A 280,040-nucleotide genomic window follows, 5' to 3' on the forward strand; every position below is an offset into this window, starting at 1 on the left:
TACATATGGAACCTTTTGAATTTTGAGACATGTTTACATTTCTAAATAATTTTGTTGATGTTCTGATCCTTGGCCATACAGTTTCCAAGTGACATTGTTGGCTTCAAGTTTCCAAACTGTAGACTGCTAGGCAGTAGGGGAACTTGACTGGACCACATTAGGTGATGACAACATGGAGAAAGGAGAGAGTTTAACACGAGGGCCAATAAATATGCCTGTCACTTATACTGTTAACTGATAGTTGTATGATGTGACTTCTAATTGGTAATGACCCCAGCACATGTAGCCCCAATGCAGATGTTCTTAGTCTCTGAATCCCTGGTCTTCCTGGGACTCCTTTTCAGTTAAATCAGTCAGTTATATCAACATTATATATATTCAGAGACTCCGTCTTAATTTAGAGAATTGGCATCTGATGGATGAAAACAGTAACTTATCTATGCTATGTTCTTGTCTCTATTTTGTTACTGAGACACAGATAATATTTTAATGAGTGGTCCTGTTCTCGTTAAAGTACCACCGTCCATACCTTTATTCTTTCTTTGAAGCCCAAGTAAACGCAATACGGGGAACTCTAACGCTTGCCTTACCTTCATGACGAATATAAAACTGCTAGCGTTGGCCCACGCTGAGCTTTGGCCCGAGAAATACAAAACCACCCGACAAGCCGTGACTCGCTTGATTGCAGGTCCACCGGTGTCGTTCATCTGGCTATCCCTTGCTCCGGTTTCTCCGCTTGCCACGCCTGAGAAGTGATGCATTGTGTGGCTGACACTCCACAACCATCATTCGTATAGTATTGCGAATTAACATGTCTCAACAGGACAACCTTCATGTGGACATGCATACGTAACCAAGTCTGATAAGATTAGCATGCACAACTCTTTTATAACGTGACCTGCCTAATTGTATACTGGCGCGCAAAAATACATCCCATTTTAGCAAAACTTCCCCGCATACAGTAGAACTCCACGTAGATTGCAAAACATACTTTTTCACCCTACACACAAAGGAAAGGAAAAGCTTATCTCTGGAAGAGCGAGAGAGAAACATAGGTATGGGGAGACATATAGCTATACTGCAAGTACCTCGGCCTGCGCAAAACACACGGTGTATGCGTTTGGTTGGCGTTGCCGGTTGACAGGCCTTATCCAACCCACACCGACAGGATGCCTACCTGCTGTGTGAATGAGAGAGTAGAGAGTATTGTCCACTGCTTGGAACTGCTTTGACTCTCAGACATGGACAAATCCGGTGGCGCTGAGAAAGGATTGTTCAACTTTGGCAGCGACGTAAACAACTCCTCACGAAGAAATTCTGCACGACTGATGGCCGAGCATGTGATTATCACCGCAGAAATCATGTTTGTGGTGGTTCATTAATGGTGTGGGTATGTTACTAGCGTTATTGCAAACTTGACCTTGGAACGATCACAAGAACATCACTGACATCCTAGACAGGGTTATTGTACATTTCGATGACCATCCTCTCAACACAAAGCCATTCAGCCTTCAAGGACGACAATTCTTGGCCACATCATTGTTGATTTCTTACGTCAAACAGGCGGTAGCAACTTTGGTTTGTGGTAACATATTTAAGTGAATGTAATGAATAAAACTTTAATTATTGACGCGTTATAGCATTAATGAAAATGTTCATATTCTTGACCATATGTAAATGCTATGTGGCGTATTCGGCTCCAACCTTATTAAAGGCCTTGTAAATTTCGAAGTTGGTCAGTAGCACTATAAATAGTACATCACCTACTTTTGTTCTCGTCTTTCGGTTTTAACTTGTAACGTAAATACACTGCATACGTTGCTGAATAGAGCCGCCCTCACAACCAATCCCACCACCCGATCTTCTTGAATTGGTACTTTTTGTCACTATACATATGGGCAGTTCTTGAAAAGATTGCTGGACAATTTTGTAACGTCTAACAGTAATGTTTCTTATCCCGCTGATGACCCAGTCTCAAGTTTCAAGCATTCGCATTCAAATTCGTGACATTCTGTTACAAGCGTCGAGGCTATGGATTGAATGCTATGTACCCAGGATCAAATACATAGATAATGCTGGATCAACCTCGTTAATTGTCATGTCTTTATTGATGGTTCACATGACCCGCCATTAGTCTTCTATTGCTCTTCCACATTGTTGACTTACGCGTAAAAGGTAGTTCGAAGGTCAAATCACAACCCAGTGGATGCGATATGTGTTGCTGACTTCATAGCCAGCGTAAACCTCAATGTTGTTATAGTGATCTGACTGTATAGTGTCTTATCCAAGGATCACTCTGTCTAGGGGCTCAGTTGATCATGAACACCGGTAATAAATAGCGTCAATCTGTCCCACATTGTTCACTTCACCTACTTTGTAACCGCCGTCGAGCCACAGCGTCGGGCTGTATACGCTAGAATCATGGGGACGAGGGAGACCTGCAGGGTTTGCTTTGACAGTCGGACATTGTGGATGTCCTTGTTAGTGCCAGTCGTCTTGCTTCCACTCCCGATACTCAACCCAAGTGAGGTAAGATTTGTAGCTTCCCTTCAGTCACCACATGTCTCTCAAAATGCCGGGTCACAAAGACACCCCTACGACAGAAGAACATGAGATGTGGCTTGTGTGTGGCTGGAGGTGTAGGTGGTTAAAAACAAAACTGTTTATATGGACTGAATAATGTTTTCTCATTAAAATCATGTTAAGGCTATGAAGGTTAAACTTACTGGATACAGAAAACAAAATAGTATGCAATGCAGGATGCATATATTTGCATGTGTCGAAAATGTTTTTTTTTTCAATAATATATGTTGCCGGCCATGAATGTTTGTCTGTATTCCAATAACACTATCACCGATATCCCAAGGGTAAAGTTAGATCTGTTTTATGCTAAAACACCAAAGTATATGGGTTACTGCGTCGACAACAGGACGACTGTCTGTGTACTTCGCGTTTATTAAGTACGAATCGGCACCTGCAGTCCTACATTGTAGACTTTACAGCATTAACAGTTTTCTATAACTATATATGTGAATCTGGTACTGTGATTATGTGAATCATTAACCTTCCTGAGAATTATTATTTGTTTGGACCCCGCCACCTCCACCCCATCCCAAACCCCATTTGGCACACGTGGGAACCTACTTCAGTTTATCAGCGGATGTTAATGGTTAAGGATAATATTTTGTTTTCAACATCTCGGTAATCCCAGCTAGTATACATGCCCCTTTATGCACTCCGGTCCAATACATCAATTCATCAATTCTCTTGCTAATCGACTGTGTCCCTTGGCACCTTGATCCCCCTGAAATGTGAGTCTTTCCCAACATTTTCTGTAAGGCACTTTAAGTACGACGACCTTGTGACCTATGTGTATTCGTCCTTTGTACAGCGACATCTCGCAAACGAAAGTAGTGGTGTCAATCTTTTCAAATTGCATCACGCAGAGAAGCACTGAAGCGAACAGGAGTGACGTCATGTGAAGTGGGCTTTTCAAAGGTTTGCTAAAAGTAATACAAACAAAAAGCCCATAGTTACTAGTTGTAGTAAATGATTGATGACCAAAAGGATTTTTCATGACACAGCTTGTAACATCAGGCCTTCTGTTTTGTTAATTAATGAGTAATTCAAGTCAGTTAAGACAGCCTTTGGAATGAAAACAGTCAAGTCCAAAGTTTATATGCCTCTTTCAGAAGCCCCTGGAAGTAAGTTCAATATTTGATGGGTATTTAGAAGTGGAATGCTTACTAAAAGCAAGAATTATGGAAGTCATCTCCTTTATTGTGAACTAATTTTCACCTGACGAAGGAGCAAGCATATGCTCCGAAACGTCGTGTTATTCACAAACAGAAGTTGGCATCTATAAATCTTGAGTGAGTGAGCTTAGTTTTACGCCGCACTCAGCAATATTACAGCCATATGGCGGCGGTCTGTAAATAATCGAGTTTGAACCAGACAATCCAGTGATCAACAACATGAGCATCGATCTGCGCGATTTGGAACCGATGACATGTGTCAACAAAGTCAGCGAGCCTGACCACCCGATCCCGTTAGTCGCCTCTTACGACAAGCATAATCAGCTTTTATGGCAAGCATGGGTTGCTGAAGGCCTATTCTACCCGGGACCTTCACGGGTCTCCATAAATCTTGCTTTTCTTATTAAAAAAGTAAGTTATCTAGTTATCAGCTGAGCTGCAATTTTTTTCGGAATGTGGCGTTGTGATTATCCCTCTAATACATCTGAGTGTGGCATGTACAGGCGGTGAAAGTTGTATTGTACTGAATTTGGTTGATTGCATATTGTTTTGTGTTAAGCTGTCAGTTTTTATGTATGTGTGAATGAGGATCATTTGACACAAACAACTGTAACTCTATAACCTATGACTACTATGAAAATAATTGTATTTGATGTTATCTGTATATATTTATACCCATTTAAAGTATTATGTTTATGCAATAGTTAATATCCAAGATGTCAAATCCTCCACTTCATGTTGTACATTATGTTGCATGGAGCGGTGTTAACATAAGCAATAATGCTAGTTCGCCACTCCAAATTCACTTTCATAACTAAAAATATGTTTAAACCAATGAGGAACCTCGCATATTATGATATCGAAAACAGACTGAACTTAACAATATACCGTGATCTATATCGCTGATAATCCTTTAATTTGTGCAGATAAAATTATCAAAAATGAACGAATAATGCCATGCCTTTCTCAGAGTGAGGGAAAATGATTTATGTAGTAATTCTTATCAAATTAGATATTAATTTTATTCTTTCTTCGTCCAAACAGAATGCACTAATTACTAAATACGAATATTATTTTATATTATATTTGTGTGTGTGTGCGTGTGCATGCGCAAAATACTCATATATACGTGTAGACACGTAAGGATTTAAACTCACGTTGGTGACATGTATCTAACGTTCCACGTTCCGTGACGTCAGTGGTTTCAGCTCAATCCCTGCCCTTACGATCGTTAAAAAAATAAACGGCTATCGAAACGCACAGCATGCCAAGGCTAACGTCTGCAGAACGTCATGAAGCCATTTGGATGGTCCTTGAGGAATGTCTAAACAACAGGTGACTGCACATTTTCACTGCCACCGGAACACCATTTCTGCACTGGTGAGACGCTACCAGAACACAAATGACGTCATCGATCGGCCGCGTTCTCGGCGTCCTCGTGTAAGAACGCCAAGACAGGACAGATGGATAAGGGTGCCCCATCTTCACCACAGGTTTCAAACTGCAGTGATGACTGTCCAGACCATCCTAGGACTTCGCCGTATTCGCCCCGACACAGTTCGACGTTTACTTTATCACTCTATCAGACCATGACATCTCGCCATACGGCCTATCCTGACACAGCGTCTTCGACAAGCTCGGCGAATGTGGTGCCGAAATCATGTCCGCAGACCCTTGTTTTGGGTAGAGAATTTTTTACAGATGAGTCCAGGTTTATCATTTTCAAAAGTGATGGACGTCAACGTGCCTATAGACGCGGGGATCAACGTTATGCACAGGCCTTTATCTTGGAGATCCTGGGTGGTGGTGGTTCCGTGATGATTTACGGTGGAATAACAGCAAACCAAAAAACTCCTTTGGTGATTGTTCATGGCAACGTAACTGGTGTGGGCTACGGGGATCAGATTCTTCGATCTGTGACAAATCCTTTTCTGAAACGTCACGGCACTTGCTTAACATTCCAACAGGACAATGCTCGCCTGCATACGGCTCGGATTGCTATGGATTTCTTGCAACACCACAACGTTGACTTACTTTCTTTGGCCTGTAAATTTACCGGATCTCTCACTATAGCGCATGTTTGGGACGAGATGGATCGACGTCTATGCCGTCTTCCTCATCCGCCAGATACCGTTCTTGACCATGCCACAGAACTTGAGAGAATCTGGCGTGACATCCCACAAGCCTTCTTTGCACGTCTGATAGGCTATATGCGTCGTTGATGCACTGCTGTTCTCAATGCCGATGGTGGACGTACCCCTTATTGAGTTTGCGACATGGTCGTTTGACCCCTGTCCCGCTTGTGGACTCGTGACGTCATTTTGATTGAAATTCTCCCGACTTGTTATGGTCTCATGATCCCTCCATAAAAGTTTTCACTGGGATAATATTTTGACAAGGCACAGTTTCTTTATGTGGCTAGTATGTATTATCCAACTTGACAGGCATTAAATATCAGACCACTAGAAGACCGAAAATAATTTCTCACTACAAAATAAACAATAACAGTAACATTTTCCATGTTATCATATGAGCTTCCAAACATTGGGTGAGTTCATATTTAACGTCACATCGGCAATATTGCACAGCCAAATGGTGACGAGAACGATTAATTATAAAAATACAAATGAATCCTTAACGCATACATTGTAAAAACCTGTCAGGAAAGTCCAAACATTGCATGAAATAAATGCTGTGTGATGAAATGGATCATAGAACATTATAATGGCATACATTATGCTTTAATGACTCATGTAATAGTAAAAATATGTATACTGGACAAAAATAGATAAGGATATTTGCAAATTTTGAATAATGATCTATTTATGCACTGACACACTGATAAATTATCAATCATAAAAACACCAGTATCCCTAAATTATTTTGTCCAGTATTTAATCACTGTGTTAGTTAACCCATGAAGAAACACGTCAAACTGATGCAGATAGATGCTTATCTAAAACGTAACAGATCATCATTTCTAAGTACCTGAATTAACATTACTCGAGTTTGGAATGGGATGTTTGTTAGGTAGCAGTTTACCAAAAGTAGAACTTGAATCAACTTCATCAGATTGGTTATATGCTGTCAGGTGGCACTTTCCATTAGAAGTGATCCACACCTCTTGCGTTTGATACTTTTAACATCTCCTGCTATACCATACACTCCCTTTGAAATCGCAAATGGATTCAATTTAATAGTTTTCTTGTACGGAGATTCTAGAAACAGAAATCTCGGTCTACCAGCAAGTGCCCCCCTCGTACAAAATAGCGAAAGGGGACAAGAAAATGACGATCGTTTGTTAAACAACTTTTTTATTTTGGTGTCCCAAATTATGAGGCACATCATCAGAGTTGGTCTGTCGATTTCATGTGGCTGTGTAAAATTTGGTTTTGTTGCAATTATTAGATTTTGTGTTAGTGAGCAATTCATCGGTCTCAAATGGAATCAAACGGACTGTAATGCACTTTTGATTCGCGATTGTACTCTTATGATCTCTGACTTCCTCAGATTCCTGGGGTTGGAGAACCCCCCCTTAGCCATCTGGTTTTTGCTTTCAACCAGTGGTGAATCACAGGGGCCATACTCTGGCTCTTCCGAACGATGTTGTCGCTAAAATTAGCAAGTCAGGAATCAGGAAACATGATCAGCTCCTCGATCATCATTAGCCAGACGGGCCAACCCGAGCAAAGGTCCACTAGCAGTTTGCTAGAGGGCAGGCAGTTTTTACGAACACTGTCACTGACCCTTGTGTTGACAAAATACCTGGCTGTATTGTCTTCATTGGTAAGCCCACTGACAAGATTTCCTGATGACTGAAAGTCAATAGATGCATTTAAGCACACACATATTATGCTCAAAATCCACATTACTATTCAATATTTCTTTCTGAAAATCTCCACAAACATTTCAAACCCTCTTAAGTCATTTTGAGCCAGATTTTCTGCGTTCCAGATAGAGAAATACATGACTAAAATCTCAGTATTGGGAGAGTTGTGTTTTCAATCAGCCTGCCAGCGCAACTGCTCCTCATTGTGAGTTATCCCTGCCAAAACAATGACCGAAATCCCCGTCAAACAGGTCATGTCTGGCAACAATTGCACCTGTGATTCGCTGTCCTTTGCGACCTTAAATCTTCTGCTTTCATCTGTGAAGACCATTGACGTTGATTCCAGCGATCCTTGATGTCTGTGCCATCTCAAAGGCGCCTGTTGTGGCACCCATTACCTTGAAATCTCTGCTACAGTCTACCAATAGCACTATGAGTCACAGAACAAGAACAATGTCATTAGAACGGCCTCCTGACGTTGAATATGGGTAAGTGAGTGAGTTAATATTTAACGTCACATCGGCAATATTTCAGCCTTATCGTGACGAGAACATTTAACACTGAAGTGGAATACATGTATATCATAAAAACCTGTCAACGAAGGACAGTAAAACTAACTAGAATAGCACTAGAATAGAGTAGAATGTAAAACTAGTGATTATGCCTAAAACAATGTATCTATAGACGACAGTACAATATAAAACTGAGCTATAGGTCACCATACTACGGACCATGGGGACTTACAGTACATTTGCTTCCTGCATGGACCCTAGCTGGATTTACACCATCCCTTCAGCTGTTAGCAATTTAGACAAATCTAGCCATAACGTACAATAACACTTATTCTACAATTAAAAACCTGGAAAACTTAAATTTACTTCAAATGTTTTGGGACTTAAGTACCCTCTCAGGAGGACAATTATTTTACAGTACAGTACAGTACAACCCCATTTGAGGGTACAGCCACTAACGATTTGAGTTACTAATTTAATCTTCCAATTATGAAATATTTATCTATTTACAATTCATTTAACAAATCTAATTCTTTTAAAAATGAAATAATTAAACGAGGACTAACATTGCTAAAAAGATCCTTCTTAGTTCGTGAATTTAAATACTGATCCCTTGTGATGGAATACTCAACACAGTCAAGCAGGATATGCTTGACTGATTCGTTCATCACAAGGGATACACAACGGAGGATGGTCACCTTTAAGTAAATATTTATGTGTGTATCTTGTGTGGCCAATACGACATCGTCGTAAAATAACCTCTTCAAATCTGGACTGACAACCCAATTAGGTGTAACCAGTATACTGATTTATTTCATGTAATTTATTTATACCTACCTGTGTGTCCCTGCATCAGATCACGGATGTAAGATCTAATGCTAGCTTTGTAATCAGAGTATGGAATAAGAAGTGGTGTCACAGATTTGTTGAGTGCTGCCTTGGCAGCAAAGATCGGCCATCATACCACAAATGCCTACGTGGCTGGGTAACCAACAAAAGACGATGTCGTATTGGCCAGTAGCAAGATCATTATACAGTTCAATAATTTCTATTAAAAGTGGATGTTTACATGATAAAGTTTTAATCGCCTGCAGACAAGAAAGAGAGTCTGAATAGATTATGTATTGTTTATATTTAGGTTGTCTTTGAATATATGTAAGAGCCGTTATTATGGCGTTAGCTTCCGCTGTGAAAATAGAGCTGCTATCCGGTGGTCCAGAAGATATTGTTCTGGATCCAATGACCATGGCACAAGATACTGCGCCACCGTCTTTGGATCCGTCTGTGAATAAGGATTTGTAATTGTTATATATTTTTTTTTTAATTGATGATATTCTTGTTTATATTGTAAGTCATTAGTTTCTGACTTTTTAATGAAGTTAATGTTAGGTGGCCTAACCAATTGCCAAGGAGGAGAAGAAAGAAGACGGGAGGGAGCTATGTTTTCCAGCTCAATGCCGGCCGAAGAAAGAAATGGTTTAATTCTGTGCCCTAGAGGTGGAACAAGAGAAGACGTCTTGTCGTACAAATCCTCATACAGTGGATTGAACACACAGTTATAGGCAGGGTTAGATTCATTAGAGTATAATTTAGTAATGTATTGTAAGGATAATTTTATACAAGGTTGTGTGAGAGATGGTTCATCGGCCTCAACGTAAAGGCTGTCAATAGGTGAAGTTCGGAAAGACCCAAGGCAAAGTCTTAAGCCTTGGTGGTGGACAGAATCAAAATGTTTAAGGTTGCTTTTGCAGTTTCCAGCATATACGATGGAGCTATAATCAAGTTTTGATACATGGTTTGGGTAATTGATTTGAACGGACCAGTGATCGATATAGGTGTAAGAGGGTCGCTTAATCCCCTCCCACTTTGAGTTAGATACAACTTTCAACAAGTCATGAGCCTTCAGGCATTTAGTTTTAAGGGACTTAATATGAGGCAGAAATGTTAAATGGGAGTCAAAGATTAGGCCCAAGAATTTGGCCTCCTTTACAACTTTGATGTGAGTGCCATCTAGGGATAGTTCTGGGTCCTTATGTGGCTTATATTTTCTGCAAAAATGTATACGATTAGTTTTGGATTTAGAAAATCTAAAGCCGTATTCAAGACACCATTTATTTATTTTGTTTAAACACAGCTGCAGCTGCCCTTCAATAGTATGCATAGTTTTACCACCACAAGAAATATTAAAATCATCCACAAACAACGATCCATCAATTGAATCGTTTAAAACTTTTGATAAACTATTTATCTTTATACTGAAAAGGGTGACAGACAAAATACTCCCTTGTAGAACACCCTGATCCTGATTGTAATGATCAGCCAGGGTAGAAACCACTCTGACTTGAAATTGTCTGTTATTTAAAAAGCTGGCTATGAATTCAGGCAAACGACCTCGCAAGCCGAAGTCATGCAAATCTCTTAAAGTGCCATATTTCCAGGTTGTGTCATATGCTTTTTATAAAAGAGATGAAAAGAAGATAGATACAGCGTGTTTTTTTAGTGCGTTTTTAACAAATCATTCCAGGCGCACTAGGTGATCGACAGTACTTCTGTATATCTGTTATGAGGTTTTTAGTTTCCATGTACCAAACAAGCCGATTATTTATCATGCGTTCCATGGTCTTGGAAACACAGCTAGTTAATGAAATCGGAGGATAATTGGATGGATCGGTATGATCACGTCCAGGTTTAGGTATTGGTACTACTATAGCATCTCGCCATGAAGAAGGAAATTTCGAAGGACGTCCAAATATCATCAAAAATATGTAAGAGAGTCTCTAAACAGGATTCTGGTAAGTGCTATCAGCTCCTGTAGCAGTATCGTGAACTTGATCAAGAGCAGTATAGAGCTCATGAATAGGAAATGCTTCATTATGATCTTCTCCATTATTTGAGTTGAAATTAATAGGTTTCCTTTCTTGTTTTTGATATTGCTGGAATTTAGGCACATAATTCGAAGAAGAAGAATGTTTAGCGAGAGGTTCAGCAAGTTTATTAGCAATATCTGATTTATCGGGAAGTAATTGATCTCTATGTTTAAGATGATGGACACTAGATTTAGTACCTTTACCTTTAATTTTCTGGATCATGTTCCAAACCTTGGACATGGGTGTCCGAGAGTTTATTTTGGATACATAAATTTGCCAAGATTGGCGTTTGTTCTGTTTAAAGGTACGCCGTGCTACAGCATCGAAAATTTTAAATGTATTTAAATTATGCACCATGGGATGGTGACAGAAATAGTGTTCTGATTTTTTCCTTGCCTTCCTAGCCTGTTTGCGCTCATTGTTGAACCATGGTTTACGAATATGTGGAACTGCAGAGGACTTTGGTATACATTCACCCGCTATAGATTTCAGTTCCTCCGCAAAACATTTGATAGCGTCAGGAACATCAATAAAATATTCAGGTTGAAGCTTGGCAGCACACAGCGTTTCACACAAAGGCCAGTTAGCCTTTTTGAAATTCCATCTTGATGATTGAGACACATCAGATGGGGTTAGAGATTTTAATATAATAGGAAAATGGTCACTTCCACAGAGGTCATTGTGAACTGACCATTCAAATTCATGTTGTAAGTTGGAGTCAGTTAGTGATAGATCAAGAGCTGTATATGTTCCTGTGCCAGGATGTAAATATGTATTTGTACCATCATTATATATACATAAATTAATATTCGAAATGAAATCCTCCAGAACCTGACATTTTGTGTATGTGGTCACACCACCCCCAAAGTGGGTTGTGCCCATTTAAATCACCCATAAGGATACATGGTTTGGGAAATTGATCATAGAGAGTTTGTAGATCACCCTGCATAAGAGTTGATGAAGGTGGAATGTACAATGAACACAAAGTAAGCGTAACGTTCAAAGTAATTCGCACAGCAACTGCTTGAAGATTACTTTTGAGTGTCACATGGCTATACATAGCATCATGCCTTACAAGGATTGACGACCCTCCTGTGCCTCTATCGCCTGATGGAGAAAAATAATGAGATGCATTATAGTGACGTAGATTCAAAGTATCCATCTGTTTAAAATACGTTTCTTGCAAGCAGAATGCTGCAGTTTTATTGTCTTGGACTAACAGACGTAGTTCATGCAGATGAGGGCGACAAGCTATGTGCCCTAATTTGGATGTTTTCGGACACATCCATGTCCTCTAAAGATCCATTAATTAGAAAAAGCAGAATGTGCCCCAGAGCAGTTGACGCATTTTTAATAGTATTATTGCAGTCCTCGGTAATATGAGTTTTCTCACTACAATGAGTGCATGTTACCGAGTTAGTACAGGTAGTGGACACCGTGCTCGTACCTTTGGCATCGCAGTGGATTGGGAACATAAGTATCAACACTGATATTACAATATCCTGCTCTTACTGATCTGTGAATACTTTTAGAAGAGAAGTGGAAGAGTTATATGTAGGTTTTGTTTCTGAGTTTATCCGAGTTGTAAATTTTTAACGAAAGTCACCCCTTGATCTTTCATTTCTGATACCATGTCAAGTTCAGTCTATCAGCGAACAATTGATCTCGATCTCTAACAATCCATTTGCTCATGGTCAGAGTCCTGTATGGAGTAACTGAATCCTGAACTCCAACAAACAGCTCAGTTGACAACAGGTTGGTTGATTGCTGTTTCCTGCTAAATTCTACAAGTAGGGAACCCGAACGCAGTCGTCTGACATTTCATACCTCACCTGCAGTACCATTTATACCTTTTGATACCGCAAATGGGTTTAATTTGATAGGTGACTTGTCAAGAGTCTCAATCACTAGAAATCGTGGCCAGTATTCAACGGTCGGATTAGACGTATTTCATCATCATGATTGTCAAGCTGACGCTTGTTTCTTTTAATGGGGGTTGTGTAAGCCATATTTAGTTTAATATGATTCATCATCTGAGCTCCCCACCCACCACGGAGTATCACAAGGACAATGCTAAAAACAAGTGGGCCTCTGGCTTGCACAGCACCAAGGATACTCATATGATATACTCCAGCGGAAGAATTATAAATAACTAATCCACCGCCTTCTGGGCATAAGACTCTAGGCAAAGTTCAAGTATACTCGGACCTCGTTGTATCGCGGCATTCATGGTATCGCGGTATTTCCGGTTTTCCGCTCGAGACACGCCTCCTAGCGGTCATTTGCATATGTAAATGGGCAGTCAGACGTCAGTCGCTTGTTTACATTTTGGAAAACAAGCACGATGTATCAAATCTTCGTAAGTATTATTCTGGAGAAATGTTAAGTCTGGAACCTTTTGGAATGTGTTTCAACCCCATCCATGAAATACTTGCAATAATATTTACGTGTCGTTTATTAACCTTCCCACTTGATGCACTCGCCTGCATCTTATTGATGCCATATAAGGTAACGGAAGTGACGTTAGGAGCTATATTAATCTGCCGGTGGATGCCAAAAGTTGTAATATAAATAAGGAAAGAAAATGTAAAATGATTCCTGATCAATGAAAACGAATTTGCACACTCAAACAAAATAGCCATTAAGAAAGAATTATATAGTACTCTTGTACACATAATTATTTATTCATATTCTCTCATTATTTAACATCATATATTGCATTGAAATATAGTTGAAATCATGTATATAATCAAACAATAGATCTATATTAAATATAGAAGAACATTACAATGAAAATTAAATAATTTTAAGATATTACATTTTCTTAAATATTCTTTTCTCTTTTTTATTCAAATATTTTAAAAAAAGAAATCATTTTTGAAATAATTATTTCAATTTAAAAAGTAATACTTTTTCAGGATTTTCGGAAAGCTAAGAGACAACTCAATTTCCTGCTAAGGCAAGACGACAGTATGATCCTGTTAGTTTGCACCAAGCATTTGCTGCCACCCAGACTGGGATGTCAGTTTATCGTGCTGCGCGCCAGTATGGTGTTCCAGAGTTAACTCTCCGGGACAGGACAAGGGGTAATGTTGCAGTTGGTGCACAGCCGGGTGGAGATACCCTTCTCTCCCATGAAGAGGAGAAACAGTAGGTTGAACATGTTAAATACATGTCTTCTATAGGCTATGCGCACACCAAACTTAATGTACAATATCTTGCTGCAGACTTCGCTGCAGACAAACCTTTGAGTGACAGCTGGAGTGACAACGTCACCAAGGTCTTATACAGTAACCATCATTGGAGTAAGTAATGCTGCAGGAAATTACATTCCCCCCTATTATGTATTTCCTGGGAAGAGATGGAATGATGACTTGCTAAAAGGTGCTCCATCAGGTTCCTCTGGTTCCATGTCAGTGAGTGGTTGGTCCAACACAAATGTATTTCAGGACTATCTGACCAAACACTTCATAAAGTATGCTGGTATTTCGACAGATCCGTCAGGACCCAAGACTCTTCTTCTCTTTGACGGCCATAGATCACATGTTTCTTTGACGCTTGTGGAATGGGCGAACATGCACAACATAATTTTATTCGTGCTGCCACCTCACACAAGCCACATCACATAACCACTGGATGTTGCTGTATTTGGACCCTTTAAGTGTATGTATAACAGAGAATGCCAACTCTTTCTTCAACAGAATCCAGGAATGAAGATCACAAAGTATGAAGTTGCCAAGCTCACAGCTAAACCATACTTGAAAGCCCTCTCTCCAGAAAACCTAACTTCAGCATTCAGAAAATCTGGCGTCTTTCCCTCCCTGCAATCATGCATATCCTGAGATGTTGGTCTCACCGGCTAATATCTATACTGCTGTACAAGATCAGAATCAGAATAAGGAAAATGAAGTGCAGGCATCAGCTAGCATTCCACCATCATCTTCACAGGCATCAGCTAGCATTCCACCATCATCTTCACCGCCATCAGCAAGCATTCCACCATCATCTTCACAGGCATCAGCTACTAGTCCATCATCATTTTCACAGAGAGCACACAAGTTCTTTGAGGAGAGGAAAATCACTTCAGTGACCGCCAAACCGAAAAAGAAGAGATTTGTACCACCATATCTTGGAGGAAACCTGCTCAAACAGAAAAATGTAAACATCATGAAATCAACAAAAAAACAACACTCAAAAGAAAGAATTTGTTCCTCCGTTAAAGAAAAACAAACCTTCAATAGCAGTACCAAACACTTCTGCTTCCAGTCCACAGCCTGGTCCATCGGCATACCATGTAGATGATTCGGACAACAGCAATTCTTCCCATGCATCTGATGATGACTATGAAAATTGTTGTGTTTGTGGCAAGAACAGTCCTCCAGCCATGAAGTCCCTCCCCTACCTTGTCATAGTGAAGTGGGCTCAGTGTGACAAGTGTCAGCACTGGACCCATTTGTCATTTTGCACTGACATCACTTGTGTGAGGCGCCACAGTGAATTTCTCTGTCCACATTGTGAATAAATTCTCTGAATGACTGTGAAACTAATTTGATTGAACATTTGTGCATTCTATTTTTGGAAGCGTGATGATTTCCCGGGATAATGTTTCATTATGGACACAGTTTTGTGCAACTTGGATAGCCAAAAAAATCCTCAACCGAAACACTATCAAAGTTAAAATAATATTTTCTTCACATATGTACTGATTAAATGTCATGTTAATCGGATTTCATGATGAAATAGGCCGTATGTGTTCCAAATTCTGTTGACGATTACGGATATGCTAAGTACCGCGATACTACGAGGTCGCAGGCTACATATAATCATATTTCAAAATCCAAATCATTGCACTGTAATAATAAGTCAAAGTCCGAAAATCAAACAATTTCAAATCAGATTTGTGCATTGACATATATACAGCCCATGCACAGGGCTTGGCATGACCACCCGATTGGTTGACCCGGGCCCATTCAACCACCCATCTAGGTGAAGTAAGGGTCGAATGGGTGTGTTGAGCAAGGGGAACGCGGTTACAGGCTCCCAGTGCCATCAACCCCCAGACCGTCCTCCACCGACAGAGGGCCGCAACCCACGGCAAACGGATTGGTGGACCAAATATGCCCCCGGGTCCACAACGGGGTTTTTGGCCATCTCTTGTCGTTAACCAGCAAACACCACGAGGAGGTGGCTCGCCACGGATGCCCGTTGAGTATGGGTTTCAATCATGCACAACTGAAGTGTCAATAGAAACATCACCTTCGATGCCGCGCAGAATCACGACGAATTATTGCACGATTTGAACAAATCGATTAAACTAGTTTGTAAATCTTCGTTACTTCAAAACAATGTCAGTAAGTTTTGTTTCCTGTTTTGCATCTTATCTTAAATACTATATTTTATTTAACTCTGTGCAAAAAATTGAAACTAGAAGAACATTGTCTTCTAAAGTAACTTTCAACTCCTCGCTTATGTGGTTCACTGCCAAATAATTGTCATACATTCTTGGTTTAAATGCAAATATCACCGAATAAATAACAATAGATTGGTCAATTAAAAAACAGGTGGACCAAATATGTTAGCTGTAAACATTGTCTAAAAACGGAACCGATGCATATCATCCACTCAGTTGCTCGTAAGGAGAATACACCCGTTTCTATATTGCGGCAATTGTTCTTTCAACTGTCATGCATTTAATAGTGATGTAAAATTGGAAATGAAAAAGTATTAAAAAGTCGACAATTTAAGAATGTCTGTGTCAGATACGAACATGTTGTCAGCAATTGCTGAAAATCCAAATACACGTACTTTCCATTCTGTTGTCCATAAGACAATTATTTCAATTACCAATCAGCCCCTTATATTAGACTATTTGACCATGTGTGTTGTGCAGAAGAGGTCAAAATTATCCTTCAATCGGATTTGAAACGTTTGTCAACATCATAGTGCAAATGAGGCTGAAATATATTAGTCATACTCACCAAATTTTCTCAGACTAAATATATCACCTCACATTTCTGCTTTGAATTTCCAGGCACCCGTGGCGAGCCACCTCCTCGGGGTGGGTGCTGGGTAACGCCAAGAGCTCGCCAACACCCCCGTTGTGGACCCGGGGGGATATTTGGTCCACCAACCCGTTTGCCGTGGGTTGTGGCCCTGTGACCGCGTTCCCTTTGCTCAACACACCCCTTCGACCCTTACTTCACCTAGACGGATGGTTGAATGGGCCCGGTTCAATCAATCGGCTGGTCACGCCAAGCTCTGAGTGTTACATTTTGTAATGTAAAAATTTGAACATTTTATCCTTGTAAGTCTTGGCAAATTTTTGGACCCTCATAATTTCAAATATACACTTTCATGTTTTTGCCTAGAGTCCTATGCCCAGAAGGCGGTGGCTCATGGGCCAATCTGGTGGAATGATTAAACTTTAATTTTTCTGCTGGAGTATATCATCCGGGTATCCTTGGTGCTGCAAGCTGGAGATCCGTTTGTTTTTTGCATTGTCCTTGTGATACTCCGTGGTGGGTGGGGAGCTCGGATGATGAACCAATCAATACTAACCATGGAATACCAAACCCCTACCAAAAAGACAAAACGTCCACTTGACATTGATCTTGATGATACTGAACACAGATCTACTAAAGCATTTGACTACTGGCCACGCTTTATCGTAATTGAGACGCTGGATAAGACGCCACTGAAATTGAATCCTTTTGCGGTATCCAAGGGAATACAAGGAATTGCGGGTGAAGTCAAAAACATCAGACGCTTGCGTTCAGGTGCTTTACTTGTTGAATGTAGTAAGCGGCAGCAAGCCACGAACCTGATGGCGATTGACTCGTTTGTGAACATTCCTGTGTTGGTCTCAGCACACAGAACTTTGAACACCAGTAAAGGAATAGTGCGAGACCGTGATCACTTGTTTGGTGATATGACAGAATTTGATATCGTGTCAGAGATGAAGGATCAAGGAGTCACTTTTGTTAAGCGATTCAAAACTCGTAGAAAAAATGAAACCCTTGAGACAAACACATACCTGTTTTCCTTTTCGTGTCCAATTGCTCCAAAATCAATAAAGTCTGGCTACTGTAACATCAATGTGGATACTTACATTCCTAATCCTTTAAGATGCTTTAAATGCCAAAGATACGGCCATGGTGTCAATACATGTAAATCATCTGTTACATGTGCTCACTGTAGCGAAAAAACTCACACGACGGAAGACTGCAACAGCACTTTAAAAAAATGTACTAATTCACTCATCCTTCTCAGCAAATGGAAATCAACAAAATAAAATTTACACAAGACATTAGTTTTGCTGAAACCAAAAAACAAGTGCAAAAGTCTGAAACTTATGCTTCCGTATCTCGATCAACGTCTGATACAGCCAAAATAACCAAAATGTCAATGAGCTGTCAAACCAACTGGACATGGATAAATGCTGATTCCCCTCAGATTCTGTCACCTGAAATATCCACTTAGACTGCGGAAGTACTTCCAGACTCATCCCGTATTCAGGATGCATCTATATCTAAGACACCTAAATCCCACTTACAAGCTAAATCTGATTCTCATACAATTGTGAAAGACATTGCAAAACACCCGGTGAAATCAGGAAATGTATCTTCATCACAAACATCTCAAAGTGGCAGAGCCTCGAAAGGTTCAACAAACAAAATCCAGCTGTTTAGCAAATTTGGATCTTTGGAGGACATGGATGTGTCCGAAAATATCCCCCACAGGGCACATACCTTGTCGCCCTCTAGAAAGGCAAGGGGTAGACCCCCAATCAATCCCCCCCAAAAGATAATTTATTCCAATAACATTGTACAGTGGAACTGCAGAGGACTGAGGACTAATTTACATGAATTACAGCTAATAGTCCAAGACTTTACACCTTCAGCGTTATGTCTCCAAGAGACATATTTAAAACGAACAGATACATTTGACCTTCGTCATTTTAATACATATCATTGTTATTCACCTCCGGGTGATACAGCCACTGGTGGATCATCCATTCTAGTCAAACAAAACGTTATTCAAAACCCTGTTCCTCTTATTACTAATATGCAGGCTGTTGCAGTGAGAATTACTTTACATGTAGCGTTTACGCTATGCTCTCTCTATATTTCACCGTATTCAACGTTTTCCAAAACTTATCATCAAGATCTATATGACCAACTCCCGAAGCCCTGTATTATAATGGGAGATTTAAATGGACACAACCCACTCTGGAGTAGTGTAAATACAAACACTAAAGGTAAGTTGTTGGAGGACTTTTGTTCTGACAATGATTTATGTATTTATAATGATGGTTCCAACACATATTTACACCCTGGTACAGGGACCTATTCTGCTCTTGATTTGTCACTTACAAATTCAGAACTACTGAATGAATTCGAATGGTTAGTCCACGATGACCTCTGTGGAAGTGACCATTTTCCTACTATACTAAAATCTGTAACTCCATCTGATGTTCCTCCATCATCAAGGCGGAATTTTAAAAAGGCTAACTGGGCTTTATATGAAACACTGTGAGCTGACAAACTTAAGCCTGAACGTTTTATTGACGTTCCTGATGCTATTAAATGCTTTTCTGATCACCTGAACTCCATAGCTGATGAGTGTATACCAAATTCCTCTGTAGTTCCACACATAAGAAAACCATGGTTCAACGATGACTGCAAACAAGCTAGGAAGGCAAGGAAAAAGGCAGAACATTATTTCCGTCGCCATCCCATGGTGCATAATTTAACTAAATTTAAAATTTAAAATGCTAAAGCGCGGCGTACTTTTAAACAGAACAAACGCCAATCTTGGCAAAATTATGTATCCAAAATAAATTCTCGGACACCCATGTCCAAGGTATGGAACATGGTCCAGAAAATTAAAGGTAAGGGTACTAAATCTACTGTCCATCATCTTAAACATGGAGATCAATTGCTTACTGATAAATCAGATATTGCTAATAAACTGAGTGAAACCCTTGCTAAATACTCTTCTTCTTCTAATTATGTACCTAAATTCCAGCAGTATCAAAAACAACAAGAAAAGAAAATTATTAATTTCAATTCTGATAATAAGGGAGAGTATAATGTAACATTTTCTATTCATGAACTCCATACTGCTCTTGATCAAGCTCATGACACTGCTACAGGAGCTGATAACATACATTATCAACTCCTGAAGCACTTACCAGAATCCTGTTTAGAGAGGCTCTTATATATTTTTGATGATATTTGGACTTCAGGTATATTTCCGTCTTCATGGCATGACGCCATAGTAGTACCAATACCTAAACCTGGACGTGATCATACGAATTCATCCAATTATCGTCCGATTTCGTTAACTAGCTGTGTTTGCAAGACCATAGAACGCATGATAAATAATCGACTTGGAAACAAATAACCTTATAACTGATATACAGTGTGGTTTCCGCAAAAACAGAAGTACTGTCGATCATTTAGTGCGTTTAGAATCATTTGTTAAAAACGCACTAATTAATAAACAACATACTGTGTCTATCTTTTTTATCTAGAAAAAGCATATGACACAGCCTAGAAATATGGTATTTTAAGTGACTTACATGACTTCGGCTTGCGAGGTCGTTTACCTCAATTTATAGCCAACTTTTTAAATGGCAGACAGTTTCAAGTTCGAGTGGGTTCTACCCTGTCTGATCATTACAATCAGGATCAGGGTGTTCCACAAGGCAGTATTCTGTCTGTCACACTTTTTAGCATCAAGATGAATAGCTTATCAAAAGTTTTAAACGATTCAATTGATGGATCGTTATTTGTGGATGATTTTAATATTTCTTGTCGTGGGGAAAATATGCATACTATTGAACGGCAACTGCAGCTTTGTTTAAACAAAATAAATAAATGGTGTCTTGAAAACGGCTTTAAATTTTCTAAATCCAAAACTAATTGTATACATTTTTGCAGAAAATATAAGCCACATAAGGACCCAGAACTATCTTTAGATGGCACTCACATCAAAGTTGTAAAGGAGGCCAAGTTCTTGGGCCTAATCTTTGACTCCCATTTAACATTTCTGCCTCATATTAAGTCCCTTAAAACTAAATGCCTGAAGGCTCATGACTTGTTGAAAGTTGTTTCCAACTCAAAGTGGGGAGGGGATCAAGCAACCCTCTTACACCTATACCGATCACTGGTCCGTTCGAAACTCGATTATGGCTCCATCGTATATGGTGGAGCCTGCAAAAGCAACCTTAAACTTCTTGATTCTGTCCACCATCAAGATCTAAGACTTTGTCTTGGGTCTTTCAGAACTTCAACCTATTGATAGTCTCTACGTTGAGGCCGATGAACCATCTCTTACTCAACGTCGTATAAATTGTCTTTACAATACATTACTAAACTATATTCTAACGAATCTAACCCGGCCTATAACTGTGTGTTCAATCCGCTTTTATGAGGATTTGTATAACAAAAAGTCTTCTCTTGTTCCACCTCATGGGCACAGAATTAAACCATTTATTTCTTCTGCCTTCATTGAGCTGGACAGTATATCGCCTTCCCGTCTTCTTTCACCTCCTCCTTGGCAATTGGTTAGGCCACACATTGACCTAACATTAACTATATTTAAAAAATCAGAAACAAATGACTTACAATATAAACAAGAATATCATGAATTAAAACATCAATATAGCAATTACAAACCCTTATTTACAGATGGATCCAAGGACGGTGGCGCAGTGGCTTGTGCCACTGTCATTGGATCCAGAACAATATCTTCTAGATTACCAGATAATAGTTCTATTTCCACAGCAGAAGCTAACGCCATATTAACAGCTCTTAAATATATCCAAACACACCCGAAATGTAAACATTATATAATCTATTCAGACTCTCTTTCTTGCCTTCAGGCTATTAAAAATATTTCTTGTAAACATCCACTTTTAATTGAAATTATTGAATTGTATAATAATATTGCCACTGGCCAATACGACATCGTCTTTTGTTGGTTACCCAGCCACGTGGGCATTTCTGATAATGCAATGGCCGATCTTGCTGCCAAGGCAGCACTCAACAAATCTGTGACACCACTTCTTATTCCCTACACTGATTATAAAGCTAACATTAGATCTTATATCCGTGATCTGATGCAGAAGAAGTGGGACACCCAAGTGGGTATCAATAAATTACATGAGATAAAACCTTACATTGGTTATACCCACTTGGGTTGTCAGTCCAGATTTGAAGAGGTTATTTTACGACGATGTCGTATTGGACACACTAGATATACTCATTCATACCTGTTAAAAGGTGAGGATCCTCAATTTTGTATCCCTTGTGATCAGAGAGTCACGGTCAAGCATATTCTGCTCGACTGTGTTGAATTCTCCATCACAAGGGATATGTATTTTACAGTTAAAACAATGAAGGATCTTTTTACCAGCGTCAGTTTTCATTTAATTATTGTTTTTTTAAACGAAATTGGTTTTTCGATTGAATTGTGAGCAATATGTTTCTGTAAAAAGACGTAATTTAATAATTGGTAGCTTGGATTCGTAACTAGAATTGTTAGTGGCTGTACCCTCAAAGGGGGTTGAAGTATTGTAAAATTATTGTCCTCCTGAGAGGGTACGTAAGTCCAAAAACATTCATAGTAAATTTAAGTCTACCAGGCTTTTAATCATCGTAGTATTCTTGTTGTTTTAATTTGGGCTAGCATATTGTACACTCGCCAGCACCTGAAGGGATGGTGTAAATCCAACTAGGGTCCATGCAGGAAGCAAAGGTACTGTACGTCCCCATGGTCCCTAGTATGGTGATCTACCTTCTGTTGTTGGCGATCTATAGCCTGTTTTTATATTTTATTGTCTAACAATTGATATTAGTTTTAACTTTCCATGCTAGTTTTAATTCAAATTGTGATACGGTAGTTGTTTTACTGTCCTTTGTCGACAGGTTTTATAACACACACATATTCGTTTTCAGTGTTTTGTTCCCGTCACGATATGGCTTAAACATTGCCGATGTGACGTTAAATATTAACTCACTCACTCACTTTGAATTTCCACACATTCGAGGATTTGTTCTTGTTTTTGTACGCGTGCATTCATACGTTTTGTTGTGTTCTAATCATTTTCACCATTACACTGGATAATAGTAACCCCAGAACCATGCCTTCCTTTACTTAAATCATGCCTCATATATGCCTCAAAGTTGTCTTATAAATCATATACAATTTTATATCATTTTGCCGTTGAACAACATTATCAATCATACATGAGTGCGATAATACAATGCTACTCGTGGCAATAAGCATAATACTGTATGTAGTAGTATGGACACTGCTGTTAATGCAGATATTAATTTCATGTATATACTAGTATTTGTCACGTATTGGCACGGCTCATAAAAATACATGTCTGTCATGGTACTAATGGCGTGCTTATTACTCGTTATACTCCAAGGACAAATGTAGAGAAACCATCAAAATCAGGAAAAACGATACCCCAAGCCTTATTACCTACACTGCATAGCTGGTGTGTGTAGGATACCAGTGCCTGTCACACTCCATTAGACAATGTGGTTTATGTATGTTAAGCAGATGGTCAGTGCACAGGCTGAGCTCTACTGTAAGTTGGGAGGGGAAGAGAGGAGCAGCATGTCTCTCTAGTTATGGGAAATATTCACAAAACTTTAATTACAAACACTGTTTAATAAACGTTTAATCATATCATATACATGTTCTTTCCAAAACATGAATTGTTTTGACGTAAGCGACATGTTTCTTTCATATTTACATACTTAGCTCATACTAAGAACAAACATATTCTCATTCAATGTACAAACAGTAGCAACATATACGCAGTACAAACATACGAAGAACGCAATAAGGCCGGGCGGGACAACGACATCATTTAAAGAAAGTCTATATTAAATTATATAACGATTGTGTTTAATCTTATTCAACTAAGATAATTCTGGTAGCGAAACAAAAATATCAGATCAGTTGATCACGCTAAGTGCTTATTACTTGGAATAAACATGAAACTACCACTCACGCAGCAGCATCATTACTTATACTCTGCCAGAAATTTCTGCAGAAATGCACTTTCAGATCCAATTTGTGAGCTTATTAACACGTGAACACACTGGCAAATGAACATTTCGTGTACATCTCCAGATCTTTCCAATGATATAAAATATGTCTTTGTAGCTTGCTTCCTTCGGTGTGTCAAGTTAGGACTCCCTGGCCATTCCTAAGTTATCCCGCCCGGCCTTCAATAAACAATGCCATTTGGTGTATGAAAGGGTCTGAAAAATTGTTGGGTTATGATAAACGTAATATGTACATGTATATTGTTGGCAACATGCTGAAAAAGCTCAGTCATAAAAGCAAAGATAAGCAGAATATGCAAATAAGAGGAGAACATGAAATATAGGCTTATGAAATCAGTATTTTTCATAGTCCAGATTAACATAAACATGTAATACTTTACCAGCAGGATAACTGATGCCATACTTAAACATATGCATCCTTATCAACTCAAGTTGGTTCATCTCAATACAAGTTGGCAGAAAAGGGAATAGACTGATGGGTTCTTGAAGTGAAAAACGTCACTATTCAGTATCGGCTTTGGATTGTCTTTGATACTGCAAGATGATTTCGTAAATGTTCAAATAATCATGTGTGGGTATTCATAAATTCTAAGTTAACATTTTATACACACACAAAAGAATTTCATATGTATGAAAACTACTTATCTTCGGAAAATGTTTATGCTTGTCACATTGCTCTTTTCAAATTCCATTGGCCAAATCATAATCTAAAGATTAAGTTGGTAGAAAATATAATATAATACCAGAAGATAGAGGATCATGCCCATTCTGTGCAATAGCCATGCAAGAACTGGAGTTTCATTTTTTGACAGAGTCAGTTATACTCAGATCTGAGGAAAGCAATTATGCAATGGTAAAAATCGATTAAGATCTGTAAAAGTGGTCATTCTTATGCTGTAATCTGCCTTGCAAAGTATGTCTTCTTAGGATTTAAAAACAAGCCATGTTTTCTTCATATAATATTAATTTACTATTATAACTCCCGAATAAACCATAAGCACAATCAAGTAACCACGTACACAACTTATGGTCTCATACAAACACATTTAATCAATACACATCACTCATGTATGAAAGCAGATTCAACACATTAAGAGTACTTAAGCACAGCCATTTCACTGGTACAGGGTTTTGGTCTAAAGTGAGTTAGTATGCCTTTTTTGCAATATTCTACCAATATCATGACAAATGGCACACAAAATGGTCTTCACACATTTTTCTCATAGGTTGAATCAAACCCGTGTCTATCTACAAGTGGACACTTTAAACATCAGGCTAGGTCTAAAGTATGTGAGACGTAAATCTAAAGCAACAAATAGGATGTCAAACCACGCTTCACAGAAGTCATCTTTGAGTCCACAAACTGTTTCATACACTGTGAAACGATTCTACAGCACTACATCACTTACTAGCGCTCATACTAGCAACATACTGGGTAGCTTATGTTTGACTTGAAATAATTACTTAACAGCCACATTGGTTTAAATAACTGCTGCGACATTGATGCACCCCAGCTGTTCTGACTAAAAGCTTGTCTCGTGAACGTACCTTTGTCTGTTAGAATTTAGCTTCCAGGCCTAGGTATCAGCTTCAGGAATCAGCTCAATATCAGAAAGGTCTTCACTGATATGCTTCACAGGAATGAATGTTCGTTTTCTTCTGAAAAAGGAAATAAGTATTAGTTTCACATGAATTAATATCAGTAAGCATTAAACAAACAGTGTGGTTTCCGTAAAAACAGAAGTACTATAAATCATTTTATGCATTAGGAGTTAAGAATGCCATAATTAATAAACAACACGCAGTGTCAATCTTTTTTGATTTATAAAGGGCGTATGACACATTGTGTGGCACAATGCCACATGTGACATATATTTACATATACATAGTTGCTTTTCAGTTGTGTTTGTTTTTGTTTCTTTAAATATCCTTTGAAATTACATAACTACGCACATCATTTACTGCAATGACATGCAGTCATTATGGTTAAAGCTAATATGGAATGACATTAAGTATTAAATATTGCAATGAATTTAATGGGTAGTGTAAGTCGAGACTATTCTCACCTTGGAGTAGATACAAGGAGTCTTTTCCTTGCTTGCTTGTCAGGTGTTTCAGAACATGAGCGTTTGTTTCTTTGTTTCCTTGCATCTCTCATCACCCGTTCCATTTCCCGCTCACTCTTCCCAAGTAGCTTTTCTACTTCTTCCAAGTGGACATCGGGACCAAGGTTGTATTCAATAGCCCCCTCTTTGTGCTTTGTAAGGCATCCACTTTCAATGAAGTCAGGAAGATCAGCCTCATGATTCCAAACTGTCATCAGGTACTGGATTTGACAGCTGCACAATTTTCTGTAGTGCTGTTTTGGGTGGCATCCACGGGTTTGGATTTCGGAAATCCTTTCGAGGCATTTTGACTGAAAGCTGTCTGACATCTTCAAAACTGAGCTTGTCTGCATTAAGAGTTGGTGGGCGATATATGTTCTTAATTAGTTGTACATAAAGGCATTCATCAATATGCATCTGTATTCATCCTCATCCTCAGAGCATTCACATCCTTCAAGAAGGCATTCACTGTCAATGTCTGAAGTTAGGTTTGTCAGCTTTAACTGTTTTACATTTCGTGCAAGGAAACTACTCATTAGCCTCTTACCAGTACTTGTCTGCAACACAGCTGGCTTTGACAGTTTGTGTTGACTAATAATGTCATTTTCAAGTTTTAAATGACTAATTCCAGATTTCATCTTCCTCTGTCTATTTGCCCTCGTAGCAGCCTTGAAGTCATCAAGTATAAATCTGTACTTCTCTTCACAAAGTATCAGTCGTTTCAAGTGTGGCAGTTGTTTTTGCAAAGGTTTGATCAGACCATTTTCAATATGCAACAAATACTGATGCCCGGATGTAGCTGTTGTCTTGAACTTGATGCCGGCATATTCCACTGTTGCAACAGAAATAGTTCTTGCTACTTCCATTGGCATTGTTTTGAAGTTTTACCATGTAAGACTTTTTCCTGTCAATATTGCTTAAATGGTATCTTCAGATGATGGCACACATTGTTGAAGTGCTGTTAGAAGGCCCTTGTGTATACCGGATGCCTTCTGAACACAAGCTTTACTGCAGTCAGACTTGACTACAGCTTGACAAGTGTTCATTTCTGAACTCCAATAATCAACAATATTTGAGTGTCTTCTGTCATGCTGCTGTCGTTTCATGTCTCGTTTCTGTTTTTCCGTCATGTGCAGTGAAGCTTTCTTGCAGCTTGTCCTCTTGATTGTTACACATTTTGACTGCTTCACTTTTTGTAGGAGTTCAGAAGGTCCATCCACTTTATGGATGTCTGTTTATGCAAGCAAAAGAGGTTCTGACTGTGACAATATTTCTCAATAAGAAACTTCCCAGTTTCATATGAGTGCCTGTCCAATAGTGCTTCCGGTAATATCGAATTATCTGATTGATACACATTGTATGGAATGTTGTCATCTTCGTTGCTGAGACCATTTCGTCTGAGAATGAGTTCTGCTGTACGGAGAACATGTTTTATATCTGTTGATGTGCATTCCATTTGAAAAACACACTGAGAGTCTTGATTTTGATCCGCATAGCCAAATGAACTCTCTGTACCATCAGCTGACATTGTTTCTTTCAGACTGCTCCTCCTGGCTTCATGTATTTCAGTCATTGTATCAACGACTGCGATTTTTGGTATCACTGATGACGACATTGCTCCTGTTAGGAAAGCCCTCAGAGCATCCCTGTGGTCCATCTCACGTTGAGTGTCAAGTACAATGTTGACGTTGCTTCCATCGTAAGGAGTGCTCAAACGTGTTGTTTTCATATGCTGGTGATAAAACCCTCCTGCATAATGTTCATGCAGAAGTTCAACACTAAATGCTGCATATGAGCTTGTACCATTGAGAAATGAAAAAGGCAGTGATTCTTTCACAGCACTCAACATCAGGTCATAGCCACAAGGTCCACCAAGGCGTTCTGCTAGGCAAATGGCCACAATTTCATCACAGTGGTCCATCATATCATGATGAAGAGCAAATGTAGAATTTCTATTTGAACGACTTGTCAGAAATGACTGATAAAGAAGTCCCCATTTTGACTCAAGAGTGCCCAGTGATTTTCTTTTGATGTCTTGGAGTATTGTATCTTGTTCTCCTCAGTTAGACTCTGGAGAAAAGCCAAATGGAATGCCATGGAAAGACGTTTGATATTCCTTGTCGCTGTTTCAATATCTGACAAAGTTACAAGTTTCTTCCAATCTTTTTCTTGCTCATCATCTTTCATATACTTCAAAAGTTCATGAAGACAAGCATCTTTATATGCACTGAAGATGTTAGCAATCTTTGACTTATTCAAATGTTGGACCAGAAATTCTGGCAGGAACTGTGGGAAGATTTTGTTTTCCTCCATCAGCTGAATCAGATTTTTGGACAGCTTGTGGTCAGGAGCCAGTATAATTCTGTCATACTTTTGAGAATCAGACTGACGATCCAAGCCTTGAAGTATGCCTTGTCATCGTCTGTACCAGCAGCCGGTGTTGGATGTCTGGTTAACAAGGGTGGTACTGTAAAGGTTGGAAACCTGTAATTATTGTTGTCTTCATTATTGAGATCTTTGGTCGTTTCTTGTTTGTACTGCATTTTGTCTTGTGCCGAATCTTCTAAATCCTGGTCAAACGTCATGAAAGATTCCTCGTCTTGGTCAGGTAGAACATTGACTTCATCAATATGTAGTGAATCTAGTGTCTGATTCAGATGTTCAAATTCCTCTGAATTGAAATGATCCAGTTGTTCAGGTCTGATATGACGCTGAATAAAATCGTCAAGTGCATACTCTATAAGACATAATCCCCAAACACTTTGCACATTTGTGTTTCATTTTTTGTTCAGCTGGCAAGAGTACAGAGAGCATATGGTAACTATGTTCACCAAGGTTGGTCTTCATTTTGCATGGGCAATTCTCTTCCTTTGTGGCAGAACATGATGCTAAATGCCAGGAAGTTGTTATCTCATGGTCCCTTGGCAACACTTTAAGTGTCATTGGCAAAGTGCACAACTGGGAGGTCCTATTTCCGCTTCAATCAGGATCCGTGTGAACTGTACGTCTGACCAGTTTATCAAGGCCCAGGATAACATGGCAACCCCTCATACTGACCTTCGACATTGATAGACCTTCTGCAGATGCCTTCGCATAGAACATAAATCAATAGTACTGCTTGATGAAGGTTTGTCGGAAGCATTTGTCTGCATCAGCTGAACGCATGCTCTGTGAAATACCACTGTCGCTGGTTAATGAAATCACTGCAGAAGTGGACTGATGACTGATGATTAGTTCAGCAGTGTTCATTTCTGCTATGATGCCGACATGTTTCTGACTCGAGGTACTTCTTTAGATAGAGCTGGGGCGTATTTTCTGACCGTCCAACACTGCCCTTGTTGATAAACAATTGGCAAAGCAATAACTGAACAGGAAGAGGTACAAAGAGATACCACTGTATGAGGAGACTTTCTATTGCATTGATGTACTTTTGTACATCCTTGATACATTCTTCACAATACCTGTCACCGTTAACCTGAGTTGTTGAGCTCTCATCGACGTCATCTTCAGCATAGTTGATATGTTGAGATAGAGGATCCCAGGTTCCCACCATAGAAATCATATGATAATTTGTACCTGTGGAATCCATTTTCTGAACAGTTTGGGGCATCTATAGTTGTCTTGTGTTTTGGAATGAAGAAAAATAATTATGCTTGACATTTATGTTTCTTTTCTGATAAGGACTTTTCAAAACGCTGAACAAAATGTGTGGTGCCAGATATATCACAACTGATACTGTTTATATATGATGAGGTTATTCTCCGCTGCTCTTGCTTTCAATGGCTTTTTGACAAGAGGCTCGTAATTTTGAACATAATTCTGATGTATGGTTGCACTGGTCATAGAATGTCCATATTGCTTTTACAGCTTCAAAAAGGTCATCAGAGACTTGAGGATGTTGTAGATGAAAGTGCCATTCAAACAGACATATTTTGTGCCAAGAATGTACACTGAAAGGTATCCTTGTAGCAGCTAAACAGAGATGGAATGTCTAACTCAGATACGTTCAACTCCTGAAAGATGTGAGCACTGTAATCGTCACAAAACAGTTTACCATTAGCAATCCTAGTATAGCAGTTCTTTGTTGAATGTCGTGTTTTCATCGGAGTGCAAGGCATCAGTCACGTGTTTACAAAATAGTTACACAAACTTCATTACCAGTAATGTGATTGGATGACAATCTGATGATGGCTTCAAAAGATACATATTTCACTGCATTCTCCACACGAGCACAGGGTAATTGTAGCGTTTTATTTCATTCCATCCGTACCACTTTGTCTTCAGGACTGTTACTTGCTTTAAGTAAGTTTACAAATTCATCAAGGGGTGAAATATAGCGTGTCTGTGTCACTAGCACATCTCAGTGTCTGTAGGGCATGAATTGAAGTAGGTACCCTTATTGTGATATCCTTTATCCATTCTTGAGACCTGCAGTGGCGTAAGAGAAATTTCTTAAAGGTTTTAAAGCAGTCTGTTAACTCATAATAGGCCTTCAGCAACTCATGCATGCCATAAAACGCGACTATGCTTGTCGTAAGAGGCGACTAACGGGATCGGGTGGTCATGCTCGCTGCCTTCTTTGACACATGTCATCGGTTCCCAGATACGAAGATCGATGCTCATGTTGCTGATCACTGGATTGTCTGGTCCAGACTCGATTATTTATATTTACCGCCGCCATATAGCTGGAATATTGCTGAGTGTGGCGTAAAAATTAACTCACTCACTTTCTCATTGTCAACCCTACCCTCATATGGGACATTTAATGAAACTGTCCATCCTCACCTCAAATGTTTCGACATTTCCAGTAGTCAACATTATACTATATCATTAACATCTCGTCTTATACTGTATCATTCTTACCATTCCTGAATTTTATGTCATTACATTATCTAACGTAATGACCATAAGAATAGAAACACGAATTAATGGGTGCCAGAGACTGATGACATGTCCCAAGCTCTATGTTTATGGCAGAATAGAAAATGTTTAGAGTTCATACACAAACAACATGTATTCTTGTCTTTCCAACACATAAACACTACACAGGTTTTGCTCCTAAGTACCCTTATAAAGATATTCCTATGATTTCATACAGAAAATTACAATTTCCTCACATATAACGTATTATCTTATCTGTTTACTTTCCCATACTTTCTTTCACATCACCTTAACATACATATATACAAATATTCTCACAGTTTAATTTCATGAGAAAGTTATATATCAAAATGAACATAATCCATGCCCTGAACTGACATTTTGCGCAGTTGTTTTTAAACAAACTATTATTATACTGTTATCTCTGAACCTTATGAAATAAATTCTATATCAAAGTGTGGCACTTTCTGTCATATTTAAGATCTGGCTACTTTACTACTAACACAAAGCATACGTTAAAGGTCATGTCTGTTACTATCATGGGTAGTAAGTATAAATACAACCCAAGCTAGAATATTACTTCAAATTAACATACCTTCTGATCTTCATCAAGTGACGTCACTTTCCATCTTCTAGGTTTGTTGCCGCCTCCTGTGTGACTGCACTACATACCACAGTATATCACGTATATAAACTGGTGAAATTTACAACTGCGCTGTTTTCATGGCACTAAGATATTTGGTTGAGTCAGGATACCTATAACCCTACACCCAGCATGTGATGCTGTATCTGAGCTAGAGGGGCTGTGCGGGTCAAGCAGTGGGGAACATCTTGTTTGCTTTTAGTAACCTGATACAATCTGTGGCCACTATGAATTCCTGGAGGGTGGCATGTGTCATACCAATTACTGGATGACACTTTTAGAGCTTCTGTGAGATCCTAAAGATAGGCACATTTCTTACATTTGGCCTAGGACTAGTTAGTTGACCCCGGAGAATACTGGATGTCGAGGGAGTTAGCCTTCAAAACGAGAACAGCACATTCAGCCGAAGCAGAGATGGAACTTTATTCATAACAACTCACTATCAATTATAAACATCATAACGCTTGAACTGCATGAGACACATGGTAGCTGTAGATATGCGGTTAATGAAGTTATACTAATACATTCATTATCCACGCGCTCTTACAACCTTCTATATAAACAATACAATAACATACATGGTTGGACACACATATATGACGATTCAAAATAGCTATAGCAGACATAAGCTACAGTTGGTAATTAAACATGACACATATTTCCTAATTCACTTTCCAATCAATGAATAAATATTAGACTTCCACAGCCTATTGTAAAATGTAAGGATAAAGCATTTATAATAGCGGACGTATTTGAGATACTAGTGAACGTTACTTGTATTTGGTTGAATATGGTATGAACTTGACTTCTTCTGTATTTTAAGTGGCGTTACCATTCAGTTCATTTGATTCCTAATTCGATACATAAATTGTATGTGAAAGTTATACATAATACTACATAATGGAATATACTAGAGCACAAGGTTAATCAATAGAAAACAATGCATTCCAAATTAAGTAATTCGGTGACATGGATGATTGATTTTTACGGTTTGAAGAGTCCAGTCACAGCGTTATGTTTCACTTGTTCGGCTGCTAGATTGCTGAGCATTTGCGACATTAGGTTGTTATTGCATAATAGTTAGAATCACAATAAGTGTATATTTCGCAAGAGTACCGAATTACATTTTACTTGGAAACTACTGAATACTGAATGGAAGCACAAGGGTTAACTATGCTACTGACTAGTCTACCTCCTAATCTACTGATTGTAAACGTTTAGTTGGTCGTGCTGATTACTACCCTACAATCTCACTTAAGCTGTAGCTACTGAATTCAAGCGAGTGTGCGGTCACCCCACCCGGTAAACACTATACTAGGTACTTATAATTAGGTAGGAGTGCGTTATATGCTGAATCAGCATCGATAGGCACATGATAACCTAACTAACATCGCACGTAGGGATATTGCACTGGGAGAGATGGTTGCACTTAGGGATGGTGGTGCTGTATCTCTCTAGTGGATGTCCAGTGTATTAACATGGTGGAAATGCACAATATTTTATAAAGATTCTATGACAGAATATTTTATTGAAATATCGAAATGCTACACGTGCCACATCTTCAGTCTGCCAAGGGTCACACTGATAACGAAGGTCCAAGACCAGTATCTTGTAAGTGTCAACAGATAGAGATAGGCTAATCCAATTTATCGTGTACTTCTCTCGTGGTCACACTGATATCGAATGTCCAAGACCAATATCTTGTATGTGTCAGCAGATGCATCATGTCTTTCGCTTGTCAACGCCGTTTTGGTCAAATACGTTATGAAAATCTTTATGTAATTCTGACAGATAGAGTAACTTAACTTCGCAGTAGGTACGTTATCGGTACTCGAATTAGGCAATAGGATTTAGATACAACAACTTATCAGCAATATTATCAGTAAACCCGATTAGCTATGACAACTGGGAAAGGGTATAAAACAGGGACGACCACAGTCACAAATCATCCTGTGACTGTGGCGCAATAAACTCCTTGTTTATTTACTCAGGTAAGACCCTTTACTTTCTTCTACCTTGGCAAATCGTTACCATTACTGTTCAATGTTTTCTGTAAAACATTTTTTGCTATCGTGACCACATGTTAAGATCCTTGGCAAGGTCGTTATATTTAGGTGGAACGTGGTCGTTAATATATTTTAGACTGTTTTACTCTCTATTGCTCTGTTCAGGAGCGGCTAGGTACCCTAGTGGTTAATGCGTTTGTTCGTCAAGCTGAAAGCCCGGGTTCGATTCCCCACGTGGGCACAATGTCTTAAACCATTTCTGGTGTCCTATGCTACTGCTGAAATATTGTTAAAAGCGTTGTAAAACCCAAATCGCTCCCTGTATTGCTGTTCTATGTTTTGTCTGTTTGATAATAGTGGTTTCGTGGCTGTCGTGGAGCGTGTCGTGTATTGTTTCAATTATTGTATTATGAGTAAATACTTTCCAGTGTTGAATGATCCTGGTATCATGTATAGAGTGTGTTCGACACTGTGTATTTCATTATGTACTGCGTAATGTTGTTTTGGATATGCTAGTATTATAAGATGTATGAACGAAATTGTGTTGATGTTAGAAATGTATCTTGATTTATGTAGTATGTGTCGTGTACATCGACGTATGATGATTATGTACTTTGTATATCGGCCTATAATGATAATGTATTTTGATTACCGTGTCAATATGATCCAATAATTATTTGTACCTAATCATATAAAAATGATCCTGTGACTGTGGCGCAATAAACTCCTTGTTTATTTACTCAGGTTCTCGTGTTGTGTGTGGGTTGGTATAGTTACACCTCCTAGCTGCCAAGCGAGCTGATTCCCCAAACTCGCGAGTTAACAAGTGCATGAACAACACAAGTCTGTCTCGGGTCCACAATTGTGTATTCTTACACACAGCGGTAGACTAGCACGTCTCTTACAGCTTCGATCTCGATCTGTCTCTCTCCCGGCCCTATTGTCTGAGCCGCTATATATACCCAGGGTTGGTCAGTCTTGGTCTTTGTTCTAGTTGTTCTCCTTAGCTCCCGGTCAGTGACGGCCTCTAATTATCTTTGTTGGACATGCGAAGCAACTGGCCAGAACGTGTATTGTGTATTGTGCATTGCAGATTTTGTCTTAACTTGATTGCTTTTGTTCATCACCGGGGTAGCTAATGCCTGTAATGATTTGGTCCTTTATTAGTATCATTTTTAGCGGCCAGCATGTGCATGCTCAGATGGGGGGCCGGCTGGTCACATACTAGCCGCCTGCAATTATGACGGGTATTACCCAGGGACAATGGTATGTCACTGACCTGTGTGTGTATTAATGTCCAAACCCGCTTAGTGAGTGTGTGCCCGCTGGGCTCCTTTAATCTGGAGTTTGGCAAGTACATTAACGTAATGAATGGGGGCCAGCTCGGCTCCTAATATTGTGCCGTGGATACTAACTATATTAATGCATTGGCTGCTTGCTAAACGAATACATATCACAAATACAAGAATGGACTATAGGTATTACAACACTAGAATGTAGAAACATGGATACATGATGCTCGTTATACGGTTGCCTTGAGCAGTATTTTATATAAACATATCAAATATTATGCATTTCCTTAACTAGGTATGTTCATGCATAATAAATTCACACGTTACAATACATTGAAATAACAAGAGAGTCCAAGAACTACCACGACGCCGATATTACATTTTGAGATAGCGGTTTAACAACTGTACATGAGCCATATTTCTAACCTTGTTGATGTACTGGAAAAGTGGCAGTCTAAAACGCTTTAACCTAAAGTTACAAAGTTACAGTTAAAACTAAAATATAGAAATGTAAAGTGGGCTTACCTCAAAACGAGAACAGCACATTCAGTTGAAGCAGAGGTGGAACTGCCTTGTACCTGAACGTGCCTCGTTTTAAAGGAGCCTGACTTTTGCCGACAAAGGAGTCTAACAAGAAAGGGAAACTATTGCTTTCTTTAGAAGATAACTACGTGTTTACAATTTGGAGAGACTAATCAATGTTGCAAACTACTTTGGGCACTCGTATTCCGGCCCTTACCTAACATTGCGTTTTAGCCATCGCGATTCTCACCACACTTCGTTCGGGACGATAGTTCTAAGTTATTGTGGTCTGTCGCAAAGTGTTTGAGGTTACATAATGTCATGGTTGACTTAGCTTCTCGACAAGAGCCGTTGTGAGACAGGTTTCGAAAATAGCGTCACTGGCCAATGAAGTAAATTATTACGTAAGCTTCCCGGCTTCGGCTCATGTTGAGTGTATTTGCTGTTACAAGCCTGTGATTTTCTAGTTGTACGTACAAAAGGTTTACTCCCATAACGTAGAACCCCCAAACAGCAATCAAGATAAGCCAACTAACTAATTAGGTCATGCTGACCACCCCCAATTAATCTGTGGACTGCTCCATTCTCTCACTGAATGGGATTACTCTTGGTATTGAATACAGTTTAACTTCATTCACAACTAAATCTTCTCAAAATGTAAACAGTAAACACAGTAAAGGACTGATTTAATGTTGATACATTCTCAAACACTAATACTTCCTTCTCGTGTGCTTGATACAGCCAATATATGTATCACTAAAAATATGTTGACCATAGTTCTCTTACACTATGGCTGGACTGAGAGAAGTGGAATATGTCTTATCCCAGAAAGGTGCACAACAAGTTCTCTTGGATGGCTATCTGTATGCTAAGAACAAGAAGAAGAATGACCACGTTTACTGGAGGCGTGCCGACCGTTCCTGCAGCGGCAAGTATACAACAGTCAGAGACCAGGTCCGTAACACAACAGACCACAACCACCCACCTACTGATGATCGAGCAGTGAGGTTCACTAATTCCATCAGGAAGCGAGCACGAGAGGAGACGACCCCGATGCATCAGATTTACAACGACCTCATCCACCAACAGGACGACTTGGTGCCGCAGCTGCCGTCCTCCCGAGCGTCAGCAGTACCATGTAGCGTCATCGACGACAGAACATCCCACCATTGCCCAGGTCAAGAGCTGATGTGGACCTCTCAGATCAATGGACGACGACCCAAGATGGGAGACGATTCCTGATTTTGTCGACGGGGAGAAAGACAAGACCCTAGCTTTCTGCTCCGACGAGGCTCTTGAGGCTCTGCAGTCTGAGCCAAGATTTATATGGATGGAACCTTCCCCCCTGCCCTCCACTGTGGAATCAGGTATACATCATTCATGCTATGAATGGTTCCATCATGTTTCCACTGGTGTACGCACTGCTACCTGATCGCCAGAGAGTAACCTACACCAGACTGTTCGACCTCCTCAAAACCTAGGTTCAAGAGACACTAAACCGACCCTTAGCTCAATCAGTGATCCAAACAGACTTAGAACTCGCTGCCATCCAAGCTGCTGAGAATGTGTTCCCACAAGCTGACGTTAAGGGGTGTCTCTTTCATTTCTGTCAAGCGATATGGCGGAAAACTCAAGAACTAGGACTTGCTGTTACATACAAAGAGGATGGAGAGGTTCGCAGCTGCTGGTCTGCCGTTGCTTCCCCTCCGTGAAGTCCAAGATGCCTGGCTTGATGCCATGAACCGGTGCCCTGATGTGCGACAATCTGATGCCATGAACCACTGCATCGTTGCGACGTGGGTGGACGACGATGCCAGGTTCCCACCCCGACTGTGGAATCACCATGCTACACAGGGGCCGCGTACCAACAACAACCTCGAGGGATTCCACTCAAGAATTGGCAAGTCGCTACAGTACGTCCACCCAGACATCTTTCGATTCATTGAACTCATTCAGAAGGTTGAACTGTCAGAGAGAGAGAGAGAGCAAAACTTACCCAGATTAAAGTTTGAGCAGCACCACCAAGCAGAAAAGCTGTGTACCGAGAAAAAGAACAACGTCTTGCACGACTGAAGGAGCAATTTCGACGTCAGGAAAAAACACCATCAGTACGTGGACGTAGCTGGCCCACTGATGATGAGTAAGTGATTACAAGTGATGACCTGAACTCTAACCCGCTGATGATCAAGTGATTACTCAACTCTGAACTCTGATATTTATATACATTAAATACGTTTTAACTCATTTTTTTTGTTTTTGTTTGTATGATAGCACTCATGACGTGGGTGATCTCATTCTTGTTGGAGGGGACAGCCTATTAATCAGTGGTGCAACCAACCATAACGAGTGTTGTTATAAGGGTTTCTGCGTTTTAGAGTTCTACCTTTTGGGATGATACCGTACAAAAGCGGCATTTTATAGTCAAAAATTGACGATTGAAATAATGTGAATTTTTTAAAACTATTTAACCAAAATGAAGGAATTTAAAAACGTTGACAGTACTATGTGCCATATCAAACATAGTTTGTACACATGGGCTGGCATTAATACAGAAGTGAGGCATCCGTGACAGAGTGGTAAAACTGAGGTTCCAGTTTGTATTGTGACTCTGGATACGGTTACACCGAACCGCGACCCCGCTTCGATTATGTTATGACCATCGCGATCGTGAACTCGCAGAGAATCGCAGTGAATCTTCCCTTTGATCACCGTTTGCGGTTACACCAAACGCAGCTATACCCCAGTCTTATTGCGACCTGATTACGAGACGGCTCTCGTAGATCTCAATCGGGCGTCAGTACAGTCCATGCACGTCCGGTGAAGAATAGGCTTTCAGCAACCCATGCTTGTCACAAAAGGCGACTACGCTTGTCGTAAGAGGCGACTAATGGGATAGGGTGGTTATTGTCGCTGACTTGGTTGACACATGTTATCGGTTCCCAATTGAGCAGATCGATGCTCATGCTGTTGAGTCCAGGATCGATTATTTACAGACCGCCGCCATATAGCTAGAATATTGCTGAGTGCGGCGTAAAGATAAACTCACTCACTCAGTACAGTCGCGTGTAGTTTACAAGGCTATATGCGAGTGTGCTACGACCCAGTTGCGACCCCCTACAACAAACAGAGATCGACTTGCTATCCCATTAAGAGTGCTGTACGAGCCATGTGGGGATTCGCTGCGGGCGTATGTGATCGAGTTGCATCTCAATCAGGGTTAGTAGGAGCAATACTTAGAGAAAAGCTCCTAAAACTTTGAGATCATTGATGCAACCGATTGAGAATTCTCTGTCAATGAGAACTGAGAGTTCATTGAGACATGTGCGATCTCATTGCGGCCATATTTTAAACCTCTCGCGACTGCCATAGCCGCACAACGTTTGCCAGTGTTTTTGACAGTGGAGACCTCGTTGAGACATATTTGAGGCCGTATTGCGAGCAGAGGCCATTATTTGTCGTAAGCCTGGTGTAACCTGAGTGTAGGGATGAGGATAAAGTTTATCCCACATGTATTAAAGACCAGAAGGCATGGGAAGGAAGAGTCCAACGGGTGTGAAAAGGTTGTAATAAGTAACACGACAGATTAGCTGAACATGAGAACATTCGACGACCAGTACGCTCAGACAGGGATAACAGGACGGCTGTACATTATTATATACACAGACTGTTGATTTCTATGATAACATCACCCGAACTCAACCACCCTCAGAAACAAAATGTAAAATGTGTGGCATGAATGTACTCCACATTTCACACATGCTGTCTCATCGGTTAAACCTACCTGAAATCTTTCCTCTGGTATAACAAGCGGGTCCTAACTTCATTTTCACCCCCCGGATCTTATATAGAAACAAGTTCGTCCGCATACTTTGTCCGAAGCATATCTCCTAACGTATTTGTAATAACTTAGCCAAACTATTACATATGTAAAGATGGTCCCTAGATGTGCCTTTAGGAGATTAGACCCAGATATGGATTTTATTTTTATCGGCTGTGGCTTTGGGGATGTTGTCTTGTCCGGAGCAGATCTCCCAAAGTTCAGCTTTCTCAAACTTGGTACACATGTTCGCCGTGTTCACCACGATCTCTATATGTGCCTTTTCGGGGGTTACCCCAGTGTGGGAATGACAATACTATTCTTCCATTCTGCCATATGCACACCAGAAGATTGACATACGGTAATTATATTTAGTAGACATATTCACGAAGAGCAGTTTGTCGTTGCGGGGGATATTGATGACTTTGTCTTCTTGTTATGGATGATAACGCCAGTCAATTGATGACGATGTCCGAGAAAGAGTTGTTAATAATGTTGTTTTGATCAATAATATCTGATCTTAATCCCATTGACCATGCTTAGGGCATTTTTGGAAGTCGTGTTTACGGTCTCTCTGTTCACCCCCAGACTCTGCATGACGTTATAGAAAGTATGCTAGAAAACTCCACGATAGCAACTTTAACAGCACATTTGGTCAATGCAAAGACGTATAGGAGTTTGCATTCGTGCTCTTGATGGTCATACGCGTCACTAAAAACTGCTTCACAGTGCAAAATTGACTTGAACTTTTTTGTTAACATTTTGGTCCATCAACGCACCACATTTAGCACTACTGTTTCACGGGTACATGCTTTAGGTGATTTGTAAGTCTATCATTGCTCAATACCGTTTCATTTCATTTTGCTAATTGTGTGTACATATGTTTCACTTTCCTATTGCATCATGCCATGATTTCCAGTTTCAATAAATGAACATGTAAAGAGACTTAACATTTGTATTGCTTAATTTTTTGTGAGGAGTATATTAAAACATTGTACATATGCGGTTTATCGAATGCTTGGTAAAGCCATATTTACTTCTAGAGCACACACGATTCTTGGATTTATGTAGATTTCACAAGAGAAGCCAACGTACCTGCTCGGCCTGACGATGTCTTTGAGATCAGCTTCATATGAAGCTCAGTTGGATAACACTTTTGGATATCAACAGTAGAGCTGGACAGTAAAACGGTGCTGTAACTGATCGTGATGATGATGCAAATTATCATGCAGCTGAATAGACTTAATGAAAACAATCTAGGTCGGAGCTTGCCCTTCATCTGAAAAAACCCAACTCAATAAACAACTTAAAGATCCTATAACGATGGTGAGAATACATGAGGAGGGTATATTGGCCTCAGTGTTTTGTTGTAAACATGATTCAAGTGTTCATGAATTTGAGTAATGTAAGTATGTTCGGTATAAAATGGAGGAATTCATATCCATATCCATTGTAAGACAGTTGTATTCAAGGCCAGCATTCAAAATGAGCAGACGACATGCAATACGTGACACCGCCGGCCTTGTGCGACACGAAGTGTGAGATCGCAAGTGGTAGACATATTCGGCATTCAAACTCGTTTCTGTCAACCTCTTATATGGTCGAGCGTGACACTGACCTGTTGGAATTATGATGTTCAACAACCACCTCTAGAAAAGTCACGATCAATGAGGATTTCTGTTCAAAATAAAGATCCTACATGTGATGATTTTCCATTTTGAAAACAACATTGATATCATTGTTCCAATACGTGTAAAACTGTTTAAGGAAGGTATGTGTGTATCCTCAGCATGAGTTAGTATATCCATTGATGTTATTTGTTATATATATGATGAGGGACAGCTACTTTGGAGCGGATAAACATGAGTTATATTAATTGTATAAAACTTGAAACGAAGAAAAGACAAAAAGACTTTGTGTACCTATCGGCCAGGTGGAAAGATCCTGCCATGGTCGAAATTATGACTACGCGGGGCTTTTAGAAAGTGGTCCAAGCAGCCTTTGGTACAAGTGAGATTACACTAATTTAGGTCATAGAGTGTTGGACGAAATCAATGAGACTTTTAATACTCACTAGACTTCCCGTTATCTTTACGTTACTACTGCCTTTACAGAACGTCCAAACACTGACCCTCTCCGGCTATGTGTATAATTGTAATTAATAAATACAAATAGTTTCATCGTCATTGGAGGAACACCGCTGTCTGAGATGTTTGCAAGTGACTATTCAGAGGTTTAACTATATGATGGTTTGTTTTATCTTACTTCTCTTTGTCATACGTTGTTGAAATAGAACGGTGAAGACATAGATAATACGAAAACACACTACACATTAGGTTGTATTTGGAAAATTTACAACGTTTGCTTTTATTTCAGGTATCCCGATGTGGTTACTGTCTGTTAGTGATAGCCTTCTTTTGGGTCACAGAGATAATCCCTCTTGCTGTCACTTCCCTTCTTCCAATTGTTCTCTTTCCTGTGTTTGGCATCATGTCTGCAAAAGATACTTGCATGAGCTATGCCAAGGTGAGTCACACTATCCGTATGGAGAGTCAATTTTCAACGCCAAATTTATGACACCATCATTCTGTGAATTAAGAAATCAGATCTGAATGATTTCGTAACATTTTGCATCTCCAAGTATGGCATGATTTTTGTGGAGATCTTCAACGCATGTGCAATGTCATACACCAAAGTTGCTGAAATCAAGTACTATATGTCACACTCTCTCCTTTCAACTGGGACCCGTGAGGGTGCCGGGTTATGATAGGCCTTCAGCAACCCATGTTTGCCATGAAAGGCGACCATGTTTGTCGTAAGAGGCGACTAATGGGATCGGGTGGTAAGGCTTGCTGACACATGTCATCGGTTCCCAATTGAGCAGATCGATGATCATGTTGTTGGTCACCGGATTGTCAGGTCCACACTCGATTATTTACAGACCGCCACCATATAGCTGGAATATTGCTGAGTGCGGCGTAAGGCTAAACTCACTCACTCACCCTTTCAACTGGGATTAGAGTTCGGTAACACAATTGTCAGTGGCTACACGGAAGCAAAATGTTTGCATGAGAAATAATTATTCGACAACGTTTATTCTTATGCCTTTTAAGCCAAAATATTCTAAGGCCATCTAGAATTATTCTTGGCTCGGAAATCTCTGCGAGATATATGTCTATAATTAGTGTTGTGTGTGGTTATCGTATGTACTGTGAATGACTAAACTGGCATTCAAGTTGACTGGAGCTAGCATGTTGCCAGTGTGACCTGGTATTCGGAACACTTGTATAGAATTATCTTAGAAGTGACTAAATGACGTGAGAAAGATACCGTTGTTGGTAAATATGGAAACGAAATCATTTTGGTTAAAAAAGATGTAAGGGTTGGTTACTGTTATTTTAATTAATCATTCAAGCTCTGTAAAATCTGTTGGTAGCATTCGTTTGTATATGTTATCTTTAAAGTATAAGAGGGTTCCTTCCTCACCAGGTAAATGGAATCTCTTTGTGTCTCCTAGATATAGTGTCTTCCATTATCACTGTGACACCTTGCAGACTGGTGTGTGCATCACCCCACACCCGCACGTAAATTGAGCAAATGCGATCCTGGTGGTTTTTAACCCACCGGAGTTTGATTCCTTTCACGATCTCAATATCGCTCTGCGGTGGTTCACCGAGGTAAACTTGGATGACCAGCGTGGAATTCTCCGGTAGCCCCTCCAGGGTGGCGGCCACACGTTGAATTCAGTAACCAGCTGCAATACCGCGTTGAATTCAGTAACCAGCTGCAATACCGCGTTGAATTCAGTAACCAGCTGCAATACCGCGTTCTCCCCGGGTTTACACGACAGCAAGTGGGCTGCTATACTCGAGACTGGTGTGATGATTACACTGCGTCTGTGTGATGGGACGTAAGCCACGAGCAGGATTCCGTTGTTTACGACTTTGTTTAGGTAGTGGTCTTTGGTTTCCGTGAAAACGTATGGGGAGATTAGAGTTATGTTGAGAAGCCAGTTGATTTGAGATGGTAACATCATCCACCTACTGTCGTCAGTGAGTATTAGATAGTATGGTTTGCTTTGTTCAAAGTTTGTTATCCTGTCAAAGTCTTTTAAATCAAACAAGTTACCACCGAACAATGGGTATATTCTCCATTCATCCGGGTCATTGCAAACTATATTGTATCGTGTGTTGCTGGCAGATCCTGATGTATCTTAAAAGTATTACCAGATCCACTGATGACGGGAACTTCAACGCGTGTGTAAATGTTGTTTATAAGCTTAAAAGCGTACATTTACCATCTATTCCTGTGTCATCGAACCCTCTAGTATCACCTAGATCTGATAAACTTGTATTAATGCATCTTTTAATTCGCATTCCTGGTCCTCGATTACTAGCCATTATTGTATATGTAGTGTTACACTTAGGTATCCTATATTTATGGTATTATTTTTAGTATCTGAAACTGATATTTTTAATTCAGAAATATTTTGAAAACTTCGTTTTTGAGAGAACACACGCTGTAGTAACCATCGGTTATTACTGCTAGACACATATTAGATGATCCTGCGCACTAAACGCATTTGTGACAAGAGAGGCGGTACAACGAATTGGGCGAGTACACGTGGCTGCTACAGGTAGCTTGACGATTATGCACGTGCAATAAATGCTAACCGTGACATGAAATCAACACCGCTACTGATTAACACCTGTGTCGCTACTGTGTAATACCAGTCTCGCTACTGTTTTACACCTGTCTCAAGACCCGTGAAGGTCCCGGGGTAGAATAGGCCTTCAGCAACCCATGCTTGCCATAAAAGGCGACTCAACTTGTCGTAAGAGGCGACTAACGGGATCGGGTGGTCAGGCTTACTGACTTGGTTGACACATGTCATCGGTTCCCAATTGCGCAGATCGATGCTCATGTTGTTGACCACTGGATTGTCTGGTCCAGACTCGATTATTTACAGACCGCCGCCATATGGCTGTAATATTGCTGAGTGCGGCGTAAAACTAAACTCACTCACTCACTCACACCTGTCTCAATACTGTTAAACAGATTTCAGTTGTAGTAAAAAATGTCCAAGTTAGGAAAACATGGGCAAATAGTTCATTCTCTGGCAAGGGAGATAGCATACAATGTTATCATGTATATGGACAAAAATTGTGCAACCAAAGCTGATTCTCTTTTACAAAGTAGCCTTGCTACTGGACTCTCAACGGACGGCAACTTTAAAGCGCATTAAGGCAGAAGGTGGTAGGAGTGCGAGTGGACCTACATTTATCAGTCCCACCAAGTTGCGCAAACACAAAAACTGGAAGTTACAAACTTGATGATTTCGACCGGTGTGCAGTCCGTCAATTTATACAAAGTTTATATGGCGTAAAAAAACAACTACCCACTCTGGATACGATGTATGATATGGCAAAGTGCCAGTTGAACTACAAGGGTTCTAAGGAAAGTTTTCGAAAAAGTCTCAAAGACATGGGGGTTTAGGTGGCGAAAAACGCAGTCAAACCGTAAACTTTTAATGGAACGTAAAGACATTGTTTCCAAGCGTTTGCAATACTTGCGTGCAATAAAGAAACACAGAGAAGAAAATCGGACACTCATCTTTATCGATGAAACATGGTTGCATGTACACCACATTGTCCCAAAGTGTTGGCAACTTGAGGGTGAAGTCGTAATAAATGGGGTTCAACCTCTGTCTGGCACCGGACCTCGGCTTATTGTGGTTCATGCAGGGGGTGAAAACGGTTTTGTTCCAAATGCTTTGCTTGTTCTTGATTCCAAACTCAAATCAGCAGACTATCATGACGAGATGAACTTTGATAATTTTTCCAAATGGCTCCAGGAAAAGTTGATCCCAAAGCTTCCACTGTACTCTGTCATCCTTATGGATAAGGCAGCATATCATATCATCCATTTTAATCTTATTGATCCTACTATATTGCCATTTGCGATGTGTTTCCAATTCGTTTGTTATCATTGAGCAACTGCCAAGAGAATCTAATATCTCTTACAATTTTGGTCATTACAATATTATTCTGAGTGTCCCCTAATTTGCCGAAGAGTATATTTCATTCTTCATTTTTGCATTTTGTGCTGCTTAGGATACGCTCATGTTGTTCATGGGAAGTCTCATGGTAGCAGTGGCCGTAGAGCGGTGGAATCTGCATAGACGTATAGCACTGAGAACGTTATCGCTCGTCGGACCTCAGCCTAAATGGTGAGTCCTGACAATGTACCTAAACTAACACGATTTTTTATGTATAATTAATCATATGAAATCAAAACGTTTGCACACAAGCACGAAATATAAAAATGCATATGACTTCACGACATTTCCGACATCTGAGACATCAACAAATATCCATCCTTGATTATAGAACAAACAACACTAGCATTCTTATTATAAAGAATTTTTCGAAAATATTATTCCGATTTGCCAACTTTTGTTTTGTATGCTTTATATAAAAGGTTGCTGTTTGGGATCATGTTGCCATGCTGGTTTCTGTCAATGTGGATGAGCAACACCGCCACGGCCGCCATGATGATGCCAATAGTTAATGCTATTCTGGACCAAATCAAACTCACCCGACATCAACGTGAGTCCATCCCTTATTACGTCTCTCATTTTTTGTCTTGCTGTTTTATTTTTTCCAACGGTCTGGAAACTGAAAACAAAGTATAACAAAATTTATCTAAACATGTTGCTCCCTTACGACTGGAGATATATTGTTTTAATTCCACATGTAGTTGACACGTTTATTAGGATGTGATGTTCAGGCGCGATGGCAATAGATCTGTATAGCGTGAGGCATCACTAGGGACAAGCCTCAGCACTAGAGAAACATGAAGGTCGTAGTAGATTCATAAGTAGCCATTACTTTTGTCAATGCCATCATAATCGTAGTTCCCCGCACCTAAACAATAACCACAATCATTGTTTTTCTCACTAGAGCCACGTATTATTATCCAGTAATAACCGGCATCCCTGTTTTATGTTTAAAAAGAAATAGATTACTATCATAAGTTTGGATTGCTATGTTCTGTCACATTTGAATTTAATTTAATACATTGGGCAATTGAGATGGCTGGTGACTGTAGCCCATATGAGGGTTGAAGCTGCGGCAAGACTTTCCATCCCAGAAGGCATGTAACACCTTGCTACTAAAATTATCATGATCACTGATAGTCCTTGCATAGTCCTTGGTATGGTGATTTACATTTAAATATACGCCCATTTCACTCACTCGAAGGATTTTACACCCGCTCACAGGTGGGCTCGATCCCGGCACCTCCAAGCTCGCAGGATTACTAGCCATGGATCTTTAAACAGCTCGCCCAGCTCCCCCAATTGTTCCACACTTCATCATTGTTGAACTTCACTTTTCACTATTTCATGGCTTCAAGACGGTGGCATGTACATATTTGTTCCTGGAGTGAGTGAGTGAGTTTAGTTTTACGCCACACTCAGCAATATTCCAGCTATATGGCGGCGGTCTGTAAATAAACGAGTCTGGACCAGACAATCCAGTGATCAACAACATGAGCATCGATCTGCGCAATTGGGAACCGATGACATGTGTCAACCAAGTCAGTAAGCCTGACCACCCGATACCGTTAGTCGCCCCTTACGACAAGCATAGTCGCCTTTTATGGCAAGCATGGGTTGCTGAAGGCCTATTCAACCCCGGGACCTTCACGGGTCATTTGTTCCTGGACAAGACTAACTTGTGATTGACACTATCAGCAGCATCGCAAGTTGTTGTCTGTCTCTCGCCCGGAAATCAACAATAAAGTGTTTTCTTGAACTTCCTGTAACATTTTATCCATAGGAGTATGAATGAAGAATGTTTGTTTACACGTACTTGCTTATTCTGTCATATTTGCCTTTAATATACCTGATATTTTCACTCAGTAGTGTCACAAAGGTACTGTGTATGGAATGATGCATTAACATTCTCCACAGATGACACAGACGAGACGTCCATTGCCATGGAAAACCGAGATTCTGCACACGAAAAGGTGGAGCTGGATTCCAGCTTAAAGTCCTCAACTGTGGCCATTGATGGAGGAAACAAGCTGACAGTGTAAGGCTCGCTTTGATCATACCGCGCGAACTACATTTAGGTTTCCACACGTAAGTTCTTCTCCCTATCAAGTTTACGCACAATTACAGAAGGCATAACTGTCAACATAAGTATATTTCTGATATAGGCTGTCAGAAATATATTAATATCCCGTACCCCTGGTTTTCCTTATCCATCTATTAGGCAGATATCATGTAGTTTGAGTACTGGTCATTGTGACAAGATTCTTTACTCACTCTTTCACTTGCCTTGGTGAAATTAATAATGCCATTCCATATTGTTTTAATGACATCAGTATTATTTCATAATAAGCCCTGTTGAATCGTTTAAAATTCAAAACTTATGTCATTGATCAAGACTGATAGGTAGTGGTGACATTTGGTTTTATCACATTGCACATATATAGGGGAATTAATCTAGCACCATCAAAATACGAAAAGACTTCATAATGTGGTATATACCGTGAAACCCAACTTTCAGTTTATTCAAATTCTAAGATATTTTACTCCGATTAACACACAATAAAACTAAACAAAAGGAGCAACTGAAATTGAAATATATTATATCGTGACAACCGTGTTGCCTAGGCAGCTGGGTACAAGCAGTTCTTCCTATTTGTCGATCGAGTTATTCGGACACACGAGCCTGCATTTTTGCTAGATTGAGACCTATCAAAATAATGTTTAAGATGAACATCGTGTATATCAAACAAGTCATATCGCTGATGGTTTGTTTGTTGATATCTATACCTTGGACAGGATAGCTAATCCCCCGCCTCAGTTTTATATTACTCACCCTAATCGAAGACTTTGCAATTGTTAAATTAAACGCCACAGTAGAAGTAGTGGGTACGTAATAATGAAAACATATGTCTATCATACTGTGTGCACCCAAGAAACAGTGCGGATAAGTGAAGTCAACGATTATGACCTCCTAGGGTGTACGTGGCGTATCCTCGTGGACAGGAGACCCTGTAGGAACACTCTATTGCTAAGTAGCCTTCGTCGCCATTGGCCGTGACCCTGCATGAATGAAAGATAGACGCGTCAAAACATTGTCCCTCCAAATCGATCAACTTCACTAATGTTACACTGTGCGTGACGTTCCCCATCATGCACCACGCCCGTACCCTTCGATCGACAAAATGAAATACGATGCGTGACTTGTCAGTGAAAACACACCTGTTTCACTGTCTCTGGTTGCATCAGACACGTGTAGCAGAAAGCTCCTCTGTATGGTGATCTAACTCAGGTTATCAGGGTGCGCGATCCTGGTGATCTGTGCTAACATTACCTAACACAACCTCTGAATAACTGTCTACTAGTAAAAGAGGTTGTAACCTGTTGCAGGAAATGACGTAACCTGATTTTGGACCACCCGCAACGGTGTCCGATTGTTGCACTATTGTCTGATGACGGCAGCCATTGCTAATTCAGCTGCAACAATGGATTGTTCGGCATTTAGCCCGCCAAAAGACGCGCTCATATTACTGATTGGTCGGTTAACACCCTTATGACAGACCTATCATAAGGGCACCCACGAAGAGCCACCTCCTCGTGGTGGGTGCTGGGTAACGCTAAGTGCTCTTCTCCCGTGTGGACCCGGGACAGAATGTGTCCACAGCACCCCATTGCTTGTCGTAAGAGGCGACTAAATTGGGCAACCTGTTTGCCGTGGGTTGCGTCCCGTGTCGGTGGAGGACGGGATCCTGGTGGTTGAGGGCAGTTGGGCTTTTAACTGCGATCCATTTGCCCAACACACCACTTTGGCCCTTACTTCACCTAGACGGGTGGTTGAATTGGCCCGATTCAACCAATCGGCTGGTCATGCCAAGCCCTGTGCATGGACTATGTATGTGTCATTGCACAAATTTGATTTTGAATTGTTGTGAATTTTAGTCTTGGCACTACTTGTGATCTGTAACTTTTTCGATTGTGAATTATCCAAATTATGATTATATGAACTTTGCCTAGAGTCTTGTGCCAGAAGGCGATGGCTCATGGGCCAATCTGGTAGACTAATTATTTATAATTCTTCTACTGGAGTATATCATCCGGATATCCTTGGTGCTGCAAGCTGGAGGCCCGCTTGCTTTAGCATTGTCCTTGTGATACTCCGTGGTGGGTGGGGAGCTCGGATGATGAACCATATGACACCAACCATGGCTTATGACGTACCCCCCAAAAAAAACAAAACGTCCACTTGAAATTGATCCTGTTGATACCGACCACAGACCGTCTCTATCGATTGAGTATTGGCCACGTTTTCTTGTTATTGAGACTCCCGACAAGACACCATTAAAGCTGAACCCTTTCGCAGTATCGAAGGGTATTCAAGGTATTGCTGGGGACGTTAAGAACATTAGACGCTTACGTTCGGGTGCGCTGTTAATTGAATGCGGAAAAAGGCAGCAATCAACCAACTTGATGAATATTAAATCTTTTGTGGGCATTCCGGTCACGGTCTCTCCGCATAAAACCTTGAACACAAGTAAAGGTATCGTGAGAGATTGGGATCGATTGTTTGATGATATGTCGGACCTTGATATAGGATCTGAAATGAAGGATCAAGGTGTACTCTACGTCAAGCGCTTTTCAACCCGGAGAAACAACGAAACCATCAAAACCAATACATATCTGTTTACTTTTTCCTCTCCAAATGCACCCAGATCAGTGAAGGCAGGCTACTGTAATATTCAGGTTGATACGTACATCCCCAACCCGCTCAGGTGTTTTAAATGCCAGAAATATGGACATGGTGTATCTACCTGCACATTGTCTGTTGTGTGTGCTCACTGTGGTGAGAAGACACACACAACAGAAGATTGTGACAGTGACTTTAAAAAATGCACCAACTGCTCAGGCGACCATTCTTCTTCTTCGAAACAGTGTCCAATCTGGAGAGAGCAAATGGAAATAAACAGAATAAAGTATACCCAAAACATCTCTTTTTCAGAAGCAAAAAAACTGGTGAAGGGATCTGACCTTACAGAAAGCTATGCTACAGTCGCAAAACCACCATCTGAGTCCAGATCTATAATAACAAAATCATCTACAGGCTGCCAAACTACCTTGACTTGGGTCAATTGCGATTCTCCACAGCTTTTATCCCCTACTATGTCATCACAGACTGAGGAATCACTTCCCAGTACTTTAAAGTCTTCTTCTCATAACAGATCATCATCTCAGTCAAACTCAAAGTCTCAGTCGACAGCTGATAGTCAGCAAACGGTAAAATGTAAACCGAAGCCAAAGGCTGATGCTTCAAAACAACAAAGTGGCAGAGCTCCCAAAGGGTCACAGAACAAAATTCAGTTGTTCAATAAATATGGGTCTTTTGAAGACATGGACGTTTCTGAAAACGTCCATTCTAGGGCACATAGCTTGTCGCCCTCCAAAAGAGTGCGGGGTAGATCCCCAATAAATCCCCCCCACAAGATAGTTTTTTCCAATAATATTGTACAGTGGAACTGCAGAGGACTGAGGATTGAATAACAAAACGTTATTCAAAGCCCTGTTTCACTTAATACTAATATGCATGCTGTTGCTGTGAGAATTACTTTACATGTAGCGTTTACGCTATGCTCTCTTTATATTTCACCGTCTTTGACGTTTGCTAAAGCTGATCTTCAGGCTCTATATGACCAACTCCCGAAGCCCTGTATTATAATGGGAGATTTAAATGGGCACAACCCACTCTGGGGTAGTGTAAATACAAACACTAAAGGTAAACTGTTGGAGGACTTTTGTTCTGACAATGATTTATGTATTTATAATGATGGCTCAAGCACATATTTACACCCTGGTACAGGGACCTATTCTGCTCTTGACTTGTCATTGACAAATTCAGAACTACTAAATGAATTCGGATGGTCGGTCCACGATGACCTCTGTGGAAGTGACCATTTTCCTACTGTATTAAAAGCTGTAACTCCATCTGATGTTCCTCCATCATCAAGACGAAATTTTAAAAAGGCTAACTGGGCTTTATATGAAACACTGTGTGCTGAAAAACTTAAACCTGAACGTTTTATTGACGTTCCCGATGCTATTAAATGTTTTTCTAATGAACTGAATTCCATAGCTGATGAGTGTATACCAAATTCCTCTGTAGTTCCACACATAAGAAAACCATGGTTCAACGATGAGTGCAAACAAGCTAGGAAGGCAAGGAATAAGGCAGAACATTATTTCCGTCGCAATTTTAAATGCTAAAGCACGGCGTACTTTTGAACAGAACAAACACCAATCTTGGCAAAATTATGTATCCAAAATAAATTCTCGGACACCCATGTCCAAGGTATGGAACATGGTCCAGAAAATTAAAGGTAAAGGTACTAAATCTACTGTCCATCATCTTAAACATGGAGATCAGTTACTTACTGAGAAATCTGATATCGCAAATAAACTGGGTGAAACCCTTGCTAAACACTCTTCCTCTTCTAACTATTTACCTAAATTCCAGCAGTATCAAAAACAACAAGAAAAGAAAACTATTCATTTCAACTCAGATAATGGGGAAGATTATAATGAAACTTTTTCTATTCATGAACTCCATACTGCTCTTGATCAAGCTCATGACACTGCTACGGGAGCTGATAACATACATTATCAACTCCTGAAGCATTTACCAGAATCCTGCCTAGAAACTGATATTTGGACATCGGGTAACTTTCCTCCTTCATGGCGTGACGCCATAGTAGTACCAATACCTAAACCGGGACGTGATCATACGGATCCATCCAATTATCGTCCGATTTCATTAACTAGCTGTGTTTGCAAGACCATGGAACGCATGATAAATAATCGACTTGTTTGGTACTTGGAAACAAATAACCTTATCACAGATATACAATGTGGTTTCCGTAAAAACAGAAGTACTGTCGATCATTTAGTGCGTTTAGAATCATTTGTGAAAAACGCGCTGATTAATAAACAACATGCTGTGTCTATCTGTTTTGATCTGGAGAAGGCATATGACACAACCTGGAAATACGGCATTCTGAGAGACTTACATGATTTCGGTTTGCGAGGTCGTTTGCCTGAATTCATAGGCAAATTTTTAAATAACAGACAATTTCAAGTCGCGTGGGTTCTACCCTGTCTGATCATTACAATCAGGATCAGGGTGTTCCACAAGGCAGTATTTTGTCTTTCACTCTTTTTAGCATCAAGATCAACAGTATATCTAAAGTTTTAAACGATTCAATTGATGGATCGTTATTTGTGGATGATTTTAATATTTCTTGTCGTGGTAAAAATATGCATACCGTTGAACGGCAATTGCAGTTGTGTTTAAACAAGATTAATAAATGGTGTCTTGAAAACGGCTTTAAATTTTCTTAATCGAAAACTAACTGCATACATTTTTGTCGAAAATACAAACCACATAAAGACCCTGAACTATCTCTAGATGGGACGGCCATTAAAGTTGTGAAGGAAGCCAAGTTCTTGGGTCTTATCTTTGATTCACATTTAACGTTTTTACCACATATTAAGTCACTTAAAACTAAATGCCTGAAAGCACTTGACTTGTTGAAAGTGGTTTCAAATTCTAAATGGGGAGGGGATCAAGCTACCCTTCTCCATCTACATCGATCTCTCGTGCGTTCAAAACTTGACTATGGCTCCATTGTCTATGGTGGAGCCTGCAAAAGCAACTTAAAACTATTAGATTCAGTCCATCATCAAGGTCTAAGACTTTGTCTTGGCTCCTTTAGAACTTCACCTGTTGACAGCCTGTATGTCGAGGCCGATGAACCATCTCTTGAGCAGCGACGTATAAAATTAGCTTTACAGTATGTAACAAAACTATATTCAAATGAGTCAAACCCGGCATATAACTGTGTTTTCAATCCTCTGTATGAGGATTTATACAATAAAAAATCTTCTCTTGTTCCGCCTCTTGGATTAAGAATAAAAACACTTATTTCTGCTGTCAGCATTGAGCTGGAAAAAATAGCTCCTTCCCGTCTTCTTTCTTCTCCTCCTTGGCAGTTGGTTAGGCCACAAGTTGACCTAACATTAACGACTTTTAAAAAATCAGAAACGAATGACTTACAGTATAAACAAGAATATAATCAACTGAAACATAAATATAGCAATTATAAATCCTTATTTACAGATGGGTTCAAGGACGGTGGCGCTGTGGCTTGTGCCACTGTCATTGGATCCAGAACAATATCTTCTCGATTACCAGATAACAGTTCTATTTTTACAGCTGAAGCTAACGCCATACTAACAGCTCTTAAATATATTCAAAGACATCCTAAACGTAAACAATATATAATCTATTCAGACTCTCTTTCTTGCCTTCAGGCTATTAAAAATATATGTTGTAAACATCCACTTTTACTTGACATTATTGAATTGTATAATAATCTTGCCACTGGCCAATACAACATCGTCTTTTGTTGGTTACCCAGCCACGTAGGTATTTCCGGTAACGCAATGGCCGATCTTGCTGCCAAGGCAGCACTCAACAAATCTGTGACACCACTTCTTATTCCATACTCCGATTATAAAGCTAGCATTAGAACTTACATCCGTGATCTGATGCAGAAGAAGTGGGACACCCAAGTAGGTATAAATAAATTACATGAAATAAAACCGTATATTGGTTACACTTACTTGGGTTGTCAGTCCAGATTTGAAGAAGTTATTTTAAGACGATGTCGTATTGGCCATACTAGATATACTCATGTGCACCTTTTGAAAGGTGAGGATCCTCCGTTTTGTATCCCTTGTGATGAGAGAACCACGGTCAAGCATATCCTGCTTGACTGTGTTGAATTCTCCATCACAAGGGATAAGTATTTTACAGTTAAAACAATGAAGGATCTTTTTACTAGCGTTAATTAATATTTAATTATTGGTTTTTTAAAAGAGATTGATTTTTTGGTGGAATTTTGAATGTTATGTTGTGTAAATAGATGTATTTTAATTATTGGAAGTTTGGATTAGTTACTTGAATTGTTGGTGGCTGTACCCTCGAAGGGGGTTGAAGTATTGTAAAATTATTGTCCTCCTGAGAGGGTACGTAAGTCCAAAAGCATTCACAGTAAATTTAAACTTTCCACTGTTCTTAATCGTAGTGTATGTGTATTTTTAATTTTTGGCTAGATGTGACTAAATTGCTGACAGCTGAGGGGATGTTGTAAATCCAACTAGGGTCCATGCAGGCAGCAAAGGTACTGTAAGTCCCCATGGCCCCTAGTATGGTGATCTACCTTCAGTTGTTGGCAATCTGTAGCCTGATTTTATGTTGTATTGTCCGAATAGTGATATTAGTTTTAACATTCCACACTAGTTTTAATCCCAAATGTGATATTCTAGTTGTTTTACTGTCCGTCGATGACAGGTTTTTATAGTATCCATATATTTCATTTCAGTATTTAACGTTCTCGTCACGATATGGCTGAGATATTGCCGATGTGACGTTAAATATTAACTCACTCACTCACCTATCATAAGACTCAATGCTGTCCACCCCTACTGAGCTAATGAGCTGACCCAGAGTCACTACAGACTGTAGTAACACACACTTATATCTCCGTGTCCCTTCTCCTTTTTCTGACCCATCACTACCAGAATCAATTCAGTTTTGATTACCTGGTGATGAACATGAAAACATAAATTACACTCTTAGTACAGATAGGGTAGTTGACTTGGTACATAGATAAGCACCAGGAGAACATGCAAACGCATTTTACAATACGTTTGGAAGCCTTGAATTGAAATTTATCCGGATTACACAGCTGCTTTACATTTTGGGTACTCATGAGCTGGACTAGTTTCAAAACTGATGACTTTTTTCCAATAATAAAGCTTAGGGTACAATTTCAATAAATCTTAATAAACAGGGCATATAAAAAAATGGAATCCATCCTCTGTGTAACTGGAGCAGGAGAGACATGTTCAATTAATTTTGTCTGTCTTAGATAACGATTTGTCAGTCGCGATATGATTAAACTTGCAATTTTGGTGCAATTTCCTGTGTAGATCTGAACTCAGCACATACATGGGTTGTCTTTCAAAGCTTCCAAAGGCGTTGATATCGTATTGGCAGTTAAGAAATGATGATGTTCTTCACGAGATCACAAGTGAATACTCTGGTTTACAAGAGATTGTGAACCCCGTGAGTCGGGAGATCCTTCCTCAAAGGGTTCACACCCTCATGTAAACCCACGTACTCGTGGTTTCTCCTACACATATTCCACGGACCCATTGCCTTTATATCTCTACCACAGTCGACCAATACTGTTGTGACTCACAGTGGAAAGGACAGCAACCAACCACAGAGTTTGACCAGATACTGAAAAGGCCTACAGCCTCACTCCTTTCACCAAATGTCAATAGACGTCTCAATTACACCTGCGATTTCACACAGGTACCTGTACAGTGAACGGCAGTGAAAAAGCATCAGTGCATGAATATTATAATCCGATAGAACGACTAGAACATACAAATCATTGCCATTAAGTGGCAGATGTATTTCCATACCGACACTTTTTAAAAAAAATGTGTTATTTGTAAACAGAATTATCGGTCGATGAAGAAGGTAGTCATAACATTTCAACGACCTGATGTGTTTCCGTACTGTTAAGAATGTTGATTAAACATTCAGTTGTATATATTTCACCCAAGAACGAAGATTTTGCAACTTTTAACGAAAAGTGTTATCAACAGTTTGTCCCTTCATTAATGACGCCGATTATACATGTTCTCCTTTGATGTAGCATTGCATGTGGCTGTGACGGGTACAACTGGTACCATGGCCAAGAGCTGATACAGTTTCTTGGCGTTGCAAACACACGTGTTTATGATCTAGCTGAAATCATACATCTGACTCAGCTTCATGTATACATTTGATTTGCCCTGACGGTGGACTAGGCAACTCTGACACTGCTTATTAGTCAGAGACGTTCTTGTACTATTCCAGAAAATTTCATGTGTATTTACACTTCAGATGAGACCTTCATTTTGTACATGTCCAAAAAACCTTTCTTTACTTCTTAACGGAATTTTGAAATCACACATACATGTAGTCATACATCAAAGAAACGTCGTTTCATGCCACGTTATATAGGTCTCCAGACGTCTAACACGCTGAATTGATCGAATCGTATAGCCACTTCACAGGGTTAATTTAATTGTTTTGGTGCATGACAGAGTTCCTGTGAAAGCAGCTTTCCTTTTTATCCCCCCGGCATGTATTGTAAAGTCGACGCCCCGTCTGACCGTCCGTCCGTCCGTAATAATTTTGTTTCCGGAGCATAACACAGAAACCGTTCAATATTTTTAGACCAAACTTGATATATATAATAATCTCAACCTATAGCTGTGTCTTTTGCTGTTGACAGACTTTTGGCATTTTTTTTTGTTTGTTTTTTTCCATGGAACATTTTGGTGTTAGTCTAATGGTGGGGCGGGCTTCATTTCCGGAGCAGAACCCCAAACAGTTCAATGTTTATCTTCAAAACGTGGTAGATATGTGTGGCAGTCCCAAAAGTGGTGCCTTTTGGAACTTACAGGTTTTTGTGATTTATTTTTTTCTCGGTTTCCCTGGAAAGGTTTCGGACTTCGTCTCAAAATGGAGGGATGGACTTCGTCTCCGCAGCACAACTCAAAAACTTCTAAATGTCTTTAGGCAAAATTTGGCAGATATGTAGGGGAGACCCTAAAGTTGTGTCTTTTGCTGTCTAAAAATGGAGGGATGGACTTAGTCTCCGCAGCACAACTCAAAAACTTATAAATATCTTTAGGCAAAATTTGGCAGATACGTAGGGGAGACCCTAAAGTGGTGTCTTTTGCTATTTACAGACTTTGTGATTTATGATTTTCTTTGTTTCCATGGAAACGTTTTTGACTTCGTCTCAAAATGGAGGGATGGGCTTCGTTTCCTGAGCAGAACTCAAAATCCGTTCCTTTTTTTTGCTGCAAAACTTGGCCAATATATCAGTCAGAACCTGAGGTGGTGCCTTTTGCGATTTAACATTTTTTGGTTTCCATGGAAACGATTCAGACTTTGTCTCAAAAGTGAGAGGTGTGTTTCGTTTCCGCAGCACATCTGAAAAGTTCCTAATATCTGTCAACAAAACTTGGTAGATATATGTGGCCGACCCCAAAGTGGTGCCCTTTGCTATTTACAGGTTTTTGTGATTTATAATTTTCTGGGTTTCCATGGAAATGTTTCGGACTTAGTCTCAAAATGGAGAGATGGGTTCCTTTTTCGAAGCACAACTCAAAAACTTCTAAATATCTTTATGCAAAACTTGATAGATATGTAGGGGAGACCCTAAAGTGGTGCCTTATGCTATTTACAGACTTTTGTCATTTATCATTTTCCCAGTTTCCATGGAAACGATTCTGACTTTGTCGCAAAATGGAGAGATTGGTTTCGTTTCCGGATCATAACAATTCAAGATCTTACAGGCAGATATTTGAGGCAGACAACAGAGCGGTGCCTTTTGCTATTTACAGTGTTTTGGGATTTTTAGTTTTCCTGGTTTCTGACTTAGTCTCAAAATGGAGGGATACGCTTCGTTTCCAGAGGACAACTCGAAATCCTGTTGATATCTTTCAACAGATCTTGGCAGATATATGAGACAGGTGTTCAAATGGTGTCTTTTGATGTTTACAGATACATGGCATTTATATTTTTCATGACTTCCATGGAAACGATTCAAACTTAATCTAAGAAAACATCAAGTAACGCTCAGATGATTTGTCCTTTCAAATATGTGGGGGCCAGGGGGATCTTCTGATGACTCTTGTTAATAAAAATAAACATTTTTTTTCCACTATTTTGATATTATACTGTAATTATGATATCATTATATGCTATTATTTGTTGAAATGGCACCATTTCGCCTTTATGTCATTTAAAATTCGTGGACCATTTAGTATATTCTTCAGCCATAATGCCAGTTTTACATAGCTTTCCACACAATCAAGCACATACAGTTTCACCTAACTGTTTCAGGAATGGGAAGAGACAAACCGTTGACAAAGAATTCATCTGTCTCGCAAAGTCATTCAGTCTTTGCGTTGCTTTTGCGGCAAACGTGGGAGGAATGGCGACACTGACCGGCACACCACCTAATATCATCTTCAAAGGGCAGGCCGATTTGTAAGTGAACCTTTTCCCTCACCATCTTCCACTTTTCAGGCAAGTAAACGTCATTTGAGGAGACAGCAGGGTTGTTCTTCACCTCAATACACTGCACGGCACTTTACATGATTGTGCTATGTTGTCTCACGTGATTCTTCTTGTGAGTGTGTCATTTACCTCAAAGTCCCTTTTCATCCAGACAACAAGACTAAATGAACATGAGACGACTGCCACAGCGGAAATATTTCTAACCCAGGTTTTCGACTCCAGACTTTCTTAAGTCTACCTTCGTTTATTGCCTGTAGTGTGTCTTTCATATGGGCATTCTGGAGTTGATGTCCAATGTGCATCCTTATGCGTGTAAGGTCTGACCTTCCATGAGGTGGTCAACAACTGACTCACGATGTCAGTACGATCCTCCTTCCTCTGCCTTGCCATGTTTCAGAATAATGTTGTATTATTTGGGACGGTGCAACATGCTGATGCCATTGGACCGAGTGAGTGAGTTATGATTTATAGCAACATCCCAATCAAACATACACTGATAGTGGAAAAACGTTTCTTTGTAAAATCTGATAAAATCAAGTATAATTCGAATTTATATGTACATAGTAATAATATTCAACATTCTTGATCATTCTTGATTTCAAACTGGATATTCATATGAATATCAAAACTAGTTCATACAGGAACGATAACTCACTTTACTTCCAACATGAGAAGAGCATGACATCGCCGATGACATTGGTCTATTTGATAGCACAGTTCCTGGGCTGCAGAGGAGAACTGATAAGTTAAAATACTTATTGTAACAAATGGAAACTTAAGATAAACATTGGCAAGACTAAAATTGTTGTTTTTTTAAAAGCAGGTAGACTTAGGAAATCTTAAAAAATCATTTTAAATGGAACGCCTTTGGAGATAGTATCATCATGTATATATCTCGGCGTTCATTTCTTTTGCTCTGGAAATTGGCATCAAACTCAAAACACCTTCGCAGAACAAGCTTGGAAAGTACTGTCGTTGTTACATCGCCTATGAAAAATTTCACAAATTTACCATTGAAAATCTTATCATATTGGAGTCTTGATGTATGGTTCTGAAATTTGGGGTTTTCATCCCTCACCAAACATGCAAAATGTTCATGACAAGTTATGTAAGTAAATTCTTCACCTACCTATCACCTACTCCGCACATCACTGCATGTGGTGAAATATTTCGTTGTTCTATGAAGGTTAATGCTTGCTATAAAATTTTGAAATACTGGACCAGTCTAATACATTAAGATAAAATGAATATTATTTTGTATAAAGTACATGAATATCAATATCGCGTTGCTGAAAAGAATCAGCTATGGTTATGGAAATGTTTGAGTTGATCAACAAATTCTAAAAGTTAACAATTTCCCCATACAATTTAAGCAAAGGTGTATTGATTTTGATCTTCAAACGTGGGTTTGATAATTATACCACATACTGATTTTCTCAGACACATGAAAATGCCTGAGTCAGAAGAATATTACATTAGTACTGTAGATATGAAGGTATATTGTATTGCCCTTTGTAGATTTCGCTGTTCAAATCATATGTTAATGATTGAACATGGAAGACGTTTAAATCTTGCACGTAACAAATATTTGTGTCCCTTGTGTGTTATTCCCACGATCAAATCTGGATACCATTTTTGCCTTGAATGTCCATTGTATGACGACCTGAGAGCGTCTCTCATACCACGTTTTTATCATGCATATCCTTCTGAAAACAAACTAGCTCTACTTTTCATTTTACTGCAAGACTTCGGTGTACATTCGTCAGCTATATCAGTTAGTTCATCAGAAACGTCCATCATATATTCAGGTTAAATTTTATTAAAACACAACGTCTGCTTTATCAAAATTCCATCTTCATGATGGGTAACATCAGATTGTTTTGTAGGGAAAATGGTCACTCTTTCAGAACTTGATACGGATTGACCATTCGAATTCAGTAGGTTTTAGTCTAATTGCAAAATCAAGTTGAAAATACCTTCCTGTGACGGGATACAACTATGCGTTTATTTTTATTTCCCTTTTGAGTTCGCACGTGTACGAACGATTAAAAGAGGAATGTAGATGTCGGGCTCTGTTTTCAGATGCGACCCTTTTAGTGAGTAAAATCTCGAAAAGTGACACAGCAAAGGCATTTGTGGCTTTGATCTTGAATAAGCGTCAAGCTTGAGCTTCTTCAAGCCCGAACTGTGTCTGGGGCTTGTCACGAGCTTGTAGGTGTAGGCATAATCGTCCAAACGTTTATACAATATACAAGTTCAAATATAGCGTATTCCATTTGAATACAGTGGAAGCTGTCTAAACCGGCACTCATCGGGACTGAAGAAATAATCCGGTTTAGACAACATACCGTATTATAGAGCTGATGGTAAATTTGCATGCCACGGACGGGAATGAGATATGCTGGTGTTGACAACTTGCCGGATTGGTCAGATGCCGGTTTTGACACCTTCCATTGTATATTGGTCAAAAAAGAAACGCATAGCCGAAAATTGTTATCAGTTCATACACTTAAGGTTCAGTAATACAGGGCAGTCATGAAGAAAACCTGAATGAACATTAACGGTCCAATGCTTGAAGAAACTGTACGTCACAAATGATAAGTGTTCCAATGTCAAGGTCGCAGAGTAGTCAGTATCTTGTGTGGTCACCATTAGCATCAATGGTTGCTTGGCGTCGGTGTCCCATAGACTGGGCCAGATTCCGGATGAAGCGTCTGGGAATGAGTTGGTACTCTTCCCTCAAGGTCACAAACAGAGCAGGTAACGTCTGTGGCTGAGGATCACACTGTCGCACACGACGATCCAATTCGTCCCACAAATGTTCAATAGGGTTAAGATCCGATGATCGTGAGGGCCAACCGAGAACCTGAACGTTGTTCTGTGCAAGGAAATCCCTGGTTATTCTTGCTGTACGAACGTTATCATGCTGAATAAATGACGTTCTGGTGGTTCATTAAACGAAGGACACGAGGCCTGGTGATTTCATCACAGTAGCGTCGCTGTCAAATTGCCCTGGACCTGAATGAGATCTGTCCTGCCACTGTATGAGATGCTGGGCCAAACCATGACACTTCCACCACCAAATCTGTCCACTTGCTGTACACAGTTTGGGACGTCGCAGCATGTAATGTGACTCACTGAAGATAACAGTTCCCCACCTTTGCAATGACCATGGGAGATGTTGCCGACACCACTGTCTGCGTTGTTACCAATGTTGACGTGTAAAGGACAGGTCCTCGCAAAGCTCTTCTGGAACCAAAAAGAGCCTCATGTAAGCGGTTCCTCACTGTCTGATCAGAAAGTGTTCTGAGTCCTGATTTTGTGGAGGATGTTCCGCAAATGTCGAAGCCAAATAAACCTGTCTTGAGCGGGCGATGGGGCGATCACGTGTTGACCCTTGCTCCTGGTAGCGATACCAAAGTCTTGCTATGGTACTCTGTGACACATTCAGGTGCCTTGCAATCGCAGACTGAGACTCCCCAGCATCCAAATGACCAATCGCATTGTTGCATTGAGCCTCAGTAAGTCTAGGCATGACAACACCAAATTTAAGGTTGTCAACTGTCGCAAGTGCATTGAAACCCACGACCTTTACTGGAAATGATGAGTGAGTGAGTTAATATTTAACGTCACATCGGCAATATTTCAGCCATATCGTGACGGAAACATTCTTGGAAAATAGAAATTTATGCATATGATAAAAACCTGTCAACGAAGGACAGTAAAACAGTTAGAGTACCACAATAAGAATTAAAACTAGCGTGAAAAGTTAAAACCAATATCACTATTCGGACAGTACAATGTAAAAACAGGCTATAGATCATCAACAACTGAAGTTTGGTCACCATACTAGAGGCCATGGGGACTTACAGTGCCTCTGCTACCTGCATGGTCCCTAGCTGGATTTACACCATCCCCTCAGCCGCCGGTGATTGTTTGCAAGATTAGCCACAAATTAAAATGACAGAAATACTACGGCTAAAAAGATGGAAGACTAAATTTGACTTCAAATGTTTTGGGACTTACGTAACTTCTCAGGAGGACAATAATTTTACGGTACTTCAACCCCCTTCGAGGATACAGCCACTAACAATCTTAGCTGCTAATTCAACTTCCAATCATAAAATACTTATTTATTTACATGTCAGTCAATAAATTCAATTCTTTTAAAAATGCAATAATTAAATGAGAACGTACGTTACTAAAAAGGTCCTTCATAGTTCTTGATTTAAAATAATTGTCCCTTGTGATGGAATATTCAACACAGTCAAGCTAGACATGCTTGAGCGTGATGATTTCATCACATGGGATGCAGAACGGAGGATCCTCACCTTTCAAAAGATATTCATGCGTATACCTAGTGTGGCCAACACGACATCGTCGTATAATGACCTCTTCAAATCTGGACCGACAACCCAAGTAGGTGTAACCAACAGATGGTTTTATTGCATGTAATTCATTGATACCTACTTGGGTGTCCCACTTCTTCTGCATCAGATCACGGATGTAAGATCTAATGGTAGCTTTATAATCAGTATAGGGATTATGAAGTGGTGTCACAGATTTGTTGAGTGCTGCCTTGGCAGCAAGGTCAGCCAATGTATTACCGGAGATTCCAACATGGCTGGGTAACCAACAGAAGACGATGTCGTATTGGCCAGTCGCAAGATAGTTGTAAAGTTCAATAATTTCTATTAAAAGTGGATGTTTACATGCTAGGTTTTTAATAGCCTGAAGGAAAGAAAGAGAGTCTGAATAGATTATGTACTGTTTATCTTTAGGATGTCTTTGAATATATTTAAGAGCAGTTAATATGGCGTTTGCTTCTGCAGTAAAATAGAGCTGTTATCTGGAATTCTAGAAGATATTGTTCTCGATCCAGTGACAGTGGCACAAGTTATTGCACCACCGTCCTTGGAACCATCTGTAAATAAGGATTTATAATTGCTATATATAGTTTTTAATTGATTATATTCTTGTTTATATTGTAATTCATTAGTTTCTGATTTTTTAAATGAAGTTAATGTTAGGTCAACTTGTGGCCTAACCAACTGCCAAGGAGGAGAAGAAAGAAGACGGGAGGGAGCTATGTTTTCCAGCTCAATGCCGGCCGAAGAAAGAAAGGGTTTAATTCGGTGTCCTAAAGGTGGAACAAGAGAAGACCTCTTGTCGTATAAATTTTCATAAAGCGGATTGAACACACAGTTATAGGCAGGGTTCGATTTATTAGAATATAATTTAGTAATGTATTGTAAAGACAATTTTATACGGCGCTCTGTAAGAGATGGTTCATCAGTCTCAACATAGAGACTGGCAACAGGTGAGGTTCTAAAAGATCCACCTTGGTGATGGACAGAATCTAATAGTTTAAGGTTGCTTTTACAGGCTCCACCATATACAATGGAGCCATAATCAAGTTTAGATCGCACCAATGATCTGTATTAATGAAGGAGGGTAACGTGATCCCCTCCCCACTTTGAATTTTAAACAACCTTTAACAAATCTAGTGCCTTCAGACATTTAGCTTTAAGGGATTTAATGTGTGGCAAGAAGGTTAAATGAGAATCGAACATTAAACCCAAGAACTTGGCCTCCTTCACAACTTTAATTGGAGTGCCATTTAAAGATAGTTCCGGATCCTTATGTGGCTTATATTTTCAACAAAAATGTGTACAATTAGTTTTGGATTTAGAAAATTTAAAGCCGTTTATTTACTATAGCATTTTTAACGAAGGATTCTAAACGTACCAAATGATCAATGGTACTACGATTTTTCCTGAAAGCACACTGAATATTTGTGATCAGGTTATTGGTTTCAAGATACCAAATTAATCTATTATTTACCATACGTTCCATGGTTTTACAGACACAGCTGGTTAGAGATATCGGTCTGTAATTCGACGGATCTGTATGATCCCTGCCAGGTTTTGGTATTGGGACTACAATGGCATTACGCCATGAAGGGGGAAATTTCCCCGACGTCCATATTTGATCAAATATATCTAAAAGTGCCATTAGACATGGTTCAGGTAAGTGTTTCAGTAGCTGATAATGTATATTATCATCACCAGTTGCAGTGTCAGGAGCTTGCTCAAGTGCAATATGTAGCTCATGTAATGAAAACACTTCATTGTAGTCTTCACCATTATTTGAAGCGAAATTAAGTTTTGTCTTTTCCTGTTGTTTCTGGTATCTCTGAAACTCAGGAACATAATTTGTCGATGATGAATTTTTGGCAAGTGTTTCTCCAAGTTTATTTGCGATTTTAGGTGTGTCAGTAATTAAATTGTCACCATCTTTAAGATGGTGAACAGCAACTTTTGAACCTTTGCCTTTAATTCTTTGAACCATGTTCCATACCTTAGACATTGGCGTACGTGAGTTAATTTTCAAGACATAGTTCCTCCAAGATTGCCGTTTATTTTGTTTGAAAGTACGACGCACCTTCGCATTGAGTATCTTAAATTTGTTTAAATTATGGACAGTTGGGTGACGACGGAAATAATTTTCTGCCTTTTTCCTCGCTTTCCTGGCTTGTCTACAATCTGTATTAAACCATGGTTTCCGTACATGTGGAGTTGTAGAGGACTTTGGTATACATTCATCAGCAATTTTATTTAAAACATCAGAAAATAATTGAATAGGATCGGTTATATGACTGAAACATTCGGGTCTTAATTTAGATGCACATAAAGTTTGAAATAACGACCAGTCTGCCTTGGCAAAATTCCATCTGGTATATGATGGAGAGTCAGATGGAGTATTTTCTGATAATATAGTTGGAAAGTGGTCACTTCCACAGAGGCCATTGTGGACTGACCAATCAAATTCATTAAGTAGAGTAGAGTCTGCGAGAGACAAATCTAGACAAGAGTAGGTACCAGTTGCAGGATGCAGATAAGTGCTTGAATCATCATTGTATATACACAAGTCATTATTGGCTATAAAATCTTCCAGTAGTTTACCTTTAGTGTTAGTGTTTGTACCACCCCAAATTGGGTTATGGCCATTGAGATCACCCATTATGATGCAAGGTTTAGGAAGTTGGTCATAGAGACCTTGTAGATCAGACTGCTGGAGTGCTGAAGAAGGCGGAATATAGAGAGAGCATAGTGTAAAGGTAACATGAAGAGTTAGTCTCACTGCAACAGCTTGAAGATTTGTTGTGAGTGCTGCAGGACTATGGATAACATCCTGCTTTACAAGGACTGAAGACCCTCCAGTGGCCCTTTCACCGGAGGTGACAAATAATTATATGAAACGAACTGACGTAAATCAAAAGTATCTGTCTGCTTCAAATAGGTTTCCTGTCCTCAAGCGAACCATATTTATTATAAAGTTGAACACGACTTTCTGATCCTTTGGAGACTCTGCCTCTCTGAAGTTTTTTAGAAAGATCTGGCCTTGGTTTGGATTTACTTTTAACAACCTGTTTGACATTTGCAGTTGACTGAGATGGTGTTATCTCCTGTGGTGTAGATGTGTCATGATTACTCAAAGACTCAGATTGGATTTGGGCTGAAACTGATGTTTGGGTGGATTGTTCCGGTGAAAACCTCTCGGGAGTATTAGTTTTCACCCATGTCAAGTCTGTTTGACTTTGGATTATTTTAGTTTTAGGGTTGAATCTGATAGTGGTCTAGTTACTGATGCATACGTTTCAGTTAGTTCTGGAGATTGTACAAGTTTTTTAACTTCTGCAAAACTGATGTTTCTAGTAAATTTAATTTTGTTAATCTCCATCTGCTTTTTCCACATCGGGCAGTCCTTGGAGGATGACGAGTGTGCTCCAAAGCAGTTGGCACACTTTCTAAAACTGCTCTCACAATCTTACGTCACATGCGTCTTCTCACTGCAGTGAGCGCACGTGACAGACAACGTACAGGTGTTCACACCGTGGCCAAACTTCTGACATTTGAAACACCTGAGTGGGTTGGGAATGTATGTTTCAACCCTGATATTGCAGTAGCCAGCCTTTATGGATTGAGGAGCAGTTGGAGAAGAAATAGAGATACGTATTTGTTTGATGGATTTCTGAGTTTTTACGGGTGGTAAATCGTTTGACAACCGTGACGCCTTGGTCTTTCATTTCGGTGGCTATATCCAGTTCAGTCATGTCAGAGAACAATCGACCCCGATCTCTTACAGTACCTTTACTTGTGTTAAGAGTTCGGTGTGCAGAAACGGGCACAGGTATACCAACAAATGATTCAATGGAGAGGAGGTTGGATGCTTGCTGTCGTTTGCTACATTCAATTAACAAAGCACCCGAACGCAAGCGTCTAATGTTTTTCACGTCTCCTGCAATGCCTTGCATGCCTTTAGAAACCGCAAAAGGATTTAATTTCAACGGTGTTTTATCAATAGTTTCAATCACTAGAAACCGTGGTCAGTAATCAATAGATTGTGAAGGTCGCTGTTCATCATCGTTGTCAAGTGGACGTTTAGTTTTTTTAGGGAGTTTCGTAAGCCATGGTGAATAAGTCATTTTTCATCATCCGAGCTCCCCACCCACCACGGAGTATCACCAGGACAATGCTAAAAACAAGCGGATCTCCAGCTTGCAGCACCAAGGATACCCGGATGATATACTCCAGCAGAAAAATTAAAGAATTATTCCACCAGATTGGCCCATGCGCCACCGCCTTCTGGGTATGAGCATAAGACTCTAGGCAAAGTTCATAACATCAGTTTTCAAATTGTTAGTGAAAAGCCAAGACGAAAATTGAAACAAACACAAAATCAGATTTGTGCAATTACGTGAATAATCCCCGCACAGGGCTTGGCATCACCAGCCGATTGGTCGAACCGGGCCCATTCGACCACCCGTCTAGGCGAAGTCAGGGCCAAAGTGGTGTATTGAGCAACAGGAACACGATTGCAGGTCCCTATTGCCCTCAACCACCAGGATCCCCACCTCCACCGCCGATACAGGGCCGCAACCCACGGCAAACGGGTTGGTGGACCAAATATCCCCGCGGGTTCACTACGGGGGTGTCGGCGAGCTCTTGGCATGACCCAGCACCCACCACGAGGAGGTGGCTCGCCACGGGTGCCACTGGAAATGATGCATGGAATGTGCGTGCAAAAGGAAACGCATGAATTTCTTCCCGTTCACAATTGCATTTACTGTGGAAAACAGATTTTGGTGCGTTTTGGCGAGTTGTCCTCAATGACAATGGATTCAAATTCGGAAATGTTTGCAGACAGCGTTCACCATAGATATGCTGATTACCTAGACACCAATGGTTCATATTCGAAACGTTACATGGAAAAAATATTACATCTGCGTTCCTTTTGTGAGTAGTTTATCATGCCTGTTTCATTTAAGGAATAAAGATCCCTGTCCTTTTGAAATTGGCATCACCTTTGGTAAGGAGCTTTGAAGTCACATACAACCAAGCAAGCAAAGATACTTGAGATACAATGATCACTTTCATTCATGACTGCCGATGTTATACGCTGAGTTTGAATTGTGAATATAGAAAAAATATAAACAGATAATCTGTTTGTTTGGCATTTTAGAAGTATGGTGAGTAGTAAGAAAGTAAGATTTTGTATGGATAACAACTTTTTATTGTATATGATGCGACGTTTCGGTATGGATTTATATACCGTTGTCAAGCAAAAGTGACAACGATACAACAACCCATACCGAAACGTAAAAAAATGTATACAGAAATACTGGATTTGTAAATACAAGCTCTCTGTATTTGCGTTCGACACACTCAACAAATACTGAGCTGGGGAACTACTGCCAGACTGGAAACAGTCATTCGTAAAAGTACGTAGCAGAACTTGAAACTGACAACGTGATTTTGTACCGGTTTCCGTCCGATCCAGAAAAAAGGAAGCAGTTTGTTTGCGACCTACATATATAACATCATCCCATGTGTACAAGAATCACGCCTGTCTGTCTGTGCAATTACATAATGTGACAGAGACAGAACTCGCGTGCGCGAGCCATAAATCAATACATTTGGTTTATGATGTGTAGTCTGATAGGTGTTAAGTTCAAATTGCATTTGGTCAGTGACTAAAGTTGTGTGTTGCATATTGTCATTGGCAGACAGGCAGGCAGACACATGCGTTTTGACTGTGGCAGAGACTGCTTGTCAACAACTGGCATATGTTTCTGTGTTTCCGAACATATGCATTAACACAGTTCAGTTTTCAAGCTGAACAATTTTCAGCAATGAAATTAGTATTTCTAGTGCTAAACTTTCTAGGAAATCTGTAAGCATGGAACCATTGTATTGTTATTACTGATTACTGCTGCGTTTTCACCACTCGCCTTCCCGATTCAAGCCGCGCGAACATTTTCTCTGCGCGTGCACTTTGGGCGCAGCACAGCTGTTGGAACCACTCTCCCCCCACCCCCAGCACTGGGAGAAATTTAGTGAATTGTTTGGACTCCGATTTCGCGTGCCTTTTTTCATCGGGATATTTTTCAACATTATAAGTTGACTTTGTATTTTTGATAATTTGTTCCTATAAAATTAATGTCATCCATGTAAAAGAGATGCGAAGGCGATCATGAAGACCTGGTAGATGCAGGTTTCTTCTATATTAAACAGAAAGCTTAAAGATTATAAGCTTTAAAAAGGTAGGGGAAGTCAGTTAGAAAGAAAACCCATTGAGGAGCGTTGGAGTGACATTCATCATTGTGTATGCAGCATCATTTCACGTTATCACCACACGCAAACACAATGTATGGGAAGCACGTGAACAACGTGGGAGCCTCCTACACGTGTATGTGGCGTCATTATGAATCTTGACGATTTTCAGGCAGTTCAATAAATTTACAGTTAAGATAAACTTACCTGCAACGTGATGGTTGACTATAATTCCACCAACCTAAGCAGAACTGAGAGATTACGTGAAATGTGCGCTTGCGTAAAATAATCAGGCTTCAGTAATAGATGTATACCTTAAGATATCCATGGGTGGGAGAGAGGATGGGCACGTGATCCCTCAGTTCTGCTTAGGTTGGTGGAATTATAGTCAACCATCAAATTACAGGTAAGTCTCGCTTAACTGTAAATTCCACTAACCCCCAACAAAACCTTACAATTCCGTGAGATGTTTAAAGTAAGGTATGCATTTATAACTCTTCATCACATTTGTGAAATGAAATAGAAAAACTAATTATTGTTGCTCGCAGGTTTACTAGCAATCTATCAACATATTACACATCTTATCACATTGATTAAGAGTTTTTACTAGATGTCATTTAACATTAAGTGATAGCTTGCAATATAGCTTCCCCAAATTCACATCCAGTTACTGTTACGGGTTTGTCATAGTACTTCGTAAAAGTACATTCAATACTCCACCCTGCAATGTTAAGTATTGTCTGCAGGGGAATCTTGACAGCAGCAACACTAGTCGAGGCTGCTCTGATGCCGTGTGGCTTAAACACAGATGTGTCCACTCCAGAGAAAGTCAAGATAACCTTCACCCAACGTGAAATAGTGTCTTTTGTCACTCTCTTGTGGATTTTTTTGCATGGAGATGAACAGTGCTGATTCTTCACCCCTCAAGCTTGCAGTTTTTTGAAGGCAAAGAACGACTTTAAAACTAATTCCCTTTGGTGAAAACTAAGCCAGGTTTGTTTTAAAAGATCACCAAATCTGATAACAAGTTCACTGTACTTGATCTCTACATTTTTACAGTCTATTAGATGTAGAGACTGCAGTATTTGTCCAGACAATAACAATATCAGTGTAGCTAGTGTTCTACTTAACCACAGTAGACTCTCTAGACTAGGGCTACCCAATGTTTTAATGTAATCTAGAACTAAGGACACATCTCATGTTGTCGTATATCTGGGTAAAGCAGGGCGAATATTAAAACCCCTTTCATAAAGCGTTCCACCATAGCATGTGGTCCTATGGGAGTACCTCCAACATTCACAAAGCTACAGGAGACACAGCTGATCTGGCACTGTTCATAGCAAAATAACTGATGCCAGCCTTGAACAGTGTAGTGAAAAATTCCAAGCTGTCTCTCAGAGTTGGCGCAATGGGATTGATGTCTTTCCCACAGCAAAACTGCATCACTTCCTGAAATATGTCCCGTATTGTTTTTGTGTACTGTGACGCCATGACTGCAGGATGATGTTTGTGTTTTCTGGCGATAGTCCTTCATCTTCAAGGGATTCCCTGACAATCTGTAGGCTGTGAGTCTAAGTTTCTGCCACAGAGGATGGGTTTTGTCTCGCAGGTGTCTGAGTCGTAGCAGGTTTCATGATTTGTTTAACAGTTTGGGGCAGTGTACTGACAGCTCTAACAGCCTGTTGAACCAAGGCTTAGTTGTCCACAGTGGAGCGATCGCAATCGCTTCGGCTTTGTCGTGGCTGAGTTTTTGCAAGGTCCTTCCAAGGAGACTGAAAGGGCAGAAATATCATTGAGTTTACTCTGCCATGACAAAGACAATGCATCTACTGCCACTGCCTCTGAATCACGGTGCCACGATACAAACTTGTCTACTTTTTTGTTTATACGGTCTGTTGTTGGCACCGAGTCAAAAACACTACACACATGGGAGAACACCTCTGTATTTAATTCCCATTCTGCATCCTTAGAGAAATCGCGTGATTCCCAATCTGCTTCAATGTTAAGTATGTCTGGAATATGAGCAGTTGAAATCCAGATTTTTCGCTGTATATGCACCAAAGCCAAAATTGTCTTGTTACACTATTGCATAGATACTTATTACCATCCATATGATTGATATCATTACATCTGTAGCATTGTCACGCAGAAGTCGGACATGCACACTAAGTTTATCTCTACAAAGGGCACTACAATATCTGGCTGTTTCCTGTTGAGCACATTGTAAAATTCACACTTATTCAGGGTCAACCACAAAATGTGTTCTCTGCATTCTGCATTCTCCGAATTCTATGCGAGCTCCCCTAATTGGGGATATAATCTATCTGTCAGAAAGTTATCCTTTTCCACGCACGTGGATACTCACTGATTTTACTCGCCACAAAATTACTGAGAGTATTCACGAGATTGAATTTGCTCACCTGTGATGCCACATTGTCCATGACTGGTTGACAGTCTACTGATTTCTTTCCTTTGCCGTGTTGGTACGGTCTGAATTTCTCTCCGTGGTACTTCTTCTTGGTAAATTTCACAGTCATTTTTAGACCAAGCTGTTTACTGTCCGAGATGTCCTTGACTTTCCTTGCCAGATCATCCCCGAAGAGGTACTTGGTGGTCGTCACTTTTTCTGTGCAAAGCCTTTTGTATGGTACCTCAACCTCGGGTGTAAACCCCTCTCTCCTTCCCCTATTTACTTCGCTTATAGCGCCTGACAGGAGTCTAATGGCATCCATCGATTTCACCAATCGAATATAGTCGACGCCTCGTCTGTCTGTCCGTGATCATTTTGTTTCCTGAGCATAACTCAGAAACCGTTTAATATTTTTAGACCAAACTTGAAAGATATAATAATCTCAACCTATGGTTGTGCCTTTTGCTAGTTACAGATTTTTTTCATTTTTATTTTTATATTTTCTTTCCCCATGGAACAATTTGGTGTTGGTCTAATGGTAGCATGGGCTTTGTTTCCGGAGCAGAACTCAAAAACCGTTCAGTATGTTTCTGCAAAACTTGGTAGATATATCAATCAGAACCTAAAGTGGTGCCTTTTGGAACGTACATGTTTTTGTGATTTATTATTTTCTCACTTTCCATGGAAACGTTTCCGGAACAGAACTCAAAAACTTCTTTAAAATCTGTGAGTAAAACTTGGTAGATATGTGTGGCAGACCCCAAAGAGGTACATTTTGGTATTTACAGCTTTTTGTTTATTATTAATTTTTCGGGTTCCATGGACACGTTTCGGACTTAAAATGGAGGGACGGGTTTCGTTTCCGGAGCAGAACTCAACAACGTTCAATATTATTCTGCAAAACTTGGTAGATATATCAATCAGAACCTAAAGTCGTGCCTTTTGCTATGTACAGGTTTTTGTGGTTTCTTATATTCTCGGTTTTCATGGAAACGTATCGGTCTCAACATGGAGGGATAGGCTTCGTTTCCAGAGGACAACTCGAAAACCATTTGATATCTTTCAACAGATCTTGGCAGATATATGAGGCAGATCTTCAAGTGGTGCCTTTTGCTGTTTACAGATATATAGCATTTATATTTTTCATGATTTCCATGGAAACGATTCAAACTTAGTCTAAAAAAACATCAAGTAACCTTCAGATGATTTGTCCTTTCAAATATGTGGGGGCTTGGGGGGATATGTTATCTTCTGATGACTCTTGTTTTATATTGGCCACGTTCCATACCCCATCACTCACAGTTGAGGCAAGCTCGGTTCTCACATTTGGCGAGGCATCATCTGTGTCATTGAAGAAACTCTTCAACTCGGCCAAAAGGCCTGTCACATCACTTTCACTGTCGTACTCTTTATCTGGTTTTGATTGTTCAAGCTGGGACAGAAATCATAATCATCATGTGAGTCAGTGATTTCACCCTCATTCTTGCTGTCATGGCCGAGAGGCACTTCCGTCACACTCAGGTAATCTCGGCTAACTCCGGACGTACTCGGGCAAGGTTGTGAGTCCGAGTTATCACTACCGAAACGGGGCCCCAACTTGGCCATCAGCCTGTCGGTCTGCTGCTGCTGGGCGTCTATAGCCCACATCATGGCCTGGAGCGTGGCTGCTGGCACTGACCTGTGACCCTCGCTCTCACTTTCAAGGCGTTCACCACCCTCTGATGATCCCTCCATCGTTTTTGAGTCCATTCGGGTTTTTGACTTGGGTCTCGGTTGTTCCAGCTGTTCCGACAGATTTTCATCACCCCATTATCTTTGGCTTGAGTCGCCATTTTGTGTCCACTCTTTGACCATGGACTGTGCCCGTCAACGGTTCAAAGAAAAGGTCTATGAAGGCTGTGCAGATTTTGCACTGGTACCACAAGATGCTTCCGTTGCAGTGGAACTCATGAGAGTTCTGAGTGTACGAATGAGATTCAGTATGCCAACTGTGATGGTCAGCACTTGTCCTCGTCCAAGACCTGTCCAGGTTTGAGCGCAAAACAAAAATATTAAAACTTAATTGTATCAACAACATTTCTTATACTGAAGCAAAAAGGTTACTCTCAGCTTAGTCTCCTCCTTACACTAAAACCTTTTCAGCTGTTGTGTCTTCCACATGTCGAACTCCACCAATGTCAACGACATCAACTCAAACTGACATCTCTTGGGTAAGTGATGACCAGACCAACTATGGCAATACATCAGTATTAACATCTGCCACACAAACAGACATTCCATCCATAACTCAGCCTAAACCATCAGATAGAGAGACTGCAAATGCAAATACCAATCAGGGTGACGCTAATTTATCTAAAATAACCAAAAAAGCAAATGAGGAGAAATGCCAGGGCTCTCCAGCACAGTCCTCGTAGAGGCTCAAAATATGTTTGATCCTCTTGAGATGGAGGTGAATCCCTCACTACAAGGCACTGGGAATAGGACTTCCTCCCGTTCTCGATCTCCAGTTGAACCACCTTAAACGGTTTCATGACAGGCTACAACATGCTTCAGTGGAATTGCGGAGGACTGAAGAATAACTTCAGCAAAATACAATTACTAATACAAGATTATCAGCCGTCAGCATTATGTCTCCAGGAGACATATCTCAAACATTCCCATACCTTTAACTTAAGACAGTACAGCGATTACCATTCCTTTTCCCCTCCAGGGGATAAAGCTACTGGAGGCAATTCTACTTTAGTGCGGCAGGGCATTATTCATAGCCGTGTCCAACTTAATACAAATCTTCACACTTTTGACGTTCGTTTAACTTTCTACATTGCATTGACTCCGTGCAGCTTATATATCCCTACTTCGTCTTCTATTCGACTATTGGACCTTCAGAATCACTATGATCAGCTTCCAAAGCCATGTGTTATTATGGGGAACATCTATTTACAGAATCACAGTGCTCAAAATTCTGCCATGAAATCGATTTCCTTGAAAAAAACAATGATTAAATGAGAACTTACAGTTGTAAAAAGATCCTTGATAGTAATGACATTGAAATACTTATGATGAAGAATTCAACACAGTCAAGCAGAATATGCTTGACCTTAACTCTCTCATCACAAGGGATACAAAACGGAGGATCCTCACCTTTAACAGGTACTTATGGGTATACCTTGTATGGCCATGATTACCTCTTCAAATCTGGACTGACAACCCAAGTAGGTATAACCAATGTAGGGTTTTATTTCATGTAGTTTATTGATACCTACTTGGGTGTCCCACTTCTTCTGCATCAGATCACGGATGTTCTAATGCTCGCTTTGTAATCAGAGTATGGAATAAGAAGTTGTGTCACAGATTTGTTGAGTGCTGCCTACGCAGCAAGATCGGCCATCATTTTACCAGAAATGCCTACGTGGCTTGGTAACCAACAAAAGACGATGTCGTACTGGCCAGTAGCAAGATCATGATCAGTTCAATAATTTCTGTTAAAAGTGGATGTTTACATGATAAATATTTAATAGCCTGAAGACTAGAAAGAGCCATTGAAGATATTTCAGGGTCCTTATGCGGCTTATATTTTCTACAAAAGTGTATACAATTTGTTTTGGACTTAGAAAATTTAAAGCCGTTTTCAAGACACCATTTGTTTATTTTATTCAAACACAACTGTAGTTGCCGTTCAATAGTGTGCATATTTTTACCACGACAAGAAATATTAAAATCATCCACAAAAAGTGATCCATCAATGGAATCGTTTAAAACTTTGGATAAACTGTTGATCTTAATACTAAACAGTGTGACAGACAAAATACTTCCTTGTGGAACACCCTGATCCTGATTATAATCATCAGACAGGGTTGAACCTACTCGTACTTGAAATTGCCTCTCTTTTAAAAACTCTGATATAAAAAGAGGCAAAGAGCCTCTCAATCCAAAGTCATGCAAATCATCGTGTCATAAGCTTTCTCGAGATCAAAGAAAAACGTTACCGCATGTTGTTTCTAAACGCATGAAGGATTCTAAACGTACCAAATGATCAATGGTATTTCGATTCTTCCTGAAACCACATTGAATATTTGTGACCAGGTTATTGGCTTCAAGGTACCAAGTTAGTCTATTATTCACCATACGTTCCATGGTTTTACAGACACAGCTAGCTAGAGATATCGGTCTATAATTCGATGGATCTGTATGATCCCTGCCAGGTTTTGGGATTGGGACTACAATGGCATTACGCCATGAAAGAGGAAATTTCCCCGACGTCCATATTTTATCAAATATGTCTAAAAGTGTGACCAGGCATGGCTCAGGTAAGTCTTTCAGTAACTGGTAATGTATATTATCATCACTCGTTGCAGTGTCATGATCTTGCTCAAGAGCAGTATGTAGCTCATGTAATGAAAACACTTCAGATTATACTTCGCCGTTATCTGATTGAAAATTAAGTTTTGTCTTTTCCTGTTGTTTCTGAAACCCCTGAAACTCAGGGACATAATTTGCTGATGAAGAAGTTTTGGCAGGGTCTTAGTCTAGAAGTGCATAAGGTTTGAAATAAGGACCAATCTGCCTTGGAAAAATTCCAGCGTGTGTGAGATAGAGAATCAGTAGGAGACGTTTCTGATAGTATCGTTGGAAAGTGATCACTTCCACAAAGGTCATTGTGGACTGACCATTCAAATTCATTAAGCACAGTAGAGTCTGCAAGAGACATCTAGAGAAGAGTATGTGCCGGTTGCAGGATGCAGGATGCAGGATGCAGGTAAGTATTGGATCCATCATTGTATATACACAAATCATTATTGGAAATAAAATCTTCTAGTGTTTTACTTTTAGTGCTATTATTTGTACCACCCCAGAGTGGATTATGGCCTTTAAGATCACCCATTATAATGAAGGGTTTCGGAAGTTGATCATAGAGAGCTTGAAGATCAGACAAATGGAGTTTGAAAGAAGGTGGAATATACAGCGAGCATATTGTAAAGGCGATATGAAGAGTGAGTCTCACTGCAACGGCTTGAAGATTAGTTTTAAGTGAAAGTGGGCTATGAATAACATTCTGCTTCACAAGGATGGAAGATATGCATCGAAATGACGTAGATTAAAATTATCTGTCTGTTTCAAATACGTTTCTTGCAGACAGAATACTGATGGTGCCAGGTCTTGAACTAAAAGATGTAATTCATTACAATTTGTCCTTAATCCTCTACAGTTCCACTGTACTATGTTTCTGCAGAACATTACCTTTTGGGTGGGTTGATTGGGGATCTACCCCGTACTTTCTTTGAGGGCGACAAGCTGTGTGCCCTGGGATGGGTGTTATCACACACTTCCATTTCTTCCATTGAACCATATCTATTATATAATTTTATCTATTTTCTGACCCCTTTGGAGCTCGATTTGGTTTAGTAGCCTCTGTTTTTGCTTTGGATTTGGTTTTGACATTTTGTTTTTCACTTCCTTCCGACTGAGCTCGAGACTGACGAGAAGTAGTCGACTCGATCTGCTGGATAGTACGTGGTGCTATCTGAGTAGAGAGAGGTTGTGGATGCTCCGTATTCACCCATGTCAATTCTGTCTGACAGGAGTGTGATGAAGTGATTACGGGTGTAGTAGTGCCATTTGAAGCCGTTTCGGGTGTTTTGGTGATTCTGGCATATGTTTCCGTCTGTTCGGAGGACTGAACAATCTTTTCTGCCTCAGCAAAACTGATGTTTTGAGAAAATTTGATTCTGTTTATTTCCATATGCTTTTTCCAAACTGGACATCCTTTCGAAAAAGCCGAATGACTTCCTTGACAGTTGGCACATTTTTTATAGTTACTATCACAATCTTCTGTTACATGTGTATTCTCAGCACAGTGAGCACATGTAACAGACAATGTGCAGTTAGAAACGCCATGTCCGTATTTCTGGCACTTAAAGCAGCGCAGAGGATTTGGAATGTATATATCAACATTCAGATTGCAGTAACCTGCCTTTATTGACTTAGGAGGATTTGGAGCCGAAAATGAAAAGAGGTAAGTGCTTGTTTAAACAGTTTCATTATTTCTTCTGGTTGTAAACCTTTTGACACATGTTACTCCTTGGTCCTTCAACTCAGAAACTATATCAAGCTCAGTCATATCTGAAAGGAGGTGGTCACGGTCTCCGGACAATGCCCTTGCTAGTGTTCAATGTTCTGTGAGCTGAAACCAGAACAGGTACTCCAATGAACACATCAATTGATACCAAGTTTGTCGCTTGTTGTTTCCTGTTACATTCAATCAACAGAGTACCATTTCTCAAGCGCCTGATGTTTTTGACTTCTCCTGCTATCCCAGAGATACCTTTAGAAACGGCAAAGGGATTGAGTTTGATAGGAGTCTTATCAAGAGTCTCAATAACTATAAACCGTGGCCAATAATCAGCAGATACAGAGGGTCGTTCCTGATCATTATTTTCAAGTGGATGTTTTGTATTTTTTGGTAGGGGTTTGGTATTCCATGGTTGAGACTGAATGGTTCACCACCCGAGCTCACCACCCGAGCTCACCACCCACCACGGAGTGTCATAAAGACAGTGCTCATCACAAGTGGGTCTCCGACTTGTAGCACCAGGGATACCCAGATGGTATACTCCAGTAGAAAAAATAAATAATTCTACCAGATTGGCCCATGAGCCACCGCCTTCTGGGCATAGGACTCTAGGCAAAATACAAAAGCGAAATAATGTCAAATTCAAATACATATTTGTAAGCCAAGTCATCTCACAAAACATGTTCTGAAGTGTCCGAAATTGTGTATCAAAATATGTATACACAGGGCTTGGCATGACCAGCCGATTGGTTGAACCGGGCCCATTCAACCACCCGTCTAGGTGAAGTTAGGGCCGAAGTGGTGTGTTGAGCATAAGGAACACTGGTCCTGTTCCCACGCCCTCAACCACCAGGATCCCCTCCTCCACCGACACAGGACCGCAACCCACGGCAAACGGGTTGGTGGACCAAATATGACCCCGTGTCCACAACTGGGGTGGCGAGCTCTTGGCGTTACCCAGCACCCAGCACGAGGAGGTGAGTCCCCACGGGTGCCCTTTGGGGAAGTGCCCATGCTAATAACAAAGGTAAAATCGTCGAGGAATTTATTTCTAATAATGATTTATGTATTTCAAACGACGACTCAGCCTCCTATTTACATCCAGCTACGGGAACATATTCTTCCCTGGATCTGGCAATCACCGATTCTGCCTTATATAATGAATTTGAATGGGTGGTCCATGATGACCTATGTGGGAGTGATCACTTCCCCACCATTCTCAAAAAACATTAACCCTGGTGATGATCCGCCTGTATCAAGAAGGAACCTTGCCAGGGCTGATTGGTCATCATATCAGATTCTGTGTGTTGAACACTCGAAGCACGATCTTTTTAGGAACAGTAAAGATCCTATACAGTTGTTTTCGGATACACTAAATGACATTGCTGATAAAACAATTCCTAAGTCCTCAGCAATTCCACATATTCGTAAACCAAGGTTAACTAATGAATGTAAACAGGCCAGAAAATATAGGAAGAAGGCTGAAAAATATTTTCGTAAACATTCTACTGTTCATAATCTACACAACGTCAAAATTACTAATGTCAACGCTAGACATGCTTTGAAGCAAAATAAACTTCAGTCTTGGCGAAATTATGTTTCCAAAATAAATTCACGTACACCTAGCTCAAAGGTGTGGAATATGATCCAAAGAATAAAGGGCAAAGGTTCTAAATCTACTGTTCATCATCTGAAGAACGGTGATACCATATTAACTAATAAAACTAACATTGCAAATAAAGATGGTGTAACGTTAGCCTAGCATTCATCTTTATCAAATTATGTCCCTGAGTTTCAAAAGTACCAGGAACAACAGGAGAAGAAAAACATCAATTTCAGCTCGGACAATGGTGAAGACTATAAAGAATTATTTTCATTACATGAGCTCCATACCGCCCTTGAGCAAGCAATTGCTAGAATCATGTTTAGAAATCCTTTTAGAAATTTTTTATCAAATATGGACTTCAGGGATTTTACCGATTTCGTGGCGTAATGCCATTGTTGTATCTATTCCACAGCCTGACGGGGATCATACTGATCCTTCTAATTACAGACCAATCTCTCTAACGAGTTGTGTCTGTAAAACCATGGAACGAGTGAGTGAGTGAGTTAATATTCAGTGGCACAATGGCAACATCTCGGTCATATCGTGATGAGAACAATTAATAACAACGTTGGCAAATTGTCTGCATTAATCACAGAGGAATGCAGAGCTTTTATACGCCATCTTGGTTATGACCACGCGATTATCAACACGCAGAAACTACATATACTGAACAGCAAAAGAAACGCAACTGTTTTGTCAAGATCTTAAATAGAAGACGTAAACATGAACGCTTTCTTTTAGGAGATTTAATTTGTTTTTCGAAATTTGCGTTTCTTTTGCTGTTAAGTATACAAATATATGAGGTAGAAAATCTTATATCACCGCGTACTCCTTGATAGACATCTGTACGGTACGACAGGGTCCAGGAACATATTGACAATCATGCATGTGCATGAGGCAGATGTCGGGGTGTTTACAATCACTATATGACAACGTAAAGTTGTTTGTTGAGTAAATTAATTTGGAACAAATCCTATTTCTGTTCGTGTAGTTATCTCACACCCAGACACGCACTGTCAGTTTGTTAAGGTGATCCGTGTTGCAATAACCAGTCTCTGAAATAGCAATACAGATCTGTTTAACAAACTTTGTTGAATCTCGACACTGTGAAATTTAGACGTTAATACAACAGTAATTTGGCATCAGGAAATGTTTGAAAAAGAACTGTATTAGCTGCAGATGTAATGTTGTCGTAACATTTTGCGCCTTAATAATGTACATATCACATGTAAGAAATTAAGAACCGAAGCAGGTTCCTGATCTCGCGTGCCTAACTTACTGGACGGAGCACTGGTATGATGTGTTCACGGCAAATCATTTGTAGTTATTGTCATTATTAAAGCTTCAGCCATCTCGAAATATGGCAAGCAAATATTTTGATATTATGTAAAGGTAAAGTATAAATATAAAAAATGGGTATACATGTAAACTTTAATAGTAATGCATTGATAATTCATAGCAATTCAGTCTCATAGACTGTTTAGCGTCAATATCGTGTAGTCTAAATGCAGATGTGTGGACACACAGATGATGATAATAAGCATGAAAATGTTCAGTTTCTTAAATGCGTGACACTTTCAAAAGTAATCGATATGCACATTCTGACTGAAACCATATAACATGCAGACATCACATGCTTTGTGATTGGGCGGTGGTAATTTGCTTTTCATAATAACGCAAATGGACGTTATTTCCTTGAAAATACACATTGAAAATAGACATTTCATGTTACATACCTATTCATAAATGTATGTGATAAGTTACATAGTTTTGTTACCACGTTACGTAAATGTATACATTTCAGATATAATCATCTTAAACCAAGGGTCTTTAATACACACCTCTGCTTGTTTCTTTTAAAGCTTACTTTTAAAGACTTCTTTAACCATTGTATTTCAGGACGTTCTCAAAAGTTGGCGGATCGGAAGTGAACTTTGCCAACTGGCTGGCCATAGGACTGCCAATATCTGCCATCCTGTTTGTATTTGTTTGGGGCTGGCTTTATATGTACACTGTGAGAACAAAGTAAGTAAAGCAAATTAATTTGTTCCACGTGTCAATCACCTACAGTCAACCAAGACTGGACGATAATGAAATATACACGATTTTTGTAAACAGGATTCTCAAATGCTGCCAGAAAGACCAAGATTCGTACCTCGCAGTGAGAAACGTTATCAGGAGAGAAGCCAATAAACTTGGTACAATGAAGTAAGTTCAACATTGATCCATAGACGGCCTCTCACACAGCAAACTACTAGTGCACAATATGAAGTATATACTGACCATAATGTATTGATGCCTCCATGGGTAATGGATAGCATGTCAGACTTCACTGTATTGTTTTTATCCGTCTCACGGGATACGTATTTCAAACATCTTTGAAGGATCTTTTCATAGAATTAGTTTTCATTCTGCCATTTGTTTTTTTTTAAATGACATTTAGCTAACGGAAAAAATTGGATGTAGAAAGCATGTTAATCTCTATGGAAAATATATAATTTTTATAGAAATTATTTGTTGCTGTAGTTAACGTGTCTTAAGGCTTTTGTCCCACTGAGAGGGTACATAAAGTAATTTCATATACACCAACAATGCATTGGTGTATACATACCAACAACATAACACCTACAATGCATTGGTGTATGCGTGCCAACAACAGACACCTACAGTGCACTGGTGTACACGTGCCAACAAGTTAGAGACATACACACTGAACCGCAAAGAAACCACGCCACTTCCTTTTTGGAGTTGGTAGTCAGTTTAATTCAAACACATGTAAATACCATAATAATTGTTGAAAAGATTTCAAAATTGACATATTTGATCATCAATACTTAAAGACGAATTTTCAGACAACTGCAAGTCAAAATGACAGGTGGCGCGACAGTCCGATCTGAAAGTCAATAACCTGCGTGGCCTCCTTAAGCGTTGACAACAGCGTTGCATCGTCTGCACATTGTCATTTTCATGAAGTACGTACAATAACCCCGTCCCATCATTACTTTTGTAACTCCATTTTGACCAAATGTTCTTGAACATTAGCTAACATATAAAAAGTGAAATATAATTAAAATTAAGATGAAACATATCTGGCAAAAATTTTGGTAGGGTGACGTTTCTTTTGTGAGTCAGTATACAATGTACTGGTGTATACATGTAAGGGTGATAACAATGATGGCGGTGTAAAAACGTTTCCTACAATACAAGACCTGGTATTTTACTGCCGCACCAGGACACACAATGGTGGCGAACCGAAAACAAACACATGGATTGTGGAGTGCTCATAACCCCTACTTTCGTATTCATGTATGCACACAAAAATAACAAATGTGTACAAAACATTATTGTATAAATACAAACTACAGGCATCTTAAATGTATTAAGACACATACAATGTATCATTGGAGCTTTAGTAAAATGTATTCATCCACCCCAGTAGTGCAAGAGATGATACGTCATGGCATGAAATGCATCGGATAAACTGATTTGATTTCAAAGTTCCAGTCTATGAGCAATGAAATAGCCACGTAATTGAAATGATAAATGGTTATCCACACGCACGCACGCCTACCTGCATTTGTCATTCACGTGTTTAAATTGTTTTCGAGTTCAGGTTTCCAGAAGTGATTGTGTTGGTGAACTTTATCATTCTGGCGTTGCTGTGGGTTACCCGGAAACCTGGTTTTATCCCTGGCTGGGGAGACTTGCTACAGAACGGGTGAGGTATTTCTTGTACATTGCGTGTGTGTGTTTATGATGCTTTTTGAAAACATGGAAACACATGTACCAACAATAAACAATAATCTCTACCTCAAACTGTAAAACAATATTTTATGCAATTATTTTATACAAAATTAGTTGATGTTACATGAAGAGTTTGTTCAGAAATAGTTAAAAAAGAACTGTTTCTTTGACTTTTCAAACACTGTTCCTGTTAATCATATGTTTTCAAATCAAATTACTGTAAACAATATTTAGAATGGAAAAGGCTTTTTGTTGATGCATGCTTATGCTGTACCAAGGCTACTCTGTCAGTGAGAAATATGAATGAGAGATATGATGTTTCACTCTGAAACAAAATTCTTAGTCAGTTACTACGAGAAACAGCACTTCCATATATTGACTCACATGGTATACAGCTCTGGGTACAGGGTATTTAGAAATGATAAAATTGTCATGGTGTAAGAAAGAGTTTAGGCTCAGCTATTAAATCTCCTTGCTTTACGACAGATGACTGATAAAACTCTTATTATTACTATCATTGTTATTATCACTGACCTCGCGCAAGGAATGATTTGCACATTCCAGTAAAAAATGAGAGGACGAATCAGGTCGATTGCAAGTCATTCTGACAAAAGTGCCACCTCTCCCTTGAGAAGTCCTTTTTCCCATTCCATCATCGTGTATACTACTTACTGAGGTGCATTAAACATTTTAGTAAATTCGATGGAATAGTTTTCGAGATATGAGCTTCGAAGTGAGCATGGGGTTGGTCAGGGAAAAAATGGCTTGGGTCGCCTCTGAGGTGTATGTCTCTTGTCTTGGTGAATGGGTAGCTGGTTGCCTACAGACAAAAATCATGACGAGAAACTATCATCACTCGATGGGTGATATGCAAGGAACGTGATCTGAGGTACGATCATCAACTCCTCCATGATGAAAGGTCTCGGCGTCCGTTTTTCAAGTAGTACAAGTTGGTTTCACTGTCTTTGTTGTTGATGATGGGGATGTTGTACGTATTCATGGACCATATCAGATTGGTGTCATGTTTTTTGCTGTCTGTTATATATTGTATTCGCACGGCTGGTATAAGCACCTCCTGCTTTAATGCGACCTTCCACCGGTGACGATTTGACGGATTTCAGTTTCATGGCTTTGTTGGGTCTCTTGCCTAGGAGTCCGGTGACTCAGTTTGCAATACAGCGGGCCACGTCAAGCAACTGTGTTTGTAGATGCATTCCAAGGCTTTGGTGACTTCATTAGAATCTTCATCGTCAGCGGTTCAGTTTCTTTGAAGCGACTGGTGATGTTGATGACGGTCAGGGCGTACTTGTGCTTCCTTGAATTTGATATGATTGAGATGCTTTTTCACCACGTGTATTTTCACGCCTTTCGTCTTCCTGATTTCATCATCATCATCTTTCTTGATGGAATACATCTTGGCTCTCAACGTACTTGGCGATTGGCGTGCCCACGCATGTGTCCATCATCTTGCCGAACACATTTTTGTTGGTGGTGTCATCAAATATCTTGCTCCGGTTGAATGCTATGAGTTTTTCTTCCGTGGTAGATATGACGAGCTTGACGTTGACATGTTTTCTCAAATTCTCCATGGTCTTCCCGAACACCGAGTTGCTCGTGAGATCGGTAGATTTTTGTGAGTTTCATGCCCAGCGGCAGGTCCAGCTGTGGTTTGTGATAGTGAATGATGTAGTAGTATATACAACGGGGGCTTTGAACTGCTATCTGTCCAATGAAGCCTTTGTAGCCCCGTTACCCTGCTATCCCTTTCACCGACCACTTTTCGTTTGCACCCCAGACAGATAGAAAGTTTAAAAAATTCTTAACAGGGTCCGTTTGTAGCCACAGTCCCCCAAGTAAGAATCCAAGAAAGATGGTTGTTACGCATCTCCCAAAGGGGGAACTGTGTCGGTGCCTTCTCTCACCATGAGATTTAATTTAATGTGAATCTCCTATAATTTCTTTAATTTCTTTAATTATCTTTTCGTAAAGAAGGCTTGTTGGCAGTGCTTTTATGAAACTTGGTTCGAATCTCTGTTTCATTCTGTGATACTTTGCTAGTTCAGAGAGTATCAAACAAACCTCCTCCTCCGAGATTTTGTTATTGGTAAGTGTGATGGACATATTGTCTATTGTGTATGACATTGCTTCAGCTGGAATACTAATTTGATTTTGTTTCAATGCTTCGCAATTTAATTTGTAAGATACAAACTTAAACACCAGCCCCACCAACCCTGACACCTCAGCCATTATTTCAATGCCCAGCATTATAGGTGCAGCTATGATGGTTGTCAACAACGCGACACCTACTTCTCCTAATCCCATACTGGTTGCCATAAGGTTGGTGTCAACCCCCTCCATGAAACTGAAAACTCTATGGTATTTCTTACATAATGTTGCCCGTGATCTTGTTCTAGTTTTATGTCACATAACTGCTTCAAATGAAACCCATCTACGGTTTCCATTGTTTTTGCTACTTCTTCTACAACTGTATACGACCCCTGAAGGTCCCGGGGTAGAATAGGCCTTCAGCAACCCATGCTTGCATAAAAGGCGACTATGCTTGTTGTAAGAGGTGATTAGCAGGATCGGGTGGTCAGGCTCGTGTCTTGGTTGACACATGTCATCGGTTCCCCATTGCGCAGATTGATGCTCATGTTGTTGATCACTGGATTGTCTGGTCCAGACTTGATTATTTACAGACCACCGCCATATAGCTGGAATATTGCTGAGTGTGGTGTAAAACTAAACTCACTCACTACAACTGGGTACAGTCCCATTCTGTGTTTGCACAACAAATATTTTTATAAAAAAATCATGTTGTGTTTTCATTAATTTCAAGTATGTGTACTTCAACCCCATGAATATTTTGTCTGGTAAGAAAATTTTAACGATCGATATGGTGTCTCCCACAGTACCGTTACTCCCTGCATTCTAGTATTGGCATTGTATAGGTATAGAATGGGGACTAAATCATTGAATTCCGAGACCACCTGCAAACTCACGTTTTGCATCCCAGGTTTTCTCAAGAGTGTGTGTAATTTGTCGTCAGTGAAGACAAGAGTGTTCTGCTGGTTTTTCGAGATGACTGTGCACTCAAAATCGTCTAAGCGAAACAGGTTGCTACTGAAGGCTGGGGATATGATCCATTTGTCCTCACCACTGCAATCGCACCAAGTGTTGTTGACCACTCCTGTGGTATCGACGATGTCATACAAATTATTACTACCTCCAACACTGGAAACTTCAACGTGTTTGCAAATGTTGTTTTTCAGTTGCAAGGCATACAGTTTACTTCTACTCCTGGTTCGTCAAAGCCATGAGTGTCACTGAGGTCGGATATTGCAACGTTGGCACATTTTTTCAAATGAGTTCCTGGTTCTTGAGCACTTGTCATTATCGTATGTGCACTGAGCACTCGACCACAAAAATCATCCATCGTAACATCATCCATTTTTAATTATCATATATTTTTATGTATATAATGTCACATCCTTTCCGAAGGTTAAGAGAAGCTAGGTGTCAAAGCTGTGCATCAGTCAGTGACCATCACCAATAATCCGAGCAATATAGACCAAAACCAAATGCTGTTGGTGAGATTCCCCAGCCTGGATGAGAATGACCTCATTGTCCTGGGACGGTTTGACTTTTGTTTACCATTACTTTGACTTCCAACAATGACAAATGCGAACTCACAACATCAGTTGTGCCATCATTAGGATAACCACCATCAAAATCAGTGGGACTGAGGTGTTGAGTATCGACGACAGCTATGTGTTTCATTGTTACATGCAGCTCTGGAGAAGTGTGGGTAATGCGAGAACGACTCGTACCAGGGCATCAATAGTTCTTAATCGGCTCGATTAAGCATCGGGTACGCCTTCACACAAGAACAGCTTGACAAGATCTCAGAGTCTGAAAAAGCCATCGCTGAAGCATATGGGAAATGGTTTTGCATACCGCTCAACTTCAAGTTGCTCACGGGACATGCACAGTTTTACCAGGCCACGCTGGTTTATAGACTGGAATACGAACTCACGTTTAAGGACTACAGCAAAGTTGTGCATAAGATGAACAGCGATGCAGCCAGTTACACCACTGACAACATTTCGTTAGAGCTGGCCTAGCCGATTCGCAACCAATAATCATCCTGTACAAACGGGTCTTGTGCCACCGGACAGTCATACAGGACAAGAGCAACATGCTGTGGAACATCAACTTGATCGATGTGTTATAGTGTCTACTTCAGGACAGCCATGTCCAAATATTTCTACAGACCAAAAACTATGTAGCCAGGCCATATGGTGTTTAGTTATTATTATTCAATCTGCAATCTTGATCTTGATCACTACCGCAGAGTACATTGTTTTGTCAGCTACCTTGTTCCTAATGTCACTTCCATTACTCTATATGACATTTATGGCCTTTATTGGTCATCCCCCTTGGCTTTGTCTGTCATCACATTAGCTGTAGAAGGAAGTGCTATTAGTTTTTCTATCTGTCCATTGTTTAATCTTTGCCTGTCTATTGTTGTTACAAACTATATATATGTATGCTCACATCTATACTGCAGGTGAGATATGAGTGTGGAGTCCGGCATTCCAATTGTCTTTGTAGGGACGACCGCGAGCAGGATTATGGCGCTCGCAGGAAAGGCCCTTGGGTCTGAGCTGGAAGTCCGCTCACCTCATTCATGTATACTTGTTTGTCATGTCTTGTGAAACCAGCTAAAGACGTTTGAACAACTAAACTGTGACTTCGTCTTCATCAACGTATTCATTCATCATTTCGTCAAAGTATTGCGTGTATGTAGTCATGACTACAGGCCCCAGTTGACAGATGAAAGGAATCTTGATCATCCCTATGGAGGAATACAATACATAATCTATGTGATTTTGGAAGCACAACTTAACATAGACAGATGCTGGAACTATCAGGAGTGAGTGAGTGAGTTAATATTTTACGTCACATCGGCAATATCTCAGCCATATCGTGACGAGAACATTTACATGAAATATATGCATGTGGTAAAATCTGTCAACGAAGGACAGTAAAACAACTAGAATATCACAATTTCAATTAAAACTAGCATGGAAAGTTAAAACTAATAGCACTATTTAGACAATACAATATAAAAAACAGACTAAGATCGCCAACAACAGAAGGTAGATCACCACACAAGGGACCATGGGGACTTACAGTACGTTTGCTTCCTACATGGACCCTAGTTGGATTTACACCATCCCTTCAGCTGCTGTCGATTGTACGAAAATTTAGCCAAAATTAAAAGAACATGAATACTACGATTAAAAACCTGGTAGACTTAAATTTACTGTGAATGTTTGTGGACTTACGTACCCTCTCAGGAGGACAATCATTTTACAATACTTCAACCCCCTTTGAGGGTACAGCCATCAACAATTCAAGTCACTAATCTAAACTACCAATAATTAAAATGCAACTATCTACAGAATATAAAAATCAGAATTCATTCATGAAATCAATTTCTTTTAAAAATCCAATAATTGAGCACTAACTGTGTTAAAAAGATCTGACATTGTTTTAACATTAAAATATTTATCCCTTGTGAACCGTTGATTGAATCTGTTAACACTTTTGAAAGACTATTTATTTTAATACTAAACAAAGTGACAGACAAAATGCTGCCTTGTGGAACACCCTGATCCTGACTGTAATGATCAGACAGGGTAGAAACCACGCGGACTTGAAATTGCCTGTCATTTAGAAAGTTGGATATAAATTGGGGCAAGCGGCCTCGCAATCCAAAGTCATGTAAGTCTCTTAAAATCTCATGTTTCCAGGTTGTGTCGTATGCTTTTTCTAAATCGAAAAATATTGACACTGCATGTTGCTTATTAATGATGGCATTCTTCACAAACGATTCTAAACGCACTAAATGATCAACAGTACTTCTGTTTTTACGGAAACCGCATTGAATATCTGTTATTAAGTTATTTGTTTCCAAGTACCAAACAAGTCGATTATTTATCATGCGTTCCATGGTCTTGCAAACGCAGCTAGTTAATGAAATCGGCCTATAATTGGAAGGATCAGTGTGATCACGTCCAGGTTTAGGAATGGGCACAATTATAGCATCACGCCATGAAGAAGGAAAATTTCCAGACGTCCAAATACCATCGAAAATATGAAGAAGCGTCTCTAAAGATGATTCTGGTAAATGCTTCAGGAGTTGATAATGTATGTTATCAGCTCCTGAAGCAGTATCGTGAGCCTGGTCAAGAGCAGTATGGAGTTCATTAATCGAAAATACTTCATTATAATCTTCACCATTATCGGAAGTAAAATTAATAGTTTTTTTTCCTTCTGATTTTGATACTTTTGAAATTGAGGTACATAGTTTGATGAAGAAGAATGTTTCGCCAGTGTTTCACCAAGTTTATTAGCAATATCGGATTTATTTGTCAGCAACTGGTTTCCGTCTTTAAGATGGTGAATGCTAGATCTAGAACCCTTACCCTTGATCTTCTGGATCATGTTCCATACTTTAGAAATTGGTGTACGTGCATTGATTTTAGAGACATAGGTTCGCCAAGATTGGCGTTTATTTTGCCTAAAGGTACGCCGTGCTTTTGCATTTAAAATTTTCAATTTGTTCAAGTTATGGACCATTGGATGGCGACGGAAATAATGCTCAGCTTTTCTCCGTGCCTTTCTGGCTTGTTTGCAGGTATCATTAAACCATGGTTTTCGAATGTGTTGATTTGTGGAGGACTTAGGAATACATTCATCGGCTATCTTCTTCAGTTCATCTGAAAATAGTTGTACAGGGTCGGCGATGTCAAGAAATAGATCAGGTTTAAATGTACTAGAAGCAAGCAGTTGAAATAAAGACCAGTTGGCCTTGGAAAAGTTCCATCTTGTATTAGGAGGAACATCTGAAGGAGTCACAGTTTTCACAATAGTAGGGAAGTGGTCACTTCCACAGAGATCCTCGTGGACAGACCATTCAAATTCGTTTAATAATGCTGAATCTGTAATTGCTAAATCAATAGCAGAGTAAGTTCCTGTGCCGGGATGTAAATAGGTGTTTGAGCCATCATTAAGTATGCATAAGCTATTGTTAGAAATGAAATCTTCTAAGAGCTTCCCCTTAGTATTCGTCTGAGCACCACCCCAAAGGGGGTTGTGTCCGTTTAAGTCACCCGTAATAATGCAGGGCTTGGGGAGTTGGTTATAGAGATCTTGAAGTTCAGACTGTTGTATACAAGCAGATGGTGGAAGGTACAGTGAACACAATGTAAACGCAATGTGCAAAGTTATACGGAGTGCTACAGCTTGAAGCGGAGTATTTAGATGGACAGGACTATGGATGATGCCATTTTTTAATAAGATGGTTGAACCTCCAGTCGCTTTAGGCCCAGGAGGGGAAAAGACATTATAGGAAGTATAGCCTCTTACGTCAAATTTATCAGTGTTTTTGTAGTATGTCTCTTGTAAACAGATGGCCGATGGTTGAAAATCTTGAATTAAGAGTTGTAAATCATTTAAATTATTCCTAAGACCTCTACAATTCCACTGGATTACTGGATTGGTGGTCATTTAAGGGGGAGTTATGGGAGACCGCTCACGATCTTTTTTCTTTGGAGAATGACTCCGGGAGCGGGTGTTTTTTTGAACAGAGGACACGTCCATGTCCTCTAGCACCCCAAACTTGTTACACAGAAAAGTGGTGTTTTTCTGTGCTTTAGGAACACGATCAGATTGCGGTTTTTTCTTCGAATAATTAACATTGGCGTTAGTGTTCTTATCTCTGGAAACAGGACTTGTCTGTGAAGCAGATGTCCTCTGACCGGGTTGAATCTGGATAGGTGGAGGCAGTAAAGTAGGAGCCGAAGAGTCAGTCCATTGCACGAAATGGCTCTAGAATCTGTGCTAGAAGTTCGAGTGGACGTGGAAACAGCAGCAGTACATGATGGCCCTGGTGATTCTTGGGCAAGAACAAGTTTCTTTGCATCAAGGAAAGATATGTTACGTTCATGCTTGATGCGTAAAATTTTAGATTGTACCTTCCAAGTTGGACAGTCTTTGGATGAAGAAGGGTGATTGCCAGAACAGTTTACACAAGAAGGAGATTTGTCACATATTGTGCTATTGTCACATTTCCCTCCACATGTATGACAGGCAGCTGGGTTTCGGCAAGATTTTGAGCCATGTCAATATTTTTGACAATAGTAGCATCTAAGGGGATTTGGTATAAAAGCATCTACCCTTAAATTGCAATAGCCTGCTTTGAGTGAATCCGGGCGTGTTGGGACACCAAAGGTAAACAAATACGTATTGGTGTTCGTGACTTCATTGTCTTTTCTGGATGTGAATCGCTTTACATCAGTTACTCCTTGTGAGTGAAGTTCTGAAACAATGTCATACACATTCATGTCTGATAGGCATCGCCCAACATCGCGTACAATGCCTTTACTGTTGTTTAAGGTTCTATGAGGTGAAATCTCAACAGGAACATTTGCCAGTGATTTGGTAGAGAGTAAAATTTGAGACTGGATCTGTTTCTTACATTCTATCAGTAGAAGTCCAGATCGAAGCTTTTTGACCTTCTCTACGTCTCCAGCTATGCCTTCATTGCCCTTAGCAATAGCAAAGGGATTTAACTTTAGAGGACTACCATCGGGAGAAGACATAACGAGAAACCGTGCCCAATGATCAAGATTTTTTGGAAGTGTTATAACATCATCATCTGAAGAGCACGAATCATCCGATTCGTGTGAACGTTTTTTTTGTGGGGGTGCCATGGTTATATTGGATAGAATTCATCCTCCTAGCTCCTCACCCACCACGGAGTGTCTACATGGACGATGTCTTATGTCTGTGGACCTCCAACAGACGCCCATACTTTTGGCACTTGAAGCATCTCAATGGATTTGGAATGTACGTTTCCACTTTGAGTTGACAGTAACCAGCCTTTATTGATGTACGAGCAGTCGGAGTAGAAAAAGAGAACAAATAGGTGTTTGTTTGTTGGATCTCATTGTTTTTCCGGGTAGTGAAACGTTTTACATATAGCACACCGTGTTCCTTCATTTCTGAGGCAATATCAATCTCCAGCATATCAGCAAAAAGGCAGTCTCGGTCTCTCACTATGCCTTTGCTGGTGTTAAGTGTTCGGTGGGGAGAGACTGATACGGGAATGCCGACAAAAGATTTAGTTGACAGGAGATTAATTGCTTGTTGTCTCTTACTGCATTCAATAAGAAGAGACCCTGAACGCAAACGTCTAACGTTTTTAACATCTCCTGCTATGCCTTGTATGCCTTTTGAAATGGCAAAAGGGTTCAGCTTCAAGGGTGTCTTGTCAACGGTCTCAAGTACTATGAAACGTGGCCAATGGTCAATAGATGTGGAGGGTCTTAGTTCATTAATATCAGGTTCTGTGTCAAGAGGACGTTTTTTCTTGGTGACAGGGGTTTCGTAAGCCATGGCTAGTGCTTTAAGGTTCATCATCCGAGCTCTCCATCCACCACGGAGTATCACAAGGACAATGCTAATAACAAGTGGGTCTCCAACTTGCAGCACCAATGATACTCGGATGATATACTCCAGCAGAAGAGCTATAAAAAACAAATCTACCAGATTGGCCCATGAGCCACCGCCTTCTGGGCATAAGACTCTAGGCAAAGTTCAAAACATCAGTTTGAAAAATCGTGAACATTTGATATAAACAAATGTACCAAGTCCAAAAGTAAAACATTTGCAAATTAAATTTGTGTAATGACATACAAGTCCATACACAGGGCTTGGCGTGACCAGCCGATTGATAGAATCGGGCCGATTCTAGCACCCGTCTAGGTGAAGTAAGGGCCAAAGTGGTGTGTTGAAAAGCAGGAACACGGTTCAGGTTCCTACTGCCCTCAACCACCAGACTACCGTCCTCCACCGACACGGGACGCAACCCACGGCAAACAGGTTGCCCAATTCGGTTGCTCCTTGCGACCAGCAATGGGGTGCTATGGACCTAGTTGACCCGGGTCCACACGGGGGTTTGAACGGCTCTTGGCGTGACCCAGCACCCACCACGAGGAGGTGGCCGTTCACGGGTGCCAAAGAATCTTGATATACCCTTCCCCTTGTGTATACGGGTTAATGTATTCCACATATATTTTGTCTTTCTTGTATAAGTTTGTTTGTCGCATGGCAGGCTTGATTATACCGACAGTTTAACTTCTAAATGCCTACACCTGTTGATCAGACATTGCATGATACAAACAGAGTTACACTGGAAGAAACCTTGTTGTCCCAATTAGATTCAAACTGTGAACCTTGGATGATTGTAATGGCCTTTATCAATAAAGACTTCTTTAGTTGATAAACAAATTCTTTTCTCTATCCTGCTGCATCTGCACAGGGTTGGTTGGTTCCCGCATACTGGTTCAGTATGATGGCTTCATGGTGTGATAAAATCAGGGCGTGAAGACTATTGACCAATTCCTCTGTATCAGTTGATGTCAGCTCTGCTGGAGATGAGCCACATTGCTGGTCTAATGTTTTTATCAGTTCTGGAGATCATTGCATGGTTCGGTGGTTTGACTCTTCAGTGGACGGTGTCAAACTAACATTTCCATCGGCTCGTAAATGAGAAGCAGTCTTTAGAGAACCGAACAAATTACACTGCTGTTGTTATTCCCACCATAAAATTAACGCATCCTTGATGTCAAATGTCTTTTCGAAGTGACATAACTTAATAGAGATTTCTGCTCTTGTTCGGCGTAGATAATCATGTTCTGTACGTCACCACACCGAACGATATCTTATTCTTCCAAGGCGATAGCGATAATAAGAGTGTGTGAGTGAGTTTATTTTTACGCCGCACTCAGCAGTATTCCTGCTATATGGCGGCGGTCTGTAAATAATCGAGTCTGGACCAGACAACAGTGATAATTAGAGGTCTTCTAGGGAGTGGCTATGGCTTCTAATATCTCACCAATGATTAGATGTACTCGTTTGATGTCATCATAACGGTTGAAGAGATTCTTTCGGAAATCCTTCTGAAATATCATGCGAGGTAAAACAAACTGTCAGCAACGTTTCACATTGAATATAGAAGTTGACAAACAAGTCGATTCTCATAAATCACATGTAATGATGTACCATAGAACACATATAGACAGTCTACAGTATGAACCATATGTTATTGTACAGAGGAGCAGTAAACTAAGATACCTAACAAATTTCTTTTGTACAATCATTCTTTGATATATCTGCATAATTTCAAAGTAAGTTGTTTAGAACTTGATTTCGAAATTGAGATGAATTTACCTACTGAGGGATTATTACAAAACACTTATGTAGGTATTTTTTCTGAGGGTTCCTAGACCTTTTAAAGGAAGTGGTGTTTGTAGCATTGTTTCATTACACAATGTACATTTTCTGTCAGATCTAACAATGCCCGTCAATCTTCCAGTTTCAACGGGTAATTCATAATTCAACGTATATCCGAGTTTAATGTGCGAAAATAATACAAGACATAGGATGAAATCAATTGTTATTATTCATGAAAAGTTCATGGAATAAGCATTCAGTCTGTTGAAGAAAAATGGAATGCTGGCGACTGGGTAGCATATTCCTTAGTGAAGCACCCTCGTTATAACAGTAAATACCTCGTGTGGCCTCCGTCAGCCCTAGTACAGGCATGGATACGCTGAGGCATAGAGTCACAGAAACGAGGCTATAAGATTGGTCCAATGTCGAAAGAAAGGCCAATGTCAAATCTGCAATGTTGAGGTTGCAGTGGTTGAGGTCTATAAAATCGACTCCCATGTTCATCCCACTAGTGTTCAGTGGGGTTGGAATTCTGTTATTCTGTTGAATAAGCGGGCCAGTCCATCTCACTGATTTCAATTTGCTGGAGTAAGGCATGTGGTAATTGCGTCAGAAACGCAGAAAACGCTAGAAACCTGGCTACTCGATTCTTGGTTCCTCCGGACTACAACATTCCTATGCAATGCCATTCTTGAACTAGTGTTAAATTAATATGTTTATATTCAAATCTTTTCCTTTTTATAAAATCATTAACATTGGAATAGTGAGACGTGGAGATATCCAGAAATCATGAATTAAAATGTTTCTGGGCATATATCCAAAACATAAAACGTAAAAAACTGACATGTACACATTACATTTAATCATTTGCACGAAAGTGTCATTGATTATATGTATTCCTAGATTTGACTTAATTTCTGTTACATAATCACTTATTTCTGTGATGCGTGTGCTATACCCTTGGACTCTCCATACTATGAATGAGTAGATCCAGGTTAGAATGTGACCCGAGAATAGACGGCGGTGAAAATGACGGACAGACGGAAGGTCTGGATCGTCATGTTTTTCCCCGTTTCAAAACCGGGATAATAACAGTTTTTCGGATTTAGGTTTCAATGAGTGATTGACAAGCTGAAGTGTGTCACACGGCCGTGTGTTCAGATAAGATGAAGCTGTGTCACTTACATCCGATATAGTGTATATGTTTGTGAGCACCACCCCCTTGCCTCCTGTTTTCACCTGCAACACTCTCTGCTTTCCTTTCAAAATAAGCTGTCAAACCAAGATACAACTGGGCACCGTTCAAAACGGCGTACACGCCCTCCCAACTAATGGCAACATGACAAGTATATTTGTCGGAATACGTAATCTGATTTTAAAAAACAGCAACAACATACGACCAACGCATATATCAATTGGTAAAATGTAAAACAGATAAAAGTGTAAATTACATAACATTATCATACATTACATATCTGGTACCTTTGTTGCAGGTATGCAGGTGATTCTGTTCCCGCAGTTTTGATAGCTATCATTCTATTCATACTGCCGGCAAAGGTCCCAAGTTTTCGGCGTAATGGGGGCGATGTACCAGTTCAAGGTATGGTCCGAATACATATATTTGTGTAGGCTTTTGTAGTATGCAGTTCTGTGTACGAACTACAACGTAAGCATAAAAAAGTACAGACGATTACCGGATAATCAAAAAAGATATCCACATTCATGAACAAGAATGTAGAAAATCCAAAATGCAGACTTGCATATGCAAACCAAGGCCTCTTTGGGTGACATGAGTATGCGCTGTATTCATTCAGGGCAAGGCTATCAACCTGTTCTTTCATGGAAAGCTGTCAATGAAAGGATGGCTTGGGGTGTGATACTGTTGATGGGAGGAGGCTTTGCTCTAGCGGATGCATGTCAGGTAAATTACCTTCATTGCTGTCAGGACTTTGTGACATATCTTGTTTCTCAAAACAATAAAACTGGTGGATTCCGGTTCAAATGAATTTCGCTAAATTATTATTGCAAAGTCGAGCATGTTTATCAGTGAAAGTGTCTAATTCCCTACCTGGGCAAACGTACAGTTTAGCTGGCCGGTGGCGATAGGTTTAATCTGGATGATAGTTTAGCGTCATAAGCTAAGCATTCAGCAGAGAGCTAATTTTAAAAAATGTCAAATGAATTCTTCTCACTGGATAGGTTTTAGTCCTTATTTATTAATTCGCATTATTATGTAAGACTATTGGAAAGAAAAATAACATCTGAGTTGTTACTGTTTTGTGAGTTTAGAGAACAAAGCTGAGAGCTACAAGGGAATATTGATCAAAGTTCTAACACACCTCCAAGTCAGTGATTACAAGGAATTGTCACATCATAACAATGGTAGTTTAGCAACAGTTATTGGGTGAGGTGAGATGAAGTCATAGAACCATGGCTCACATTATGTTCAGCATTGACATTATATGTGAACTCGTCCATCATCAGAACTTTGCATAGGTACAGAAAGAAAAAAACGTTGTTATTGTACATACGTCCTGAACAAACAGACTGAACACTGTTTAACGTGGCACATCATGCTATCACAGACAAGGTATTCAGGGATGATAACTAAATGCCCCGAATTCGAATAGGGTCATTTCGTTCCAATTTGTTTTGGCACATATTTTTGGCACATATTTGGTGTTGGTTCAAACTATATTTATGTACAACTGTCCTCAATAATTTTAAGCGATCAGGACTCTCAAGGTGGGTTAGTGGCCATCTTTTAGAGATGTCTTCACTCGAACCATGGATCATCGCAATGGTCCTTTCCATCATCATATCACTGGCAACACAGGTGACCAGCAACGCAGCTACAGCCACACTCTTCCTACCAATAGTTGGGGAAATGGTAAGTAGACGTTGTGTTGCTTGTTTGTATATATGAATACTTCCATTATTCATTAAAAGGACTAAAAGGCAGGATATTAACTAATCTCTCTCTCTCTCTCTCTCACCACACACACAGACACACACAGACACACACACACACACACACACACACATATATATATATATATATACAGTATGGTTCAAAATTATTGAGAATAGCTAAAGCATTTCATATTATTAAACGAGAACAAATCAGATAAAATTGAATGTATTGTGAAAGTGAACTGACCTTTTCATGTTGTGTAGGTAACAATTTAATATTTTATCAAGTCTCCTTGAGCTTCCCGGCACAGTCTAAGACGGGTAGGCATACTTCCTATCAGAGAGGTTAGTGTCTCGTGAGTTATGCTGTCCTAGTATCGGACCACTTCTCTCTTCATGTCTTCAATTTTTGTCAACCCCTTTTGATTCACACATTCCTTCATCATCCCCCAAATGTTCTCAATGGGATTTAAGTCAGGACTATATGCAGGAAATGGTAATGCAGTCACATTTTTCTCCTGAAACCACTGCTTGGCATGTTTTGCGGTGTGTTTAGGATCATTATCTTGCTGCAAAATCCAGTCATTTCCATAAAACACATGTGCACTTGGAAGGGGAAAATTATCTAATATGTTAGTGTAGCGTTGACTTGTCAGATTTCCCTCAAACACACACAGCGGGGTCGTTCCTAATAAGGATATCCCTTCCCATACATGAAACTTTGGGCTGTATTTAGGTCGTCGATACAACGGTGCTGACGCAGACTTTGTCCATATTTTCACATTATTGGGATATACCCATATTGAGCTTTCATCAGTAAAAATCACATTTTCCCAGTCAAAGTTTTCATGTGCCAAACACCACTCAACACGCCTGTCTGTATGTTCTTGTTTCATGAGAGGAGAAAGAATTCCAGTCTTTTTCTCCCATCCAAGATCAATCAAATGTCTTCTAACTGTAGATTTTGATACAACTGTTGATCCCCTTTCTATCATTTCATACCTGATGTTGGAGATGCTTGCCCTTTGCTTTTTAGACGCTAAAATTCCCAGCCGGACGCGATCTGAGAAGTCCAATTTTCTGGGTCTCCCTGCTCCTTTCTGGTGCCCCAAATCCTTTCCCTCTTTAAAATTCTTCCTAATCCTATACACAGCAGAAAGAGGAGTTCCTGTTCTCTCTGCCAATGTATTTACATCATCAATTCCTTGATTACACAACTCAAAAATCAACCTTCTTTTACCTTCAGCAGACATTGTTGACAGTGCTGAGGAAAATGACGTCTGCTACAAATTCAGGGGAGGTAACTCTAATTGTACTATACTCAGTAGGCCAAGATGAGTTACCTCCCTTATACCATTACTTAGTTTTAAGTATCAGTGAATCAGTTGAGGTGTTAGGATAGCTCAAAGTAAGAAGAAAAATTCTCAATAATTATGAACCAGACTATATATATATATATATATATATATATATATATATATATATATATATATATATATATATATATATATATATATATATAGGGGACGCAAAGTGTTGTTTGTGGTTACTGAGAGAGAGATACAAAATTCAGGATGAGAAGTTAACTGTTACTTGCTAATACACTAATATAAGTATCACAGTTTAGCTAAAGAGAAATCAATCAACATATAATTTCTGTTCATAATTTAGCGTAAATGTAATCCAGGCTATGTTGACTTGCAAGATTGCATCATATATCTGCCTATTATGAAATTGCATGTTGTATGCTCTATTTTTGATCTGCTGGGACTCGTGTATTACAGTTTCACTGGACTTGTTTATCGGTTATTGGAGTTCGGCTTTCAACCACTCATAACAGAACATCTATATTACAAAATGGGCGCATACTCGACTTAATGATCGGATGTTTCTCATTTGTCAATTGGGATTACTTCAAACAATCCCGCATCAGACCTGACCCAGTAAAAGCACTAGAATCTGTATAAAGAGTGTGTAATCCCAAAATCACGTGTTGCATATGCCACTTTCTAAACAACATTGTGTGCTCATACATTTTCCTCATGAGATTGAGTAACTGTTCGTAAAACACTTACGTACATTAGATAAGAAATAACAATACTGCAGCAGGTTTTATATAATGAACGTGTTCTAAGTAGCACTTTATGGAACTGAGTGGAATGCAAAGCGTTCTTCAGCCAGATACCACGGGGTCTCCTCGTTTTGCCACCGCCATATTGTTAGCTGTACATACCTCAGTATGTCAATACCTGGCCCAACCTTTACACACTTGAAAGATTATTTTGTTCAAAGAGAGCTAAAAATGTTAAAAAATTGTCAAAATTTATCAAATGCATCAATAGTAGATTAGATATTAACTCACGAAGCTAAATTTTTGTATCCCTCTCCCTTGGCATCTTTGCGTGTATGTATGAATGTGTGTGTGTTCGTACGTATGTATACGTGCATGTGTATGTATACGTGTGAACATGCATATTGTATTTTACATCATCCTGTCCCATGACTCTATTATATAAATAAATAAATATATTACACAGGTTCACCCGAGTTTCAATGGTCATATGACACAATTTCAGGACAAAAGTGGGGTGCGTACCCTTGTACCCCTCGTCTGGATTCGCCTTTGGGTCGGCCTGGTTTGGTGGATGTTGTATGCATGGTTCTGGGTTGTGATGAGGTCTCCTGGGCATGTCTGAACTGAGTGCTGGCATCTTGAGTTCTCTTATCTCTATACCTATTAAATAACCTTGAAATATTGGACTACGGTCACTTCGACCGGTAGAAACTCGACATTCACAAACGAACACCGTAACATCATCATGGATGCTGCTGTGAGTAAGTTTTGACATGACCCCTGTGCTTGTATAAATCATTATCAGGGTGGTGTCATCATGAGGAGAAACTGATACCACGAGGATTAACCCACCCCCTCATGAATGATTGTCACTCGACCATCCACATCGTAATGATTTTTAGAAAGCCTACGTCTATATGATTTTAAAAGTTGGAAACGAAATTTGTTACGACTTACTGGTTTTGTGTGTTTCAATGTACTGAAACCAGGCATTCTCTGTGGGTTTTTTTATATTGGAAGGAACAATATGCTACAGCGTGATAACATATTTAGTCACTTAACTTCTATCCACGCACATTCCTTTGCGAGTATCCAGCCATTACTATACACTTTTAAAACTGACAGTTATTTCAAATGGTTCATTTTATTACATTCTCTGTGTTTTTTATAGTTTGGAAGGAACAATTTGCTACAGCGTGATAATATATCACAGACAAATCTTTAAAACTAGTAATTAAATCTAAAACAATTTAACTATAGAAGACGATACAATATAAAAACAGGCTTTAGAACAACTGAAGGTAGATCACCATCACCAGGGTCCATGGGGAGCAAGGATTATTACAATCTTCGAGCACAGTTCAGAAAGAATGGGGGGTAGGGGGGATCTCCACGGGGAATTGTTGTGTCTAGCTCCTTCGTTGGGCTATAGCGGTTACCCACATGTGCACATATAGCGCTCTCCTTCCAAACACCTGACAAAGCAGTAAGAATAGACTCCTCATTCCTCATATTACAGAGGATCCATCATTCCCCCAACCTATTTAGAGGCCATCATTATTACTTATTACGCAGTCATACAAACGTTGCGCAGATGTAGTACATGTATACAGACTATACATGTTATGTGTAGTATTCGGATTGTATTGTACGGGTATCATATGAGTTACAGGGTGTTTTGAAATGATCTTACAGTCCCGTACACCCTTTCAAAAAACCGTGTGACGAATTTATTACCCATAAGGTATTTTATTTTAGCTTATCTTCAGACAACAATATTCAACATTGGGCAGAATGAGACGCAAAACGTTTCGCCATTATATTTCCTGAACGGTCATAAAGGGAGATACCTCGGGAAAGCTTAGTTTATGGTAAAAAATATCAAATGTGAGGTTTTGTTAAACTACAGGTGAAATACAGAAACATTGTATTTTTAGGATACATTTATTAACACAAACAAATAAGAAATTATGGCAACAATTTGATTGCTCTGTTCATGTTCATTATTATATATTTCAACTCTGTAATTTGGAGGCGATCAGCCGTTTGACAGCCACATTCCATCTAAGGACAAGGTCATTCGTACAACGAGTGTAGTGTGTCAAGTGACATATTTGACAGGGTCTACGGTTGTTGTCCCTGGCAAATCGGCCTACTTGGTTTCGTATGCTTTGGCTATTAACCAATCAGAATTCGACAGTTGTATAATATGGGTAATGGTATGTAGTATACCGACTGTACATGTAGTAAAGTGTCAGTGTACTTTGAATGTGTTTGGACTTACATATTCCCTCAGGAGGACTATGAATTTGATCACATGAGATGTGCGCATGCGCATGGTATCAGTATTTAACTTGAAAACATGATTTTGGGTTCCACGGGAGGGCTACAATGGGTGGCCATGTGATCCCTCTGTACTTCATAGACCCGTGAAGGTCCAGGGTAGAATACGCCTTCAGCAACTCATCTTTGCCATAAAAGGCCACTATGCTTGTCGTATGAAGCAACTAACGGGATTATCTTTTCCCAATTGCATAGATCGATGCTCATGCTGGTGATCACTGGATTGTCAGGTCCAAATTCGATTATTTACAGACCGCCACCATATAGCTGGAATATTGCTGAGTGTTGCTTAAAAATAAACTGATTCACTGTGCTTCATAGGTCAGTGGAATTTATATCAAGGAAGGATGACAATATAGGGATGAATAACTTCTTTACAGCTGTGAGAGCGACGTTTCAGTGTAGGTTCTAACGCCGTTATCAAGCACGTGATGAACAGCATGAGGAAGGGGAGGATACAGGTAGTGGATATGTTTGTACAACTTGATTGGGATCGGAAGCCAGACACAATAAGAACACATGGGCTTTGATAGGGTGGTGACAAACGAAGCCAGCAAATACGTGTACGTGAAGCTGTTAGCTTCAGCTTCCGTTGCAACTGGAGTACTGCTTCGGCATTGTTGGTTAATGTCAGAAAGGACCTTGACTTTGGTAGCAACCTGGGATAGTCTGTTGACAATTCCAGTAGCTTGCTGAACTACAGTGGTGCTATCGGGATATCGGTTTTCTCCAGCTTGATTTTCTGCAGCACTTCCCAATGACCATGAATGGGCAGAAAATATCATCATTACTAATTTTCCAGGACAACGTAAAAGCATCCGCAGCTTGTGCACCAGGGTGAGGGAATCATGCCACATATATGGGTAATTGGTTATTCAATCTTGATCAAATAAATCTCTACATCGAAGGCCAAACATCGTAGTGAGTTTATAGAACACATTGTATACTCTTTGTCATCAGTGACATTTCTCGAGTACCAGTCAGCTCATGGCATGTCATAAAAGCTGGGCTTGGTACCTCCCATATTAATCACATAAGCCACAGCAGTGGTATTGTCCAATTCAGTTCAGCATATATTTACAGGAAGATAATGTGTTTTCCACTTTCCACGTCAGACCAGAGTCCGCTTGTCTTGTCTGGGCCACCCATCCCCCACCCATCCCGGCTTTTTCCGTGACTGGTCGTGAACTCCGAGTGATGTCGAAGACGAGTTGCTAAAATTAGCAAATACTGAGCCGATCTGCCTCATCGTATCGGTCTGAATCTTAATGAGGTCACGCAACATTGTTTCTAGCTGATCTTTGGCTATCCCGCTCGACTCGCATCCCGCCATTGACACGACACTGCTTGACAGTTTTTCACAATTTCAAATTGACACTTTAGAAAGGTCCGAAACAGTTTCGGGATGCCGACAATTCCCATTTGGATATGCGTCATGTGCAATGTCTCTTTGTACGAGGTTGTCCAGTGGTTTAAAAATGCTTTGCTGGTACTGGCACTGTCAAATTCATGCAATATGGTGATGATCATTATGTAATGTCACAATTTTTTGTGAATTATAATAGGGAAATGTAGTGGAATGGATAAATAGACAAACCATATGTGTTTTGTTTAAGGTTTAAGGTGCATTCAAATCCTATTCAGAAAAAGAAAATATTACTCTCAAAATTGCACAGTATGAAAACATCAAAAACAAGTATGTGGAACGTTTCAACAGAACACTAAAAATATTTGATCACTCATTATATGACTTACAACTACCCCAAACATTACCTTGATGGTCTACCGGAACTAGTACACAACTACGATCATACCTTGCATTCCTCCTTTCCAAATTTGTCACCAGTTCAAGTGAATAAAGGTAATGAATTGACAGTATGGCAACATTTGTATGTCTATGTCAAACCATTGATGAAAACTGTGTTGATATCAGAAAATGCTAAACACAACCCTGTGAAGAAAGCCAGATAAAAAAATAGGTGACATTGTTCGCATTCCATACCTGAGGAAACGCTTTAGCAAAGAACTTCATCTCATGTGAACATAAGAATTGTTTAAAGTATCCCTCCGTTATAAAAGTCAGGAAGTCCACTGTACAAAATCAAAGATTTCCATGATGATATGATCAAAGGTACTTTTTACACCAGCGAATTGCAGAAGGTGAATACAGGAGAGAACACTCGGTTTCAAGTGGAAAAGATTTTCAGACGAAAACGTATGAACGGAAAGCATTATGGTTTGGTACATTCGTTAGGTTAGTATAGTCCCTTTGATTCCTATGAGGAAGAAAGAAACATATGTTCCTCAAGTGTTCAGACTCAAAATGTTATTATTTTAAAGATAACACTCTCTGTCACTTCCGTGTAAAACTCAATTAAGGACTTGTGTTTGGTGGTTTCTTTGACTGAACTAAACTTTGAAAAGATAGATCTCACTCCTATCCACGATCCTTATGTAGACGTACTGTGTAACCTGTGTGACTGTTCATTAGTAGGTGACGCACAAACACCTTTGCTGAGACATGCTGACTTAAGAGAGGTGCCCAGCTTTAAGTTTGACACCAACATTTGTATAAAAGCAAGTAATGGAACTGTACCAACATTCTTGAAAGAGGAAACACACTTAACACTTCACTTCCTTACCATTGTGTGCGCCAGACTATATCAAATGACAGAATAACTTTTAAGAAAAAAGCACATGACAGGTAGTTCCTACATTGTAAATGGAAGAACACAACCTAAGGTCATACTAACTCATCACCCTGATGGGCAATCAAAAGAACCTCAAGTCAAAGTGCTGTAGAGAGAGCAGATGCCTAACAGAAGCGACAGAAATCATTAAAAAGAGCCGCTGGTGAACAGGTGACTAAAACCAAGAAGATACGTCAGACGAGCAACCTCTCCTCTAAAACTGCTCGTGTTCTCAAGTGCACCCCTGTCAAAGAAAACGATATCCTTCGTTAACATCATGTCACTACTGACAAGTGAAGATTTTGAAGAGTTAGTGCCTGTGAATCTTTGAACATTTTTACTCTGCCACCGTATCAGACCAGCATCCAACAACATTATTTCGAAGATGTACGTCCATTGAGTCAAATTAACAATTCGTCTCCTTGGGAATTTCATGAATCCAATTCAAGACTGCATGTTAGCTCAAAGTTACCCATTCCAATGGAACGTCATTGAATGAAAACGAACACGTGGTTCATGTTTCTACTGTCTCTGTTTTCACAAGTCTCTGTGTATCTGCATGATTAATTAGTCACTACCACCAGCAATCATTATGCTCACAAGATCATGATTGTGTGAACAATAGCGAAGATGCATAGAGGACTCAATTGTCGTCTTATTTGTTCTACAAAGACATTGGTGATGACAACAGTGATGTGGAATCAACTGATCCTGATACAGGCGCCAACCTTGGATTCATGGTTCATTCACTGCACTGAGTGAGGAAATGACAATGTCTGGACATTTATTTGAAGATGTGTTTAATATGAACAGACACATGATTAATGGAGTAGATCTGACTTTGAAATAGACCATACCCTACTTTCACTCTGATGAGTGGCGTTTCTAAACAAGAGTATACCATTAAATTGTTAGGTGCTTACCTCAAAGTCTGTAAACTCAAAGTCAACACAGCTCTAATCCTGGCTCACAACACTTTGTTTGAGAACAACTCCAACGTACTCCACCCTTTCATCAAGTCTGAGGTGAAGGTCAACCGCATTCCAGTATCTCATTTAATACATACCATCGACATGTCACAAATACTATAGCTATATCGACATGTTGTAGGATTTGTAGATAGTAACAGTTTGAATGGGAAGTATGTTGGAAACCCTTTTAATTTTCAATCTAGCATGAGTTAAAGTGTTAATCTTCATGTAAATGGAGTCAGTGTGCCCGACAGACCTAAGCGTGCAAGACATCTATCTGAACATGTTTGACAGTAAGAAACTTTGGAGATAAAACAAGGGACACTATATTTCCAAGAAAGACTTCATGCTTAGCCGTGCTCTGTTTGTTTTCGAGCTTGATGAAGTGGGAACTGAATATCTCAATCTGGTGGAATCGGGAAATGTGACACTAGAAGTTGAATTCAAATCTGCCCTTACTCAAACTTTGAGTTGTGTCACCATGAGTGAAAGAAACCCCATCATAGAAATTGATAAGGTAAGGAACATGTATAGTAAGTACACAACATGAAAGAAGCAGAACTCTGTCTTACAGAGTCATGTCTAGGGAGTGTATGCTAAAGACATTTTACCTGTGCTCACACCTTTTCTCTTGAAGAAAGGAATGAGTTTCATTGTGAATACGGACAGCAGACAACAGAGTGGTCACCACTGGGTTGCAATGTATTTCAAAGGAAACAGCACGATTGTTCGGCAGTTTATCTGAACCAAATGATGCTGTATTTTATACTTATCTTAAGTCATATGTCGGATCGTACTTACACAACCTTGATCGCTTACAATCTGTAGATTCAAATGTATGCGTGTGCTATGGTTTGTATTATCTGTTATGTAAATTGTTATTTTAAAGTAATCAGTTTTGTACTGAGCAGGAGACATCATGGAAGAAAGTACTTGTCCGTTGCCTTTCAAAACGCCTACGACCATATGGGTGGTAGGTGGATCCTCAAGTGGTAAAATCTTATGGGTTGTACAAGCCAATACCATGTTTGGTCCTGCACCCAATTTCATTATTTACTGGTATGCAATGTGGCAGGGTATCTATAGCAAACTCGAGAGGATGATCCCTGCAAAATATTTGTCACTACTTAAAATAGTGTACCCCTTCCTGTTTCAGTTGTACATAGCACCATTGATGTATGATTTTCCATTGTGAAAAAAATTAATAAACATTAGTTTAGATCAAATGATGTTTTGTTGTGTACAGGAACAACTGACAAAAGCAAATACCATTTGCAAACATTGCCCGCATAGTAAGAAAGTAGAATAATGCTAAACTGAAGTATCAACTGAATGGCAACTACATCCTTGTCTACTGGAAGAGGCATAAAGGAATGCTTCAGACCCTCTAATCACACAGTTGTGTTTCATCACCATGGAGCTTACTACTGCCAGTCCAGACTGTGACAAGATGTTCTTATGCAAAAAGGCAATCTACAGAGACATTAGAAACTTATCTCCGCCTCCTGCGGATAAGCAGCTTCCCCTTCTTCCGGATAAATGGTCTGGTCCTCCTAGGAAGGACAACTTCTGATTCCTTCCACTAGTTGGCATCATTGTCGGACCCAGTGGATGCGGAAAGTCGGTGTTTGCCTTCAACCTGTTACAACATGGATTCAGCCTCTGCCCTAATGAATTGTGTGCCATGACACCGTGTGGCAATCCCCTTATGATAACATTCTTCAAACTTTACCCCAAGTATGGTTTGTCCAAGGAAAACCTTACAATCTCACGGATGTAAAATAATTCGATGTCCACCTTCAGAACATTATGGTGTTGATGATGTTTTGTCAATGACAAGCAAATTTCTTGTCTGTTTACCCAAACCTCCCACCATAGAAATGTCATTATCTTTTTGCTGTTGCAAAACTTCTTCCTGAGAGGTAGGGAATTTCGTGACATTGCTCTAAATTCTCATTTTGTAACGGTTTTTAATTCAACTGTGGACAGACAGCAGGTGAAAGTATTTGCCAGAGGAATATTTCCTGACGAAATAAGTAGATTCATGACTCTTTATGAAAACCTTATGGACACCTCACGACCTGGCACAAGTGAGAAGAATTGATTGCATGTAAATCTCTTGACAACCAGCTACAATAAATCTGGTCAGAGTGGCTTACGAAAACAACAAGAACAGATAAAAGAGGACCGCCAGCACAGACAGCATTCTATATTATTGCTGATCACACTGCCAAAGAAAAATTTCTTAGCTTTTATAACGACATCGATGCAGCATCCATCCTGAATGACGACACAGGACCTTACACCATGGCCACTGCATGTACTGACTGCGGCGTATTTGATAGACAATATGCATGATCTAGGACGACATATCAAAACATGGTGTCCAGCAAACATTATTTTGAAACAATGCCGTGGGAAAACATCAAGTGCTGACATTGAGGAGTGGCAAAATATGGGTTTACAACGCACCTGGTATCGTCTGTACAATATCCCCCATGACGTGATGAAACTCAAGAGGAAAAGCGCAGAAAACAATTGAATTGACAGAAAAATAAAACAGATGTGACAAGAATTGGCCAATAGTCTTAACAGTGTGATCGTGTTCAGACAGTACTTTAAACAGGCGCTTCTACTGAAATCCATTCGAGGCAGATTGGATGATATGGATCCTGGCACTGATCCATCTATCATCAAAAACAAGATAACTCGTTTGATGAAAGCTATCTTGGAAGACATAATAATAATAATAATAATATATATATGCCAATCAATTCTGGAGGTCGGGGTTTGATTAATGTGGAAGCTCTTCATGACAGAATGTTATTGTGTACTTTTGCACATATTTATTTGTCAGATGATCCTCTGGTGATGCACGTCAAGATTCATGATGAAAGCAAGGAATTCCACAGCTACTTTAAGCGTGCCAAGGTTGTTGGACACAATTTGAAATTTGAAGTTGATTTTGTTGATGGCGATTTACTGCTGGACGGTATAGTGATGGGAGTAAACCAGCTGAAGTCTTTCACCAAGTCTGCCCAGAGTCGGTCCTTTGTGGAGAAGCTGTCTGAGAAGCCATTGCATCGTGTGTATATGCAGTGTGTGGAACAGAACAGCAATCCAACCGACTCCTTCGCCTGGATGAAGTCGGCTGGTCTCAAATGTGAAACTGAGGGCTTCCTTTTTGCTGCTCAGGACCAGTCACTTCCCACTCGCAATCGCCAGAATGTGATTCTTAAAGAAAACATCAATATGAAATGTCGTCTTTGCAATCAATTTACAGAGACAGTCCAACACCTTGTCAGTGGATGCCCTTCCTTGGCACAAACAGCATATCTTAAAAGACATGATGGCATGGCTCGCTGCTTATATTATCGTCTCCGCCATGCCTGTGGCTTTGACTCCGAGGTCCATCCATGGTATGACCCTGAACATGTCCAGGGCGTCCTGGAAAATGATGCTTTTAAACTTCTCTGGAATAGGCCAATATACAGCCTGAGACGAATTCCAGCCAACAAACCTGATCTTGTCCTTTTTGATAAAACCAATGAAATTATTTATATCATTGAATTTTCTGTCCCTTTTGACAGCAATGTGATTGGCAAGATTCAGGAAAAGCATGATAAATATGCGGACCTCGCCTTTGAAATGTCTCGCTTGCATCCCAAGTACACTGTCGTCAGGCTCCCCATTGTTCTCGGTGCCCTTGGTTTGGTACCTCCTGATCTCTTGGCGCAGATCAGGAGAGTGCCCGGGTTCTCCACCGGGAGCACAGCCCTTCTGACAATCTGGGTAATGCAGAAGGCTGCAGTGTTGGGGAGCCTCCATATTCTCCGGAAAGTTCTTGGTGGGTTCGACTAGGCAGTGTTTCCTGGGAGAAGTCCCATTCGCTGTCTGGGCTGCGTGTAGAGGGGGCGAGGGCCCTGAGCTGATGATGAGCTTGACCAGCCTGACTGTGCCAGGATCACCCGAACCCTCTCTGCTGCATTTTCATTCTAATCTGTAAAAAAAAAAAATAATAATAATATTATTATTATTAAAAAAATGCCCGAAGTAGAAAGCGACAGTGAATCTGCCATGAATGATGACGATGACGATGATGTAAAGGAAGGAGGAGATGAGGACTTATTCATATTAATAAAACAACAACAAAACACGACCTATCATGAAGTCAAAGCAGATTCCTCTAAATGACTCAAACGGTTCCTTATCAAAGAAACAGATGGGCTTATAAATCAGGAGACCTTCCAAACTGGGACCTCCAGATCTCTTTCTGTACCATAAATGTCAAAAAAAGATGGCCTTCTCCATCCTATACGCTTCATGTCAAGATGAAAGACATTAAACTTTTAACATCATTCAACCGTGAAGATTCCTATTTTTGTTCGTCAATAACTAATATTATCCGAGCGTTACACTTGTAAAGACTCTGACTTTATAGTGCTAATAAAAAGAATTGGATGGGAATTACATGTAGTATAGAGATTGTACGTATTATATGTAGTATACAGACAGTACACATCATATGTAGTATACAGATTGTACGTATTGTATGTAGTATACAGACTGTACATATCATATGTAGTATACAGTTTCGGTAACGTTTTGTCTTATGTTTCAGGCAACTGCCCTGGGTCTTAATCCTCTGTATTTCATGATTCCCTGCACACTGTCCACATCCCTCGCTTTCCTCCTGCCAGTGGCAACGCCACCAAACGCTATTGTGTTTGCATCAGGATACTTACAAGTAAAAGATATGGTAAGATAAAAAGACCTTAAAAGGTATTTCTGAACTATTGTATAAAATTGGGTTTCTTGTCCTTTGAAAGAATGAGATGTGAATGAAACAGGTAAACTACAGTTCTTGTCAGCGTAGATAAGCTGTTAAATTGTTCTTGTCACTATCCAATCAGGCAAATCTGACGTCCCAAACGGACAATAATTAAGGCGTTCTTTCTGCGAGACCTGAGAATCTGATAGATGTTGTGATGATCAGGCGTTCTCATAGACTGAAAACCAATGAATAACGTAAGAATGAAACAACGTGCATATCCCAACCTTGACAAACAGTTTTGTCATCTAAGAGTCAGTATCCAAACTTACGACCTATCCAAACGATATTTGTGTTTCATCAAAACCCAGTCGTCTGAGAACCCATGTTGCATAACAGAAGTGAAACGACCTTTTGTCAGCTGACATCTAAATGTAGCAACCCACCTGGGAAACTTGCCCAAAGTGTAAATTCCAGAAATGTTCACTTGCAACTTCAAACTACCAAATATCCATGATATTATAGACACGTCGCGACTCCATACTGCAATAAACACATTCCTGTATATGCATTATTGCTTTATTCAGATGTATTAAGCGCGTTAAGACCACATAATGTTTGGTGAAAATGTCAGAATGAAAAGTTTTCTGATGGGTATACACGTAGTGGAACAATCTTCAAACTACACAAAGTATAGCGAAAATATATGTGCGAGTCATTAAAAGCTGACCAGAAATAAAAGTCCGTTTTACATTTACATATCGTATTAACTCCTCCCAGCATGTGTCTGTCCAACATGGATCAGTGTAAGAACTAAGGTATTTCCGTGGTCAGCGGTGAAGCCCCGACAAAGCCAACTCGGAGGAAATGCTGTTACAAGCAGGCAGGAAAAACAACGCTCACATTTCTGAACGTCCAGGAAACGATCATCGAACATTCCAAACCAGTTGGGACAGGCGGAATAGCGACTCGTGCCCCTCTAGAATGATTTCGTGTTGACCAATGGACATTTTCAAACGAATACCGTTAGCTCTATTTCTGCATAGTTCAAATAGCAATCAACAGCACAGCACTCGGCTGTTGCTGTTTATTAAGGAATCCCTTTGATCCAGTAAGACGAAGACGTTTGATAAATTGTTTATTCAAAACCCATAAAAAAACAAAATTTTGTCAGCTCTTCATCTTTTAATTTTCAAATGTAATCATTTCTATATACGAGTTCAAATTTGATGAATCATAGAAATAACATGTCATTTTAGAGTTATTTATTTAATTTCTTCAAATTAAAGTTCATGAAAGCTAAAAATAGCCAGTCATATACCTTCTCAGTTTGCTGCTGTTTTATGCGAGAGACTGTTAAAGTTAAAATGTAATGTTCTGTTTATGGGATGAAACCTTCTAAAAACTGTTTTTGAAAACGTTTTGACACGGGATTACCTTCTTGCAAAGATATTGTAGAGATATTAGAAACGATACTATCTTCTGATATCGAGGCAAGGCTAATTTACCTTACCAACAGCAGGTCTTTTGAATTCCGTACAATAAATACACACACGCAAGTAAATTTGTTAATCATGTTATCAGTTATTTTTAGTGAAAATGAAAACAAAATAACTGATTTAAAGAATCCTTCATTTCATCAATACATTATGGAAAATAATCCGTCGTCTTTGTCGTCGGACTCTTCTTGCGTCTGTGTGGGCTTCTAAAATAAACAAAGAAAATCTGTACTTATGTATTTACTATCACTCCACTCTTGATAATGCTAAATTAACGCTACATCATGTTTCTGTTTCACGGTTGAAAGGTTCACATTTCCGCCAGTATTTATCGAAAACTTACAGATCAATAAACCTCAGTATACCATTAATCATATACAAAGAGAAATTAATCTATTACTAACAAAAACAAATAAACACAGTATGTCAAACTGTGTAAGTGATTTCATCTTATCATATTGTATGATACTTTCCCAAATTATGGGCATGATTTACATAAGGTAGTTGTACTCTGACTAGTTTTATGAAAGTGAATATTTTGTATTTCTCACATCTGGCTCAAGTTAAGAATGATAAGTGGCTTTTAAATGGCAGGGTGAACGTTTATTTCAAGTATTTCTTCATGACACATCTTCATCTCTTGTTTAAGGGTCGCATTGTATGTTTACTTATGAGGGAATGACATTTGTTGTGAGGAATCATTATCTAGTTGTTAGGGAAGTGAGGTATTGCTTATGCTATAATGAAACACATAGCATACTGTTCCACTTGACAAATGTTCACAACAGTTTCAAGTTTTCTCACAAATGTTTTGTACAGGTCTGATTTCATAACAAATATTGTCAAGTTATTGTACACTCCTGCAGGGAACGGAGAATTCTTATTAGGAATATTTCACCTCAAAATGTTTCACTAACGATTTTGTAGCGTTGTGATTTGGTTTAAATAAAACTTTAGAAAACAGTTTAATAACGTTTCTAAAACGTTGGCGTGTAGAAGTTTGGATTCTGATATTCGATAACGTTTTAATGACGCTACGTTTTGATATTGTCTCAAAATAACGTTTAAAAACGTTTTAAAAATATTATCAAAACGTTTTATGCAACATTTCTTTAAGAAATCACTAAAAAGGTTTTGGAAATGTTTTGTGTTAGCTGGACTGAAATGTTGAGAATTTTAAATAGATAAACCGAGCTAGACTGTAATTTCTTCAGTTTCAAACAACAAAGATGTGCAAGTTATTCGTGATTTAAGTCTTAACTCATGCAAAGAGGCACTTTTCGAAGACAATATGTGACCTACCCAAATATGACGCTCGCCATCGCCATCAGAGAAGAACACTCGTTTTACTGATGTTGTTTTCATAGGAACTAACACACACAAAGTTACTAGTTCCAAATAAATAAAGTTTCATGCATACAGAACACAAACATATAGGAACTTGACCTGTTCATGAGTATTTGAATGGTGTTCGTAATGGTGCTGGAGTACTTGTGAAGTTGTTATGACAAGAATATCGATGTATTTGCTGAGCAGAAGCGTTCGTTGATAATGTCACCCATGAATCAGTGATGATATTCTTTTACAGGTTGTCGTTGGTTTTGGCATCAATGTATTTGCCTTGATTGTCGTCAACTGCGTCCTCAACGCATGGACCGTTCCCTACTATAAGCTGGATGTGATGCCGGATTTTCTGACTGTTAACAGAACAGTTGTTCCAAATATCACGCCAAGGATGCTACTCAATCTCACCCTGACTCCCTGAAATATTCGGCTATGTTTTGACCACAGTTAGCCAATAAACTCTCATTCGTGTTTAAGTGGATCAAAGACTGTACTCACATAGCATCTATTCAGAAGTCGTATATCAGAAACTAATAAGAAACATGTCGCTTAACAGTGTAAATGTGAGTTGTCGTAATCTTCTCGACCCACTATAAGTATCGACCGCTCGTAAAAAAACCCCAAAACAACAACAATAAACAGATAAAACAATGTTATGCGAAACACAATGCTCTCACAACTTGACAGGGCAAATACATGAATTGAAGTTAAACATGCATACAAAATATGTCAGCCCCGACAACGAGGACACAGCCAAGAGGTTGTCGGGTTGTTCTCTTTTTGTCTGTACGAATTGTTTGGTAATTGAAACTACTGGACCGTACTAATCCTTACAACAATGGGAATTAAAGTTGTAGTCTGTAGTAGAAATGCAAGTATGCCGGCACTTGCATATAGCACCCGCAAATATACGAACATGAGCCATTTGTAAATAGGGTTACACTTATTGATTTACTATGTAACATCATATGCATTACATATATACAAATACACGAAAGTGAATTATCTGACAAATATGATGAATATATATATATATATATATATATATATATATATATATATATATATATATATATATATATATATAAAACGTTAAATATCACACCAGAAATAAATATTTAATGTGTACAGTGGATTGTACATAAGTGCAACTGTATGATTTTTTTTCATATATATATATATATATATATATATATATATATATATATATATATAGCGTTAAATATCACACCAGAAATAAATATTTAATGTGTACAGTGGATTGTACATAAGTGCAACTGTATGATTTATTTTCACATGACACAACCAATAACATTCACAGCCCCTTCAGATTGGAGACAACATCAGTATAAACAAGTACAGTAGTGAAATGATACCAGTTAAGACTCTAAGGTTGTAACCATTGCATACTAAACTCTGGCCGCCCTGAGCATTGGGAACAAAGTGAACCTGTTGCAACTGAGGGATGACTTGTAAATAAATTTCCTGTTTTATACACCTCACACTGCACACCAGTAGCACTCAACAAATACTCAGATTGAAGAGGCCTTCTGCACAGACCGTCAGCAACACACTGAGAGAGGCTGGTTTACGTGCCAGAATACCTTATTTTGGCCCTGTGTGTGTGAGTTAATATTTAACGTCACATCGGCAGTATTGCAGCCATATCGTGACGAGAGCATTCTTATGAAAGGAATCTATGTATATGAGAAAGATCTGTCAACGAAGGACAGTAAAACAACTGGAATATCACAATAAGAAATAAAACTAGCGTGAAAAGTTAAAACTAATATCGCTATTCAGACAATACAAGATAAAAACAGGCTATATGGATCACCAACAACTGAAGGTAGATCACCATACTAGGGGCCATGGGTGCTTACAGTACTTCTGCTACCTGCATGGTCCCTAGCTGGATTTATATCATCCTCTCAGCTGCTGGTGATTGTTTGCAAGATTAGCCACAAATTAAAATGACAGAAATACTACGGCTAAGAAAAAATGGATGATCAAATTTGACTTCAAATGTTTTGGGACTTACACACCCTCTCAGGAGGACAATAATTTTACAGTGCTTTAACTCCCCTCGAGGATTCAGCCACTAACACTCTAAGTTACGAATTCAAACTTCCAAGCATAAAATATTTATCTATTTACAATTCATTCAGCAAATCTAATTCTTTTAAAAATGGAATAATTAAATGAGAGCTAACCTAATTAAAAAGATCCTTCAAAGTTTGTGAATCAAAATATTTATCCCTTGTGATGGAATATTCAACACAGTCAAGCAGGACATGCTTGACTGTGATTCTTTCATCACAAGGGATACAAAACGGAGGATCTTCACCTTTTAATAGATAACCGTGAGTATACCTCGTATGGCCAATGCGACATCGTCGCATAATGACCTCCTCAAATCTGGACTGACAACCCAAGTAAGTATAACCGATATAAGGTTTTATTTCAGGTAATTTATTTATACTTGAGTGTCCCACTTCTTCTGCATCAGATCACGGACATAAGATCTTATTGTAGCTTTATAACCTGAGTATGGAATAAGAAGTGGTGTCACAGATTTGTTGAGTGCTGCCTTGGCAGCAAGATCGGCCATTGTGTTACCAGAAATGCCAACGTGACTAGGTAACCAACAAAGGACGATGTCGTATTGGCCAGTAGCAAGATTATTGTACAGTTCAATAATTTCTATGAAAAGTGGATGTTTACAAGAAATATTTTCAATAGCCTGAAGGCAAGAAAGAGAGTCGGAATATATTCTATACTGTTTATGTTTAGGGTGTCTTTGTATGTATTTGAGAGCCGTTCGTATGGCGTTAGCTTCTGCTGTAAAAATAGAGCTATTATTTGGTAATCTAAAAGATACTGTTCTGGATCCAATGACAGTGGCACAAGCCACTGCTCCACCGTTCTTGGACCCATCTGTAAATAAGAGTTTATAATTGCTATATTTATGTTTCAATTGATTATATTCTTGTTTATACTGTAATTCATTCGTTTCTGATTTTTTAAATGTATACATATGGAAATTAATTAAGCAACACCAAATTCAAAGACACATAAAAACTTAACAAAGTTTAACGAAGTAATTTTGATGATTGATTATTCAATTTTGATGTATTGACATACAGCATGAGCTTTTCATGGGTTGATATGACGCGCGTGAAGCTTGCACAGCGCACGTGCATTGCTTTAACCTCAACTTTCGAAAAATGCACTTTTTCCCTGGGGTGTTTACAAGCGCAGGTTGTCGATTGCATTCGGTTTTTCATTCATTTCAATGTCATGGCACGTAGGAAATTATCAGAGGCCACTCGTTGGCAAATAATCGGCATGAGGAATGCTGGTATGTCTCTAAGACAAATCGGGACTCAAATCGGACGACATCATTCCATAATTTCAAAACTTTTGAAAAAATACCGGGCCACTAATGAAGTTAAAGACCTGCCTAGACCAGGAAGACCCAGGAAGACCACAGTCCGGGAGGACAGAGCTTTACTGAGACTTGTACGGCGCAGGTCCTTCGACTCGAGCTCTCGGTTGAGACAGGAGTGGCTTCCAGGGAGACCCATCTCGAACAGGACTGTTCGGAATCGTCTGAAAGCTGCAGGATACCGGGCAAGGAGGCCAATCAAGCGACCCAGACTGTCTCCAGCCCATAAGGCAGCCCGACTGGCCTGGTGTAATGACCGTTTGCACTGGAACATTGCCTCTTGGAGGAAGGTCCATTTCTCAGATGAGAGCCGGTTCTTGCTGCACATGGTGGACGGTCGTACTCGGGTCTGGAGGCAGAGGAACACAGCAATGGCTCCACGGAACATCCAGGAGACTGTGGCCTTTGGGGGAGGTTCCGTTATGGTATGGGGGTGCATTTCCATGAACTGCAAGTTGGATATCATTACCATCCGTGGCAACCTTAACGGTGTTCGTTACCAACAGGAGGTTCTTGACAGGGCTGTGGTACCTCATTTTGAGAACCATCCTCTGGCAACGAGACCCATATTTATGGACGACAATGCTAGACCTCACAGGGCGCATGCTGTAAATGATTTTTTGCGGCAAAATGCAATTGACAGAATTCCATGGCCTGCCATGAGCCCTGACCTCAACCCCATTGAACATTTGTGGGACTTTATTGGCCGTCGTGTGAGGCAGAGAGACCCACCAGTCCATAATCTCAACGAATTGACGGCTGCCCTGCATGAGGAGTGGAACAGGATCCCCCAGAATCAGATCCGGAGACTCATCCAAGGAATGAGGAGGCGTCTGGAATCGGTGGTGCGTGCGCAGGGAGGACACACTAGATATTGATGAAAGTCGGTGTGCAGACTCTCAGATGACTGTTCTTTCTTTCCATGTGACATTTGTGTTAATACACCTGACAACAACGTCTGTGGATGAATAGTAAATTGTGTCCATTTTTTCATGAATTTAAGACAGTTTTAAGAATTTGGATTTCGTTGCAATAAAGCAAAGTCTTGATACTTTTTCCCTTTAAGTTGTTTGTCAGAGATCGTCTGTTGAATAAAAAAGTGTCAAACTATATCAACCCGGCATATTTTGATTGTCAGAACACTTCAAAGTTGCTCCAATAGAAAAAATTGGGGTGTTGCTTGATTAATTTCCAGGTGTATAGTTAATGTTAGGTCAACTTGTGGCCTAACCATCTGCCAAGGAGGAGAAGAAAGAAGACGGGAGGGAGCTATATTTTCCAGCTCAATGCCGGCTGAAGAAAGAAAGGGTTTAATTCTGTGCCCAAGAGGTGGAGCAAGAGAAGACTTCTTGTCGTACAAATCCTCATACAGTGGATTGAACACACAGTTATATGCAGGGTTAGATTCATTAGAGTGTAATTTAGTAATGTATTGTAAGGATAATTTAATACGGCGTTGTGTAAGAGAAGGTTCATCAGCCTCAACGTAGAGAATGTCAACAGGTGAGGTTCTGAAAGACCCAAGACAAAGTCTTAGACCTTGGTAGTGGATAGAAGTTTCAGGTTGCTTTTACAGGCTCCACCATATACGATGGAGCCATAATCAAGTTTAGACCGTACTAATGATTTGTATTAGTGAAGGAGGGTAGTTTGATCCCCTCCCCACTTTGAATTTGAAACAACTTTTAACAAATCTAGTACCTTCAGGCATTTAGCTTTAAGGGATTTAATATGCGGTAAGAATGTTGAATGAGAGTCGAAAATTAAACCCAGGAACTTGGCCTCCTTTACATCTTTGATAGGGGTGCCATTTAAAGATAATTATGGGTCCTTGTGCGGCTTATATTTTCTACAAAAATGTATACAATTAGTTTTTGATTTAGAAAATTTAAAGCCGTTTTCAAGACACCATTTATTTATTTTATTTAAACACAACTGCGTTCAATAGTATGCATATTTTTACCACGACAAGAAATATTAAAATCATCCACAAAAAGTGATCCGTCAATCGAATCGTTTAAAACCTTGGATAAACTGTTGATCTTAATACTAAATAAAGTGACAGACAAAATACTGCCTTGTGGAACACCCTGATCCTGATTATAATGGTCAGACAGGGTAGAACCCACTCGGACTTGAAATTGTCTGTCTTTTAAAAACTGTGATATAAAAAGAGGCAAACGGCCTCTCAACCCAAAGTCATGTAAATCCTTCAAAATACCATGCTTCCATGTCGTGTCATAAGCTTTCTCGAGATCAAAGAAAATCGACACAGCATGTTGTTTATTGACTATAGCATTTTTAACGAAGGATTCTAAACGTACCAGATGATCAATAGTACTTCTATACTTCCGAAAACCACATTGAATAATTGTAATGAGGTTATTGGTTTCCAGATACCAAAATTAATCTTTTATTTACCATTCGCTCCATGGTTTTACAGACACAGCTGGTTAAAGATATCGGTCTGTAATTGGAAGGATCAGTAGGATCCTTACCAGGTTTGGGTATTGGGACCACAATGGCATTACGCCATGAGAAAGGAAAGTTTCCAGATGTCCATATTTTGTCAAATATATCCAAAAGTGTAACCAGACATGGTTCAGGCAAGTGTTTCAGCAGCTGATAATGAATATTGTCATCACCCGCTGCTGTGTCATGAGCTTGCTCAAGAGCAGTATATAGCTCATGTAATGAAAACACTTCATTATAGTCTTCACCGTTGTCTGATTCAAATTTAAGTTTTATCTTCTCCTGTTGTTTCTGGTATCTCTGAAACTCAGGGACGTAATTTGCTGATGAAGAATTTTTGGCAAGAGTTTCGCCAATTTTATTTGCAATTTGACATTTGTCAGTAATTAGATTATCACCATCTTTGAGATGGTGAACGGCAGATTTTGAACCTTTGCCTTTAATTCTTTGAACCATGTTCCATACTTTGGATATTGGCGTGCGTGAATTAATTTTGGAGATATAGTTCCTCCAAGATTGTCGCTTACTTTGTTTAAAGGTACGACGCGCCTTTGCTTTCAGTATTTTAAATCTGTTTAAATTATGGACAGTTGGGTGATGGCAGAAATATTTCTCTGCCTTTTTCCTTGCTTTTCTAGCATTTTCACAGTCTGTCGTAAACCATGGCTTTCGTACATATGGAGTTGTAGCGGATCTTGGTATGCACTCATCAGCAATTACATTTAAAACGTCAGAAAATACCAGAATAGGATCAGCAATATCACTGAAACATTCGGGTCTTAGTTGAGATGTGCATTGAGTTTGAAATAAGGACCAATTCACCTTGGAAAAATTCCATCTTGTATAAGATGGAGAATCAGTCGGAGAAGATGCAGATAATATCGTTGTAAAATGATCACTTCCACAGAGATCGTTGTGAACGGACCAATCAAATTAATTAAGTAGATTAGAGTCTGCTAGAGACAAATCTAGGGAAGAGTAGGTGCTTGTTGCAGGATGTAGATAAGTGCTTGAATCATCATTAAAAATGCACAGGTCATTATTTGAGATGAAATCTTCCAGTATTTTACCTTTAGTGTTAGTATTTGTACCACCCCAGAGTGGATTCTGACCATTAAGATCACCCATTATAATGCAAGGTTTCGGAAGTTGATCATAGAGAGCTTGCAGATCAGTCAGGTGAAGTGTTGAAGAAGGCGGAATATAGAGAGAGCATAATGTAAGGACAACATGAAGTGTGAGTCTCACTGCAACTGCTTGGAGATTAGTTGTAAGTGGTATATGGCTGTGGATAACATTCTGCTTAACAAGGATTGAGGACCCACCAGTGGCCCTTTCACCCGAAGGTGAGAAATAATGATAGGCATCGTACTGACGTAAATGGAAAGTATCTGTCTGTTTCAGATGAGTTTCCTGCAGACAGAACGATGATGGTGCCAGATCTTGGACTAACAGAAGTAACTCATTATAATTACTCTTCAGTCCTCTACAGTTCCATTGTACTATATGTTTGGAAGAAATTTTCTTTTTGGTGGATTGATTGGGGATCTACCCCTCGCTTTCTTGGAGGGCGACAAGCTCTGTGCCCTGTGGTGGATGTTTTCTGACACATCCATGTCCTCGAGTGAACCATATTTATTGAATACTTTTATGCGATTATCTGAACCCTTGGGTAGTCTACCAGTCTTTTTCCCATTATCTGTTCTCGGTTTGACAGTACTTTTAGACTTTGAATTTGTTTCAGAAGGAGTCTGTTCTGTAGATTGTGACAATCGTTGTTCTTCAGACTGAACTGTAGAAAGCACACGGGCGTTCACATTTGTTTCTGAAGTCTGAGTAGATTGTTCAGGCGTGGTTTAACCCAAGTCAGGTCTGTTTGACACACAATCGATGAAGTTGAAACCTTAGGCATGGTTTCAGAAGGTACTCTGACCACTGATGCATAGGTTGCATTAGGTATTGTTGATTCCACAATCTTTTTAGCATCAGCATAGCTAACGTTTTGAGTGAATTTTACTTTGTTTATTTCCATTTGCTTTTGCCATATTTTACATTCTTTGGAAAATGATGAATGATTGCCTGAACAATTCTTGCATTTTTTGAAAGTGCTACTGCAGTCTTCCGTTACATGAGATGTCTCGCTACAATGAGCGCATGTCACTGGCTGTGTCCAGGTGTTAACTCCATGACCATATTTTTGGCATCGAAAACACCTCAACGGATTTGGGATATAGACTGCAACTGCGATATTACAGTATCCCACTTTAACAGACTTGGGGAGAGTTGGAGATGAGAATGAGAAGAGGTATGTGTTTGTGTACATCAATTCGTTGTTTTTCCGGGTAGTAAATCGTCGGACATATGTCACACCTTGATCTTTCATTTCAGACGCAATGTCCAGCTCCGACATGTCAGCTAACAAATGGTCTCTGTCTCTTATGATGCCTTTAGAAGTGTTCAAGGTTCTATGGATTCAACTTGAGCGGAGTCTTGTCAACAGTGTCAAGAATAAGGAAACGTGGCCAATTTTCTGTTATAGTGGATTCATTCTCTTCATTGTCGTTGTCAAGTTGCCGCTTGGTCTTTTTGGAGGGAGTTTTGGTAAGCCACAGTGAGCTTATAATTGTTTCATCATCCGAGCTCCCCACCCACCACGGAGTATCACAAGGACAATGCTAAAAACAAACGGATCTCCAGTTTGCAGCACCAAGGATACCCGGATGATATACTCAAGCAGAAAAATTAAAAGTGCAATCATTCCACCAGACTGGCCCATGAGCCACCGCCTTCTGGGCATACGACGCTAGGCAAAAACACGAAAGTGTATAGTTCAAATGAAGAAGGTCAAAAAATTCGCCAAGACTTAAAAAGATACAATTTCCAAATGTTTAACGTTACATAATGTAAAGCTCAGGGCTTGGCGTGACCAGCCGATTGGTTGAACCGGGCCCATTCAACCACCCGTCTAGGTGAAGTCAGGGCCAAAGTGGTGTATTAGGCAATAGGAACATGGTTGCAGGCCCCTATTGCCCTCAACCACCAGGAACCCCTCCTTCACCGACACAGGGCCGCAACCCACGGCAAACGGGTTGGTGGACCGAATATCCCCCCGGGTCCACAACGGGGGTGTCGGCGAGCTCTTAGCGTTACCCAGCACCCACCACGAGGAGGTGGCTCGCCACAGGTGCCATTCTGGCCCTGCGCTTCGACATCAACTTCAATGGTACACCAACGTTCGGGCCTGGAACCTGCCGAATTGGCGTAGAATCTGGTTCAGTGATGAATCACGATTTCTACTGAAACGACGTGATGGATGAATGCGGGTGTAAAGACATCGACGTGAACGTTTCGCTGACGCTTCCATTCCCCAGATGGATACATTCGGCAGTAACAGGAGAAGTGATCTGGAGTGAGTGAGTGAGTTCAAATGTAAAGTAACTGTGGCAATATTTCAGCCACATCGTGACTAAAACAATATATAGAGTAACAATAATGAAAGATTGATTATATAATCCTGTCAACAAAGGACAGTAAAATGACTAGAATATCACAGTTATACAAGTAAAACTAGAAATGAATTCTAAAATATTTAGCAACAAAATATAAAAATAGGCTATAGATCGCCAACAACGGAAGGTAGATCACCACACTAGGGACCAAGGGGACTTACAGTACCTTTGCTACCCGCATGGACCCTAGTTGGATTTACATCATCCCTTCAGCTGATGGCGACTGTAGGAAATTTTAATCAAAATTAGAAGAACAAGAATATTACATCTAAAAATCCTGGTATGTTTACACTGACTTTGAACAATGTGGGACTTACGCACCCTCTCAGGAGGACAATAATTTTACAATACTTCAACCCCCTTCGAGGGTACCACTAACAGCTCAACTTCCTAGTCTAACTACCAAACATTAAAATACATCTATCTACAGAACATATTCTTCAGAATTCAACTAAGAAATCAATTTCCTTTAAAAATCCAATAATTAAATGAGAACTAACTGTGTTAGAAAGATCTTTAACTGTTTTAACAGTAAAATATTTCTCCCATGTGATGGAGAATTCAACACAGTCAAGCAGTATATGCTTGACCGTGACTCTCTCATCACAAGGGATACAGAACGGAGGATCTTCACCTTTTAATAAGTATTTGTGAGTATATCTAGTATGGCCAATACGACATCGTCGCATGATGACCTCTTCAGATCTGGACTGACAACCCAAGTAGGTGTAACCAATGTAGGGTTTTATTTCATGTAATTTATTGATACCTACTTGAGTGTCCCACCTCTTCTGCATCAGATCACGGATGTAAGTTCCAATACTAGCTTTGTAATCCGAGTAAGGAACAAGAAGTGGTGTCACAGATTTGTTGAGTGCTGCCTTGGCAGCAAAATCGGCCATTGTGTTACCAGAAATGCCTACGTGACTGGGTAACCAGCAGAGGACGATGTCGCACTGGCCAGTAGCAAGACCATTATATAGTCCAATAATTTCTATTAAAAGTGGATGTTTACACGATAAGTTTTTATTAGCCTGAGGGCAAGAAAGAGAGTCTGAATAAATTATATACTGTTTATGTTTAGGGTGTCTTTCAATATGTTTAAGAGCCGTTAATGTGGCATTTGCTTCAGCTATGAAAATAGAGGCATTGACCGGTATTCTAGGCGATATTGTTGTAGAACCAAATGACAGTGACACAGGCCACAGCGCCACCGTCCTTGGACCCGTCTGTGAACATGGATTTGTAATTAACTGATTATATCCTTGTTTGTATTGTAATTCATTTGTTTCGGATTTCTTAAACATTGTCAGGGTGAGGTCAACCTCTGGCCTAACCAATTGCCAAGGAGGAGACGAAAGAAGGGAAGGAGCTATATTTTGTAGCTTAATGCCAGCAGCAGAAAGGAAAGGTTTAATTCGTCTTCCAAGAGGCGGAATGAGAGAAGTTTTTTTCCCATACAAATCCTCGTACAGAGGATTAAAAACGCAGTTGTATGCAGGGTTGGATTCATTAGAAAACAGTTTTGTAACATACTGCAAAGAGAACTTAATACGCCGATGGTTCAAAGAAGGCTCATCGGCTTCAACATAAAGAGTGTCAACGGGAGAAGTTCGAAAAGATCCAAGACAAAGTCTTAGACCGTGGTGATTAATAGAATCTAAAAGTTTCAGGTTGCTTTTGCAGGCTCCGCCATATACAACGGAGTCGTAATAAAGTTTGGATCGCATAAGAGCTCGGTATAGTTGGAGGAGGGTTTTCTGGTCTGCACCCCACTTTGTATTAGATACAACCTTCAGCAAATCGAGGGCCTTCAGGCATTTATTTTTTAAACATTTAATGTGTGGTCGAAATGTTAAACGTTCATCAAAATTATGCCCAAGAATTTTGCTTCTTTAACAACTGTAATAGGTGTGTTATCTAGATATAGTTCGGGGTCTTTATGAGGTTTATACTTTCGGCAAAAGTGGATGCAATTAGTTTTGGATTTTGAAAATTTAAATCCATTTCTATACACCATGTATCAATCTTATTTAAGCAAAGCTGGAGTTGTCTTTCAAATGTGTGCATGTTTTTCCCACGACAAGAAATATTAAAATCATCCACGAAAAGTGATCCATCTATTGAATCATTTAAAACCTTGGGTGCACCCGTGGCGAGCCACCTCCTCGTGGTGGGTGCAGGGTAACGCAAGAGCTCGCCGACACCCCCGTAGTGGACCCGGGGGAATATTTGGTCCACCAACCGTTTGCCGTGGGTTGCGGCCCTGTGTCGGTGGAGGAAGGGATCCTGGTGGTTGAGGGCAATGGGAGCAGGATCAGTGTTCCTATTGCTCAACACACCACTTTGGCCCTTACTTCACCTAGACGGGTGGTAGAACTGGCCCAGTTCTATCAATCGGCTGGTCACGCCAAGCCCTGAGCTACAACTATTTCATGCTCAAAATTTATGAAACTGGTAATTTGTTTTTTCATGCTTGGCTCTTTGGAGATTGTAATTTGAAATTCATCATTTTATATATGTTTTTGCCTAGAGTCGTATGCCCAGAAGGCGGTGGCTCATGGGCCAATCTGGTGGAAATATTAATCCTTTGATTTTTCTACTGGAGTATATCATCCGGGTATCCTTGGTGCTGCAAGCTGGAGGCCCGCTTGTTTTTAGCATTGTCCTTGTGATACTCCGTGGTGGGTGGGGAGCTCGGATGATGAACCGTTTAAAACCAACTATGGCTTACGAAACCCCCATTAAAAAAGCAAAACGTCCACTAGACCCTGATGACGATGATAATGAACACAGACCGACCCAATCAATTGACTACTGGCCACGCTTTATAGTGATCGAGACTCATGATAAGACACCACTAAAGTTGAACCCGTTTGCAGTATCGAAGGCTATTGAAGGCATTGCGGGTGATGTAAAAAATGTTAGACGCTTGCGTTCAGGAGCTCTTCTCATTGAATGTAGTAAACGACAGCAAGCTACAAACCTGATGACAACTGAAATGTTGGTAGGAATTCCCGTATCAGTCTCAGCTCACGGGACGCTCAACACTAGCAAAGGCAAAGATCAAGGTCTCATGCATGTCAAAAGGTTTACAACCCGGAAAAATAAAGAAACTGTTCCAACAAACACATATTTGTTTTCTTTTTCCTCGCCAACTGCTCCAAACTCTGTGAAAGCTGGATACTGTAACATCGCTGTTGATACCTATGTTCCTAACCCATTAAGGTGTTTTAAGTGCCAAAAATTTGGACATGGAGTGAATAGTTGTACATTGTCTGTCACGTGTGCTCACTGTGGTGAGCAGACACATACAACAGAAGATTGTACCAACAACTTTAAGAAATGCGTTAACTGCGCCGGAAGTCACTCGTCTTTCTCAAAAGACTGTCCAGTTTGGAAGCGGAACATGGAAATCAACAAAATCAAATATACTCAAAACATTAGCTTTGCAGATGCAAAGAAACTTGTCCAAAGATCAGACTTATCAGAAACTTATGCTTCTGTTACCAGAACATCGCCTTCGCCAACCGTGAATGTAATCAAGTCTTCTGTTTGCTGTCAAACCAACTTAACATGGATTAATACTGACACTCCTCAGACTCTGCTACCTGAATCATCCACTCAAACGGCAGACGTACTTCCTGAGCCCATGGGTGTTCAGGATGTACCTTGTACACAGGAGAAATTATCTCAGACAAATGCAAAACGGACGTCTCAATCCAATGTGAATGAAACTGAAAAAAAACAAGCTTAAATCCATATGTGAATCTTCACAAAAGGGTAAAAGTGGAAGAGCCTCAAAAGGGTCTAGTAACAAAATCCAACTTTTTAATAAGTTCGGATCCTTAGAAGATATGGATGTTTCCGAAAACGTCCATTCTAGGGCACATAGCTTGTCGCCCTCCAAAAGAGTGCGGGGTAGATCCCCAATAAATCCCACCAAAAGATAGTTTATTCCAATAATGTTGTACAGTGGAACTGCAGAGGAGTGAGGACTAACTTACATGAATTACAGCTATTAGTCCAAGATGTTACACCTTCAGCGATATGTCTCCAGGAGACATATTTAAAACAAACAGATACATTTGACCTTCGTCATTATAATGCATATCATTGTTTTTCACCTCCGGGTGATAGGGCCACTGGCGGATCATCCATTGTAGTCAGACAAAACGTTATTCAAAGCCCTGTTTCACTTAATACTAATATGCAGGCTGTTGCTGTGAGAATTACTTTACATGTAGCGTTTACGCTATGCTCTCTTTACATTTCACCGTCTTCGACGTTTGCCAAAACTGATCTTCAAGCTCTATATGATCAGCTCCCGAAGCCCTGTATTATAATGGGAGACTTAAATGGGCACAACCCACTCTGGGGTAGTGTAACTACAAACACTAAAGGTAAATTGTTGGAGGACTTTTGTTCTGACAATGATTTATGTATTTATAATGATGGTTCCAAAACATATTTACACCCCGGTACAGGGACTTATTCTGCTCTTGACTTGTCACTCACAAATTCAGAACTACTAAATGAATTTGAATGGTCAGTCCACGATGATCTCTGTGGAAGTGACCATTTTCCTACTGTACTAAAATCTGTAACTCCATCTGATGTTCCTCCATCATCAAGGCGGAATTTTAAAAAATGCTAACTGGGCTTTATATGAAACACTGTGTGCTGAAAAACTTAAACCGGAACGTTTTATTGACGTTCCTGATGCTATTAAATGCTTTTCTGATGAATTGAACTCTATAGCTGATGAGTGTATACCAAATTCCTCTGCAGTTCCCCATATTCGAAAACCATGGTTCAACGATGAGTGGAAACAAGCTAGGAAGGCAAGGAAAAAAGCAGAACATTATTTCCGTCGCCATCCTATGGTGCATAATTTAAATAAATTTAAAATTCTAAATGCTAAAGCACGGCATACTTTTAAACAGAACAAACGCCAATCTTGGCAAAATTATGTATCTAAAATAAATTCTCGGACACCCATGTCAAAGGTGTGGAACATGGTCCAGAAAATCAAAGGTAAAGGTACTAAATCTACCGTCCATCATCTTAAACATGGAGATCAATTGCTTACTGATAAATCAGATATTGCTAATAAACTAGGTGAAACCCTTGCTAAACATTCTTCCTCTTCAAATTATGTACCAAAATTCCAGCAATATCAAAAACAACAAGAAAAGAAAACTATTAATTTCAATTCCGATAATGGGAAAGATTATAATGAAACGTTTTCTATTCATGAACTCCATACTGCACTTGATCAAGCTCATGATACTGCTACAGGAGCTGATAACATACATTATCAACTCCTGAAACATTTACCAGAATCCTGTCAGGAAACTCTCCTAAATATTTTTGATAATATTTGGACATCGGGTAACTTTCCTCCTTCATGGCGTGATGCCATAGTAGTACCAATACCTAAACCTAGACGTGATCATACGGATCCATCTAATTATCGTCCGATTTCATTAACTAGCTGTGTTTGTAAGACCATGGAACGCATGATAAATAATCGACTTGTTTGGTACTTGGAAACAAATAATCTCATAACAGATATAGAGTGTGGTTTCCGCAAAAACAGAAGTACTGTTGATCACTTAGTGCGTTTTGAATCATTTGTTAAAAATGCACTAATTAATAAACAACATGCTGTGTCTGTCTCTTTTGATCTCGAAAAAGCATATGATACTACGTGGAAATTTGGCATCTTAAAAGATTAACATGACTTTGGCTTGCGAGGTCGTTTGCCTCAATTTATAGCCAACTTTTTAAGTGATAGACAATTCCAGGTCCGCGTGGGTTCTACCCTGTCTGTGTCACACTAGTTTTAATTCTTATTGTGATACTCTAGTTGTTTTACTGTCCTTCGTTGACAGTTTTTTACCATATGCATAAATTCCTTTTTCCAAGAATGTTCTCGTGACGATATATCGCCGATGTGACGCTAAATATTAACTCACTCCCTCTACCCTGTCTGATCATTACAATCAGGATCAGGGTGTTCCTCAAGGCAGTATTATGTCTGTCACTCTTTTTAGCATCAAGATAAACAGTTGATCTAAAGTTTTAAACGATTTAATAGATGGATCGTTATTTGTGGATGATTTTAATATTTCTTGTCGTGGGGGCACCCGTGAACGGCCACCTCCTCGTGGTGGGTGGGTCATGCCAAGAGCCGTTCAAAGCCCCGTGTGGACCCGGGTCAACTAGGTCCATAGCACCCCATTGCTGGTTGCAAGGAGCAACCGAATTGGGCAACCTGTTGGCCGTGGGTTGCGTCCCGTGTCGGTGGAGGACGGTAGTCTGGTGGTTGAGGGTAGCAGGAGCCTGAACCGTGTTCCTGTTGCTCAGCACACCACTTCGGCCCTTACTTCACCTAGACGGGTGGTAGAATCGGCCCGATTCTATCAATCGGCTGGTCACGCCAAGTCCTGTGTGTATGGACTATACTTATTTGTCATCACACAAATGGGATTTGTTAATGTTAACCATTGGGTCTTGGTGAAATTGTTCATAAAAGATGTTTAAACTTTTGAACAATGATGTTTTGCACTTTGCCTAGAGTCCTATGCCAGAAGGCGGTGGCTCATGGGCCAATCTTGTGGATTTGTTATTTGTAACTCTTCTGCTGGAGTATATCATCCGAGTATCCTTGGTGCTGCAAGGTGGAGACCCGCTTGCTCTAGCATTGTCCCTGTGATACTCCATGGTGGGTGGGGAGCTCGGATGATGAAATGAAAAAACAATAACCATGGCTTATGAAACCCCCTACAAAAAAACAAAACGTCTTGAAGAAGATCATACTGATACTGACCTTAGACTGTCCAATCCTACTGAATACTGGCCACGTTTTCTAGTTGTTGAGACTGAAGATAGAACACCCTTGAAATTAAACCCTTTTGCTGTGTCGAAGGGTATCCAAGGCATTGCTGGGGACGTGAAAAATATCAGAAGATTACGTTCTGGTGCACTCTTGATTGAGTGTACCAAAAAGCAACAGTCAACAAACCTGTTGAACACTAAGCCATTTGTCGGCATTCCCGTCACCATCACGGGACACAAAACGCTCAACACGAGTAAGGGTATTGTACGGGACCGCGATAGATTACTCGCTGACATGTCAGAATTAGATATTGCCTCTGAAATATCAGGGTGTTCTTTATGTGAAACGATTCTCAACTCGTAAAAATAATGAAACTGTCACAACCAACACTTATCTGTTTTCCTTTTCCCTACCTTCTGCTCCAAGATCACTCAAGGCCGGCTGTTGCAATCTAAATGTTGACACGTACATTCCGAATCCTCTCAGATGCTTCAAATGCCAAAAATTCGGACATGGTGTAAATTCTTGTACATTATCCGTTGTGTGTGCTCGCTGTCGTGAAAAGACACACACAACAGAGGATTGTGACAGTTCTGTTACAAAATGCACCAACTGTTCAGGGAATCATCCGTCTTATTCTAAAGAGTGTACTGTTTGGAAACAGCAAATGGCAATAAATAAGTTTACACAAAACATCAGCTTTGCTGATGCAAAGAGACAAGTATTAAGCTTAGAACAAACAGAAAGTTATGCTTCCATTGCCAGAAGAGCGCCAGAAACAGCATCTATAGTACCTACAGTATCCACTAGCTGTCAGACAAACTTGACTTGGGTCAAAACGGATTCCCCAAACCTTTTCTCACCCGCTACATCTACTCAAACACGAGAATCACTTACTGGTACGTCCCAAATACAATTAGAAACATCCCCTGATCTAGAACCATCATCTCTGTCATCGACAAAGTCTCAGCAAAGTGTCACTAAAAAAAAAATTGAAGGTAGACAGCAAGGTTCTTCAAAGAAACTGAGTGGGAGAGCCCCGAAAGGGTCACAAAATAAAATTCAGTTATTCAATAAATACGGATCGCTTGAGGATATGGACGTGTGTGAAAACGTCCATTCTAGGGCTCACAGCTTGTCGACACCAAAAAAGTGCGGGGTAGATCCCCAATAAACCCCCCAAAAAGATAGGTTATCAGAATAATCTTTTACAGTGGAATTGTAGAGGTCTAAGGACTAATTTTAATGAGTTGCAGCTCTTAGTCCAGGATTTAACACCATCAGCTTTCTGTCTGCAGGAGACCTATTTAAAACAGACAGATACTTTTAACCTGCGTCATTACAAGGCATATCATTGATTTTCACCTCCGGGTGACAGGGCCACGGGAGGGTCTTCCATCCTAGTCAAACAGAATATTATCCATAGCCCTGTTTCACTTACTACTGATCTTCAGGCCGTTGCAGTGCGACTAACTTTGCATGCTGCGTTTACATTATGCTCTTTCTATATTTCTCCGTCATCAACGTTTCACAAAACCGATCTTCAAGTGCTGTATGATCAACTCCCGAAGCCCTGTATTATAATGGGAGATCTGAATGGACACAACCCACTCTGGGGTAGTGTAACTACAAACACTAAAGGTAAATTACTAGAAGAGTTTTGTTCTGATAATGATTTATGTATTTATAATGATGGTTCCAACACATATTTACACCCTGCTACAGGGACTTATTCTTCTCTCGACCTGTCAATCACAAATTCAGAATTACTAAATGAATTTGAATGGTCAGTGCCCGATGACCTCTGTGGAAGTGACCATTTTCCTACTATTCTAAAGCCTGTAACGCCATCTGATGTACCTCCATCATCAAGGCGGAATTTTCAAAAGGCTAACTGGGCTTTGTTTGAAACACTGTGTGCTGAAAAACTGCTATTAAATGTTTTTCGGATGAACTAAATTCCATAGCTGATGAGTGTATACCAAATTCCTCTGCGGTTCCACACATTCGAAAACCATGGTTCAACGATGAATGCAAACAAGCTAGGAAGGCAAGGAAAAAAGCAGAACATTATTTCCGTCGCCATCCTATGGTGCATAATTTAAATAAATTTAAAATTCTAAATGCTAAAGCGCGGCGTATTTTTAAACAGAACAAACGCCAATCTTGGCAAAATTATGTATCCAAAATAAATTCTCGGACACCCATGTCCAAGATATGGAACATGTTCCAGAAAATCAAAGGTAAAGGTACTAAATCTGCTGTCCATCATCTTAAACATGGAGATCAATTACTTACTGATAAATCAGATATTGCAAATAAACTGGGTGAAACCCTTGCTTAACACTCCTCCTCTTCTAATTATGTACCTAAATTCCAGCAGTATCAAAAACAACAAGAAAAGAAAATTATTAATTTCAATTCTGATAATGGGGAAGATTATAATGAACCTTTTTCTATTCATGAACTCCATACTGCTCTTGATCAAGCTCATGACGCTGCTACAGGAGCTGATAACATCCATTATCAACTCCTGAAGCACCTACCAGAATCCTGTTTAGAGACGCTCTTATATATTTTTGATGATATTTCCTTCTTCATGGCGTGATGCTATATTTGTACCCATACCTAATCCTGGACGTGATCATACTGATCCATCCAATTATCGTCCGATTTCATTAACTAGCTGTGTTTGCAAGACCATGGAACGAATGATAAATAATCGACTTGTTTGGTACTTGGAAACAAATAATCTCATAACAGATATACAATGTGGTTTCCGTAAAAACAGAAGTACAGTCGATCACCTAGTGCGTTTAGAATCATTTGTGAAAAACGCGCTGATTAATAAACAACATGCTGTGTCTATCTTTTTTGATCTTGAGAAGGCATATGACACAACCTGGAAATATGGGATTTTGAGAGATTTACATGATTTCGGTTTCCGAGGTCGTTTGCCTGAATTCATAGCCAAATTTTTAAACAACAGACAATTTCAAGTCCGAGTGGGTTCTACCCGTCTGATCATTACAGTCAGGATCAGGGTGTTCCACAAGGCAGTATTTTGTCAGTCACGCTTTTTAGTATAAAGATAAATAGTTTATCAAAAGTTTTAAAGGATTCAATTGATGGATCGTTATTTGTGGATGATTTTAATATTTCTTGTCGTGGGAAAAATATGCATACTATTGAACGGCAACTGCAGCTGTGTTTGAACAAAATAGATAAATGGTGTCTTGAAAACGGCTTTAAATTTTCTAAATCCAAAACTAATTGTATACATTTTTGCAGAAAATATAAGCCACATAAAGACCCTGAACTATCTCTAGATGCCACTCCCATTAAAGTTGTCAAGGAGGCCAAATTCTTGGGCCTAATATTTGACTCACACCTAACGTTTCTGCCCCATATTTAATCTCTGAAAACTAAGTGCCTGAAAGCACTTGATTTGTTGAAAGTGGTGTCAAATTCTAAATGGGGAGGTGATCAAGCTACCCTCCTCCACCTATATCGATCGCTTGTCCGTTCTAAACTTGATTATGGCTCCATCGTATATGGTGGAGCCTGTAACAGCAACTTAAAATTATTAGATTCTGTTCACCATCAGGGTCTGAGACTTTGTCTTGGGTCCTTTAGAACTTCTCCTATCGACAGTCTATATGTTGAAGCCGATGAACCATCCCTTACACAACGCCGTATAAAATTATCTTTACAATATATAACAAAGCTATACTCTAACGAATCTAACCCTGCATATAACTGTGTCTTCAATCCTCTTTATAAGGATTTGTATAGCTAAAAATCTTCTCTTGGTCCACCTCTTGGGCTCAGAATAAAGCCGTTTATTGCTGCTGCTGGTATAAAGCTGGACAATATAGCTCCTTTCCGTCTTCTTTCCTCTCCCCCTTGGCAGTTGGTTAGGCCACAGGTTGACCTAACTTTAACATCATTTTAAAAAAAAAATCAGAAACGAATGAATTACAGTATAAACAAGAATATAATCAATTGAAACATACATATAACAATTACAAATCGTTATTTACAGATGGGTCCAAGGACGGTGGCGCAGTGGCTTGTGCCACTGTCATTGGATCCAGAACAATATCTTCTAGATTACCAGCAAAAGCTAACGCCATATTAACAGCTCTTGAATATATTCAAAGACACCCTAAACGTAAACTGTATATAATATATTCCGACTCTCTTTCTTGCCTTCAGGCTATTAAAAATATTTCTTGTAAACATCCACTTTTAATTGAAATTATTGAACTGTATAATACTCTTGCTACTGGTCAATACGACATCGTCTTTTGTTGGTTACCCAGTCACGTAGGTATTTCTGGGAATGTGATGGCCGATCTTGCTGCCAAGGCAGCACTGAAGAAATCTGTGACGCCACTTCTTCCATATTCAGATTACAAAGTTAGCATTAGAACGTATATCCGTGATGTGATGCAGATGAAGTGGGACACTCAAGTAGGTATCAATACATTACATGAAATAAAACCGTATATTGGCTACACCTACTTGGGTTGTCAGTCCAGATTTGAGGAGGTCATCATGCGACGATGTCGTATTGGCCACACAAGATATACACATAAATATTTGCTTAAAGGTGAGGATCCTCCGTTTTGTATCCCTTGTGATGGACGAATCATAGTCAAGCATCTCCTGCTTGACTATGTTGAGTATTCTATTAGAAGGGATCAGTATTTTAATTCACGAACTCTGAAGGATCTTTTTAATAACACAAGCTCTCATTTAATCATTGCATTTTTAAAAGAATTAGATTTATTGACCGAATTGTAAATAGATAAATATTATATTATTGGAAGTTTAAATTCATAACTATTGTGCTCCTGAGAGGGTACGTAAGTCCACAAACATTCAAAGTAAATTCTAAATTTCCACCTTTTTAATCGTAGTATAAGTGTTTTTTATTGTATGGCTAGATTTCCCAAATTGCTGACGGCTGAGGGGATGATGTAAATCCAGCTAGGGTCCATGCAGGTAGCAAAGGTACTGTATGTCCCCATGGTCCCTAGTATGGTGATCTATCTTCAGCTGTTAGCAATCTATAGCCCATTTTTATCTTGTATTGTCCTCTGTAGATAAATTGTTTTAGGTATAGTTACTAGTTGTATATTATATCATCTGTGATATTCTAGTTGTTTTACTGTCCTTTGTTGACAGGTTTTATAATAGACATATATTTCATTTCAGTATTAAATGTTCTCGTCACGATATGGCTGAGATATTGCCGATGTGACGTAAAATATTAACTAACTCACTCACTCACTCTTGTCGTGGGAAAAATATGCATACTACTAAAAGGCAACTACAGTTGTGTCTAGATAAATGGTGTCTTGAAAATGGCTTCAAATTTTCTAAATCAAAAACCAATTGTATACACTTCTGTCGTAAATACAAACCTCATAAAGACCCAGAACTATTTCTAAGTGGTGCCCCAATCAAAGTGGTCAAGGAGGCCAAGTTCTTGGGCCTTATTTTCGATTCACATTTGACCTTTTTGCCCCATATTAAATCCCTTAAAGCCAAATCCCTGATGGCACTCGATTCATTAAAAGTTCTTTCTAATTCAAAATGGGGAGGGGCTCAAAATACCTTTCTTCACATATACAAATCACTGGTGCGATCTAAACTTGATTACGGCTAAATCGTATATGGTGGAGCTTGTCAAAGGAACCTAAAACTACTTGATCCTGTGCATCACCAAGGCCTAAGACTTTGTCATGGTTCTTTTAGAACTTCTCCTATCGACAGTCTATATGTCGAAGTTCATGAGCCTTCTCTCAACCAACGCCGTATAAAACTATCTTTACAATACATTACAAAATTAGCTTCTAATGAGTCTAATCCTGCATTTAATTGTGTCTTTAATCCTCTTTATGACGAGTTGTATAACAAAAAGTCTTCCCTTGTTCCGCCTCTTGATCTCAGAATTAAGCTATTTCTTGCTGCTGCCAGCATTGAGCTGGATAATATAGTCCCTTCCCGTCTTCTTTCTTCTCCTTGGCAATTGGTTAGGCCCCAGGTGGACCTATCATTGACCACATTTAAAAAATCAGAAGCGAATGAAGTACAATATGAACAAGTGAGTGAGTGAGTTAATATTTAACGTTACATCGGCAATATTTCAGCCTATCGTGACGAGAACTCTCAGGAGGACAATAATTTTATGGTACTTCAACCCCTTTCGACGAGGATACAGCCACTAACAAGCACAGTTACGAATTTAAACTTTCAATAAGAAAATATTTATCTATTTACAATTCAGTTGATAAATCTAATTCTTTTAAAATACAATGATTAAATGATAACTTGTGTTATTAAAAAGAACCTTCATAGTTTGGGAATTATAATACTGATCCCTTGCGATGGAATACTCAGCACAGTCAAGCAGGATATGTTTGACTGTGATTGTTTCCAGTATAAACAAGAATATAATCAATTAAAACATAAATATGGGAGTTATAAATCCTTATTTACAGATGGGTCCAAGGACGGTGGCGCTGTGGCTTGTGCCACTGTCAATGGATCCAAAACAATATCTTCTAGATTACAAGACAACAGTTTTATTTTTACAGCTGCAGCTGACGCCATATTAACGGCTCTTAAATATGTTCAAAGATACCCTAAGCATAAACAGTATATAATCTATTCCGACTCTGTTTCATGCCTTCAGGCTATTAAAAATACTAGTATTTCTTGTAAACGTCTACTTTTAACTGAAATTATTGAATTGCATAATACTCTTGCTACTGGCCAATGCGACATCGTCTTCTGTTGGTTACCCAGCCGCGTAGTTCTTTCTGGTAACACAATGGGAGATCTTGCTGCTAAGGCAGCAATCAACTCATCTGTGACACCACTTCGTATCCCATACACTGATTACAAACCTAGCGTTAGAAATTACAGCCGTGATCTGATGCAAAAAAAAGAGGTGGGACACCCAAGTAGGTATAAATAAATTACATCCAATAAAACCGTATATTGGTTTCCCCTACTTGGGCTGTCAGTCCAGATTTGAAGAGGTCTTCATGCGGCAATGTCGTATTGGCCATACAAGATATACTCATGAATCCTCCGTTCTGCATCCCTTATGATGAAATAATCACGGTCAAGCATGTCATGCTTGACTGTATCGAATATTCCATCACAAGGGATAACTATTTCAAATCAAGAACTATGAAGGACCTTTTTAGTATAGTAAGTTCTGATTTAATTATTACTTTTTTAAAAGAATTAAATTTGTTGAATGACTTGTAAATAAATAAGTATTTTATGACTGGAAGGTAAATTAGTAACTGAGATTGTTAGTGGCTGTATCCTCGAGGGGGGTTGAAGTACCGTAAAATTATTGCCCTCCTGAGAGGGTACGTAAGTCCCAAAACATTTTTAGCCGTAGTATTTCTGTCATTTTAATTTTTGGCTAATCTTGCATACAGTCGCCAGCAGCTGACGGAATGGTGTAAATCCCGCTAGGGAGCATGCAGGTACTGTAAGTCCCCATGGCCTCTAGTATGGTGATCTACCTTCCGTTGTTGGTGACCTATGGCCTGTTTTTATATTGTATTGTCCGAATAGTGATATTAGTTTTAACTTTCCACGCTAGATTTAATTCAGATTTTGATATTCTAATTGTTTTACTGTCCTTTGTTGACAGGTTTTACAACATACATATATTCCTTTTCATTGTTAAATGTTCTCGTCACGACATGGCTGAAATATTGTCGATGTGACGTTAAATATCAACTCACTCGCTCGCATGATAAAATGGGAAATGTTACTATTCACCCACATGTTATCTCCACTTGTGGACATTTCAAAAATTGTATTAAAAAATCCATAAAAGTCGAACGTCCTGTAACGCACGATGATTCATCATTATACGAAATCGTCAATGTTGAAAATCGCCTGCGGGCAACTTTCCGTTATCTATCTGGAAGACGCTGAAGCGGATAATCAGTGTTAACAAGAGATGGGATTCAAAAGATTGTCAGTGATATGTCAAAGGTTTTGCCGACATTGATGCAATGAGTGTTCAGGGTGTGTCCCTGTATGTAGTGTGTTTGATCTTGTCCAGTTTCAATTGCTTGTAACTATACATGATGGTAAGTAATAGTTTACACTTTATTCCGCCCTAGATTCAGAAAATTTCCTATCCAGTTCATTATCCTGTCTTGATGTTCTTCTACAAGTGTGAAAATGCGCTTCGGGAACGTATGTTTGATAAACGTATGTTTTATGATATGTGTTGGTGGAGATTAATCTTCGTTTTCTATGCAAACGTTACAGTTTTAGCCTCTCGGTCTAAAAAGTCATTTTTTATCTGTCGCGAAATCTGAGATTCACGCAATATTTCGCATAATATATGACTCCTATGTCACCTGAACATACAATATTCGTAATTAGTGGTTGACTGCAATATGATGTTTTTCATACGATAGTTATGTCAGTTTTTCCATACATGAGTATAACTGGTCAAGCCTAATCTAACCAAATCACAGAACAATTACCCTGCCAGTGACAGTCTGCATTGAAAGTCGTACTCCTTGAAGCATATGATGACTACAATACTCTGTGTTCACAGAGTAGGAATCATACTTTGAGACTGACCTCGCTATGTTTCTCCATCCTACTTATTTTCTCTGGCCCAGATTTGTCATTCTAAGGCAATTAAAACTTGATAAATATTCTAAATCAACAAGTTGATGACAACTCATAGTTTTGATTCACGTGCTCAGTGATGCACTTTTCTCAAGCTGACTAGTCCTTAAGGACGAAGTAGCAATAATGTAGGTAGAGATGAAGTAGAGCAATCGTGAATGTTTCAAAATCGTGTATGTTTATAGCGGAAACAGAGTGGTTTATACACAAATAGTTCGGCTTGATTTGTTAACTGTGATATCAATATATAAGTAATGCATAAAACAGGTGAGTGAAATACAAATATAATGCATGCATTATTACAGATATTGAAATAAGTACATCTTTGTAAGCAATTAAACTGGAACATGTCTATACGATAAACGACAATAATCGTGAACGTACATAGATAACACATATCAGCGAAATATAAGCCTTAAGTCACGTGAAAAAAAGTTACATTAATGTTAACATATATTAGAAGGAATATACGGTATTCGCACTGCTGAATACAGTGCTTCCCTATCGATAGCTTTCTTACCACTTGCGATAGGTGTGCTGACAGAAATATATATATATACCTCTCAGCTATATAATCAGCGACTATATATATATATATATATATATATATATATATATATATATATATATATATATATAAAATATACCTCTCAGCTATATAATCAGCGACTATATGTATATAGAGAGGTATATATATATTTCTGTGATGCACTTTTCTCAAGCTGTGGATATATATATATTGTCGCTGATTATTTACAAGACTGATTATTTACTGCTGACTGGGGAAAAACAAAACACTCAATAAACATAAAAAAAGTACATATAACAGAACGAATGTTAACAACACGGTTTTGAATTACCCAAAATGTTGAACTGTAATGCGCACTTCGCTCAGATTTGTCACAGTGACGGTTTAGCCTTTGTATCGATTTGTCCTGAAGTGTTTTTACTTCAACCGTGACGCAGGCAGAGTTTAATAGTATGATATAGTAACACTTTTTATGGATAGATAACTGCGACCTTTCGGTCTAGATCCTAATACCGTTGGCAAGCTAATGCAAGTGTATGTGTATGTGTGTGTGTGTTTGAGCGCGCGCGCGTGCACGAATCTATGAAGTGAGCGATGTGTGTCTAGCGGATGGACGGGTGCGTGTAGTCGGTACTGTATGAGGTGAGAGGGATGGGTGTGAGGTTGATGAATAATTGAGTAATCGCTTTGAAGTATGCATTTGTGTGGATGTTGGATGCAAGAGTAAATATGTAAGTGTTTGTTGTTTGTGAGCTTTACGTGTGATTATGGCACTTGTTCTGGTGTGAAAGCATAAGGTTTCCCCATCATGCTCAATTTTAATGTATATTTATATATTTCATATTTATATGGTTTTGCGATATCATTCAACATCTCCCATAAGCACTATGCTGAATTATACATTTTTAACTAGTGCTACATTGTATTTTAACCTTTGTAAATGTGTTTGGTGAGACAAAATAAACACCTCCTTCTCACTCAGTAACAGTTTGGATGAAAACATTTCGTCTGAGAAAGTGGAGCGACTGTCCATGAGAACATTGCAGCGGTGTAGATGATGTGGTGTGTCTGAAACTTCTTGAGCTATGATGGTGATGTTGCTCACTTGTCCACAAATGGGGATAAGTTCTCCGACATATTTTAATGCCTAACTGGTTATAATCCTTTCCGGTTGAGTGAACAAAGTGCCTGACATCTAAAGTCACACATATGCCATGGGCTGTGATAAGCCACTAGGATGGGCACAAAATAATGACACGAAGGGGACCATTTTTCTCTAGAATTTCTCTAGGATTTCTATAGAATCTAGTTCCGGCATTATGTAGGTGTGAGAAGACTCCCTTACATTTTGTACAATGTAAGAGACCGACATTATACACTATTAGGATAAGGCACCCGTGGCAAGCCACCTCCTTGTGGTGGGTGCTGGATAACGCTAAGAGCTTGCCACCCGTGTGGACCCGGGTCAATTAGGTCCATAGCACCCCATTGCTGGTTGCAAGGAGCAACCGAATTGGGCAACCTGTTGGCCGTGGGTTGCGTCCCGTGTCGGTGGAGGACGGTAGGCTGGTGGTTGAAGACACTGGTTCCAGGAATAGCGTTCCTTTGTCCAACACACCACTTTACCCCTTACTTCACCTAGACGGGTGGTAGAATGGGCCCGATTCTACCAATCGGCTGGTCATGCCAAGCCCTGTGCATGGACAAATATGTTGCACACAATATGATTTATTCCACTATGTATTGTATTGTTTTGGCGATAAAGATCGGTTGAAAAACGTAATTTCTGACTCATTCTTTTGCCTAGAGTCCTATGCCAGAAGGCGATGGCTCATGGGCCAATCTGGTAGGATTTATCTTTTCAAGATTTTTCCTGCTTGATTATACCCTCCTAGTATCCTTGGTGCCGTCTGCTGGAGACCCACTGACATAAGGCATCGTCCATGTAGACACTCCATGGTGGGTGGGGAGCTAGGAGGGTGAATCATATTTGCTATAACCATGGCACCCCCACAAAAAAAACAAAACGTTCACACGAATCGGATGATTCTTGTTCTTCGGATGATGATATTTTACTATCTCAAAACAAACTTGATCATTGGGCACGATATCTTGTTATGTGTTCTCCTGATGGCAGTCCTCTCAAGTTAAATCCCTTTGCCATTGCAAAGGGCATTGAAGGAGTAGCAGGTGACGTCAAAGAGATAAAAAAGCTTCGATCGGGACATTTACTTATCGAATGCAAAAAACAATCCAATCACAGATTCTCCTTTCTGCACTAGCTAACGTTCCTGTTGAGGTTTCACCTCATAGAACTTTAAACACCTGTAAAGGCATTGTCCGCGATGTTGGTCAATGCCTCTCAGATATGAATGTGTGTGACATTATTTCAGAGCTACATTCGCAAGGTGTTATTGATGTGAAACGTTTTAATTTCAAGAAAAACAATGAAATTAAAAATACTAACACTTATTTATTCACTTTCGGTGTTCCAACGCGTCCGGACTCGCTAAAAGCAGGTTATTGTCATCTAAGGGTCGATGCATTTATTACAAATCCACTGAGATGTTACTGTTGTCAAAAGTATGGACACGGCTCTAAATCATGCCGAAACCCAGCTGCTTGTCATCAATGTGGCGGAACATGTGAAAACAGTGGATTGTGTGACAAATCCCCGTCTTGTGTCAATTGTTCAGGCAATCATCCTTCTTCATCTAAAGACTGCCCAGTGTGGAAACAGCAATCCAAAATTTCACGCGTCAAATATGAACGCAATATCTCTTTCCAGGATGCAAAAAAGATTGTTCTTGCCCAAGAAACTCCAGGGCCATCCTATGCTGCTACTGTCTCCGTTTCTACTCCAGCTTCTAACACAGCCCCACGAACCATTTCAGTTAATACAATGGGTTGCCAGACAGAATACACTGAGTCCTCTGCTCCGTTATTACTGTCTACTAATGCTCATGTCACATCATCTCAACGGACATCTGCGTCACAAACTGATCATCATTCAAATGAAAAGAAAACAAATCCAAATGTAAACTATTCCAAGCAAAAGCAACGTTCAGATCGTGTGCCCAAAGCACAGAAAAATACTGCTTTTCTCTTCAATAAATTTGGCGTGCTAGAGGACATGGATGTTTCCTCTCCTCAGAGCACCCGTTCCCGGAGTCATTCTCCGAAGAAGAAAGACCGTGAACGATCTCCTATAACTCCACCATAATGTCTAAAAGTACATTAGTTCAGTGGAATTGTAGAGGTCTTAGGAATAATTTCACTGATTTACAGCTCTTAATTCAAGATTTTTATCCATCGGCTATATGCTTACAAGAAACGTACTTCAAAGACACTGACAAGTTTGATGTCAGAGGCTTTACTTCTTATAATGTCTTTTCACCTCATGGAGCTAAAGCCACTGGTGGTACATCAATCCTAATGAAACGTGGTGTCATCCATAGCCCTATCAACCTTACTACTCCTCTTCAATCTGTTGCCGTTAGAGTAACTTTACATATTGTTTTTACATTGTGCTCTCTGTATCTTCCACCGTCTTCATCTCTCCAACAATCTGAAATTCAAGCTCTCTATGACCAGCTCCCAAAGCCCTGCGTTATCATGGGGGATTTAAATGGACATAATCCACTTTGGGGTAGTTCTCAGACCAATACTAAGGGGAAGATCCTAGAAGATTTCCTTTCTAATAATAGCTTATGTGTATTTAATGATGGCTCCCAAACATATTTACATCCCGGTACTGGTACTTACTCTGCTCTTGATTTATCGATTACAGACGCACAACTGCTAAACGAATTTGACTGGTCCGTTCACGAGGACCTCTGTGGAAGCGATCACTTCCCTACCATTCTAAACCCTGTAACTCCTTCAGATGTCCCTCCCTCCACAAAATTGAATTTTAATAAGGCCAACTGGTCTTTATTTGAAATGCTTGCCATTAATAATTTAAAATCAGATGTGTTTATTGATGTCTCTGACCCTATACAATTATTTTCTGATGAGCTGAAAAAGATAGCCGATGAATGTATTCCTAAGTCCTCTATGAACCCACACATTCGAAAACTATGGTTTAATGATACCTGCAAACAGGCCAGAAAGGCACGGAAGAAGGCCGAACATTATTTCCGTAGGCATCCCACAGTCCATAACTTGAACAAATTTAAACTTTTAAACGCAAAAGCATGGCGGACTTTTAAGCAAAATAAACGCCAATCTCGGCGAACATATGTCTCTAAAATCAATGCACGTACCCCATTTTCGAAAGTGTGGAATATGATCCAGAAGATCAAGGGTAAGGGTTCTCGAGCTAGCATTCACCACCTAAAAGACGGAAACCAGCTACTAACAAATAAATCCGATATTGCTAATAAACTTGGTGAAACATTGGCCAAACATTCTTCTTCAACGAATTATGAACCTCAATTCCAAAAGTATCAAAAACAGCAAGAAAAGAAATCTATCAATTTCACTTCCGATAATGGTGAAGATTATAATGAGGTATTTTCAATTAACGAACTCCACACTGCTCTTCACCAAGCTCATGATACTGCCACAGGAGCTGATAACATACATTTTCAACTCCTGAAGCACTTACCTGAATCATGTTTAGAGATGCTCTTACATATTTTTGATGACATTTGGACATCTGGATCATTTCCTTCATCATGGCGTGATGCTATTGTTGTTCCCATACCGCAGCCTGGACGTGATCATACCGATCCATCGAATTATCGGCCAATTTCGCTAACAAGCTGCGTTTGTAAGACCATGGAACGCATGATAAATAATCGACTTGTTTGGTACTTGGAAACCAATAACCTAATTACAGATATACAATGTGGTTTTCGTAAAAATAGAAGTACTGTCGATCATTTAGTGCGCTTGGAATCTTTTGTCAAAAATGCCCTTATTAATAAACAACATACAGTGTCGATCTTTTTCGATTTAGAAAAAGCTTACGACACATGGAAACATGGAATTTTAAAAGATTTACATGACTTTGGCTTACGAGGCCGTTTGCCTCAATTTATCTCCAACTTTTTAAATGACAGGCAATTTCAAGTCCGCGTGGGTTCTACCCTGTCTGATTATTACAGTCAGGATCAGGGTGTCCCGCAAGGTAGTATTTTGCCTGTCACATTGTTTAGTATAAAGATCAATAGTTTATCCAAGGTTTTAAATGATTCAATAGATGGATCACTCTTTGTGGATGATTTTAATATTTCTTGTCGCGGAAAAAATATGCATACTATTGAGCGGCAACTGCGGATGTGTCTAAATAAAATAGATCAGTGGTGTCTTAAACACGGCTTTAAATTTTCTAAATCAAAAACCAATTGTATACACTTTTGCCGTCAATACAAACCCCATAAAGATCCAGAACTGTTTTTAAGTGGCACCCCCATCAAAGTTGTCAAGGAAGCTAAATTCTTAGGTCTCATTTTCGATTCACATTTGACGTTTTTGCCTCATATTAAAAACCTAAAAGCAAAATGCCTGAAGGCACTTGATTTATTAAAGGTTGTTTCTAATTCAAAATGGGGAGGGGATCAAACTACCCTCCTTCACTTATATAGATCGTTGGTACGATCGAAACTTGATTATGGCTCCATCGTGTATAGTGGAGCCTGTCAGAGCAACCTAAAATTACTTGATTCCGTCCACCACCAGGGCCTAAGACTTTGTCCTGGGTCTTTTCGAACTTCTCCTGTTGACAGTCTGTACGTTGAGGCCGATGAACCTTCTCTTAACCACCGCCGTATAAAGCTCTCTTTACAATACATTACCAAATTATTTTCTAATGAGTCAAATCCTGCATTTAACTGTGTTTTTAACCCTCTTTATGAGGATTTGTATGACAAAAAATCTTCTCTTGTCCCGCCTCTTGGGCTCAGAATTAAGCCATTTATTGCTGCTGCTGGTATTGAGTTGGACAATATAGCTCCTTCCCGTCTTCTTTCTTCTCCTCCATGGCAGTTGGTGAGACCACAAGTCGACCTAACATTGACCTCATTTAAAATATCAGAAACCAATTACTTACAATATAAACAAGAATATTATCAACTTAAAAACAAATATACCAATTACAAATTCATCTTTACAGATGGATCCAAGGACGGTGGCACAGTGGCTTGTGCCACTGTCATTGGATCCAGGACAATATCTTCTAGAATACCAGATAAAAGCTCTATTTTTACTGCAGAAGCAAACGCGATATTAACGGCTCTTAAGTATATTCAACGACATCCAGTAACATAAACAGTATATAATCTATTCTGATTCTCTTTCTTGCCTTCAGGCTATAAAAATGTGTCTTGTAAACATCAACTTTTAATTGAGATTATTGAATTGTATAATGATCTTGCTACTGGCCAATGCGACATCGTCTTTTGTTGGTTGCCTAGCCACGTGGGCATTTCTGGAAATACACTGGCCGATCTTGCTCATAAGGCAGCACTCAACAAATCTATGACACCACTTCTTATCCCTTACTCTGATTTCAAAGCTTGCATTAGAACTTACATCCGTGATCTGATGCAGAAGAAGTGGGACACCCAAGTGGGAAGAAATAAATTACACGCCATAAAACCGTATATTGGATATACCCACTTGGGTTGTCAGTCGAGATTTGAAGAGGTCATCATGCGACGATGTCGTATTGGCCACACAAGGTATACTCATGTGTACCTGTTGAAAGGTGAAGATCCTCCGCTTTGTATCCCTTGTGATGAGAGAGTTACAGTCAAGCATATCCTGCTTGACTGTGTTGAATTCTCCACCACAAGGGATAAATATTTCAATGTGAAAACACTTCATGATCTTTTTAGCACAGTTAATTATCCTTTAATCATTGTTTTTTTTAAAAGAAATAGATTTTCTTGTTGAATTTTGATTAATATGTTCTGTATATAGTTGTATTTTAATGCTTGGTAGTTTATGTTAGTAACTTTGATTGTTTGTGGCTGTACCCTCAAAGGGGGTTGAAGTAGTGTAAAATTATTGTCCCCCGTAGAAGGTACGTAAGTCCCAATACTGTCATTGTCAATTTAAATTTACCAATAGTTTTTAATCGTAGTATCTTTGTTATTTTAATGTATGGCTAGCTTGTCCAAATTGCTAATGGCTGAAGGGATGGTGTAAATCCAGCTAGGGTCCATGCAGGAAGCTGAGGTACTGTAAGTCCCCATGGTCCCTAGTGTGGTGATCTACCTTCAGTTGTTGGCAAGCTATAGCCCAATTTTACATTGTGATGTCCAAATTGTTTTGTAGTGTTCTATTATGTTTTTAGATTTCGACGCTAGTTTTATCTTCTCAATGTGATAATCTAGTCATTTTACTGTCCTTTGTTGACAGGTTTTTACTATATGCACGTCTTCATTTCAATATGTAACATGTTCACTTCACAATATGATTGCAATATTGCCGATGTGACGTTAAATATTAACTCACTCACTATTAGGATATAAAGTAGGAGACATTAAATAGATAGGTGTAACAAATATTCATATTGTATATTTATTATGGGATAAACAGTTTTAGAATGTAGCATTACTGAGAATTATCATAGTGATTGGAAAAAGCACCTGTGTACCCGTTTATTCATCGTAATATCTCGCGAGTCTTCGTGTTTTCTCAAGACAGTTACCATTTGACGAGATATATTCTTGAGCAAACATTCAATGTTGACGAGATGACGAGATGAGCTTTGATAATTTTTCCAAATGGCTCCAGGAAAATTTGATCCCAAACCTTTCTCTGCACTCTGTCATACTTATGGATAATGCACCATATCATAGCAAGCAAGAAGACAAATGTCCGCCAACCGCCAACAGAAAAGATGACATAAAAGCGTGGTTACAAAGGCACAATATCTCATTTGATGAGAAAATGCTTAAAGCCGAACTATTGTTTCTTGCAAAATCCAACAAATCGGGCCCTGTCTACAGGGTAGACACGATGTTGGAGCAGCATGGTCATGATGTACTACGTCTCCCTCCATACCACGCAGAACTAAACCCGATTGAGTTAATTTGGGCAAATGTGAAAAATTATGTCGCTTCACAAAACTTGCAGTTCACAAAAGTTCCTTAAGAGTTGTCATAAATGAAAGGATGTCTGCAATCGGTGCAAAAGATTGGTCGGAATGTTGTAAACATGTTAAAACAATTGAAGATGGTTACTGGCAACGCGAAATCGCAGTAGAAAGGGAAATTGACAGACTAGTGATTGACTTAGGACTTGCAAGTGATTCAGACACCAAAACTGATTCAGAGAGTGATAATTAAAGCATAAATCAGTAAGTCCGCCTAATTTTCCAGCATTGTTTTGTCTTGTATAATAATTGACACATACTATATCAGGTTTTTACTGTTCCCATACTTTGTCGTAAAAAAGAGTAATCTTTGGTGAGTTGTCTGTATTTTATATTTGTTTAGTCACTGATAAATCTACTGAGTCTGGTACTGAGTAATCCCCAAACCGACAAATTTGTGTACAAAGATATTTCTCACTGACTTATCAATGTCAAAAGGTATTTTCAGTTTTCTGTACACAATTTTGGTGACCATGATAAAAATATGACAGAAATTTGGAAATATTGTTGTAATACTAACCATTTCTCTGGAACCGGTTATATAAATGTCCAAGACATGTATTCCCGGTCGATCACCAGCGGAATTATGGACGAAAATCAGCCCGTACAGAGAAATAAGAACAAAATTATGGGATAAAAATATTTCCCCCTTGGAACTCTGATTTAGCCACCACCATTCAGTAACAGATAACTTTTAACATATTAAAAGGTTAAATGAAACACAATTAACTATATGTAGTTATTATCTATTTAATATTTAGAAGACAAAAAGTCAACTTTACCCATTAAAACAACACCGCATATTCCTTTGAATGATAAGACTGCAATTTCAGGCATAAGATACTGATATTCCACGCTAACCTTTAGTTAAGACGAAGACAAATAGATGATTGGGGCATTGACAAGCATTTTAGATATTGAACGGGAAAATGTCATTTGCTTCGTGAAATGGATCGGTGGTCCTAAACATATTTGCTCAGTATATTGTGTTGATTCAATTCGTTGGGATTGTATATGTTTCCAAATCGAGTGTGCTATAACAATTCATGCGTGCAACGCACGGGGAACATGAACTTCTCGATATTTATCAGACAACCTGTCTCCCTCTTGTTTCAAGTGGATCGTTCTGTGGGGCGTTCACAATATGCAAATTGGGGTCATTTGTCAGGTCGTGGATCATCTTATATGTGTTTACCAGTAGAAAGAGGTCAGCTCGAATCCTGTGTGTTCTGTCCTTGTCACCCTGAAACACAAAACGACATCTATGTCACTTTAACACATATAGCTCCGTCAGTCTCATCTCCTGTTGAGGAGCATTATCAGGAAACGTATTTGTGTGCCAGCTGTCGCTCTTGGTCGACAGTCCGTTGTTCCAGCTTCCAACATGTCAGCCGTTCTTGAGTTGCCGCCCTTTGTCCACTAGATGTACGCTTATTGCCGGGGTCTGTCATTGTTCTGATTGTAATAAGCTCAACAATAAGTGAGAAAAGATAAGAGCCCGTACCAAGAATGTTGTATCTTGTGACAACCTACATTATGCAAAGGCACGTAGCCGTTCTTGACGTGACACACGCTGCATGGCAAAACTGTTCAAATGCGGTGAACACAATATCAGGCCACTTTAAGCCTGAAGCATTCAGCAACACACTGACACGTTTCACTGTACATTTCACTGTAAACATAACAAAAAACGTTTGTAAGAAACTGACATGTTTGCACGAAAATAACATGCCATGACACAATGAGACTAGGATAATCATAAAAAAGAATCTATATTCGATTCTACTAATGGAATGTTGTATCCTTTTAGTTAATTGTATATTAGCTGGGGTACATATTCCTATTTGGCAATATGGGCAAGTTATAGAACTTGCGTGTTGACGTAACATAACAAAATTAACTAACCTACCTTGGTGTCAGGTTCGGCGTCACTGGACGTCACATGTGACCACCGATCGGAGGAGAGTCGATTTCTTGTCCTGTGGCTAATATCAGAGCTCGTGTTTGGCGCCGCTTATGCGTATGTGCAGCGCATATCTAGAAGCAAACGCCGTTTTGTGGGAGTTAATTGGCGTGGGGATGACACTTACGTCTTACATGATTTGACTGTGACGACCAGGCAATATTCTAGTAGGCAAAGATGCATCACTGATATACCAGACATGATTGTGACATCACATTTCGGATTAAATAACGTAAACGTTATCACTTCCGGTGGACATTATATCTCTACAGAACGTTATAGCTCTGCAGAAAAAATGGACATCTTTACAACATTTCACAACGCTGAAACATACAAACCCGTTTTTGTAATCTCTCATGTTCAGGTGGGTTGGCCATTTTAACTAATAAGCAGTGTACATGGATGTCTGAAGCTGCCTCAACTCTCACAAGTCATGCAATAGCACTATCCGGATATTTCCTTGTTTCTATGTCCCTTCCAGAACACGTCCTACGCTGTGAAAAAAGCTCACAGTCCCAAAATGGAACAAAGCTACTGGTAAACACATATAAGATGATCCACGATCTGACAAATAACCCCAATTTTCATACTTGGGAACGCCCCACAGAACGATCCACTTGAAACAAGAGGGAGACAGGTTGTCTGATAAATATCGAGAAGTTCATGTTCCCCGTGCGTTGCACGCATGAATTGTTATAGCACACTCGATTTGAGAACATGTACAATCCCAACGAATTGAATCAACACAATATACTGAGCAAATATGTTTAGGACCACCGATCCATTTCACGAAGGAAATGACACTTTCCTGTTTCTTTTTAACAAAATTGTTGAATATCTAAAATGCTTGTCAATGTCCTAATCATATATTTGTCTTCATCTTAACTAAAGGTTAGCGTGGAATATCAGTATCTTATGCCTGAAATTGCAGTCTTATCAATCGAAGGAATATGCGGTGTTGTTTTAATGGGTAAAGTTGACTTTTTGTCTTCTAAATATTAAATAGATAATAACTACATATAGTTAATTGTGTTTCATTTAACCTTTTAATATGTTAAAAGTTATCTGTTACTGAATGGTGGTGGCTAAATCAGAGTTCCAAGGGGGAAATATTTTTATCCCATAATTTTGTTCTTATTTCTCTGTACGGGCTGATTTTCGTCCATAATTCCGCTGGTGATCGACCGGGAATACATGTCTTGGACATTTATATAACCGGTTCCAGAGAAATGGTTAGTATTACAACAATATTTCCAAATTTCTGTCATATTTTTATCATGGTCACCAAAATTGTGTACAGAAAACTGAAAATACCTTTTGACATTGATAAGTCAGTGAGAAATATCTTTGTACACAAATTTGTCGGTTTGGGGATTACTCAGTACCAGACTCAGTAGATTTATCAGTGACTAAACAAATATAAAATACAGACAACTCACCAAAGATTACTCTTTTTTACGACAAAGTATGGGAACAGTAAAAACCTGATATAGTATGTGTCAATTATTATACAAGACAAAACAATGCTGGAAAATTAGGCGGACTTACTGATTTATGCTTTAATTATCACTCTCTGAATCAGTTTTGGTGTCTGAATCACTTGCAAGTCCTAAGTCAATCACTAGTCTGTCAATTTCCCTTTCTACTGCGATTTCGCGTTGCCAGTAACCATCTTCAATTGTTTTAACATGTTTACAACATTCCGACCATTCTTTTGCACCGATTGCAGACATCCTTTCATTTATGACAACTCTTAAGGAACTTTTTGTGAACTGCAAGTTTTGTGAAGCGACATAATTTTTCACATTTGCCCAAATTAACTCAATCGGGTTTAGTTCTGCGTGGTATGGAGGGAGACGTAGTACATCATGACCATGCTGCTCCAACATCGTGTCTACCCTGTAGACAGGGCCCGATTTGTTGGATTTTGCAAGAAACAATAGTTCGGCTTTAAGCATTTTCTCATCAAATGAGATATTGTGCCTTTGTAACCACGCTTTTATGTCATCTTTTCTGTTGGCGGTTGGCGGACATTTGTCCAGTTGCTTGCAGGCCCATGGGTTTAATTTCGTCCAGAATAAATGTTTTGGAGGTTGTAAATGAATGAAAAAATGTTAATACGTATCATGACACAAATTTCAGCTCGGTGTGACTTGATTCCGCAAACTGACAGCGATTTTAAAAAATCTCGCCCACGAGTGAAAAACATATTGGCCCATGGACGAGAATATTCACTTTCACTGTAAATACATGTTTTTACCATGTTTTGCAGTTTTTAAATAAATGAAAGTATATTTATTAGTGCCGTGACACGAAAATCAGCTTATTTTGACTTAACTCTGCTAATTTAGAGCGATTTAAAATATCATTTGGCCCATAGGTGAGAATATTCACTTTTACTCAAATTACATCTTTATGTATGTTTTGGAGGTTGTAAATGGGTGACAGTATGTTCATAAGTATCATAATACAAATTTCAACTTATTTTGACTTAATTCCGTTAATTTGGAGCGATTTTTAAAGATCTCGCCCATGGGTGAAAAACATTTTGGCCCATGGGTGAGAATATTTATTTTTACTCCAAATATATCTTTTCACATGTTTTGGAGGATGTAAATGAATGAAAGTACATTTATGAGCATCATGACAGAAATTTCACATCATTTGACCTAATTCCGCTGATTGAGAGCGATTTTTAAAACAAGCTCGTCCTCTCGCCCATGGGCGAAAAACATTTTGGCAGTTTGTAAATGAATGCAAGCATATTTATGAGTGTCATGACACGACATCCAACTCATTTTGACTTAATTCTGCTAATTTAGAGCGATTTAAAAACAATCTCGCCCATGGGCGAAAAATATTTGGCCCATGGGCGAGAATATTTCCTTTTACTCTAAATACATCTTTTCCAATGTTTTGAATTATGTGAATGAATGAAAGTGGCTTTATGAGTATCAGGACACAAAATTCACTGATTTTTAAAAAATATGTGAGAATAATTACTTTCACTCAAAATACATCTTTTCCTGTGGTTTGGAGGTTGTAAATAAATGAGGATATATTTATAAGTATCATGGCACAAAATTCAACTCATTTGGGCTTAATTCCGCGAACTACAAGAATCTGCACTTCCACTCCAAATACATAGCTTTTTTGTATTGTTTTGGAGGTTGTAAATGAAAGAAAGTGTGTTTATAAGTATCACTCCGGTCTTAATTCGACTAACCTCGCTGGTGGACGAAAATATTTTCATTTGCTTGTTTTCTTTATTTTGCAAGCATATGGTTAAAATTTAGATGAAATTATAATGACAAATAATTTCAGTTTAATTTAGTGAGTTTAGTTCTATGTCGCACTCAGCAATATTCCAGCAATATGGCGGCGGTTTGTAGATAATTATGTTTGGACCAGACAATCCAGTGATCAACAGCATGACCACCGACCTGCACAATCGGGAACCGATGACATGTGTCAATCAAGTCAGCGAGCCTGACCGCCCAATCCCGTTAGTCGCCTCCTACGACAAGCATAGACGCCTTTTATGGCAAGCATTGGTTGTTGGAGCCCTGTTCTAGTCCAGATCTTCATAGTGAGTGAGTGAGAGAGTGAGTTAAAATTTAACGTCACATCGGCAATATTTCAGCCATATCGTGACGGGAAAGTAACATTAAAATGGAAGATATGAGTATTATAAAAATCTGTCGACAAAGGACAGTACAACAACTAGAACATCACAGAAAAGAATGTAAAACTAGTAGCTATGCCTAAAACAATTTATCTATAGAGGACAATACAATGTAAAAATGGGCTATAGATTGCCAACAGCTGAAGGTAGATCACCATACTAGGGACCATGGAGACATACAGTACCTTTGCTACCTGCATGGACCCTAGCTGGATTTACACCATCCCTTCAGCCATTAGCAATTTGGACAAGCTAGCCATACATTAAAATAACAAAGATACTACGATTAAAAACTATTGGTAAATTTAAATTGACAATGACAGTATTGGGACTTACGTACCTTCTACGGGGGACAATAATTTTACACTACTTCAACCCCCTTTGATTAAACAATGATTAAAGGATAATTAACTGTGCTAAAAAGATCATGAAGTGTTTTCACATTGAAATATTTATCCCTTGTGATGGAGAATTCAACACAGTCAAGCAGGATATGCTTGACTGTAACTCTCTCATCACAAGGGATACAAAGCGGAGGATCTTCACCTTTCAACAGGTACACATGAGTATACCTTGTGTGGCCAATACGACATCGTCGCATGATGACCTCTTCAAATCTCGACTGACAACCCAAGTGGGTATATCCAATATACGGTTTTATGGCGTGTAATTTATTTCTTCCCACTTGGGTGTCCCACTTCTTCTGCATCAGATCACGGATGTAAGTTCTAATGCAAGCTTTGAAATCAGAGTAAGGGATAAGAAGTGGTGTCATAGATTTGTTGAGTGCTGCCTTATGAGCAAGATCGGCCAGTGTATTTCCAGAAATGCCCACGTGGCTAGGCAACCAACAAAAGACGATGTCGCATTGGCCAACCTCGACTAATTCGACTAACCTCGCTGGTGGACGAAAATATTTTCATTTGCTTGTTTTCTTTATTTTGCAAGCATATGGTTAAAATTTAGATGAAATTATAATGACAAATAATTTCAGTTTAATTTAGTGAGTTTAGTTCTATGTCGCACTCAGCAATATTCCAGCAATATGGCGGCGGTTTGTAGATAATTATGTTTGGACCAGACAATCCAGTGATCAACAGCATGACCACCGACCTGCACAATCGGGAACCGATGACATGTGTCAATCAAGTCAGCGAGCCTGACCGCCCAATCCCGTTAGTCGCCTCCTACGACAAGCATAGACGCCTTTTATGGCAAGCATTGGTTGTTGGAGCCCTGTTCTAGTCCAGATCTTCATAGTGAGTGAGTGAGAGAGTGAGTTAAAATTTAACGTCACATCGGCAATATTTCAGCCATATCGTGACGGGAAAGTAACATTAAAATGGAAGATATGAGTATTATAAAAATCTGTCGACAAAGGACAGTACAACAACTAGAACATCACAGAAAAGAATGTAAAACTAGTAGCTATGCCTAAAACAATTTATCTATAGAGGACAATACAATGTAAAAATGGGCTATAGATTGCCAACAGCTGAAGATAGATCACCATACTAGGGACCATGGGGACATACAGTACCTTTGCTACCTGCATGGACCCTAGCTGGATTTACATCATCCCCTCAACCGTCAGCAATTTCGAAAATCTAGCCATACAATAAAAAATACTTACACTACGATTAAAAACCTGGAAATTTAGAATTTACTTTGAATGTTTGTGGACTTACGTACCCTCTCCGGGGGACAATAATTTTACAATACTTCAACCCCCTTTGAGGGTACAGCCACCAACAATTCAAGTTACTAATTCAAACTACCAGTAATTAAAATACATCTATTTACAGAAACATATTATTCAAAATTCAACAAAAAAAATCAATTTCTTTTACAAAAACTATAATTAAATGAGAATTAACGCTGGTAAAAAGATCCTTAATCGTTTTAACTGTAAAATACTTATGCTTGATCGTGACTCTCTCATCACAAGGGATACAAAACGGAGGATCCTCACCTTTTAACAGGTACGAATGAGTATATCTAGTGTGGCCAATACGACATTGTCTTAAAATAACATCTTCAAATCTGGACTGACAACCCAAGTGGGTATAACCAATATAAGGTTTTGTCTCATGTAATTTATTGATACCCACTTGGGTGTCCCACTTCTTTTGCATCAGATCACGAATATAAGATCTAATGGTGGCTTTGTAATCACTATAAGGAATAAGAAGTGGTGTCACAGATTTGTTGAGTGCTGCTTTAGCAGCAAGATCAGCCAATGTGTTACCAGAAATGCCTACATGGCTGGGTAACCAACAAAAGACGATGTCGTATTGGCCAGTAGCAAGATCATTATACAATTCAATAATTTCTATTAAAAGTGGATGTTTGCAAGAAATATTTTCAATAGCCTGAGGCAAGAAAGAGAATCGGAATAGATTATATATTGTTTACGTTTAGGGTGTCTTTGAATATATTTGAGAGCTGTTAATATGGCGTTAGCTTCTGCTGTAAAAATAGAACTATTATCTGGTAATCTAGAAAATATTGTTCTGGATCCAATGACAGTGGCACAAGCCACTGCGCCACCGTTCTTGGACCCATCTGTAAATAAGGGTTTGTAATTGTTATATTTATGTTTTAATTGATAATATTCTTGTTTATATTGTAAGTCATTTGTTTCTGATTTTTTAAATGATGTTAATGTTAGGTCAACTTGTGGCCTAACCAACTGCCAAGGAGAAGAAGAAAGATACTTTCCAGCTCAATGCCGGCAGAAGAAATAAATGGTTTAATTCTGTGCCCAAGAGGTGGAACAAGAGAAGACTTTTTGTTATACAAATCCTCATAAAGGGGATTGAACACACAGTTATAGGTAGGGTTAGATTCATTAGAATATAATTTAGTAACGTATTGTGAAGACAATTTTATACGACGTTGAGTAAGAGATGGTTCATCGGCCTCAACGTAGAGACTATCAATACGTGAAGTTCTGAAAGACCCAAGACAAAGTCTTAAGCCCTGATGGTGGACAGAATCAAGAAGTTTAAGATTGCTTTTGCAGGCTCCACCATATACGATGGAGCCATTATCGAGTTTCGAACGTACGAGTGATCGATATAGGTGTAAGAGGGTTGCTTGATCGCCTCCCCACTTTGAGTTGGAAACATCTTTCAACAAGTCAAGAGCCTTCAGGCATTTAGTTTTAAGGGACTTAATATGAGGCAGAAATGTTAAATGGGAGTCAAAGATTAGGCCCAAGAACTTGGCCTCCTTTACAACTTTGATGGGAGTGCCATCTAGAGATAGTTCAGGGTCCTTATGTGGTTTATATTTTCTGCAGAAATGTATACAATTAGTTTTGGATTTAGAAAATGTAAAGCCGTTTTCAAGACACCATTTATTTATTTTGTTTAAACAAAGCTGCAGTTGCTGTTCAATAGTATGCATATTTTTCCCACGACAAGAAATATTAAAATCATCCACAAACTATTTATCTTGATGCTAAAAAGTGTGACAGACAGAATACTGCCCTGTGGAAGACCCTGATCCTGATTGTAATGATCAGACAGGGTAGAACCCACTCGAACTTGAAACTGTCTGTTATTTAAAAAGTTGGCAATAAATTGAGGCAAACGACCTCGGAAGCCGAAGTAATGTAAGTCTTTTAAAATACCATATTTCCCGGTTGTGTCATATGCTTTTTCGAGATCAAAAAAGATAAGACACAGCATGTTGTTTATTAATTAGTGCATCAGCTACAAGGCCATCTGTCTCCAAGCACCAAACAAGTCGATCATTTATCGTGCGTTCCATGGTCTTGCAAACACAGCTAGTTAACGAAATCGGCCGATAATTTGATGGATCCGTATGGTCACGTCTAGGTTTAGATATGGGTACTACTATGGCGTCACGCCATGATGAAGGAAAGTTAACCGATGTCCAAACATCATCAAAAATATTTAGGAGAGTTTCTAGGCAGGACCCCGGCAAGCGCCCCAGGAGCTGATAATGGATGTTATCAGCTCCTGTAGCAGTATCATGAGCCTGATCAAGAGCAGTATGGAGCTCATGAATAGAAAAAGGTTCATTATAATCTTCCCCATTATCTGAGTTGAAATTAATAGTTTTCTTTTCTTGTTGGTTTTGATACTGCTGGAATTTAGGTAAATAATTAGAAGAGGAAGAGTGTTTAGCAAGGGTTTCACCCAGTTTATTTGCGATATCTGATTTATCGATAAGTACTTGATCTCCATGTTTAAGATGATTGACACTAAATTTAGTACCCTTACCTTTAATTTTCTGGACCATATTCCATACCTTGGACATAGGTGTCCGAGAATTTATTTTAGATACATAATTTTGCCAAGATTGGCGTTTGTTCTGTTTAAAAGTACGCCGTGCTTTAGCATTTAAAATTTTGAATTTATTTAAATTATGCACCATGGGATGGCGACGGAAATAATGTTCTGCTTTTTTCCTTGCCTCCCTAGCTTGTTTGCACTCATCGTTGAACCATGGTTTTCTTATGTGTGGAACTGCAGAGGTCTTTGGTATACACTCATCAGCTATGGAATTCGGTTCATCAGAAAAGCATTTAATAGCATCTGGAACGTCAATAAAACGTTCCGGTTTAAGTTTTTCAGCACACAGTGTTTCATATAAAGCCCAGTTAGCATTTTTTAAAATTCCGCCTTGATGATGGAGGAACATCGGATGGAGTTACAGCTTTTAATACAGTAGGAAAATGGTCACTTCCACACAGAGGCCATCGTGGACTGACCATTCAAATTCATTTAGTAGTTCTGAATTTGCCAATGACAAGTCAACAGCAGAATAGGTCCCCGTACCAGGGTGTAAATACGTGTTGGAACCATCATTATAAATACGTAAATCATTATCAGAACAAAAGTCCTCCAACAATTTACCTTTAGTGTTTGTAGTTACACTACCCCAGAGTGGGTTGTGGCCATTTAAATCTCCCATTTTAATACAGGGCTTCGGGAGCTGATCATATAGAGCTTGAAGATCGGTTTTGGCAAACGCCAAAGACGGTGAAATGTAAAGAGAACACAATGTAAACGCTACATGTAAAGTAATTCTCACTGCAACAGCTTGCAAATTAGTAATAAGTGAAACAGGGCTTTGAATAACGTTTTGTCTGACTAGCATGGATGATCCGCCAGTGGCCCTATCACCCGGAGGTGAAAAACAATGATATGCATTAAATTGACGAAGGTCAAATGTATCTGTTTGTTTTAAATATGTCTCTTGGAGACATATCGCTGAAGGTGTAAAATCTTGGACTAATAGTTGTAATTCATGTAAATTAGTCCTCAGTCCTCTGCAGTTCCACTGTAGAATATTATTGGAATAAACTATCTTTTGGGGGGATTTATTGGGGATCTACCCCGCACTCTTTTGGAGGGCGACAAGCTATGTGCCCTAGAATGGACGTTTTCAGAAACGTCCATATAATCAAGAGACCCATATTTATTGAACAACTGAATTTTGTTCTGTGACCCTTTAGGAGCTCTGCCACTTTGTTGTTTCGAAGTATCAGGCTTAGGCTTCGGTTTACTTTTAACAGGTGGCTGACTATCAGCTGTCGATTGAGACCTTGAGTGTGACTGAGATGGTGATGATGATGATTTGTGATCGGAAGAAGACTTTGATGAAGGAGATACGGTCTTTTGTGTATTCTGAGCTGTGTCTGTCTGAGTAGACTGTTCTGAGATAGACTGTGGAAGGTCAGGAGAGATAGACTGAGGAATATCTGAATTTACCCATGTCAGGTCAGTCTGACATGAGCTTGACGAATTTAGTACTGGCGTAGTTATTCCTTTTGATAAGGTTTCAGATGTTTTTGTGACAGAGGCGTACGTTTCAGTGTGCTCAGTAGATTGTACAATCTTTCTTGCTTCAGCAAAACTGACGTTCCTGGAAAATTTGACTTTGTTAATTTCCATTTGCCTTTTCCAAATGGGACATTCTTTCGAAAAGGATGAATGGTTTCCTTAACAGTTTGCACATTTTTTGTGAATACTGTCACAATCTTCGGTTACATGTGTATTCTCAGCACAGTGAGCACATGTAACAGACAATGTGCAAGTATTAACACCATGTCCGTACTTTTGACACTTAAAGCAGCGCATAGGATTTGGAATATATACTGAACATCACTGAAAACGCACCACCCCTAAAATTATGGATTTCTAAGAGCAGAAGTGAGCAATTTATGTAAATTTTACATATTTGTGTAGACCAATGTTTGATAAAGAAAAGAAGCAAAAAACAATCAAGCAAAACAGTGAAGATTTAATGCAGCTGACAATGAAATAAAGATGGGGTCAAAATGGAAAGTCAGTAACGTGTATGACCCCCGTTAGCAGCAACACAAGCTGTGCAACGTCTCCTCATTGAACGGATAAGTCTCTGAATAAAGTCCTGAGGCACTGCATTCCACTCTTACTGCAAGGCATTGTCGAGTTCCCCAAGGTTGTTGATCTGCGGACGACGTGCGAGGCGTTGGCCGATGTAATCCCACAAGTGTTCGATGGGTGACAAATCTGGTGACAATGCAGGCCAATGAAGTAGAGGAATGTTGTTGTTAGCCAGATACTGTATCGAAACACGTACAGTGTGGGCTCGTGCATTGTCATGTTGAAATGTGTGCAGATCTTGATGCTGGTGAAAGAAGGGAACGACGTTGTTCTGAAGAATGTTGTCACGGTAGTAAACGGCATTCACTCTGCCACGACAAACCATCAGAGCGGTTCTGTGGTGATAACTTATCCCTCCCCACACCATAATGCTGTCCCCACCCCACCGATCGGTTTGCACAACACAATCCTGATGATAACGTTCACCCCGTCGACGCCATACCCGTAGACGCCCGTCAGCATTTCGCAAGTGAAAACGCGACTCGTCGGAGAACACCACACCATGCCAACGTCGTAACAACCACACACGATGCTGTTCAGCCCATTGTCGGCGTTCACGGCGATGCCTGTCAGTCAGGATGGGTCCAACGTAAGGGCGTCGACAACGTAACCCTGCCGCACGGAGACGGCGTCGGACGGTGGAAGCGCTGATCAAACCACGTCGACCCTGGACAGCGTTGGCGGTTCTGGCAGCGGGCAAGGTTCGATCCCGAATATGGCACCGTACAATGTCTCGATCTTGACGAAGGGTGGTAACACGTGCCTGACCTGGGCGTTGCCGGTCCCTGCTGGTTCCTGTTTGTTGGTATCTGTTAGCAAGCCTCAGAATGGTCGAATGATGACACCCAAATCGTCGTGCAATGTTTCTGCTTGAAGCGCCGTCCTGCAACATACCCAAGGCCTGTTCTCGTTCCTCTGGTGACATTCTTGGCATGGCGAAAAAACTTTACTTACGAAAGTACTGCGAAAATGAGAACGGTTTTGTGCCGAAGGTCATTTATACCCCTGAACAGCATGCTTTCTGCATGCAATTTGTGCCCTTCGTGTGTGATGTGCATGAATTTTGTTGTTTTCATGTGATGTGTTCGATGATGTGTTCGAACGATCCGTTTTTTACTGTAGAGCGTTATTTACGATCTAGTGTGTTATTATCAAAATTCCCACCATTAATTTTCCATTTCCAAAAGATTCTATTGCCTTATTTCAAAATTTACAGGTGGTGCGTTTTCAATGATGTTCAGTATATAAGTGAACATTGAGATTGCAGTTACCTGCTTTGATTGACTTTGGAGGTGTTGGAGCTGCAAATGAAAACAGATATGTGTTGGTTTGGACAGTCACATTATTTTTCCGTGTTGTGAAACGTTTGACGAAAGATACTCCTTGATCTTTCATCTCGGACATTATATCGAGCTCAGTCATGCCTGCTAGAAGACGCTCACGGTCTCGAACTATGCCTTTGCTTGTATTCAGTGTTCTGTGGGCAGAAACTAATACCGGGACTCCGACAAACATATCAGTTGATAATAGGTTGGTAGCTTGTTGTTTTCTGCTACATTCAATCAGCAGTGAACCTGATCGCAAGAGTTTGATATCTTTTACCTCACCTGCGATGCCAGAGATACCTTTTGAGTCTTGTCAAGGGTCTCAATAATAAAAAAACGTGGCCAGTGATCAATTTGTATAGAGGGTCGATGTTGATCATCATTTTCCAGTTGACGTTTTGTTTTTTTGTTAGGGGTTTGGTAATCCATGATTATTGGTATATTGGTTCGTCATCCGAGCTCCCCACCCACCATGGATATCACAAGGACAATGCTAAAGCAAGCGGGCCTCCAGCTTACAGCACCAAGGATACTCGGATGATATACCCCAGCAGAAACATTAAAAATATTAACAGTTCCACCAGATTGGCCCATGAGCCACCGCCTTCTGGGCATAGGACTCTAGGCAAAGTTCATGTAATCAAAAATCAAGTCAAATAATATTCTATGAACAAAGGGAGCCAAGACTAAAATGTAAACAATTCCAAATCAAATTCTGTGCAATGACATAAAATCCATGTACAGGGCTTGGCATAACCAGCCGATTGGTTGAACCGGGCCCATCCAACCACCCGTCTAGGTGAAATCAGGGCCGAAGTGGTGTGTTGAGCAATAGGAACACTGGTCCTGCTTCCATTGCCCTCAACCACCAGGATCCCCTCCTCCACCGACACAGGGCCGCAACCCACGGCAAACGGGTTGGTGGACCAGATATCCCCCCGGGTCCACTACGGGGGTGTCGGCGAGCTCTTAGCATTACCCAGCACCCACCACGAGGAGGTGGCTCGCCACGGGTGCCCCAGATCTTCTAGGTCCTGAACGCAGAGCTATGAAGTTGAAGTTATGTGTGAAAGTCCTTACTCCAGTGACACAAAGACTATGCTGGGACACATTAATAAACAGCGTTATGAGATCTTTAAACTGTATTGAAATATGTCTTGTCAGTCCTACTGACATTCGCCAATAACCACTTAAATATAAAATACATGGTCTGTGGTCCTTGAGAACAAATGAGTAATTAAGGATCCCCAACTGGGTAATTAAGTAAAGAACTCAAAATACTGTCACGTCCTGTCCAGGACATCACTCATCGCCAGTCGTGAGCTAATGACCATGTAAAACCCCTCACAAAGGAAACACAAAGCACCAAAACTGTATTTCTTTCTAGGTGACACGCGGTATGTTGTCAAAATTTCCGTCGTTTAATACATTCTATCGTGAGCAGAACTGTACGCTTGGAAAGTGTGCCTACCCAGTAGTTTTAAGTGTACGTACCCAGTTTAGCATGTTTCGTTTTAATATTGTGGGATCCACTTTTAGTAATTCTCGTTTGCCCGTCCCAGGTTTTCTTCAACCGAGGTTGCACGGGGTATTCTCCTATTTGTCAGACCAGGAATAGTCTGCAATAGGGATAGGTCACTGACTTGCTTTCTTTACCCTCTGTACTAATTAACGTGTGCCTGGTCATGCTCCAACGCACACAGTGACTTGGTTCGTTTCCACCGCAACTTCGGCTGCGTTTAACAGTACTTCATCCAGTTTACTGTATCAGTCGAAATCTTACAATGAATGAATGAATGAATGAATTAATTAATTATAATAAGAATTAGAGCAAGATGTATATGTGAATGAATGAAAGAACTAATAAAAGAAAGAAGTACATATGTGAATAAATGAAAGAATGAAAGATACACCACGGCTATCCCTTCCTAAACATGCTAAATAATGCAAAACTATCGTTAGATCACACGGATTAATATCAGCTGATTACAGTATCCCTTGTCAGACATAACAATTTTCAGACAGGTTTAAACAACAAACTATCTGATTGACTGCACAGCTGCCTGTTGACGTAGTATACCCACCTCACCTAAATTTCCTGCGTAATCTTCATCTGTATCACCATCCTTAATAACCGTAGCGTCTCACTGGAGCAGGCTAAGTTCCCAAGTGTAGATGTCCTCCTCTACCTTTTCCATTAATCTTTAAAACATCTAACAAACTCAACGCATGCAACTTTTAACTAAAATGTGGTGTTATACATATCATAAAAGTAATTTTTAGGTATTATTCAGTTGATAAATTATCATTTTATGATGCATATATGTATGACATGCTGGACGGGTATTGGGCATTTTGTGATAATTTACCATTACCATTTTCATAATGCATAAAAAAGACACTCATTAATCTATCACTGAGTTTTGTCATTCTTTCACTCCAGTGCGGTCGCTAAATCCCCTCTGATCATAGTATATGGACTCTCCTATACCCAGTTCACCTAATAATCCAATTTGTTTAGATTTATTGATTTATTTGATTTGTTTTTTACGGCTAGGGGCCCAGCGAGTGAGTCTGCTTTGATAATTGTAAATATATTCTGACGTTTGACGAGAGGGACGTTAAGTGTTGTTATCATGTATGTTATGTAATTATATTATTGGTATGGAATGGCATTGATATGGATGATTATGCTTGCCAATCCAGTCACGATTACGTGAAGAGATAAGTTTAAACTATAGATTAAAGTATCCATACTTTGTGTGTAATCTTTTTATTGGGCTATGAGGAATATGTAAAATATTCAAGATTGATTGTGCGTTTACTTTTCTATCTTTTTATGAATTTTCGCTATTTTTGCTACAGTCGAAAAGATTTACCGTGGTTTCTTTGTGTACAGATCCATGGTTGTGGTCTCTACTTATGTTGTTGAGACAGTTGGAACTGTTGGTCTGCAGTCTTTCAAAATTCATTTTCACGAGATACATTCTCCCTTTTTACCACAAAAATATTTTCACAATGAACATATAACCATGTACAAAAAAGTGTCTCCCCGTAAAATACATAGGAGGAAACGCAAAGTATAGCAGCGCATTTGCCATAACTGACGTTGTTAAAATGATAAAGAAAACTGTCATTTCCAACATTCACATTGCCAGCAATTTTATAAACAAGCTGAATAACTCATTACTAACGGAAGGAGTGAACTGAAAGTTCATTTTATTAATTAAAGTCACTGAGTGAACTCATTAACATCGGTTCACTTACATTGCTACACGTGTCTTATTTCGTTTCCTAAAGAAACACATTTTACTCTTTTTTAGAAAACCTGTGTCTAATATCTTAAAACAGCACCGTTGACTTGCTTGAAAACGAGTTTAACATTAGAAGAACTTCTATATCCATATAACTTTCTCTGTTTTTCAAATTATCATAACCTGAACAGATATTACTTTGTCAACGACTTCAGACAGAGTTTTTCAAGTTTTAATCCACACACTGATTTCCACTTTTTCATCATTCTGACTTTTATCTTAATTTGTTCAGTATTTCAGCATAACTCGCAAAGACAAGACCACTGAGCGGAACGATGACGTTTTCTGTTTCCGCGTTCAGTTACGTAATTTCCGCAAAGCGCCTGCTACAATTTGAGCGTCGTGTCTCGTCCGCTGGTCTTGTGTATTGGAATAAAACAGCTGCCGCTTTCAAGTGTGTTTTACTTGTCATATAGACATCTCATCCATGGATCACTCTAGGTCATTAGATGACACCAGCTTTGAAATGAACAGGTGTTCGTGAGCGTATATGGATGAAAAAGACTGACTGCGCATGACGCGCAGCCAAATATCTCACATTCAAAGGAAATCTCGAATTGACTGTTTTATAAGGCGTCGAGCTGACCTGCTGGTCTCAGTTTTGTGTATAAACCTCCTTTGCCATGTGAACTTAGAGTCTAAACACATTGTCTTTTTATATTGGGGATGCATGCAGACCTTATATACAAACATATTCACATGAATAATCTCGAATTTCGTCCTTTTGTTAAATTCTATGTGCATTAAATTTTACTGTAAATATATATTGAAATCAATATATATACATGCATGTGTATATTGAACAATCCCAAAGAATCTGGTTCGCTTAGGAAGAAAAATATTGCTTTGATTAATACTTCACCAGTTCTATACAATATTACAGAATGCACAAAACCGGATACGCAAAGCCGACAAATTATGGCATTGTGATGAAGGGTATACGGGATCATAGGAATCCCTTTTTTTCGAGCCAAATTGTCGCTGACACGGTCCCACAATGCTATACGCCCTTGTGTGGTGTGGATTCGGGGGAGGGGGTAACGGTGGAGATGACCAAGCCAAGGAAGACACAAGTACTCCATACTCTATCATGGTCTTCCTTACTGCTTGAAGATGGACCTTTTCTCACTGTGGTCAATGATGACTTCGGTGAACGGAAACAAAGAACTTATACACTGTGAAGACCAGAAAATAGTTGAATCCGTCAATGATTTTATCATGAAAACACAAAGCTTTTTTTTCAACAGAAAACTAATTAACTTATCAATAACCTTCTCACAACTGTTTAGCACAACAAACCGTAACTCTCTTTTTTATGTTTACTTATATGATAGTTGTGTATTTGATGTAATGATATGTATGCATATGTTATTATGTGATAGTTCATATGGATGACGACACATGCTGCACTTATATTTTGTATCATACGTTGTATGGCTGAAGTACTGATATAAACTGTAAAGCTTGTTCACCATTCCCAATCAGTGTTTACGAAACACACAAAAACACAACATTTTGGAGATGTGTGGAGAAAATGGAGACATGGAGAACAGCAATGTTATAACTGAACAGAAATCATTCCCTCTATTTGTGAAGGCCGTGTGGGATTAGTTAAACAAAGAAACCTAGTCGACCATGCCTCATAATCCTCTTACTCCGTAAATAAACAACGCACCTGGGCTGTCTAAAATTGAAATTTTGTAAATTCGATGTTTCGGACAATACGTAAGGAGGTAGCCCAGCATTAAAGGTCACATATACTCTAATAGGGTACAAACGCAAAATCACTTGCTGACATCGTTATAAATGAAACCCCGTCATTAAAAATGCTCATTTCGATCTTTAATTACCTTAAATCGACCTTTTTGTCAACAGTGCAAAATTCTCAGTCGCAAACGAAATTTCAACCAATCAGAGCGGTACGTCTCCGTGACGTAATAGTGGGTATAGAAATGAGGGTCTGTGCAGTATTCATCTACATTTCAGGGGTTAAACTATTTCGTTTACACGTTGGTACAAACCTGAAATCGCGAAAGCTGTTGAGAAAAATGAAAGCTACATGTTCTCACAATCTACTATCATTTAGTTTTGTCTCATGCTTTGCCTAGTTTTAGAGTTACAACCCTTGTTTTCATAGACGATTCTGTCAAAATCACTTGGTGTCTCTAGGTTGTAATCCGTGTTAGGTGGTATAAACCTACACGTTATTTGTCACCATTCACTTGATGCTCAGTTAATTAATTTATAACAGGTATAATTAGTGGTAACGCCACTCAGATTACCCGACAAAGGCCCCCATTTGGCATTTCTTTTGTCTGGATAGATCAAAGGATTAACCGATAACACGCTAATTGATTAATTAGTTTTATGGGGATTTAAATGGGGGATTTGTCAAAAGGTAGTGTTTTTGTATGTACATTTACTAATCTATACTGAATACACTCTGTCGCCCTTCTTTCAAAGGATTAACCGCCAATACATTGATTGATTGCTCATTATTGGCTAACTAAATAACTTTTTTAAAAAGAATGACGCACATTATGCAATTAGTTGCCAGGTGTGATATCTTGGGTAACCAGTGAAACTATACAGCAATGTGAAAAACCCGAAACAATACAACACGTTTTCGTATATTAGACTGATAAAAGACACATCACTTGGGAAATCTGCAGATGAATTATATATCACTTGTTTTTGTGGATATTGATGGATACATTCCTCGAAGAAAGTAATAGCCTGACATTGCTCCTATAACTTTAATGTTAATATTTGCATTTTTGTTTCTAATACGTTGTCGTAGCTTTCGACAGAATCATTGTTTTCGTCGTTAAGTGTAATGATGCAATACTTATTTATATAGTTTTGATTTTCTTGATGAGAATAAACCATACATAATCTCATTAATTCAAATGGATTTGACGTAACGATTTTCAAAAATGGCGGCACCCGGTCTTGGGATGAATGCTATTTAAGTTTGTTTTCACCGACTTACAAAAGGTTCTACTGGTAGTAAAATATGTATTTTTTATGGACATTAGGATTTTACATGACATTGCTTATAACATAATAATTTCACTCTTGGAATCGTTCAATATAAGGGGTCAATATAATATTACTTACGATAATATTGTCACTTCGACCAAAACCTCGCTTCCGAGGAAGAAAGCGTTATATTCCTGCAAAATCCTTTTCGCCAGCAGCCTTGATTTTATAAACTCGATGAAACGTGAACTCCATTTTCTATCCTGGAAGCGTGGTAGGGGGCGAAATATCCGATTTAGTACATACCACAGGCTTCCACGACGCTCACTTCGCACACACGAACAACCAATTTAAGCACTAACTACGGGGTCCGGTGGAAATCTGTGCAGAGATAATGTCCACTTCCGTATGAGAGTTGCTCGTAGAGCATGGGTCAACAGTGGTATTTGCCCTCACTGTGCAGGGTCTAGATAAGAGATATCCGTCTGAATCCGTTATTGCAAACATAGGATTGTGGACCATGACTGGCTACACTGAAAAAAGCAAACTCCAGTTCTTTGGCTCTACATGCAACACTAGTTTTGACAGTCTCACGAAAGACATAGTCTGTGTGCTCCTATGGCTAACACTCCCTGAAAATCAACTGTTTGTGGAGATTTTCAGTCTCTTTTGTGCAACTACTGACTAGCTGACTTTATTTTCCAACGCCGCAACACGGAACCGGTACTATGTTCAGCGGCGTCTGTACGTGCATCCGTCCGTCCCGATTCTTGTTAACGTGGTATATCATGAACTATTGTACCCAATATCTTCAAATTTGGTGACAGCCTTCATTGGGGGATTACGTAGACAACAGTCAGTTTTGGTGACCTTGTCCTTATTTTCAAAGTCACCACGACACTGAAAACTTTTCACACTCTTTAAGATATCTCATGCACTATTGTATTTAATGTCTTCAAATTTGGTGACAGCCTACATTTCGTGATCCTACATTAGGGGATTGTGCAAACACCAGCCAGTTTGGGTGACCTTGATCTTATTTTCAATATGACCACAACACTTTGACCACTTTTCGAACTTTCGTTAACGCAATATTCTATAAAACATTGCAACCAGTGTCTTCAGTTTTGTTGACGGCCTACATTAAGTGATTATCCAGCTGGGTGACACCAGTTGTTTCACGCATCTTGTGTGTGAGCAAAAAGTAAAGAGTAATGAATATGTAATATTTCATTCTTCTTTAGCAGCAAGGGACATTGCCATGTTAATGTTCGTCACGAAATAAAATCTCAAAAGCATGTCTGCTTTGTAACAAGCACGTTTAAGATGATCGCAACCATGTGATACTACATTGTGAAAAATGATTACCTCTCCGAAATAACTTCTCATCACTGATTGATCTACTTGATGTTGAAACCTATGTAAATTTGAAATGTTGGAAAACGACGAAATGTTGTCAACACTCCAAGGTGCATATACACAGTTCTCATCCTCCCTCGTCCGGCACTCATATCATATTGTAATTATGAACTTTGCAACATATGTTTATATTTTGAAACCCTATCTTGAGTATGTGTTTTAATGGAGACAATCTGTGTGCAAGTGACGCCATCCCTGTGTGAATGTTTGATAATATTATAATGTTTGGTGTCTGATTTCTGTACACATCAAGTATCAGCTATGAAGTACGTTGCCATGTATACAAACACTAGTCATGTATACAAACACTATGTGTTTCACGTATCAATAATCTTCGGATTGATTTCTGGAGGAAATAAAGACTCAAGTCAAAGTCAAAGATGTTTATTGAACAAAAGGCCTCCGGCCCACGTTATACATGTACATTATATGTAGTGCAATAAGTAGTAGTTAGTGATCCAGACAGCAAGTCATGTTAACAGGCAATAATTACGTACATGTAGTGAAATACGATCTTTAGTCAGTGTACAATATCGGCGGTTAAGTTGACCCAAATTTAAACATGGAGCACAAAAGAGTACTACCCTCAAAACGTGAATGACAAAAAGACAATATCGGTTGTGACCACCCCTGGCTGCAACACAGGCATTGCATCGACGTGGCATACCACGCACCAACAGTCCAATCTGTCTCTGGGGAATGTTTCTCCACTCTTGCAACAACGCATTTCGAAGATGGTCAAGGTTGGCAGGGGGAGGAACTCTGGTGTACACGCGACGTCCCAAAATGCCCCATACATGCTCAATCGGGCTCATATCGGGGGAATAGTGCCGGTCATTCCATGTGATTGACACCATTTTGCTGCAAACAGGCTGTCACGATGCGAGCTCTGTGTGGTCTGGCATTGTCGTCTTGGAAAACAACACGTCCTGGCATGGCTCTCTGGAATGGAATGACAGCTGGAATGAAAATTTCATCTCGGTACCTCTGGCCGGTCAGATTACCATCCACCATCCCTACATCAGTTCTGCCATTCATTGTGATCCCGCCCCACACCATGACCCTCCTCCAAAGCGATCATGCTCAACGACGTTAGCGTCAGCGAAACGTTCACCTTGACGTCTGTAAACGAGGATTCGACCATCATTGAAGTGCAGGTTAAATATTGAGTGAGTGAGTGAGTTAACATTTAACGTCACATCGGCAATCGTGACGAGAACATACGTGAAAAAAAATATATATGCATATTATGAAACCCTGTCGACGAAGGACAGTAAAACCACTAGACTATCACAGCTATTATTAAAACTAGCGTGGAAACTTTAAAAAATGATAGTATGACTATTTGGACAGTACAATATAAAACCAGGCAATAGATCGCCAACAACAGAGGGTAGATCATACCAGGGACCATGGGGACATACAGTGCCTCTGCTACCTGCATGTTCCCTGACTGGATTTACACCATCCCCTCAGCTGTATGCAAGATTAGCCACAAATTAAAATGACACATATTCTACGATTAGTGAGTGAGTGAGTTAATATTTAACGTCACATCGGCAATATTTCAGCCATATCGTGACGAGAACATTTCTATATTGAAATGAAATATGTATACAGTAAACACCTGTCGTCAAAGGACAGTAAAACAACTAGAATATCACAGTTACATTTAAAACTAGTGTGGAGAGATACCACAAATACCACTGTTTGGACAATACAATATAAAATACGGGCTGTAGATCGCTAACAACTGAAGGTAGATCACCATACTAGGGACCATTGCTACCTGCATGGACCCTAGCTGGATTTGTACCATCCCCTCAGCCGTTGGTGATTGTAGGAAAATGTAGCCGAAATTTAAAATGACAAAAATACTACGATTAAAATATTGGTGAGTTTAGATTTCACTTGGAAAGTTTTGGGACTTACGTATCCTCTCAGGGGGACAATAATTTTACGCTACTTTAACCCCTTTGAGGGTACAGCCACTAATAATCGCAGTTGACAATTCTTACCACCATGGTTAAAATATCAGCTTTCTATTTACAAAACATATTATTCAAAATTTATGTAATAATTCTATTTCCTTTAAAAATTCAATGACTAAATGATAATTAACATTAAAAAGATCCTTCATTGTTTTGACATGAAAATATTTCTCCCTTGTGATGGCAAAATCAATACAGTCAAGCAAGATATGCTTGACCGTGATTCCTTCATCACAAGGGATACAAAACGGAGGATCCTCACCTTTAAGTAAATATTCGTGAGTGTATCTAGTGTGGCCAATGCGACATCGTCGCATAACAACCTCCTCAAATCTGGACTGACAACCCAAGTAGGTGTAACCAATATACGGTTTTATTTCATGTAATTTATTAACACCCATTTGGGTGTCCCACTTCTTCTGCATTAGATCACGGATATAAGATCTAATTGTCGCTTTATAGTCTGAGTATGGTATCAGAAGTGGTGTCACAGATTTGTTGAGTGCTGCCTTAGCAGCAAGATCGGCCATTGTGTTACCAGAAATGCCTACGTGACTGGGTAACCAACAAAGGACGATGTCGCACTGACCAGCAGCGAGATCGTTATACAATTCAATAATTTCAAGTAAAAGTGGATGTTTACAAGACACATTTTCAATCGCTTGAAGGCAAGAAAGAGAGTCAGAAAAGATTATATATTGGTGGTATTTAGGGCGTTTTTTAATATATTTGAGGGCTGTTAATATGGCGTTTGCTTCTGCTGTGAAAATAGAACTGTTTTCTGGTAGTCTATAAGATATTGTTCTGGATCCAATGACAGTGGCACAAGCTACTGCGCCACCGGTCTTGGATCCGTCTGTAAATAAGGATTTGTAATTGCCATATTTGTTTTTTAATTGATTGTATTCTAGTTTGTATTGTAATTCGTTAGTTTCTGATTTCTTGAATGAAGTTAATGTTAGGTCGACTTGTGGCCTAACCAACTGCCAAGGAGGAGAAGAAAGAAGACGGGAAGGAGCTATGTTTTCCAGTTCAATGCCGGCCGAAGAAAGAAATGGTTTAATTTTATGCCCTAGAGGTGGAACCAGAGAAGATTTCTTGTTGTATAAATCTTCATAAAGGGGATTGAAGACACAATTAAACGCAGGGTTAGATTCATTGGAGTATAATTTAGTAATATACTGTAAAGCTAATTTTATACGGCGCTGCTCAAGAGATGGTTCATCAGCCTCAACATAGAGACTGTCGATAGGTGATGTTCTAAAAGACCCAAGACAAAGTCTTAAACCTTGGTGATGGACAGAATCAAGAAGTTTAAGGTTGCTTTTGCAAGCTCCACTATATACGATGGAGTCATAATCGAGTTTTGAACTGACAAGTGATCTGTATAGATGTAGGAGAGTTGCTTGATCGCCTCCCCACTTTGAGTTGGATACCACTTTCAGTAAATCGAGGGCCTTCAGGCATTTTGTTCTTAGTGATTTGATATGCGGCAAAAAGGTTAAGTGGGAATCGAAAATTAGACCCAAGAACTTGGCCTCCTTAACAGCTTTGATGGGAGAGCCATTTAAAAACAGTTCTGGGTCATTATGTGGCTTATATTTTCTACAAAAGAGTATACAATTAGTTTTTGACATAGAAAATTTAAAGCCGTTTTCTAGACACCATTTATTTATTTTGTTTAAACACAATTGCAATTGCCGTTCGATAGTATGCATATTTTTACCTCGACAAGAAATATTAAAATCATCCACAAATAGTGATCCATCGATTGAATCATTTAAAACCTTGGATAAACTATTTATCTTGATACTAAAAAGTGTTACAGACAAAATACTGCCCTGTGGAACACCCTGATCCTGATGATAATGGTCAGACAGGGTTGAACCCATTCTGACTTGAAATTGCCTGTCACTTAAAAATTGTAATATAAAAAGAGGTAAACGACCCCTCAAACCAAAATCATGTAAATCTTTTAAAATACCATGTTTCCAGGGGGTATCGTACGCTTTCTCAAGATCAAAGAATATCGACACTGCATGTTGCTTATTTACTAGAGCATTTTTAACAAATGATTCTAGTCGTACCAAATGATCAATTGTACTCCGGTTTTTCCTGAAACCACACTGGATATTTGTTATAAGATTATTGGTTTCAAGAAACCATGTTAATCTATTGTTTACCATTCGTTCCATGGTTTTACAGACACAACTCGATAAAGAGATTGGTCTGTAATTAGATGGATCAGTGTGATCCCGGCCAGGCTTTGGTATAGGGACAACAATGGCATTACGCCACGAAGTTGGGAAATTCCCAGAAGTCCATATTTGATAAAAAATGTCTAAAAGAATTTCAAAACATGATTCGGGCAAATGCTTTAGGAGCTGATAGTGAATATTATCACCTCCTGTTGCTGTATCACGAGCTTGCTCAAGGGCGGTATGGAGCTCATGTAATGAAAACAATTCATTATAGTCTTCACCATTGTCCGAGTTGAAATTGATGTTTTCCTTCTCCTGTTGTTTCTGGTACTTTTGAAACTCAGGGATATAATTTAATGAAGATGAATGCTTGGCTAAAGTTACACCAAGTTTATTGGCAAAATCAGTTGTATTAGTTAATATATTATCACCGTCCTTCAGATGGTGGACAGTAGATTTGGAACCTTTGCCCTTTATTCTTTGCATCATATTCCACACCTTTGAGATGGGTGTACGTGAATTTATTTTGGAAACATAATTTCGCCAAGACTCACGCTTATTTTGCTTAAAGGTACGTCTTGCCTTGGCATTAGTAATTTACTTTGTCTAGGTTATGGACAGTAGGATGTTTTCGAAAATATTTTTCAGCCTTCTTCCTACATTTTCTGGCCTGTTTACATTCATTAGTAAACCATGGTTTACGAATATGGGGAATTGCAGAGGACTTAGGAATTGCTTTATCAGCAATGTCATTTAGTGTATCCGAAAACAACTGTATAGGATCTTCACTGTTCCTAAAAAGATCGTGCTTCAAGTGTTCAACACATAGAGTCTGATATAAGGACCAATCAGCCCTGGCAAAGTTCCTTCTTGATACAGGTGGATCATCACCAGGACTGATGTTTTTGAAAATGGTGGGGAAGTGATCACTCCCACATAGGTCATCATGGACCACCCATTCAAATTCATTATATAAGGTAGAATCAGTGAGTGTCAGATCCAGGGAAGAATATGTTCCCGTAGCTGGATGTAAATAGGTGGCTGAGTCGTCGTTTGAAATACATAAATCATTATTGGAAATAAATTCCTCGATTATTTTACCTTTATCATTAGTATGGGCACTTCCCCAAAGCGGATTATGCCCGTTGAGGTCCCCCATAATAACACATGGCTTTGGAAGCTGATCATAGAGATTCTGAAGATCCGATAGTCGAATAGAAGACGAGGGAGGGATATATAAGCTGCACAGAGTTAATGCAATGTGGAGAGTTAAACGAACGGCAACAGTCTGAAGATTTGTATGAAGTGATACACGGCTGTGAATAATACCCTGCCGCACTAAAATAGAAGTGCCTCCAGTAGCTTTATCCCCAGGAGGGGAAAAGGAATGGTAATCGCTGTACCGACGTAAGTTAAAGGTATCGGAATGTTTGAGGTATGTCTCCTGGAGACATAATGCTGACGGTTGATGATCTTGTATTAGTAATTGTATTTCATTGAAGTTATTCTTCAGTCCTCTGCAATTCCATTGAAGCAAAGTGTAGTCTGTCATGAAACAGGTTACGGAGGTTCAACTGGAGATCGAGAACGGGAGGACGTCCTATTCCCACTGCCTGGGAGTGAGGGATTCACCTCCATCTCCAGAGGATCAAACATATTTTGAACCTCTACAGGGGATTGTGTTGGAGAAAGTTCCTCCAAGTGCTGGAGTGCCCTGGCCTTTCTCCTCATTTGCTTTTTTGATTTTCTAGATACATGAGCGTCATCCTGATTGATATTTACATTTGTAGCCTCTCTATCTAATGGTTTAGGATGAGTTGTGGATGGAATGTCTGTTTGTGTGGCAGATGTTAATACTGATGTATTGCCATAGTTGCTCTGGTCATCACGTACCCAAGAGATGTCAGTTTGAGTTGATGTCGTTGACATTGGTGGAGTTCGACGCGTGGAAGACACAGCAGCTGAGAATGTTTTAGTGTAAGGAGAAGACGCTGAGAGTAACCTTTTTGCTTCACTATAAGAGAATATATATGTTGTTGGTACATTTAAGTTGTAATATTTTTGTTTCGCGCTCAAAAGCTGGACAGGTCTTGGACGAGGACAAGTGCGGACCATCACAGTTGGCACACTGAATCTCATTCGTACACTCGGAACTCTCATGAGTTCCACTGCAGCGGAAGCATCTTGTCGGTCCAGTGCAAAATCTGGTTCCATGGCCAAACCGTTGACACTTATAACAACGGAGTGGATTCGGGATGTAGGTCTTCACTCCAATGCTAAAGTAACCAGCTTTTATTGATGTGGGAAGTTTTGATAATGAAAAGGTGAAAAGATATGTGTGAGTGTTCACAACATTTCCAGCTTCTGTTTTTCTAGTAAAGCGCTTTACGGCAGTTACACCTTGAGATGTCACTTCATTTGCTATGTCCTCCTCTGTCATGTCCGACAGACAGCGAGCACGATCTCTCGCTATGCCTTTGCAAGAATTGAGTGACTTATGCGCAGAAACAACAACTTTTAAGTTAACAAAATGCTCAATACTCAACAGATTAACAGACTGCTGTCGCCGATCACATTCCACGAGGATTGAGCCAGAACGAAGACGGGTGACGTTTTTCACTTCCCCACAGATACTTTGGATTCCCTTAGAAATTGCAAAGGGATTTAGTTTTAGGGGATTTCCATCAGCAGATGTAATAACTATGAACCTTGGCCAAGACTTTGGAACTTGTGAACAGGCATCTTCATCAGATGACAGAGAATCTAAATGCTTACGTTTGTTAGTTTTCAACGAACCAGAGTGTGTAGGTAAAGCCATGTTGTAAGAATAAGGTTCAGCATCCCTGCTCTCCACCCGCCATCGAGTGTCAACTAGGAAGGTGCTGTAGTGGAAGCCAGCCTACGGCACCAGGGTTACAGGAATACCATACTCCAGAAATACGGACATGAAAAGCTGTTGTAAATAACAGGAGCAATGTCAGGCTGGTCCGGCCCGTGGCATTTTCCCGTAGAAACTCAGTAATCAGCGGTCCATATCACCAGATTGGCCCATGAGCCACCGCCTTCTGGCATAGGACTCTAGGCAAACGTATATTATAGTATATAATTTGAAACACGAAAATCCAATATCAAAACGTGTATACAATACAATAAGTGTATACGAATGTTGTCCATGCACAGGGCATGGCGTGACCAGCCGATTGATAGAATCGGGCCGATTCTACCACCCGTCTAGGTGAAGTAAGGGTCGAAGTGGTGTGTTGAGCAACGGAAACACGGTTGCAGGCTCCCATTGCCCTCAACCACCAGACTACCGTCCTCCACCGACACGGGACGCAACCCACGGCAAACAGATTGCCCAATTCGGCCGCTCCTTGCGACCAGCAATGGAGTGCTATGGACCATGCTGACCCGGGTCCACACGGGGTTGGCGAGCTCTTAGCGTTACCCAGCACCCACCACGAGGAGGTGGCTCGCCACGGGTGCCTATAAGTGGAAGATTAAATCTGACTTAAACCGTTTTGGGACTTACGTACCCTCTCAGGAGGACAATAATTTTACGATACTTCAACCCCCTTCGAGGATACAGCCACTAACAATCTTAGTTGCTAATTCAACTTTCAATCATAAAATATTGATCTATTTACAAGTCATGTAATAGGTCTAATTCTTTTAAAAACGCAATGATTAAACGAGCACTAACATTACTAAAAACATCCTTTATAGTTCTTGATTTAAAATAGCTATCCCTTTTGATGGAATATTCCACACAGTCAAGCAGGACATGCTTGACTGTGATTCTTTCATCACAAGGGATACAAAACGGAGGATCTTCACCTTTAAACAAACATTCATGTGTATATCGTGTGTGGCCAATACGACATCGTCGCATGATGACCTCTTCAAATCTGGACTGACAACCCAAGTAAGTGTAACCAATGTAGGGTTTTATTTCATGTAATTTGTTGATACCTACTTGAGTGTCCCACCTCTTCTGCATCAGATCACGGATGTAAGACCTAATGGTAGCTTTATAATCAATGTAGGGAATAAGAAGTGGTGTCACAGATTGTTTGAGTGCTGTCTTAGCAGCAAGATCAGCCAGTGTATTCCCATGAATGCCAACGTGGCTGGGTAACCAACAAAAAACGATGTCGCATTGGCCAGTAGCAAGATCATTATACAATTCAATAATTTCTATTAAAAGCGGATGTTTGCAAGAAATCTTTTTAATAGCCTGAGGCAAGAAAGAGAGCCTGAATCGATTATATATTGTTTACGTTTAGGGTGTCTTTGAATATATTTAAGAGCCGTTAGTATGGCGTTTGCTTCAGCTGTGAAAATAGAGCTGTTATCTGGCAATCTAGAAGATATTGTTTTGGATCCAATGACAGTGGCACAAGCCACTGAGCCACCGTCTTTGGAACCATCTGTAAATAAGGGTTTGTAATTGCTATATTTAGTTTTTAACTGATTATATTCTTGTTTATACAGTAATTCATTAGTTTCTGATTTTTTAAATGATGTTAATGTTAGGTGAACTTGTGGCCTAACCAATTACCAAGGAGGAGAAGAAAGAAGACGGGAAGGCGATATACTTTCCAGCTCAATGTTCAGGGTCTTTATGTGGTTTATATTTCCTACAAAAGTGTAGACAGTTAGTTTTCGACTTTGAGAACTTAAAACCATTTTCAAGACACCATTTGTTTATTTTATTTAAACATAACTGCAGTTGCTGTTCGATGGTATGCATATTTTTACCACGAAAGGAAATATTAAAATCATCCACAAAAAGTGATCCATCAATTGAATCGTTTAAAAACTTGGATAAAGTATTGATCGTAATGCTAAATAAGGTCACGGACAAAATACTGCCCTGGGGAACACCCTGATCCTGTTTAAAATGATCAGACAGGGTTGAACCCACCCGGACTTGAAATTGCCTGTCTTTTAAAAATTGTTATATAAAAAGAGGCAAACGGCCTCTCAAACCAAAACCATGTAGATCCTTCAAAATGCCATGCTTCCAGGTGGTATCGTAAGCCTTCAAAGAAAATTTATACATGTTGTTTATTGACTATAGCATTTTTAACAAAGGATTCTAAACGTACCAAATGATGAATGGTACTATGATTTTTCCTGAAATCACATTGAATATTTGTGATAAGGTTATTGGTTTCAAGATACGAAACTAATCTATTATTCCCCACACGCTCCATGGTTTTGCAGACACAGCTAGTTAACGATATTGGTCTATAATTCGACGGATCTGTATGATCCTTACCAGGTTTTGGTATTGGAACTACAATGGCATTTCGCCATGAAGAATGAAATTTGCCAGACGTCCATATTTGGTCAAATATATCCAAAAGTGTCATCAAACATGATTCAGGTAAGTGTTTCAGTAGCTGGTAATGTATATTATCATCACCTGTTGCAGTGTCATGAGCTTGCTCAAGAGCCGTATGGAGCTCATGTAAAGAAAATACTTCATTGTAATCTTCCCCGTTATTTCACTCGAAATTAAGTTTTGTCTTTTCCTGTTGTTTCTGATATCTCTGAAACTCAGGGACATAATTCGCCGATGATGAATTTTTGGCAAGACTTTCGCCAATTTTATTTGCAAATTCAGATGTGTCAGTAATTAAATTATCCCCATCTTTAAGATGGTGAACAGCAGATTTTGAACCTTTACCTTTAATTCTTTGAACCATGTTCCATACTTTGGACACTGGCGTACGTGAATTAATTTTGGAGACATAGTTCCTCCAGGATTTCCGTTTGTTTCGTTTGAAGGTACGACGTGCTTTCGCGTTGAGTATTTTAAATTTATTTAAGTTGTGGACAGTTGGGTGATGGCGGAAATATTTTTCTGCTTTTTTCCTCGCTTTCCTGGCTTGTCTACAATCTGTATTAAACCATGCTTTCCGTACATGTGGATTTGTAGAGGACTTGGGTATACACTCATCAGCAATTTCATTTAAAACGTCAGAAAAACACTGAATGGGATCAGCTATATCACTTAAAACTTCGGGTCGTATTTTAGATGTGCATAAAGCAAGAAATAAAGAAAAATTCCATCTCGAATATGATGGAGAATCAGACGGATTAATTTCTGATAAGATAGTTGGAAAATGGTCACTTCCACAGAGGTCACTGTGGACCGACCATTCAAATTCATTAAGTAGCCTAGAATCCTAAAGAGACAAATCTAGAGAAGAGTAGGTGCCAGTTGCATGGTGCAGGTAAGTGCTGGAATCATCATTGTAAATACACAAATCATTTTTGGAGATAAAATCTTCCAGTATTTGACCTTTTGAGTTAGTGTTTGAACCACCCCATATCGGGTTATGGCCATTGAGATCACCCATTATAATACAAGGTTTAGGAAGTTGGTCATAGAGAGCTTGCAGATCTGACAGCTGGAGTGTTGAAGAAGGCGGAATATAGGAAGAGCATAGTGTAAAGGTAACATGAAGAGTAAGTCGAACTGTAACGGTATGGAGGTTAGTTGCGAGTGGTACAGGACTATGTATAACATCCTGTTTAACAAGGATTGAAGATCCCCCAGTGGCTCTGTCAGGTGAAAAATAAAGATATGCATCAAAATGCCGTAAATCAAAAGTATCTGCTTCAAATAGGTTTCCTGCAGACAGAATCTTGGACTAAAAGGTGTAACTCAATAAAAATGGACCGTAAGCTTCTACAATTCCACTGTACTAGTTTTTTAGAATGAACTATCTTTTAGGAGGGTTGATTGGGGATCTGGCCCGCACTTTCTTTGAGGGTGATGAACTATGTGCCCTTTGATGGATGCTATCAGAAACATCCATATCCTCTAGTGATCCAAATTTTTATCTTATCTGACCCTTTAGATGCTCGATTTGTTTTTTAAGTGTCTATCCGTGATTTGATTTTGGACTTTCCAGGTTGGTTCTCAATTCTGTCAGGTTGAGAACACGTTTGTGGGAGAGAAGATTGTTCCTGCAAGAGGTTCTGCTGTGAAAGTGATTTTGCTGTCTGAGTGAACTGATGAGGAGAAAATCGTGCAGGAGTATCAGAGTTTAACCATGTCAAGTCTGTTTGGCATGAGTGCGAGGAGGTAGTTTTAATTGTGGCTGAAGGACATTCCTTATGGGTTGTTTCGGTTGATGTGCTGGCGATAGAGGCATAGGTTTCACTGTGTTCTCTAGACTGAACAAGCTTTTTTGCTTCCTCAAAGCTGACATTCCTGGTATATTTAACCCATCTGTTTTTTCCAAACAGGACAGTCTTTAGAAAAGGATGAGTGACTTCCGTGGCAGTTGGTGCATTTTTTATAACTATTGCCACAATCTTCTGTTACATGTGTATTCTCAGCACAGTGAGCACAAGTAACAGACAATTATTCACTCCATGTCCGTACTTTTGACATTTAAAGCACCGCAGAGGACTAGGGATGTACACATCAACGTTCACATTACAGTAACCCGCCTTGATTGATTTAGGAGGGTTTGGCGCTGAAAACGAGAAGAGAAAAGTGTTTGTTGGAACTGTTTCATTATTTTTGCGGGTTGTAAATCTACTGACAAATAACACTCCTTGGTCTTTCATCTCAGAAGCGATATCAATCTCAGTCATATCAGCAAAGAGGCGATGTCTGTCTCTTACAATCCCTTTGCTAGTATTCAAAGTTCTATGAGCAGAGATAATAACGGGAACACCAACAAACATATCTATTGATAGCAGGTTCATTGCTTGCTGTTTCCTGTTGCATTCGATTAACAGGGATCCTGAACGCAACTTCTGAACATTCTTGACTTCTCCTGCCATGCCATAAACCCCTTTTGAAATCTCGAAAGGATTTAGTTTCAAGGGAGTCTTATCCAAAGTCTCAATAATCAGGAAACGTGGCCAGTAATCAACTTATGTGGAGGATCGTTGTTCGTCATCAGTGTCACGGGGACGTTTTGTTTTCTTAGAGGGTGTTTCGTAGTCCATGGTAAGTGTATAGTCGTTCATCATCCGAGCTCCCCACCCACCACGGAGTATCACAAGGACAATGCTAAACACAAGCGGATCCCCGACTTGCAGCACCAAGGATACCAGGATGATATACTCCAGCAGAAAAATTAAAAAAGATCAATAATTCCACCAGATTGGTCCACTGCCTTCTGGACATAGGACTCTAGGCAAGTTACAAAATTGGATATTCACAATCGAAATAAAACTATATCATCATGAAGCCAGAACAAAATTTATAAATAATGTCACAAATTTGTGAAGCCAAATTTACACGTACAGGGCTTAGCATGACCAGCCGATTGGTTGAACCGGGCCCATTCAACCACCCGTCTAGGTGAAGTAAGGATCGAAGGGGTGTGTTGAGCAAAGGAAACACGGTTACTGGCTCCCAGTGCTCTCAACCCCCAGACTCCCGTCCTCCACCGACACAGGGCCGCAACTCACGGCAAACAGATTGGTGGACCAAATATCCCCCCCACCCTCGGGTCCACAACGGGGCTGTCAGTGAGCTCTTCGAATTAACCAGCACCCACCACGAGGAGGTGGCTCGCCACGGGTGCCGGTTACATCTTGATTCATCCATGAACAGAACACGTGACCATCTGCGTGCATCCCATGGCAAATGCCCATTTGCCCAATTCAATCGAGCCTGACGGTGGCGTGGTGTAAGAGGGGGTCTAATGGGTCCATAGTGACGTAATCGGCGCCGTATTGTTGATACAGATATGCGATGTCCAGAAGCCTGTCTAAACGGATTATTGACTGCTGTGGCGGTGACTAGTCTGCTTCTGAGAGCAATCAAACGAATGTACCTGTCATCCTGTTGTGACGTCACTTTTGACCTACCGGATCTTGGTCGATCCTGGACAGAGGTTGTCTGCTGGAACCGTATCCATAGGTTGGAAATTGCATTTTGGGATACACAAAGACGTCCAGCAACATATCGTTGTGATCTCCCATCTTGCATGAGTGCTAAGGTTTGATGTCGTTGATCAATGATTAAACTTCTTCCACGACCCATGGTCACTTCAAGGATAAATTTTGCCACTAACTCAAAGGAACAAACTGCAAACCTTATAAAGGTGAACTGCACGAGGATCATGCTGCAAATTGCTGAAGTGCACATGAAAATTGCATGCATGTCAGCAGCTGCGTTTCGATGTGATGCTTTGTGAAAATTGTACCATTTTTCAAAAACTTTCATTCTGTATTGAACTCAAGATAGTGAGGGAACCGGTGTTACGAATTTGCTTTACGTTACGTCAAGACCTGTGTAAACGATACATCTAAACAGTTCAGTATAATTTGACAATTTCAGTAGTGAAAAGTTGGTCGAAGAAATCTACTACAAATACACTAGTGAGTCTAAACTTTTGATGGGTAGTATATTTATGGAGTGTCTTGCATAGCTATATGTTTCGTACGCAAATCTTTATAAAAAGGACATACAAGTAAATGAACGGATTTAATTTTCCACGTCTAAATTACACAGAGGGCACATTCTCTTGCATCGTTCATTATAAAACGTCTTTCCTCGTTTACCATTCCACTGACCAAACCTAACCTAAACGTATAAATGGATATTAATTTCTTTGATGTTAAAAAGGACAGATATTTCTCCGGGTGGAGTAGTGGTTTGTATATTCTATTAGAGTCATACCGCGCACTATTCTCTATTACTGAATGCCATTCTTGCTTAAACACATTAAAACTTCTTTATCGAAATAGAGTTAGAAACAAACTTGCAACACCAACTGACTGACGTAACCATACAAAACCATATCCATGTGCAAACATATGATTTTTGCCATAAGATGTCCGCGTCACTTTACCATTGTTATCAAAATCAGCAAGCATGTCATAAGCCTCTTGGGATTCTTGCATACACAATATCTTACACCAAAATTTTATACTTCGAATATGAACATCTGTATGCAGGGCATACCCCACATGCACCATACACCATAGAAAAACTTCTTGCAGGCCATCAAATGTATTTTTTTCTGTGCATTCATATTACTGGAATCCCCATATCTCGGACCCATACGAAAGAATACTTTGATTTTGACAATCAAATAGTTTAAAGTAAGTTCTTGGCGTCAACACTCCAATTCTATACAAGGCAGATAAAAGACCTATCAATGCTTTCTTAGCTTTCAATGATAATTCAGTAACAGATGTTTTACAAGTCATAGTGGATGTAAACTTAATATCAAGATAGGTGTAATAATCAGTGACAATTATAGGTTAGTTATTAAATGACACAGCTTCTTTAGAAGATATCTGACCACAATTTCTAAATATAACAATAGTAGTTTAATCTAGATTAACAGATAAATATGTTTTAGTATACCTTTTCAACATATTCAACTGGGTTTGTAGACCAAAAACAGATTCTGATTAAAGAATTAGGTCGTCATCAAATGAAAGAATAAAATGTTCTAAGAGTTCTGGAAACATTTCGATGCCATGGTTACCATTTGCAATAATATCGCAGTACAGTTCTTTGATAAACAGGAAAAGTAGAATTGGACTCACAACACATCCTTGTCTTAAGTCAGCGGGGCAGTCTTATCATCACCACAACGTACACAACCTTTGACATTAATATATATTGCTTCTAAAATAATTCTACCTTTCAGGCTAGCAATTTAAACGATTGACAGAATGAAATGTTTTACGAAAATCAACTAATGCTATATGTATAATTTACGCTAACGACGGGACAGACATTTCTGGTCATTTCTTTCTAAAACCTGCTAGTGCTTCCGGACGTTTATCTGTCATACTTGACCATTTAGTGAGTCTGTTATTTAGAACGAGACTTTACCTAAAATACTAATAAGGGGATTCCTCTATAATTATCTGGATTGGGGACATCGCCGTTCTTATGTAAGGGAACAATAATCGATCGCGCCAAACAACGGGGGAAAATGCCATTTTCAAACAATTTATTAAAACACTTTTTCAACAACAAACTGTGAACATTTACAACGGGTTCAGGGCCAGTAAATGCAATAACGCTTCTGATTGTTCATTCTCTGTTATGGGCGGGTCTAATACAAGTAATTCGACGTCTGATGTTATCTGCAGATAAAATATCTGCGGCTGCATCATCCTGCAAAGGAAAATAACCAAAAGAATCACTAAAAACAGGATCATTATGAAATACACATTTAAAATGATTTGACCATATCATCATTTCGTTTACTCAGGTTTGATTTAAACCTACAAGTTTGTTATTGACATCGTTACGTTTACGTCTGAATGTCTCTAAAGATTGTGCAGCCCGTTGTGCAGCCTTTCACTCAGCATTATAGCTTGCAGAACCTAAAATCATACTTAAAAACGATTTGTCAGGTTGTATAGATTTCTTTGTTGTTGTTAGTACAATATCAAAAAATAAATTCGCATTTTGATATGGTATTTTCCAAGTGCCAAGTGCTGACATGGAGGTTAAAACATATTTTTATTTGCCTCCACAGTGGGTAAGTTTCGAAATTTCCTAAACGATTCATGGATTGAACCGTAAACGAAGCAACCTTAATCAAGTTTTGATTAGATCGAACTTCTGTAGATGCGTAGATATGTTTGTCCATATCCACAATATTTAGCACTTGATATCATTTGAAACATATCCCGCGCTTTCAAATATCTAGCTTAAAGATTCTTAATATGATACAGGACATATTTAGATCACAATGCAACAAACCCGACCTCAAAACGGGAATTGTAATTGTTAATGGTAATCTGAATGCTCGAAGATACGGGGACGAAGATTTGCGACAAGTTGTGTCACTAGCAGCAACCGCGTGGTATTATCTACCAACACGACAACAGCAAGATTGGTAAAGATTTTCTGAAAAGCGCTAACATTGTATCTAGCATGTTTTCCCGACACGAATCCGATAGAACACTTGTGGGAGTACCTTGATCGAAATGTCAGAAGACTACCAGTGCCACCTATCACTACTCAACAACCGGAATAATTTATCTCACAGATCTCCTACAACGGATTACGCATTCACCACTTTGGCCCTGACTTCGCCTAGACGGGTGGTTGAATGGGCCCGGTTCAACCAATCGGCTGGTCATGCCAAGCCCTGTGCATGGAGTATAATTATATTCATCACTGCACACATATCATTTGGAATTGGTGTAACTTTGGTCTTGGCTTTATTGTCTAAACATTTTTTAGTGTGATATATGTTGTTCTGAACTTTGCCTAGAGTCTTAAGCCAGGAGGCGGTGGCTCATGGGCCAATCTGGTGGAATTATTAATCTTTTAATTCTTCTGCTGGAGTATATCATCCGGTTATCCTTGGTGCTGCAAGCTGTAGGCCCGCTTGCTTTAGCATTGTCCATGTGATACTCCGTGGTGGGTGGGGAGCTTGGATGATGAACCATGTTACACTAACAATGGCTTACGAAATACCCCTAAAAAACCAAAACGTCCATTTGAAAATGACCCGGTTGATACAGACCACAGACCGTCCGCATCGATTGAGTATTGGCCGCGTTTCATTGTGATTGAGACTCCTGATACGACGCCGTTAAAGCTTAACCCCTTTGCTGTATCCAAGGGTATTCAAGGTATTGAAGGGGATGTTAATTGAATGCGGGGAAAAAACAACAATCAACCAACTTGATGAACATGAAATCTTTTGTGGGCATTCCGGTCACGGTCTCTGCACACAAAACCTTGAACACAAGTAAAGGCATGGAGAGAGATCGTGATCGATTGTTTGATGGTATGTCGGACCTTTATATCGTGTCAGAAATGAAGTATCAAGGTGTCATTTATGTCAAGCGCTTTTCCAAACGGAAAAACAATGAAACCATCAAAACGAACATGTCTCTGTTTACTTTTTCCTGTCCAAATGCTCCAAAATGAGTGAAGGCAGGCTACTGTAACATTCAAGTTGATAACCCGCTCAGGTGTTTTAAATGCCAGAAATATGGGCACGGTGTAAATACTTGCACATTGTCTGTTGTGTGTGCTCACTGTGGTGAGAAAACACACAGAGCAGACGACTGTGACAGTGATTTAAAACTGCAGCAACTGCTCAAGCGACCATTCCTCATTTTCTAAACAGTATTTGGAATGAGCAAATGGAGACAAACAAAATCAAATTTACTCAAAATATCTCTTTTTCTGAGGCCAAAAAACTGGTAAAGAAATCTGATCTTCCAGAAAGTTATGCTACAGTAGCAAAAACATCATCTGAGTCTACCTGTAAAAGAACAAAATCATCCACAGGCTGCCAAACTACCTTGACTTGGGTAAATTGCGACTCTCCACAGCTTTTATACCCTGCTATATCATCCCAGACTGAGGAATCACTTCCAGTACATCAATGTCATTTTCTGATTACAAATCATCATCATCTCAGTCACACTCAAAGTTTCAATCGACATCTGATAGTCAACAAACGGTGAAACGTAAACCGAAGCCAAAGCCTGATGCTTCAAAACAACAAAGTGGCAGAGCTCCTAAAGGGTCACAAAATATAATTCAGTTGTTCAACAAATATGGGTCTCGTTTCTGAAAACGACCATTCTAGGGCACATAGCTTGTCGCCCTCCAAAAGAGTGCGGGGTAGATCCCCAATAAATCCCCCCAAAATATAGTTTATATCAACAATATGATACAGTGGAACTGCAGAGAATTGAGGACTAATTTACATGAATTACAGTTATTAGTCCAAGTATTTACACCTTCGGCGTTATGTCTCCAAGAGACATATTTAAAACAAACAGATACATTTGACCTTCGTCATTTTAATCCATATCATTGTTTTTCACCTCCGGGTGATAGGGCCACTGGCGGATCATCCATTCTAGTCAGACAAAACGTTATTCAAAGCCCTGTTTCACTTAGTACTAGTATGCAGGCTGTTGCAGTGAGAATTACTTTACACGTACCATTTACCCTATGCTCTCTCTATATTTCGCCGTCTTCGACGTTTCCCAAAACTGATCTTCACGCTCTATGTGACCAACTCCCGAAGCCCTGTATTATAATGGGAAATTTATATGGGCACAACCCACTCTGAGGTAGTGTAAATACAAACACTAAAGATAAATTCTTCGATGACTTTTGTTCTGACAATGATTTATGTATTCATAATGATGTCTCCAGCACATACTTAAACCCTAGTACAGGGACCTATTCTTCTCTCGACCTGTCAATCACAAATTCACAACTATTAAATGAATTCGAATGGTCAGTCCACGATGACCTCTGTGGAAGTGACCACTATATTAAAAACTGTGACTCCATCTGATGTTCCTCCATCATCAAGGCGGAATTTTAAAAGGCTAAGTGGACTTTATATGAAACACTGTGCTGCAAAACTTAAATCTGAACGTTTTATTGACGTTCCTGATGCTATTAAATGTTTTTCTGATGAACTGAATTCCATAGCTGATGAGTGTATACCAAAGTCCTCTGCAGTTCCACATATTCGAAAACCATGGTTCAGCGATGAATGCAAACAAGCTAGGAAGGCAAGGAAAAAAGCAGAACATTATTTCCGTCGCATCCTATGGTGTAAATAATTTTAAAATTTTAAATGCTAAAGCGCGGCGTACGTTCAAACAGAATAAACGCCAATCTCTTGGAAAAATTATGTATCCAAAATAAATTGTCGGACACCCATGTCCAAGGTATGGAACATGGTCCAGAAAATTAAAGGTAAAGGTACTAAATCTACTGTCCATCATCTTAAATATGGAGATCAATTACTTACTGATAAAATCAGATATTGTGAATAAACTGGGCGAGACCCTCGCTAAACACTCTTCCTCTTCTAATTATATACCCAAATTTCAACAATATCAAAAACAAGAAAAGAAAACTATTAATTTCGATTCTGATAATGGGAAAGATTATAATGAAACGTTTTGTATTCATGAACGCCATAGTGCTCTTGATCAAGCTCATGATACTGCTACAGGAGCTGATAACATTATCAACTCCTGGAGCACTTACCAGAATCCTGTTTAGAGACGCTCTTATCAAGTTTTGATGATATTTGGACTTCTGGGAAATTTCCTTTTTCATAGCGTACCAATACCTAAACCTGGACGTGACCATACGGATCCATCAAATTATCGTCCGATTTCATTAACTAGCTGTGTTTGCAAGACCATGGAACGCATGATAAATAATCAACTTGTTTGGTACTTTGAAACAAATAACCTTATAACAGATATACAATGTGGTTTCCGTAAAAACAGAAGTACTGTCGATCACTTAGAATCATTTGTGAAAAACGCGCTGATTAAAAAACAACACAACAACACGCTGTGGCTATCTTGTTTGACCTTGAGAAGGCATATGACACAACCTGTGGAAATATGGCATTTTGAGAGATTTACATGATTTCGGTTTGCGAGGTCGTTTGCCTGAATTCATAGCCAAATTGTTAAATAACAGACAATTTAAAGTCCGCGTGGGTACTACCCTGTCTGATCATTATAATTAGGATCAGGGTGTTCCACAAGGCAGTGTTTTGTCAGTCACACTTTTTAGTGTAAAGATAAATAGTTTATCAAAAGTTTTAAATGATTCAGTCGATGGATCACTATTTGTGGATGATTTTAATATTTCTTGTCGTGGGAAAAATATGCATACTATTGAACGGCAACTGCAGCTTTGTTTAAACAAAATAGATAAATGGTGTCTTGAAAATGGCTTCAAATTTTCTAAATCTAAACCCGATTGTATACACTTCTGTCGTAAATACAAACCTAATAAAGACCCAGAACTATTTCTAAGTGGTACCCCAATCAAAGTGGTCAAAGAGGCCACGTTCTTGGGCCTTATTTTCGATGCACATTTGACCTTTTTGCCCCATATTAAATCCCTTAAAGCCAAATGCCTGAGGGCACTCGATTTATTAAAGGTTGTTTCTAATTCAGAGTGGGGAGGGGATCAGACTACCCTCCTTCACTTATTTAGATCACTCGTCCGCTCAAATCTTGATCATGCAAAAGCAATCTGAAACTATTAGATTCTGTCCATCACCAAGGTCTAAGACTTTGTCTTGGGGCCTTCAGAACTTCACCTATTGACAGTCTCTACGTTGAGGCTGATGAACCATCTCCTACACAACGTCATATTAACATATCCTTACAATACATTACTAAATTAAACTCTGATGAATCTAACCCTGCATATAACTGTGTGTTCAATCGCTTTATGAGGATTTGTACGACAAGGAGTCTTCGCTTGTTGCACCTCTAGGGCACAGAATTAAACCCTTTCTTTCTTCAACCGGCATTGAGCTGGAAAACATAGCTCCCTTCTGCCTTCTTTCTTCTCCTCCTTGGCGATTGGTTAGGCCACAAGTTGGCCTAACATTAACTACATTTAAAAAATCAGAAGCGAATGAATTACAGTATAAACAAGAATATAATCAATTGAAACATAAACATAGCAATTATAAATCCTTATTTACAGATGGGTCCAAGGACGGTGGCGCAGTGGCTTGTTCCGCTGTCACTGGATCCAGAACAATATCTTCTAGATTACCAGATAATAGTTCTATTTTTACAGCAGAAGCTAACGCCATATTAACAGCTCTTAAATATATTCAAAGACACCCGAAACGTAAACAATATATAATCTATTGAGACTCTCTTTCTTGTCTCCAGGCTATGGAAAATGTATCATGTAAACATCCACTCTTAATTGACATTATTTAATTGTATAATAATCTTGCTACTGGTCAGTACGACATCATCTGCTGTTGGTTACCCAGCCATGTAGGCATTTCAGGTAACACAATGGCCGATCTTGCTGCCAAGGTAGCACTAAAAAAATCTGTGACACCACTTCTTATTCCATATTCTGATTACAAAGCGAGTATTAGAACTTATACACGTGATCTGATACAAAAGAGGTGGGACACTCAAGTAGGTATAAATATATAATGTGAAATAAATCCTATACTGGTTACACCTACTTGGGCTGTCAGTCCAGATTTGAAGAGGTTATTTTACGACGATGTCGTATTGGCCATACAAGATATACTCATGTATACCTGTTAACAGGTGAGGATCCTCCGTATTATATCCCTTGTGATGAGAGAGTCACGGTCAAGCATATTCTGCTTGACTGTGTTGAATTCTCCATCACAAGGGATAAGTATTTTATATTTACAACAATGAAGGACCTTTTTACCAGTTCTCATTTAGTTATTGGTTTTTAGAAGAAATTGATGTTTTGGTTGAATTTTCACAATATTATGTTGTGTAAATAGATGAATTTTATTGATTGGTAGTTTGGATTAGTAACTTGAATTGTGGTTAACTGTACCCTCAAAGGGGGTTGAAGTATTGTAAAATTATTGTCCTCTTAAGAGGGTACGTAAGTCCAAAAACATTCACAGTAAATTTAAGTCTACCAGATTTTTAATCGTGGTATTCATGTTATTTTAATTTTAACTTTTCGTACAATCGCCAGCAGCTGAAGGGATGGCTATTTGATTCCAGATACAAGACAAGAGGCCCTGTGATCAGTCGTTTCATGGTTTCACTGTACTGATGCAACGTGTTAAAGCAAGTGGACGATAATAGAACGATTCAGGTAATCCTTAATCGTTTCTTTCCGAAAAAAAAAATATGCTCGGGATGAGAGCAGTTTCTTTTCCCAAATATTATCAATGAAGAAGACGGCTAAAACAGGATCCTCTTATGTGCATGTGTCAACAGTATGAAAGGTGGAACCAGAGCTATATGAATTATCCATACTATATCCATAAGTCAATGGGTAGTGCGATATGGCTGCGAAACGTTCTCTATTTTATTAGTACGAGGGTTGGCTGAAAAGTTCTCAGCCTGAGTGGTTTTTCCCCACCAGGTAGAGACAGGTGTTTGCCACCAATGAGGACAATCATTTAGTGAATCATAGACACAAGAACTACAAACGTACTAATAGTTTTATCTCAACTACAGCTCTTTTGGTAAACCTACCCTCTGAAATCATCAGAAATGGACAAAACTGAATATAGGGCAGTCATCAAGTACTTGCAAAAGAAAGGGATGTCCCCAACACAGATACATGCTGACATGGTCTCCACTCTAGGGGATGATGCTCCTTCATTTTCCACAGTAAAGAAGTGGGCTGCAGAATTTAAGCGTGGCAGACAAAGTCTTGATGATGACCCACGCTCAGGAAGGCCTGCAACAGCAACCACTCCAGAAAACATCACGCGAGTGCTCGATATGTTGATGAATGATCGACGATTGACTACTTGACATATTGCTAGTGTAGTGGGCATCTCTCATGAGAGGGTTGAGCATATTATCACCAACGAATTAGGAATGACTAAAGTTTCTGCAAGATGGGTGCCAAAGCTCTTGACAGCAGAACAGAAACGTGTCAGGTTCCAGACGTCCCTTGACAATTTGCGTCGTTTTGAAGCAGATCCCGATGATTTTGTGGCACGATTTGTAACCATGGATGAGACCTGGATACATCACTTTCAACCAGAAACAAAACTACAGTCAAAACAGTGGAAGCATCCTGATTCACCAGGCCCAGGTCAAACTATCAACGGCAGATACTATGCTGATCTACTGAACCAGTTGCGAGAAGCAATCAAAGCCAAACGACGAGGGATGATCGCTTAAGGTGTCCTCTTCCTCCAAGACAATGCGCCTGTTCACAAATCGATGCTGGCCATGTCAACAATCCGCGATTGTGGCTTTGAACTCATTGACCATCCTCCTTATTCACCTGATTTGGCTCCTTCTGACTTCCACCTGTTCCCCAAAATGAAAAATGAACTCACCGGTCGCCATTTTGCAAGTAATGATGACGTCATTTCCGCTGTGACTGATTTTTTAGGGTAGCTGAAGAAGATTTCTTCCTGACCGGGATTCGGGCCTTGCAGCATCGCTGGCAAAAGTGTGTGAACTTGGAAGGGGACTATGTAGAAAAATAAATTACAAACGTGGACTTTGTAACTTTTTTTCACAGTGAGGCTTAGAACCCTCGTATAAGTGTGTTCGCATATTGGTGATCCGCCCCTCCAGGATACGATCACACACCCCTACAGAGTGAGCCACTTAATCGCCAGCAACCAGTGTCAGTGACCTAACGAGTTAATCGGTTCGGTTGAGTAACACTGAAGACATTTAAAAGAAGTGCAGATTCTAGTACGTTTTTCACTTTAGAAGACGTGGCGGCAGAGTTGGTGAAATGGTTGACTTGGTCCTTGTCTTTCCGATCCCCAGTCACCTTCTTAGCAATAATACCCTAGCTATGGAAGCTGACTTTGCATAACCCGTGTGTAATATAATATCATATGAACTTTACTGTCAAATTACAGCAGATCAAATGACTTGAACTCTCGTCTCATCAGAGCCGAGACTAGTAAAAACCTTATTCGCGAGAAACAAAGTAGTACAGACTTAAAAGAGAAAGAAAGTCACTGTGTACGTCTCATTTCCTTAACATCCTTAGTGGATCTGATTATGCTTTTTCACTGTATTACAGGCCATGTGATTTAGGGTTTGGTTCTTGTGAGAATGCGTCTATGGTCTACTTTAAGTGAAATCTGTATACTTACGTTTATGTGTACTATCTACTTACTATCTTTCTTACCTTTACCAACCAGGTCTTGCTGTAACGACGCTGACGTCACATGGAGACTCTTGCCATCAGTGTGTTCATGGCGATTTTCGCCTCAACTGTTGCTCCCATTCCGTGGTTGTACCGCCTCAAGTACAAACACAACCCGTACCCTCTCTATGATTACAAGACGTTTCTCGCACCAAGTGGAAATCAGCCTTCGTATGGGCCGCAACAACAAGCCATTGCATCTGCATACCTAAGTCAGTCAATTTTGTAAATCAGGTTGGTCGAACCCCAGTGTGGGTATATATTGATAAATGAGAATTTAGGGCAATGCAGTCACATATTGTTTCCATCTGTGTTGTGCTTTTCGAGTCAATGATGAAACAAGCACGAGCAAAAGGTTACGCAGTCAACATACAGTTGTCCTCAAAGCCAGTAACTTAGAGAAGTAGAGCCAGCCATTGCTTTATTAGGTCTCTTTTGCAATACAGAAAAGAAGCAATTGTTTGTACATCAATAGCACACCCACCAAACCGTTCGTCCTTGATTCAGTGGACATAATGATGACATATCTTGGACCTTGTTGAACATGCTTAACTTTTAGTAGACCTACGTCCATAATACCTTTGACCTTGTTGTATATATACTGAACATCATTGAAAACGCACCACCCCTAAAATTGTGGATTTCTAAGAGCAGAAGTGAGCAATCTATGTATATTTTACATATTTGTGTAGACCAATGTTTGATAAAGAAAAGAAGCAAAAAACAATCGAGCAAAACAGTGAAGATTTAATGCAGCTGACAATGAAATAAAGATGGGGTCAAAATGGAAAGTCAGTAGCGTGTATGACCCCCGTTAGCAGCAACACAAGCTGTGCAACGTCTCCTCATTGAACGGATAAGTCTCTGAATAAAGTCCTGAGGCACTGCATTCCACTCTTGCTTCAAGGCATTGTCGAGTTCCCCAAGGTTGTTGATCTGCGGACGACGTGCGAGGCGTTGGCCGATGTAATCCCACAAGTGTTCGATGGGTGACAAATCTGGTGACAATGCAGGCCAATGAAGTAGAGGAATGTTGTTGTTAGCCAGATACTGTATCGAAACACGTGCAGTGTGGGCTCGTGCATTGTCATGTTGAAATGTGTGCAGATCTTGATGCTGGTGAAAGAAGGGAACGACGTTGTTCTGAAGAATGTTGTCACGGTAGTAAACGGCATTCACTCTGCCACGACAAACAATCAGAGCGGTTCTGTGGTGATAACTTATCCCTCCCCACACCATAATGCTGTCCCCACCCCACCGATCGGTTTGCACAACACAATCCTGATGATAACGTTCACCCCGTCGACGCCATACCCGTAGACGCTCGTCAGCATTTCGCAAGTGAAAACGCGACTCGTCGGAGAACACCACACCATGCCAACGTCGTAACAACCACACACGATGCTGTTCAGCCCATTGTCGGCGTTCACGGCGATGCCTGTCAGTCAGGATGGGTCCAACGTAAGGGCGTCGACAACGTAACCCTGCCGCACGGAGACGGCGTCGGACGGTGGAAGCGCTGATCAAACCACGTCGACCCTGGACAGTGTTGGCGGTTCTGGCAGCGGGCAAGGTTCGATCCCGAATATGGCGCCGTACAATGTCTCGATCTTGACGAGGGGTGGTAACACGTGCCTGACCTGGGCGTTGCCGGTCCCTGCTGGTTCCTGTTTGTTGGTATCTGTTAGCAAGCCTCAGAATGGTCGAATGATGACACCCAAATCGTCGTGCAATGTTTCTGCTTGAAGCGCCGACCTGCAACATACCCAAGGCCTGTTCTCGTTCCTCTGGTGACAATCTTGGCATGGCGAAAAAACTTTACTTACGAAAGTACTGCGAAAATGAGAACGGTTTTGTGCCGAAGGTCATTTATACCCCTGAACAGCATGCTTTCTGCATGCAATTTGTGCCCTTCGTGTGTGATGTGCATGAATTTTGTTGTTTTCATGTGATGTGTTCGATGATGTGTTCGAACGATCCGTTTTTTACTGTAGAGCGTTATTTACGATCTAGTGTGTTATTATCAAAATTCCCACCATTAATTTTCCATTTCCAAAAGATTCTATTGCCTTATTTCAAAATTTACAGGTGGTGCGTTTTCAATGATGTTCAGTATATTTAACCTCCAGTCAACCTGTCGCCATCATATTTTGACCTTGTATATATTTAACTTCAAATAGACTTGTCTCCATTATGTCTTTAACTATGTTCATGCTTCACCTCCAGTAGACCTATCTCCATCACATGTTTGACCTTGTACATGCTAAACCTACAGTAGACTTGTCTCCATTAAATCTGTGACCTTGCTGTACATGCTTAACCTCCAGTAGACCTATCTCCAGCTTGTTGGGATGTTTACCCTCAAACAGACCTGTCTCCATCATGTCTTTGACCTTGTTGAACATGCCTAACCTCCAGTACACCTGTCTCCATCATAACTTTGACCTCGCTGTGCAAATATAGCCTCAGGTCAGTAGACCTGACTCCATTTCATCTTTGACCTTGTTGTACATGTGTAAAATCAAGTAGACCTGTCTCCTTTATGTCTTTGGCCTAGTTGTGCAAATTTAACCTCCAATAGGCCTGTCTTCATTAAATCTTTGACCTTGTTGTACATGGTCAACCTCCAGTAGACCTGTGTCCATCAAAACTTTGACCTTGTTCAAAGTGCTTAACCTTCAATAGACCTGTCTCCATTATATCTTTGACTTCGTTGTACAAATTTAAACCCCAGTACATCTGTCGCAATCATAACTTTGACCTTGTTGTGCATGCTTAACCTCCAGTAGACCTGTCTCCGTTATGTCCTTGAGATTGTTGTACGTATTTGATCTCCAGTAAACTTGTCTAGATTATTTATTTGACCTTGTTGAACGTCCTAAACCTCCAGTAGACCTGTCTCCGTTAAGTCTCTGATATGGCTGAACATGCTTAACCTTCAGTAGACCTGTCTCCGTTATGTCTTTGACCTTGTTGTACATGCTTGAAATCCAGAAGACATGTCTTCATTAAATCTGTGAGCTTGCTGTACCTATATAACCTCCAGTACACCTGTCTACTGTGACAGTGATGTACATGCTAAACTTCCAGTACACCTGTCTCCATAAGAACTTTGATCTTGTTGAACATGCTTAACCTCCAGTAGACCTGTCTTCATTGTCTTTGATCTTGTTGTACATATTTAACCTCAAGTAGATCTGTCACGATTATATATTTGACCTTGCTGTACATGCTTAACCTCCAGTACACCTGTCTCCATCATAACATTAACCTTGTTGAACATGCTTAACCTCCAGTAGAACTCATACATTTGACCTTCTTGAACGTGCTTCAACTCCAGTAGATCTGTTTAGATTATGTTTTTTACCTTGTTGAACGTCCTTAACCTCCAGGACACCTGTTCCGTTAAGCCCCTGACCTGGCTGAACATGCTTAACCTTCAGTAGATCTGTCTCCGTTATGTCTTTGACCTTGTTGTACATGCTTGAAATCCAGAAGACTTGTCTTCATTAAATCTGTGAGCTTGCTGTACATGCTCAATCTCCAGCAGACCAGTCTCCAATACGTTTTTGATCTTGTTGAAAGTCCTTAACATCCATTAGATCTGTGTCCATTATGTCTTTGACCTTGCTGAACATGCTTAACCTCCATTACACTTGCCTCATAACTTTAACCTTGTACATATTTATCCTCCAGTAGACCTGTCTCCATCATAACTTTGAACTTGTTTTACATGCTTCACTTTTAGCGGATCTGTCTCCGTTATATCTTTTTGACCTTGTTGTGCAAATGTAACCTCCAGTAGACCTGTGCCCATCATAACTTTGACCTTGCTGTACATGCTTAACCTCCAGAAGAAATGTCCCCATTATGTCTTTGACCCTTTCGAACGTATTTAACCTCCTGTAGACAAGTCTGCGTTAAGCCTTTGACCTGGCTGAACAAGCTGAACCTCCAGTAGACCTGTCTCCTTTATGTTTTTGACCTTGTTGTACATGCTTAACCTCCAATACACCTGCCTCCATCATGTCTTTGACCTTGTTGTCCATGCTTAACCTCCAGTAGATCGGTCTCCATCATAACGTTAACCTTGTTGAACATATTTAGCCTCAACTAGACCTGTGTCTCTAATATGTCTTTGACCTTGTACATGCTTACCCTCCAGTAGACCTGTCTCCATTATGTCTTGTTGTTGATATTTAACCTCCAGTAGACGTGTCTCTATTCTGTACAGGTCGCTAGTTATGTACAGATTAGAACATTCTTATTTAGAATAGCAACAAAGTGGACTTCGAACTTGTTCTGTTTTGGAACAATTGGTTTTGTCGGCAAGATGTATTAAGTCTAGTCACCGAAAAAAACATACGTAAAAGTGCCTAACTACAGATAACCATTTGATAATTTTCTGTTAGATATATTCATGAGAAGATGTTATTCAAAACATATACGCCATTGCTGGTTGGTATATATTCTTGTGATGCTACTTAGTCAGTTTCATGAGAATCCGTGAAGGTCCAGTGTAGAATACGCCTTCAGCAACCCATACTTGCATGAAAATTCGGCTATGCTTGTCGTAAGGGGCGACTAACGGGATCGGGTGGTCAGACTCGCTGACTTAGCTGACACATGTCATCGGTTCCCAGATCGATGCTAATGCTGTTGATCACTGGACTGTATGGTCCACACTTGATTATTTACAGACCGCCGCCATAGAGCTGGATTATTGCTGAGTGCGGAGTAAAACTGCACTCACTCACTCACTCAGTTTTATGAGCTATATGGTAATACGACAAATGCATATCGTTAAATGGCACACAACGTGCGTTTTCTTTGTTCACAGATTGTAATAGACCTGTCGCTATCAGTTTTTGCATGGATGGACAAATATCAAGGACAACCAACGAATGGTCACACATGATAAACCTAGTGTCCAGCCTTGTTGACAGATTGAGTCTTTTCCAAAGAGGTCTGCTGGTTTCTGCATTCTCATACGGGTATACAATTACGCACCAGATAAAGCCTACATCTCAGTTATTCCTTTTCAAACTCCTCGTATCCGGTATTCCTAGGCCAAGTTATGGTGGAAATACGGCATTGTGTTTGAAGACATCCAGGTACTACATGTCCAAAATAACCACTTCTGTCTACAGAATCATTGTTGTACTAACGGGCGCCAGCACCTTAAACACGCTGCATGACATGACTGAAGGATTATATGCCCGTCAGTCTGGAATATTGGTGTTTGGCGTGGGAATAGGAGGTGCAAGTCCATCACTTCCTCACGTGGTAACAAGTCAACGATATATGTACAGGGTACCAAGTGGCGCTGCAGGTCTGATAAGCCCTCAGCTAGCTAATAACATAATACGTGGAATATGCGGAGGTAAGTACGCGAGTTCATGCATTCACTCTTGTCCGTGTAGATAATATGGAACTAAGTATTAAACAACTCGCAACTCGGAAAAGACCATGTCGTATACGCATCTGAGAATTTAATCCACCACATAATTATGTTTAATAGTCAGGAAATTCCTCGACTAACTCGATTTACATTTCCCCATGTATCATGTCGAATACAGGGTATAACAACACGAACCCATGCTCTTGCGTTGTACTCCTGAAACACAAAATGATGTCCAGAAATGCTGCTGCCCAGCGACATACATGAATCATATGAAAGCGTGTTCTGACAGTTACAGTGATACTGTGATCTCACTCCGCCCCATCACTGAGTCGCCACACCCCACCCCCACCAGCCTCTCGCCTCCATACACCTATATAGTGTACTTTCTAAAGTTAACACCATCCAGACGCTCATTCAGTCTACGCTACACACTGGTTGCACCAAATGCCCTGCCTTGTCCCCGCACCCAACGCGACAATTGCTAGTAGTTGTTCGCAGCGAGACAAACACCGTCCAGTTGAGTAGCAAACAACGTTAGAACTATTCTGAATTACATGGCGAACCGCTGAAAGGCTTCACTGCTATTTTCGAAATTTACCGTGTCCATATTCACATGTTCCAGATTAGAATGCGCTTTCACGATATTGACGCGTTTGCACGAAATTCCAAAATAAACTAATGACACGAACATTTATTTTCCTCAATATATGTGCAACCATACAACCTGGTTCCAAAAGAAGATCATACCAAAATGGTGCCTGCCACTATTGTAATATATTTTAGTATACATATTAGCAATACATAACATGGATTATGCATTATTTGCTTGATTTGTTAAGTAGTAGTCATCTTTTGTTTATTTGCACGTAGATAGGCATGATAGTATTGTATCAAATTACAATCCCCATGAAGGTGAAAAGCATTATAAGCATTAGCATAGCTGCACAGTGAATGAGTCACTGGCTTTTATTTTCTGTAAGTAATAATTTGTGCCTTAAACATTGGTAATAATTTTCATTTGAAACCATCTTAACTCCGTACTCCGTGTACATCTAAATAGTGTAATGTTGTAAGTTCTGCAATCTAATTCGTCAATGTAAGATTCAAGTATGGTTTCCTATTTTAAATTTGAGGCTCATAAATCCTTGCTACCCATATCAGAACCTAACGGGTGCATTAATTCAATAAGGCACAATGGGCAATTCTAATGAGAAGTGAGCTCAAATTATGGTTGCAAAACGAGCTGCTTCACACGGGTAATCGGCCTTTGAGTGAGTGAGTGAGTGAGTGAGTGAGTGAGATAATATTTATCGTCGCATCGGCAATATTGCAGCCACATCGTGACGAGAACTATTAATAATTATATTGCATATCAAGAAAATTCGAGACTAAAACCTTGTTAAAGTGTAAAACCACTAGTATATCACAGATATAAGTTTAATACTAGTACATCAGAATGGGTGATTGACACTGATTGAGTTTGCTCAGTTGGTTATTCAAACCGTTAATTACCGGTACATGGGACTCCCGGGTTCGCCATACACTGATTTCAAAGTGAGCACCGCTAATAAGCAGTCACACTGACTGAGTTCGCTCAGTTCGTTATTCACACCGTTAATTAGTGTTTCCTGGGACTCACGGGGATGGCAAATCAGTTTTATATAGCCGGTAAGCTCGTTATAGAGAATTCGTTATTGACGACTTTTTTTATATGATAACATATAGTGGTTTATTCGGGACTTTTAAAACAGTTCGCTATAACCGTCAGTTCGTTACATCCGTGTTCGTTCCAAACGTATTCTACTGTAATTAAATCTAAAACAGTTTAAGTATAAAGGACAATACAATACAAAAATGGGCTATAAATTGCTAACAACTGAAGGCATGGAGACCTACAGTGCATTTGCTTGGACCCTAGATGGACGATCGGACTTTCATAAGAAGTTTTCAATGCACTGAAATTTAGCTACACGTTTATTAAAATCCACATATTTTCATCGTTATCCGGTATCTTTAACCGACCTTATTCCTAGTACAATCTTAGTAGAAAGGTGTTTCATTACTAATAATTAGTTTGCTGTTGGTCCACAAAGGAAACATCAGAAATTCCTCTACACATGATGATAGTTCCAATTTTGGAGTTTTGAGTCTTTTGACAATATACTTTTCACCATGACAGTTTATTTTATGACTGAATTGTTTTAAAAACGTGGTGCTTTAATTCCACCATCTTTTATGTGTACAGTAATGTTCTCTCTCTTTAATTTGTCAGTTTTCCACCCCAAGTAACCAGATACTGACATGAAAAATAACAAAATTCGGTGTTAGTACCAGTCAGCTGATATCAAAACAATTTCACAACAATGTTTCCTTTAACAGCATTGAATAGAAACGTTACATCAAAATATTACTTTCATAGATGATGAAGGAAGACATTACAGCTCCTTTCAAGACAGTTAGGCGGACGGGTCTTCAAACAAAACTTTTGGAGTCCCGATTCGGAAAATGTCAAAACTACCGGTAAAATCACGGAAATCTACAATGCAACTGATAGGAGGCACAGAAACTGCATCACTTCCATACCCAAGAACGTCAAAGAAAATTCCATCCTGTTGCTGATGGTCCTCGCCACAGACTCATTAATGAACCTCTCCATATCTAGAAGCTAGCAACATTATTTCCATTTATTGGGAAAGGTGTTTCAGTGTGAAAATATAGATGTTGTAAAGGCCCTATTATGATCACGCACCTGAGCTTTTGCGCTAGTGTCCCAATTTCAGACTTTAAATTACTTTTGCCCGTCCTAGATCACAAGTCGAGGGACAACAAAATAGAAAACAGAATAGGTATGTCTCTTAAAGGCCTTTTTGAAAGAAAATCCGGTTGATATGTTTTAAAACATTACTTTCCAAAACTGGTATAATACGTTAGCAAATCAAATTCTAATATGTATATCCCCAGGAGGTGTTTGAAACAGATTGTCTTCACGAAAACATACGTAATGATAAATTCAACATCATTTAAAATAAGTTGAGACATACCACATGTTCAACCGAAGCGTTGTGTTGCTAACTGCTATAGTTTGTAACTATGGAATTGTAAATCCCCACGGTCACCTATTGTCTTTCTTGGATTGTTTAATAGGTAATCTTTTCATATCGTGCTGAGCAACGTAACAAGCTGCTCTTCCAAATGTTCTTCTCAGGAATGTTGTCCATCTTGTATAGATATTAATATACTAAATTTAACGTAATTTCTCGTCGTGACATGGATGTTGGAAACCCAATGTGCCAGAATCATGGCGGGGCATATATTTGGAAGAACACTGGTCAGCTGTGAAGCAAGAGCAACACTATTGTCTTAGGTTTATTTCAAAGGATAGGGCATGTTTAGAATAACTGTCTCTCAGTACTTGCCCTTTCCGACAGGAAATATATTGTGTCCTCATTTGTTGGGCAGGACACGATCTTAAAGATATTTTCCATACGTAATTTTCATTTGAGTGAAAATAATATTTTCTGTTTAGGTATACCACTTGGGCAAGCAGCCAGAAGCACTCCAGTACCTATACCCATACCTGCAGCTGGAAGCACTCGAGTTATTGTACCCGCAGCCGGAACCACCCCAGTTCCTATTTCTGCAGGAGGAAGCACTCCAGCTCCTGTTCCATCAGCAGTAAGCACTTCAGTTCCTGTATCTGCAGCTGGAAGCACTCCTGCAGGAGGAAGCCCTCAAGCTCCTGTTCCTGCAGCAGGAAGCACTCCAGTTCCTGTATCAGTTGGTGGAAGCACTCCAGTTCTTGTACATACAGCCGGAAGCACGAAAGATTCTGTACCAGCAGCAGAAAGCACCCCGGTTTCTGTATCTGCAGCAGAAATCACTCCATTTTCTGTATCTGCAGCTGGAAGTACTCCAGTTCCTGTACCTGAAGGAGCAAGCTCTCCAGCTTTTGTATCTGCAGCCGAAAGCACTTCAGTCCCTCTTCCTGCTGGAGGAAGCACTCTAGTTCCTGTTCCTGCAGCAGGAAGCACTCGAGTTCTTGTACCTGCAGCCGGAACTACCCCAGCCCCTGTTTCTGCAGGAAGAAGCGCTCCAGCGCCTGTTCCTGCAGTAGGAAGCACTCCAGTTTCTACATCTGTAGCCGGAAGCACGCCAGTCCCTGTTCCTGCAGGAGGAAGTACTCCAGCTCCTGTTCCATCAGCAGTAAGCACTCCAGTTCCTGTATCTGCAGCTGGAGGCACTCCCGCAGGAGGAAACCTTCAAGCTCCTGTTCCTGCAGCAGGAAGCACTCCAGTTCCTGTATCAGTTGGTGGAAGCACTCCAGTTCTTGTACATACAGCCGGAAGCACGAAAGATTCTGTACCAGCAGCAGGAAGCACGTCAGTTTCTGCACCTGCAGCAGGAAGCACCCAAATATCTGTACCTGCAACACAAAGCACTCCGGTTTCTGTATCTGCAGCAGAAGGCACTCCATTTTCTTTATCTGCAGCTGGAGGTACTCCAGTTCCTGTACCTGAAGGAGGAAGCTCTCCAGCTTTTGTATCTGCAGCCGAAAGCACTTCAGTCCCTCTTCCTGCTGGAGGAAGCACTCCAGTTTCTGTATCTGCAGTTGGAAGCACTCCAATTCCTGTATCTGCAACTAGAAGCACTCCAGTCATTGTACTTCCAGACGGAAGCACTCCAGTCCCTCTTCCTGCAGGAGGAAGCACCCCAGATCCCGTGCCTGCAGCAGGAAGCACCCCAGTGTCTGCACCTGCAGCAGAAATCACCCCAGTTTTTGTCCCTGTGACTACACCAGGAAGCACTCCAATTCCTGTTCCTGCGGGAAGCACCCCATTTTCTGTACATGTAACAGGAAGTACTTCAAGTACTTTGTCAAGACATTCTTCAGTTACTGCAAATGGAAGGACTCCAGTTCTCGTACTGGCAGCAGGTAGCTCTACCGTTCTTGTACCTGCAGCAGTAAGCACTCCAAAGTCTGTAACTGCGACAGGAAGGTCCCCAGTTTCTGTACCTGCAGCCCGAAGCACTTCAGTTCCTGCATCTACAGCAGGAAACACTTCAGTTCCTGCACCTGCAGCCGGAAGCACTCCACTTTCTGCACCCGCTGAAGGAGGCACCCCGCTCTCTGTATCTACAGCCAGAAGCACTCCTGTTCCATCGCCTGCAATAGGAACCACCCCAGTTTCTGTGCCTGCAACAGGAAGTACTACAGATCATATATCAAGACATATTTCAGTTACTGCAACTGGAAGCACGGAAGTTCCTGTTAGCGCACGTGTTCATGTCACATCAAAAAACACAACTGTTCCTGAAACAGCAAGTACTCCACTTTCTGTGATTAAATCAAAACATACTTCAGTCTATGTTCCAACGTCACAACGTACAACAGTTCCTTCAACAGGTTCAGGATTAACATATACTTCTGGACCTCAGTCACTTATTGGAGTTACTCGTTCATCCCCAAGCACTACAGCATGGACCTATGATGGCACTACAAAAGTTACATCGCCAGATCTTACCGATATTGTCGACTCCTTGAGACGTGTTTCATCGTTACCTGCCACACTTTCTGGTGAGTACAGCACTTTAACTCACCTTTACCCAAATTCAAGTGACTTCATGCTATGACCTGGCTGTATGGATACGCTACTCCTCAGTACTTGATATATGATGGAGAAACGTTGTGCGTGGTTCTCCACAAGACAATGAAAACTGTTTTTCAATATGGTCCCTATTAAAACATGCATGTCTCTCTTCCGATGGCATGATCTATTTAGAGTGAGTTTTGAGAAACAGTTTGAAATAATGTTGAGGATATAATACTCTGTGACATAATTTTGTGCTACCACAAATAAGCTAACCTGGCGTATAATCCAAGTAACATTAGATTTAGTAGGTAATTAAGTACTATCTAATTCTATTTGAGAGACACTTATACATGTTGCCCCCTAAATGTGACTGACGGGGTTGTGCTAGATATACTTTGGGAAAACGTATGCTTTTGCTACATAGATTAGCCAGCCGGGATGAAACCGCTAACATATTACACAACCATTAATTTCTTAACAAATCCTGGTCCAATAACTGAGTTAGACGACGTGGCAAATATATCTTATTCTGAAAATCTTACTCTGTTACACCAATTCTTCACTGCATTGAGTTACTGTTGCTCCAATACATAGGATATTTTACAGACTCAATCTCCTCCACCAGCCTGACAAGAAATAGTTTTAAAAACAATTACTGCTCAAGAGCAGACTCAGAAAACTACTTTGAATCGTGAATGATTATTGAAATTGTCGTCGAAGTCCTACTATACGTCAAACTCCAGTATAGATTTTATGTGTTTTCCTCACATTTAAAACTAGTGACGGCATTGTTTCAGATTTGTGCCTTGGGTGTATTGTAATAGCCGGATTTGGTTTCAATCCATATCCCGGTGACTGCTCTAAGTATGTGCAATGTGCGCCAAAAGCATCTGGTTGGACGGCTTTTCTGCGTGAATGTTCTCTGGGGCAGTTTTGGAGCCAAGATGCCCTGACTTGTGCTCCTGCAGAAACTGTAACGTGCAGTTCAGGTTTGTATGGCATATTTCCTTTTTATGCAAACAGTTAGAAATTCTCTGTTGAACCCAAGTTAATTGTGCTTACATTGTGATAACGCTATTTTATGTTGTCTCGGTGTTACATTACATCCAGTGGTATAGACAATAGTGGTTTTGGATCACGTCTTTCTCAAGGCCCCAATTTTTTAAATTGGACCCTTTAGAAGGACCTTCTCCAAAACCGCTATTGTCTGTACACTACTACAGATGTGCATGCAAAATTTGGTTAAAACCCACAGAGCAGTTTTCGAGGTTAAGACTTTGAAGTCAGCATAAGGTTGGTGGTGGAAAGGGCTTTTCAACTGAAGACAATGTTTATTATATGGACTTTGAAAAAAGAGCAACAATCAGTGCCAGACTCGAGACACATACTTTGATATATTGAGACAGTGTCAGCTTGAACAGTCAAGAGATTTATTTTCACCCGGTGGGCGATGGGACTGTGCCGCGAGTAGTACAAGTTCGCCATCTTTGATGTCAACCAGGTCAACGTTGCACGTTTTCATGTACGATATCGGATCGGTGGCGCGTTTTCTGCTGTCTGCCCTCATATTCGTCTGGCTGGTACAATTACGGTTTCTCGTCTGGTTTTGCGACTGGTGACGTCAATGACGGTCGGGGCATACTTGTAGAATTTGCACCTCATCCTGTCACGCAGGAGAAACAGGAGGTCAGCTTGGTGAACGCGATTCATCGTCAAAATGTTGAATTTTCTTCTTGGGATGTACCAAGGCACCGGTAGGTAGACATGCCAGATAGCTTGCTTTTGGAGCCATGGTTTGGCTTTCTCTTCCAAGACTCGAGCTCCTTTGGCAATCTTTGGGACAGCATCTGTGCCTTTCCAGTACCCTTGTGGGCTGTAATAAATTTCCTCCACTGATGTAAGTATGCATGTGTGTTCAATTAATTTGTTGATACGAGCTTGTGTCTGTTTATCGAGACAGCGAGGTCTTGTTGATCATCAGTCTGTGTATCCTGTGTCCTGCTTCTTAGCATGTTCATTCGGTGTTTGAGAGTTTTTTTTCTTGAACAAGGCTTCCTTGAATCTGGCGTGTTTGATGTGCGTTTAATCACATGTCTTTTCAAGCCTTTTGCCTTCCTGATATCCTTGTTGCTGGGTTTCTTGATGGAATACATCCAAGGTCTCAAGCCAACGTACTCGGCAATCGGAGTGCCGGCACACTCGTCCTTCATCTTGCTGAGCACATTTTTGTTGACTTGGCTGTGCATAGGGTGGTCCTTGGGGTAGTCACTGGTGTCGTACAGTTGCATGTGGTTATTCATGTCCTTGGTGCGAATTTCCATCAGCAGGAAATCCGTGTCCATGTACAGAACCTCGCATCCATTGCCATAGTGCTTTTTCATCACGTCATAGTAGAAATCGTTGCTCCGGTTGAATGCACGGCTGGCGATGACTTTTTCTTCCTCGCTCGATCTCGAGCTTCACGTTGATACGTTTTCTCAAATTCTCCTTGGTCTTCCTGAACATCGAGTTGTTCATGAGTTTCTACATTTTTTTTTCTCGAAAGTGCAATGTTCATCTGTATGTATGGCTCTATCCAATGACTTTGGTCAAATGTGAACACTCGGTGGATTTTTATTAGTGAATGATGTACTTCGATTTGTTCCTAAAATTCGGCAAGAGGTTTTCGATGTTGGTCGGCTTATTGATTCCCACCAAATTTAAATAAGTAGCCTTTCTTGGAATCTCACCGTTGTCGATGCAACATCTGCTGTCGTGTAGCCCATTGTCGTCCGTGGATCACATGTCCAACCACAGCGTGTACTTGGTGTTCAGGTACTCCCCGAGCGACAGGGTGATGAGATCGAGATCCTTGGCCACTCCGTTAGTTTCCAGTGGGCGTTTGAATGCCGACAGTGTTTTTATCTCGTCCCACTGCTGGTGAGCCTTCATGCCTCAGCTGAACAGTCTTCGACGGTCACTTCCACTTTCGTTGAAAAGGTTTTCGCTGTCTCTTTTGAATATGACAGGCCAGCTCTGAACTCGTGACCATGTCGAACTCCAGTGAGATGTTGTAGATGGCCTAGCTGCCAGCATTCCGTTCGGGGTGCAAATGACTTTGCGTAATCATTTAATGTGAGTTCATATTCCAGCTTGTCACCCAACGCAGCCATGCAAAACGGCGTGTGTCCTTCGAGTCAGTGAGTGAGTTAACATTTAAAGTCACTTTGACAATAGTCCAACCATATCGTGACTAAAACAATGTATAGATTAACAATAATGAAAGATAGATTATACAATCCTGCCAACAAAGGACAGTAAAATGACAAGAATATCTTAGACATACATGTAAAACTAGTAATTAAATCTATAATATTTAGCTATAGGGTACAACACGCTATAAAAATAGGCTATAGATTGCCAACAACTGAAGGTAGATCACCAATCTACAGACCATGGGGACTTACAGTGCCTTTGTTACCTGCACTATCCCTTCAGCTCCTGACAATTGTCGGAAGTTTAAGCCAAAATTAAAATAACAAGAATACTACGTTTAAAAATCCTGATATGTTTACATTGACTTGGAACGTTTTGGGACTTACGTACCCTCTCAGGAAGACAATAATTTTACAATACTTCAACCCCCTTTGAGGGTACAGCCACTAACAGCTCAGGTTCCTAATCTAAACTACCAATCATTAAAATACATCTAGCTACAGAACACATTATTCAGAATTCAACTATTTCATCCATTTCCCATAAAGATCACTTATACTCTAATAGGGTACAAACGCAAAATCACTTCCTGACATCGTTATAAATGAAACCCCGTCATTAAAACTGCTCATTTCAATCTTTAATTGCCTTAAATTGACCTTTTTGTCAACAGTGCAAAATTCTCAGTCGCAAACGAAATTTCAACCAATCAGAGCGGTACGTCTCCGTGACGTAATAGTGGGTATAGAAATGAGGGTCTGTGCAGTATTCATCTACATTTCAGGGGTTAAACTATTTCGTTTACACGTTGGTACAAACCTGAAATCGCGAAAGCTGTTGAGAAAAATGAAAGCTATATGTTCTCACAATCTACCATCATTTAGTTTTGTCTCCTGCTTTGCCTAGTTTTCGAGTTACTACCCTTGTTTTCATGGACGTTTCTGTCAAAATCACTTGTCGCTAGGTTGTAATTCCCTGTTAGGTGGTATAAACCTACACGTTTTTTGTCATCATTCACTTGATGCTCAGATAATGAATTTATAACAGGTATAATTATTGATAACGCCACTCAGATTACCCGACAAAGGTCCCCATTTGGCATATCTTTGGTCTGGATCGATCAAAGGATTAACCGATAACACGCTGATTGATTAATTAGTTTTATGGGGATTTAAATGGGGGATTTGTCAAAAGGTAGTGTGTATGCATATACATTTACTAATCTATACTGAATACACTCTGTCGTGTCTGTCTCTATGTAAAACAATGCCCTTCTTTCAAAGGATTAACCGCCAATACATTGATTGCTCATTTATTGGCTAACTAAATAACTTTTTAAAAGGAATGACGCACATTATGCAATTAGTTGCCAGGTGTGATATCTTGGGTAGCCAATTAAACTATACAGCAATGTGAAAAACCTGAAACGATACATCACGTTTACGTATATTAGACTGTTAAAATACACATCACTTGGGAAATCTGCAGATGAATTATATATCACTTGTTTTTGTGGATATTGATGGATACATTCCTCGAAGAAGGTAATAGCCTGACATTGCTCCTATAACTTTAATGTTAATATTTGCATTTTTGTTTTTAATACGTTGTCGTAGCTTTCAACAGAATCATTGTTTTCGTCGTTAAGTGTAATTAGGGCGTGGGTGCGAAGTATGATTCATATAGGAAAACTATGAAATGTCTACATATTACATTCCTCTCATACATTCGCTGATCACTTCTTTTTATTAAGTTTCAAAATGCATACAAGTATGATTATAAAGTAATTAGGATTATGAGACCAAGTATAAAGACGTATATTGACAAGCGTCTACATACTGGTGAGTGAACGTTACAAACCAAGTAAATTTAGCAAGTGAAGAAATTTATCGCGCAGTACCCCGACCTCGCGTAGGTAATGTTACAGGTTGTGTCATGCAAAATACTGTTGGTAATGATTCAAATACATATTTGTGTAGTTTTGATTTTCTAACGTGATGAGAACAAACCATACATAATCTCATTAATTCAAATGGATTTGATTTCGATTTTCAAAAATGGCGGCGCCCGGTCTTGGGATGAATGCTACTTAAGTTTGTTTTCACCGACTTACAAAAGGACAATTACTTTCTACTGGTAGTAAAATATGTATTTTATTGATGGACATTAGGAGTTTACATGACATTGCTTATGACATAACAATTTCACTTTTGGAAGTGAGGTGGAGGTCAATATAACATTGCTTGCAATATAGATGTCACTTCGACCCCCACCTTGCTTCCTTGGAAGAAGTCCTTATGTTAAAAGTTGTGTCATGCAAAATCCTTTTTGTCATGATCCAAATGCATATTTAACTACTAGTAAAAAGTAGTTTTGATTTTCTAACTTAATGAGAACAAATCATAATCTCAATAATTCTAATGGACTTTAGAACGTCACTTCACGATTTTCAAAAGTGGCGGCGCCTTGTCTGAGGATGAATGCTATTTAAGTTTGTTTTCACCGACTTACAAAATCAAAATTACTTTCTACTGGTAGTAAAATATGTATTTTCTTATTGGACATTAGGATTTTACATGACATTGCTTATAACATAATAATTTCACTCTTGGAATCAGTCAATATAAGGGGTCAATATCATATTACTTAACGATAATATTGTCACTTCGACCACAACCTCGTTTCCGAGGAAGAAAGCGTTATATCCATGCAAAATCCTTTTGGTCAGCAATGTGTAGTAAGCAGTCTTGATTTTATAAACTCGATGAAACTTGAACTCCATTTTCTATCCTGGAAGCGTGGTACGGGGCGAACCATCCGACTTAGTTATACCGCAGGCTTCTACAAAGCTCACTTCGCACACACTAACAACCAATTTAAGCACAAGCTACGAAGTCTGGTGGAAATCTGTGCATAGTGACACCATCACCCTACCCCAAGGAACAATTGACGGCAACACAACAATTCTGCATGTCTTTGGTGACGTCGAGAAATCAGCAAAATGAAGAGCTTTCTACACATTTTCTGTATATTTAACTTGAAACCGTTCCTTCTATGACGTCACTGTAGGGCTCTGGCGACAGAGTTAAGTAACCTGTCTGCGGTTCCGTTTGCGAGCGATAGAGAAGCAGACGGCTTTTTAGCAACTTTTAAGCGCTTGGTATTAATTAACCACAAGTTTTTTTAAAAAAGAAAATGGTGTTTCGTTTATGACTAACCAAAAGTCTTTCATATGCAGTGATAAAAAGCGTACCAAAAAATTGAGTTTAGTGGTCCTTTAAAAAAATATAATTAAATGAGAAGTAACTGTGTTAAAAAGATCCTTAACTGTTTTAACAGTAAAATATTTATCCGTTGTGATGGAGATTTCAACACTGTCAAGGTGTCCTTCGAGCAGTTCGGAGTCAAGCACTTTAAAAATCGGTTCCTGTACGTCTCCATGACAGCGCATTCGGCCACCATGATCTTTCCAAGTTGAAGCGGTGAAAAACTGTACCCCACGTGCAGCCAAGTCGCTTTATTCCTGCCGATGCCCTGGTACGCTTAGTCCAAGCGTTCTTTCTCTGTTCTTCAGAGATCTGCATAGCGGGAAATCGCGTACCTCATTCCCGCTGATTTTGATGGTGGTTATCTTGACAATGGCATGACCAAGGTTCTGCATGTCGTTGTCAGAAGTCAATTACATCAAACCCACGTATCGTGAATACTCCAAGTTCACGATCGCCAATGAAGGGAAATTGCAGCTGAAATCCACTCCTCACATCACTGAACATCCAATCAGGAAAACCCCTTACTTTGTCGTCGCTGGTCAGACTTCCTGGCGTCGTCTTCATCCGAAACGAATTGAATTTGTAAAATTACAAACGACGAGGTCTCTCTACCAAGACCACCAACATCCTGCAAACCATGTGAACCAAACTCGGCGCTGCGTTGGATCGAGACGATTTTGAGGGACGTGAAACAATGCGTCGAGGATGGACTGAAAGACAAATTGTCCACGATGAACGATAATACCCCTTACGTCCCCATGCTCACTTCAAAGTCCACATCTCGAAAACTATTCAGCCGATTTTAACCAGATTGTGCATGCACATCTGAAGTAGTTTTGGAGAATGATGGAATCCAAAACCGCTATTGTCCATACTACTCATCCAATTACTCCTTTAGACTTCACGCCATTTTTTGTGATCTCGCTGAAAGGGAGGCAGCTAATATAATTGTCGAGATATTCTGGTAATACAGCGCGTATCATAACCAAAGGGTCGAGACGGCAAGTGGAGTACTTGACAAACAGGGTATTATGGGGTCTGAAAGGAAACCGTAACAGCAATCATACAAGATAAAGTTATAGGTAATAGCACGTTTGTAATAAAGTGTGAGCTAATAATTGTATTTATTATGTTCAGATCCCTGTATAGCCACAGGAAGGGATGCCCGTGTATCAGTTGGTGGAAACTGTCGCACATACTATGAGTGCGTGGATGGAAGAGTCAGAAGTGCCAGCTGTTGTCAAGAGTCACAGATACTTGTTAATGGTCGTTGTGTAGCCAGTTCATCCCATCAATGTAATGACGTGTGCTTGTACAATAGAACCCAAAGCATATCTGCAGCCCTTACGAACGCAAACGGTTAGTCGGTTAGTAGTTATACAAATGCATTGCCTGAAGTGTCACAACTGATCGGGTCTATTATTGTGCACCTTTGTCTGTTGATCGTCAACATGTCCGAACATCCCGAGAAAAGGTTGCCGTTTGACATCTCAGTGCCGAGAAATGTCCCAACATTCTTCAAAAAAGAAGATACAGATGGTTTTATGTCCCTGATGTATGCAAGTTTCGCACGAACGCAACATTAATAACATTCTCTGCTATCGTATTTAATGAAGTTAACCTGCCGAATGTGACATTTGACCTCCCAAGTCATGCACATGTAGAGTAGTTCAGATCAAACCGAACAAGTTATAACAATCACGCAGCTGATGTTGTCATCAAGTGTCAGGTTATCTCATGCACGTGTCTGATCAACGTATATGAATGTATGTTTAAAGTTACTGGTTGATTTCAAAGTTAAAACAAACGTTAACATGAAATCAGTGCGTAAGACAACTCGATGAGAAAAGAACAAAGCAATTTGGTGTAATTAACAACTGTATTGTAAAATGAACTCGTACTAGAAAAGGGGAAAAACAGCGCGTTTTTCGCATTGTTATTTACAATTTACGTAGTTAGTATGTGAAAGTGTGAAATATTTGTTAAACTAAGTTTGGCCTAACTACAGTTTCAGGGATAGGGAGATAGGAAACGCGGAGAAAGTTATATTAGTGTTCTTGCATAGCGCACAAATCAAACTGCAAGGCAATTTCTCTAGGCGCTAGGTATTTTTCCCTCGATCACCGGATGTCAATCTCAACAGCACATCGTATTTCAATCTCAACTCCCAAGGGAGTATACAACTTTTGCTGCCACTAGGCGCACCGAGTTCATTGTGGCTCTCTCAAGGACTTCACTAAGTAGAGAATAGTGCAGAAATGAACAATGCGACTTATTTGGAATAGACCATGGCTTTGCGCAAATTAGTGTGTGCTGATATCGCATTACAAAGGACGTTTTTTAAATGCTCATTTTCAAATTAGACTTCGTTTCTTTATAAACGATACCTGACGTATCACTCATGGTTAGCAAAATAGAAACTTAAAATGATATTAAAGGTAAAAATTACGTTTTTGTCTTATACCGTCGAAAACCCCTAACACTGGGATATCCAGTCGTGGCGATCGTTGGGTGGTGAAGCCATATATATATTTGAGACATTTAATACGATGGCTGATATAATCTTTTCTATGGGTATAATATCTCACTATAAACGTCTGGCTGAGCGACCTAATTGCCATTTACAGTCCGATCTATTTTTTTCAGCAGTTATTCGTATGTTTTATTTTCTAAGTTCTGCTCGATTTTACGAGTAAACATGCTTTTCACGATATCCTGTTACACATCCCACTAAACGCTCAGGCCGACATGGGTGACTTGTAAAATTAATGCATGGTGCGCACGGAGGATTGCTATGTGGGGTATAAAAGTCATATGTGTTGCGATACTGGTATGTATACTGGTTCTCAATATTGCCTCTTCCCTACCCACCCCAAAACAACAGTCCCCCAAAACACGCAGCCCAAACTAAATCCCCTTACCCAATCAAGTCTTAAGTGACTTGTACTACGCGATAGCTAAGTATATAAAGTCACACCTAGCCAGTAACATCGCTGGTAATGTGGTCTTTCAGCTCAATGTTCATCAAAAGGAAAAAGTCAACCATAGTTTAAGCAGTGCATAGAGAACAATCTAATCAAGGGAGCTTGTGACCTGCTTCTAACGCGTACTGTTCCGACACATGTTCCTTTTGCACTTGCTATTACATTCTTCCTGAAAGTGTGTAATTGTTTGTCAATTTCAAGCATTGCCCTTAAAACTTATTAAATGTATTTACTGTTTGAATAAGGTACCTGCCAGGAGTCAGGATACCGAGGTCTCCCCAACAACAAGACGATGTACGAACAGCGAGTGACAAATGATTGGATACCGAGGCCCTGTCCACCAAACACTGTTTTCTCAGAAGCTGAATGTACCTGTGTCAGAAACAATCACATCTTTCTAGATTCAGGTATGAACTGGCAGATGTAGATGTGGTGCATTTCGAGATTTGCCACGTGAAGTACTAGCAACCTGCTATGTAAAAGGTTTATTATATCCGAGCACGTAGACAATCTGCTGAATAGAGGAATATTTTGACATGACAGACACATTTACGTTGCAGCTGGATCGCCCTGTTCGACTTTTGCATATATTCCATTCAGAACTGACACTCTGGACAAGTCTGGTAATGAACGGAATACGATGGCAGTTGGCGTTGATATCATGTTTCCCGGTTCGAAAGGATACGCTTATTTTTCCCCTCCTTCACACATGGTCATCTGGTCAACCTCGAATATGGAATTTGGTCATTTCATGAAAATCACCTTCCTTTTTCGGCATGATTCCTCCAACGGGTCTGCAGGACAATACACAATAATGGGAAACTGTTTCCCTGGAGACAGAAGAGGACCAAGCATATACATCGGCACTCTGATCGGGTATAACCAATCCATTGTTGCCAGTTTGGACACCAGTGTTGACGTGAACGTAACAGACCTATCGGTTAAGTATGATGTAAGTAAATATTTGCTTTGACAAGTTCAATTTTTTTTGCATTTGAGGCCTCATGGCCCAAAATCATCACACAATGCACAGGATGGGAGACTACTAAATGTGAAGCGTTACGTTTGAGAAACAATGATATCTTCTTCATACGAACAGAATATGTTGCTGACATTAATGAGACAAATTTATCATGGGATGGATTTTCATAATATTGTTGTACGGAACGTACTCTACGTGTCTTATAACAGAAGGAAACAACAGATGCTGCACCACACTTCGAACATAACAGCTAGTTATGATCTTCGGAACAACGTAGTAACTGAACACTCAGTTTATGCAATGCCCAACAAATTATCTAATACACTCTTAAGAGACCCTGTGACTGGATCATCTCTAATGAATACTTCTCATGAGTAATACAGTGCGCCAGGTATTTTGATATACAAAGCAAACCCAATTAACATGATACGTTTCTTTTGAGGAACAGTGATATCCTCTGTAATAGAACAGAATTTGTTGTTGACGTTGATGCGACAAATTTATCGTGGGATAGATTGTTATAATAATATGGTGGTATAAACAGTTCTGTTCATGTCCACAAAAGGCGACTCAGCTTGTCGTAAGAGGCGACTAACGGGATCGGGTGGTCAGGCTCGCTGACTTGGTTGACACATGTCATCGGTTCCCAGTTACGCAGATCGATGCTCATGTTGTTGATCACTGGATTGTCTTTACAGACCGCCGACATATAGCTGAAATATCGCTGAGTGCGGCGTAAAACTAAACTCACTAGTCGATCATTGGTGAAATGAATGTGCATTGTCTACGGCGTTTTCCTGTTGAAGTGACATATAAAACGTCTCGGGCAATTGCCAGTTTTGATGACATTTCCGAGTTGACTATGACACATACAATTTTGTTGAAGAACTATTCCCAAATATTTGGGACGTCGTTTATGTTTATTCATCGATATTTCGATCACCCTAGCTGAGGGTGCTGATCTCGTCGACTCAGTGATGATGGTGTTATTTTAACAATGGAATGAAGTTTGCTAAATGTTCTTCAGTAGGTCGGCATGTCAGTGAGCATGGTGTTTATCAAGACTGTCTTTTAAATGTTGTTACGGAGACACGTTCTAATAATGTTGACTACAGCATCAATTAATGATAAATTATCAGATCACCCTTCCCACATATATATATATACATATCATAATGTTGTTATTGTTAAATATTGTATTATATTATATTTGAAATAATATATTCATGTTCTGCACAAAGACTTGTTGGTATTATGTTACATCTTTTTATAGAGGACCTTTTTAAGTATGTTTAGCCTGAAGGTATCTGGGGGCTCTATGTCCTTGTGGGCCTTATTGTCCTACCACCACATCTTCATACATAATCCGTACAAATGTAACGTTTTACAGGGAGGATGGCAAGACGTGACTGTCATATATGATGGCAATACGTTCAGTCTCGCTGTTGGCAAGAGGACAGAGAGGATTTCAAGGCATGGTTAGTTCTTTAGAGAGCACTTCCGTGGTAACCATATGCGATTCGAATTAGCAGCTCGTAGTATATCCTATTAAAATGAAACCTGACTCCAAGCCTTTTAAAGTTTGATAAAAAAAGGGTAGAAAAAAAGATCATGACACGAGATTTGTAGCTCGGTACAACTACTAAATGAAAGCAAGCCAACGTTTTCAAAAGTACAGTTGTGCAAGACGTTGTTGTAGACTTCATGCAAATAGACACATGCATTACAATTTATAATATTATTGTTGGAGCAGCATTCCCTTTAATAACTCTATTCCAAATAACTCACACAGACGGAAGTAGGTTGTAGAGACCTAATTTATGTGATATTTCGGTGCTTCCATAAGCTTTGGGACAGGACATAGAAGCCTGTGTTGAGTCTTTTTTGTGACGATAGATAGCTGATGTTTGATGTTCAATGTTTCTTTGTGTAGCCAAATAAGTGTACAATATACACCTTCATAATGAATACATAGACACCACAGTATTCGTTGATATTAACGAGGAAAGAGAATGATGATTTCTCATTTTAGGCTATATTACTAGGCGGCAGACTGCACTCACTATCGCTCGACCTTCTCGACCACAGGATCGGTACCTAAAAGGATGTCTGAAAGAGGTAACATAATCACTGTTATTCTATTAAACTCAATTCCTGTGCATATTCTTCAATCCATTTACTATTGAATCTTTATTCTTTGTCTTAAACACTATATAACGTAACATAAGTGTTATGTGTTGAATGCTGCTGGATTAGTCATAGTCCATGGGTTTCATGAAAGGTACTGGTCTTATTCTAAATGCAAATCTCAGGTTGGCTTTAACATGTAAGTTTGCATGCATGAAAAGAAAGAACGTCTTTGCAGTCACTTTCACACAAGTCACATATAAATGGTCATTCGAGGTCTGATCTTTCACTCATTCAACAATACTACATTGTATTACGACACAACTTTTCAGTCCCAACATATGATCAGTTGCTGATTTTTGAGAAAATATTGTGTACGTTTTGTTTTATTCTGTTTATAATGAAATATCTGACATGCCTTTAGAAAAACGAAGGCCAATCAAAGAAACAAGCCAAGGATGAAATAAATTTATCAAGAGATATTATTTCTGTGAAACATTCTTCGGACTGTTCATTACATGAAGTTAATTGTTGTCTCTGTGCTGCCGCTCGGACTCTGGAGGAACTTCACACGGTTTCCAAAGAAAAATCATCTAAAACTAAGAACAACACACTAAGTTTCAAGTAAAACTTGAACACATTTCCTGGATAGAGCTGTGACTGAAGTTAAGATGATCAGGGAATCCCATGTCTAAGCGACAAAAGTTAATATGGAGAAAATCAAAATTACAGTGTAAAATAACCAAAGAAAAACATATTCCTCCAAACTGTCGATTCCCTCAAGGCGAAATTTATGGTTTGGACTGATCGAAAGAAAAAATGGAAAAAACGAATTCATCACACAAAATAAAATGTTTAGAAATAATGAAAAAGTTTCACAGGCAAGTGGTGATGGAGACCATGGTAAACAGCCAATGAAAGGTTCTGGAAACATTTGTGGTCTGTATCCAACGGTTGTATCCTTCAGGCACAATGGGTCCTTGATCATTACCATGCAGAGCATGACAAAGTAACTAGGTCGTTTGTCAGTTACATTTCTCCAGAAACATGTTATGAAAAATCTCCAAAGGGTGTTTGACAAACCTCGTGTCATCTTAACGGATCTATATAGAGCAAAAGATCGCGAGAAAAGAATGTGAGATGTGCACGGATCAACTTCTTGTACAGAAAATGATTCTGAGGCTAAACACATCACAGAAACCTCTCCGTGTGCAGGATTGACTACATAGGCATATGACTCTGTCTCTCTCGAATGGAGTCTGAAGTTTCTTCATTGTAGTGACCTCCCCGTGCAACTACTTGATGAGTCTTCAATGATTTGCTGGTCGACTCAGCTTGAGATGTGCTTACAACGACATGTGCAGACTTCAGAATCTATTCTAGTCAGAAGGGGAATATTTCAGCGGGATTCTTTTAGTCCGTTGCTTTTTGTCTGTCATTAAATCCTTCTGGTTTAAGGAAGGAGGATTACCATCCAGGACCTCTTCAGGCACAGATCCTTATCACCACTAACCCATCTCCTCCTCATAAAAGATATCAAGCACCTTGCCGTGAGAGATACTAATCTGAAAGAACAGTGTGAAATTCGGGAGAAGCCCCAGAATGCCCAGATTCAAGATAAACTTCGGACCATGTATAAATCTCGCTTAAAGAAAATCTGGAGCACAAAGCTAAATACGCGAAACAAAGTAAAAATCACCAATACTGTCCTTTCCTATTCCCTTGGAGTAGTTGATTAGACAAAACTGAATATCCAGAGTCTTGACCATCTGACCAGAAAGATCATGTCTGATAACACAGCACACCACCCTCTTTCCTCTCATGACCGGTTATAGATACTAGCTAATTCCGGAGGCCGGGGTTTGATATATGTGGATAGAATTTCATTGTGTACTTTTGCACATATTTATTTGTCGGATAATCCTCTGGTGACGCATGTCAAGACTCATGATGAAAGCAAAGAATTCCACAACTATTTTAAGCGTGCCAGGATTGTTGGACAGCGCCTGAAATATGCAATTGATTTTTTATGTCTGATTTACTGCTGGACGGTACAGCGATGGGAGTAAACCAGGTGAAGTCTTTCACCAAGTTTGCTCTGTCTTTTCTTGAGAAGCTTTCTGAGAAGCCATTGCATCGTGTTCACATGCAGTGTGTGTGGAATAGAACAGCAATCCTAACGATTCCTTTGCTTGGATGAAGTCGGCTGGTCTCAAATGTGAAACTGAGGGCTTTATTGTTGCTGTTCAGGACCAGTCACAATCGCCTAAATGTGATTCTAAAGGAAAATCGTTCCTTTAAATTATCCATTTCTTTATGCCATAAGTTTACAGAGATTTCCAATGCCTTGTCAGTGGATACCCTTCCTTGGCACAAACAGCATACCTAAAAGACATGATGACATGCCTCGCTCCTTTTGATATCTTCTCTGCCATGCTTGTCATGGAAAATGATGCTTTAAAAATTCTGTGGAAAAGGTCCATATACACCCGTAGAAGAATTCCGGCCAACAAACCTGATCTTGTCCATTTTGATAAATACAATGAATTTATCCCTTTTGACAGCAATGTGATGGGCAATATTCAGGAAAAGCATGATAAATATGCAGACCTCGCCTTTGAAATGCCTCTTTTGCATCCCAAGCATGCTGTCGTCGGCGCAGATCAGGAGAATGCCCAGGTTCTCCACAGGGAATACAGCCCTTCTGACAATCTGGGTAATGCAGAATGCTGCAGTGGTGGGGTGCCTCCATATTCTCCGGAAAGTTGGGAAAACCAGAAGTGCACCACTTCTAAGATTAATTATTCGACTACAATTTTTTTTAATTATTATTCATTCAACTCAGTAGACAGTTACACAAATAAATGATGCAACAGCATAAGTACACAATAAGACAAAAGTTCATATGGATAAAAGTTATACATACTGGATATATGGCAGCAGTGGTGACCATTTTCTGTCAAATGGTAACATTTTATTATCCTTAGTAGCAATAAACTTTTCAGTTTTGAAAATATCACCCAGTATTTTTAGAAATGCGTCCGGTGATAACTTGGTGTTTTTAATACTTGATACATGAATGTATTTTTTACCAGCAAGAAGTATATGGTTCATTAAGTCAGTATTATTTCCACCAATTAAGACTGTATATTTTGTCAGGGTAAATTTTTCTGTTGTTTTATTGTCAATATATTCTTTCAGTTTCAACCAGAATGTTTTCACACATTCACATTCCCAATAAATATGTATCAAATTTTCAGACACTAAGTTACAAAAAGAGCAAAGTTCATCATCAACTAATTTCATTTTCAGTAATTCTTTTTATGTGTATATAATATTATGTATAAATTTAAATTGAAAGTCAATCAATTTAGTATCTTTTGTGCATCTTCTATAATCTTTAAAAATATGTTCCCATGGGATTACAGTGTCAAAGAGTTGTTGCCATTTTTCACATGTAGAAGGGAAATTTTCAGTACTTATAAGCTTATCATAGAAACATCTTGACCTCTTTGGTGCTGAAAGTAAACATATCAGTGATGTGCTGAGGTAGTGATTATGAACAATGAATAGATAATTTCTAATAGTATTTTTCCATTTTCTTGGTATATTTGAAAGAACCTGTTAGTAATCAAGAACTGCCTTTGATTTTGTAAGTTTTCTTAAGTTCATTAAATCATGAAATACCTTGATCATTACACAAGTCTCTTATAGAGTGAATACCCTTAAAATACCAATGTCTTATAATAAAATTACTATTTTGGAATTGATGGTTGAACCAAAGGGGTTCAGATAAGATTTGATTAATATCTGTAAAATCAGTTTTATGTGTTCTATAAAATATTCCCCATGCTGCCAACACATCTTTCCAATAGGGATTAATTATTTTTACATAATTTTCAATGTTGGCTCCAAGCAGAAATATATCCTTGAATGGAAAGGTACTAGGGCTAGAGTTTTTATTTTGGAGATATTTATTTAATTCTGACAGTTTTAATGAGTTTATGAATACTTCTACGTTAACAATATCTGCATATTGTCCAATTTTATGTTCAGTATTATTTAACGTCATTCCTTTTATTGCACTGTTGTTACGGATCATTATTCCTAAAATTTCTGCCACTAAAATGAATAGGTAGGGAGGGACCGGGTCGCCTTGTCTACAGCCCATTTTGTATAACACAAGATGTAGGATTATTGATTAATATTTTGATCCATTTTTCCATATTGGGTCCAAAGCCAAATTTTCCTATTGTTAGAATTATAAATTCTTTAGAGACAGTGTCAAATGCTTTTTCAAAGTCAATAAGTAACAACAGTCCCTTTTTACCCTGTAATTTTGCTTCAAACATAATATCATATCACAGTCTAATGTTCTCACTAATGCATCTTCCAGGGATAAACCCTGTCTGAGTTTCATGAATTAGTGTATTCAAAGTTTTTTAAAAATTCTATTGGCTATACATGTACTGAGTATTTTATACACAGAATTTAGTAGGGAAATTGGGCGCCAGTTTTCTAACAACTGTCTATTTTTGTTAGCTTTTGGAATGCACGTGATGACGCCTCTTTTGATTGTTGGACTTAACATATTTAGCCTGACTAAATACTACATTTCATCTGCAAAAACTACCCACATATAAATTTACATAACTCTGAGACATATTTTATCACCTAGCAAAGTGCACCTCAAGTAGAGATATTGTAGGTATATAACATAACCAAATTATCACGTGAAGCCTATGCCGATATCCCATCAGGCCATTTATCCCTTCAAGAAGCAAAAAGGAAATATCACTTATCGCAAGCTAGATATATGAGAATGCGGTTCACAAGGACACAACTTCTGACTTTGAAAACCTACTGAACAATTCATATCTTTTCCTTTCCGAGCAAGAGAAACAAATCCTGGAGCGATCGGGCTACACCTTCTACGGGCGATACCAGATTCCTCGACAATTTCTCGAACTCTATTCACTGCTCTTCCGCGAGTTCGAAGGTTCTACATCTGCGCTAGTCGGATTTGGAGGTGTCTCAATAGCCGGTAAAAGGGAATCCCAATACTATACCAGGAATCCCTAGGTACCTGTACCAGCTAGTCGAACATGAGGGAGAAACGAGCCACTAATCAGACATGGTTCATCAAATCTTACAACATAGATAAAGCTATCATCAAGGACGAGGACCTGAACTTGTACTACTTAAAAGACGGATTGTCGAGAGGGTTTTATCATGACATATTATCCCCATTAAAGATTGGAATGCTATTTAATCACCATCAAGTGGGGATTGACCAAGAAACGGCTGTTCAGTCACATTGGGGTAAACGTTCATGGACATTATATATACACTCAACCCTTCATCGATTGATTCATCAAAAGCAATTCACGACCCTGTATGAAAGTTTAGGCCTGTGTGGCACCGTCGCATGGGTAGTTTAGTCGAATATAGCCTTAAGATCAGAGAATGCAACCCTCCATGCTCAACCTACTCCTTAGCTGACTTTGATAAGTGAGTGACAGATGCATTTCCATAAAGTCATTGCTATCCATAACGACTATTGACAAAAAATAAAAATTAAGCCTGGGAGGGAATGGAATTAAGCCATTAGGGTACTCAGGATTCATATCCCAAATACCTCTTTATTCATACCCTGTACGTGAACATAGAACTAGGTTTCATACTCGGCGATTCTCATTTTTATTGAGTGCTTCGAGCAAAACTAAACAGAAAAACCTCTAGGAGGAAATGATCCAGAACTCACTCTATATAACATCTTGCTCCTGTCCTGAAAGTGCGTTAAATTCTCCACAGATCAAAATCCATTATACCATGTTTGATTTAGGAGATAAACATCATGTGTTGGCCAATTTCCGGGTGTTATTGAGTATTTGAAGCACGGGAATATTTCATTTGAAACCTCCGGCTGACGCCGGAAATATGAAAAATGAAATATTCCCGTGCTTCAAATACTCAATAACACCCGGAAATTGGCCAACACATGATGTTTATCGACATTGTAAACACAAAAGTAAACCAATGGGGTTTTAGTGTCTGCACTCGTTTACATCGAATACGGACACAGCAGTGAAGTGTCATCAGATGGCCGTTTCAGCTGGTTCCCATGGTAGCATCTGGAGTTGCTCATTTGTGACGTCATTCTAACTTTACGTCACAACATGATTTGAATGACGTCACCACTGTTGATGACACATCAAAACAATTGTTTGCGTGTCAATACGCGGTGAATAGTCTTTCAGTTTCCGGGAATCTAATACCATTTAATCATGTTTTTCAAGCAATCAGATTACACAACACAGTAACTTTTGGTTTACAATGATGTTTGGTATTTCACTGATCCTCAAACTCGTACGCTTTGGAATGAGGAATGTAGGCACCACCTAATATTGTTTTACACAAGAAACCAAACAAACTACCATGCATAATAAAAAAAGTAAAATTTGAATACCCAGTATCTAGTTTCTCAGTCTATGGCGCTAGGCTTTAAAGAAGAATAACATAAATTCCTCCCATATAATCTACCATCAGTACCCATCCAGTTCATGCCAGTGGTAACAAATACTTTTGTCCATGTCAATATCAAAGTTCTCATTTGCAATCCATATTTCAAAACAAAACATCACATCATAACTCTCGAGGTAACAAGTACAGGGTAGTTCGGACGAAAGACTGGCAATATTTGAAGTCCCACACTTAAATGTTGAATGTGTATTCCACGGTTGTCTCCAGCCTCAGTCCCCTTCTATCTTGTAGTATCTTGTGGTGCAAATTGTCTCCCCTTCCCCACTGCGCTTGGATTCAGTGAACTGACTATACGCTGTTTGCTCGATCTTGATCTTGATATCATGCCTCTAATGTTGCCCCAGTTGCAGCAACATATTTCTTTTTGGAAAACCCATCTATCTGGGTGTTGCGCTGACAGCTCATACCCCCGACCCGCCAAATAGAATGTGCAAAAACATTTAAGTGAAGCATCGAAACTGGTATCCACTACAGACCAGACTGAAACACATGCTTCTGTTATCAAACTCCAAGTATCCTCAGCAACAGTTCAGTTATAAACAGATTAAATCTGAACTCCACAGTCCATTTGAGTGTTTTATCCAGACGGCAGATCCCTTTCCAGCTGAACAGATTTCTGATTCTTCACATGTTACGTCTTTGACACCGCCTCAGAGATCTGGATCACATAATGACTCATCAACAAATGATTTAGCAAGGCATCAAGGCATAAAACTGACTCATCGTCTCGCAACAGACAGACTCGGAGGACATCAAAAGGATCAAATGATTCTATTAAACTTCACAAGACGTTTGGATGAATGGAATCCAAGACAACAAGTTTATCTCCTAAAAGAAATGGGCATGTCAAATCTCCATTCAATAGTGATCCATAGCTCTGTCATACTGAACATTAATCTTTGGGCCTTTGCCGCACGAATTGCATTAAATGTGGTGTTTACATTGAGTTGGTTGTATGTTCTGCCTTCTTTTCTTCTTCATCAGTCCGATCTTCAGTCATTATACGATCAATTACCTAAAGCATGTGTCATCACGGATGATCTGGATGTCCACAATCCACTCTAGGGTGGTCTACACACAAACTCTAAGGGAAAGGTCCTAAAAGATTTTATTACCAATAATGACATGTATTTCTAATGATGATTCACATATACATTTACACCCTGCTGCAGACACATACTCCTCACTTGATCTGACGCTGACAGATTCAAGACTGCTCAACGAATTTGAGTGGTTAGTTCATCATGACCTTTGTGGAAGTGACCACTTTCCAACTTCACTCTCATTCATTCATACCGCTGATATTCCACCTTTGTTAAATTATAATTTTACAAAGACAAGTTGGTCTTTATTTGTGACATTTTGTCACCCTAGAATTAAACCAAAATTAAATTTGGATACTTTTGATCCGATTCAGATCCTTTGAGAGTCAGTACTTACATTTGGAAATGAAACTGTTCCCAAATCCTCTACAAATCCACATATACGAAAACCATGCTACACTGACGACTGTAAACAAGCTAGAAAAGCTAGCAGGAGGACAGAAACATTTTCCCGTTATCACCCGACAGTCCACAGCTTTAACAAATTTCAGATATCAAATGCTAAAAGCCCGACGCGCCTACAAGCAATCTAAATTCCAATCATGGCAGACGTCTGCATCTAAACTCAGTTCCAATAAGTTTGGAATACGATAGAAAGAATTAAAAGAAAAACTTCTGGGTCCCATCTTCACCATCTGACGGAGAGTAACACATAACTAACAGGTGCAGGACTTTAGGAATCAAACAAACTTGAGGAATCGTTAGCCAAACATCCCTCCTCATCAAATTACAGATAAAAATCTCAGAAATTTAAAGATTAGGATGAAAGCAAAACGTTTTGATAATGTAGAGGACTACAATGAACTTGTCCCTTACATGAATTGCACACTGTTTTAGGGCAAGCGCACGGCGCAGCAACAGTGGGTGATCATTTTCATTATCAACTATTAAACATTAACCTAACATTTGTCTTGGAGTACTATCATGTATCTTTGACCATATGTGGACTAGCGGGACGTTCCCTTCTTCATGGCGGAATGCTGTCGTCATTCCTAGATCAAAAACCTGGTCAGGATCATACCGACCCTTCTACTTTTAGGCCATTACCTCATACCAGCTGTGTCTGTAAGACTATGGGGAGAATGGTCAATGACTGACCGATATGGTACCTGGAAATTAATATTCAGTGTGGTGTCAGAAAAATGTACCATAGAGAATTTAGTTAGATTGGAAACGTTTGTAAAGGATGCTAAACATAAGAAAACAATATTCTGTATCTATATGTTTTGATTTACAAAAAAACCCCAAAAGCTTACGATACAATTTGAAAGATGGAATTTTAAAAGATGTTCAGGAGATGTGTTTGAGAGGCCGTTTGCCTTAATTTATATCTGTTCTAGCAGATCGGTAGTTACAGTTACATGTAGGTTCCGGCATGTCTGATAGGTATGATCAAAACCAGGGTGTACAACAAGGTAGCATATTATCTGTAACGTTATTCAGAATTTATTCAGTTATTCATTATTTAATATCAAACAGCTTATCTAAAGTTTTAAATGTATTCATTGACGGGTATAATAATGTAGATAAATGTAATGTGTTCAGGTAAAAATATGCACACGATTGAGAGACAATTACAGATGTGTGTCAATAAAATTAATGATTGGTCAGAATCACGGCAAAAAAGTCTACATTTACAAACTTGAAAAGATGATGTTTCCAAGACATTTACAATTTTGGAAAAAAAACGGTGTTTCCAAGACAGTTACAATTTTGGAAATACGAGATTTCCCCCCAAAAAATCCAAATTTGAAAATATGAGATTTCCAAAGATTTTTCAATTTTGGAAAAATGAGATTTAAAAAAAAAAACAATTCCAGATTTGGAAATGTCCTCAAGGGCAGAAGATACCTGCTGTGAAATGGTAAATGATTGTTATACGCAACAGGACCTAATCCCTTGTTAATTGAGTAAGTTATCTAGTTATCGGCTGAGCTGCAGGTTTGTTCGACAGGTGGTGACACAACTGTCACTCTCTAACCTATTACTACTTACAGAATAACTGAATTTGATGTTATCAGTATATATTTATACGTATTAAAGTACTGTATGTATGCAGTAGTTAATATCTATGACGTCGAATCCTCCACTTCTTGTTGTACATTTTGTTGCATGGAGCGGTGTTAACATATGCAGTAATGCTTGTTCCCCAATCAAAATTCACTTTCATAAATAAATGTTTGTTTGAACCAATGAGGAACCTCACATAGTACGACACGAAGACAGACTGAAATTAACATTATTCCATGGTCAATATTGTAATGTTGGTGCAATGGTGGTACTTGGAAGTTTGTTCCATATTTTTACAATCCTTTCTTTTGTTCAGATACATACAATTATTAAAAAATGATCGGATAATTCTATGCTTCTCTAAGGGTGAGGAAAGATGATGTATATAGTGATTCTCACCAAATCAGATACACTGCTCAAAATTAGAAAAAAAATCATACAATTTTGTAGGCATATGTACACTCTAACATTTGTTTCGGGTTGCACTTTGTTTCTAGAACGTTTTAAAAGATCATGCTTGACCAAACGCAGCCAAACCTGATTTTGAACGATTTTATCAATCGGGATTGTCATGATCTGCGTGGATGTCATGCTGCACAATAATTGTTTCTCACGTGCAAAGCATGAGTATAGCATGCCACTATTTATAAAAGACCCAAATGAATATCTCAATTTTATCCACGATCTCTGGAAGTATTGTACACGAAAATGGGACATCTAAACGCTGCCGATCGAAACGGTCAATTGGACGATTGCAAGCTGGCGAAACAGAGAGTGAGGTGGCAAGGATCTTCAACGTTCATCCCAGTACAATAATCCGATTGTGGGATCGATTTCGTCAAACAAATTCGACGAATGACCGTCCAAGATCAGGAAGACCTAGAGTCACCACACCTGCCCAAGATCGGTACATCCGGCTAACCCACCTACGTGAACCTTGGAGAAGGATTCCACAACAAAACATCAAACAACTGATTCGATCTGTACCCAGGAATTGTCGGGCAGTGATAGCAGCTGCAGGTGGCCATACGAGGTACTGACATCAGCATGTTTACAATTTGTTGATCTTACTCTTTTGTTGACTCCATCCGACTTGTTGACTCCATCCGACGATGTGCTGCTTGCTAAATTACCTGTTGTTAACAGTGTATGAAATAGTGTCTGCCCGGAGGCCCGCTGCTTGCTATTTACATGGCGGGCTTACAACTTTATTTTATAGCCAGCCCTGTGGGCGAATCCATTTTCCACGAGTATATATTTTTTACCACGATTACGGGTGATATTTTGGAAATTGTTTACAATTGTGGTGGCTAGACGACGTCTGCGTGTATAGTTCATGATCAATCAAACCATAACTTCCACAGACCAGTCTACCCTTTTATTTAACACTAAACGTGATTGGTCGAAAGAGCGCTTTCAGTGACCGATTTGTTTTTGTTAAATTAAGGAGAGTTACAAATCCCCTACGCTAAATGCACGATGAATATGTAGAGACCATTCTTGCCAAAGATACTGACCGTTCTGACTTTACCTGTTTGTCTCATTCAGATGGCAGTGACACTAACTGAATCAACAGGTACCAATAAGTTATGATTTATAAAATTTGTTTTCGCATATCTTGAAGTTTACTGACCTATAAGTAATTCTTTGATAACACCTTAGCACAGTTTCCTGTTTTTAATACAGGGCTGATTACGTGTTCACAGGGCCAGAAACATTTTAGTTGTCAGCCCAGTGGCTTCCTGGTTTTTAGGAGTTTCATACACTGTTGTTAATTTGTTGCTTGATACTATGCATATATTCGTCCTTTCATCTGGTTGTAGTTACTATTATCTTGATAGCGGCACTGGAATAAACATGGAAAGTCCCCTCTATGCATCAACAACAAATCGGTACCTCTAAAGTTGTATTGTAAGAATGCCCATCAAACAAGCACTGGATTACGATTGCCGTTGCATTCACAATGAAGGTTTTAATATTTTGTAATATTTTGCGGATGTCAAGACAGAGATATATTTTATACCGATACATCAAAAGATGAACATGCAGATGTTGCTTCAAGTCTTTTAAGAATACCATTAAAGAGCAGGCGACTGCAGATTTAAAATGTCTAGATATTAGTCATGTTATAAATGCAATACAAGTATAAACAGATCGTATACTTTTTATAAAGTTTCAAAATGCATGCAAAAAAGGTAATAAGCAAATTAGGATGATAAGACAAAATATATTATTTTTCATTCCTAATGTTTTCTACCACTGGCAGAAAAAAAATCATTTTTGTTGATCAGTCTATACGTATACTATCAATTGTGCATGTGGAGTCGCAGCTGAGGAAAGGAACCAGTCGAAAATATCATGTCTGAGAAAAACAATGGCAAAAGCAACAACCAGTCAACAGACATTGCTCTAGATCAGTGCCCCTTTCGGTACTTCCTTCACATGATTATTTTGTTTATGTTTTGACACGGTCGGCTTCCGTGTGAGATATGCTCACTTCCATCAACGACAAGTCTTGTAGAAACGTCGTAGGAGATGAGTTATGTGCTAAAGCAGCACCCTAACTTCAAAGTCAGCTGCTTGTCGACGTCCTGGGCCTGAAAATATTGGAAAGGTTGGCTTTCTGAGCTGACATCTTCTCAAACTATTGTCATATAGGTGGTAGTTATTCCTGGGCATTAGGGGTCATACTGGCTTGCTTATTTTGGAATGTTTTTCATAAACTACAGTCTCATAATCTATTTGTCTCTGGAATCATCTGTGAAATGAACTTGTTGCAGGTACTCCAATTAAAATTGTAAAGGGAGCTAAATTGCTGGGACTGATATTTAATCAACATCTTACCTTTTTACCTCATGTTAAATCTCTGAGGGCTAAATGTCTGAAGGCACATGATTTATTAATGGTTGTTTCAAGTTGCACGTGGGGAGGAGACCAAAAGACCCTTCCCAACTTATACAGATCACTCAGCCGTTGTAAACTCGATTATGGTTCCATCCTGTATGGTGAACCCTGCAAAAACAATCTTACACTATTAGATTCTGTTCATCACCAAGGTCTCAGACCTTGCGTTGGATCTTTCAGAATTTATATTGAAAGTCTTTGTGTACAGGTCGATAAGCCACCTCTAAAACAATGTCCTAGTAAGTCTAACCCTGCATATATATGTTTTCAGTGCTCTTTTAGAGGATCTGTACAACACAAAGTCTTCTCTTGTTCCACCTCTTGGGATACGAAATTAAACCATTGATTTCTGCTGCTGGCATTGAGCTGGAACGTATATTTTCCGTCTTCTTTCTACTCCTTCTTGGCAGTTGGTGAGGCCACAAGTTGACCTGACACTGTCAACATTTAAAAAAATCAGAAACTAATGGCTTAGAATATAAGCTGATGCCATACTCAGAGCTCTTAGATATATTCATAAGCATCCTAAATATAAACAATGCATAATATTTTCAGATTATCGTTCGTCTCTTTTTCTATACAAAATGATCTTCTCAAAATACACTTTTAATTGAAATCGTTCAATTAAAATAATGATCTTGCTACTGGCCAATGCGACGTCTTTTGATGGTCACCCGGCAATGTGGGAATCCCTGGTAACACAGTGGCCAGTTTTGCTGCAAAAGCACCTCTCAACAAATCTGTACGCCACTTCGTATCCCATACTCTGATTACAAAGGTAGGATTAGAACATACATCTGTGTATGGTTTCACTTACTTGGGTTGTCATTCTAGATTTGAGGAGACCATTATGCGAGGATGTCGCATTGGCCACACAAGATCTACGAATATATGCTGAATGGTGAGAATCCTCCGTTTTGTATCCCTTGTGTTGAAAGAATCAAGGTCAAACATATCTATTGCATTTTAAAAGGGATTAGATTTTCTTAACTGTTTTGTAAATAGATAAATATTTTATGGCTGAAAGTTTAAAATTATTAACCCAAATTGTTAGTGCATGTACCCACAAAGGGGGTTTAAGTGCTGTATAATTATTGGCCTCCCAGGAGGTAACGTAGGTTCTAAAACATTAGCTTGAAAGTTAAATCTACCAGGATTTTATTCGTAGTATTTTTGTCATATTAATGTACGGCTAACTCTCCTCACTAACGACAATGGCTGAACGAATGGTGTAAATTCAGCTTGGGTCCGTGCCAGTTGCAAAGGTAATGTAAGCCCGCATGGACTCTAGTATGGTGGCCTACCTTCGGTTGTTGGCGATAAGTAGTCCATGTTTACTTTGTATTGTCCAACCATGTTTTTCTACTTTCAAAAAATATATGCTGGCATGTTTTATATCAATATACTCTAGTAGGCGTACCGTCCTACGTTGACAGGATTTTATATAAGATATATGTCTATTCATATTTTAGAACTAGTTTTAGTCACGATATTTTACTTACATATTGCTGATGTGACTTTAAATCTAAACTCACTCAAGTCGAATCTACCTCTTCGAACTGCGTTAGAGCGCGATCTTATTATCCCGCCGGGGTTCGCCCTACTCGAACTGAGTTCACGCTTCAGCAAGATAATACCCCAACAAAGCCGACCGTGTTGTGATAGATTCGGACTATTCCAGTACATCCCTGGTCAGCTGTTTAGACGGACATGTCCCCTATCAAGCACACGTGGGGAGAAATGGAGAGGTTTTTGTCGAGCCCAGAAGCTAAATTGGCACACGCATCAACATTTCCCAAAGTTTCGTCAATTGCTTAGTGCTGTCTCTTCGTCGTCGTTATCAAGCCTACATGATCGTCACACACTATACTGAAATTGTGAACTGACGTGTGACACATCTCTTCAAAGGCGTGACACAATCCCTTGTTTCATACCATACAGATTTTGATGTTATCACGTCGACAGTGATTACAATTAGTCTCATCACCAAACTGATTTAATCTGTTCTATTCAGGTTTCCAAGGCCATGGATTGTGAAAGATTTTATCGTGATATGAAGGAGAAAATATTCTTAGGTGCGCAGGAAAGTTAGACCTTGTAGGTGTCTCGTGTTCTAATATAATTGTATAATTGTATAACTTTAGTATTCTTGAATGATTTGGAGACGCACATGTTGACCGGCAATGATCTATTTTCAGTTGAGAATATCAACCTGCTGACCTGACTCAAAACAGAGATGAGTTTTCCTGACAAGGTCAACCTCGAGTACTCTAGCAGGGATATACGATTTAGATCAGGGTAATATTATAGTCTATAAAATATGTTTTGCAAACATGAGACTGTTGATTATGACCCTGGGTACTTGTACCATAACTTTGTATTCCAAATAAAGCTCATCTGAAGTGATAACGTACTTTGTTATCGTAGAGGTAGTGACATGATTACTATTTTGTTGATAAAGACCATCTAATAAATCCAGTTATTGATCTTGTGATCCACGCTCGTGGGTGCACATATTTCAGGTGATGCGCAAGTGTGTGCAGGGTCTCTGCGAAGTGAATGTTGCTGAAATGGCCTAGTTGATGTCAAGTGACTTGTTTGGGTTCTGTTCTTTTTCTAAGCTCTAAATTCAAATACCATAATTGTGAGAGTCCAAGACAGACTGTTACTTGAGAAAGCCTCAGAAGTGATCGGATGAAAAGTTCAATTTACAAAAGGATTCCCAATGCGATTAAACCCATGAAACCCAACCAACGACACTCACCTCTTGCATATTGTCTTTTCAGTATACTCGTCAATGTAGCACAATGCACAAACGACAAACACACGCTACGGGTGTGAGCTATTGCCCGAGGAATCTTTATTTTCGTGGTCGATAAGTCACCCTGAAATATTTAGAGAAATAGTGATACAATGAATAGTACATAAAATCATCAATGTGCAATACATATAACATCAATGTGCAATACTTATTACTAGTGGCTATAAACAGACTAGCTAACATGAAATACACGATAAAGTTACGACTTATCGAGTGCATAACAAGACGTATATGAATAAACATTCAAAGTTAAACAAGGTCATGGACTTGTTTACAAATTGTTTACAAAATACATGGGTTGGATGGTAACTGATCTATATTACTGTTGTTAATGTAATGGATTTAGTTAATGGAATACATGGATAATAATGCAAATCTGAAATGAATGATTCAAACAATGAGCCTTCCCTGTGGTGAGTACAGCAACAGTCTGTATCCCGAATATATCTGAATAAAATGTAATTACTATCGTAACTAAGAGTAAGACGCTTAAAACTTATGTGTGCTGTGTGTGAAATGCTACATGCGCATATTGTATACACACACCTAAACGACAGAATTAAAATAGGACTTTTCTACAACACATTCGGACTTAAATTTCTCATGCACGCAAGAGCCAAGATATAGAAAAGATGTTAGTAATTACAAAAGAAACCTTACAACTGCTGAGATTGGTTTAGCAAATGTTTATAGATAATGGATGACATTTAGGCAATATCAGACGCCTAGTTTACGCTAATAGAACATATTTAACGTATCACAACATATAAGTGCAGTGATGTAAATATACGGAGATATATTAAACTAACCTGATTTGTCAAGTGTCTGTCAACTTGTCTGTGTGGCGACTTTGTGCAGAGTGCAGGCTATTAGACAAAAGATTTAACTTGGAAGTTTAGCTTGGCCAATCAGTTGATCACGTCATGGCTTGGGTCTGTTACGGGCTTGAGGGACACATGACCTATTAAGTAGCCTACAGATATACATATACAGAAAACAGAACGGAAAACATTAAAATAATAAAATCCCTATGTACATAGTTGTGTCTGCCACATCAATATCAAATTTGACATTTTAAGTCCATAGTCATCAATCATGGCCATAGTCATCAATCTTGAAACAACAAATGGAGAGGAATAAGGAATCACCTAAAATGTTTCACCTACCCCCAACCTTTTCCATGAAGCTCAACTAAACAAGTCTTATGCTTCAATTACATACACTGCCTAACACACTGGTACTTTCTCACATTCTATCATAGCCACCTACTTTTTATCAGGATCAATCATCATCAGGACAGTCCTCCCTAATCTCAACCTCAGACAAATTGTGAAGGTTTTACCACTTGTAAAACCCTGAATCAAATAGAAACTCAAGTAACATTCATGAGCACGTGAAACATGTATGATAACATGTGTTAGTGCAGTAAATACAGTTTTGTGGAATCTGCACAATATTTCAAGTAATAAATAGGGACTAAATTGGGCATTCTGAGTAAACGTAGTCTCAGGACGTTTCCTTACACTCTACTACTGAGTCCAACAAAACCTCATGGGAGGTCGCGTCAAGTAACCTTTGAGATTGACCAATCAGAACACAGCTTGCCAAATCGTGGAAGTGCACATTCGCACGTACCTTTTGAACTTTTAATCTCGAAAAGGTTCGTACCCGAACGATTCCGAATGCTATTTAGGGTATGATCGCTTCCAGGTGATGCACACGGCGTAACGTACAGCCATGACAACGGTGAGTAAACAGTCGCTGAAAATAGTGTTTTTGACAATATTCAAGGATGTTATCTTGCAGAAATATTAGCTAATGGTAACCATGTCAACAGAAACCCCAAACCCTATATACTGATGGTCAAATAATTGTGTTGGATGTGGATTTTTGTTTGTGGCGAGATCAGTGACCTGAATATTTTGAAAGTCCCTGCGATCCCTAAATAGGGTTAAATCTATTTAACCGTCTCGTGTTTGATTCGACAGTCATTGGTTGCGCCCAGGTTACCTGACGCGAACTTCTACTAGGTTTTGTTAGACTCAGTGGTGGAGTGTAACGAAATACACTGAGACTAAGTTTACTTAGACTCACTCCAATACTGAATCTAAGAGAACCAAGTAGGAGGTCGCGTCAGGTAACCTTTGAGATTGACCAATCAGAACACTCCTTAACAAATCGCGAAAGTGTACATCCGCACATACCTTTTGAACTTTACCTCGGAAAGGTTTGTAAGCGGACGAATCTGAATGCTATTTGCCATACGATCGCTACCGGCTAATGAAGCACGCTACAATATTATGAACAATGCTTAGCATGAAGTAGCGTTTTTGTCGGAAATATTAGCTAACGGTAACCACCAGGAAGCCCTAAGCATACATACTGTAGGTCAAATACCAGTGTTTAATTCGGATTTTCGTTTATTGAGGAATCAGTGTCAGTGACTAGCGAAAAAGCCCAAACAGTAGCCGTTGTCTGACTGGTTAAATCCGTTCGGCCTTCTCGCGTTTAATTGGACGGTCATATGTCGCTGAAAGGTTACCTGACGTGACCTCCTATTGCTGAATTGGGCAACTTTCTTGTTATGGGTTGCTTGTCCGTGTTAATGGCAGAGGGGAGACTGAAGGTTTAAGTCAGTCGATGCAGGTATAACATTTCCTTGTTCAATACACTTCTTCGACCCTAACTTCAACTGGACAGGTGATAGAATGGGTCGATCACATGTTTTCAGTCTCGGTCAAATGATTTGTAGTTCGGAATTAATGCTCCGGTAGATATGGAGATCGGATGATAAAACATATTAAAACATATGAGAGCGAGTGAGTATGGTTTTAAACCGCTTTTAGCGATTTTTCAGCAATGTCAAGGCGGGGGACACCAGGAATACGTTGTATCCATGTTGCGGATCGAACCACGTGACGAGCGAACGCTTCAACCACTGGGTTCCCCCCAAGTCTTCCAGCGTCTTCTTCTGATCAGGATTCCTCTTTGTTTTAGGAGGATTCTGAATCTAAATATAGACTCTGACTCAGTGATAAAAACTGAATCAAATCTACATGTGACTCTTGCGCAACAAATATGAAGAAGTTACTTCTTTCCCGTTAGTGTTTAATGATGGTTCAAATTATGTACATGTATTTACATCCCAACACAGGAACGTACTCAGCTCTTCGTTTGTCAGTTATATTATCAAAACTACTAAATGAATTTAAATGGTCACTCCACCTCTTTAGAAGTGACCCTTTCCTTTGATACTACCCAACTAAAACGGAACTATTTATGGGCGTTCATGATGCTATATTTTTTCTGGTGGGCTAAACAACATAGTGTATTCCAAAGTTCTCTGTTATTCCACAAGCCATAGTTCTATGATTACTGCACATAAGATACGATGGCTAATATGGAGGCAGGGTATTTGTTCCGTTGCCATCTTATGTTCCACAATTTGAATAAACTGAAGATGTTAATTGTCTATGCACGGCGCCCAAAGTCAGAGGTAGTATTCTTACAATTACTATCATTGTTGACGAGATATACTTCATTGCCGATTGCCGAATCCTATATTGGCTTGGTGGACCCAGACTACGCCAGACTTGGCTAGGAAGACAACCATATTACAAACAAATCTAGAGGTGTACTGGTAAGATAAATATGAATGTCCTTTGCTGTCGAAGCAAGTGAATTGGTATTCTTGGTTACTGATATCTCAAGGGATAACGCAGTGTGTTTTCATGAGTGTGTTAACATTATTATCACACCGGCAATAGTTCAGCCACATCGTGACTGAAACAATTCATTTATTGATAATAGATGAATTTATATTAAAACACATGTCGAGAAAGGGTAGTATAAAATAACCTGATAATCACAGATAGAGCGAACGAGCATGGAACTTAAATTTCTATTGTGAGAGATAAGCCAGTAGTTAAAACCCAGCATCTTTTGTATGGGCTCAGCCAAATCACCGATTCTGTTTTCTTTAATCAAGCTGTTCTCAAGAGCGTTTATTGTGAAGCAATAAAAGCTCTTGTCTAGTCACAGAGATACTGACTAATCATGTCCGCAGCATAAGTGTCATCCCCACGCAGAGTAGAACATAGGCAGTAGGGATTATGGTATTTTAAAGCTTTCGAGTATTTCAAAGCATCAGGTCATTCAAAACGCTGACTTGACGACTGAGGTGAAGGTGATCCGGTGAACAGCAGGTTGCAAGGGAATCAAGTCATTGGCCATGACTTGTGTATATCTCTCCGCATTTAGAGGTCGTGCTGCAGCGTCCATGCCCTGATGACGCACACGGTCCGTGTGGTTGATACCACAGTTAATAGGATGACTTAGATGTGTTGAAGACAGGAATGGCTGATCTTTGTTGTGGTTAACTGGAGAGGGGCTGACCCACGGTGACTTCGACGCTGAGGCCATTAGCTCACCATAACGTCACCATTAGGTTCTTTATCTAAGGTGATCGTGACACATGTCACTGGTCTAGACTTACGCTCTTTTCACGGGCGGTTAGATGGATGGAGTGTCGATGGGGTGCTCTTAAATCATCTTTTGTTATAATTTTAGTTCCGGTGCAAAACCGGCATAATGATGGTTTCTTCTAAGTCAGCTTCCTATCCCGACCCTACTGCCGCTTGACAGTATGACAGTCCTAATTAAAAGTGGCAGAGCACATAAACTCATACTGAAGAAGGACAACGAGAAAATTAGTAATTACAGCAAGAAGGAAAGTGCAGAAATTATTCTCGACTGCACCAAGGGCAAAGCTTCCAAACAGATCAATCCTGAGACTCTAGGGTTTTGTGAGTGATCCTGACACAATTGCTTCGTGAAACGTTAAATGTGATATTAGATTACCAAGGCAGAGCTTTGTCCTCTTTATATACTGAACTTTCAAGCTCTGTTAGACTCTACTTGAATGTTCTGGAGGCTTTACATCCTCCTAGTTCAGTCTAGCTCACAGCTTAAACATAGTAACCAGCACGTCACTGTCCTATATAAAAACAGAAACCATATAACACAATTACAACTGCAGTTTTCTCAACACAGTTCAGAAATGATATCTTCAAAAGGGGTAAAGTTTCGTCGTTAATATCCACTTCTTGAGTCTCTTAAACCATATGTAGATAATAATACAATAACAATTATGGCGGAAGGCAAATGTAAGAGGCATAATACTTGACTGTCATTTGACATTTTTACCACACATTAAATATCTTACAGCTGATTGATTGAAGGTCCAAATAGACCGTTATAGACCGATCGCCTGTCCATTCAAAAGTTGACTATGAATCTGTAGTTTGTAATGGAGCTTTTTAAAAGCAATTAGAACTAAAAAGCAATAGCAGGTATAAAGTCTCTAGAGAACCTTTCATCGAACCACAGTTTATCAGATCTCAAAACATCACTAGATTATTTTCATTTTCCTTAGAAACCGTTCAGCTCTAAAGTTCAGCGTCGTTCAACCACTTGGGATTTGTATCCAACCTCATGCTACTGATGCTAATATACATCTGTGCGTTGGTCACATATCTACTTTTGCCATGAAAGATTAGCTTCTGATGCCAAGTCGGGCTGAAAATCACCAGAACTGAGAGATACGAGATAGGACGCTGGACGATCATCCGTGGGCATCAGCTATGTTTTTGACATCGGAAAGACCCATTGACACGTCGTAGACAAATCAGAAGAAACAAACATCAGAATCATGTTATTACCGCGACAGGTGGTCCACACTCCCATCGGTAACGGATCTGTGGCACATGTTCCAGCAACCCGATAGCCACCTGTGAGACTGCCAATAAATTGGACGATATTTATTTCAGTCCGCAGGTGTGGTATGGTCATAGGAGGATAATTTGCTGACAGTACTCGGATTGGTCCCGTTCGTAGACCGAACGATTAAATTAAGTAAAGGTGACCATAGTCTGGGCAAGCATCCAGCAGGCGCCGCATGTGTATCATGCGGACAGTGGGAATCCACACAGCCCGACACCGCCAGAATGTTATTCCATCAGCGTTGTTGCAGGAAGAGGAGAAGATAGCAAGACTAGAGTACCCTAAATGGAGGTGGTGGATCCAAACTTTGCTGTTCCGTCATTCATAAACGGCTCCAGTTTAGGGACCGAATGATTTGGTTTACATCAATTCCCACCAGATGACACATCAGTTATTTGACGAGTTTAACATTCCATTTTTCCGATCATCCATGGATTTGTGACTACTCCACACAGAAACTGTCGCATGTCGTAACATCAGTGAAACCCACCGATGCCCTTTGAAACATTAGGTATATGTGACCTAGGCATTAGATGTAATCAACCCAGACAAATTATACTTACCAAGTATTGTAACAGAGGCAAACATCTTTGGACCTTATTAAACAACAGGTTTACAGTAAACAATACTTCTTTACCGACTCTCTTCGCATCTAAACCATCCACACATACTTCACATATCGAAATTGTATCATAACCTTTTAAATGGCCACTGTGATCTTTTGCATGATTCCAAGCCATGAGTATACTCAACTGGCACTTCTAAAAACAGCTGACATCCTTTACAAATGTTGTCTCTGAGGCCCAATTGACATGCACAGCATTTGCTCACGTGCAAATATAAACACGTGTATATATGGGTGGAATGTAGTTCCTGTTAGTACTAAAGTACATGTAATGCTTTTCATAATTAGACATTTATATTTATGGCAAGTATTGTATCCCACCTTCTCGGATTGTTGTCGTACCTGGAAGTAGACATTATTGTTCACTGGTCACGAGGGGACCATGGGCTGAGATACCCTCGAGCTCGATGTTTGTTTATGTTCCCAGAGCCTGAGGGACCAGTGAACAACGTATTTACCGAACACCTCAATGTTAATTTTGAACTGTTTCAAGCATGGGTATTGGTTCGTACACTTCACCCGTAGGAATTGTCTTAGTAAAGTCGCCGCGATGTAATTTCCCTTTTTAATATTCACAGGGACTACATTTGTTCAAATGCTGTAGGCTTCGTTAAATTATGCAGATACAAGAAGGCCGGGCGGGACTACTTAGGAATGGCCAGCGAGTCCTAACTTGACACACAGAAGGGTGCAAGCTACAAAGACATATTTTTATATCATTGGAAAGATCTCGAGGAGATGAACACGAGAAGTTCATGTGTCAGTGTGTTCACGTGTTAATATGCTTACAAATTGGCTCTGAAAATGGGTTTCTGCAGAAATTTCTGGGAGAATTTTATATTTCACTACCAGAATTATCTTAATTGAATAAAATTATAGATATCAGGTATCTTTGGATACCTTATTATGGACTTTCTTTAGATGATGTGTTCTTGATAGTACATAGTCATAGTTATAAAACTATCCAGACAAAGACCATTCTGTGTAAATACATGTAATGGCTAAACATTTAGAAGAGTGTATTAGGCCGTCCTTTCACTTGTATCAGATAATTTATGACACATGAATTTATTATCTGAATTGTTGGGCTGTGGCATTTTTGCATCAGAATACGAATCTGATTCATCAGCAGGAAACGGAAATTACACAGTATGTACGCTTCATGATGTTTTGCATGTATTTGTAAACTTCAGGTAATAAAAAAAGGATGATGATGATGTTAATACCTCCAAGACCGGTATGACGAATTTGAACAATTCATATCATTATGCCATTAGATGTTTTGGTTCAGTTCTGTGTTAGACTTATTCCATACACTGTTTCAGGCGTGCTTCTTGGCAAAGAGGCCAGATGAGGCAGACTTTATCAATCAGCACCCGTTACGTTTACGACTGTTTTTAGTACTTAATGCCTACTGATTATTTGCTTCACGGCTGCGCTGTTTGTTGTTCTTAAATTTAGTTCCCATCTGGCGTGATCCAATTATCTACTCCTTGTTATTCAAGTACAAGATGTTTGTCACAGCATTCAATAATTCTAATCACTTAGTTGTTGTCACTGTTAGCTTGAACATGGTGTAAGAACCTACAGAGAAACGTTGTTATATGCAGTTAACTTGGAATCCGAGAAGGGACATTGTCGCGTTGTCGCATTGTCGCATTGTCGCCCTCTCAAAAACAAGCAAAATGAAGCAAAAATTAACCAAAGCGCGACAATGCGACAACGCGACATTTCGCCTGTTTGTCGCATTGTCGCGTTTCGAGTAACATTTTCTTTGTTCCTCCAAAGTGCGACACGCGACATAGCGACACTTTTCAAGGTCAAAATATGTCGCATTGTCGCCCTATCTAAGATATGTAAGAATTCACTAAAACGCGACACGCGACAATGCGACAACGCGACCTTTCATCAAAATGTCGCGATGTCGCACTGTCGCGTGTCGCGCTCTATTAAAATATTGACCATAGTATGCATTTAACAAATTAACTGAAACGCGACAGTGCGACAAAATGTATGTCGCATTGTCACGTTGTCGCCCTTTTTGTTACCGATGCGCATGTGTAGAAAGTCAATTAATCTGCGCATGCGCAGAAAATGTTATACTCTATTCCAGACTTCAATGGACTTTCGTTACCTCCAATGGTTTTTAAAATGAAGTAGTGCTCGAAATGGCAATGGACCTTCTGTTCTTGAACTTAATGCAAATCTTTCTTTATTGTTTTACATATTGCAAATGTATTTAGCCAGTCAAGTGTGTTCTAGCAGCAAAACGAATTAGTAGCGCAACTATTCATTGTAACCACGGCGCACTGTACCCCTGTCATTCAAGGCGGGGCAATTTGCTGAACAGTGTTATTCTCTTAGTCACACCAGATAGTTATTACCAGACGTTCGAATACCAGCACCATACACATTAATCACTTTGGAGATTTCGATGACAGGTTGTGATTACAGGTTGTGAAAAACTAAAATATTGTTAACATTCAAGCCACATCGGCAAATTCATCAGGTGATGTCCTCGAATGGGTCACTACGTTCCATAATGTGGCTCTTGACACAGTTTCGTGGTACAGTCCTATCCGACGCTGATGAATTTGTTCAAGATCTGCCTCTGTTCAGCCAGCAGTGGATAGATACCAAGTAGAATTAGATATCACGTAACCACCCGTCACCTCAATGACAGTTTAGGTCGACTTTGAACGTGATAATGGGAAAACGCCTTACAAATGGACTGTTATCATTGTGATATACTATCCCAAGAAATAAACGCATATACGAGAAATCTGTTGAGAAAAGTTTCAGACGTGTATAACTCGTCCATAAATAGACTTCAGTGCATGAATTTTACATCAGTAATGAGTGCAGGTGCTTTAGAAGAAGGTAATATCTATAAAACAAATAATATACTTCTAGACAGCGAAGACGTTGATGACGACGTAGCACGACCCTGACGTCGGGTTTTCTGGTTCTCAAACGAATCTCTTTCAGCCTGTTCCGTACAGTTTGACCTGACATCCTCTGAAGCCCAGGTGCCCTGGCTGTTGTGCCCTCACCCGTGGGAGTACCATAACGTAACTGTAGTACCCGCATGTACATATCTGAGCTGCAGTGGTAACTCTAGGTCTGCCTGAAAAGGGGCGGTGATTTCTTATATCTGTTTGGCTGCAACGAGCTGCAAGTCAATATATCTTGCTCAGACTAACATTCAGACGCCTGGCAACAGAAGAGTTGTAAAAATACAAATCGCCTCTGCGTTTCTTTTGGAGGGATGGTTTATTAGAAACGATGAAATAGCTTGGTAGTGTTGCGTACCCTTGAAGTGCCAGAAACCAAGCCTCCTTCCCTCCCTCCTCCTACTCTGCGACGCTCCACTCCATTCCACACAACACCTCCCCTCTCCCCTCTTCCTCCTTCACTCCTCCTGCGCCCCGTCCTACTCCACTCCACCCTAGCTCACTCCTCTCCGCTTCGCTCAACACCAGTCCTCACTCCTCCACCGCTGCATTCTCTCAAGGTTTGGGAAGCTTCGCAAATTAGCAAGGTATTTCAATACAATAATGTGTTGTCATGTCTGTTTTTAGTTCCATTTGAATCCTGTCTTATTAACCCTGCATATGAGATAATTCACAATATATCTCATACTTTTCTCATATGGACACTTGATCAAGCGATACTTATGTACTTGTATCGTTTCAAACATGCACCTACTGAATCATAATATTCTTCAGCAAAATGGGCAGTTTGAATACGGCATTCCATTAACCACGCACCCTTAACCCACACACTAACACGGCAACATGGATGTTCATTTATCATTGTTCTGAGTTCGAATCACGGGTATCTCAGCTCTTAAAAAGCATATAAAAATATTCATGCTTGTGATAGTTTTTGGATTCCGCCGTAACTAATAAAACGCGACAGTGCGACAACGAGACATTTTCACGAAATGTCGGGTTGTCGCATTGTCGCGCGTCGCGCTTTGTTAAAAGATTGATCACAGTATGGATTATAACATATTGACTAAAACGCGACACGCGACATTTCGTGAAAATGTCGCATTGTCGCGTTTTAGTTAGAATAACAGCTAGTCTCTGAAATGAACATATTTTACTGAAAAACGTAAAAAAATAATATAATGAAATGGAGTCCTGAGACTTTCTTCATTTTCAGGACTTTTTATTGCCCCCAACATCACCCTCCCAGACCCCTACTCCCTCTCAGTGTGGTGTGGGCAGCTCTGGGGAAGTATCAACTGTAGAAAACACAGAGCTCAGGGTTAGCATCTCTTGAGACTAATGCTATGGCTGGAAAACTGGATGTATCCAAAACTCCAACCGAGATATCAAATATATTCTGTCAAATAAAAATATTCTGTCTGCAATATATACGGCAGTTTGTTTGAAATCACATGGTACAGGAGAAGTAGTATAGGGAATAGGGGTTTTGGCTCACTTTCAAGAAATGTCTCTACAAAGCCTTATTTACTAAATAAGGCTTTGGTTGGGACCTTAGATCTTGCTACTATTACCCCTACTACAAAAAGGTTGGGTGTCTATGAAACAGTTTACCGTGTATTGGTTGGAGGTAACACTGTGCCGTACGGTACGATCAATAATTCTTCTCTTACAAACCCCCTACCCGGCCCATCCCTCAAGTAGTATAAGTTAGGTTCGTCGGCTTTCATATCCACTTTATCTATGTTGTAAGTTTTGACTGACCATATAGGATCGGTGGCCCGCTTACGGCTATCGCCCTCGTGTTCCCCCGGCTGGTATAGATACCTCACTAGGGCCCTATCTGGTATCTGTTTCTCCTTCCCACGCAATGGAGCGGCCGACTCTGCAACTATTGATTTTAGTTTGATAGCGTCTGCCGGTTTCTTACCGGTGAGACGGGTGACTTCATGGTTGATTGCCGACACCACCTTAGGTAACCTCGTGACCCATTCAGTCGATCGTTTTCCAGGGGTGACCATCTCCCTAGCATACTGATGGCCGAACAAGCGCTCAGCCAAAGTCCTATTAAATCTCTCAACTATGGCTTGGCTGCGATGGGCTCCGGCCGTGCCACGCCTGACCTTTGTATCGTGTTTGGCTAGCAGTTGTGACACGGCACCCATGAACTCCCGTCCGGGGTCAACTTGCAGCTCTGTTGGCCACGTGAGCGGACTGCGTTTGTATATGTGTTCGAATCCTCTGGCTACCTGGGCCGAATCTTTCGTGGTCAAGGGTTCGGCTTCCTTGTAACGACTGGCTACGTCCACTACGGTTAAGGCATACTTGTACCTCTTGTCGTGGGGTAGGAACAGTAGGTCTGCCTGGTGAACGCTATTAGGTATGTTAATACCAAACCTCCTTCTAGGCACGTAGCGTGGTGCTGGCAAATAGATCTGCCACAGGGCTTGTTTTTCAAGCCACGCTTTGGCTTCCTCCGGGGGTACTCGCGCTATTTTAGCTAGCTTATCTACTGCGCTAGCTCCTTTCCAGTACCCACGCGGGCTGTAGTAAATAGCCTCAAATTTTTTCATGTCCATACGCGTATGTGTTTATCCCATCAATAGCTATCCAACGTTTCGTGTCCATAGGCGACAGGGACGTCTTGTTTATAGTCAGTCCGTATATCTTATGTCCATCACTTCTAAGTGTGTTCATTTTATGCCTAAAGGTACGGGTCTTGAACAGGGCTTCCTTGAATCTGGCGTGTTTGATGTGTTGTTTCACCACATACTTCTTAACCCCCTTAGCCTTCCGGATCTCACTATTGTCGGCTTTCAGTATGGAGTACATCTTAGGTCTCAAACCTATGTACTCGGCTATGGGCGTGCCAGCACACTCGTCCTTCATCTTACCTAGGACCTTTTTATTTACCGTACTGTGTAGGGCATGGGTCTTAGGGTAGTCGCTGGTGTCGTATAAATCGAGGTGTTTTTTCATGTCCTCGTACACGTCCTCGGTTCGAATCTCCATCAGCAGGGAATCCGTGTCAGTGTACAGCACTTCACACCTGTCGCCGTACTGTTTCTTGAGCTCGTTGTAGTAAAAGTCGTACATCAGGTGTTTGGATAAATCGAGGATGCTCATCCCCACGTAAACAGGCCGGTTGAATTTTATGTGGCTTTTCTTCATGTGTAGGGCAACCAGGTTGTCTGTGAATATCTTACTACGGTTGAATGCCGGACTGGCTATCAATCTCCTGAGCTTGTCTTCCTCACTCGACCGAACCAGCTTCACGGTCACGCGTTTCCTCAGGTTCTCCATAGTCTTACCAAACACCGAGTTGTTCATGAGCTTGTAGAGATTTTTCTCAAAATCACTGGTGGCTTTTTTTCGTAGGTCTGTGTTCATTCTGATGTAGGGCTCCATCCATGGGCTCTGGTCGAACATGAGCACCCTGTGTATTTTGGTCAGCCTCATACCCAACGACAGGTACAGCTGTAGGTTGCGATAGTGAACGATGTACTTGGTCTTATTCATTAAGTTAGGCACGAGTTTTTCAACGTCTGTCACACGACCACCTGACAAGTTATGTTGGTACTCAGACATCCAGTCTGGGTTAACCCTCATACGTTCGGGGGCCAGGGGGTAGCTGTTGTGCGATGTGTGTAATTCCTTGGGATACTCTAAGTCAACTTCGAGGATATAACCTTTGTTCGAATCTGGTGCAACCCCCATAACATCAACGTGGGGTACCCATTCGAATCCCCCTGTAGGTAGATACTGACTCATGGCCCAGCCGTACAGGTTGTTTGCGTCTAGGTAGAGAATGTGATTGGTTGGCTTGTTAGGATCGTAACCTTTCACGTATTGATTATTTGCTTTAGCGTATCGTTTGGATGCCATGGAAATCCCACCTCGCAAGCCTTTCTCAATGAATAGGTGCATGTCGTAATCTGTGAGCAATTCCAAATTAACTCCGGTCTTTTAAAGCAAGGCGTCCCACGACAGACCTGGGCTGGTGTAATACCATGCGGGATCGAGTTTATACTGCTTGAAACATGTCCGCCTAAACGTCTCAAACACGTCGGCTAACAGCAGTACATCTGTCCTCAAGTACAGGTCGTGATAATCACCCAGGTTCTTACAACCCAGTTTATTCCATACGTTAATCGCGTGCGAGTAATCATCTCGTGAGACGGACGCCTCATTCAGCTTGCTATAAAAGCAGTCAATAGGGGGTAGTCTGGTCTCGGTGAACTTGGCCCAACTATCCATGTACTCATAGGGGTACACACCCTTCCTCATAAGCAGGGGTCTAGTCTCGGCGTCTGTGTATCGATCGGTGATAGGGAAGGTATTGTTGGCCTTGACCAGACTGTCGAGTGACGACAGGAGGAACTGAAACGAGTCAATGAACCTAAGTCCGTTTAAGCTGAAGGAGATGTATCTCTCCATGTTGTTGGGGATGCACGTTATATTACCATCGATTTTCGCGATGGCCTGCATAATCAAGTGTGAGTCGTACCCTCTCAAGTTGTGAAAGACAACGGGGATGTTTATTGTCTTAGGGTTGATTTTAAGCTTGAGGTTGCACGCGTTGTGAGCGGCGCCTCTATACTTACCAGTTATGTGGCAGTGATCTCTCACCGAATCACCGTTAAGTGGTGAGTCACACACGTGACAGTTAGTGCTACTAGCGTGAGCTAGCCTGTCGACTCGGGTCATACGCATGGGAGCGATTCTATACAATGCATTCCTAATAATTTTTTCTTCCTCCTGCAAACACTTTAGAAACCTTTCAGCCGCGTCAGGGCCCCTATACACTACCGGAGCTTTCGTTTCCCCGTCACAATGGACGACAATGTATCCAAACGAACAGGCTTTATGCTCTTGTGTTTTGTGGGTAAAGGTACCACTGGGAGCCTCGCCGGCGGCACCACTGGGGGGTGTGGGGGAATCCCCCACAACTAAGGCTTCGAAGTCGGCGTATATGATATAAGGCACAGACATTTGGTTCTTGTGGTTACAGAATTTTAGGATATTATCACCTTCCTTAGGCATGTCGACTCGTATGGCCGTCTGCCCCACACCTTGACAATCATCCCGGTGGGATTCTAATAAATCAGCTCGGGTGAAGCCATGTAGACATCGTTCACAGAAGTGGGTCTTTCCCTTGTATGCTGATTGGTCATACAACAGCCTGCTAAAGTGTTTTATCCATGTGTAGTGATACTTGTCACCTCGCTGGATCATGAATATATTGATAACTTGGCGATCCTTCACCGGGCTGACCCTGTGTACTATTGTTGTGTTACCTTCGTGCCCAAAGACATTTATAGCCAGATTATTCTGTTTTTCTACTTTAGTGATCTGGGATATGGGGGTGGGTTCATCTATACCATCCCATTTGAGCCCATCATCTTGGGGATAGCTAGAAAGCCTATCTGAATTAGCGCCAGCTGGAAATAAGGCTGACCTGATAGCTAACCTCAGGCAATCGTTTCCTCTATTCTTAACGTTTACTATGGCATGTTTGTTCCTATAGTAGGGAGGCAAGGCTAGGTATGACCCGCCTCTGAACGGCACGTAGTTAGCTATGTCTAGATAGACATTATCGATTTTATCTACAGCCCACCCGGACCCCAAGTGTGTGTAGCGTTCTAGGTATTCTCGTATCTGCTGAAAACTGGTATCGATTGATGCGTCAATGGTCTCTGTATGTGTGGCGACCTCTTGTTTACCTCGGAAGTAAGGCTGAACATACTCAGTGGCCCCTGTGGGGCCCCCAACCTGCTTATCGAGCGACATTTTCACTGTGATCTGAAACTTGATACTTCCTAGGTTATTTAGTTCCTGGTTGACCTTATCAGCTATCAGAGGCTTGATATCTGTAATGTCTATGTTTCTATCAACGTGCATGCGCCAACCTCTCAAATAGTTGCCTACAGCGCGCTCAGTGCGCACGAACTGTAGGTCAATAGCTCTATTCTGTCGTAATAATTCTACAAGCTGTGGTTTTCTCATACGGGAATACCCGCCTAAACCCAAATCGTGTGCCTCGGTTTTCAGTTGTTTTACAGTGGGACGTGCTACGGGGGCATGTGATAACAATGCGGTTAACCCGGCTCTCCCCAGGTTTGAATAACCCGTGTATCCAAGCTGTTTTGCTTGAGCTTTTAATTGTTTTACCGTAGGAGGGGCTTCTAAACCTAGTAATCTCAACAATGCTGACTTCCGCATTCGAGAATACCCGATCACACCTCTCTGTTTTGCGACCCGCTTGAGCTCGCGTACAGTAGACATAGTGTTTACACCTAAGAGAACTAATGTCTAATTGCTTCACAGTAAAGGGAGGTAACCCTTTCACGCATTGGAGTCTATCTTGAGCAGTCGCCTACGTTCTTTTATATAGCCTTTTTTATTCTCGTAGATGAGTTGATGTCTGACTACGTTCGCTCCGTGAGCTTTACATAGACAGTAGTGTCCTTTAACCCCGATACCACACACAGAACACGTGTAGTTAGGACTTCCCATATGGAAACAACAGAACCCCTGATTCCTGCATTTCCTACCACAGGCCTCGGTCTTCCCCATAAGTATGTATTCGCATCGGTATGGAGCGGGTCTCATGTTTACTTATATAGGTATTTTAATTTAATTGCTTCGCAACCAACGCAGTAGCTGCTATACCCAACACTATGAAGCCCAGTTCACGATTCATTTGTCCCTTGGATGGTGTGTAGTACTGAGCGAGTGTGGGTTTATTGAGCGGTTCCAATTGTTTACCAGTTAGTAGGTAGTATTCTTTCATTGCTTCATCGACATCTTTGAATGTTTGAACGGCATGGTTTTCACGCTGGAGTTGTTCGTTAATAAAATCGATCCTCTGGAGGCGTTTTTTAGCGTACTCGGCCTGTGCTCTTTGTAATTTCTCAGTAGCGAGATCGTGCCGCTTCCTTTCTTCCTGTATTTCAGCCGCGTGATCATCTCGTAGTTTCGAGAAGAGGAAATTACTCCCGGAAAATGCCAGGGCATTCACTAATGCCCCACCGACCATCATAGCTATCGTGGCCATCCCTATATTTATTTCATTATATTATCAGGTATTATTCCTTGTTTTACTAGGATGTCTTTTGTGGCCATCGCCATACCAAGGTTCATTATGAGCATACCCATATCCTGCAGGTTGAAATCTAGCTTGATAGTTGGTTGTTTAAGCACCATTTTAGTCAACCTAGCGTACCCTACGGCTAGACTGGCGACCACTGTGGCGTGGTATGCGTCATTGACGAACGTTTTCCCCTCAGACATTATGTATATGATATAAAATATTAAAATTATAACATGATATGCGGGTCAATAGTGGGGGTACCCCCCACACCCCCACTGTTGGGGGTTACCTCACTGTTGGGTGGGGGCTCACTGTGGGAGGGTACCCCCACGTATAACCACGAGATAGCCAAGGCAGCAGTTACACCTACAGCCAACAACAGTCGGGGGTTGGTCACTTTATGTTGGTTACACCACCGTTTTTTACCGGCAGCTACTCTCTTAGGATTCTTCTGTCTGGTTACTGTTGGGGGTACCCCCACTGGGGTCACTTCCCTCACTGGTTCCTGTGAAGGGGTCTCCACCGTCACCTCGGGACTCACTGTTGGGGGTACCTCCACTGGTTCCTGTGCAGCATCCATCTATACTATTATTATTATTCTTTCTCTCAAATTGACAATGTTTTGCCGTGATAATCGCCGCCGTCACTGGAGCCAACAACATACCATATTTGTGGTACAGCTCGCAGCTGATAGAGCTCACGGCGTGTTCGATAAAAGGGTCTTTATCTAGGTCCTCCCACAGGTAAAGTCGGCGCTCTGGTGGAATGGGAAGGAAGTATGACACAATACTGGTGTATATCTGGGTCATAGCCGATCCTATTGTCTTTGTCATTTCTGCTCCGAGCCGTGACTCGTATCTAGCGTACAGCTTATCGATTTCTTCGGCTGACATTTTGTGAATTTTATCCGGAGTGTAGTCTCCAAAGTAATGTTTGGCTTTGCCACCAACAGCCAACGCCACCAGTTTCTCTCGCTTGGGGGAATCCCCCACACCCCCAGTGGGGCCTGCCGGCGGCGGGGGGGAGACCCCCAACTGTTCGAGCAATTCCTCACACTCCATCTTATAATATAACAAGTAAGATTTAGTTTTAACTATATAATACCCGATGCAGACAAAACACAGAGAAATGAAGGTTAAGTTGCACACGACAAACACTTCAAATATCATAGCTATATGCTTAGCTTTGCTTAGCTTTGCTTAGCTTTGCTTAGCTATATGCTTAGCTTTGCTTAGCTTTGCTTAGCTTTGCTTAGCTTTAACATACTCTATATGCTACTGGTTGGTCGGTTTTTAGAACGAGCTTAGCGTGTTTAGTTTCAGCGAGCTGTTTCTTCACCCGTTCCCGTTCTAATTTGCTCATCACATCGTTCTCTCTCAAACACTCCTCGAACGAATCCCTGTCCTTGCAGTGAAATAAGGCCACCCATCGCGTCTGCTCCCTGAGGTCTTTCAACACCGAGTTGAACTTCTGCGTTAGCACCCAGACGCTGTGATTTGCATGCCGGCCGGAGAAGGCCAGGTACGATAGCATGTCTCTCTTTTTTGTTATCTCGCGATTAGCGCTACAGTCGTCCAGTATAAACAGCGTCGGTTCCCCTTTAAATTTCTCGTGAAGAGCTTTCAACCAGTCCTGCAGGCGTGTTCCAGGGTCGATTTTGTGTACGTCCGGGTCCGTCATCACCCAAGGTCGCGCGTACGTTTTATTCATACTCAGAGTAGGGCACATGATAACGATGTTATCGAACACATCCTTGTAGTAACCCTCCAACATATCCAACACGAAAACGGTCTTCCCACAGCCAGTCTGCCCGCACACTATGGCGCAGTGTGGGTCAGTGGGCAGTTGTGGGTACCCCTGGGGGGTGTGGGGGTCTCCCCCACTAGTAGATGGCTTGCACGAATCTCCCATTGTCTATATTAAGTTGCGCGTCCATAATAACGTACAGATATAATTTCAACTTACCAGCGGGTTGAGCCTTCTTAGTAATCTGGATGGTTATCCCTTCGCTGCCGTTATCTATACGGCGCCCGCTACCGTGTAGTTTATCATCATCCGTGGATCGCATGTCCAACCATAGGGCGTACTTGGTGGTCAGGTATTCACCGATCTGCACGGAGCTTAGGCCCAGGTCCTTTGTTATGTAATTCCCCACTGGTAGCTTTTTTATCTCATCCCACTGCTGGTGGGGTCTCATACCATGACTGAACAGCTGGTTTGGCACGCCCTCGATGGTCACTTCCACCTTTTCAATCTCGGGGTTGAAAAACTTCTCGCTGTCCCTCTGGAATGGCTCGTAATCCTCCACGGGGATGACCAGGATACCTTTCATCGATCGCGCCGGCACGTTCAGGTTGATATTCCACACAGTGTCGCTCTTATCTCGCACGATTGATCTATGCCTCAGTACGCGATCGTACAGGATAGCCATCTTCCCAGAGTACTGGCTTCGAACCTGCCTGGCCAGCTCCGGGCTAGTGACCATGTCGAACTCCAGAGAGATGTTGTCTATAGCATAACTGGCCTCATCACCGTTCGACGTAATCACTACTTTGCTATAGTCGTTAAACGTGAGCTCGTATTCGAGCCTATCACCCAGCGCGGCCTGGTAAAACGGCGCGTGTCCCGTGAGCAACTCGAAGTCTAGCGGCACGCAGAATCGATTCCCGTATGCTCGAGCGATGGCCTTTTCACCGTCCGATATCTTGGCTTGCTGGTCTGGCGTGAAGGCATACCCTATGCGTGCCCGGGTTGATTTGCTGATGCCCTGGTACACATCATTGACTCGTTCTCCATCGCTTTTCCAGAGATCCTTGTAGCAGTGAAACACGTCGCTGTCGTCGATGCTCAGCACCTCGTTACCGCTGATCTTGACGGTCGTTTTCTTGATGATAGCTCGACCCACGTTCCGCACTAGCGCGCGTTTGTCTTTGTCAGAGGTCAACGTGATATTGAACGCCAGTCGAACAGTGCCTGGTACAATGAGGTCATTCTCACCAAGGTTTGGAAATCTAACCAGCAGAGTTTGATTCTGGTCTATCTTGCTGGGATTGTTGGTGATGGTCACCGACTGACGCACGGCTCTGGCGCCTAATGGCTCTCTCAATCTTCTGAAAGGATCTAATTTTCTGCCGTACATTGTTATATAAATGAAATATATTTTTAATACTAATGGATGAAGACATACCTATGGATGATATGTGGGACGATAGTGCCCAGGCATTCAATGATGATCAGGAGACCTCATTCTCGCAAAGTGACACACTCATTAAGGACGCCGTCGACGGTTATTACGACGTAGTTGAAAATAAATCCAAACTCAAGTCGTCGGGAAGGAACTATTACGATTTTACCCTCGATAGCAATGGCACGCTGCGTTTGAAGGCTCACCCGGATATCGATCTCATGCATCAACACACGAGAAAACCGCTTGCCTTATCAACATTGGCCGGTAAACATGGAAGTAAGTTTGTCCAAGATGAACTAGGCTTCAAAGATTACGGTGGCGCGCGACCTAAACAGTATCCTCTGAAGTTAGTTCAAGGTCTGGAAGGTATCAGGGACGCCACATCGGATCAAAACATGACTTATGATATTGAAAAGGTGTTGGCCGACTACAAGAACAAGCCCTTCCCGGGTCTCGAAATTACCTTTCGGGAACTGAAGGGGTTGGACCTGTTGATGCAAACCATTCGTGGTCAGCTCTGGAAAAGCACGGCCAAAATGAGTGAGATAGACGACCGCATCGCCTATGAAAAGAAAAAACTCGGTGAAACTGAGGACGAGTCTATGAAAGCCACCATCGAGGAACGAATACGTAATTTGGAAGATGAAAGGCAGACCTGGTTGGAGACAGCGTCCGGCTACAAAGAAAAGCTTAGATCCCAGGTCAGTCGTATACGGGAAACCATCAATCAAATCCTCCACCGAGACACCACATTAGCAGACAGGATTCGGATATTGTTCCGGGAGCAAGGGATCACCATCGCCAGAATTCTGACTGCATTGGGTTTAATCATATCAACCCTGGTGGTGTCACTGACAGGGGGTACCCCTGTGGGGCCTGCCGGCGGCGGGGGAACTCCAAGTGGCGGTGGGGGTGTTAAAGACTGGATAAAAAAACTCGGGGAAGGCCTAGCTAAACTGGCTGGTAAAGCCGCCGAAGCCCTTCCCGGCATCCTGGGTAGCATCGTCTCGTGGTTGTTGGGCGCTCTGTCTAAAACTGCCATGTGGCTCAGTCAAAACCTGTGGGCAGCCATCGTCGCCGTGGCGGGTCTGGTGTACGTAGCGGCTAAGAAATCTTTAACCAAATAAGTCCCAAAGTTACCCCACCAACCACTAGGGCTGTTTTATTATCAATATGCTGCTGATAGGGGGGTACCCCCACATGTATATGGGGGTGCACATGAACTTTAGACTCCGGGGGTGGCGCCACTATACCCTTTTCACGTGGTGGGATGTGTGGGATATAGGGGGTGTTAATATCGGGGTTGATACCCAACTTTTGATCCTTCGTGGCTATGACTATTTTGTTGTTATAACCCACCACTTTTTTTATTCTCAGTTGCATATCACTCGGAGCCATGTACAACCCCACGCCGAACATGTAATTGACTTTCGATCTGGCGTATTCTAACACGTTTTGGTAACGGTCGATGGCCCCCGGGAGATCAACTGGAGAATTGATAGCATCCTCAACGTTGGAAACGAATTGTGTCTGAGTGTCGTAAGCAGTTCCCTTACCGAGGATGTTGGAACGCGTCATCGACTGCGCACCCAACAGCGCCCACACGTACGTTCGAATCCAGTCGTTCAGGCGTATTGTACCAGCACGAGTGAATTCTTTCGATGTTTTTGAGATCATTTTAGTCCAGGCTGTGGCTGCATCAGGATTGATTTGCTTTATACAGCTGACATGGATCTTTTCATTCGTTGTGGGGCCTGTAAATGTATGACGGTTTGGGTTGTATGAACCATCTTTAGAACCGGCCTGATATGTTCCGGACCTGTAGAAGTACACGAGAACTATACCGAGACCATGGTTCACACCAGGAAGGCGAAAGTCTTTATTCGTTGGAATCTCAAACTCCCCACAAATACGTTCATAAGCGCGTCTATCATAGCCGTTATTCGTCATACTCCACCCTATATCTTGAGGAAGAGGAGCCTTTATTTCCTTTAATATTCGTCTCGTTTGATAATAAATATGAAACAAAATAACCGCCTTACTCAGTTCGTCTATACCGTAGTCTGGTGTCACACCCGACCCTGTCGTCGCACACCACACAGCAAAGTTGAGTTGGTTCTGCCAAAACTGCATTGGGTTTTGATTCCAGTTTACCACCGCCTGCGCGTTAGTAACGGACACGATATAGTTTTCAAAGATATTAATAAAGGTTGTTTTAAACCCCGTACCATCTGCATTCACCACGATTTTCAAGTGTGCTAAATCCATATTATAATATATAAATTATATATTATAATATGTACATAACACTTCCAGGAATAACGAGCGGTGAGGCCGTTCAGCTGACGCACGCGATCGATAACACGTCAGGTCAAGTCGAAGTCGCACTCTGCGATATCACCTACCTACCGCAATGGACTAACATCAATATCAGCAACAATAAGCTGTTCGTCAGTGGAACTCGCAGTCAGATAACTGACGGCTACTACAGCGTGTGCTCTCTAAACGACGAGGTCTTCAAACCCCTTGGAGCCGAACTCAAGATGAACGACTCAAACGGTACAGTGGTGTTAATCAACAACGGAAGAAACCCCTTGAGGCTCAGCCGACCATTAGCGAGGATACTCGGTATGTCTCCTGACGAGATAAAACCAACAACAACCGTCACAGGCACGAAGTTACCCGATCTAGTACCATACCGAGAGCTGTACATTCATCTCGATCAGGTGAGCACAACGTATAACATTCAAGGAGGTCACCCTTCCACTATACTGAGAGCAGTGCCGGTGAAAACTGAGAAATACAACGACGGTAGAACCGTCGTTTTCACCACGGCAGTATAAGAGATTAACCCAGGGCAACATACCTGAGCTGACAATATCGGTGTTAGATATAAATCATAATCCTGTAAATATAGGATACCTCAGCTTAACGCTTCATGTAAAATGACCAGCGCACAAGGGCCCGGAGTGAAAAAATGCGTCAATATCGGGATCTCCGACCTTGGAGACACGCGCGGTTTCGACGCTCCCGGAGTAGATGGTAAATCGTACGCCTTGCAACTGAAAAACAACATTTACAAACGCGTTGAAATCCCCTCCGGTGGAACCCTAAGTGATATAGTAGATACCACAAGAGCAACAGTCAACACTAAGTACGCCCTTGTCAACACCAGTGATAATAATTGGATAATATACCCATCGTTCGGTGGTAAACTGTTCGACTTAGACGATGTTGAGAGCACTACCGTCGCCCGAAACAAGCCATATATGCTCGTCTTCACCGAAGATGACAAGTGGGTGTTGTTACCCAATAACGACTGGTTTCTCAATATTAGACTCGTCTCTCCCTACGTGTTTACTGATAACAAAGACAACCACCTAAACAAAGTCGTGAACAATGGAACCCTGCTCGTGGCTTACGTCCCAACTCAGAGACGTAGCGTAGTCGTCAGCCCAGTCAACACTATGGCAGCCCACATGCTATCGAGTAAACTGACCATACAAAACGTGACATTGCAGTTGGTGTCTGAATTCGAAGGCGTGGTCAAGATACTAGAGAGTCTACCGGCAAACTCAACACTGATCATCAAAGTCTACCTAGGGGAACCATCGGTGAATGATGTCGAGATCGTGAAGGGGATCAAACTCGGGTGGGTGAAACGACACCAGTATCAAGTTTGCAACGTTTACGTGCGGGTGGGTGTTGGAGCCGACACCAGTCTGGAGGGGGTCAACGTGATCGTGGAAAACAAGATATCACTAACCAAGATCTTCCTGCCTGACAACATACACTTCATGGGTATGAAGTTCACCCCTGAATTATTATCAAAACCCCAGTTGGAAATTATATCGTAATAGTATAATAATGACCAGTCATCATCCCAACACTACGCTTAACGACCTAGGAGATACGGAGGGATTCGATCAACCTGGTGAGGAAGATGAATTATACATCCTGCACTTCAAAGACGTGTACAGACGAATGTCGTTATCAGATTTAAAAGAGCCCAAATGTTTGATCAACTTAACACTCGCCTCACCTTATATCACATTAACCGAATTGGGGCGTATCTCTAAGATTAGGAACAACGGTATCTGGCCCGGGGATTTCATTCCGGAGAAGGGATTAATAAGAACTTACAAAAATAGGATAACATCTTCATTCGAAAATAAATTAACATTTAGTAATCCTGAAATAATATTCCCCCCTTTCACACTCATAATAGAAGTCTTCTTTGAGTTTTCAGACAATGGAGACCCCCAAATAGTACACCAAATTTTACCCGGGGTGTCAATACACTGGTTTAGAGTACACAAAGGCGAATATTGTCGTATTGTTATACAACGGGATACCCCCACGGGTCCTATAAACCGCTTAATAAGCCTCAGTGGGGTTTTTATTACAACAGAAAAGTCTATTAGCCTCTCACCTATTACCCTGACTAGTAGTCTAGAACTTGGAGACTTCAAATACATTGATAGTTTTTTAACTGAAACCCAATTAAAATATCTTTCAAAATATATATTATAGGATGGGTCTGTACCCAGTCGTAGAGGAAGTAGCGAAGACGCTGGAAACCGTAGATGGGTTCCGCTTGAGGCAGTTATGTGATGTGAAACGTCAACTAGAACAAGACCGTGACACGCGGAAAGCTCTATGTAAAAAGTACAATAGAGCTTTCAATATCGTGGACGGGGCTGACACTACCCTTATGGCAACCAGCATGGGACTAGGGGTGGCAGGCGTTGGGTTGTTGGCTACCATCGTGGCTGCACCTATAGTGCTAGGTATTGAAATAACGGCAGGGGTGGCAGGGTTGGCAGGATTGGCGCTTAAGTTAGTATCACGCAGACTTAATTGTAAGGCATTGAAACACGACGAGATCAGGGTTCTGGCCGAAGCAAAGCTGAACACAGTGAGTGAGCGTATTTCCACGGCACTCTCTGATAGTAAGATCTCAGAAGAGGAGTTTCGTTCAATCCTCTCTGAACTCAAAAAATATAACGGAATGAAACAAGATATTCGATCCAAGTCTCGTAAGTCTGCTATCAGCGAGGATGAGGAAAAAAAAGTACATAGAACAGGGGATACAAAAAGCCCAGCAAGCCTTTATTATGAACACCAAAGAGATCGTAGGCGGTTCACGTTAAACTGTTTCATCGATATAAACATGACATAGGCACAGACGTTAAGTAGTAGGGGGAACACGAGGGCGATAGCCGTAAGCGGGCCACCGATCCTATATGGTCAGTCAAAACTTACAACATAGATAAAGTGGATATGAAAGCCGACGAACCTAACTTGTACTACTTGAGGGGTGGGCCGGGTAGGGGGTTTGTAAGAGAAGAATTATTGATCGTACCGTACGGCACAGTGTTACCTCCAACCAATACACGGTAAACTGTTTCATAGACACCCAACCTTTTTGTAGTAGGGGTAATAGTAGCAGGATCTAAGGTCCCAACCAAAGCCTTATTTAGTAAATAAGGCTTTGTAGAGACATTTCTTGAAAGTGAGCCAAAACCCCTATTCCCTATACTACTGGAGAAAACTGTTTATTGGAAGTAGTAAGAAAGAGCCATCCATGTCTTTGATTGAAATGTTAACAGTTAACAGAAAATGTTCAACACACACAGCGAGGCCACTCATACCGACAATACTTTGTGCCGTCTTGTAAAACCCTTTGAAAAGACTGCCATCGATTTGTACCTGTCCTGTGGAATTGAAGTCGCAAAACAACTGAGATAAAAAAACCCCACACAGTCTGTTGTACAGATGCTGAGGCAAATATATCCAAGAAAGCCCATGCAAGTCTAGAAAATGTGGCAAGTCTAGATTCCCTTAGCTTCTGAAAGTGAAGAAGGTGTCAGTCTCCATTTTATTAGGTCTTCAGACTGAAAGTCTGGAAGACCTACTGTTATTATCCGAATATTTTTCTTTTTCTTCTTCTTATTATTATTTGTACGAATTTTGTACCAGCTCTCCTGACCTAACCACAGGATGGATTTCGATCAAACTTTCAGGGATGATAGCATGTATGCTGAAATTGATACAATGGAAAAAAATTCTTCCGTCTACCGGTAAGGGCAGACAACCCAAAATGTAAAAATCTTTCACCCTGAATATCTCGGAACCTATAAGAGATAAATTAACCAAATTTTCACACAAGGTAGACAACATCATTCTCCATAGACTCAAAGCATAGTGAAAGTTGGCCGCCGTGATAGATTTTCCGCTATTTTGAAAAAACTGAAATTTGAAAATCTTCTTCTCCAGAACGGCTTATAACACAATCATGTTTGTTACACCATTAGAAAGCTCATACCCTGGAAAGCTTAATTTGTTCAAGGCATCGTGATATATTACATAACTTTGGAGTTATCGCCCTTGAAAGTAGGTCAAATTTTCAAAGACGCATTTTCATAGGGTTCATTAAAATGTTAAGACAGCTAGCTTGTGCCGGTTAGGGCAACCTTTAACTTTACTAGGCTAAAGGGGCTGTCAAGCCTCGATTTGGGGAATTAGCTATTGGGAGCGAACCTTGAAACAAGAAAGGAGAGAGCTGTGAGTTCCTTGGGTTTATTCAAGCAAGTGTTTGATGACATTCACAATACCAATTAACACATAATAATGACACACAAATAATAGACATAACAATCAATATCCTAATACACTTTCAGTATAAGTCAAGTATACAGAGTATGTATAGTAACTGCTTACAGAAACACAATACAAATAATACAACATAACCTAATCTTGCGGGTAAAGTGATACCTACTGTAACGATTTATGACTTTTAGGGGTGTAGCGCCTAATACTCTAACTACGGTAATGGGTCCACGATAATTACGGTATGTAGTGCCTATTGCATTAACTACGGTTTGGATTAATGTCCGTTATGGTAGGTCGCGCTTGATGCATTAACTACGGTAAAGCTTTTACGATTAATGACAGTAGTTTTCAACTATCAAAATACATGCATTGAGCAAATACGATGAAGGGCATGTAGTGCACAGACTGGACATAAGCCATTTAACTCCGGTATTGATAGACGCACTCTAACTACAATGTTAGCAAATGTTTTCTCAATACAATACGGTACGTGACATAAGTAAGTAATATACGTAACTACAGGGGAGAAGGTACAGTTTTAGCTAGAGTAATGCTAATTTGTTTTATCATGAATTATTTGGGTGACTACGGTAAATGTGTTCCGACTGATGTTGCTGTGGACAACGAGCGGTTTCGATATATATGGAGTTTTATCAATAACGTAGAATACATGTAATACTGTAATGCTATACTTAAAGATGTCGGAATGTACATGTTTGTGCTTTACAAACAAGACAATAACACAGCTAAATGACAATGTTAACTTTCTAGGATGGCTCTGATAAAATACGGCACTAGATAGGAACGGAATGAAGGCTGAAATTACATGCTGAACTATGCGGGTTTGAAAGAATAATTTCGTGAAATAGGAAGAGAAGACAATGCCATTTTCGAGTGATTACGGTATTTGAATTCACGTGTAAACTGTTCTGTACCGTATACAAGAGCACGTGGAACTGAAGGGTTCAAATCATAAGTGAAATACTTATTCATGTTTATGAGACATCAAAATACAAATGTTGACTGTTGTAACCTGTTCTGTGAACGCGTATTTGATGCAAATCTACTCGAATATTATTTGATCCACGGAATCTCTTAAAATACGGAGTAACTGCCCTACATATAAATTCATCATTGCTCGAAATAATTGTATAAACTCTCGGAACTGATTTTGCGACTAAACTACAAGCATCTAGGCTACTGAACACGAATCTAACCTGTATGTACAGATCTAACACGCAAATTGAATAAAACTGGACAAAGACTAGGGATATACATGTACAGCTGTGTGTCGAAACATAGAAAGGAAATATTCGTTTGTACATGAAAAACATAACACTTGAGGAGCCCACGACGCAATGTGCATAATTAAATACTTCTGGGTAGTGGCTAAGGATTAACGTAGAACCAGCACTTGCACTGAAGAGTGCTTCAATATCGTAGGAGCGCTTCAATATACTCTAGCCTTTTAAGACGATAATTACAAAGAAATAGCAAGTTAGACATAAACAAGAATAAGGTTTAAATGTTTCTTACCTTGAAACAAGAAAGGAGAGAGCTGTGAGTTCCTTGGGTTTATTCAAGCAAGTGTGCCTGAGATGGGAGAACCCAGGATTTTATAACCCACAGCTCTACCCATTTGTCGTTATCAAGTTTCTCCGATGTTGGAGTTTTCCATATGCGTTATCTACCCTATGCTGAGAAAGTTTACTATACGAGGTAGGTGGTAAGGAGATGATTACCTAACAAGACTTGATTTTCTTTATGGTATAGGCATGGCTGGTTTGTGTCAGCTGCTAATCCAAATATCTGTCAGTACGTGGTCATGGCATTTACGACAAGACAAAGAGGGTGGTACGATGGTAAAGTTGATTTTCGATTACGGCCTAGTTGGTGGTATAGATGCTCCTGCTGAGATGGGCCTACCTATCTGCGCTTGACCATGGGATGTAGCCGAGAAGAAAGGCCAGTGCCGACACAGCTCACTAATTTCATCTGTGATTAATTAGTTAAGGCTGGCATGGACGTGTTTGCTAATTGCCTGACGCTTTGCTTGACAAAACAAGATACACTATGCATAGTAATTGCTCCTATACGGATTTCCTTAGTTAAGAATTATTTTTGAAAAATATAAAAATATATGAGGAAATATATGCACTGTAATAATGTCATAACTCTGCGAAAACACACTGGATTTCATGGTTCATGGTACCAAACTGTAGCTAATTGAACGGCGAAAATCTTTGCTTCACATTATGGTTATGTAAAAATCAATACTTACGTCACAATTACGACGGAAAGAAAATTTGTACATTTCCAGCCTGTATCAACTCAAGTTTTAACAAAATGATCCCGTCCGGCTGTGAAAGGCAGATATCTATTTTTAACGCCGCTTAGGCACACTCAAATTAGAACTCGAGTTTCCCTTCACCTGCATTACACTGGGTTAACAATGAATGGTCACAGAAATACCTGAGCGTTAAGGAAAAAGTCGATTGTGTAAAAGTCAGTGAGTTGAGTTTTACGCCGCACTCAGCATTATTCCAGCTAGTGATCAACAGCATGAGCATCGATCTGCGCAATGTGGAACCTACTAGTTTGTATATTGCTTTGCGCCGCACTCAGCAGTATTAGTGGTATGGAAATGTCAGATTCTAATCTTTCCACTAGTGTGTATATTGCTTTACGCCACATTCAGTCGTATTCCTGCGTTACACTGGCATAGCAGTGAGTGTTCACAGAAATACATGAGGATTAAGGAAATAGTCGATTTTGTTACAGAGAGTGAGTTGAATTTTACGCCGCACTCAGTACTATTCCACCTATATGGCTGTGGTCTCTAAATGATCGAATCTGGACCAGACAATCCAGTGATCAACAGCATGAGCATCGACCTGCGTAATTTGGAACTTATGAACCTACAAACAAAACAGTTAGTGTATGGGAAATGTGAGTGAGTTAAAATTTAACGTCACATCGGCAATGTTGCAGCCATATAGTGACGAGAGGTATTGTAGATACACAAAAATATAGGTACTTAAAGAACCAGTCATCGACGGACTGTAAAACAACTAGAGTATCACAAAAAGGAATTAAAACTAGCTAGTATGTATTTTTAAAAGCAGAAAACTATTTTAGACAATACCATGTAAAATGGGCTTTTTATCACCAACAACTGAAGATGAATCACCATACTAGGGGGACTTACAGTGCTTCTGCTACCTGCATGGACCCTAGCTGGATTTACACCTTCCCCTCAGCTGTTGGCGATTGTATGCAAGTTTAGCCAGAAGTTAAAATGACAATAACACTACAACTAAAACAGTGGAAGATTAAATTTAACTTGAAATGTGTTGGGACTTACGTACCCTCTCAGGAGGACAAGAATTTTATGGTTCTTCAACCCCCTTCAAGGATACCGCCACTACCAATCCGAGTGCTTAATTCAAACTTCCAATCATAAAATATTTATTTATTTACAACTCAGTCAATAAATTTAATTCTTTTAAAAAACGCAATTGAGTACTTGTATTGCTAAAAAGACCCTTCATAGCTCGTGATGTAAAATATTTATCCCTTGTGATGGAATATTCAACACAGTCAAGCAAAACATGCTTGACTGTGATTCTTTCATCACAAGGGATGCAAAATGGAGGATCGTCACCTTTCAATAGATAGTTATGCGTATATCTTGTATGGCCAGTACGACATCTTCTCATGATGACCTCTTCAAATCTGGACTGACAGCCCAGGTAGGTGTAACAAATATTCGGTTTTATTGCATGTAATTTATTTACACCTACCTGGGTGTCCCACCTCTTTTGCATTAAGGCACGCATATAAGATCTAATGACATGTTTGAAATCACTATATGGCAGAAGAAGTGGCGTCACAGATTTAGCAAGTGCCGCTTTTGCTGCGTCATCAGCCATTGTGTTTCCCACAATGCCAACATGGCTTGGCAGCCAACAGAAGACGATGTCATATTGGCTAGTGGCAAGATCATTGTATAGTTCCAGTATGTCTAGCATGACAGGGTGTTTTTTCAGTGCCTGAAGACATGACAATGAATCAGAAAATAATACAAATTGTGTATGATGGGACTGACGTTTAACATATTCCAAGGCTGTCAATATTGCCATGGATTCTGCTGTGAATATGGAGCTATTGCCTGGCAGTCGGAAAGAGATATCGTGTGATCCAATAACAGTGGCACAGGACACACTGCCGCCATCTTTAGATCCGTCAGTAAATATGGAGCGATGGGAAGTATATTGCTTCCGTAACTGGATGTATTCTTGTTGGTATATTAAGTCATTCGTGTCAGATTTCTTATGATGAGTAAGATCTAGTATGACTTTAGGTCGCACTAATTGCCATGGAGGCGCTGAGAAAAGTCTGTATGGACAAATAGTCTCCAGTTCAATATTTGCAGCTGTAATATGAGATTTCATCCGAATTCCTAAAGGTGGAATTTGTTTTGGGTTTTGTGAAAACAGTTCTTCATATTGTGGATTAAACACTGTATTATAAGCAGGATTTGATGGATTTGAACGTAACTTGTTGATGTACTGTAGAGATAATTTAATGCGTCGCTGATGAAGAGACGGTTCATCCGCTTCTACATAAAGGCTATCAATAGGTGATGTTCTGAAAGCGCCTAGACACAATCTTAAACCTTGATGGTCAATTGTATTTAATTTTTGTAAAGTACTTTTACATGCCCCACCATATACAATTGAGCCATAATCTAATTTGGAGCGAATAAGTGCCCTGTACAAGTGGAGGAGGGTTTTTTGGTCCCCTCCCCATTTTGAATTAGACACAACTTTTAAGAGGTCTAATGCCTTCAAGCATTTAGTCTTCAGCTGATTTATATGCGGTAAATATGTCAAATGATGGTCAAAAACAAGACCCAAAAAGTTTGCTTGTTCAACAACCTTAATGGGAGTTCCACCAAGAAATAATTCAGGGTCTTTATGTGGTTTATATTTCCGACAAAAATGAATACAATTTGTCTTAGATTTTGAGAATTTGAAACCATTCGCGAGACACCAATTTTGGATGTTATGAAGACACCGCTGCAACTGGCGTTCAATTGTACGCATATGTTTGCCTCGACACGAAATGTTGAAATCATCAACAAATAATGACCCATCTACTGACTCATTCAAAACTTTTGACAAACTGTTAATCTTAATGCTAAACAAGGTAACGGAAAGATACTACCTTGTGGTACACCCTGATCTTGATAATAAAGGTCAGACAGGGTAGGGCCCACACGGACCTGAAACTGTCTGTCTTTTAAAAACTGAGATATAAAATGTGGCAAACGGCCTCTCGGGCCAAAATCATGTATATCTCTTAAAATACCATGCTTCCATGTGGTATCGTATGCTTTTTCTAAATCAAAAAAGATTGACACCGCATGTTGTTTATTAACAATGGCATTTCGTACAAATGAATCCAAACGGACTAAATGGTCAATGGTACTTCTGTGTTTACGGAAACCACATTGAATGTTGCTGATTAAATTATTAGTTTCCAAGTACCATACTGATCTATTATTTACCATACGTTCCATAGTTTTACAGACACAGCTGGTTAAAGATATAGGTCTGTAATTAGAAGGATCGGAATGATCTCGACCAGGTTTACGTATTGGTACCACGATGGCATCACGCCAAGAAGATGGGAAGTCCCCAGAAGTCCGGATGCCATCAAATATAGAAAGCAGAGTTTCCAGACTCGAGTCAGGCAGATGTTTCAAGAGTTGATTGTGGATGTTATCAACACCTGTTGCAGTATCGTGTGCTTGGGCAAGTGCAGTGTGGAGCTCATGAATTGAAAATATTTCGTTATAGTCTTCACCATTATCGGAAGAAAAGTTAATAGTCTTCTGCTCTTGTTGCATTTGATATTTTTGGAACTGAGGTACGTAATTCGATGACGAAGAATGTTTAGCCAGAGTTTCACCTATTTTATTTGCAATGTCAGTTTTGTCAGTAAGCAATTAATCTCCGTCTTTCAAATGATGAACCGCAGATTTTGTACCTTTGCCCTTGATTCTTTGTATCATGTATCATGTTCCACACCTGGCACCCATGAAGAGCCACCTCCTCGTGGTGGGTGCTGGGTAACGCTAAGTGCTCTTCTCCCGTGTGGACCCGGGGCAGAATGTGTCTACAGCACCCCATTGCTGGTCGTAAGAGGCGACCAAATTGGGCAACCTGTTTGCCGTGGGTTGCGTCCCGTGTCGGTGGAGGACGGTAGTCTGGTGGTTGAGGACAGTGGGAGCTCGAACATTGTTCCCTTTGCTCAACACACCACTTTGGCCCCTACTTCACCTAGACGGGTGGTAGAACCGGCCCGGTTCTATCAATCGGCTAGTCATGCCTAACCCTGAGCACCTAATTGTTATTGCTCTGTGATTATTTGGCTTGGTTGTTTTAGAAATATTACTGACTTGTGTGTTTCTGTATACATTGTGTTACATGAATTTTAAATTTGAACAAATTTGCCTTGATGCTGGTGCCAGAAGGCGATGGCTCATGGGCCAAACTGGTAGAACTTACTACTGGTGTATATCATCCTTATATCTCTGATATCTGTCTGTTGGACATCCACAGGCGTTAGATATCGCCCTTGTTGGCACTCGGTGGCGGGTGGGGAGTAAAGATGATGAAACGTTATTCATATAAACATGGCTTTTCAAACTCCCATTAAAAAATCCAAACGTACGCTTGAAAATGATTCTGAGACGGATGATGTTGATCTCATTTCAAAATCCGTTGAATACTGGCCACGATTCTTGGTGATGGAAACACCTGACAAAACCCCAATTAAACTTAACCCTTTTGCTGTTGCAAAGGGCATTCATGGAATAGCGGGTGATATAAAAATATCAAACGGTTGAGAAGTGGATCAATTCTCATTGAGTGTTGCAAACGACAACAAGCAACAAACCTGATGTCAATTGATGAACTTGTCGGAGTCCCAGTCAGTGTGTCTCCTCACAGATCTCTCAATACCAGCAGAGGAATTATTAGAGATCGTGATAGACTATTCAGTGATATGACTGAATTGGATATTGCTTACGAAATGAGGGATCAAGGTGTTAGATTTGTGAAAAGGTTCACCAGGCGTCAAGGTGCTGAAACAATCAACACAAATACGTACCTGTTTAGCTTTTCATCTCCCACTGCACCAAAATCAGTCAGAGCAGGATACTGTAAAATAGATGTTGACATGTATATCCCTAACCCACTGCGGTGTTTTAAATGTCAGAAATCTGGGCATGGTGTCAATTCCTGTAGAAACAATATAACCTGTGCACATTGCAGTGAAACTACTCATGTCACTGAAGACTGCATCAGTGAGGTCAAAAAATGTACGAACTGTTCTGGGTCTCATTCATCTTCCAGTACATCTTGTCCAGTTTGGAAAAGAGAGATGGAAATCAGCAAAATAAAATGCACCAAAAACATCACGTATGCAGATACCAAATAATGAGCAGATTGATACGTATGCAAATGTGACCAAAGGACACGCAGTATCAAAAATGACAGCATCAACTCAATGTCAGACAGATATAACGTGGGTGAATTCTGTCAACCCAAAGCCCATCGTAACATCTGATTCTACTACACAAACTGATAATCAACTTCCAGCCACAGAGGCCACTGACGTTTTACCTTCTATGACAATTACATCAAAATCACAGTCAGGTTTACACCATGAACTATCACAAGAGGCTCTTCTCGTACAAATCAAACTGGTAGACAGTCTAAAGGTTCAGATGATCCCATCAAATTGTACAATAAGTATGGATCATTAGAAGAGATGGATGTCTCAGAAACTATCCACCGTAGAACTGAAAGTTCTTCACCTAAAAGAAATGGGCGAGGTAGGTCCCCAATCAAACCGCCCAAGAGATGAATCATTCCCAAATACTAATGCAATGGAATTGTAGAGGACTTAGGACAAACTTAAATGAATTACAACTGCTGAACCAGGAATTGAAACCTTCAGCTCTTTGCCTTCAAGAAACGTATTTGAAGGCATCAGATACAATTGATATACGACACTTTAGCTCGTATCATTGTTTTTCTCCTCCTGGGGTACGAGCTGCTGGAGGCTCATCTATTTTAGTAAGGGAGGGAGTGATCCACAGTCCTGTCTTGCTGAATGTCAATCTTCAAGCTGTTGCTGTGAGAATTACACTGCACGTTGTGTTTACGTTGTGCTCTTTGTATATTCCACCTTCTTGTGTGCTTCAACAGTCTGATCTCCAGACATTGTATGATCAGTTACCTAAACCATGTATCATCATGGGTGACCTAAATGGCCACAACCCACTCTGGGGTGGTAATGTTACAAACACCAAAGGTAAATTACTGGAGGATTTCATTTCAAATAATGACCTGTGTATTTATAATGACGGTGCAAATACTTATTTACATCCTGGCACAGGAACATATTCAGCGCTTGATTTATCTATTACGGACTCCAACCTTTTGAGTGACTTTGAATGGTCAGTCCACGACGACCTCTGTGGAAGTGACCATTTCCCAACCATACTAAACCCTGTGAATCCATCTGACGTTCCTCCATCATCAAGATGGAATTTTAAAAAGGCTAACTGGCCTTTATATGAAAGTCTCTGTGCTGACCAACTCAAAACGGAACTTTTTAATGATATTCCTGATGCCATAAAATGTTTCTCAGATACACTAAATGAAATAGCTGACGAATGTATCCCAAAGTCCTCTACAGTTCCTCACATACGAAAACCATGGTTTACAGATGAGTGCAAACAGGCTAGGAAGGCACGGAAGAAAGCTGAACATTGCTTCTGTCGCCATCCTATGGTCCACAATTTAGATAAATTAAAACTCATTAATGCTAAAACACGGCGTACTTTCAAGCAAAGTAAACGCCAGTCTTGGCGCAACTATGCATCAAGAATCAATTCGCGCACGCCCACATCAAAGGTGTGGAATATGATACGGAAGATCAAGGGTAAGGGATCAAAATCTAGCATCCACCATCTAAAAGATGGGAACAAATTATTGACTGATCAATCAGATATTGCAAACAAACTTGGTGGTACGTTGGCCAAACATTCTTCCTCATCTAATTATGTACCTGAATTCCAAAAATATCAAAAACAGCAAGAAAAGAAATATATTAATTTCAATTTAGATAATGGAGAAGACTACAATGAAACCTTTTCGATACACGAGCTTCATACTGCTCTTGATCAGGCTCACGACACTGCTTCTGGAGCTGATAACATCCATTATCAACTTCTGAAGCACTTACCAGAATCATGTTTGGAGACACTGTTACATATTTTTTATAACATCTGGACAAGTGGAAATTTCCCTTCGTCGTGGCGTGATGCAATAATTGTTCCCATCCCCAAACCTGGACGTGATCATACTGATGCTTCCAATTATAGGCCAATTTCATTAACTAGCTGTGTTTGCAAAATCATGGAACGCATGATAAATAATCGACTTGTTTGGTACTTGGAAACCAGTAACCTAATAACAGATATTCAATGTGGTTTCCGTAAAAACAGAAATACTATCGATCATTTAGTGCGTTTAGAATCTTTTGTTAAGAATGCCATAATTAATAAGCAACATGCAGTGTCCATTTTTTTCTATTTAGAAAAAGCCTACGACACTACCTGGAAACATGTGATTTTAAGAGATTTACATGACTTTGGCTTACGAGGTCGTTTACCTCAGTTCATAGCCAACTTTTTAAATAACAGGCAATTTCAAGTTAGAGTGGGTTCTACTCTGTCTGATCATTACAATCAGGATCAGGGTGTTCCACAAGGCAGTATTTTGTCTGTAACACTTTTTAGTATAAAGATAAATAGTTTGTCAAAAGTTTTAAACGATTCAATTGATGGATCGTTATTTGTGGATGATTTTAATATTTCTTGTCGTGGTAAAAATATGCATACTATTGAACGGCAACTGCAGCTGTGTTTAAATAAAATAGATAAATGGTGTTTTCAAAACGGCTTTAAATTTTCTAAATCCAAAACTAATTGTATACACTTTTGTAGTAAATATAAGCCGCATAAAGATCCTGAACTGTTTCTAAACGGATCTCCCATAAAAGTTGTAAAGGAGGCCAAGTTTTTGGGAATAATTTTTGACTCACATTTGTCGTTTCTACCACATATCAAATCCCTCAAAACTAAATGCCTGAAGGCACTTGACTTGTTGAAAGTCGTTTCAAATTCTAAGTGGGGAGGGGATCAAGCTACCCTCTTGCAGCTTTATCGATCACTGATCCGGTCAAAACTTGATTATGGCTCCATTGTATATGGTGGAGCCTGTAAAAGCAACCTAAAACTTTTGGTCTAAGACTTTGTCTTGGCTCCTTTCGAACTTCACCTGTTGACAGCCTGTGCGTTGAGGCTGATGAGCTATCTCTTGAGCAGCGACGTATAAAATTAGCTTTACAGTATGTAACAAAATTATATTCCAGTGAGTCAAACCCTGCATATAACTATGTTTTCAGTTCTCTGTATGAGGATTTATACAAAAAGAAATCTTCTCTTGTTCCGCCTCTTGGTTTAAGAATTAAACCATTTCTTTCTTCAGCCGGCATTGGGCTGGAATATATAGCTCCTTCCCGTCTTCTGTCTTCTCCTCCTTGGCAACTGGTTAGGCCCCAAGTGGACCTAACATTAACCACATTTAAAAATCAGAAACTAATGAATTACAATACAAACAAGAATATAATCAATTAAAACATAAATATAGCAATTATAAACCTTTATTTACAGATGGGTCCAAGGATGGTGGCGCAGTGGCTTGTGCCACTGTCATTGGATCCAGAACAATATCTTCTAGATTACCAGATGATAGTTCTATTTTTACAGCAGAAGCTAACGCCATACTAACGGCTCTTAAATATATTGAAAGACACCCTAAACATAAACAGTATATAATCTATTCCGACTCTCTTTCCTGCCTTCAGGCTATTAAAAATATTTCTTGTAAACATCCACTTTTAATTGAAATTGTTGAATTGTATAATAATCTTGCTACTGGCCAATGCGACATCGTCCTTTGTTGGTTACCCAGTCACGTAGGCATTTCTGGCAACACAATGGCCGATCTTGCTGCCAAGGCAGCACTCAACAAATCTGTGACACCACTTCTTATTCCATACTCAAATTATAAAGCTACAATAAGATCTTACATTCGTGATCTGATGCAGAAGTGGGATACCCAGGTAGGTCTAAATAAATTACATGAAATAAAACCTTATATCGGTTATACTTACTTGGGTTGTCAGTCCAGATTTGAGGAGGTCATTATGCGACGATGTCGCATTGGCCACACAAGGTATACTCATGAATACCTACTGAAAGGTGAGGATCCTCCGTTCTGCTTCCCTTGTGATGAAAGAATTACAGTCAAGCATATTTTGCTTGACTGTGTTGAGTATTCTATCACAAGGGATAACTATTTTAAATCACGAACTTTGAAGGATCTTTTTAGTAACGTAAATTCTCATTTAATTATTGCATTTTTAAAAGAATTAGATTTGTTAAGTGATTTGTAAATAGATATATATTTTATGGATGGACGTTTGAATTAGTAACTAAGATTGTTAGTGGCTGTATCCTCGAGGGGGGTTGAAGTACTGTAAAATTATTGTCCCCCCTGAGAGGATACGTAAGTCCCAAAACATTTGAAGTAAATTTGAACGTACCAGGATTTTTAGACGTAGTACTCCTCTATTTTAATCGTGGCTACATTTCTTACAATCGCCAACAGCTGAAGGGATGGTGTAAATCCAGCTAGGGTCCATGCAGGTAGCAAAGGCACTGTAAGTCCCCATGGTCCCTAGTGTGGTGATCTACCTTCAGTTGTTGGCGATATGTAGCCTGCTTTTATATTGCATCGTCTAAATAGCGATATTAGTTTTAACGCTCCACGCTAGGTTTATTTCAAATTGTGATAATCTAGTTGTTTTACTGTCCTTCGATGACAGGTTTTTATAATATGCATATAGTCCTGTTCATTGTTAAATGTTCCCGTCACGATATGGCTTCAATATTGCCGAGGTGACGTTGAATATTAACTCACTCACTCACTGTTCCACACCTTAGACATTGGCGTTCTAGAATTTATCTTAGATACATAATTTCTCCATGACCGGCGTTTATTCTGTTTAAAAGTTCGCCGTGCCTTGGCATTTGCTGTTTTAACGGAATTGAGATTATGCACTGTGGGGTGTTTTCGAAAATACTTCTCCGCCTTTTTCCTAGCCTTCCTAGCCTTCTTACAGTCTATATCAAACCATGGTTTACAGATATGCGAAACTGCAGAGGACTTTGGAATAGTTTCTTCAGCAATGGCATTAAGTTTGTCTGTAAACAGCTGAATGGGATCAGGAACATTCATGAAAAGATCCGGCTGCAATATGTCTTAACATATTGATTTATAAGCAGGCCAGTCGGCCTTTGAAAAGTTCCACCTCGTTGTAGGTGGCTCATCATCAGGGATGGTTGGCATAAGAATGGAAGGAAAATGGTCACTTCCACAGAGGTCATCGTGGACTGACCAGGAAAATTCACTCAACAAACTGGAATCGGACAGTGAGAGATCCAGGACAGAATAGCTACCACTAGCAGGATGTAAGTAGGTCTTTGAGCCATCGTTAAAAATACATAGACTGTTGTCACTGATAAAGTCTTCAATGACTGTTCCTTTTGAATTAGTGTTGGTACCTCCCCATAAAGGGTTATGACCATTTAGGTCACCCATGATTATACATGGTTTCGGGAGCTGATCAAATAATGACTGTAGTTGGGATCGCTGAAGAACCGAAGAGGGTGGAATATACAATGAGCACAAAGTAAAAGTAATGTGCAATGTGAGTCGAATTGCAACAGCCTGTAGATTGACATTTAGAGGAACAGGACTGTGGATGACATCCTGCCTCACCAAAATAGAACACCCACCAGAAGCTTTCCCTGTCGGAGGTGAAAAAGAATGATACGAATTGTATTGACGAAATTCAAACTTATCTGTTGGCTTGAGATATGTCTCCTGGAGACAGAATGCTGAAGGTCGAAAGTCTTGTGCTAATAAATTCGCTGGCATTGGTCCTTAGACCTCTGCAATTCCATTGGATAAGTGGATGGTAAATGGTCGCATTATCTGGGGTGGGCGCACAGGTGATCTACTTTGCCCTGACCGTGGCGACTTGCTTCTATTGCGCCCACGGGGATGTGGCGACACATCCATACCTTCCAAGACATCATACTTATTGAAGACTTGTATTGGGTCTCGGAGACCCTTTGATATCCTGTCAGAATGTTTAGAATGATCAATATTCTTGCTGGCATTTCTAACCACAGGAGATGGTGATGGTCTTTTGTGTTGTGTCTGCGTAGATGAGTTAATAGAAGTAATGTCAGGAACAGACGAAGTGTCAACGAAGGAATAGTGATCTGTTTTGATCCAGGTAATATCTGTCTGGGTTTCAACTGATTTAGCAGGGGTGGTCAAAGATTTTGTTACTGCAGCAGAATAAGATATAGCAAGAGCGAGTGGCTGACTTGCATGGATCAGGCGTTTAGCTTCAAGGAAAGATATATTCTTTTCTTGCTTCAATTTATTGATTTTGTGCTCTGTTTGGAATACAGGACACTGTTTGGAGGAAGCCAAATGTTCTCCGTTACAATTTATACACTTAGGATGTTTTGTACACTCATTCCCATCATGGCCCTGTTCACTACACCGGTAGCACGTCTTGGAATTTGTGCATGACTGTGATCCATGTCCAAATTTTTGGCATTTGTAACAACGGTGTGGATTTGGAATATAAGTTTCCACGCCGATGTTACAATAACCTGCTTTGACTACTTTTGGCAGTTTGTGAAGGGCAAAGGTAAAGAGATAGGTGTTGGTGTTGACGACTTCATTATTGATCTTCCTTGTAAAGCGTCTAATCTGAGTGACTCCTTGATCCCTTAGCTCTGTTGTAAGTTCTGTTTCACTCAGGTCTGAAAGAATGCGTTCCTTATCTCTCACAATGCCTTTACAGGTATTAAGTGTGTTATGTGGTGAAACCGTGACAGGTGTATTCACCAACGTTTTCAATGATTGAAGGATGTGTGATTGCTTCCTCATTTTACATTCAAACAAGAGAAATCCATTTCTAATTTTTCTGATGTTTTGAACATCACCAGCAATGTCATAGATATATTTGGCCGTTTGGTAGTCGTAATGACTGACCATCAGTAGACTGTACTACTAAAAATCTGTTCCAACTATCTGGAGGGGAATAAGAAGACTCTTCTTCAGAAGAACTATCATCTAAGACTCGTTTGGATTTTTTGGGTTGTGCCATGGTTAGTTTGGATATGATTCATCATCCCAGCTCCCCACCCATCACGGAGTGTCATTTAGACGATGCTTAATGCCAGTGGGTCTCCGACTGGCAGCACCGAGGATACTGGGATGGTATACTCCAGCAGAAGAATTAACTGAAACTTAATTGATCCACTAGATTGGTCCATGAGCCACCGCCTTCTGGGCTAATAACTCTAGGCAAATTACATTAGACATGTTCAAAAATTAAAGTGATACATTCCAAAACAAAACGAGCCAAGACCTAACGTGAAAGATACAGGCAAGAATATAAATTGTGCAAAACAAGTAAAGCACAGGGCTCGACATGACCAGCCGATTGATAGAATCGGGCCGATTCTACCACCCATCTAGGTGAAGTATGGGCCGAAGTGGTGTGTTGAACAAAAGGAACACGATTCAGGCTCCCAGTGCCCTCAACCACCAGACTACCGTCCTCCACCGACACGGGACGCAACCCACGGCAAACAGGTTGCCCAATTTGGTCGCCTCTTACGACCAGCAATGGGGTGCTGTGGACACATTCTATCCCGGGTCCACACGGGAGTATGGGAAATGTCAGGTTGTAAATCTTTCCAGTACTTTGTATATCTGACTTTGCCATCCAGTTTCTTTTTCTGCAGTTTGTGAATTTTGTGGTCGTGTCAGCAGTGTTGACTCAGTGCCAAATGAATGTAAAAGTTACCGCAATGGACGGTCCAGCTGGCGTCCTAAGAAACCGTTCAAGTGAAGATAGCCTCGGAGGGTGTATGGAGGAAGTCTGAAGACCGTCAGTGTTGCCCTTGAGGCAATCCTAGTTGTGTTATTCTTATTTTTTTTACTATGACCTTTTCCCAGTAAAATATGTTCATTTGAGAGAGTAGTTCTTAGTCTACCGATGACATTGTGAGTTGAGGGAGGAATTCCAGGAAGGAAGATCAGGAATCTTGAATAAAACCCGACACATGTTGCCTCGCGGTGAGAGGACAGGGCGTGAGGTCTTAGCCAAGTGTGGGGCGATGGGGGAGCTGTAGGGGAGCCTCCCCATGAATTTATACTAAACACCAGTGACAGCTAGAGATCAACTGATAATTACTAGCCATATACTGGCTATGAATTCAGCAGACTGGTACAGACCCTGAAGCTATGAAAATCTAGACCTTCCACATTTTCTAGACTTGCTTGGGCTCTCTTGGATATATATACTTCAGGGTATGTACGACAAAGTTACGTTTTAGTTAATATCTTATAATACATACTGTAGTCATTATTTTAACAAAACGCGACGCGCAACAATGCGACATTTCATCAAGATGTCGCGTTGTCGCATGTCGCGTTTTAGTTAATATCTTATATTTCACACTGTAGTCAATATTTTAACAAACGCGACGCGCGACAATGCGACATTTCATAAAAATGTCGCGTTGTCGCGTGTCGCGTTTTAGTTAATATCTTATAATACATACTGTAGTCAATATTTTAACAAAGCGCGACGCGCGGTAATGCGTGAATACGACATTTCATCAAAATTTTATTAGTTACGGCGGAATGTAAAAAAATATAGAACAAGCATGATTATTTTTCGATATTTTTAAAGGATTCAGATAGCCAGGGATCGACATTAGAACAATGATAAATGAATGTACAATGTACATCTAGTCGAGAAGTCCAGAGTGGTGAGTCTCGTTGCTTAACGCAATAGTTCTATTCAGACTGACCCTTTTGCTGATCTTTTTTTTTGATATACATACATGTAGATCGCTGGATCCGTATCCGTATGAAAGAATTATGAGGCATATTGTGAATCAGGCTATGTGCAGGATTAATAATATAGGATTCAAACAGAAATGAAAACGGGCACCACAATACATCATTGTAATGAAATAACGTGCTATTTATACCAATAAACCTTGGGTGAGTGGAGTGGAGCGGCGAGAAGAGTGAGGGGAGTGAGGGAGGGAAAGCTGGTTTCTGGCACTACAAGTGTACGCAACTCTACCAAGTGATGTCATTGTTTCTAATATCCTACTGCTAACAGTCCATTTGTAAGGCGTTTTCCCATTATCACGTTCCAAGTCGACCAAAACTGTCATTGAGGTGACGGATGGTTAAGTGATATCTAATTCTACTTGGTATCCATCCACTGCTGGCTGAACAGAGGCAGATCTCAGACAAATTCATCAGCGTCGTACAGGACTGTACCACGAAACTGTCAGGAGCCACATTATGGAACATAGTGACCCATTCGAGGACATCACCTGATGACTTTGCCGATGTGGCTTGAATTTTAACAATATTTTAGTTTTTCACAACCTGTAATCACAACCTGTCATCGAAATCTCCAAAGTGATTAATGTGTATGGTGCTGGTATTCGAACGTATGGTAATAACTATCTGGTGTGACTAAGCAAATTGCCCCGCCTTGAATAACAGGGGTACAGTGCGCCGTGATTACAATGAATAGTTGCGCTACTAATTCGTTTTGCTGCTAGAACACACTTGACTGGCTAAATACATTTGCAATATGTAAAACAATAAAGAAAGATTTGCATTAAGTTCAAGAAGAGAAGGCCCATTGCCATTTCGATCACTACTTCTTTTTAAAAACCATTGGAGGTAACGAAAGACCAGTGGAGTCTGGAATAGAGTATAACATTTTCTGCGCATGCGTAGATTATTTGACTTTCTACACATGCGCACGGGTAACAAAAAGGGCGACAATGCGACATACATTTTGTCGCATTGTCGCGTGTCGCGTTTCAGTTAATTTGTTAAATGCATACTATGGTCAATATTTTAATATAGCGTGACACGCGACAGTGCGACATCGCGACATTTTTATGAAATGTCGCGTTGTCGCATTGTCGCGTGTTGCGTTTTAGTGAATTCTTACATATCTTAGATAGGGCGACAATGCGACATATTTTGAGCTTGAATAGTGTCGCTATGTCGCGGGTCGCACTTTGGAGGAACAGAGTAAATGTTATTCGAATCGCGACAATGCGACAAACAGGCGAAATGTCGCGTTGTCGCATTGTCGTGCTTTGGTTAATTTTTGTCTCATTTTGCTTCTTTTTTGAGAGGGCGACAATGCGACAACGCGACAATGTCCCTTCTCGGATTCCATAGGATATGTTTGACTGTGACTCTCTCATCACAAGGGATACAAAACGGAGGATCCTCGCCTTTTAAAAGGTGTGAATGAGTATATCTCGTATGGAAAATACAACACCGTCTTAAAATAACCTCTTCAAATCTGGACTGACAACCCAAGTAGGTGTAACCAATATACGGTTTTATTGCATGTAATTTATTTACACCAACCTGGGTGTCCCACTTCTTCTGCATCAGATCACGGATGTAAGTTCTAATGCTAGCTTTGTAATCAGTGTATGGAATAAGAAGTGGTGTCACAGATTTGTTGAGTGCTGCCTTGGCAGCAAGATCGGCCATTTCGTTACCTGAAATGCCTACGTGGCTGGGTAACCAACAGAATACGATGTTCCATTGGCCAGTAGCAAGTTTATTACACAATTCAGTAATTTCAATTAAAAGTGGATGTTTACAAGAAATAATTTTAATAGCCTGAAGTCAAGAAAGAGAGTCTGAAAAGATTATATACTGTTTATGTTTAGGATGTATTTCAATATATTTAAGAGCCGTTGGTATGGCGTAAGCCTCAGCTGTAAAAATAGAACTGTTATCTAGTAACCTAAAAGATATTGTTCTGGATCCAATGACAGTGGCACAAGCCACTGCGCCACCATCCTTGGACCCATCTGTAATAAGGATTTATAATTGCTATATTTATGTTTTAATTGATTATATTCTTGTTTATATTGTAATTCATTAGTTTCTGATTTTTTAAATGTGGTTAATGTTAGGTCAACTTGTGGCCTAACCAACTGCCAAGCAGGAGAAGAAAGAGTGAGTGAGTGAGTGTGTAACGTCACATCGGCAATATCTCAGCCATTCCGTGACGAGAACATTCAACAATGAAAAAGAGCATATATACATCATAAAAACCCGTCAACGAAGGACAGTAAAACAACTAGAATATCACAATTTCAATGAAAACTAGCATGGAAAGTTAAAACTAATAGCACTATTTAGACAATACAATATAAAAACAGACCATAGATCGCCAACAACAGAAGTTAGATCACCACACTAGGAACCATGGGGACTTACAGTACCTTTGCTACCTACATGGACCCTAGTTGGATTTACACCATCCCTTCAGCTGCTGGCGACTGTACGAAAAGTTAGCCGAAATTAAAAGAACATGAATACTACGATTAAAATCCCGGTAGACTTAAATTTACTGTGAATGTTTGTTTGTGGACTTACGTACCCTCGGAGAAGAAAGAGGACGGGAGGGAGCTATGTTTTCCAGCCCAATGTCGGCCGAAGAGAGAAATGGTTTAATTCTATGTCCTAGAGGCGGAACAACAGAATATTTTTTATTGTATAAATCCTCGTAAAGGGGATTGAAAACACAGTTATAGGCAGGGTCAGATTCATTAGAGTATATTTTAGTAATGTACTGTAAAGCTAACTTAATACGGCGCTGCTCAAGAGATGGTTCATCAGCCTCAACATACAGACTGTCAATAGGTGAAGTTCTAAAAGAAGCATGACAAAGTCTTAGGCCTTGGTGATGGACAGAATCTAAAAGTTTCAGGTGGCTTTTGCAGGCTCCACCATGTACTATAGAGCTATAATCGAGTTTTGAGCGGATTAGTGATCTATACAATTGCAAGTGAAGGAGGGTAGTCTGATCCCCTCCCCACTTTGAATTAGAAACAACCTTTAATAAATCGAGTGCCTTCAAGCATTTGGCTTTAAGGGATTTAATATGCGTCAAAAAGGTCAAATGTGAGTCGAAAATCAGTCCCAAGAACTTGGCCTCCTTGACCACTTTGATTGGGGTACCACTGAGATATAGTTCTGGGTCTTTATGGGGTGTGTATTTACGACAGAAGTGTATACAATTGGTTTTTGATTGAGAAAATTTGAAGCCGTTTTCAAGACACCACTTATCTGATTTGTTCAAATACAGCTGCAGTTGCCGTTCAATAGTATGCACATTTTTACCACGACAAGAAATATTAAAATCATCCACAAATAAAGATCCATCTATTAAATCGTTTAAAACTTTAGATACACTGTTGATCTTGATGCTAAAAAGAGTAACTGACAAAATACTACCTTGTGGAACACCCTGATCCTGATTGTAATGATCAGACAGGGTAGAACCCACACGGACTTGAAATTGCCTGTTATTTAAAAATTTGACTATAAATTGAGGCAAACCGAAATCATGTAAATCTCTTAAAATGCCATGTTTCCAGGTTGTGTCATATGCTTTCTCAAGATAAAAAAAGATAGACACAGCATGTTGTTGATTAATCAGCGCATTTTTCACAAATGATTCTAAACGCACTAAGTGATCGACTGTACTTCTGTTGTTTCGGAAACCACATTGTATGTCTGCGATAAGGTTATTTGTTTCCAAGTACCAAACAAGTCGATTATCATGCGTTCTATGGTCTTGCAAACACAGCTTGTTAGTGAAATAGGTCGATAATTGGACGGATCCGTATGATCACGTCCAGGTTTAGGTATTGGTACTACTACGGCGTCACGCCATGAGGGAGGAAAGTTACCTGATGTCCAAATCTCAGCAAAAATATTTAGAAGAGCTTCTAGGCAGGATTCTGGTAAGTGCTTCAGGAGTTGATAATGTATGTTATCAGCTCCTGTAGCAGTATCATGAGCTTGATCAAGAGCAGTACGGAGCTCATGAATAGAAAAAGTTTCATTATAATCTTCCCCATTATCTGTGTTGAAATTAATAGTTTTCTTTTCTTGTTGTTTTTGATACTGCTGGAATTTAGGTAAATAATTAGAAGAGGAAGAGTGTCTAGCGAGAGTTTCGCCCAGTTTATTTGCGATATCTGATTTATCAGTAAGTAACTCATCTCCATGTTTAAGATGATGGACAGTAGATTTAGTACCTTTGCCTTTACTATTTTGGACCATGTTCCATACCTTGGACATGGGTGTCCGAGAATTTATTTTGGATACATAATTTTGCCAAGATTGGCGTTTGTTCTGTTTAAAAGTACGCCGTGCTTTAGCATTTACAATTTTAAATTTATTTAAATTATGCACCATAGGATGGCGACGGAAACAATGTTCTGCTTTTTTCCTTGCCTTCCTAACTTGTTTGCACTCATTGTTGAACAATGGTTTTCTTATGTGTGGAACTGCAGAGGACGTTGGTATACAGTCATCAGCTATGGAAATCAGTTCATCAGAAAAGCATTTTATAGCATCTGGAACGTCAATAAAAAGTTTAGGTTTAAGTTTTTCAGCACACAGTGTTTCATAAAAAGCCCAGTTAGCCTTTTTAAAATTTCGGCTTGATGATGGAGGAACATCAGATGGTGTTACAGCTTTTAATACAGTAGGAAAATGGTCACTTCCACAGATGTCATCGTGGACTGACCATTCAAATTCATTTAGTAGTTCTGAATTTGTCAATGACAAGTCAAGAGCAGAATAGGTCCCTGTCCCAGGGTGTAAATATGTGTTGGAACCATCATTTATAAGTACATAAATCATTGTCAGAACAAAAGTCCTCCAACAACTTACCTTTAGCGTTTGTAGTTACACTACCCCAAAGTGGGTTGTGTCCATTTACATCTCCCATTATAATACAGGGCTTCGGGAGTTGGTCATATAGAGCTTGAAGATCGGTTTTGGCAAACACCGAAGACGATGAAATATAGAGAGAGCATAGTGCAAACGCTACATGTAAAGTAATTCTCACTGCAACAGCCTGCATATGAGTAATAAGTGGAACAGGGCTTTGAATAACGTTTTGTCTGACTAGAATGGATGATCCGCCAGTGGCCCTATCACCTGGAGGTGAAAAACAATGATATGCATTAAAATGACGAAGGTCAAATGTATCTGTTTGTTTTAAATATGTCTCTTGGAGACATAACGCTGAAGGTGTGAAATCTTGGACTAATAGCTGTAATTCATTTAAATTAGTCCTCAATCCTCTGCAGTTCCACTGTACAATATTATTGGAATAAACTATCTTTTGGGGGGATTTATTGGGGATCTACCCCGCACTCTTTTGGAGGACGACAAGCTATGTGCCCTAGAATGGACGTTTTCAGAAACGTCCATGTCTTCAAGAGACCCGTATTTATTAAACAAATGAACTTTATTTTGTGACCCTTTAGGATGTCTGCCACTTTGTTGTTTTGAAGCATCAGGCTTTGGCTTCGGTTTACTTTTCACCGTTTGTTGATTATCAGCTGTTGATTGAGACTTTGAATGTGACTGAGATGATGATGATTTGTGATCAGAAGACGACTTTGAGGTACTAGGAAGTGATTCCTCAGTCTGTGATGATATAGCAGGGTACAAAAGCTGTGGAGAATCACAGTTTACCCAAGTCTAGGTAGTTTTGCAGACTGTGGTTGGTTTAGAGCTAGAACCCGATGATGTTTTTGCTATTGTAGCATTCTGGAAGATCAGATCTCTTTACCAGATTTTTTGCCTCAGAGAAAGAGATATTTTGTGTAAATTTGATTTTGTTTATCTCCATTTGTCCTTTCCAAATTCATTTTAGAAAATGAAGAATGGTCGCCTGAGCAGTTGGTGCATTTTTTTAAATCACTGTCACAATCTTCTGTTGTGTGTGTCTTCTCACCACAGTGAGGACACACAACTGACAATGTGCAAGTACTAACACCATGGCGAAACTTCTGGCATTTAAAACACCTTAATGGATTTGGTATATAGTGTCTACATTGATATGACAATAGCCTGCCTTTACTGATCTGGGAGCTGTTGGAGAGGAAAATGAAAAGAGGTAGGTATTAGTCTGAATGGTCTCCTGGTTTTTACGTGTTGTAAAACGCTTAACATATGTGACCCCTTGATCTTTCATTTCTGAAACAATATCAAATTCAGACATGTCGGCAAATAATCCATCTCTATCCCTGATGATTCCTTTGCTGGTGTTAAGTGTCCTATGCGGAGATACTGATACTGGAATGCCGACGAATGTGGTGGTAGACATCAGGTTAGTAGTCTGTTGTCTTCTGTTGCACTCAACGAGCAACACACCTGAACGCAAACGGCTGATATTTTTGACGTCACAAGCAATTCCTTGTATGCCTTTCTGTATCGCAAAAGGGTTCAACTTTAGTCTGCTGTTATCTTGAGTCTCAATCACGACAAAACGTGGCCAGTAATCAATGGAAGTGGACAGTCTTTGGTCGTTATCATCTGGATCATTGTTAAGTGGACGGTTTTTCTTTGTAATGGGGATTTGAGAAGCCATGGCTATGGTTGAAGAGTTCATCATGCGAGCTCCCCACCCACCACGGAGTATCACAAGGACAATGCTAAAAACAAGCGGGTCTCCGGCTTGCAGCAACAAGGATACTCGGATGATATATGTCACATACCAAAGTAACCACAACAGAAGAATAGTTTGTTTTGCAAAACTTTATTCCTCCCCTTAAGATATAAGTAACCCCAATACCTATACTAAACTAATTCTACAGGTGCAAATACAACTAACTAATCTAATTACCTAACCTAGCTACATATACAGTTCTGTCTACCACTTATATTGCTAAAGTTCTAATAATACTACTACTACTACTAACTACACTAAAATCCTAATACCCTCACTAATATAGATAATGATTACATATAATCCCAATCAGAAACTAAACAATTGAACTAAATAACAATAAAGGAATTTGCCACTCAGAGAGAACACTTTCTCTTTACAATGTAATCAGAATGTCAGTGCACTTTGGTTCCACTTGGTGACGTCATGGTATTTGTGTGGTATCCCTCACACCCAGGCGATGGTTTCCCTCACGGAGTTTAAGGGGCCTGTGTAATGGTTGATGGCTGTGCCATCCACATCTCACATTACTAGGAGATACATG

The 280,040-nt window shown here is 40.0% G+C and overlaps 2 protein-coding genes across 5 annotated transcripts; both read left to right on the forward strand.

Annotated features, from left to right (window-relative positions):
• Positions 1–2,177: 2,177 nt before the first annotated feature.
• On the forward strand, positions 2,178–113,602 carry LOC137282202 (Na(+)/citrate cotransporter-like). Its single transcript, XM_067813936.1, has 14 exons — positions 2,178–2,529; positions 41,700–41,849; positions 45,437–45,552; positions 45,804–45,931; positions 47,299–47,419; positions 58,403–58,549; positions 81,181–81,306; positions 81,400–81,489; positions 82,895–82,999; positions 95,826–95,932; positions 96,147–96,253; positions 97,061–97,222; positions 109,945–110,082; positions 113,182–113,602. The coding sequence occupies exons 1-14, from the start codon at positions 2,422–2,424 to the stop codon at positions 113,356–113,358; spliced, it is 1,782 nt and encodes a 593-aa protein (XP_067670037.1). The 5' UTR covers positions 2,178–2,421; the 3' UTR covers positions 113,359–113,602.
• Positions 113,603–137,280: 23,678 nt separating this feature from the next.
• Positions 137,281–229,969, forward strand: LOC137282211 (calphotin-like). 4 transcript variants are annotated; one of them, XM_067813956.1, is made up of 11 exons: positions 137,281–137,345; positions 191,456–191,672; positions 196,301–196,843; positions 200,391–202,439; positions 203,253–203,444; positions 210,057–210,278; positions 212,149–212,310; positions 212,464–212,855; positions 214,276–214,363; positions 214,918–215,003; positions 229,771–229,969. In XM_067813956.1, exons 2-11 carry the CDS (start codon positions 191,483–191,485, stop codon positions 229,789–229,791), a joined length of 3,945 nt encoding a protein of 1,314 aa, XP_067670057.1. In that variant the 5' UTR covers positions 137,281–137,345; positions 191,456–191,482; the 3' UTR covers positions 229,792–229,969. The 4 variants fall into 4 exon arrangements, with proteins under 4 accessions (XP_067670057.1, XP_067670049.1, XP_067670063.1 ...); XM_067813948.1 differs by lacking the exon at positions 137,281–137,345 and adding an exon at positions 189,333–189,420; XM_067813962.1 differs by lacking the exon at positions 137,281–137,345 and adding an exon at positions 189,333–189,420 and having other exon boundaries at positions 214,931–215,003.
• Positions 229,970–280,040: the final 50,071 nt, after the last annotated feature.

This window comes from Haliotis asinina, chromosome 1, assembly GCF_037392515.1.
Source record: "Haliotis asinina isolate JCU_RB_2024 chromosome 1, JCU_Hal_asi_v2, whole genome shotgun sequence".
Lineage (NCBI taxonomy): Eukaryota > Metazoa > Mollusca > Gastropoda > Lepetellida > Haliotidae > Haliotis > Haliotis asinina.

Coding starts and splice junctions, on each gene's coding strand:
- LOC137282202 (XM_067813936.1), top strand. CDS start 2,422: ATGGGGACGAGGGAGACCTGCAGGGTTTGCTTTGACAGTCGGACATTG. Junction 45,553..45,803: donor GTCGGACCTCAGCCTAAATG/GTGAGTCCTGAC, acceptor TTTATATAAAAG/GTTGCTGTTTGGGATCATGT. Junction 58,550..81,180: donor TTCAAAGGGCAGGCCGATTT/GTAAGTGAACCT, acceptor ATTGTATTTCAG/GACGTTCTCAAAAGTTGGCG.
- LOC137282211 (XM_067813956.1), top strand. CDS start 191,483: ATGGAGACTCTTGCCATCAGTGTGTTCATGGCGATTTTCGCCTCAACT. Junction 196,844..200,390: donor AATACGTGGAATATGCGGAG/GTAAGTACGCGA, acceptor TTTTCTGTTTAG/GTATACCACTTGGGCAAGCA. Junction 214,364..214,917: donor AGAGAGGATTTCAAGGCATG/GTTAGTTCTTTA, acceptor TTCTCATTTTAG/GCTATATTACTAGGCGGCAG.